Source organism: Physella acuta, unplaced genomic scaffold, assembly GCF_028476545.2.
Source record: "Physella acuta isolate Inbredline_101_S28 unplaced genomic scaffold, ASM2847654v3 ptg000590l, whole genome shotgun sequence".
In the NCBI taxonomy this organism is placed as follows: Eukaryota; Metazoa; Mollusca; class Gastropoda; family Physidae; genus Physella; species Physella acuta.
The window spans coordinates 1-245000 of NW_026732109.1; the positions used below are offsets into that span (position 1 = coordinate 1).

The 245000-nt window shown below is 35.0% G+C and overlaps 11 protein-coding genes across 11 annotated transcripts in view; 1 reads left to right on the forward strand and 10 right to left on the reverse strand.

The window, feature by feature from the left end:
* Positions 1–9976: 9976 nt before the first annotated feature.
* LOC131947253 (degenerin unc-8-like) lies at positions 9977–17579 on the reverse strand. Its single transcript, XM_059308399.1, has 14 exons — positions 17380–17579; positions 16987–17101; positions 16382–16509; positions 15711–15816; positions 15298–15389; positions 15002–15082; positions 14028–14119; positions 13340–13503; positions 12687–12810; positions 12176–12251; positions 11825–11882; positions 11521–11603; positions 11196–11271; positions 9977–10157 (listed from the first exon to the last, which is right to left on the reverse strand). Exons 1-14 carry the CDS (start codon positions 17577–17579, stop codon positions 9996–9998), a joined length of 1557 nt encoding a protein of 518 aa, XP_059164382.1. The 3' UTR covers positions 9977–9995.
* An 8766-nt stretch (positions 17580–26345) lies between these two features.
* LOC131947230 (degenerin-like protein unc-105) lies at positions 26346–42083 on the reverse strand. Its single transcript, XM_059308376.1, has 15 exons — positions 41781–42083; positions 39598–39749; positions 34750–34855; positions 34331–34422; positions 34103–34183; positions 32416–32507; positions 30777–30940; positions 30019–30108; positions 29063–29186; positions 28540–28615; positions 28236–28292; positions 28032–28089; positions 27678–27760; positions 27129–27204; positions 26346–26518 (listed from the first exon to the last, which is right to left on the reverse strand). Exons 1-15 carry the CDS (start codon positions 42081–42083, stop codon positions 26357–26359), a joined length of 1716 nt encoding a protein of 571 aa, XP_059164359.1. The 3' UTR covers positions 26346–26356.
* A 7511-nt stretch (positions 42084–49594) lies between these two features.
* LOC131947247 (collagen alpha-6(VI) chain) lies at positions 49595–116531 on the reverse strand. Its single transcript, XM_059308394.1, has 41 exons — positions 116479–116531; positions 116135–116218; positions 115317–115534; positions 114847–115009; positions 114188–114370; positions 113000–113017; positions 112565–112776; positions 112132–112294; positions 111517–111696; positions 110940–111154; positions 110222–110390; positions 109849–110028; positions 109506–109520; positions 108946–109160; positions 108450–108615; positions 107770–107958; positions 107041–107273; positions 106618–106780; positions 105927–106106; positions 105601–105615; positions 59552–59772; positions 59062–59224; positions 58456–58635; positions 58204–58221; positions 57829–57843; positions 56297–56514; positions 55500–55662; positions 54932–55111; positions 54651–54668; positions 54424–54435; positions 54192–54206; positions 54009–54026; positions 53696–53719; positions 53067–53293; positions 52602–52761; positions 52123–52302; positions 51580–51858; positions 51157–51407; positions 50508–50670; positions 49990–50166; positions 49595–49781 (listed from the first exon to the last, which is right to left on the reverse strand). The coding sequence occupies exons 1-41, from the start codon at positions 116519–116521 to the stop codon at positions 49777–49779; spliced, it is 5691 nt and encodes a 1896-aa protein (XP_059164377.1). The 5' UTR covers positions 116522–116531; the 3' UTR covers positions 49595–49776.
* Positions 116532–118695: 2164 nt separating this feature from the next.
* On the reverse strand, positions 118696–123784 carry LOC131947227 (mucin-2). Its single transcript, XM_059308374.1, has 9 exons — positions 123702–123784; positions 122737–122805; positions 122555–122566; positions 122247–122264; positions 121307–122101; positions 120940–121190; positions 120482–120644; positions 119821–120003; positions 118696–118772 (listed from the first exon to the last, which is right to left on the reverse strand). Exons 1-9 carry the CDS (start codon positions 123763–123765, stop codon positions 118765–118767), a joined length of 1563 nt encoding a protein of 520 aa, XP_059164357.1. The 5' UTR covers positions 123766–123784; the 3' UTR covers positions 118696–118764.
* Positions 123785–130839: 7055 nt separating this feature from the next.
* Positions 130840–142481, reverse strand: LOC131947256 (FMRFamide-activated amiloride-sensitive sodium channel-like). Its single transcript, XM_059308402.1, has 10 exons — positions 142409–142481; positions 141987–142078; positions 141010–141173; positions 140421–140507; positions 140175–140295; positions 139289–139358; positions 138394–138451; positions 136484–136551; positions 134621–134696; positions 130840–131964 (listed from the first exon to the last, which is right to left on the reverse strand). Exons 1-10 carry the CDS (start codon positions 142471–142473, stop codon positions 131818–131820), a joined length of 948 nt encoding a protein of 315 aa, XP_059164385.1. The 5' UTR covers positions 142474–142481; the 3' UTR covers positions 130840–131817.
* Positions 132866–133811, reverse strand: LOC131947257 (E3 ubiquitin-protein ligase RNF181-like). Its single transcript, XM_059308403.1, has one exon. The coding sequence runs from the start codon at positions 133724–133726 to the stop codon at positions 133316–133318; it is 411 nt and encodes a 136-aa protein (XP_059164386.1). The 5' UTR covers positions 133727–133811; the 3' UTR covers positions 132866–133315.
* Positions 142482–142843: 362 nt separating the features above from the next.
* Positions 142844–152561, reverse strand: LOC131947231 (degenerin unc-8-like). Its single transcript, XM_059308377.1, has 6 exons — positions 152547–152561; positions 152148–152375; positions 150674–151043; positions 149995–150236; positions 148598–148712; positions 142844–142945 (listed from the first exon to the last, which is right to left on the reverse strand). Exons 3-6 carry the CDS (start codon positions 150977–150979, stop codon positions 142844–142846), a joined length of 765 nt encoding a protein of 254 aa, XP_059164360.1. The 5' UTR covers positions 150980–151043; positions 152148–152375; positions 152547–152561.
* A 1548-nt stretch (positions 152562–154109) lies between these two features.
* On the reverse strand, positions 154110–207441 carry LOC131947232 (acid-sensing ion channel 1C-like). The gene is made up of 21 exons (XM_059308379.1): positions 207356–207441; positions 203615–203795; positions 202575–202816; positions 201334–201448; positions 200885–200982; positions 200235–200276; positions 200057–200147; positions 199511–199602; positions 198750–198830; positions 198286–198377; positions 178472–178635; positions 178135–178221; positions 177885–178011; positions 177505–177574; positions 177234–177291; positions 176821–176903; positions 176210–176285; positions 175796–175907; positions 157515–157733; positions 155119–155185; positions 154110–154275 (listed from the first exon to the last, which is right to left on the reverse strand). The coding sequence occupies exons 2-21, from the start codon at positions 203714–203716 to the stop codon at positions 154110–154112; spliced, it is 2184 nt and encodes a 727-aa protein (XP_059164362.1). The 5' UTR covers positions 203717–203795; positions 207356–207441.
* Positions 207442–215228: 7787 nt separating this feature from the next.
* On the reverse strand, positions 215229–218866 carry LOC131947248 (degenerin-like protein unc-105). Its single transcript, XM_059308395.1, has 7 exons — positions 218781–218866; positions 217903–218029; positions 217353–217428; positions 217036–217093; positions 216663–216742; positions 215880–215955; positions 215229–215401 (listed from the first exon to the last, which is right to left on the reverse strand). Exons 1-7 carry the CDS (start codon positions 218829–218831, stop codon positions 215264–215266), a joined length of 606 nt encoding a protein of 201 aa, XP_059164378.1. The 5' UTR covers positions 218832–218866; the 3' UTR covers positions 215229–215263.
* Positions 218867–219758: 892 nt separating this feature from the next.
* LOC131947233 (degenerin mec-4-like) lies at positions 219759–236014 on the reverse strand. The gene is made up of 9 exons (XM_059308380.1): positions 235706–236014; positions 233088–233335; positions 232231–232345; positions 223493–223587; positions 223142–223226; positions 222792–222883; positions 222310–222390; positions 221191–221282; positions 219759–220393 (listed from the first exon to the last, which is right to left on the reverse strand). Exons 1-9 carry the CDS (start codon positions 236012–236014, stop codon positions 219759–219761), a joined length of 1752 nt encoding a protein of 583 aa, XP_059164363.1.
* Positions 236015–243894: 7880 nt separating this feature from the next.
* The window catches only part of LOC131947234 (collagen alpha-5(VI) chain-like), a 4502-nt gene continuing 3396 nt past the window's right edge, over positions 243895–245000 (forward strand). The window contains exons 1-2 of the mRNA XM_059308381.1: positions 243895–243995; positions 244240–244484. Of these exons, the coding sequence (XP_059164364.1) occupies positions 243926–243995; positions 244240–244484 (315 nt within the window). The 5' untranslated portion in view covers positions 243895–243925. The remainder of the gene's footprint in view (positions 243996–244239; positions 244485–245000) is intronic.

Here is a 245000-nt window from a genome sequence, read left to right on the forward strand (position 1 = left end):
ATATATATATATATATATATATATACTAAACGGAATTACTAAACGTAAATTGTCATATTGTTTTCTATCTACTATAAGGGGTCGTCCATAAATGACGTCACACTCGTAGGTGGGAGGGGGTCTGTAATTTTGTGACGGTGTGTGATGAGGGGGAGGGGGGGGGGTCAGATGGTGGGACGTAACACTTTTGCATTATAAAAAAGCAATGTTAGAAAACACATTTTAGCCGTTATTTCGCGTTTTAGAAAACTGTTTTAATAAACTGTAATAAAATTGATCAAAATACTCTATGTTGACTGAATTCTGACAAGATTTTGGAAAAATATCGATGTTTTAAGAAAAATTCAACAGCGATTTTGAGGGGGGGTGGGGGGGGGGGATGGGTGTAGGCTGAGGTGTGACGTGATTGTAGGGGGGTCTGGCTTTTTGTGACGTCGTGTGACTGAGGGGAGGGGGAGGTAAAAATCGTCCAAAAAAACGTGACGTCATTTATGGATAACCCATAATCTATGTTTTATTTGTCTATGATTTTCTTTTAAATTCAGGGATCAATATAATTTACTTTAATACTATAGTAAACCATCAGTTTTTTGCTACAGGTTAAGAAAAATAAAATGTTTGTAGCGTTACCACCTATTGTTGTTTTAGACATATGAATCTATAATATGATTTGAGTTATCGTATTGAAAGCTTGAACATTTAGACCATTTATTTCACACACATTTTGCGTGGTTTCTATGGTATCAGACCTTTTTATGCAATGAGGAGATACAACGTACGTTACAACAATGCCAGTAACAATTATAAGGAACATTTTATCAATAATATTTAGCTACACTTTCTTCTGCAATTTAGCAAGTCCAACAATCGATCCCTACCCCCATTTTCAAAACCAACATTTTAAAAATATCAATAATGGTACCTCATTGGTAAAACAATAATTTTGTTTTACAACATAGTATCGAATTTAGGGGCAGAGTTACCCTAACTATTGAGTCCTTGCAAACACGTGGCGTAAATCACGTGACATCTACGTCCGCGGCCACGATGGTGAACACCGCAAGTAAACAATAAGCTGTTGTGCAGTATTGGGCGTGTCGCAATATGTGTTCATTATATGTTAACAGCCTCGCACCAACAGAACAGGAACAATACGTAAAAAAACTGGCATAAAATGCAATAATATACACATTATTTACATCTATTTAATATAGATTATAGATTTCTAGTTAAGTATAAGATTTTATTGCAAAAAATCTACACTACAGTAACAAACGTGACACCAATTAACCCCTACAATTTCCCCAATAAGACTGCTAATCTACTTCTGAAGTAACAACCTCTGCTGTTCTAGATCTCATCCAATGTGGGTAGCATGTTATGTAACTTATGGCCCTCATCATCCAGCAGGGAAGTAATCAGACAAATAACGATGCTTCCCTCTCAAACTTTCTTACCTACATGATACCCAGCCCCCAACTGTTTCTAGCCAACCATTTAAGTTCATCTCTTTAACATGGATTACTGTTCTTAGAACTCCGCCCAGCTAAGAAGGTATGTTATGTAATTATGACCATCATGGTGGAGACCAACGAGGAATCAGTACCACTGCCCTCCCCTCAAAATTTATTTCTCTCCTTCAATGATAACTGATACCCATTCCCCACTTGTTTCTAACCCATCATCTAAACTTTATCTCTTTGCAGGTAACATAGATTGCTGCTTTTAGATCTCAGCCCACCAGATATTGCATGTCTTGTGTAATGTATTACCCTCAGGGCCCAGCAGGGAGAACAGAGGGGAAACCAGTACCACTGATCTGCTACTAAATTTTACTAAACTCAGTCCAGTATCAGATACCTAGTACTGTAATTAGACTCATAGTAGGTAGGTCTAAGTAATTTATTAAAGCCTTCTACAACAAAAATATCAACTACTTTTAAAATTGAATTTCAGTAGCAAATTCTAAATTTGAGTCGTCATACAATCAATTTCAATTCAGAAAATTTCGATTGCTGAATAATATGATTATAACCTAGAGCTAGATTCTTGATCTTAGAGACAACAACATTGTTTTATCAGGTCTATTTTTTATATTTCTTATTGGTGTATTTTGAACAATATAGGTCTGAAATTTGAAATAGAAGGTAATTAATTTTGTCATTAATTTTTAAATTAATTTTAATTAAATGAGTAGATTCTAGATTTTATGTCTACCTTTTCGAGCCAGTCACTCTAAATCTATATCTAATTTCGTTTACAACATGATAAGATATAGAGCTAGATTCTAGATCTAAATACTAAACCAATATTCCAATTAGATTTTATTATTACTTTTGACTATTGATATTAATATGTGTTATGGCCGAGCATATTTGTTTCATTTACAGTTGTTTTTTGTTAATCAAAGAAGTTAGTTGTTTACTGTCCCGACCAAAAACAAAGGGCCGAGAAGAGAACATATTCGCATTTTATTTGCCGCTACCCCGCTCACACCGCTTCGATAAATATTGGCTAAAAATTGACACTCTACGTTCTGTTGACTTCCGATTTCTTTCACCTTGGTCTAATAAAACAATTGGCAGTCGAAATAAAGGAATTCTTTTAGATCTGCCACTACGAGTATCACAACCGTTCATTGCAGATTTTGAATGTGGACCTGTACACCGCGATGGCCGATGTTTACATATTGATCGATCCGTGACGTCATGCAAGGACTCTATTGATAATTGGCAAAAACGTTCGCCAATAAAATATTAAAGCCTACTTACACATACAGTTTTACCGTAGCAGTTATAATCGAGCAGCTATTAAATGTCATTAACAATAGGGTCTGTGTGCGAAGATGTAATATTACCCAACAATTTTAATAGAAATGGAGGCCACGGTGTTTTAAAATAGAAGAGTGTATTTTTTTAAATTAGCCAAAAATATTTGTCAATTTCGTGAACTTCCAGAATTTCACCGTGACAACATTTGAACTTTGGAATGTTTATAGTCGGACCCAACTACATGTTCCTTGATACTTTAACAAAAATCGCACTTGCATTAGAATGCTACTGAAGTAGTTCAGGCTACATATAATAACCTTACAAAATGTTATGCCAAGTTTTAAATCGCTTAAGTACGTTTTTTTTAAAAAATTGCTTACAATAGATTACAAATTTGTAAAAGTATAAGTAAAAAAGGAAACGTTTTTGCTTTACACAAACATTGTCAGCAATAAGTTAATTATTGAAAAGCACCAATAGTTTTAGACTATTTACAATTATTTTGTGTCTGACTTCGATGATAATTTATATTATCTTCTAGTGACACATTCGCCCTAGTTACATGTGTCAATCTATCATAAAACAGCGAAATTCATCAAATCTCTCGTTGTTTTTCGAATAGTGTTGTTGAACAAGTACAATAATCGTGTAACATTTTAGCAAACAAAAGTTTTAACCCGTCTATGTGTATCAACAAAATTTGAAAGCGTACTGTATAATAAACAAATAAAAAAATTCCTTTATAACAACATGCTTTTAAATACACAGGTTGCCAAAGTAATACACCAAGACGAAACAAAAAGCTATACAATTGGGCTTTGATTCTATGTATAGTATGACATTAGTTTAATCACATATACACCACATTATCATCAATCTTGACTGCTTTAAAGTGTCCGTAACACAATCTTACTTACATGGACAGGTGAAAGGTCATCATCCCAATGGTTGCTAATAGAAGCATCCCCCAAACTATTTTCACCGTATAGCTGTTTGCCGCGTTGATCACATTGACGCCATTCATGGAGGCGGTCTCGGCATACCTTGAGAACGCATCCCGGATGTTGAAGCCTAGCGAAGTCTTTACATCAGGTTTGGCTATATCTGACACGGCACTATGTTTTCTTTCTGTGTTGGGGAAATCATACGGCGCGACCTTTCCATTGCAAGAAGAAAATACTGTTAAATAATAACTAATACAAACAATATTTTAAAAAATATATTAACTCAGTTAAAACACGTTCTAGGATTATAACTCTTGAATTACGGATTTTCGGTCTAATTGTTCATGATAATTAAATAATATATTACGACCTACCACATAATTCCTTAGGTAGTAAATATACAGAGTTCTGATTTTAAACTACTGATTATAAGAATGTATCATACAACAACTACTAAATATCAAATAATTAACAGGTAGTTATGCTTTAAGTTTTAATAAATAATAAACAATATAATTCGTATTATCAAAAGCGATAACCAAAATATTATATAAGAGAAAAAAATACCTTTATAGGTTTTTTCATTTTTAATGTTCGCCGTTTCCTAATGTTGCGAAAGGCTTGTTAATGATCTTTTGAAAACTATACATTCAAGAAAGTGTGTATAAGTCGATCGGGGCGATTTGGTTAAATATATACTTATATTACTGTACAAATACAATAATTATCTAAAACAATAAAATTTTAGCTATACTATTTACACATTTCCACTAGATCCAAATTATACTACCAACATTCTTTACTTGCTCAAATGTTCACAACCTTCAGTGTTCATTTTGTTTAACAAAACTACCTATAGAGTCTCCATTACATCTGATCTTATGTACATCCAATAGCCACCCCCTCCAACTTACATTTCCCCACATCTTATATGCCATTAATTTTCACGACATTTATTCTTCATTACATCCAATCTCACTAGTTTGAATCTCTACTTATTAAAATATGAACTTTTCTCCAATATTCACAACCTCAAACTACAATTTCTTAGTATCACTAGAACCACAATCTTTTTCTACCACAAACTTCTACTGTTTGAACATACACCACCTCCAACAACCACAGCTTCCTGTAACGACTACCACTAATTTCTAGCACCATCAACATCTACTACCTCCAACAGCTGCTACGTCCTGTCTTCACTACCTACAGCCTTTTCATATGTTCACCTTACAGCAGCAAGTCTAAACAAAACATGTCAATGCTTTTTAAAATAGATATATGGGACACTTATACAAAATCCGCTTTAACACATCAGAAAAAAAGTTTTCGTCTGAATGTATTTAGAACAATTTTTAAACACATCGCGTAGTTTCGACTGAAATAATAATAAATAATTACTCAAGAGCTAATATCAACATTAATGTCGAAGTTACAGGTAAAAATTCTAAATACAATAAAAACTTAAAATTAGTACCTGCAATTTATTTTCCGTTTGCTAAGTTTCCGAATGCTTTAGCCGATGAATATTTTAATCCAAAATAATCATTTAATACAAATATCAAAGTTTAAATAATATTACATTTATACAGGAAATAATTAAATATTTGAATGTATAGACTTACATAGCTATAACCTTAAGGTTTCCATTATGTACGTGCCGAAGATGACGGTTTACAACACACGAAACGGTCTGACAATTATAACTGAAACACCTCAAGTGAACAATCACCCTGTAATGTATTGATTTGATCACACGTGATCCAGCTGTGTCAGAGGCTGTGGGTTATCGGCAGCAGATCTTTGGAACAATACAACTCCAGGGCGACGAAAACATTTATACACTTTTATATGATATTCCCTTTTTACTTCAGTACAATTAATTGCATTAATAACTTATAACATAATGCGTCGTTAAACTCATTGAGACACCATGCGGCACGAGAGATGAGGCGTAGAGGGGATGTGAGGAGGTAACGTCGACGTTAGCAAATGCAAGTTGACCATTGCGACAAAATATTTTGTCCATTAAAAAATCCGACAACTTGTGAGGTTAAAATAAATGGAAAAAAAATCATATAATCATGTATTATTGCAGTTATGGATTTATTGATTTCGCATTCAAACTTTCGTGTATTCATGTTTTCATGCACTTATGTATTCATGTTTTCCTACATTTATGTATTTATGTATTCATGTAGTCATGTAGTCATGTAGTAATGTATTCATGTATTCATGTATTCATATATTCATATATTCATGTATTCATGTACTCATGTACTCATGTACTCATGTACTCATGTACTCATGTACTCATGTACTCATGTACTCATGTACTCATGTACTCATGTACTCATGTACTCATGTACTCATGTACTCATGTACTCATGTACTCATGTACTCATGTACTCATGTACTCATGTATTCATGTACTCATGTACTCATGTACTCATGTACTCATGTACTCATGTACTCATGTACTCATGTACTCATGTAGTCATGTAGTCAAGTAGTCATGCAGTCATGTAGTCATGTAGTCATGTAGTCATGTAGTCATGTAGTCATGTAGTCATGTAGTCATGTAGTCCTGTAGTCCTGTAGTCGTATAGTCATGTATTCATGTATTTTGTCAGGAGCCAAATTGATAGGAGCCTTTTTGTCGTGAGCCAAAATGACGCTAGCCTATTTGTCGGGAGTCGTAATGACGGGGGCCTTTTTGTGGAAAAAGCTAAATGACGGGAGCCTATATGTCGGGAGCCAAAATGACGGGAGCCTATTTGTCGGGAGCCTTATTGACTGGAGCCCTTTTGTCGGGAGCCTATATAACGGGAGCCTATTTGTCGGTAGCCTAAATGACGGGAGCCTATTTGTCGGGAGCCTATATGACGGGGTCCATATGTCGCTGGCCCTTTTGACGGGGCCGATATGACGGGGTCGTTTTGACGGGGCCGTTTTGTCGGGGTCGTTTTGACGGGGCCGTTTCGTCATTGGCCGAATTGACGCCGCACGGTTCATACACATCGTGCATTAGATTACATGTTTGATAGCATATCATGTCAGTGAACTAACCCTTAAACTTCATTTTAAGATGACTCTCCTGATTCTTAAATCTTTCCCGAAATCTGTAAACTTGTGACATTCAACTGACAAGTCTTGTGGCCTTGTTGCACTCACACCGGAATACAATACAACGGAATACAATACACCGGAATACAATACACCGCAATACAATACACCGGAATACAATACAACGGAATACAATACAACGGAATATAATAATAAAAAAAACGTCCATAATATACAACTGTATGCTCCATTAGTCTTTTGTTATGTTGTTCGTTCACCCGTAATTTACTTGAAATATCGTCTGTTCTGTTTGTCTTTAAGGTAACAAAGTTTAGTTATGTAATATTTTCTTCACTGCTGTATACAACTACAATAACGGAGGCTGCGCTGTGTTAACACATAGGGCCTATTTTGTTTTAACATTTCAGTAGCCTACCTGACAGGTATTTCACTTTACCTTTTAAAATTTCAGCGCGCTAGCTAACTGGGAAGTGCCCGAAATTTCGATCGAAAGATTTGATTGGAAAAACAAACAAACAAACAAACAGACGCGAAAGCAAGTTAAAGAAAACGTGGGGGAAAATACGTTTGATAATGCCACTAAGGATTTATATTTATAGATTAACAATTGTTTCCCAAACATACAGACAAAATGGTTTAATGCGGTTTTTTAGCGGTTTATAGCAAAATCATTGTTATCGTGCAAAAAAAAAATTGAGATCAAAACTTTGACAAATCACGACGTTTTATACTTTCCTAAACCGTGTGTGCATATATGTGTATGTGTGTGTATATACAAGACAGCTGAAATACGGTTTAGTTTATATATTTATATGATAATATAGTAAGTCTAAAAAACTGTTTTCAGTAATTCCCCCAAAAAACGGAAAAAAATAGTTTTCTCTAGTTCCGGTTTTTAAACGAAAACTTGAGTAGCAATTCCGTTAGATTGACGAAATTGGATATAGGCCTATAAGTATTGGATCTCAAACGGGGGTGTTTAAACCATTTTACCGAGTCCGGAAACCGGAAGGGGAACTTTATGTTCGATTATGTACTGGATAATGGATTTTATTCTCTCCACTACACAAGCAGTCCTATGTATCACTGGCACCTGGACCCTACTGGTGTAGAGGTCACGTGATAACAGGTTCATTGTCCCCATTACTGGACGACAATTGTTTGCCGTAACCTATCAACAGAAGCAACAGTTAACGCCATACACAACGACATAACCTATCAACAGAAGCAACAATTAACGCCATACACAACGACATAACCTATCAACAGAAGCAACAATTAACGCCATATACAACGACATAACCTATCAACAGAAGCAACAATTAACGCCATACACAACGACATGAGTAAAACAAGTAATGCAACCAATCAAAAGATGTAACTTGATTTGACAGCTTTGTGTATTTAATCATTAGCCTCGCCTTTAACATACCTACTTACATTTTTAACCTAGTGTTTGAATACAGAATGCAACCATTAGTTGTAAAAAACTACGAGTTGTCGCTGAAGCTTTTGAATAGTAACGTTTCTGAAAGAAATTGTTCTAAATACTTACAATAAAGTTTTTTTTTTCTAAACGACCACCATAATGTGATAAAGAAGTGTGAGATATACGTTTACACCTTTCAATACTAGAACTAACCTAGTTTCGAAACAATAAACATTATACCGAATACTAAACAAGTTTTAGCACCGTTTTAGTTGTGTACACATTTAAACAAAGTAACTCAACTCTTAAAAATAAAGTGCGCTAAATGTGGTCCAATATTTTTTTCTCTTTTTTTTATTAACTACACGTTTTAAGTCGTCTCTGATCTTTCACGAGCCCCTGCTCACTTTACACAAATTGTTGATATACTTGAGGACAGATAAGGCTAGTTGAGTGAGTATTCTAACGATGAACCCACACACAACACCCTTTGTCCACGGCCCACTATTAACTTCTGTATGAAAAGATACTGTGTATCCTCACAGACATATGCAATTCCTCATGTTACGTGTGTAGAATATTAATTACTATTTGACAGCTATAGCTAAGTTTATAAACACAAATTCACTTCAAATTTTGCACCTTTTTTATTAGTTATCTGTGTTATAAAAACAGTGAAAGTTCAAAACAGAATGAAACAAATAATAGGTTTAGATTAAATTTGTTTTAATATTAACAACGTTCTTATCCTTGAACAATTACAAACTTGAGCAACTGTATATACTACTGTTTACTCCTAAATATTGAAATCATAATAACTGGAGGCTACTGTGTTTTAGTTGAAGTAGATATTTAACAGTTAATTACCCTTACATAGAATTTATTTTATTAATGCCCGAACAGTTTCTCAAGCAACATTAACAAAACATTTTGAAGTACAGGCATGTTTAGAAACTTATTTGCCAGGATAATCATTTTTATTACATTTCGAAAAAAAAAAAATCTGAATATTGATATTTCTTCCAAACACGCTTAAAAATAAACGTGAATGTTTTCTGCCTTTTAACAGATTAGGAAAGACAAAAAAACTACCTTAAAATTAATGAAAATGTATTAGTAACGAAAGTATAAAATTTAGGAAGAATTATGTGGTAACGTAAAAATAGTATATTTCTTTTACAAAATAAAAAAATCAACTGTAGAAACCGTAATATCATATTATAATATAAGTTTCCTTCACTTTTCGGTTTGTTTAATGCATGTCTGCCTGCACTACAGTTTATCAATGGAAACATTTTATTTAATTTGTATGATTGTCTAATGACTTTTATGTTTGATGTTAGTTTACCCTGTCTTGATATCCTGACATTTTGAGCAAATGGTTTAACAAACAAGATCAGTTTACCCTGTTTTGATATCATGACATCTTGAGCCAATGGTTTGTTAAACAAGGTTAGTTTACCCGTCTTGATATCCTGACATTTTGAGACAATGGTTCAACAAACATGGTTAGTTTAACAAATTTAACCTTCATTAGCCATCTAAACCAAACATGTGTGAAGGGCTATTGGTAAAAAACTTTAGGTTGCTGGAGAACTGTATTTAATTAGTATTAATTATTTTTACTTGACCTCGGCTTGATATGTTATGTATTTAAAAAAAGAATAAAAATCACACCACTTAATGTGGTCAGCTAGAGGCATATTCCCTCAATCAACAGAAGCATATTCCTTCTGTCAGTCAGTCAGATTCATATTCCTTCTGTCAGTCAGTGCCATATTTCCCGTCCTCCTTTGCCCTCCACCTCCCACACATGATGTAGTAGACCAACGACGACATCAGATGAATGAGCTCAAACAGGCTCAGGACAGACAGCCCGATCCACAGCCCAATGGTACCGCCAATGTCTGAGAGTAGGTTCACGCTCTGTAGATAGAGATTGGTAGGTCTTAGGTGTTTACAGGCTACTTCACATTCAATTAATCTATACACCAAATATTACTTTCAACATTCACCTTTACACTCCGTATTACTTTCAACATTCGATTCCTCTTTTCTCTAAATCTTATATCCATGTATTGCAACCTTAATATTACACTTTATTTTACATTATAACACATTTACATTCAGCTTAAGGGAACGAACTCTGTACGTTATGCGTACACGCATTATAAACTAAGTAGCTTCCCTTGTATGAAGAACACTCCCCCCTCACACACACACACCTCTACCATGCTCCTGAGACACAATATTGCTCCTGTTTATAGGTTATTCAACAATAATTTCAACACGTTGGCAGCAGAAACATGCCAATGTGTTTCTTTTAAGATCGTTAAAAATATCCATGCAGTTTCTCTATGTGTAACGAAAATAAAATGATAGTTTTAAACAATTAATTCGCCGTTAAATCGAAGTTACATTAGTAGGAACATGAAGTACACTAACATCTATTAGAGGAGGTATTTGGCGGGAACAAAGTTAGACAATTCATCGTGAAACCATGTGAATCAGTGGCGATAATGTCATGAACAAAGTTAGACAATTCATCGTGAAACCATGTGAATCAAGGGCGATAATGTCATGAACAAAGTTAGACAATTCATCGTGAAACAATGTGAACCAGGGGCGATAATGTCATGAACAAAGTTAGACAATTCATCGTGAAACAATGTGAACCAGGGGCGATAATGTCATGAACAAAGTTAGACAATTTATTGTGAAACCATGTGAATCAAGGGCGATAATGTCATGAACAAAGTTAGACAATTCATCGTGAAAGCATGTGAATCAGGGGCGATAATGTCATGAACAAAGTTAGACAATTCATCGTGAAACCATGTGTATCAGGGGCGGTTATGTCTGAGAAACTACCTCGGAATCTGGTGACATGCGCACAGTTAGACAACTTATCGTGTAATCTGGTCAGCCAGGGGGAGTAATCGTATGAACAGTTAGGTAACCTACCGTGTAATCTGCTTGCTCAGATAACTCCTCGTAGTTGAGATCTTCGAAGAAAATATTCAGTTTCACAAACTCACCGCTATAGAAGTGATTTAAAAGATAGAACGATCTCAATAGACAATACCCTCAAATTAAGCGACCGAATAAAATTTAATTTTTTTTTTAATTTTAAATGTAAAAAATTAACATAAAATATTTTTTTTATAGAACATTTTTAAACTTTTAAAATCTTAAATGTATCCAATAGAAAAGTGAATATGTAACTTATTTTAATTGAAAGCAAACATAATCAATGTAAGCTAAAAGATCAAACAATTAAGGATGTTACAGTAATTCATTGTCTGACATGTTCCTGAGACCGCTGCAGGTTTCTGGAGACCTGTCTTGACAAATGCTCTCCACAAGGATTGACTGAAAGAAACATTTAGATCGGGCTACACATTTCATTCATTCCTACACTCTAACTTCCTACATGTGATGCCTGTGTATTACGTGTAAGATGTCTGTGTTTATTGCGTGTATGGAGTCTGTGTATTACGTGTATGGAGTCTGTGTTTATAACGTGTATGGAGTCTGTGTTTATAACGTGTATGGATATGATGTCTGTGTATTACTTGAATACATTGACTTACAGCAAAAGATGGACTGGGCCATTGTCTGGGTGATATCGTTTTCTCGTACAGGCTTTCACTGTTGTAAAATAAAGGGTAATTAGTATAATAATTTTAACAACACATTAAACACATGCAGACACAAGACTCACGCAGATACACAACCCACCTGCAGGCACATAAAACACCTACAGAGACACGACCTACCTGCAGATGAAGAAACCTGCATACAAACGACCCACCTGCAGACACACGACCTACCTGCAGACACACGATCAACCTGCAGATATACGATCTACCTGCAGATACACGATCTACCTGCAGATACACGACCTATCTGCAGATAAAGACACCTGCAGACACACCACCCACCTGCAAGGACTGGCACACCCACACTTGTCCTCACTAGCGTTGTACGCGAACTCGACCTGGGTGACACACACCATTTCTAAGGACAGAAAATCATTTTTCAAATTGCCCTTTTTCAAAGATTTCAACAAATTAGGTAGATCCTGTAAGAACTTCAATTTTACATAATAAGATGGCCCTATCTTAATTTAATGGTTTTTGGAAGTAGATATTCTTAATCCGACAGTAAATCTATTAGTATTATAACTTACATTAACTCATCATTACCTAAATCGAAAGATCATTTGTTATAAAATTTAAAATTGCAAATTAACCCCTTTTAGTGATGTCACAAAAGAGGATTTATTTCATTATCTCAGAAACCAATACAGCATAATTAACACAGGTTAATGGGACACTAAAATATAATTAACCCCATGCTGATTGGGGCCACTAAAACACAATTGACCCAATATGTACTGGGCCAATACAACAAAATAAACCCAGTTCGACAAGAGACACCCCATCAACTCACGCGTGATGTTGTTGCAGGGTTGGACGTTCGTGGCGTTCATGTAGATAATCAACTGGGGGTGGAGGGCGTCTACACATTGACACGTGTCAATAATCTGCTGCTGCTCACAGATTCGCTGGCAGGCCTGGTAATCACATGGTACCGATTTACACATGCAGCAAGTATATGGGGATACGTGGCACAGATTTACAAGCATGACGCATTTATTTAGTGTTAGTTATTTTTATATGAACTTGCATTTAAGTATTCATTAAATCAAACTATAAATTGCAATGCTAACGAACTTACATTTCTTGTATACTTTATGCCGTATTTTGCTTCAAAAGTGCTCGTTGAAATACATGGACCGTAAGGCTCACCAAGGCGGGTTATTTTTACCTACAGATAGATCAAGAACAAATTGACACGACGGCATTAATAACGTTTCATTGATTTACCAATGCTTGATAATAATTTTTAAGAATCGCTAATTCTGGTGAGTGGAATTTTTTCATTATTTAGAAAGTTATTAAGTAAGTTATTAAAAGAAAATTACAATATCATTATGTGATTGATTCCAAACCAAAAAAAATATAAAAAAAAAAATATAACCGAACTGTAAACACCTGGATTATACAACCATCTTATGTATGAAGAGAAGGGTGACTACTCACCATCCTTAACCCAAGGAGTGTCTGTGTGCCTGGATTGATAGCGATGCCCTCGTCTTCAGGAAAGGGCACCGTGCCCTGCTCGTGGACGACCAGTTGTAGGCCTTTACCGTTGGTGATGCCAGGGATGTATTCGCTTGTCTCAAGGAAGAGGGTCAGCTCCAGGCCTGGAAGTATTCAAACAACAGCATTTTAACAGCGTCCGAACAGCATTCTAACAGCGTCCAAACAGTATTTTAACAGCGTCCGAACAGCATTCTAACAGCGTCCGAACAACATTATTATGTTTAGTATCATTACTTTTTATATGACGTTCTGCAATCAAAGATATGCATTCTAACATCGTCCGAACAGACTCCGAAAGCGTCAGAGCAGTATCTGAATAGCTTCAAAACAGCAGTATAATTTTTATATCATTAATTATATGAAAACCTTTTGGAATTTCTATCTCTTTAAGATAATTAAGAACATAAAAAATCGGGAAGTTTGTAAAATGTGGCCGAATATTCTTGTCTAATGACTGGCGTATTACAAGAACACAGATGCTTTTGTTAGTTTCTTGTACATAATTCGTTGAAATAACTGCGTAAATAATGTGTGTAAAATCAATGGTGTTGCTGTCTGTGAAAATAAAATACGTTTAAGCTCTAATATATGTACTTGTAAGCTATGGAATTTGTTCACTGTGTACCTGCAGAGGGGCCACTTTTCCTGGCCACGAACTTGTCGTACTCGATTGTGTAGCAATTCCCGTAGACCGCTGACTGTATCTGGGTGAAGTTGCTAGGGTTAAAATGGTGAGTGGTATCAGATACAATGAGCACGTATTAATTTGAGAATGTCGAACAATTTATTTCAAATAATGCATAGAGTATGGGCTAAATTTATTAGCACTAATTATGAAATAGGTGACAATATGACGAAACTAGTAGCAAATGATGAGTTGAAATTACTATCTTAATTTAGAAACAAATAAACTAATGTCATATAAAGTGAAACGTAAAAGCAATATAAATTCTTGATTTAGAAAAAGGGTAAAATAATGTCAAATTAAGTGAGACATGTAGATTAGAATTATGTTTTTTATTTAGAAAAAAATGTTTTATCATCTCAGTAGTGACATTTATATGTAAAACTATTAAGTAAGAAATATCCAAGAAAATGTTTGTTTTGGGTAGCCTAAGTAATGTTCGTAGACTACTTCTTCAATACATTAATTAATAGAATGAAGCATGTTAAGACAAAAATTCCGTCTTAAGATCGTTGAAGTCTATATGTCCGTGTAAACAGTATACTGCGTTTGATAAAAAACCAGTCAAGTGTGACGAACTAATGGACAGTTAGGTAGTTTCTTGAACATAGAATCACGTCTTGTAAATAGCTTGCTTGAATTTAAACGTTATGTGATCAACAAAAGTACACTACAATCTAACTAAAGTATTGCCAGATTTTGAATTATTTAATAACACAAAATAAAATCATTTTCCATTACATTGAATGGAAATAAGCGTCTGTATTGGGAGCAGGGTTGTAATTAATGTTGGTTAATACTACTGTTTTATATATCTTGGTGTTCGTCTTTAAGTCCAGTTGATCCTGTTTTATTTGAAACTGTCAAATACACAGGATATGAGTGAGTACCGTCATGTACTAGTGTTGACTGACCTCTGCACGCATTTCCGGCCAGCAAACGAACACTGCAGCATCATGTCTTGTATCTGATGACCAAGGGCTGAACGTATTGACCTGTAGCACACACGAGACATTACATAACGGCAGTAGACAGATAAACAATCACTCGTATATCTAGTGGTGCTCAAGTGTTAAAATAACTAGCAAACTCGAATAACCAGACCACAAACAATTAAAAATACATCTCGCAGCGCTCAAGTGTTACAAAAACTAGTAAAATTGAACAACTACAAGCAGATATGGAAGATACTGAACAATAGGCTACTTACTTATTTTGAAAACTGAAAAGATCCCGAAACTGCTCTTCGTTTTGGTACAATGTAGAGCTCTCTGACTGTCCTTCCCAGCAGTCATCACACTTCTACACATGGTGATATGAGAGAAACATGTCAAGGTATATTATTGATGTTAAAAACTCTGTAGTTCCACACTTCTACTCATGTCTATATGAGAGAAACATACCAAGCTACATTACTGATGTGAAAAAGCTCTGTAGTTTCACACATCTACACATGGTAATATGAGAGAAACATGTCAAGCTACATTATTGATATACGTCCCACATGTTTGTGACAGTAAAGTAAAGCAAAAGGTTAAACGAGTGAGAATGTCGAATCTACAGTAGCCCAGCGGGTAATATTGCAACATGTTATTAATATGTCTAATATAGCATTAAGCATACCTTGGCATAAAATGTGTTCTGTGCGCTACTTCTGAGGTACGTCATGTTGGAGTCTGTGTTAAAGTCGTCTAAAAAATTTGTGGAGCGCATTTTGGATGATGAAGTGCTGGAGGCAAGATGCGAATAGGATTTAATTCAATGAAGATACAAGTAAAAAAATGCTAAAAGCTTCAAAATTTGAACGTATCGATTGTCAACTTACATAAACACAACACATAACACAAATGTTAACTACGTGTGCCACAGAGCTTGGCTATTACATGAAGTTTAGTTTAGAAAAATAACCTCCCTACATTTAATGAAGTTTAGCTTACAACATTTAGCTTCTTACAATATTTGAAGTTTGGCTTATACCTCAAATTTTCGTACTACATATGAAGTTTGGTTCAGAGCTCTAAGCTTCAGACATTGTAATTCACTGCTCCTCTCACAGTTCACACTAACTTGAGCAAAGTTCTAAACTCAGCCAGCATGCAACATGATGTATTATTTAGTATTTAACGGACTGATATATTGCCTTTTTATTTTAAGTTCGGTGCATAGTATACATTATGTAAAACCGTGGTCTTGATATTATATATTGGGGTTTTCTTAATATGTGTGTTATACAGACAAAACATGATAATTATTAACATTGAACGGACCTATTAGAAGTTGAGGCACCCGTTTGCCTTTTTCTCCGTGTTGTAACGTCATCGTCATCCTCGTAGGTAGGTTTCCACTGTTTGGCCTGTTGCAGCATTTTATCAGGGCTCACTTTCTCGATCAACTCTTGAATCTCACGGGAGGCTGATTTTTTCTGGAAACAACAAAAAGATTTTTTCACAAGACGATGACTGTTTAGAAGAGTTAAAATAATTATAAAAAGTGTCTTCAAGAAATAATAGAGAAAGAGCAGTTGTTTTTTTTTTACTTATAATTTAGAAACAAGAACATTTGCTTTTGTAATTCCTGGTATTTTGTAATCAAATTGTTAATAAATATGTCCTACATGTTAAACATTTCTATTGTCAGTGAGGAAAACACCATGATGAATGAAACTAATTAGTTAAGTACTTCGAGTGTATATTCCTAAGCCAATGTGCCTAGGTGGAGGGAATCATCATGGTAAAAGCCCTGATAAGCCATAGAGTGTGAGACGGCATCACATAGCTAAAACAATCGGTATGTTATGTGGTGGAATGGATGCATCCTGTGAGTACGATAAGCTATGGGGGGGGGGGGGGCAGTGTTCCAGTTACTTGATAACTTTTGACAAGAAATTTTAAAATCTTACGTGGGACATCCGCATCATGTTGACGTTACAGATGGTGACAGCCGGAAAATCTAAGGTGCTAAAACCCAAGCTGATTTGTGAATGCTTTCCGAAGGACAGATACGTTATGAAGAGGCTGCAACAACAAGCAATGACTATACTCTCTTAAATCTGTTCTAATCAATTTTGTAAATAGTGCTGTTCTACATTTTGTTTAATTTATAAAAACTTTGCAAATCTTAACAAAACATTAGCTGCACAAAATAAGTTTATGTGTATTAGCCTATTTTTTACATTATAATATATTAATGTTTGGTAATGAGAAATGAGGACAAGTTTTAGTGCGATGCTATATGAGTTTGATCTGTACATACGTGTAAGCTAGAGCTAAAGCTAAAGAGATGCAGATCATACTTGTACAGATGAAAGAACATAGCCCCAATGGCTGCAGCTAGTAGACATGACCAGACGGCCTTGATCAACAAATTGTGTGTCGAGTTGATGAATGGTACGCCGTTTAATGAGGTTTTGTCCGCAAATTTGGAGAATATTTTAATTAGACCGGCCGAGGATGATTTCTCTTGCATGGAATTTTCAGAGTCCCCGCGTTGCATTTTGGTAGGGTGGATCTGTGGAAGGTTTACATCGGTCTACATTATGATCTGTGACAGGTTTACATCAGTCTACATGTATGATCTTTTGAAGGTTTACATAGGTCTAAATGTATGATCTGTGGTAGGTTTACATTAGTCTACATGTATGATCTTGTAAGGTTTACATCAATCTGAATGTATGATCTGTGGAAGGTTTACATCAGTCTACATGATTGTATGATCTGTGTAAGGTTTACATCAGTCTACATGATTGTATGATCTGTGTAAGGTTTACATCAGTCTACATGTATGATCTTTTGAAGGTTTACATCAGTCTAAATGTATGATCTGTGGTAGGTTTACATCAGTCTACATGTATGATCTGTCGGGGAAGGTTTACATAAATCTAACTGAATGATCTCTAACTGTATGAATTGTTCAAATGTTAACACCAGTCTAACTATGATCGTCAAGACATTATCGTGAGCAGAATATAAATAAACTCTTAATGGTGTGAAATTTTATTTTATCAATCGTAACCTCAGGGGCGTAGCGAGGGGGGGGGGGGGCGGGGGGTGCGGACCGCACCGGGTGACACCATTTAGGGGGGTGACACCAAGGCAAAAAATAGCAAAATATATAGACAAAAACTCGAAGGGGGGGTGCAAATCGAAAGTTTGAGGGGGGTGCAAATCGAAAACTCGAGGGGGGGGGGTGCAAATCGAAAGTTTGAGGGGGGGGGGGTGCAAATCGAAAATTTGAAAGTTTGTCCCTGGGAAGGGTCTCTATGCCTCTGGGGGGGGTGACACCATTAAGTGCCGCACCGGGTTACACCCGACCTCGCTACGCCACTGCGTAACCTACACAATAGACGGAAGATTTAGTGTAGATAATGTATATGATTGCAGACGCTATTTGCAACCAGATAAACACATTTTGATGTAGATAAATGACTTTTGAATGAAATGTATGGTATTTAGTGACTAAACCCAAGTTTATGTGAGGAAAAATCAACATTTAAATAAGCCAATAAAATCAGTTTTATCTGATGCAAGCTTAAGTCTAGGTTTGATGTAATGATAAAGTTTAGTATCATTAAGTGTGTAGCTTATAGACCTTGTAGTCACAAAAACCTACTAGTATACTATAATGCTGTGATATAATCATTTCTTGATCTACGCGGTCCACCAGGTTCCTATACATTTAAATGATATTCTAAATTTCAAAATTAGCACTTTTCCTTTTATACCTTTGCGAAGTAGCCATCTACACATACTTTTAACAGTTTAATAGTACATAGTTTTTATTTTATTTTATGTTCCTACACCATGTAAAGTTTATTTTAATTAAGTTATGTTCAACACCAAGCGTTTCCTGAATCAGTAGCAATCACCGATTTAAGCTGGTGTATGATAAGCTACAAAGAGCAATACAATTGTATAGGTACACCTGCACACAAACGAATATTTAAATATGAGATGAAAATAAAAACCTCGTTGGCTTTAAACATCTGTTTCAGCTCCAACATCGCTGCTGATGTGTTACAACAAGCAGAGTTCCAATAGTTCCTTCAGTAGCTTAACTATCTTAGCCACATAGCATCGCCTTTGTTCTGCTTTTATATGTAGTTATACCACTCCAGGCACAGATTGTTCCAGTTGCAGAATATATGTTGGTGTATTATATCTTGTTATACAACTGCACGCATACGTGACTCCAGTTGGTGAGCTACCTCGCGTCAACCAACCAACCAACTGGAATACATTTAGATGCTCCACGCATGACCGGTCTTTTAACGTCACACATCAAACCACATTTAGTTTACAGATACATTAAAACGTCTATGATCCTTCGGTTGCACTGGGAAAAAAAAACATCACATTTTGTTTGTGACCAGCCTGTGGTTCACGATCACCTTTATCTTGTCCCTCATGAGACCATTAGCCGCTAGTTCACGGTGACAAATTACACACGTTAATTGCAATCAGCCCGCCAGTCAATGTTTTGATGTTTGCTACCCCTTTACGGAGTCGTATCCGATTCCATTAATGGGATAGTATGTTTTCTAAAGGCGTTGGTGTAACGTAGGTATTGATTTATTCCTATACTATAGTATCGATGACTCGATTGTAAAATATCTGAAGGAATTACAACCACAGCGCCCGGATAAATACAAATAGAATAAAATATTGGTTTTATTCATTTTAAATACGTGAAGCTATTTCAAGTCTACATTGATGGCTTAATCTAAAATTGATAAACGGTTGCTTGCCAAACAAGCAACTAAAACATCTATCTATTCTGCTGATTTCTGGCTCGTATTTTTTTTTATTTATATGAATACTGTAAAATATTAATTTATTATTATATAATATACTAACATTAAAAAAATATTTATATTTGCTAAAGGTAATAGATTTAAAAATTAAAACAATTCTTTGGTTGAAATTTGCTCAAAATAAGAAAATGAACTGTCGACTCCTCTGCACTTAAATGTTATTATTTATTACTGAACAGAAAAGTTCGCGAAAAAAACTACGTAGGTCCAATCTGATTAATATACACAGGTTAACGCATAAACTATTCGGGTTTTAAAATTGCATTTTTTAGCTAAAATATATAAGAAATACGTTGTAACGAAAGTGAGTTTAAACAACAAAGACTAGAAAACACAAATTGAACAACGTAACCGTGATGGTCTGACGACCAAGGCTCCTGTCACAACATACCGTGGAACAAATCATCAAATATTCACGTGCACTGGCTTTCTGTGAGTTTTATTTTCTGCACAACAAGCACCGATGTTTTATATATGAGACTACGGTCTGGTTTAATCATGCAAATCAACTTGAGGCGCGGCTTTAAATTGTATAAATTTAAAAAAAAAACAAAAAAAAAACGACATTGTTTAAAACCGTTTTTCAACAGGACTTACAATCTTATATACAAACTGTAAAAACAAAATGGAAGTCCGTATGTATTAATTGCCGGACTGTATGCATGGAAGCACACACACCATTAACTGGCTCTGATGCCATTAAAAGATAATTTAATCGCCCGATAGAGCAGGCGATTGGTAATGACTCGACGCTAGACCGAACATGACATTGTCAGCGTGCGTCATACAATAAAGAATGTCAACGTGAGACATAGCATGATAATTCACAACGTGCCTCATACAATGACATATGTCAGCGTGCGTCATACAATTATAAATATCATCGTGAGTCATACAATGATAATTGTCAACGTGCGTCATATATTAACATATGTAAGCGTGCGTAAAAAAAAAATGAAAAAATTTCATACCACACAGCCCGACCATAATAAATAGCACACACAGTCCGACATTGACAAGAACCAGACTTTGTCCGAGAGTAACCTAACGCGACATTACAGCGACAAAGAGCTGGTAATCAACCATAGGACAGTCAATTACATCTAATGCGTGTTTTAATGATACGTCGTGGTAATTATCTAGTGATTTCATTCCCCAGACGAGTTGGTGCAATGTATTCCATTTCATGATCAATATATTATAACAAGAAATTGATATAAACACTCCACTTTTAGATCAACGAGTCTTAGAGTAGTTGAAGTAGAGTTCATGTGATTCTGGACCTCGGTACAACCAGCCGTATTTACTTTACTTAAAGTGAGACTGGTAACCGTCAGAGCAGGGTCGTTTTACAAAATCGATTCCGGAACGTGATTTAAACTCAATACCTTCAGGTTAGCAGTCGGGCGCTCTACCACTCGACCGCGCCATCCCATTACGAAATAGCTATACACATATTATATACAAGTTTAGAGAACGTAAAAGTTTTTAAATACTTTATAAATTTTAACTTGGATAACTAGCATGTTGGTAGTATATATATTGCAATAATTATATCACGTTCAACATCACTGATACAGATATGGGGTGGGGTAAGAAACATTCAGTTTATAGTATACTTACTTTACAATTACATAAAATGAAAATAATCAAACTACTTTGTTTTAAGAAATAAATTGAAAAGCACTTAATTAAATGTATTTATAACTTTGACTTATTACGATAATTTTAATGCTATCCAGGTATTCAAGACGAATGTATTTTCCGAAGAAGTTATGCTAATCAACGATACATTTATCTGTTTTTAATTAAGATAGAATAAAACACAAATAGAAAGCCAATATTTTAGAAACACGAATACATTATTGATAACATATAATTTCAAGTCTAGATTAATATTTATATTTACCTTAGTTAGAATGTAATCTTCCGAACCTGTATAATTTTACAAAAACACTATCTAAATTATAAGCATTCAAATAATATACAGCTACCTTTCGACGCAATTTATATTTCTAAAATCGTGACAAGATACACCTGTCATTGTTTAATTACTGACACTACAAGGCGAAAATCTAATTATTTTTTTCTTAGATTGCCATAGGTCTACCAGCGGGAATGCCGACGGTATAATTACACGCTTGAGTTTCAATGTATGGTGTCGTGTCCTTAAACACGCTTTGATATTCATATAACACCACATGTTAGTTTAACTTATGAAAGAGACAAAAGAACCACTGTATTTTAGTTTAACAAATGGACCAAACGACTAAGCTAGCTGCGTCTCGATCAGGTCTAAATAGAGATCTGTTATTTAGATGATCATAACAACATTTATAGATAGCATAATAGTGTTTACTGACGCACCTGCATGCGAGTTAAACTGTTTTTGACTTTATTTTGATTCGGTTATGTTTAAGTGTTTCAGGACAGGCACACAGCCACTGCTTTGTTTAAAAAAAAATTACAATCAAATAAAAGAATAAATCAATAAGATTGAGCTATGAATAGTAACACGTGGCTTTGTTAAAGCGGACACCTGACGCCCGTGTAACCTGGCTTTTGTCCCCCACGAAGTCTGTTGGTGTTTGGCGCATTCAGGTTCCAATCTTGGGAATCGGGTTCGGGTTTCTAACTGCTGGTGTTTTTGTCATAGGTCAATGATTTACCGTCACTCATTCATTCTGATGTGATTTGATTATTAATGTACGCCATTTTTTAACTATCTTACTATTATCATTATATTTTCCGGTTTGTGCTCAACACACATGGGGCAAATGAAGTAGAGTTCATCTGTTAGTTAGGTATCTATTAGAGATATGGCTAGTTTTAAGTACTGTCTCTGGCTTTAACGTTGAAGAAACACTGTATTTGTCTTATATTTCTATATGCTGCTTCTTTTGTATGATAACTTCACCTAACACTCGTCAACACCTAGCACTAGACCACGCCTCTTCTTACACTCATAGTCTACGCTTCCATTAGTACTAGTCCGCATCTTCCCCAGCACTAGTCCTTACCTCCCCTAGCACAAGCACACGGCTCTTCAAATTCTGATCCACGCCTCCTATATCACTAGATAAAACCGCCACTTGCACTAGACAACGTTACACTAGCACTAGATCACGCCTCCAATACCAAGATCACGCCTCAACTAGTACTAAACAACGCCTACACTAGCTCTAGTCTCCACTGGCGCTAACTAAAACAAGATTGAATATCGTATAACATAGCTCATGAAATAATATATTTGTTACAATAGACACGCTACTTTGCTACACGGTTAGTGGTTATATTTTGTTTCATATTCTGACAACGTTGTACTTATATCTGTTCAAGGGAATGAACTCATAAATACCAAATCTCAAATATATTTACGAGTATTTTCCCTTGTATTTTAAAGCAAAATTAAATCTCTAGAAGTCTAACTGTTTGCTAAATCTTGCGTTAATTTGATATATTTAATATTACAACTTCCTTTATTTGCATTGGTAAATTTACTTCTAATGCAACTAGTACCTTTTTAATTTTTTTCTTACTTCGTTACATTTTAGGATTTGTTATTAAAATGATTTATGATTACTAATTAAAAATGTTACTTTCTTCTTCAAAAGACTAGGGGGAAACTATGCTCAAAGTTAAGGGTGAAAGAGGGTATACACACCTCTTACACACAGAACTATGTATTTTTGAAACGATTTTTATCTCTTACATTATACTGGAATTTTAAAACAATAGCTAAACCCTGACTACATTTTATGTGTGGTTATATAACACTACCATTATTCCCCTCTATTAGTCAGTTAGATTGAGTTTATTTTTTATTTATTTTTTTTATGTTTTTGCTTTTAAAATGGGATCATTAAAATAACAACGATCTTAGTATCAATACATTTTTTCGTTGAGTGTTCTTAAACGTCAATTAAAATGGACTATTAGTATGTTAAAATATGTTTGAAGCCTCGATAGTTAAAGACCTTACTTTTTGAACTGTCGGTTGACACCCCGTCAGTGAAGAGAACGATGACTTTCTGAGCGGGGGCCCTGGCACCTGCGGCGGTACAGAAGATGTTTCTCTTGGTGATCAAGTTCAGGCCCTTGTGTGCGTAGGACTGGTTTTTCAGTTTCTTGGCCAGCTGATCAGCTGATAAAACATGGACAGTATGTATGTTCATTGGCTTTAAAAGAAATATGCGTGTTATAATACGTGAAAGATTAACAAACAAAAAAATATTGAGATCCTAACTTTGACAACTCTCGACGTTTTATGCTTTCATAAACAACATATATGTGTGTGTATGTGCATGCATGTGTATACAATAATAAACTAGTTTGTTTTCTCTATTTCCGGTTTTTAAAATACCGAAAAAATGTGTAGCAATTCCGTTAGGTGGACGAAATGTTATATAAGCCAATAAGTATTGGGTCTCAACCGTGGGTGTTTATATCATCTTACCGAGTCCGGGAACCGGAAACGGTACTTTACTCTGATTATTAAAAAGCAACTCTTTAGTGCAGGTTTATTGTCCCCATTACAGGACAACAAATGTTTGCCATTACCCATTAACAGAAGAAATAATTAACGCAGTACGCAACAGCCAGAGTAGACTAACTAATGTACCCTATTAGTTTGTTAATAACTTGATTGCGACTGCTGTGGGTATTTAATAATTAGCTTTGCCTTAAACATTTAAAACCCCACAGCGTTTGAATACAGGATGTAAGCATTAGTTGTAAAAGCAACGAGTTGTCGCTGAAGATTTTTAATAGTAACGGTTTTGAAAAAAATATTTTGAATATTTACAATACTTTTTTTTTAAATAAGTTTTAGATATACATTTACACCTTTCAATACTAGACTAGAACTACCCTAATTTCGTAACAATAAAAAGTTCACCGAATACTAAACATTTTAGAGCGGTTTTACTTGAGTAAACATTTAAACAAATCACGTAACTCTTGAATTTAACTGTGATCCGATATTTTTTTTTCTCTTTTTTTATTAACTCAACGTTTTAGGTAGTTTGTGGTCTTTCTCGAGCCCCTGCTGACTTTAAACAGACTGTTGATACACTTGAGGAGAGATAGGGCTAGTTGAGTGAGTATTCTAAAGATGAACCCACACAACACACTGTCTGCACGACCCAATATTAACTTCTTTATGAAAAGATACTGTCCACCCTCACAGACGTAAGTCCAATTCCTCATGTTACGTGTGTACAACATTAATTATTGTTTGACAGCTATAGCTAAGTTTATCAAAGAACAAAACGACTATCTTTGCACGTATTTTATTAGTTAGCTATGTTATAAAAACAGTGAAAGTTCAAAACAGAATGAAACAATTTATAGTTTTAGAGAACATTTATTTAAAAATAAATAACGCTCTTATCATTGAATAATTACAAACTTAATATAACTGTTCACTCCTAAATATTGCAATTAAAAATACGGAAGGCTATTGTGTTTTAGCTGCGGTATATCTTTAACAGTTAATTGCCCTTAAATAAAAGTTATTTTATTAATGCCCAAGCAATTTTACATGCAAAATTTAAAAAAAAAACATTTTGAACTATAAGCATGTTAAGAAAATTAATTGCTAGGATAATTATTTTTCATATATTTTGAAAAAAAAATCAATATTGATATTGTTTCCAAACATGCTTAAAATAAAATGTGTATGGTTTGTGCCCTGTAATAGCGTAGCAAAAGCACATTTTAAAAAAATACTTTCTTAAAATTAATTAAAATATTATAGAGATGTCTTTGTAACGAAAGTATGAATTGTTAGCAAATATTATGTTGTAAAATAATAATATAGCAAGTATATTTGTCTAAACAATTACAAACTCAACTGTAGAAACCTTAACATCATATCCTAATATAACAGTTCACTATTCGGTTTGTTTCCTGCATTGTTAATTTTGTGATTGTCTAATAAATATTGGTTATTTGTTACATACAATATAGTATTAACCTGGTTAGTTTAGCCTGTCTTGATATCCTGACATTTTGAGACAATTGCTTAACAAACAATGTCAGTTTAACAAATTTAATATTCATTAGTCATTAAACAAAACATGTGTGAAGGGTTATCAGAGGCGTAGCGACCCTTCCAGGCGCCCGGTGACAAACTTTCAATTTGCCCCCCCCCCCCCCCATATATGTTTATATTTATAATGCTTTTATTTTTTTTTCCAACCCATTTTGGCGCCCCCTAGGGTCGGCGCCCGGGGAAATATGTACCCCCAGTCCCCCCCCCCCCCCCCCCCCCTAGCTACGCCTCTGAGTGTTATTGGCTAAAAACCTTCAGAATGCTGCAGGACTGTATTTAATTATTATGAATTATTTTGACATAACCTCGCATTTATGTATTATCTATATTAACAAAGAAAAAAAAACAATTAATGTGGTCAGCTAGAGGTATAATCATTCTATCAGCAGAAGCATATTCCTTCTGTCAGTCAGTGCCATATTTCCCGTCCTCCTTTGCCCTCCACCTCCCACACAGGATGTAGTAGACCAACGACGACGCCAGATGAATGAGCTCAAACAGGCTCAAGACAGACAGCCCGATCCACAGGCCTATAGTACCGCCAATGTCTGAGAGTAGGTTTACGCTCTGTAGGTAGAGATTGGTAGCTGTTAGGCTACTTCACCTTGAATTCATCTATACACTCAGTATTACTTTCATATTATAACATTATTATAACATATTATAACATTATTAACACATTTATATTTCTTAAAAGGGATAGAACTATGTACGTTATGCGCACAAGCATTATAAAATAACTTGCGTCCCTTGTATGAAAAAGATACCCTCCCCCCATTGCTCCTTAGACATAATTTCGCTCCTGCTTTTAGGTTATTTAACAACAAATTCAACACGTTGGCAGCAGAAACATGCCAATGTGTTCTTTCAAGGACGTTATAGAGAGATGTACAGTTCCTCTACGCAAGCGTAACAACAATTTCACCCTAGTTTTAGAACATTGATTACATAATCACAGAAGAAGGAAAAATGAAGCGAACACCAACATCTATTAGGGGCGGTATTGTCATAAACAAGGTTAGACAAGCAGTGAGGATAAGTGGACAATCAGGGGAGATGATGACACGAACAAGGTTACAAAACCTATTGTGTAATCTGCGAATCAGGGGCGGTTATGGCATGAACAATGATAGACACCCTACATCGTTAATAGGATGAAGAATGTTAGACAACTTACTGTGTAATCTGCTTGCTCAGACAACTCCTCGTAGTTGAGATCTTCGAAAAAGATATTCAGTTTCACAAACTCGCCGCTAAAGAAGTGATTTAAAGAAAGAAACATTACAATAGACAATACCCACATTTTTGCGACTAGCATGATTAAAAGTAATTGAGCACATTTTCAATTTACAAAAATTAAGCTACAATTATTTTATAGGAGAACTTCTTCTTCGTTCTTAATTTTAGTGTTGAAAGGAATCCTCTCCAACCCAATGAAGTATGCGTGTCAACTAGTTATGCGCCATTGATATCATTTACTTCAATTTTAGGTCTGCTTTTCTTTTTGGATTTGCTTCCATAGCCTATGTCCAAACAAGAACAACCTACAAGGCAGCAGTTGTTTGATTTTAGAAGATCGGCTCGAGACTTTTTGGTTTAGCAACCATGAGCTTCACCACCTCGAGCACGCCAATCCTTTATAGGAGAAGAGTGAATATGTAATTGTTTTAAAATAAGTACAAATATAATCAGTGTATGAAAAAGATCAAACAATTAGAGGTGTTACAGTAATTCATTGTCTGACATGTTCCTGAGCTTGCTGCAAGTTTCTGGAGACCTGTCTTGACAAATGCTCTCCAAAAGGATTGACTGAAAGAGACATTTAGATCAGGCTACACATTTCATTCATTCTCTGTATTCCAAAACTCTAACTTCCTACATAGGTGTGTGATGTCTGTGTATTATCTGTATGATGTATGTGTATTACGTGATTAATGTCTATGTATTACGTGTTTGATGTCAGTATATTACGTATATAATATCTGTGTAGCCTATTACTTCTATAATGTCTATTACAGGTATGATGTTTGTGTATATTACGTGTATGATGTACGTGTATTACTTGAATACATTGACTTACAGCAAAAGATGGACTGGGCCATTGTCTGGGCGATATCGTTTTCTCGTACAGGCTTTCACTGTTGTAAAATAAAGGGTAGTTATTATAATAATTTTAACAACACATTAAACACATGCAGACACATGACCTAAATGCAGATAAAGACACCTGCAGACACACAACCCACCTGTAGTCACACGACCCACCTGCAGACAAACGACCCACCTGCAGACACAAGAGCCACCTGCAGGCACACGACCCACCTGCAGACACACGACCCACCTGCAGACACAAGAGCCACCTGCAGTCACAAGAACCACCTGTAGACACACGACCCACCTGCAGGCACACGACCCACCTGTAGACACAAGACCCACCTGCAGTCACAAGAACTACCTGTAGACACACGACACACCAGTAGACACAAGACCCACCTGCAGATACACGACCCACCTGCAGACACAAGACCCACCTGCAGATACACGACCCACCTGCAGACACACGACCCACCTGCAGACACACGACCCACCTGCAAGGACTGGCACACCCACACTTGTCCTCACTAGCGTTGTAGTTGAACTCGACCTCTGTGACACACATCATTTCTAGGGACAGAGATTTTTTTTTCTATTAGCCCTCTATGAAAGATTTTTAAAAATTAGGTAGATCTCGTAGTAATTTAAATTTTACATATTATATCTTAATTTTTTAGATTGAAAGTAGATATTCTGAACGGACTGGACTTACCTGGGCTGGATATTTCCTATTAGTATTATAACACATTTACTCATCATTAACTAAATCGAAAGTTATCATTTGTTTTAAAAGAAACAGACATGCCAATTAACCCCTTTTTAGCGATGTCACACAAAAAAAAAATATTTCGTTATCTCAGAAACCAATAAAGCACCATTAACCCAATGTTTACTGGGCCACTAAAATATAATTAATCCCATGCTGATTGGGGCCACTAAAACACAACTAACCCAATGTGTACTGGGCCAATACAACAAAATAAACCCAGTTCGGCAAGAGACACCCCATCAACTCACGCGTGATGTTGTTGCAGGGTTGGACGTTCGTGGCGTTCATGTAGATAATCAACTGGGGGTGGAGGGCGTCTACACATTGACATGTATCGATAATCTGTTGTTGTTCACAGATTCGTTGGCAGGCCTGGTGGTCACATGGTACAGATTTACACATGTAGCAACTATCTTGGTCAAGTGGTACAGGCTTACACGAATGACGCATTTGTTTAGATCCATTTTTACTTACTCGTATACGAAGTATAAAGGATGTATTGTAATCGTGCAAAAACAAAATCGAGATTTATACAAATATCGACGTTTTACCACTCCATGAGTCGGAAAAACACACTTTTTGCAGTTGTTTCAGTTTGTCTCTGTGTGTTTGTGTGTGTATGTGTATGTGTGTGTGTGTTTGTTTGTGTGTGTGTGTGTGTGTGCGAACACGATAACCTGAGTACCGTAACAGCTAGGTAGATGAAATTTCATTTATAAGTATTATATTAAATTTGTAGATCTGTGTCAACTTTTCAGCGACTTCCGTTAACCGGAAGTGGTACTTATTCTACTTTAAATTTCGCAAAAGCCTATAACTTGAGTAATGTTTCAGATAAATAAATGAAATTATACCCTAAGTAAAATGTATAATTCTCTGCCCTCTGTCAAATTTTGAGTTATTTCCGTTGACCGGAAGTAGTAATTGAAGCTATTTCCGATTTCTCAAAAAAAAGCGGATGTGGATTTATAAAGTACTAATAATATTCCGCACTATTATACACATATTGTTTAGGGTTGAAATGTTAAAGTAATTAAAAATGGATTAAAAATAATGTCTATATCCCGAGTTGCCATCCTCCATAGTGTTTTATAAGAATATTCAAGAAAGTTTAGGGGAGATCACTCCCTGTTTATTTTGTATATGGTCTTGTATTTAACCATTGATTCTATCAAACTATAAATTGCAATGGTAATGAACTTACATTTCTTGTATACTTTATCCCGTATTTCACTTCAAAAGTGCTCGTTGAAATACAAGGTCCGTACGGTTCACCAAGACGGGTTATTTTTACCTACAGGTGAATCAAGAAAAAATTGACACAACGCCATTATTTGGTAATTGGTTGTTAACCTACATAGATCTAGTATTTAATAGATCTACATTTGCTTGATAATCGTTGTTGTAAACATCGCTAATTTTGGTGAGGATTAAACTTATTTGTAATTACGACTAAAAAAATCTAATATACCAATCCCTAATTATTATTGCGCATTTAAGTGTATAACTGTATGAATAAATTAAGTGACAAAGCTAAAAATTTCTAAGTGGTTTGATTATTTGCTTTCTGTTTGTTTTTTTAATCTGAGAACTTCATCACTGGGTGAAACATGTACATATAACTGGGCGAGAAATGTACCAGGATATAGAAATGGGCTTGCCAACACTGTCAATACTTTGGTACATCTATACAGTTAAAAGTTTTAGTGAAATTCTTAACAGAGTACCCTAAGATATCATTGTATACATATGTAATATGGGAATCAGTATTTTACGGGACTGTTGCTTTTCCCGAGGAATTAGTTTCATTATTTAGAAAAGTATTAAGTAACTTTAAAAAAAAATATAACAATATGTTTATGCGACTGATTCCAAAAAAGAGTTTTTTTTTTAATATCAACGAACTGCGAATAACTGAATTATACAACCATTTTCTGTAAAAAGAGAAGGGTGACTACTCACCATCCTCAACCCAATGAGTGTCTGTGTGCCTGGATTGATAGCGATGCCCTCGTCTTCAGGAAAGGGCACCGTGCCCTGCTCGTGGACGACCAGTTGCAGGCCTTTACCGTTGGTGATGCCAGGGATGTATTCGCTTGTCTCAAGGAAGAGGGTCAGCTCCAGGCCTGGAAGTATTCAAAGTACAGCAGTCTAACAGCGTCCGAACAGCAGTCTAACAGCGTCCGAACAGCATTCTTACAGCGTCCGAACAGCATTCTAACAGCGTCCGAACAGCAGTCTAACAGCGTCCGAACAGCAGTCTAACAGCGTCCGAACAGCATTCTAACAGCGTCCGAACAGCAGTCTAACAGCGTCCGAACAGCAGTCTAACAGCGTCCGAACAGCATCTGAATAGCGTCTGCACAGCATTCTAACATCGTCCGAACAGCATTCTAACATCGTCCGAACAGCATTTTAACAGCGTCTGAACAGTATTTTAACAGCGTCCGAACAACATTTTAACAGCGTCCAAACAGCAGTCTAACAGCGTCCGAACAGCATTTTAACAGCGTCTGAACAGCATTTTAACAGCGTCTGAACATCGTCTGAATAGCGTCCGCACAGCATTCTAACAGCGTCCGAACAGCATACTAATAGCGTCCAAACTGCATTTTAACAGCGACCAAACAGCATTCTAACAGCGTCCGAACAGCATTCTAACAGTGTCCAAACTGCATCTAAACAGCATCCAAACTGCATTCAAACAGCATCCAAAAAACATTCAAACAGCATGCAAAAATTATTCAAATCGCATCCGAACAGCGTAAGAACAGCATCTGAATTTCGTCCGAAGAGCAGTATTATATTTTGTATCATTAATTGCACATAACTTTTTGCAGTCACTACTAATTCCTTAAGGTACGTCAACAAATAAAAGTTCTGGATTGCCATGAAGGAAGTTCATAATATTTAACCAAATAACATTGTCTAATGACCAGTGTACGACACGTAATACAAAAACAAAGAGGCGTTTCATAGATACTTTGACAGCATGCCTGGATAAAATGAACCGGGAGTAATCTCCCCTAATCTTTCTCGAATATTCTTATATAACACTACGGGGGATGGCAACTCGGGATATAGACATGCTTTTTAATCCATTTTAAATTAATTAAACTTTTTTTATAACAGAATAAAATCTCCTAGAAAAAAGAATCTCAAGTTAAAAGCTTTTGAAATACTAAAAGTAGACTAATTACATTTCCGGTTATCGGAAGTTGCTCAGAAATTAATACAGAACTACATATTTGATATACTACTTATATAGGAAATTTCATCTACTTAGCTGTAACGGTATTCAAGTTTTCGTGTTCACAGACAAACATACATACATACACATACACTCACACACACATTCAAACACACACAGACATACGGGAAAAGATGCAAAACTATGTTTTTCCGACTCAGGGAAGTGTTAAACGTCGAATTTATTTTTAAATCTCGAATTTTTGTAACGATTGCAATACATTCTTTATAGAAAATAAAAAATAAGAATACATTTGGTGCAAAATCAATTTTGTAGCTTTATGATAAAAAAAGTGTTTAAGCTGTAATATATTTACTTGTAAGCTAGAGAATTTGTCTACTGAGTGTGTACCTGCAGAAGGGCCACTTTTCCTGGCTATAAACTTGTCGTACTCGATTGTGTAGCAATTCCCGTAGACCGCTGACTGTATCTGGGTGAAGTTGCTGGGGTTAAAGGTGAGGAGTATAAGAGACGATGAGTACGTCTTAATTGAGAATGACGTACACTTTATGTCATAATGCATAAGGTATGGGTAAAACGTATTAGTTTTAGTTATGAAATAGGTAAAATTATGACAAATTTGTAGCAAACGATAAGTTGAAAATATTGTCTTAATTTAGAAATAGATAAACTACGACGGAAAAGTTAACATAATGTCTTGATTTAGAAATAAAGCGGGAGTGATCTCAACTAAACTTTCTCGAATATTCTTATACAACACTGCGGGGGGTGGCGATTCGGGATATAGACAATATTGTAAAACAATTTTTAATTACTTAATCTTTTAAAAATATAGTAGAATCTCTTAAAAAACAGAATTGTGCATCAAGTGTCTAAACAACGTGTGTATAGCAGTGCGGAACATTAAAACTTTATACATTAACATGCGTTTTTTTGAGAAATCAGAAATAACGTAAAGTACTACTTCTGGTACACACGGAACTTACTAAAATGTGTCAGAAGACAGATAATTTAATCTTGTATTTATTTGTCGAATTTCGTCTATCTATCTTAAACAGCACTCAACATATAGTCTTTTAAAAATTAAGTTCTACTTCCGTTAACCGGAAATTGCTCAGAGGTTGAGACGGAACTACACATTTGATGTAATACTTATATATGAAATTTCATCAACCTAGCTGTAACTGTACTCAAGTTATCCTGTTCACAGACATACACACATGCGCACACTAACATAATTGCAATGCACAGTTTTTTCGACTCAATTACCGGTAAAACGCCGACATTTGATACATCTTGATTTAGAGTGTTTTCACGATAAAAATAAATCCCATATACTCCATATATAGTGAAGTACTGAGAAGTAAAACTGTGAAAATTTTCAAAATTTCATGTCATTGTTTGCACGATTACAGTACTTCCTCTATAGGCCGGCCTACTCTGTGTACGAGAAATTTAAAATGTATAATCGTGTCTAATTAAGTGAGACTTATTGATTACAATGATTATTTTTTATAAAGAAAACAAATTATATTATCTTAATAGTATCACCTATATTGAGAAATAATAAGTACGAAATATCCAATAAAATTACTATTTGGGTAGCCTAAGTAATTAGCGTTCATTGCTTCAAACATTAATTTGATGTTGCATGTGAAGGGAGATAACTCCGACTTACGATAGGTGGAGCCTAGATGTCCATGTAAACATTCTACTGCATTTGGTAAAACCAGTTAAGTGTGTCTAACTAAATGACAGGTAGGTAGTTGAATGAAACAAAGAAATACGTTTTATAAATAGCCTGCTTGTATTTTAAAAGTTATGTGATCAACACAGTACACATTCTCTAAGTATCTAATCTAACTACAGTGTTACCAGATTTTGATTGATTTAATAACAAAAAGTACTATTATTGTTATTGATTGAACATAAGGGCCTTTATTGGAATTAGTGTTGATTAATGCTACTGTTTTCATACATCTTGCTGTTCGTCTTTAAAGTTGAGCGTATCCTGTTTTATTTGAAACTGTCTGTTACAAACGCTTGTGAGTACCATCATGTAGTTATATTGACTCACCTCTGCACGCATTTCCGGCCAGCAAACGAACACTGCAGCATCATGTCTTGTATCTGATGACCAAGGGCTGAACGTATTGACCTGTAGCACACACGAGACATTACATAACGGCAGAAGACAGCCAAACTATCAATCACACGTCTCGTAGTGCTCAGGTGATAAAAAAAAACTACTAAACTCGAACGACTACAAGCAGATATGGAAGATACTGAACAATAGGCTACTTACTTATTCTGAAAACTGAAAAGATCCCGAAACTGCTCTTCATTTTGGTACAATGTAGAGCTCTCTGACTCTCCTTCCCAGCAGTCATCACACATCTAAACATGGTGATATGAGAGAAACATGACAAGCTACAATACTGATGTGAAAAAAACTCTGTAGTTACACATATCTACACATGGTGATATGAGAGAAACATGTCAAGGTATATTATTGATGTGAAAAACTCTGTAGTTTTACACTTATACACATGTCTATATGAGAGAAACATGTCATGGTATATTATTGATATACGTCCCACATGTTTGTGACAGTAAAGTAAAGCAAAAGGTTGCTTTAAACGAGTGAGAATGTCGAATCTACAGTAGCCCAGCCGGTAACATAGCAACATCTTATTAGTATGTCTAATATAGCATTAAGCATACCTTGGCATAAAATGTGTTCTGTGCGCAACTTCTGAGGTACGTCATGTTGGAATCCATGTTAAAGTCGTCTAAAAAGTTTGTGGATCGCATTTTGGATGATGAAGTGCTGGAGGCAGGATGCGAATAGGATTTAATTCAATGATGCTACAAATAAAAAATACTAGAAGCTCGAAAATTTAAACAAATCATTTGTCAACCTACAGAAGTACACCACATAACACATATATTAGTTACGTATGCCACAGAGCTTGGCTGTTTCGTTAACATGAAGTTTAGATTAGAATAATAACTTTGTTCAAATTTTGTAATGTTTAGCTGATAACATTTAGCTTCTTACAATATATGAAGTTTTGCTCAGAGCTCTAATCTTCTGACGTTGCATTTTATTGCGGTTCTCATTCTCATTCTCCACATCATTATTTACGGAATTAAGTTCTAAATAAAAGTTGGTCTCAAGCTAGGTGTATATATTGCTTTTGGCACACTTAAAGCATATGTTGAAGAAAATTTAGTTTCGTTAATTTTTAATGGCCCAAATTATATATTGGTACTTACAAGTACCATTAAGAACGTAGGACATTTTTCTCAAAAAATAAAACAATAATGCAAAATATGAATTAACTGTAAAATTAAGTAAAATCATGGCAATCATTATAATCTTAATTTTTTTTTTAAATTTTCACTCTTAAACACAATTAATACTAATAGTTTCGCTGTCTGTGTATCTATCTGACAAGAACGCTCTGTCTGTCTATCTGACAAGAACGCTCTAGAGAAAACACAAGCAAATTAAAAACCTGCATAGTAATTCGAAAAACGAAGTATGACGTCGACACATTTAGCAATGAGTTGAAAATAATCTCAAGGCGGAAAGTGCACACAGTAATATAATGACGTCATTGATTATCGCGTAAACATTGAATAAAAAGGAAATGTTGTCTAATCTAAATGGTTTGCGTGAAGAGTTTCTTGCATACAATTCTTCGGGTAGGGGCGAAGCCCCACCCCACGCGTAAGAACGTCTGAGGCCCCCCCCCTCCCTAACTCAAAAGAAATTTCCTCATCGATACTCTATAATAAAATTACCGCCTAATTAATGTGTCTAATCTAAAAAGTGGTTTTCTTGCAATGGGACGGTAGACATGTTTTTTTTTTGGGGGGGGGGGGGTGGTGTGTGTGTGGGGGGGGGGGGTGTGGGGGTGGGGGGTGGTGTGTGGGGGGGGGGTGGGTTGGTTTCAGTGTTTCTTTCAGACTTTTTCCTCCCCGGAGAGGGGTGGGGGTACTTGAAATTTTCGGGGGCGGGGGTAGAATTTTCTGGGAGGGGGCGGACACTGGAAAAAGTATATAATTATATTTCGTTGAATGGGACGGTAGACATGTTTTTTTTTTGGGGGGGGGGGGGGGGGTGGAGGGGGGGCTGGAGGGGTTGGGGGGTGGGGGGGCGGTGTGTGGAGGGGTGGTGTGTGTGGGGGGTGGGGGTGGTGGGGGGTGGGGGGGTGGGGGTGGGGGTGGTGTGTGGGGGTGGGGGTGGGTTGGTTTTAGTTTAGAGAAAAGAGACAGCACTATCAGCCTAGCGCCCGTTGTACCCTTCCTCAACGGGCCATTTTTCTCGTATTTCTATAATAATAGTTTCGCTGTCTGTGTATCTATCTGACAAGAACGCTCTGTCTGTCTATCTGACAAGAACGCTCTAGAGAAAACACAAGCAAATTAAAAACCTGCATAGTAATTCGAAAAACGAAGTATGACGTCAACACATTTAGCATAGAGTTGAAAATAATCTCAAGGCGGAAAGTGCACACAGTAATATAATGACGTCATTGATTATCGCGTAAACATTGAATAAAAAGGAAATGTTGTCTAATCTAAATGGTTTGCGTGAAGAGTTTCTTGCATACAATTCTTCGGGTAGGGGCGAAGCCCCACCCCACGCGTAAGAACGTCTGAGCCCCCCCCCCCCTCCCCAACTCAAAAGAAATTTCTTCATCGATACTCTATAATAAAATTACCGCCTAATTAATGTGTCTAATCTAAAAAGTGGTTTTCTTGCAATTTCTTTAATGCAATTCTTCGCGTAGTGGCTAAGCGCGACACCAGTGTTTCTTTCAGACTTTTTCCTCCCCGGAGAGGGGTGGGGGTACTTGAAATTTTCGGGGGCGGGGGTAGAATTTTCGGGGAGGGGGCGGACACTGGAAAAAGTATATAATTATATTTCGTTGAATGGGACGGTAGACATGTTTTTTGGGGGGTGGGGGTGGGGGGGGTGGGGGTGGGGGTGGGGGGGGGGTTGGGGGGTGGTGTGTGGGGTGGGTGGGGGTGGGAGGGGTGGGGGTGGGGGGTGGTGTGTGTGGGGGGGGTGGGTTGGTTTTAGTTTTGAGAAAAGAGACAGCACTATCAACCTAGCGCCCGGTGTATCCTTCCTCAACGGGCCATTTTTCTCGTAGAAGTATATTTTGAGTATGGTTTCAGACTGTATTTTCTATGGGAACACATATTAGACCTTCTCCTGACTGTACCAAACACAGAAAAAGGTGCCATGTTCTAATCCTTTATTCCTAAGTGATACATTCTTGCCTGTGGTCTTTCTAGTGTGGTAAAAGTCGCTGGGCCTATCCTGCTTTTGCTTGAAGCTTCCAATAGAAATTACATTGAGCCGCAAAAACAAAATATTTTAGTCATTCAGTACACTACTACTAGTAATACTAGTATGATTGTTGCCTACTAGAATGTTATGGCAGTCCTGCACTACCGTGTAACATTCATAAATATAAGTGAGCTCCATGTGTTTAGAATAGTCTTAGTGGTCACAGTTTTATGTCTACTGATAAAAATTTACCATAAGATACATATTATATGTAGCTATCATTTGTATTTATTATATCTAGAAGTGTGGACTATTACTAGTCTACATGTATACATTACATACAAACTAGTTATTGTATGCAAGACAATTTTCTGCAACAAATATAACTAACAAATCTTACTACTAGAACTAGACTTAGGAATACAACTAAACTTTACTAAACCTATTAAACTAACCTGCATGTTATATCTTTAATCTTGTTATTCTCTTTCTACTTTAAATCTATATTTATTCACAATATTTGTTAGGTAAACCATATGCTAACCTTCTTTTTATATCATTTTTGAGTACATTTCGATCATTTACTATCAAAATAATTTTATGTCACTCCATGTCGAAAATGTGACATTTCCAAAAAATCATAAAAAACATGACCATGTGGCCTGATTGCACTACTAAGTACCCATGTAAACATTGATCTAACACAAAGACAATTTCACTAAAATTAAATAAATAGAAGTTAAACACAATAAAAATAATTTGGTCTTGAAAACTTGAATATTAAGGTAAAACGAAGAGAAATTAAGAACACTTATGAGACCTGTACTGCACAATTGTGGGCTACCGATACAGGAAGAGATTGAAAATAGCGCCGCATCGGCAATTTAAAAAATAAACCGGGAGTGATCTACCCTAAACTTTCTCGAATATTCTAATATAAAATTACGAAGGATGGCAACTCAGGACATAGACAATATTTGTTATTCATTTTTAATTACTTAAACTTTTTATAATAGAATAGAATCTCGTAAAAAAAAAGAATTGCACACCAAGTGAAAAGTTTCCCTTTCAAACCTGACGGTCTATGGGGCAAGTGAAGTAGAGTTCACTTGTTTCTGTGACCTCGGCATATGAAGAGATAGTGTGGTCAGCACTATGCCCAGCCGCCTTTACTTTCCTTAACAGGAGTTAGGTACCCATCAGAGTTGGGTGGACTCAGGGACGGTCTACTGACTTGAACTCGGATTCGAACTCGAGACGAATGGGTTAGCAGTCCAGCTCTCTACCGCTAGACCACTCCGTCCCACACCAAGTGAACGCCTGATAAAATGTGTATAAAAGTGCGGGATATTATTAGTACTTTATAAATTTACATGCGTTTTTTGAGAAATCGGAAATAGCGTAAATTAGTACTTCCGGTGAACGGAAATTACTCAAAATTTGACAGAAGGTAGAAAATTAGATCTTCTACTTACATGTGAAATTTCATGCATCTACCTAAAATAGTACGCAACTTATAGGCTTTTGAAAAATTCAAAGTAGAAAAAGTACCACTTCCGGTTATCGGAAATTGCTGAAAAGTTGATCAGGATCTACGATTTTGATGAAATATTTATATATGAAATTTCATCAACCTAGCTGTAACGGTACTCAAGTTATCGTGTTTACACACAGACATACACACAGACACACAGACATACGGACAGAATTGCAAAGTCCAGTTTTTACGACTCGATAACGCATAAAACGCCAAAACGTTTATTTATTTGTTTTTACAATTTTCGCCTGATTAAAATAAGTCCTCTATACTCCAAATGTGATGAAGGACTGAGGAGTAAAACGGTAAAACTGTCAAAATTTCATGTTTTTTTTGTGTGCACGATTACAGTACTTTCTCTATACTTCGTATATACGAGAAAGTAAAAAAACGTCGATCCAACCAAAAACCAGTGACTCAGGGGAGACAATACTATTAATTATACAAATAATTTTAAAAATTCAACTTAGGCACTACATTAAAGTGGTACTTATAAGTACCATCAGTAGACAAAGAGTTAAAAACAAAGTTCTAAACTCAGCCATAATGCAGCATTGATCTGATGTTTATCTGACTGACGTATTGCATTTATATTTCAACGTGCTTTTGTTTTGGCTTCGGTAATTAGTATAAATTCTGTAAGACTGTCTCTGGATAGTGGGGTTTACTAACTGTTTGTGTTATACAGACCAAAACAAAACACAATAATTATTAACATTGAACGGACCTATTGGACGTTGAGGCAGGCGTTTGCCTTTTTCTCCGTGTCGTGTTGTCTTGATCCACGTAGGTAGGTTTCCACTGTTTGGCCTGTTGCATCATTTTATCAGGGCTGACTTTCTCAATCAGCTCTTGAATCTCACGGGAGGCTGATTTTTTCTGGAAACAAAAAAAGGTTGTATTTTTTTTACGAGGTGATGACTGTTTACAACAATTGAAGTAATTATAAAACGTGTTATCGGGAACTAACAGAAAAAGAGCAGTTTTTTCTTTTTACTTATAATTGAGAAACAAGAACAGTTGCTTTTGTAACTGCTGATATTTTTAATCATTTCGTTCATATATGTGTTTTACGTGTTAAAGCTTTTAATTTATGCATGAGGGGCACAACATGATGAATCAAACTAGTTTGTTGTGTGTTGCGAGTTTATATTCCTAAGCCAGTGTGCGCAGGTGGATATAGGGAATCATCATGGTAAATGCCCGGATATCCATAGAGTGAGATACGGCATCACATAGCTAATACCATCGGTATGCTGTGTGGTGGAATGGACTTCTCAAGTGAGTACACTAAGATATGGGACAAGTGGGGGTGGGCAGTGTTCCAGTTACTTAAGAACGTGCAGCTAAATTTTTTAAAATCTTACCTGGGACAACCGCATCATGTTGACGTTACAGATGGTGACAGCCGGAAAATCTAAGGTGCTAAAACCCAGGCTTATTTGTGAATGCTTTCCGAAGGACAGATACGTTATGAAGAGGCTGCAACAACAAGCAGTGGCTAGACTGTCTGTAAATTACCATCTGTTCTAACTAATTTTAAATCGATTTTTATTCATACATTTTTTATTTATAAAAGCTTAACGAATCTTAACGAAAATAGGTGGTATTAATTATGTTCATTTGTTTAAGCCTAATCTGTTTTCTAAATGTGTGAAATACTAATGAGGACAAGTTTTAGTACGATGATATCTGAGTTTAACTAGAGGTAAAGCTAATGTGAAAGAGATGCAGATCATACTTGTACAGATGAAAAAACATAGCCCCAATGGCTACAGCTAGTAGACATGACCAGACGGCCTTGACCAACAAATTGTGTGTCGAGTTGATGAATGGTATGCCGTTTAATGAGGTTTTGTCCGCAAATTTGGAGAATATTTTAATTAGACCAGCCGAGGATGATTTCTCTTGCATGGACTTTTCAAAGTCCCCGCGTTTCATTCTGGTAGGGTGGCTCTGTGGAAGGTTTAAATTAGACTAACGGTATGAAATGTAAAAGTTTTACATATATCTAGCTATATGTTCTGAAGAATGTTTATACATGTCTAACGGAATGTTCTGTACAAAGTTTACATAAGTCTAATTTTATCGTCTGTGGTGGGTTTACATTTGTTTAACTGAATGTTCAGATCCGTGGAAGATATACATAAGCAAAAATGTATAATCCGAATTGTCTGTAGTTTAAATAAGTCTAACTATATAATCCGAATTGTCTGTAGTTTAAATAAGTCTAACTGTATAATCCGAATTGTCTGTAGTTTAAATAAGTCAACTATATAATCCGAATTGTCTGTAGTTTAAATAAGTCTAACTGTATAATCCGAATTGTCTGTAGTTTAAAAAAGTCTAACTGTATAATCCGAATTGTCTGTAGTTTAAATACGTATGAATATGATCCGATTTGTCTGAGGTTAATAAGTCTATCTGTACGAACTATCGAAGGATTAAACCAGTCTAACTATGATCGGCAAGATATTATCGTGAGCAGAATATTAATAAACATTTAATGGTGTGAAGTTTCACATCATTTATCTTAAAGTAAACAATGAACCGAAGATTTTGTGCGAATAATGTATATGATTGCAGACGCAATTTGCATTCACGGGAACGAATTTTTCATGAAACGCATAGCTATTGATCTAAATGTATCGTTAAATGTATGTAGACGTGTAAAAGCTACGTGTAAAATCTTTACAACTAAATAACCAGTTAACTAAATGATGATCCTGAAATAGGTTGTGTTGTGTTGTGTTGAAGGTAAATTATGCACTAACTTGATACCACATAATAAACTTTCCTTGTGATTCCAAATACAAACTTACCTTCTGACACCAAATAACAAACTTTCTATCTTATACCAAATTACAAACTATCCCAATGATACCTTCCTTCTGATACCAAATGACAAACCTTCCTTCTGATACCAAATGACAAACCTTCCTTCTGATACCAAGTGACAAACCTTTCTCCGAATACCAAATGACAAACCTTCCTTCTGATACCAAATGACAAACCTTCCTTCTGATACCATATGACGAACCTTCCTTTTGATACCAAATGACAAACCTTTCTCCGAATACCAAATGACAAACCTTCCTTCTGATACCAAATGACAAACCTTCCTTCTGATACCAAATGACAAACCTTTCTCCGAATACCAAATGACAAACCTTCCTTCTGATACCCATTGACAAACATTCCTTCTGATACCATATGACGAACCTTCCTTTTGATACCAAATGACAAACTATCCCAATGATACACAAATTTTTTTATAATGTTGAAAATGTTATATCTTCTTGAGTCATAAAATGTATTTAAAAATATGTGTTAGATAAAATGTTTAACACATTTGAGAAACTTGTTATTGAGTTTACTCTGATTGATCATATTAAAATGAATAAATCAACCTTTTTTTGTATGTTTGTATCATATAAGCTCCTACAAATAATCATCTACACTACACATACATTTAGCAAATTATAATATTCCCTAATATTTTTATAACTTCTTATGTCCCTTTTTTATAACTTCATACGTAGTTACTTTTTAACTAAATTGATTTCCAACAACATGAGATACAAGAATTAGTAGCGATCACCAAATTGAGACGGAGTAATTTAGCTACACAGATAAATTCGAGTATATAGGTACAGCTGCACACAAACAAATGTTAAAATTCGAGATAATTGTAAAAACCTCGTTGGCTTTAAACATCTGTTTGAGCTCCAACATCTCTGCTCTTGTGTTTCTATCTCGTTATAACACGCAGCGTTCAAATAATTCCTTCAGTAGCTTAACTATCCTAGCCACATAGCATCGCTTTTGTTCTGCTTCTATCTCGTTATGCCACTCCACACACAGATTGTTCCAGTTGTAGAATATATGTTGTAGTGGTTCTGTATTGTTATACCACTCCACGCACAGATTGTTCCAGTTGTAGAATATATGTTGATGTATTCTATCTCGTTATACCACGTCAAGCATACATAGATCAGTTTGTAGAGCATACATAGATCAGTTTGTAGAGTCTCCGGTATTGTGGTTCTGTGTCGTTATACCACTATACGCATAAACCAATCTAGTTGTTGAGCTACCCTGCGTCACCCAACCAGATAACTGCAATTCAGTTAGATGTTCCACATGACCGGTCTTTTAAAGACTCAAATTAAACCACATTTAGTTTATAGATACATTAAAACGTCTATGATCCTTCGGTTGCACTGGGGAAAAAAAAACGTTCCAGTTTATTTGAAACCACCTTGTCCCTCATGAGACCATTAGCCGCTAGCTTACGTTGACCAATTACAAATTAATTGCAATCAGCCCGTCAGTCAAAGTTTTGATGTTTGCTACCCCTATATCGAGTCGTATCCGATTCCATTAAGGGGGTAGAATGTTTTCTAAAGGCGTTGATGTAACGTAGGTATTGATTTATTCCTGCACTATCGAATCAATGACTCGAAGACAAAAAAAAGTTGGTAGAAATTAAAACAACATCACCCGGCAAAAAACAAACATATCAAATATTTATAGATACATTTGTTTTTGTAAACGAAGTAAAGAGGAAGTATTGTAATTGTGCAAACAATCGAAATCGAGAATTTTACAAATCTCGACGAGTACCCGTCTACGAGTTTGAAAAACATAGTTTTTTAATTTTGTCCGTATGTCTATGTGTGTATCTATGTATGTGTATGTGTATATGTGTGTGTATGTGTGTGAACACGATAACTTGAGTACCGTTATAGCTGGGTTGATGAAATTTCATATACAAGTATTATATCAAATTTATAGTTCTGTATCAACTTCTGGACAATTTCCAATAACTAGAAATGGAACTTATTCTACTTTTAGTTAACTTGAGTACTGAGTACTGATTCAGATATATATATATATATATATATATATATATATATATATATATATATATATATATATATATATATATATTCAAATATAAGTAAAAGATATAATTTTCTGCCTTCCGACACATTTTGAATAATTTTCGTTGAACAGGAAGTAGTAATGTACGCTATTTCCAATTTCCCAAAAAAACGCATGTGAATTTATAAAATGCTAATTATATTCTGCATTATACACAAATTCTTTGCCGTTCACTTGGAGCAAAATTCTTTTTTCTACGAGATTATATTCTATTTTAAAAAGTTTAAGTAATTAAACATTGATTTAAAATCATGTTTATATCCCGAGTTGCCAGCCCCCGTGGTGTTATATAAGAATATTTTTTAATGTATAGGGCAGATTACTCATGTTTATAAAAACAAAATAGGTGAAGCTATTTTGGTCTACATTGATGGCTTAATCTAAATTTGCTAAATAGATACTTGTTAAACACAAAGCACTAAAACATGTATCTATTCTACTGATTTGTGAAACGTTTATGTTTTTGAATGCATATTAATACTGGTATGGTGGTGAAGGTAATACATTTTTAAAAAATACTTAGGTTGAAATGTGGTCAAAATAAGAAAATGAACTGTCAACCCTCTGACTTTAAATATTACTAATTTACACAAAACAGAAAAGTTCGGATTCCAAAAAAAAAAAACCTATGTGAATAATTTTGCACATGTAAACATATAAACTATTTGGGTTTAGAAATGTCAGTTTATAGCATAGAAATACAAGAAATACGTTGTTACATTTGGCAGTTTTTAGCCTAGAATTATCAAAAAAACATTTTTTTAAAGTGTTTCAACATAGCCAAGACAAAAAAACATAAACGGAACTGAAGAACACAAACCAACCGTGACGGTCTAACGACCATGGAACCGATCATGAAATATTCACGTGCATTTGCTTGCTGTGAGTATTATTTTCTGGACAGCATGCACGGATGTTTTATACATGAGACTACGGTCTCGTTTAATCATGCAAATCAACGCGGGACACGACTTTAAGCTTTAAACATGGTAAACAACAAAAAAAAATTACAAAAAAAAATAAATAAAAAAATAAAACACGACTTTGTTTAGAATTGTTTTTCAACAGGAATCACAGGCTTATATACAAATCAAACTGCAAAAACAAATTGTAGTTTCACATGAATGGCGCGAATTGAACGCATGAAAGCACCCACACCATTAACTGGCTCTGATTCCATTAAATGAGTATTTAATCGCCGCGGTTGAGCAAGCCCTCGGTAATGACTCGACGCTAGTCCAACCATGACAATGACAGCGTGCTTCATACAAAACAAATGTCAGCATGCGTTTTACAATGATCGTGAGGGCTAAAGGACATTAGCCCCATCGTCAATTACAAACAGGACATTTTCCGCCTGTTTTTACCCCCCATAACCATAACCCAAAACCTCAACGTCAACGTCAACGTCAACGTCAACGTCAACGTCAACTCAACCTCACCCTCACCCTCACCCTCACCCTCAACCTCAACCTCAACCTCAACCTCGACCTCAACCTCGACCTCGACCTCGACCTCAACCTCAACCTCAACCTCAACCTCAACCTCAACCTCAACCTCAACCTCAACCTCAACCTCAACCTTAACCTTAACCTTAACCTTAACCTTAACCTTAACCTTAACCTTAACCTTAACCTTAACCTTAACCTTAACCTTAACCTTAACCTTAACCTTAACCTTAACCTTAACCTTAACCTTAACCTTAACCTTAACCTTAACCTTAACCTTAACCTTAACCTTAACCTTAACCTTAACCTTAACCTTAACCTTAACCTTAACCTTAACCTTAACCTTAACCTTAACCTTAACCTTAACCTTAACCTTAACCTTAACCTTAACCTTAACCTTAACCTTAACCTTAACCTTAACCTTAACCTTAACCTTAACCTTAACCTTAACCTTAACCTTAACCTTAACCTTAACCTTAACCTTAACCTTAACCTTAACCTTAACCTTAACCTTAACCTTAACCTTAACCTTAACCTTAACCTTAACCTTAACCTTAACCTTAACCTTAACCTTAACCTTAACCTTAACCTTAACCTTAACCTTAACCTTAACCTTAACCTTAACCTTAACCTTAACCTTAACCTTAACCTTAACCTTAACCTTAACCTTAACCTTAACCTTAACCTTAACCTTAACCTTAACCTTAACCTTAACCTTAACCTTAACCTTAACCTTAACCTTAACCTTAACCTTAACCTTAACCTTAACCTTAACCTTAACCTTAACCTTAACCTTAACCTTAACCTTAACCTTAACCTTAACCTTAACCTTAACCTTAACCTTAACCTTAACCTTAACCTTAACCTTAACCTTAACCTTAACCTTAACCTTAACCTTAACCTTAACCTTAACCTTAACCTTAACCTTAACCTTAACCTTAACCTTAACCTTAACCTTAACCCTAGCTGCCCATAAGCAAAGTCCGTGGGTGGGGGGGGTAATGTCCTATTGAGCGGTGGTAATTACTCCGGGGGATAATGTCGGGGGATGTCCGGGGGGAGGGTAATTGACGGGGGGTAATGCCAGTTCCCGTCAGCGTACATCATACACAGACCGACACATATGTCATACAAACTCCGACTATGACAAACGCCATAAACAGACATAAATGTTATACATAGTCAGACACATATGTCATACACAGTCAGATGATGACAAATACCATACATAGTCAGGCGATGATGCGATAACGAATGTCATGCACACTCCGACCATGTCAAATATCATACACTTTCCAACACAGATGATCATTACCAGTCCGACATAAATGTCATATACAGAGCGACAGACATGTCATACATAGTACAACACAAATGTCATACACAGTCGTTACAAATGGCAAGCATATTCCGACCATAATAAATATCATACACAGCACAGCGCGATACAAATGTCAGAGACCGCTCGAAAAAGGCCAGATATTTTCAAACAGTACCACAACATTACAGCGACAAACAGCCTGTAATTCAACCATAGGAAAGTTAAGGAGAAATGTCTCTAAGTTCAGATGAAATAAAACAAAAAAGAAACCAATATTTTAGAAACAAGAATAAATTATTGATAACATATAATTTCAAGTCTAGATTAATATTTATATTTACCTTCGTTAGAATGTAATCTTCCGAACCTGGATAATTTTACAATACACCATCTAAATTATAAGCACTCAAATAATATTCAGCAACCTGTCGACGCAATTTATATTTTAAAATCACGACAACATGCACCTGTGATAGTTTAATTTCTGACACTACAAGACGCTATTCACATTTTTTTCTTTTATTTCCATACGTCTACCAGTGGAAGTGCCGACGATATAATTACACGCTTGAGTTTCAATGTATGGTGTCGTGCCCTTAACACGCTTTGATCTTCATTGAATACCATACTTTGGTGTAACTTATGAAAGAGACAGAAGGACCCCCGTATTTTAGTTTAACAAATGGACCAGAAGACTAAGCTACCTCAGGGTCGATCAGGTCTAAATGGAGATCTGTTATTTAGATGATTATAGCAACATTTTTAGATAGCATAGTAGTGTTTACTGACGCACACAAACACACCTGTATGCACGTTAATCTGTGTTGAACTTTTTTTTTATTCGGTTACGTTTGAATGTTTCAATACAGACAAACAGCTATTGCTTCGGTTCTAAAAAAAAAAACGATCTAATAAAAGAATAAATCAATAGGGCTGCCAGGGCTGCTCTATAAATAGTAGCACGTGGCTATTTTAAAGCGGTCACATGACGCCCGTGTAGCCGGCTTTTGTCCCCCGCGAGGTCTGTTGGTGTTTTGTGCATTGAGGCTCCAATCACACCTGTGCGTTGGGAAACGGGTTCGGGTTTTTTAACTGCTTGTGTTTTTGTTACAAGTCAATGATTTAGCGTCACTCATTCATTCTGATGCGATTTGGCTATAAAATGTACGTCATTTATTTTATAATAGTTTTAAACTATCTTACTATTATCATCATCTTTCCCGTTCGGAGTCATCCATTTATGACATCCACAAAAATTTCAGATTTCAGCAACCCTCGCCCCTACTCACCCGTCCACACGTGTCCACTTTCGAACGTATCCCCCCCCCCCATTGTGGACGTCCCCAAACATTTTAAGAGATCTCTCAAAACTTACTACCAATTTCAGTAACATATATTGTGTACATATTTACTGATAAGGCTTTATTATTTGTGGACGTCCATATGAACACACCCCCCCTTGTGAACGTCATAAATAGAATACTCAAGACACAAGGGGCAAATGAAGTAGAGTTTCAGGGACTTCGGCATATGAAAAATTAACGTTCAAATAACACTGTACGTGTTTTATATTTCTATATGCAGGCTCTTGTCGATGACAACTTCACCTAGAACTCGTGAACACCTAGCACTAGACCACGCCTCTTCTTGAACTCATAGTCTACGCTTCCATTAGTACTAGTCCGCATCTTCCCTAGCACTAGTCCATACCTCCCCTAGCACCAGCACACGTCTCTTCAAATTCTGGTCGACGCCTCCATTAGCAACGGACAGTGCCTATATTAGTACTGGATCACGCCTCCACTGGCACTAGTCCACTCTTCCACTAGCACTAGTCCCCTTCTCTGGCATTAGTCCACGCCTCCACCGGCAGGTCCAACCCTCCACTAGCGATAGTCCACTCCTCCACTAGCAATAGTCCACTCCTCCACTAGCACTAGTCCACTCTTCCACTAGCACTAGTCCCCTTCTCTGGCATTAGTCCACGCCTCCACCGGCACTAGTCCACGCCTCCATTGGCAGGTCCAACCCTCCACTAGCGATAGTCCACTCCTCCACTAGCAATAGTCCACTCCTCCACTAGCAATAGTCCACTCCTCCACTAGCACTAGTCCACTCCTCCACTAGCACTAGTCCACTCCTCCACTAGCACTAGTCCACTCCTCCACCGGCACTAGTCCACGCCTCCATTGGCAGGTCCACGCCTCCACTAGCACTAGACAACGCCTAAACTAGCATTAGTTACCATCCTCACTGGCGCTAACTAAAGCATGATTGAATATTTTATAACACAGATCATGAAATAATTTAATAATTCTTTAGAACAAGTTACACCTGGCAGTCTACTTTGCTACAAAGCTAGTGGTTATATTTTGTTTCATCTTCTGACAGTGTTGCACTTACGATCTGTTCAAAGGAATGAACTCAAAAATACCAAAACTCAAATATATTTACAATTATTTCCCTTTTATATTCAAAATTATACTAAATTTCTTGCAGTCTAACTATTTACTAAATCTTTAGTTAATTTGCTATATTTTATATTACAACTTCCTTTATTTGCATTGGTAAATTTACTTTTAATGCAACCAGTTCCATATTTTTTTAGTTCGTTGCATTTTAGGATTTGTTATTAAAATGATTAATGTCTACTAATTAAAAATGTTACTTTCAACTTCAAAAGACTAGGGGGAAACTATGCTCAAAGTTAAAGGGTGAAAGACGGTATACACACCTCTTACACTCAGAACTTTGTATTTGTTGAAACGATTATACTGGTATTTATTAAACCAAGATACCATCACCTGTTACATTACATAATTTGCGGTAAATGCGTAAATTTAATTGAAAATCTCTAACACACGTTTTGTAAAACTATGAATAAACATTAAAAACACATCTTAAATCCAATACATTAGGACACAACAAACAAGAAAATCAAAGAAAACAAAGTCAAGTGCAGATATTCATCATTTTTAAGACACATATGTTAAAGTTATAAGTGGTTTCAATAGTTATTCTTGACACACGGTTTTTTTTTGGAATTTACACAAATTTCATACAAATATTTAAAATAGAATTTTTAAAGCGTAATATTTTAACATTAAGTTAAAATTTATTAATGTTAGTTTAACAGAGCACTAAAAATAATAGAGAAAATTACATTTGTAGTTTTTCATCATTCGATCCTTCAATCTGAAATAAAAGGAAATAATGTACAGCTGTACTCACAATTCAACTAATGTCATTTAGGATAAGCAATGGACGACAAATTAAATATATACACGTAAAAGATTTTAAAAAATTAAATAAAGGCACTTTTATTTTATAAAACTAATTAAATTAGGTTCAAATAGGTTCAAAGCAAATGACTACTGAACAAAATCGGCTGTTTTCTACTTACTGCACAAGACATCGACCAAATCTTTCTTGACGAACTCCAAAGTATTGAAACTAAACGCCTTGAAGGTGTCTGACGGCTTAGATATGGCAGCCAGCTCCTGGGGGGAGACTTCATTGCCGACAGCCACGGTGATGATACGTACTCCCAGCAGCTTTAGCTTGGTAGCCTCCAAGATGGCTGAAATAATTTACAGATTTACCCAATGGCTGCAGTAATATTTAACTCATGATGTCTTAAATAAGCTAAGCCTTTACGCTGTCTGCATTTTAGGTCTGGTTATAAAACACATAAATACTACTAGTGTTAAAGCACCCATTCTATTAATACTCTTTTACTTCAAATATTTAACTAGATTTTATTTATTTATTTATTTTTGTTTTGCTTTTAAAATTGGATCGTTAAAATTGAAACGATCTTAGTATCAATACATTTTTTCGTTGAGTGTCCTTAAACGTCAATTAAAATTGACTATTACTGTGTTAAAATATGTTTGAAGGCTCGATAGTTAAAGACCTTACTTTTTGAACTGTCGGTTGACACCCCGTCAGTGAAGAGAACGATGACTTTCTGAGCAGGGGCCCTGGCACCTGCGGCGGTACAGAAGATGTTTCTCTTTGTGATCAAGTTCAGGCCCTTGTGTGCGTAGGACTGGGCATTCTGGTACCTGGCGCCTTTCAATGCCTTTAAATGGAATCAACATTTTATTAAATATATATGTACGGGGGGATTTTCATGATCGATTTGTTAGTTCTATCTCACATCATTGACATTATTGACAGCCGTATCAATCGTATAGCTTATATCAATCGTATAGCTTAATTTTAAACTCTGACTAAATGAAATATAAAATAGCTACTCATGTTCAATTATGTAAAATATATAAACTAACATGAGTATTCAAATATAATAAAAAAATTAGGACTTATTTTCTGGATCCAAATCCTGCAATTTCGTAAAACATTTTAATTGTAATAACAAGACTGTGTAGGCGGTTCAGTTGTATTACAAACTAGATGAAGTAAATCACGCCTAGGTATTTTTTATGAGTCTTATTTACATTTTTCCCTAAAAATCGAATATTGTTTAAAATATATTATATCTGTATATGTGTGTGATCTCTATTGTATGTTCAGCATTAAGAGAGAGTTATACACCACATGAAATCACCTTTTCTATCGCAGCGGCGTCTTGAAATTTGTTGAGGTCGAAGAGTTTATCCCCAGTGTAGCCGTAGGAAGCAGCACCGAACTGGAACCCAGTGTCGCCCAGGTTGAAGAGCTTCACAAGATCGGCGGCAAACTGCAGCTGTTTCGACCAGTTGTCGGAGGTGACGCTGGCTGAGGAGTCCAGTACGAAGACGACGTCTTTCTTCACATTTTTCGTACATTTAGAAGCGGCTGGTGCTCTACCCGATGGCTCTGTAAATCAACACTTAAAATATTTAGAACGCTTTAATTTTAATAAGTATTATAATAATTTTCAACCAGCATACTTTATGCCAAAATTTTAACTTCGTTTAAAATATAAATAAGGAGGTTTACATTTCAGACAATTTAAACCATTGAAATGTGAACATAAAAAATGCAATACCGGCAACCGTTTGTGGAAGCTCTAATTCAAGAGTCATGGCATTGCTGCCGCAAAGCTTCACAACACCACCAAAATCATCCGGGAATGGATCCTCTTCATAAATTATGTAATCGGTTGTGCCCGAGGGTTTCGACTCTGTATCAACATCTAGGTACTGTATGTAGTCCTCTGATGGGAGGGCAGTCGTCTGAACTTGAGGACTTGCGGTAGTATCATCAACTAGGAAGGGCAACTCTTCTTCTAGGTAGTCAGGTGATTCTGAACTTGATAGTTTTGGAGCTGGAGATATATAAACATATAAATGAATATTTATAAATATACACACCCACACCTACACACACACACATATATATGTGTATGTATATATATATATATATATATATATATATATATATATATATATATATATATATATATATATATATATATATATATATATATATATATATATATATACACATATATACGTGTGTGTGTGTTTGTGTTCAGCAGTTAGCGTTAGTTTTCAAAGTTGAGATGAAACTAATTGCATTTGAACACTACCTTCAGATATGACCTTGGAGACTTTGTCTTTGACTGTGTCCAGATTGTCCACTGTGTCCACCTTGATGACGTTCTTTGGTAGATCTGAGATCTTGATCAGTTCACTTGGGTTGGCCTTGTCGGCTCCCACAGATATAATGGTCACACCTTGGTTTTTCAGTTTCTTGGCCAGCTGATCAGCTGATGAGACATGGACAATGTGTATGTTCATTGACATCGCAAGATCGTTAAAAGAAATAGGCGTGTTATAATATTTGAATGATTAATAAAGGGTGGCTGACGAATGAGTGCTGTTGCTACAGTAACAATAACACAAATTACTATTGAAAAAAATAATGTCAGTGTACAGAAAGCGTGTAAAATATTGTGTCAATAGGGCTGGTAAGTAGGTCACCAAACAGTTCAACGGCTCAATAAAACCTGCATGAGCCATATAACTGGTTGGTGACCTACTTACCAGCCCTATTGTAGGCACTTACATAAACTCGGGCTTTGGGATGGTCCGCTGGTGATGAGCAGCACAACCTTCGGGACGTCCCTCCCACCCGAGGCCTCAGAGAACATGTTGTCCTCGATGATTTTCTTGAAGCCCTTGTGGAAGTTTGGAGCTCCGCCCACAAATGGTGCAGATAAAGTCGACTGAGAAACATTGATACAAGTTTTCGTGATTAAAAGCTATACCAGCCTTTTTTTTTTAAACATAAGTCGACACCTATTCAAAAAAGTAATAATTAAGTACTGATTTTACTTCAACAGCCTGAAGAATTATTACACCAGCCATATCGTAATCATAGAGATTTTAATTTTTTTTCTTGAATGTTAATAATATTAGCTATAAGTTTGAAAAGTAGGCCTGTATGCATTTAAAACTAATTTTCAAAGATATAAAAGAGTTGTTTATTATTCAAGCTGTTTTTAAGATAATCAATCGCATGCATTCTTACCTCAATAACTGTTTCTGGGTTATCATTTTTGTAGAGATCAAAAACTTTCTTGGGGGTTTCGCCGAAGACGATGAGGCCGAACTGCGCATTTTTGTTTCCGATTTTAAAGTACCGTATGACGCTGGCGGCAAAGTAGAGCAGCTTGGGAAAGTTGACTTTTCCTGAATTGGTGGAGCCATCAATGGCGACAACAACATCCACCAGATTTGTGTACGGTTTCGGAGGGGCTACGGATACAAAGATTGAACAAAATAAATGACACAACTTAAAATTGCACTTTTTCCAAATATTCGTTTAAATATAAAATATTTTGTTTAAGTTTATATTGACAAAGTAATATTTTATTATGTAAGTCAAAACAATAAATAAAGCTAAGGATTACTTTAATATTTTAAAATTATAAATGATAAGACTAGTTTCAATAGTACAATACACAAGAATAAATTTGTGAAATAAGTTAAACACTTCTAAAATGTATTTTTAGCTAAAAAATTTAAATAACTGAATGTGTTAATTTATATTTCAAATACAACGTCAGTAATGTTATTTATAGTAGACAATAATAAAATATTGGAAATCATCAGAATTAATACTATTTGTTTAGAATTATGTATTTGCAACATACGTACCGGTTGGTTTTGGTAGAGTGTCAACTGAAATTTTAAAAATACGCACGTTATAGCATTATTCATTGCAATTATTTCAATATTTTCAAACTTTGACTTATTATAGCAATACTCAATGTACATTTTTTTTGCATTTTAAAACATGGAATTAGTATATCATTACTCAATGCCATTTGTTAACATTATAAAACATGCACTATTATACGATTTTTCAATGCAATTTTTAAACAATGAAAACTTTAATCTGTAATTTAAATTATGCATTTTCATAATACTTCTATATAATTCAAATATGATATCATTAAAAATAACTTACGATCTTCAATTAACAACTCTGTTTTTGGATAGAAAAAAATATATAATTACCAATTATTTAAAACAAAATTAAATTAAAACATTTAATTCCTAAAAATCAATACTAGTAGATATCTAGCCACTAACTATGAATTGGTGTTATAGTCACACTCGAATAAAATAAACAAAAATTAATCGTGTTTACCTGAATCATCTGTTCCTTTAAACAGTGGAGGAAATGGAATAAAAATAAAAATCGTTATTTTAAATATACATTTTGGTTAATTAAAATCTTATAATTTATAAAACTATTTTAATATTAATAACTATTAATTTTAAAAATAAATATATTCTACTTATTTTAATCTAGTTAGTTTGGAAATTAAAGCTCTTTGATAATTTAAAAAAACATGTAAGAATAAAAAAAATGTAGTTACCAGTGGAAGGCTCTGAAAAGGATTTTGTTAAAATAGTAATTAATTAAATATGAACAGCTATCTTAAACAAGTACTACTTATATTCGCAACACTTCTTTCAAATATACTATCATACTTCAATCTATACGTAAACCTACATAATTTAAGCACATTTTTTCTCATCATAAAATTTTAAAAAGTATATTTAAATAAATGTCTCCTCATGGTTACATCAATGAATGACTTACTTGAAACCTCTGTTTGCACTGTGAAAGAAAAAATAAATAAATGATAAAACGATACTTAAGTAATATCTTCGAAATCTACTATTTGACGACATGAATCGCGCAAAAAAACGACCAACAAATCAATCCTGTAATTTCCAGAACATATCGAAGTGTTGCCGTTATTAAAAAGACCAAACACCAAATATTATTTCTAAGATTTTATAGTTATCGTTGTTTTATTTTAAGCCACACAGAAGCAGGAACTTAAGCTGATCAAGTTAACATGTACTTTATGTGCTCACCTTGGCATGTACGCTGTGAAACTTTTCGTTTAATTTTGTCCAGCATGTCGAAGGTCGCGGCCTTAAAAAAGTTGCTGGGGTCGCCTGCTACTGCCAACAGCTCAGATTCCACGGCTTCAGCAATGCCAATAGTGATGATAGTCACTCCTAGATCTCTGACACGCTTGGCTGCTTTTGTAGCTGTAAAAATGGAAGAATTAAATACAATATTTTTTGTATCTCTTTTAGTGAGAGTTAGAGGAGTACACAGACAATTCGATTTTTAAACATAACTGAAAAGATAATGGTTTTAATTATGTATCTTTTTTTAATATTGAAGTTTATAATATTTACTTGGTTGATTTTGCTGTCTTTACAATTTTAACGACTGATTTATAGTTGTATATACTTTTTGACGTATCAACGATAATTTTTTAAACAATGTATAATGAAAAGCACATTTTATATCCATAATATTCTATTTAGAATAGTAAGCGGTCTAAAAAACATTACCTTTAAAATTAAAGTAAAAGGCACATATGAAACAGCAGAACATGTTTTTTTAATATTGGCCCAAACAAACACTTACTCCTTAGGGTTGAGTAAGATCTACCATCGGTCATCAGAATGACAACTTTCTTAGCGTCTGTACGCCCACCGTTTGCAACGCCGAAGTAATCTTTGTCAACGATTTCGTTCAAAGCAAGGTGGGTTTTTGTGGAAGCCTGCATGTAGGGTGCTGCCAAAAAGGCCTGGAGGAGAGTCACAATTTGATACGTGTCACGATTTGATACGTGTCACAATTTGTCACAATTTGATATGCGTCACAATTTGATAGGTGTCACAAATTTATAGGTGTCACATTTTGTTAGGTGTCAAAATTTGATAGGTGTCACAATTTGCTAGGTGTCACAATTTGATAGGTGTCACAATGTGATATGTGTCACAATTTGATAGGTGTCACAATTTGATAGGTGTCACAATTTGATAGGTGTCACAATGTGATCAGTGTCACAATATGATCAGTGTCAAAATATGAAACGTGTCACAATGTGATACGTGTAAATATTTGATAGGGGTCACAATGTAATAGGTGTCACAATGTGATTGGTGTCAAAAATTTGATACGTGTGGTAATAAAACAAAGTAGAACTTACTATGGGAAGCTAATGAAAATACACATTATACAAACACACATTATATATATATATATATATATATATATATATATATATATATATATATATATATATATATATATATATATATATATATATATGTATATATATATATATATATATATATATATATATATATATATATATATATAAATATATATATATATATATATATAAAATTACAGGTGCAATGCACGAGAATGCTTACTTTACTCAAAGCGTCCTGACTATTGTACTGATTCAAGTTGAAGAGTTTCTTGACCACGTCACTGAAGATGCTGGCTGAAAACTGCACGTCTTTGGGTCCTAGTGTGAAGGCTTTGGCCAGCTCTCCAGCAAAGTTGAGCTGCTTGATGTAGTTGTCTTTACCGATGCTGTCAGACGAGTCGAGCAAGAGGACGAAGTCAGCAAATGCGTCACATTTATCTGTTGGATTAAGAATAAAAGAAAAACAAGTTAATAAAAAGTCTAGTGACAATTTAAGCGCAATTTCCTTAATTAATTTTTTTAGAATTCACAGACCTACGTAAAAATCCTTTCGAACCTCCGCTGATTCGCTATGGTAAAATCCTTTCGAACCTTAGCGCTTTGCGCTAAAAATCTACACGATGCTCAGTTTAAATTAAAAATATCATCCTAGGCCTACACGATGCTCAGTTTAAAAATTCTTAATTAATTTTTTTGTGACCGAACGAAAGGATGTTTTTGAAAACTTTCTTCGGCAATATTGTTCTAAATTATGGCAGAAATCGATTGGTAAATGTTTCAAGACGCTAAGTGGTCTGGTTGCCGAGACATGGGCCAAAAACTGCATTTTTTCGAGTTTTTTTGGCTTTTCCGGGAAATCCAGGAAGGAATTCCGGGAATTTTTTAAAATCACAATCATCCTCGGAACTTGCTTAACATATTTGCTTTTTGAACTAGTCCTCGATATTGCTTCGTTGAGGAGGAGATACGACTTAAAGCTGCGGACACGCTGCGGACACACATCCATCCATCCATCCATCCATCCATCCATCCATCCATCCATCCATCCATCCATCCATCCATCCATCCATCCATCCATCGAGAAATGACGAGTTAATAATCGCAATCCCCCAGTATGGAAATTGCGCTAAAAATATGCATTTGTTCAAAGGTTAGTTTTCTACATGTATGGTTTGTTTACATATATCAGAGAAATAACTAGACTTTTAAACACTGGCGTAACGAGGTCGGGTGTCACCCGGTGCGACACTTAATTGTGTCATCCCCCACCCCCCAGAGGACAAACTTTCAATTTTCGATTTGCACACCCCCCCCCCCCCCCCTCCCCCCCTCAAACTTTCGATTTGCACTTCTTAAAACACTATTTAACACTCGAATTAATCACTTAATTAAGTGGAATTAACATTTTTCTCTATATATTTTGCTAATTTTTGCCTTGGTGTCACCCCCCTAAATGGTGTCAACTGGTGCGGTCCGCATCCCCCCCCCCCTCGCTACGCCTCTGCTTTTAAAAACTAGTGCCATCTTATGTTGTTTCAAGACATTTAAATAAAAGTCAATGACGTTTAAGTATGCTTACGCTTTTGAAATATATTTGATAGGTTCTAATATAAATGTATAACAGTGTTACGTTTCAATGAATATATAGCAGTTTTATCTAGTAAGTTAATACGAGACATAAATTAGAAAAAGTAAAAATCTGACGATCTAAATTCATATTCTAAAAATAGGAAAGAAGTAAATGATACTAACCTACTTCCTTGTTGTCTGAAAATTGTAAAAAAAAAAAAGATTTTTACGTTATTATAACTAAACACATTTTATGTATCCCTACCATGGTATATGCTAAATTATTTATGTTGGTTAATCGGTTGCAAATAATGATTGATTTACTTTTAAACAGTCAATTTAAAATAGCTAGTACATATGCCTACTTGTAAACAATACTGAATACATTCAAAAATTAAAAGTTATATTTTTTAAGCTGAGTTAAAATATAAAATGTAACCTTAATATATTACTTATCAATAATTTTAGTTTAAAACTTCGTGTAACCTGTAGTCATTGCACCCAAAAGCAATGTGAATACAAATCGATGTTATAAAATAATGGACTCAAAATGATTACCTTGTTCTTGAGAGTGGACTGTAAATTGAATAATGAGTATAAGTTAGATGAGGACATTTAGAATTATTTTAAAGCGAAAACTGAGTAATTAAACTCTACCTGACTTTAATTTAAACGTAACACACACACACACACTATATATATATATATATATATATATATATATATATATATATATATATATATATATATATATATATATATATATTGCATATGTATTAATGTTCAAACGTGACTTAAAAAGATACATACCCTCACAGACTCGCCCAGCTATACTGTTTTTGATTGAGTCCAGCGCATCAAAAGTCTCCGCCTTGAAAACATTGTTCTGGTTGCCTGCTATAGCCAACAGTTCCTGGTCTTTGGCCTTAGCGATGCCAACACTGATGATCTTAATGCCTTTGTCTCGCAGAGCTTTGGCTGCTTGTGATGCTATACAACATCACACAGACATATATAGTTGTATTTCATTTTGAACTTAAAAATACTTTATTAAAATGATCATATTCATTATACTTTCTTCTTGTCTAATGCAAACCATGTAAGTAATTAAGATTTCATAAAGAAGCAGATTTTTGTAGAAGTTGTACATTTATAAACCTTTTTTAAATAATAAATTGTAAACGAGGGGTCTCGCCTACTTTTTAAACTCCCCATCCAGATATGTGGAGAAAGCTTTTGAAAGAACTTATTGGTAAGATATCTATGCTTCAAATATTTTGTTCAGACGCGTTTTGCCAACATATAATTTTGTCCTGAGAAACTATGTCTTGAGGTGTTTTGAACTGATATTCTATTCTTAAGATATTTTGATAGATATGAAATGTTTATTGTTTTTATTGTAACCGAAAAACTTACTTGCAACTGGGTCTGCAGATTCACCGTCTGTCAACACTATAGCCAACTTTGTGGCAAAGTCCCGACCCCCATTAGCAGAGGAGAACATGTCCTCTCTGCTGATGAAGTTCAATGCACTGTGTGTGTTTGTCCCACCCTTGTAGTACTTGGTGCTAAGTACAGCCTATGAAACATAAACATTGTACATCATGCGTTATGTTGGCTTGTACTATTTGACCAAGTCAATGTTATTACATATTTACATTAAATATAACTATTACAGCATGTTCATCAAGTAATATGTTTATATCGAAATGTTATATAACAAGTTACTAATTATAAAAGAAGGTTTATTTTAATTTGTAATTTTGTATTTTTTTATTTTATCTCCATAAAAGTAAAGTATTTGTAAATTGTATATCAAAACATAACTATATCATATATATATATATATATATATATATATATATATATATATATATATATATATAATCTGTGTACAAAAGATCACCTTAGACAATGTAGCACGGTCCGAGTACGACCTGAGGTCAAACTGTTTGTAGACGCCATAGCTAAAGGCCAGAGACCCGAACAGGAAGTCATTAGGCCCCACGGTGACACCTTCCGTCAGTTTGGAGATGAAATCCAGCAGTTTCTTGTAGTTGTCCACCCCAATACTTGCAGACGAGTCAATCACAAGGATGACATCAGCTGCCGCGGCTTTGCAGACGACTGGAAGTATTTTTTTTAAATACGTGTGTAACGAAAGAATAATATTTTATAATGAGTTATTAATAGTATTAATACGTTTTCAATCTTTTGAAATAAAATTATGTTTTTAAAGTGGAAATATAATAAAACTTTTAAGACGCTCTTGTAATTAAATTATACTGATCTTAAAATTAAAACATCGAATTTTTGCGTATTTGCAAATTTACTGCATTTGGTAACCATACCTGCTGGCTTAGGGGCTGTGAAAAGAAGAAAAAAAGAAAGTAATTATAAGAGTATAAAATATTACTGATCCTTGTGAAGAAAATATACTAGTTAATCTATGAGTTGTAGCGAGTAGAAACTTTGTAAAAAAATAAATAATATTAAAGTTGTTGTATTTGTTATGGAATGAGATATATTAAGCATAATTTAAAATGTAAACCACTGAGTTATTAATTTTAAATTAAAAAAAAATTATTTAATATTAACAAAACAAATTTTAAAACTGCTAAAATAGTCACCTACCCTCACGGATATTACTGATGACTTTCTCTTTAATGATGTCCAGTTGGTCAATGGAGCTGGCCTTGATTATGTACTTCTTGTCCCCGGCCACGTCCAGGAGTTCATTGTCCTTAGCGTCAGGGAGTCCGATGGTGATGATGATGATGCCTCTTTGTCTGATCGCCTTGGCTACCGTTGCAACTAAAAACATGAAAAAAAAATTGATCGCTGTTTAATGCTATCTATATACTACTAAAACTCAAGTTTGTTTACATGTTTGAATATTTTTTTGTTGTTGTTTTGTTTGTCTGATTGACTATTGTAAATGGATCTACTCTACGTAGAGAGCTGTAAAATAGTATGTAGATAGAGAACACTTTTTGTTTTCAGACAGACTGTTATTCACAAATATGTTTAAAGACGTTAATTAATTTATTGATTTTTTCATAGGTAGATTAACCACATAAATTTTAAAGTTTTAGAACAATGGCTTTCTTTGACTGAATAGTGACGTTACAAATTTTGTTTACTTTTTAGTACAATATAACACGGCGGCTTCCATCATAGACTTTGTGGCCCATTCAAAAGTTTAACGCGTTCTAAAGCTAATTTTCTGTCGGCCATAACTTTAACAATACGTCCGTTTGTTGTTTTTTTTTACGTTACAACCCTTATATAAATTTTCAACTGTCTTTTTCATTTAGTTTTACAATAAATTTCTCTAGCTCTACAAGCTGTCCAAGAAAGTTATTTATAGATCTAAAAATAGTACGTGGCCAAGCAAGTTATTTATAGATCTAGATCTAGAATCTAGGTCAAACAAAAGATTAATTACATAAAAATACAATCCATTTTATAATCATAATACATTTTTAGTCCTTAAATACTTGATATAAATCTTTGTGATTTATCTATCTAGATCTAGTGCTATCTAGCTAGAATAGGTCTAATGATTAGATCTAGATTCTAGATCTAGAAAGAATTAAAGAGTTACGCAAAAAACTAGACTTAAGAGTAAGACTTAAGCAAACGAGTCGTGGAATCTAGATCTAGATAATTCTATCTAGATCTAGATAATTTCAAACCTTCATTATTTTATATAAATCTTTGTTTGGCTAATTTAAGATAAAATTTAATTTGAAAGCTACTACTACTAGACTTAGATCTAGATCTATGCGCGTGAATCAAGTTGCATAAGGAGACTCAAAGTATTAAACTTTAGTATAAAAAAACCTTCTGTGACGTCACAGCTAAGTTGTTAGATTAATCGGCTTGCATGCGGGTGGCACGGATTCTAGACTAATACGTCAATGATAAATTATTATTGTGTTTTTTTTTAATTTTTATTTTATATTTTAGATGTGAATGATAAAGTTGCCTATCTGAACTGAGCGGGATACAGGGCAGGTGAAGTAGAGTTCATCTGTTTCTTTGTCCTAAGCATATGAAGGGATAGTGTGGTCAGGGGTCTACGACAAATTCCCGAAAGACACTTGCCCGACTGCCGTTTGCCCGAAGGCCGATTTCCCGAATGGACACTTGCCCGAATGCGACAAACGCCCGAATGGACACTTGCCCGAATGCGACAAATGCCCGAATGGACACTTGCCCGAATGCGACAAATGCCCGAATGGACACTTGCCCGAATGGGACAAATGCCCGAATGGACACTTGCCCGAATGCGACAAATGACCGAATGCCACTTGCCCGAAGGCCGTTTGCCCGAAAAATGTTAACATTATATATTACTAAATAATCATTCGTAATCAATTTTAATTTAAAATGTTGGTAAACAAAACACATCTACGCAAAAAGAAAGTGAAAAAAATAATATTATATATTACCACGCAGACATTTTAAATTAATTTGTATTTGATATTTAAAAAGTGTAGAAACATACTTTCTCTTCCATATATGAAATTAGACAAAAATACAATTTTCATTCATCTCCGGATTTTAAAATGAGTTTTGCTTTCTTTATTAAGTAATCGCTTCAACACATTGTCTTAACAAGATGCATTAAATGGAGATCAAACATATCTGACTACGTTTAGTTTCTAAATTTGCCACCTAGACCTCGCCTCATTCTTTTGTTAAATGATCACCACACAAGTTAAGCATAATAAGATAAATCAAACAAACGCGCCTCTGTTCAATGTTGCGAGACGCCGCGCCGCCTACACCATGTCATAAGCGCTATATAACCACCGCGACACGTCGGCTAAACAAGGTGTTTAAAACATTCATCAAAAGAATGTTATAACACCGCCGCCAACATCCCCTTACATTTATTAAAGAATAAAGTTTCTCTTACTGCACTTTCTTAGTTTTGAAAAAAAAGCTAAATTTAAAAATATAAACAGCTTTGTTTTATGCTTAGAATTGTGTTTATAATCAAAGTTTAAAATTTAAATTGATTAAAGAATGTCTGTTTGGATATATTATTTATTATCTAATATTAACATTTTTCGGCAAACGGCCTTCGGGCAAATGGCATTCGGGCATTTGTCGCATTCGGGCAAGTGTCCATTCGGGCATTTGTCCCATTCGGGCAAGTGTCCATTCGGGCATTTGTCGCATTCGGGCAAGTGTCCATTCGGGCATTTGTCGCATTCGGGCAAGTGTCCATTCGGGCGTTTGTCGCATTCGGGCAAGTGTCCATTCTGGCATTTGTCGCATTCGGGCAAGTGTCCATTCGGGAAATCGGCCTTCGGGCAAACGGCATTCGGGCAAGTGTCTTTCGGGAAAACGTCCGGCTCCCGTGGTCAGAGACATGCTCGGCTGGAATCGTTTTTTTAAACGATAAAAACATGTTGTCTGAGACTTGGCGGGACACCGGGCAAGGGAAGTAGAGTTTAGTAGGTCACTTGTGACGTCAGTATATGAAAGGATAGTCCGAAATCGGTGTTTTCGGTGTTTTTAAAAGATAAAAAACATCTTTTTGAATGTGGGGTCTGGTTTTTAGTGACGATAAGTGACAGACGTGATGTTTTTTTATTGATGATCCCCGAAACCCACAGTTATCCAACGGATGACGGGTAGTCTAGTATAATTATATTTCTGTACAATGCTGTTAAGCATATTATTAAATGGTTACAAATGTTTCGCAGATTTAAAATATAAAACACAAAGATGCAAGAAATATAACGTATGTTCAAAGAAATCGGTATGTAGTAGCAACATAACCATACACAATTCAAGGGTTATCATTTTGTTTGTGGGTGGCAGATATTGTGGGTAGGATGAAAGGTAGGACGAATTGCTCCGATAATAATTCACAAAATGTTATTTGTTGTTAAGGTAAAATAAATGTCGTGTTCGATTAGATGTTACGAAAAATTGTAACAAGTTATTGATTATTCCAATGAATCAATGTCAGATAACCGTTTATTTAAGTAATTCTATTTGTAGAAAGCAGAGTTGCATCCCCTGCAAATGTAGCTATTCAAGTATTCTGTGCTACCTTGAAGTTTAACAAGACATTATATTAATACGTTGCATTTGATATCACCAACAATGTTAACAAGTGAACTTCACATAGTTACGGTAAGCACCAACAATGTTAAAAAGTTAAATTCACATAGTTACGGTAAGCACCAACAATGTTAAAAATTCACATAGTTACGGTAAGCACCAACAATGTTAAAAAGTTAAATTCACATAGTTACGGTAAGCACCAACAATGTTAAAATTCACATAGTTACGGTAAGCACCAACAATGTTAAAAAGTTAAATTCACATAGTTACGGTAAGCACCAACAATGTTAAAAAGTTAAATTCACATAGTTACGGTAAGCACCAACAATGTTAAAAAGTTAAATTCACATAGTTACGGTAAGCACCAACACTGACAACACATATTTTCTTACATCCTGCAGGGTTCTGTAAGGGCCCATGGATAAGGACGACAAAAACTTTAGGAGCTGAAGGTCTTCCGCCATTCTTGGCATTAAAGACGTCATTGGTGGTGATCAGATCATTCAACTTGGCGGGGTTGACGCCCCCTTTTTGGTAGGCGATTGAGTTGATCGCCTGAAAAGGTAAAAAAAAATTATCACGAAGGTAAAAACATGTTTTATCACTACAGGTGTCTATCTGTATTCAATATGTTACAATAGCACATGAAAAAAATATAACACAACATTTAAAAATTACCGGTAGTGTAAGAAGTATAGTATATCATAAATTTAACGTAAAATATGAACAAAAAAAAACAAAGGCAAGTGAAAAAGGGTAGCACAGTTTTCAACTTAATTAGAGATAGGTGCATGTATATAAAACAGACTGGACAACCTCTGAGAGTGGCTTGTGGAGGACGTATGTCTTTAAGTCAAACGCCTTCTTGACATCATCACCATAGGAGACAGCCCCGAAGAGAGCGTTCTTCTCCCCCAGGATAAAGCTGTTGGTGATGTCGGAGTAAAATTTCTGCTGTTTCTTGAAGTTTGGTTCGGTGATAAACTTTGAGGACTCCGAGAGGAACACGATATCAACCTCAGTCTCACCAACTGGTTTCTCTTTAGGGGCTGCAGGAAAACATTGAAAACATTACTTAACAATTTAGAACGTTAGTCTGTAGCTATTGCTTAATGGCAACACTTACCAACGTTATAATCAAAAAGGAAATAATAGTGGTTCAAACACAGACGTTTTAATTTTTGCATATCTATATGACACTTGCAATATTATAATATAAATCTATAATTTTTATCCTACTATAGGCCCTACTCTATTAAATTGTGGCTGTTACACAATGGTAATATATAGGCTATGTATTACTGCTACTATAATATACATTTTTAGACTGCTAATATTATGTAATATATTGGACGTTTATGATGAAGATGTGTCCACACCTTCTTTGATGCGGGTGATGACGGCGTTCTGTATTTTATCGAAGTCGTCTACCGATGGGGCTGCGATGATATTTTTGTCGTTTCCTGTCAGGGCGATCAGCTCCGTGTCTGTACCTCCACTCACACCCACAATGATGACGTGAATGCCCTTCTCCCTCAGCTTTTTGGCGCTCACAGCTAGCTTCTTCACTGTGTAAACAGACGGACAACATTCAAACCGCAAACTGATTCAACCATTTGTTTGTAAAGAGACGGACAACATTCAAACGGCAAACTGATTCAACCATTTGTTTGTAAACAGACGGACATTCAAAGCACACACAATCAAACAATTACAACGTATAGAACAAAGTATAATGAGATCAAATAAGAAAATTAACACGGTGTAAATAGAGGGAATTCGAACATGTATACTATGTAATATAAGTACTTTGAAAAGCAACATTAACAAAATTATATAACACTGTATAAGTGTAGAAATGTACAAATATCACATTTACAGATTTATTTTGGGCATATATGGGAATTAAATAACAAAACGATGTAGGGGTTGGAAGAAAGCTTATTTAAGTAGCGAGTGAACTTTAAGTGCTAAAAATAATCCAGTGATCTAACATCAAAAGGAAATGTGAAATATATATTGACTCACCTGTTTCACTTTCAGTGGAAATGCCGTATGTCACGAGCAGAAGTATTTTGTATGCGGTCGGCCTATTTCCAGGGGATTTGCTAAAGATGTCGTTGTCTAAAACAAAGTCCAGTGCGCTGTTCAAGTTTTTTCCAACTGAGTTAATGTACTCTGCTTTTAAAATGGCCTAAAAATATTGTGTAAAAATATCAGAAGTGTTGGAATCCGTAATCAGAGTTTTCAAACAAGTCTGTTTCTTGAAATACAAACTCTCAGTTAAAGAAAACATAGTATGCTGTTATAATATATTTACTTTTGAAAAAAAAAATTGTTATATTATCAATGTTCTTAAATCTAAAAATAAAAAATAAAAACATTTTTTATTTTGTATTCCCTTAAACTAGTATTACCTAAATTGGTTAGAAACTGTTGAAATACCTCAGAAAAAATCTTTTTTGAAAGTATCAAAACCTTGTCAAAAAAGATAATTTACCTCAGACAACCCTTTGTTTCTGCTGTAAGTGTTGAAGTCAAATATTTTCTTAGGCTCAAGGCCGTACAGGACTCCAGCGAACTGAGCAAAGTTGGGGCCGAGAACAAAACGTTCGGTCAGCTGTGAGAGGAAACTCAACTGTTTCTTGTAGTTGGGTTCGCCTATCACCTTAGACGACTCGATGAGTAGCAAAATGTCCGACTGGGAGTTGAAGTCTACAAAACCACGCAAAGTGTACACATATGAACACATACATGGAACACTATCACATATTTCATAACTACATTACGTAAATCAAAATTTGTAATTTAAAGTAATCTTATGTTTTAGAATAAAAATAACCTATACTTTTCGTCTCTTGAAACAATGTATAAGGAAAATATTTTTCATGTGTCATTTACCATATGCGTCAAGTTGATTATTATTATGCATCATACATTGGACATTCGATACACTGTTTAACATTAATATTACAATACATTTTGAATTTAAAATATTTGTTACATGAACTTAATATTATCACTTGAATCACTAGCCAAAAAATGTAAAATCTAGCAATACCTTCTCGTTTGGTAACTGAAAGAAGAGAAAAAATATATAATTTTATACAAAAAAGGATTAGACTGTGCTGTTTTAGTTATCAGTTAGAAAATCGCATATGCAAAAGTACCACCATAGTAACTACTTAAATGATTAAGCCTACATGTATAAAATTACGATTGATGTTATATATGTTTTGTAATTCCATTTAAGTATAAACTCATACGAAGTGTGTATTGTATATTTAAAAATGCCTTCTCAAACTACTATAATCGAGAAAAAATTACAGTCATAAAATACATACTAAAGTTACACTAAACAATAAAAGCCTTCTAAAGTTGCACTAAGCAAGAAAAATTACAAATTCTTATAACAAGTTACCTTTCCTGACACGTCTAATAACCCGCTTCTTCAGTGCGTCCAGCTCTAGTAGAGACTCCGCCGTAAAGATATTTTCTGGAAGCTCTGATACAGCGGCAATCTGACTATCCTTGAATCCAGCATACGCCACCGTTAGGATGTGCACATCGCGGTCACGCAGTTTTTTAGCTGCGGCTGAGGCTGAAAAATGTGAAAACAACCGATAATTATTAACTCTACACCTGAAGTATAAGTAAGCTGATTAAAACTATATGTGTCATGTATGATAAAATACGTATAGCTGAAAATAACATTTCTAAAGACACCACAGTCAAGAAACGAGTAAAACATGTTATATCAAGCAAGCCTCGGTCTAAATTTTGAATGGCTTACATTCATCAGCGTTTTGATGGCTCCAGCCGTTGAAGAATATGACAATTTTTTTGGCGTCGTCTCTCCCTCCTGCTGATTTTCCAAAAAGATCGTTGGTGATAATCAAATTGAAAGCTTTCTGTGGGCTGAATACAAGTCCTTTAGCGTTTCCGTTGATTGCAAGTATTGCCTGGATAAAATATTACAAGTATTCATAAGGTCTGTTCATATCACAATAAACGTTGTTTTTTTTAAGAAGGTTTAAATATAAGCCTAGAAAATTAAGATCTATATCAATATAGTTAAAGAAACATGTTAAATAAAATGAATTATCGTTTATACACGTTAGTTAAGTGAACGGATTAACTATAGTAAATCTCTTTTAAAAGTGAGTGTGCGGCCATAACAGTGAACTACTACATTCCCCTTATGGGAATATTTTCTTTTCTGGAGTTGTTTCATACGGGGATCTTCTACCGACTTTAAACATGTAACCAATGACAAGATTTCGCAAATAGCTCTTGTGCTCTGCTAAATCATAACTTTATTATATGAACACATTCTATTAATGAAGTAATCCTACTGATAAGATATACAGTCAAAGTAAAGCAGGATGGATTTTTTCTACTTGTATATTATATATAAACGGTATTGAAGATTTACATTTTTGCATGTCAGTTGAATTGTTCTTCGCACATTATCTAACTTTCTAATCGATGCTAGTGAATGCATTGGAGTTAAACAATTACCTTCGATAGCTCGGCATTATCGTTGTAGGTCTTCAAGTCAAAGACTTTGGAAGCTTCCTCCCCAGCGAGTATAGCACCAAAGCGGACGTCGTCGTTTCCGATTCTGTACTTCTGGGAGAATTCGGAAATAAACTTCTGCACGGCCTTAAAAAGGACGAGTCCATTTGCTCCGGAGTTGTCAAGCACAAAGAGTATATCGGCCTTGACGTCTTTCTCTAAGACACATTGTATACATATGAGAATATGTTAGCCTTCAACATATTAAATAGGGATATATTGGGAATAATAGACACAACGAACTATGCATGCATACACACATCAATTAGACTATATAAAACATTATAAAAATTATATTCTTGGTGCTTGTCTTAGAAACAGTCTACCTTGAATACTTATCGTTCTAGCAATCAGTATAATTCTAAACATTCAGTACAGTTGTACTATTTTGTCTTATATGTCTTGTTGTATTTCTTCTACTAATTCCTGTCTTGTACATTTATTTTACTCAAAGTGTTACCTTCTGTTAAACGTTTGACAACTGGCACTTTGATAGACTCGAGGTCGTCCACTGTATTGGCCGTAAAGACGTTGCTCTCAATTCTAGCTACAGCTACCAGATCATCCTGAACGTAGCTACCCCAGGCGATAGCCAGCACATGGTAGCCCTTGATACGTAGGAGATTGGCGGATGCGGTGGCTTTAAATACAAATGGACAGATTTAATTCAACACTTATTTCTTTATTTCTCAGTAACTGTCTAAGGTATTGAGTAGTTAATATACTATATAAATGACGTTAGTTTGAAAACATTTACTATCGTTCATGTAGTTCTATCACTATGTGCTATTTTGATAGAGTTTCTTCAATCATTATTAAAAAAAGTGGATTTTTTAAAGAATCTCACTTGATATTTGAAAAAAAAACATAATGAGTCATATATATTTTTTTGGCGCACTGCTATTTTTCATCATGATTAGTTATACATATTTTGTTGTTTATTCCACAACGAGTTTTCTTTTTTTTTCTAAGCGCTGTTTTTTTTAATTTTAGTGCTTTTGTTCTTTACTCTCAAAACTATTACAACTTAAACTTAAAGTTTTAAGAATAGGTAAACAGTTGGTTCCGTATTGCGGAAACTCCACTCAGTTCTGCTCGACTGAACACACCTGCAGCGGCGTCTTGGAACTTTCCTCCCGTGACGGTAATGACCAGCTTGGTAGCCGTCTCACGTCCGCCAAATACGGTGCCGAACAGGTCTTCTTTAAGGATGAGTTCGTACCCCTTGGACAGGTACAGCCCGCCTTTCTTGTACTTGATGGTAATTATAGCCTGTAACACACACACACATATATATATATATATATATATATATATATATATATATATATTTATTTATTTATTTATTTATTTATTTATAAACAACACTCAGCTTTGCGAAATTTTTAGAGAGTAATTCTTTTTCAAATGACAAAAATCACATACTCTGTTGGCTCAAATGTGACGTGTTTTGAAAGGAAATGTCTTTTTTTTAAGACATCGGTACATACTGTCTAAACGATTGTTGCGTCTTTAATCAGCGACGCATAATTTAAAAGTAATGACTATGACTAATTACCTGCGATAGAGCGTCATGTTTAGAGTGGGTATTTAAATCAAAGACTTTGACAGCGTCATCCCCAATGGTGACCACACCAAACCGGACGTCGTTCTGACCAATGATGAACTTCTCCGAGATCTGGGCAACAAACTTCAGCTGCTTCTGCAGACTAGCCTCGCTGCCGCTGGAGACATCCAAGACAAACAGTACATCAGCCTCGGCTCCTTTCTCTGTGGATACATTGTATGAACATACGCGTTACATGCTTGTACTGATACAAGAACAATTTAGGATGAATGTAGTCAAACCTATATTCGTTATCAAATATCCAAAGAATATAATGCTTTGTTTGGAATTTTAACAAGCTCAAGATTTAAAAAAAAGTATTTTATTACAGTTCAGCTTAGGGATCTAATCTGGACAAAAAATATTAATTAAGGAAAGAAAATGTTTTACCTTCTTCCTCTTTCGGCACTGAAAACAAATTTTTTAAAATGAGAATTAGATACAAATACGAGTAGCTAAGTTTAAGTATAGGAGTTTTTTTTTTTTAAAGTTTTTTTTTTAGTTTAGTAACATTATTTTTTGGATTAATTAGTTAATATGAATTAATTTTAAATCATTAATATATTCAATCGAATTTGAGAGATGGAAAACGTATTAAAATGAAATAAGACAGTAGTTTTTCGCTTCGTTGTACTGTGTTACATGTGTTGTAGTGGCAGAGTAAAGCGAGATATACGCTGTTGTTACAGTATAGGAGTCTAGCCTTAACCTCTGACCTTCACAAGTACGTGTGGTGACCTTGTTGAGGATACCGCTGAGGGCGTCATCAAAGTTGCTGGCCTCAAAGACGTTGTTGGGGTTGCCTGCCCAGATCTGGAGCTCCGACATGTTGGCGTTGACGATGCCGATACACATGATGTTCACACCTTTGTCCCGCAGCTTTTTGGCGGCGGCCGCAGCTGGGTATCGAGTAGAAACATGCGGTAATGAGTAGATTCAGACAGGGAAGATATTGTAAGCTGACAAATACAGACAAAATTAATATTGTTGTCACAGACATTTTGATTGTCCGTCATGGCCCACTAGCAATGCTATACAACATGCATTTATTATCTCTACATCATCTCAGTGTGTATCATACCCCAAAAACGATCATGTTGCTTTATATTTAGACATTGCTTGACCAAGTTAACACTTACTAGATAAAGTTTACTTAATCTATAAGGAATAACGGAAGTGCATTAATTTGATTTATTATTGAAGTAATTATTTTTAAACAGGTATGTCTGAACTGCTTCTGTTAATCGTTAACGATAATTCCACAAGCATGTATATGCAGGTTATGGTATAAGTCTCGTTGCCGTTAGTGTTAACTATCGCTGTATATAACAGGTGCATTTATTTATGCAGTACTATAGGTCTATATTCAATCACATTAGTAGCTTAAGTATAATGTGTATTAGATTATTGTAACGTCTCAATTATCCTATATCTGTTAGCTTCAGAGCCGGTTACAAATGTAATCTACAATGCACATGCATCCCTGCATGTATCATTTATATTTTATGAGATCGGGTGTTAAATTTATGTATGTATAAATACGCATATAGGGTACCTTATATAAGTTAGGATAATTTCTTACTTTCTGCAGGTCTATCCGACTGACCATCTGTGACGACTAGAGCAATCTTTGTGGCCGTGTCCCTACCCCCAGCATTAGAACTGAACATGTCTTCAGATAGGACAAGATCGAAGGCCAGATTCGTGTAGGTGGAAGAGTTATGATAGGGAGTTGCCATTACGGCCTAAAGAAGAAAAACAAAACAGTTTATGCATGTCCACTATCATTCTATTTTCCAACGAAAGATAAACACAAGTGGCAGTTTTGCCTAATCATTATTCGTGTATTTTGATATTGTATTGGCAAAATTTAGGTAACATAATAATAAAATGTATTAAATATAAATGAATGCATTGTACTTTTTAAAATAAGAGTTATTAATTTGTTTAAGTAATATTTTAAAAAAATGTAAAAAAAAAAGTACGAAACAATTTTTAAAGCACAACAAGTAGAAATTTAAATTAAACATCTCTGTTAACACAAAGATCAATGTTTACCTTAGAGAGAGCTTCGTGTGTTGTGTATGATTTGAGGTCGAACAACTTCTCGGCCTTCTTACTGTATACGATCTCCCCAAACAAAACATCCTTTGGGCCAACAACGAAGTTCTCGGTCAGTTTGGTCACAAACTCCAGCATCTTGACATACCTCTTGGGGCCGATACTGCCAGACGAATCCAGCACCAACACAACATCGGCTACTGCGTGACAGTTATCTGGTATCGCGACAACAAAATGATACTCGATTAGTAAGATGGCACTGCTACAAGTTTGCTATTATTAATTAAATGGTATCGCTGCAAGAAGGTAATACTCCTTTAGTTCGTTGATACCGCTAGATAATAGCAATACTCGATTAATAAAATGGTATCCGTACAAGAAAGCAATACACGCCATACTGATAATGCTACAAGAAAGTCATACTCCATTATTTAGCCAAAAAGGGATCCTTGATATTATTTGTTCAAAATTTATTTGGCAAGGAAAAAAATTGTACCAAACTGCATAACTATTAGTAAATCGTAAAAAAGCTTCCGATACCCATTCTGAGAAAGGATAAAAAAAAGATGAATTACTACTAAACGATACGTCTTTTTTATAACACTTGTAACTAAATGGTGACTACATATTATCCTGCCGTTAGCCGATAAAATACTTGTAACTAAATAGTGTCTATATAATTATTATACTACCGTCAGCCGACAAAATACCTGTAACTAAATACTGACTACATATCCTACCGTTAGCCTACGAAATACGAGCAACTAAATAGTGTCTACATAACCTACCGTCAGCCAACAAAATACTTGTTACTAAATAGTGTCTACATGTTAACCTACCGTTAGCCGACTCTGCCCCGTTGATAAACAAGACCACCAAGGCTACACAGTGTAACAGCAACATTTTCACGCACTTCTGTTCCACTGAAATATTTAAACAGTTAATATCAATTAGAATTGTCTAAATGTATCAGTTAAAATGTACGCTATATCTAAGTACAATTTCAGCTGATAAAGTAATACAGTTCGTGAAACAATATTCACATTAACCCAAAGCACATGCTACCGTATGAGTCAGGTAAAACAAAGTAATTAAATGAAAAAGTCAAGTTTTTTGGAGCAATACAAGAAAACATGTATCACGACACGTATCAAATTTAATAACTAGTAGTTTAGTCAGTAACCGCAATAGAAAAATCCAACCTGAAAGTGAGGTTGTCGGGAGCGACAACTGAAATCACACCAGTCGTCTGAATTCAGCCTTTATATTACAGGCTGAATATGCCGTCTATAAACAGCACCACAGGCTGTTAAACACGCGACAATACAAAGCTAACGCTAATCCTAATCGTGTTCAACGTGTGATAAACCTGTTGCAGCTTTCAGTAATTTTTGTTGGTCCAGCGATTTTGTTCTTTTGATCTTTAGCAACAGGTTCAAGCCAGAGCAGAATACACTGTATTTCACACTGACGCAACATTGTTGTATCGAAATACAATGTGGCATAAATATATATATATATATATATATATATATATATATATATATATATATATATATATATATATATATATATATATATATATATATATGTATGTATGTATGTATATATATATGTGTGTGTGTGTGTGTGTGTACATTTGACCCTTTACTCGTTAATTATTCTAGAACCGTACAGGAAAGTTCACACATCATTCTCAATTCGTGAAGGAATGGTCCATTCCTGTAAAGATCACCTGATACAATTACCTATGAGACTTACACATTATGTAACAGTTTAATTAATGTCCTGCGGTGACAAAGTCCGAGCGTTTATAACATTGAGTATGTGAGAGTTTTAAAAATAGTTGCGTGTGTAGCCAATAAACAAGCAAACCTAGTACTTCAAAACTACCGAACAGACAGCTGTTTATTTTTAAATTTGGCTATACAGTAAATTAGCATAGCAATGTGTTTTCTACTAAAGACCTAAACGACTGTACTGTAAACGTTTTTTTCTTTTTCGCGAACCAAAGGCTGAAAACAAAATAAAGAGTTGATGATAGGTAATTAAAACTAAATTAGTAACAACTAAAACTAAATTAGTAACAAAACTAAATTTGAACGGAACGGAGAGATCATTAAGAGATAATTAAAATGCTGACACTAAACTGTAAATAACAGTTGTGTTTTACGTGTTAGGAAACTTCAAGCATTTTGTTTTTTGCCTATTACTGTAAAACTTGGAGTTGATTGTGTATTGTTTGTGTGGAAAAAAACTCTCCAAAAAATCTAGCTGATATTTCAAAACTTTTGCTTAGCTAAGATAAATTAAAACAAATGTAATTTTACCGGGGAAATAATCTCTTGAATAGAAATATCTAGAACATAGAGTTTACACGTATTCATTTACGAATGATCGCAGTTAAACAATTTCAAATTAAATTCGACAGATTGTGAAAAAAAATGGCTTCAGACACGCAGACCCTGCGTGTTGTGCTATTGTTTTCTCTACAATACCAAGGGCTAGCTTGCACCTGTTGAGTGAAGTGACACGTCCTTTCGATGTTGCTGTTACTAAACTGTTGAAGCTTGTATTTAAAAAAAACATACACAATAAACCTAAAACATTAAACTAGGATTATTTTTCTTTACACGTTTTATTCAGCCATTTTTATTGAAGTTTAAATCTTAAAGAGTTCTTTAAATAATGTCGATATAAAATTCAATTTACGTTAATGGTGTGTATGAAATTAACTACTCTGCTAAAGTATTGTTTTAGTTGTGAATTGTTTTTATGCTGTTTAGTAAGTCTTCCAATAAAATATTTATTTTTACTTCTTGTCAATCAACTTTCAACGATTGCGTTTATAGTGCTTTTTCCTTACTTTGCTATTTACCTAACTAACTACATTTAAGATAAATGAAATATCTTTATGATGACATTTCTTAGCCATATTGGGAACTGACTTAATAGACAGTTCAATAAGGACAGTGAAAGACAGTTCAATAACAAAAGATATATTCGATATGATCGTATGTTATTATGAAGGCTTGTTCTTAATAACTTGAGATGGATTACGAGCAAAAACTCAAAATGCTATGACAGTTTATAATTTTAAAAAATCAATTAAATGTCAATGTAAGGTGTTATAATAACCCAATAGTTTCAGATTTAAAATCCCCTTTACCATAAACCTGATTTTATAATTTTTGAAGTTTTATGTAATATTAAATGCGTTTAATAATAAAAATAAGTCATATCAACAATACAATCCGAATTAATGCTGAATGTAAAAAGAATGCTGAGTCTTCTGGCACAGGTAGTGACCGCAAAATATAATCCAATCAGAAAAATATTGTAATTGAATTTTTTTTTTTACACAAAATGGAATTCCGGGGGTGCCTCAAGGAATAAAAAAAAATAAATTTCATCAAAAAGGACAGGCATATTATATATATATATATATATATATATATATATATATATATATATATATATATATATATATATATATATATAAAATGTTTCTAATATATATATATATATATATATATATATATATATATATATATATATATATATATATATATATATAATGTTTCTATGTGTTTGTGCTCGTGTGTGCGTGCGTGCATCTGTGTGTGTGTATGTGTGTGTGTCTGTGTGTAAATGGAAGAAGCAATTATGGTTTAACAAATATCTCGCAATCGTCCTATAGAAGCAGATCTTGTAAATACGTATTAAAATAGAAGTTTGATGGTTGCAAATATCAGCATTTTGACATCAACCCTTCTTGACCACTGATATAGTTATTTAAATACATATCGATGTTTGCAACAATCATGTTGCTATTTTGAAAACAACAAAGCATGATCTCTTGCATACTTATTGGAATAAATGTGTGTATTGTGTGACAGTTGATGCAGATATTGTTGTATGTTTTTTTGTAATTTTTTGTTTTTAATCCCAACAAGCCGGGTTTATTTAGTAGTAGAAAGAAAATATTGCTCTCTTTTTCTCTCAATTACTTTAGAGAATAATCTTTTCTGTTTTAAGAAAACTTAATTACTGCAAGCCAATAAGATACCAAAGTAAAAGCCTAAAGACGCACGTAGAAAATGGTTGTCAGATCCTCTATCACTTGTACAAGTGTAGCAGATGTTGAGATGTCCTATGGTAAATGGTTGTCATTCTCTCGATCACTTGTACAAGTGTAGCAGATGTTGAGATGTCCTATGGTAAATGGTTGTCATTCTCTCGATCACTTGTACAAGTGTAGCAGATGTTGAGATGTCCTATGGTAAATGGTTGTCATTCTCTCGATCACTTGTACAAGTGTAGCAGATGTTGAGATGTCCTATGGTAAATGGTTGTCATTCTCTCGATCACTTGTACAAGTGTAGCAGATGTTGAGATGTCCTATGGTAAATGGTTGTCATTCTCTCGATCACTTGTACAAGTGTAGCTGATGTTAAGATGTCCTATGGTAAATGGTTGTCATTCTCTCGATCACTTGTACAAGTGTAGCAGATGTTGAGATGTCCTATGGTAAATGGTTGTCATTCTCTCGATCACTTGTACATGTAGCTGATGTTAAGATGTCCTATGGTAAATGGTTGTCATTCTCTCGATCACTTGTACAAGTGTAGCAGATGTTGAGATGTCCTATGGTAAATGGTTGTCATTCTCTCGATCACTTGTACAAGTGTAGCTGATGTTAAGATGTCCTATGGTAAATGGTTGTCATTCTCTCGATCACTTGTACAAGTGTAGCAGATGTTGAGATGTTCTATGGTAAATGGTTGTCATTCTCTCGATCACTTGTACAAGTGTAGCGGATGTTGAGATGTCCTATGGTAAATGGTTGTCATTCCCTCTATCACATGTCTGACTCAAACAAGTGTAGCAGATGTTGAAATGTCCTATGGTAAATGGTTGTCATTCCCTCTACAACGAGTACAAGTGTAGCAGATGTTGAGATGTCCTATGGTAAATGGTTGTCATTCTCTCGATCACTTGTACAAGTGTAGCAGATGTTGAAATGTCCTATGGTAAATGGTTGTCATTCTCTCTACAACGTGTACAAGTGTAGTAGATGTTGAGATGAGATGCCCTATGACTTGTTCTTAAAGCCAAAAGCACATTGCAACTTCGTAGGTAAATTTAAAACTCACCAGTGCATAAAAACTATGACAATATTTTTGAAGACTTAGCTATGCCTAAAGTACCTGATTGGTAATGAATATCAGAAATAAAAAACGCTTTTTTCACCGTTTAAAGACCATGATTTACTGATTGAGTTTCTAAGAATTAATTGTTTTGGAGGTTGAGAAGCTATACCAACTGCTTATTCGCTGGTTAGTAATCAAGAATACATTATTGTATGACGTCTATACCAACCAGTGTCATCTCTAGCTTTAAAGTTTAGAAGTGTATGAGTACTTTGTCATTGGCTATGTAAATGACGTGTTTTTCTATCCTTGATGCTGAGGGGTTTTTGTCGATTTCCGTGGCACAACTATACAAAAAAATTTCAGCATATGATATCAATTATCAGTTTATTTTTATGAATGATTAAATAAGTTCAAAAGTTCCAGATAGTTACAATTTTTCTAAATTTTATTTGAAATTTTGGTACGTGTATGTCTTCTTGTCATCAACAGGATAAACACAGCACGCTTTGGTAATTTGTGCATGTAATAACATTCAATGACACAATTTGTGAAGGACAACATTTTATTTTCTACAAAGCGACATTGTAGACTGTGTGTCTGTTACAATCCCTTTTATTTATATCTCTGAAATAGAAATTAAGACAATAAAATATTAATTGCAACTATAGCATAAATTAAATTAAGAAACCAAATATGTATGTCGAATGGCTTTCTCTTTCCTTGTAGCACAAAATGCTTGCAGTGTTAATAAACCATTAACTGAAACCGGAACGATGAGTTCAAATTAAACATCCAGGGTCTATGTAGGTCAATAAACCCCAATAGACCACCCAGCTACTCTGTAGGTCAATAAACCTCAATAGACCACCCAGCTACTATTTAGGTCAATAAACCCCAATAGACCACCCAGGTACTCTGTAGGTCAATAAACCCCAATAGACCACCCAGGTACTCTGTAGGTCAATAAACCTCAATAGACCACCCAGCTACTATTTAGGTCAATAAACCTCAATAGACCACCCAGGTACTCATTAGATCAATAAACCTCAATAGACCACCCAGCTACTATTTAGGTCAATAAACCCCAATAGACCACCCAGGTACTCTGTAGGTCAATAAACCTCAATAGACCACCCAGGTACTCATTAGGTCAATAAACCCCAATAGACTACCCAGGTACTCTGTAGGTCAATGAACCCCAATAGACCACCCAGATACTCATTAGGTCAATAAACCTCAATAGACCACCCAGGTACTCATTAGGTCAATAAACCCCAATAGACTACCCAGGTACTCTGTAGGTCAATAAACCCCAATAGACCACCCAGATACTCATTAGGTCAATAAACCCCAATAGACCACCCAGGTACTCATTAGGTCAATAAACCCCAATAGACCACCCAGGTACTCATTAGGTCAATAAACCCCAATAGACTACCCAGGTACTCATTAGGTCAATAAACCCCAATAAACTACCCAGGTACTCATTAGGTCAATAAACCCCAATAGACCACCCAGGTACTTTGTAGGTCAATAAACCCCAATTGACAACCCAGGTACTTTGGGTAAAAAAACTTGACCACCCAGGTACTCTGTAGGTCGATAAACCCCAATAGACCACCCAGGTACTCTGTATATCAATAAACCCCAAACGACCATCCACGTACTATGTAGGTCAATGAACCCAAATTATTAGGAATATGTTCCGTTTTCACCAGGTGCGTATTGCTTTGTTTTTAATCATGTCCCTGTGTATTAAGGGGATATGCGCGGGAAAAATTACAAAATTTCTAGTTTTTCGTCATGATGGGTTTCTTGCACTTTTGGATACTTTGTCCATTTTTGTATAAAGAAAATAATAACTTTAAAGAGAAAAAAATATTTTATGTGTTTGAATTACGATTTTTATGACCCTATTCATTAAAAAATAATCAATTTTTCCCAATCTTACAAGCTCTATATGAAAAGTTTTATATCCGTCATTATATTGTATTTGACATCATTGGAAAGCTAGATTTCTCATGTATCTAATAAACTTAATTTCCTACATCTCGGAAACACCCAAAACTTACAATCGGCTTTGCAGTTTACACAAATATGGTATTTTCCTGACCTAGTTTTCGTTACTTTTGGCTGTTTTTCTCAGTTTGCATGTTTTTAACACTAAAAAGCCTACTACTTTTTTATTTATTAAACAATGCCAACCATATTTTCAGTAATTGCTCTTGGTGCAAAAATACAACTTTTGTCACGAGGGAATTGAGATTGCTTTCATAGAAAAAAAGTATTTGGTAATTAATATGCAAATTTTGAAACTTTTGAATACTAAAAAGGGTACGATTTTTTAGACGTTGTAAAATTCTTGCTAGTAATTATTTCAAAAAGTTGTCGTGACAAAAGTTTTAATATATACCGAAATATAAGCAGTTTAAATTTGATTGTTATAGGTATATAAATAAAAAACCATTAGTATTTTTAAAAGTACCGAAAAATTCAAAATGGCGGAGGTTTTTTGGGTTTCCGTGACAACCAAAATTGTTTTCGACCCTTATTTTTGCTGTTTAATACTTACTTTTATATGCCAAATATAATAAAAGTATTCAAAAGGCTATAAAAATTGGAAAAAAACATAGCATATCCACTTAACAAGAGGGTGCCATCACTGGATAGCTATTGTCATGTAGATTATTTTCTTTGATTTAACTTCACTTTAGTAGAGACAAGCAATGGCAATACGTGTGGCACTATAAACGCAATGCACTGATTTATAATGCATGTGGTAATGCCACACATAATATCGTTATTTAGTAGCCCATGAGCTAATTCCACAAATTCATACACGACCAATTGAGCAAGTGGTAATGCCATACAATACATATTTGTATATTGCTCATGTGCTAACGCCTTAACCCGATATCTTCAAAAGACGATAAAAAGATGATTTTATTGCTTCGACTATTTTTATTTTTTTATTTTTATTAAAGACAAAATGTTTCCCTACTTCTACATATATCACTCGCTTGAACTTCTCCAATGTTTAATTTATTTATTTTTTGTTGGCGTTATGTAAATGTCCCTAAAACAGAGATTATATCTGGTTGTTTAATTTTGAGGTGAGCTCAATGACTTATTTCCTTCTTAAAATTCCCTAGCTCGAAACATAACAATCTTTTCTTGCTTGTACCGTTTGTACCACGACGAATGCACTAAAATTGTATCTGCCCTCAACTGCTTGATGTTGGAGCAATGTTCTTCTTACTTTTGCAGGCACTCTCCACGAACTTCTTTTTGATGAACTCGATGGTGCTGTAATCGTATGCCAGTACCACGTCATCGGGCGAGCTGGCGACGGCGTACAGCTCTTCTGGGGAGACTTCCTGCCCCACCCACACGGCAATCACCTCCGCCCCATCGTCTTTCAGCGCTTGGGCCTCGGCTAGAGCTGAAATATCATGGGAAACAGTAAAAAACCGGATGTTTACAAACATATGTATATATCGTGTCTTAAGTAATATTTCTATCACAATTCTTCACCATGCGAGACAAAATAGTATTTAGTTTTCCTTGTATTAGTTTATCCATATCTGCAAGATACAAATGTATTTAATGACCTAGGAGCATTCACAAATATATTCCAATAATAGCTCTCGATTCAGGTAAACATTATATTTTGTTGTAAATACTATGAATATTTGCATTTTTTGTTTTTTTTTTTATTATTACTTATATTTATACATTTATATAGCTACGAAAAACAATTTATAAAAAAAAAATCCTTAAATTTCTAAAATAATTTTTTTCTTAAAAACAAATGTGAGTTTTAGATATCCGGTAATTGTAATAGACGTATACTGTTAAACTGTGATTGACCGACAATGTGTGTCCTTACTTTATTTTATAAATATTGCATTCAAGTATTATCTATTAAAACAAACCTTTCTAAAAAATAGAATTTAATGAAATGAATGAACTAACCGTTCGGCGCATCTGTAACTGTAGATAATAAAAACACGTTCGTTTTTACTCAAACATGAACACACAAGTCATAACATACACTTCATTTATTTGTGTTTAAAATATTTTATTAATTTAAAGTTCCATAGAATAGAAAGCTTGCTAATTATCTAGATATCAGATTTGGTATGATGCTTGTAGGATTGTAGGATTATGGCTGCTAAGTAATTAATGTAATATTAACCATTGCCATATTTCTTATTTGCCGTATGATTCTAAGTTGAATAAGATTGTAATGTTGTTACGTTCAGTCTAATCACGTTTCTTACCTTCGACATATTCTAAAAAAAAGTACAATTCAATACATAAAAATTAAAAATAAATACATAATATATATACATTATATATATATATATATATATATATATATATATATATATATATATATATATATATATATATATATATATATATATATATATATATATATATATATAACACATCTGTGTATGTATTTAAATGAATAAAATGTAAAATATACGAAACAATATTTGTGATCATTGTTTTTACAATAAATTACAAAGATGACTTTCTGGTTACCTTAATTTGATGTTCCCAGATTCCAGAAATCGTTGATCAGTTTCAGCTTAGCGTCTATAATGTTGCCGACTGTGGGTGTCAACATAAAAATGTATACCAGTAAGCATAAGAAAGACGCAATACATATATTCTGACTGTGAGTTGGTTTAATAATCCTAATAAGTGAAAGCAGAGTAGCAAAATAAATAAATAAATTAAAACATGTTACAATTGCGTTATATGACTTTCAAGGAGACTTCTGCTTTATAAAGGTGTATGAGTTTCCGTTAACATCTTGGTCATAGTTCTGTTTGTGATGGTCATTGTTCAGGTCATGTTTGTCCATTGATTCCGTTTGTGATGGTCATCTACTCGGGTCACATTTATTCATTGATACATGTTAAAGTGCTTGCATTTTACCAACTCACAACTACACGCTACTCACTTAAACCACATTCTCCTAGTTTCGTGGTCAGCAGCAAAATAACAAAGACCATACAATAATTCATTGTGAACTGTATAGATCTAAAGATGAAATCAATATTATTACAGCATGTTTTGTTAATATACAGCTTAAAACGTGAAATTTTAGATATGAGTTAATAAGCAATAGCGGCAAACGAGCTGTCATTTTAAAATATTCTTTAACTAATTTTTATGTCAACATATTTTAGTAAAGCACCACTCAATAACACCATGTCAATAATGTTTCAGCTACATTTTGAACTTACGAAACAAACAAGTTTTGCAACGTATCTTAAATTTAAATTAAATTCAAAACCATGCGCTTGGGGTCGATAATTTGATTAAGTTACAGTTGCTGTTAGTTAAAATACAAACAAGACGAGAACAATTCTAAACCAAATATAATAACTATTTATTCCCTTTGTTTAGCTGGTGAATAAACCTAAAAAAAAACTAGCTGAAAAACCCAAGGGAGCTTAATTAATTCGACTGAAACGGATATTATGCTAAATCGTTCGCACTGTTCCCGAAAGCTGTGAGTCATGTGTTTTCTTATCAAAGACTGAAGTGGCTGATGAAATGTTAGCCCAAACAGGTGACGCCGTAAACTAATTAAATCAAAGTTAAGTGTAATTTACATATTTTCGTCTATTATATGAAACATATTTCGTCAAAGTACTGAGACTCGAAACACATTGTTTTTGCGCTTTTGGGGAAAACATTTTTGATTTTAAAATAGAACTTAAAAAATGATTTACAAGTAAAGTGCAAAAAAAATAATATTTGCTTTTGCTATTACGTTTTAGTGTATATGCGCTTGTGGATGTGTGTATGTTTCTGTGTGTGTGGTTTACAACAAGGTCACTCATCAAGTGATGTCTGTTAGATAGGGGTCAAATGTTACACACTATCAGTTAGATGGGGGTCAAATGTTACACACTGTCTGTTAGATGGGGGTCAAATGTTACACACTATCAGTTAGATGGGGGTCAAATGTTACACACTATCAGTTAGATGGGGGTCAAATGTTACACACTGTCTGTTAGATAGGGGTCAAATGTTACACACTGTCTGTTAGATAGGGGTCAAATGTTACACAATATCTGTTAGATGCGGGTCAAATGTTACACACTGTCTGTTAGATAGGGGTCAAATGTTAAACACTGTGTTTTAGAAAGATGTCACATGTTAAACAATGTTTGTTAGAAATGGATCGCACATCACACAATGTCTGTAAGATGGGTGTCACATATCACACATTGTCTGTTATATGGGGGTCACATATTACACAATGTCTGTAAGCTGGGGGTTAAATATCACACAATGTCTGTTAGATGGGGGTCACATATTACAAAATTTCTGTTAGATGAGGGTCGCATATCACACAATGTCGGTTAGCACTGGGGTCACATGTCACACGATATTTAGCAAAATTAAGCTACTCGCCACACCTCGAATGTGAAATAGATGACACAGAAAACACAAATATGGTAAACATATGTTATATGCCACACAATATATGTGAAAAACAAGTAATAATATTTGGTAACCAGATGTCAACTGTCAAACAGTATTTGTCAAACAGATGTAAAACAAAATATGATGCATAGATGCCACATACCACACAAATATGTGTAAACTGATGTCAAATTTCAAACAATGTATGCCCAACAGATGACACATGTAACACAACGTATGATGCACATATATGCTTGTAAACTGATGTCAATGCCATACAATATCTAGTAAACGGATTTCATATGTCTTACAACATAAGGTTAACTGATGTCACATGCCACACATTAGCTTTCTGTTGTCTACTAAAGACCTAAACGACAGTAATTTACGCTTTTTTTCATTATCGCGAACCAAAGGCTGAAAAAAAATTAAAAGTTGATGATAGGTAATTAAAACTAAATTGCCTGTAACAAAACTAAATTTGAACAGACGGGAGAGATCATTAAGAGATAATTAAAATGCTGACACTAAACTTAAAGCAATAGTTGTGTTTTTTTGCGTTAGGAAACTTCAAGCATTTTGTATTTTGCCTATAACTGTAAAACATGGAGTTGGTTGTGTAATGTTTGTGGGGGAAACAATTCCCAAAACATCTAGCTGATTTTTCTAAACTTTTGCTTAGCTAAAATTAATTAAAACAAATTTTATTTAATCGGTGACAAAATCTCTTGATTAGAAATATCTAGAACATAGTGTTTACACGTATTCAATTAGGGATGACTGCAGTTCAGCAATTTCTAATTAAATGCGACAGATTGTGAAAACAAAATGGTTTCAAACACGCGGACACTGCGTGTTGTGTTATGGGGCCTGAAAGTAGGTCACCAATAAGTTCTACGGCTCAATAAATCCTTTATGAGCAATATAACTGGTTGGTGACATACTTACCAGCCCTATCGTTTTTCTAAAGGGCTAGCTTGCACCTGTTGAGTAAAGTGACACGTCATGTATTCACGATGTTTCTGTAACTAAACTATTGAAGTGAAACTTTATTCTAAGCTTGTATTTAAAAACATACACCATAAACCTAAAACATTAAAATAGGATTATATTTCCTTACACGTTTTATAATATTTAAATTCGGCCATTTTTATTGAATTTTAAATCTTAAAAAATTCTTTAAAATAATGTCGATTTTAAATTGAATTTCCTTTATTAGTTTGTGTGAAATGAATTACACTGCTGAAATATTGTTTTTGTTGTGACTTGTTTTTATGCTCTTAGTAAGTCTTCTAATAAAATGTGTTTATTTTTACTTCTTGTTGATCTACTTTAAACGATTGCGCTTATGGTGATTTTTCCTTACTTTACTACTTGCCATAGCAAATTTACTTAAAATTCTTTATTAGAGCATTTCTTAGGCAGATTGGAAACTGACTAAATAGACAATTCAATGAGAACAGTGAAAGACAGTTCAATAACAAAATATTTATTCAATGTAATCGTAAGTTATATGAATGCTTCTTCTTAACAACTTGCGAGAGATTACTAGTAAAAACACAAAATGCTATGACAGTTTATACATATTTTTTAAAAAGGAATTAAAATATAATAAAAACAGAATGTACAATGTTCTAAGTGCGTATTAAATTAGATTTTTGATGTTTGCAAATATCAACATGTTGACATCAACCCTAACTGACCACTGATATAGTTATTGAAATACATATCGATGTTTGCAACAATAGGTTGTTATTTTGAAAACAACAATGCATGATCTCTTGCATACGGACTGGAATACATGTGTGTATTTTTTAAACAGTTGATGCAGATATTGTTGTATGTTTTCGTCATTTTTTTTTGTTTCTAATCCCAACACTCCGAATTTATTTAGCAGTAGAAACAAAATATTGCTTTTCTCAATTACTTTAGATATTAATCTTTTCTGTATTAGCAAAACTTAATTACTGTAATCCGATAAGGTACCAACGTGAAAACCTAATGACGCACATAGTGAATGGTTGTTTTTCCCTCTAGCACGGGCCTGACTCAAGCAATAGTAGCAGATGTTGAGATGTCCTATTACTTGTTCTTAAAGTCAAAAGCACATTGCAATTTCTTCAGTAGATTTAAAAGCTCACAAGTGCATAACAGCTAGGTCAATGTTTATGCAAATTGTCTTATAGACTGATTGTTTAAAAATCTCAGAAATAATAAATGCTTTTTTCACCTGTTAAGGACCATGCAAGGTGACTAATACATTATTCTTCACCGATTATCTTTCTATGAAGTCCTTAATTGTTTTACTAGTTGAAAAACTTAGAAATACCAACTGCTTATTTACTGGTTAGTAATCAATAATACATTGTTTCTATGACAACTATACCTACCAGTGTGACCTACTTAGGTCGGGTAATGTTTTATTTTGACATTGTTATAATACCATATATGGATTGATGGTGCAACAACCGGGTTTTTTCCACTGTCTTACTAAGAGTGTCTAAGACGCAGAAATTTTCCATCAAGATCTGATTGATTGATTCAGACCAGGTGACCACCCCAACCAATGGCCACATGAGTTGAGGCTAACCTCCCCTGTTGCCGAAGTCTATAACTAGATCGCCCACAGGCGACACGAGGCAGTCCATCTTGACCAGGCCGTCCATTTTGTCCGAGAGTCCATTCTGACCATTTGAACGTGAGAGAGCTTAAGACCTGTGTGTGCTATGCATTCTTAAGTTGTTTAAGTATCCTAATATTATACTACTTGTCGCCAAGTGATTCTTGATGCTATAGCAGTGTTATGTGACCTGTGGCTATTTTTATACAGTGTTAGAATCTGTGATAATCTTTTTTCTTACGCTTTGTAAGTTGGGTTTTGTTATTTTCTAAACTAAATATTTTATCTTGTTTAACCTTGTGTTCTACCACAACTGTGTTCGCTTATTAAAGGTTGTATGCAGATTGGATGAGTTGTTAACTTCAATAGTATCACTAGTTTTCCCTAGACATCGAAATCGAGCCCTAGTGTGTTGTTGGGTTAGCGTTCATTCATTTAGGCTTTAGGTCATTTGCATATAACCCCAAGAAAGAATCCGGGGGCGTTCACCATCTATCTGGCTGGTAGATCGGTGTCCGTTACACCAGTGCCATCTCTACGGTTTAGAACTATGTGAATACTTTGTTGTTAGATATGTCTATTACATGTTTATCTAAACTCGATGCTCGGGGTTTGTTCGTCGATTTCCGAGGCGCAACTATACAAAAGCTGATCAGCCTATTAAAGCATGTATCTGTTTATTTTATGAATGTTTTAAAAGAGGTTCAAAAGTTCTAGATAATTCAATTTTTTTGTTTTTTTGAATATTGGTACACAATGGTCAACAAGATGGACACAGTACGCATTGGTTACGTGTACATGTTAAAACACACAATGAAACAAATTGTGAGGGAAAACATTTTATTGTGTACAATGCAGCCGTGTGTACTGTGAATTGTCATTTACCGTCCCTTGTATTTATATTTCTGAAAAAGAAATTACGAAAAAATGAATTAATTGAAACTGTAGGATAAATTAAATTCAGAAACCAAATTAGTTTCTTGTATGGCTTTCTTTTTCCTTGTAGCACAAAAATCTTGCGGTGTACAATAAACTGTCAACAGAAACCGGCGCCATAGCTTCAAATTTACCACCAAGGCACTATGTGTTAAAAAAAAAACAATTGACCACCCAGATACTCTGTAGGTCAATAAACCCCACAAAAACCACCCAAGTGCTCTGTGTAAAAAAAATTGAGCACCCAGGTACTCTGTTGGTCAATAAACCCAAATGTCTACGAATTTGTTCCCCTTTCCAATTCTTTACAGATAACAGAGCAGCCCTCATCCTACCCGCTATCAACTAAAACGCTTATCCCCCCCCCCCCCCCGCAATCGTTCACTCGCGCTTTTATACCCGCATTCGACCTTGGGATTACAATACATAAGCACACCGGGGTTACATCACAGTAGGGTGAACTCAACTCACACACCTATTGTAAAAAACATGTAAACTACTAAAAAAATAATTTCATAATAAACGTTTTAATAACAAGCTTTTATGTACTAATGCACTAAAAAGTATACTACTATTTAAAAAACTCTAAAGAAAAGCGCTACTAATGGACTAAAATTTTTTGTTTCTAAATTATCCTAATACAAATAGAATGCTGCTGAACTAAAAGTAAATAGTATTAATCTAGATGGTGTTTAACTGTCATTAATTTGATAAACAATACTATATTTGCGGTTTAAATAAAAATAAGTTATATGAAGAGTTAAAGTTACATTCTCAACAATTACTTCGAATATACTATAATAATTCAATCTATACATAAAACTACACAAATTACTCATAATTTTTAATTTTATTAAAAAACATATATTTAAATAAATGTCTGATCATGGTTACTTCAATAAATGACTTACTTGCACCCTCTGTTTGCATTGTGAAAAAAAAATTAATGATAAAACGATATTTCAATAACATTATCATCGAAATCTACTATTTTAAGACATATATCGATCAAAACAATTATATAGGATTAAATCCTATAGTTTCAATAGCATGTCAAAGTTTTGCCGTTATTAAAAAGACAAACACCACATATCATTTCCTAGATTTTATAGTTATCGTTGGGTCATTTTAAGGCCACACAAAAGCAGGTACTTTATCTGGTCAAGTTAACAGGTACTTTATGTTCATACATTAGCAGGTACTTTATGTGATGAAGTCAGCACGTACTGTAAGTGCATACATTAGCAGGTACTTTATGTGCATAAGTTAGCAGGTACTTTATGTGCATAAGTTAGCAGGTACTTTATGTGCATAAGTTAGCAGGTACTTTATGTGCATAAGTTAGCAGGTACTTTATGTGATAAAATCAGCACGTACTTTATGTGCATAAGTTAGCAGGTACTTTATGTACATATGTTAGCACGTACTTTATGTACATATGTTAGCAGGTACTTTATGTACATATGTTAGCAGGTACTTTATGTACACATGTTAGCAGGTACTCTATGTTCATACTATAGCAGATACTAAGCTCACCTTGGCATGTACGCTGTGAAACTTTTCTTTTAATTGTGTCTAACATGTCGAAGGTCGCGGCCTTGAAAACGTTGCTGGGGTCACCTGCTACTGCCAACAGCTCAGATTCCACGGCTTCAGCAATGCCAATGGTGATGATGGTCGCCCCTAGATCTCTGACACGCTTGGCTGCTTTTGTAGCTTTAGAAATAGAAGGATTAAATACAATATTTTGATCTCTTTTAGTGAGAGTTAAAGGAGTCACAGACAATTAGATTTTAAAAAACAGAAAAGGTAATGTTTTTTAATCAAGTATCTATTTTTAATATTGACGTTTATACTATCTACTTTGTTGATTTTAATGCCTTAACATTTTTAACGGCTGATTTATAATAGTATATATAATTTGACATATCAACGATGATTTTTTAAATGTGTAATTAAAAGCACATTTTATATCAATAGTATATTATTTTAAATAGTAAGCGTTCTAAAAAACATTGCTTTTAAAATTCAAGTGAAAGGCACATATAAAATTTCGCCAAAACAACAAAACAACAAAAACCCTTACTACTTAGGGTAGAGTAGGATCTACCATCGGTCATCAGAATGACAACTTTCTTAGCGTCTCTACGCCCACCGTTTGCAACGCCGAAGTAATCATTGTCAACGATTTCGTTCAAAGCAAGGTGGGTTTTTGTGGACGCCTGCAAGTAGGGTGCTTCCAAAAAGGCCTAGAGGAGAGTCACAATTTGATACTTGTCACAATTTGATATGTGTGGTAATAAAAAAGAGTAGAACTTACTATAGGAAGCTAATGAAAATACACATTATACAGACAACCACATATATATATATATATATATATATATATATATATATATATATATATATATATATATATATATATATATATATATATATATATATTTATATATATATATATATATATATATATATATATATATGTATATATATAATTACAGGTGCAATGCACGAGAATGCTAACTTTACTCAAAGCGTCCTGACTGTTGTACTGATTCAAGTTGAAGAGTTTCTTGACCACGTCACTGAAGATGCTAGCTGAAAACTGCACGTCTTTGGGTCCAAGTGTGAAGGCTTTGGCCAGCTCTGCAGCAAAGTTTAGCTGCTTGATGTAGTTGTCTTTACCGATGCTGTCAGACGAGTCGAGCAAGAGGACGAAGTCTGCAAATGCGTCACATTTATCTGTTGGATAAAGATTAAAAATACAAAATTATGCATCTATTCAAATGTAGCCTGGGTTAAGAATTTTTAAAAATCATACAGTTGGTCTAATGTTGGTATTCTACATTTAGGTTTAGTTAATTTTGATTTTTATAAACTAGTGCTCTTATATTGTTTTCAAACATTTAAGTAAATAGTATCGTCATTTAAGTATGTTTACACTGTTGAAATATATTTGATATGTTGCAATATATAAATAGAGTAATGTCACGAATCGATAAATAGACTTCAGTTTTATCCATTAAGTTAATACGTGACTTAATTTTGAAGAAGTTAATTCAGAAAATCACAATGAATATTTTCAAAATATAAAAAGTGGTAAATGATACTAACCTACTTTTGTTTTGTCTGAAAATGGAAAAGAAAGTAAGTTGTTTACGTTAGTTTAAGCACCGTACACCAATGTCCATCCCAATTATGTTTTGATAAAATAACTATATCGCTAAATATTTAGCGAATAATGATTTATTTAGTTTTAACCAGTAAATTTAAAATAGCTGGTATATAGGTTTGTAAGCCTACATGTAAATACAGAATACATTCAACAATTATAAGTTATACTTTTAAAGCTGAGTTAAAATATGAAATATAACTTTAATATATTATTAATTAATAATTCTATTTTAAAACTTCGTGTCTTGTAGTCAGTACACCAATAAGCAATGTGAATAAAAATCAATGTTATAAAGTAGTTGATTTGAAATGATTACCTTGTTCTTGAGAGTGGACTGAAATTTAAATAATGAATTTTAATTAATCGCTAGAAAAGGAAATATAAAATTAGTGTAAAGCGAAAACTTAGTAATTAAACTCTACCAGACTTTGATTTAAAAGTAACACACTCTCTCTGTATCTGTCTCTCTCTTTATATATATATATATATATATATATATATATATATATATATATATATATATATATATATATATATATATATATATATATATATATAATATATATATATATATATATTGCATATGTATTAATGGATGACGTGAATTAAGTATAAAAGATACATACCCTCACAGACTCGCTCAGCTATACTGTTTTTGATTGAGTCCAGTGCATCAAAAGTCTCCGCCTTGAAGACATTGTTCTGGTTGCCTGCTATAGCCAGCAGTTCCTGATCCGTGGCCTTAGCTATTCCAACACTGATGATCTTAATGCCTTTGTCTCGTAGAGCTTTGGCTGCTTGTGATGCTAAACAGCATTAACTAGACATATATAATTGTATTTCTTTTTTAACTTAACGTTACTTTATTCAAATGATCATATTCATTATACTTTATTATTGTCTAATGCAAACCATGTAAGTAATTAAGATTTCATAAAGAAGCAGATTTTGGTAGAGGTTGTACATTTAATAAACCTTTTTAAAATAATAAATAGTAAACGAGGGGTCTCGCCTACTTTTTAAACTCCCCATCCTGAAAGGTGGAGAAGGCTTTTAAAAGATGTTATTGGTAAGATATCTGTACTTGAAATACTTTGTGCAGACGCGTTTTGTCCACATATAATTTTGTCCTGAGAAACTTTGTCTAGAGTTGTTTTGAACTCATATTCTATTCTTTAGATTGTTTGTTTGAGATAACATGTTTATTGTTTTTAGTGTAACCAAAAAACTTACTTGCAACTGGGTCTGCAGACTCGCCGTCTGTAAACACTATAGCCAACTTTGTGGCAAAGTCCCGACCCCCATTTGCAGGGGAGAACATTTCTTCTCTGCTGATGAAGTTTAGTGCATTGTGTGTGTTAGTCCCACCCTTGTAGTACTTGGTGCTCAGTACAGCCTATGAACATAACCATTGTACATCATGCGTTATGTTGGCTTGTACTATTTTTCCAAGACTTTTAAAGTATGTTCATCAATTAATATATTTAAATTATTATGTAATATAACAAGTTACTACTTGTAAAAGAAGGATTATTTTTTTTATAATTGTGTATTTTTATTTTATATCCATAAAAGTAAAGTATTCATAAATTGTATATCAAAACATAATTATATCATATATATATATATATATATATATATATATATATATATATATATATATATATATATATATAATCTGTGTACAAAAGATCACCTTAGACAGTGTGGCACGGTCCGAGTACGACCTGAGGTCAAACTGTTTGTAGACGCCATAGCTGAATGCCAGAGACCCAAACAGGAAGTCGTTAGGTCCCACGGTGACACCTTCCGTCAGTTTTGAGATGAAATCCAGCAGTTTATTGTAATTGTCCTCCCCAATACTTGCAGACGAGTCGATGACAAGGATGACGTCAGCAGCCGCGGCTTTGCAGACGACTGTAAGTTTTTTTAAAATAAAAGTTAGCGAAAAGAATCAGATTTTAAAATGAGTTATTAATTGTTGTTTAAATGACATAATATAATAGTTATTATATAGTAGTCTACAATTTTTTTTCTGCTTTTTAGTGCATAAGTACACAAAAGCTTGATATTAAAACGTTTTTGATGAACATTTTTTTTTTACATTTTAAAACATGCAACTAGAATATCATTACTCAATGCAAATTTTAAAGATTTTAACAAGCAATATTATAGCATTTCTCAATGCAATTTTTAAAACATGTTAAAGATTCAAATATTTCATTACAAATTGAATATATAATTTAAATTATTCATTTTCATACTACTTTTATATAAATTTTAGTATGATATTACAAAAATATTTTGCGATCATTAATTAACAACTCTGTATTTAGATAGAAAAGCAATATAATTACTATTGTTTTAAAATGAAAATTAATTAAATTATAACTTTTAATTCCTAAAAATCAATACTGGTAAATATTTTGCCAATAACTACGAATAGGCGTAATAGCCCCACAAGAATAAAATAAACAAACATTAATCGCGTTTACCTGAATCATCTGTTCCATTAAACGGTGGAGAAAATGGAATAAAAATAAAAATGGTTAATTTGAATATAAATTGTGGTTAATTAAAATACTTTAATTTTCAAAACAATTTTAATATTAATAACTATTGATTTAAAAAATAAAAATATATAATACGTATTTTAATCTAGTTCGCTTGAAAATGAAAACTCTTTAATCATTTGAAAACATGTAAGAATTAAAAAAAGAATTGTAGTTACCAGCGGTGGGCTCTGAAAAGGATTTTGTTAAAATAGTGATTAATCATTAACAGCTGTATTTAACAAGCAAGTACTAGGTTTTCAGTTTCTAAATTCTCCTAGGTCTAACAAAAATAGAATGCTGCTAAAATAAACTAATTTGAAACAAGTAAAATAGTATTAATCTAGATGACGTTTAACTATTTGCGGTTTAAATACAAATTAGTTATGTACAGAGTTGAAGTTACATTCTCAACAATTATTTCGAATATACTATAATAATTCAATCTATACATAAAACACATAAATTACACATAATTTTTAATCTTAATTAAAAAATATATGTAACTAGGGGAAGTTACGACCAATAGTGGTGGGGACATCTCAACCACCCGCGGACTTGACCGACATTACCAGTACCCATTTATCAACTGGGGCGTGGCCAGAGTGACCGTACTTGCTGGGCCAAAATGGCTAGCACCATAACTATACCGGAAACGCTGGTCAGGCATCGATTAGATCTGGACATCTGCGGCGTTTAGTAGCGAACCACCGGCCATCGCCCCCATAAAATATCTGGAACTGACCACGGGGTGCGGGGCCGTGAGTAGCATCAACAGGTAATTTACGTCGCACGGGACGACATTGAGAGTGTTGTACGGGGAAGTCGGACTGGTACTTTGACAGATAGGACATGACTTATCGACATTCAGGAATATTGGCAGATTCCAGGGGCAGCTAATAAATACGGACCCATGGACACACGACCGGACATTATAACCAGAAGCTACACGAGAGACGGAGGACTAGACTTTGGTCGTGGTACGAGTTGTAAATCCAAACCACGTTAGAAGAAACCAGTACGGACGTGTTTACTGTGACCGGACTTAAGGGTGAGTAAGATTGTGCTTAGCTGTCATTGTTAGTGGATACATTGTGAATGGTGTGTATGAATTGTGAATGTTGTGTGTTGTTAGTTGATAATTTGGGTTGTAGAGTACGAATGTACGTTATTAGATTATTGGAGAGAAAGACTAGATGATTGTGATGATTAACCTTTATTTATTATTTCTTTACAGACTTTGGAGGTCTGTTGGGTTTTTAGTTTTTGGCTTATCGCTGTACTTAATAAAATCATCGAACCTACCATCGTGTGGAAAAAAAGAGTGTTGCTTCAAGCTACATTGGTTACATATATTAAAATAATTGTCTGCTCATGGTTACTGAAATAAATGACTTACTTACAACCTCTGTTTGTACTGTGAAAGAAAAATAAATAAATGATAAAACGATACTTAAATAAAAACATCATCGAAATCTACTATTTGAGGACATAAATCGTGCAAAACAATTATATAGGATTAAATACTGTAGTTTCCATAACATGTCAAAGTTTTGCCGTTATTAAAATGACAAACACCACATATCATTTCCTAGATTTTATAGTTATCGTTAGGTCATTTTAAGGTCACACAAAAGCAAGTACTTTATATGATCAAGTTAACAGGTACTTTATGTTCATACATTAGCAGGTTCTTTATAAGATAAAGTCAGCACGTACTGTAAGTGCATACATTAGCAGGTACTTTATATGCACAAGTTAGCAGGTACTTTATGTGATAAAGTCAGCACGTACTTTATGTGCATACATTAGCATGCACTTTATGTACATATGTTAGAAGGAACTTTATGTACATATATGTTAGCAGGTACTTTATGTACATATGCTAGTAGGTACTCTATGTTCATATGTTAGCATGTACTCTCGTGCATACTATAGCAGGTACTAAGCTCACCTTGGCATGTACGCTGTGAAACTTTTCGTTTAATTTTGTCCAACATGTCGAAGGTCGCGGCCTTAAAAACGTTGCTTGGGTCACCTGCTACTGTCAACAGCTCAGATTCTACGGCTTCAGCAATGCCAATAGTGATGATGGTCGCCTCTAGATCTCTGACACGCTTGGCTGCTTTTGTAGCTTTAGAAATCGAAGGATTAAAAACAATATGTTGATCTCTTTTATTGAGAGTTAAAGGAGTGCACATACATTAGATTTTTAAATAACAGAAAAGGTAATGTTTTTTAATTAAGTATCTATTTTTAATATTGATGTTTATATTATTGACTTTTTTGATTTTACTGCCTTAACATTTTAACGGCTGATTTATAATAGTATATATAATTTGACATTTCAATGATGATTTTTTAAAAGTGTAATTAAAAGAACATTTTATATCAATAGTATATTTTTTTAAATAGTAAGCGTTCTAAAAAAAACATTGCTTTTAAAATTAAATTGAAAGGCACATATACAATTTCGCCAAAACAACAAAACAACAAAAAACCTTACTACTTAGGGTAGAGTAAGATCTACCATCGGTCATCAGAATGACAACTTTCTTAGCGTCTGTACGCCCACCGTTAGCAACGCCGAAGTAATCTTTGTCAACGATTTCGTTCAAAGCAAGGTGGGTTTTTGTGGAAGCCTGCATGTAGGGTGCTGCCAAAAAGGCCTGGAGGAGAGTCACAATTTGATAGGTGACACAATGTAGTAGGTGTCACAATTTGATATGTGTCACAATTTGATACGAGTCACAATATGATACGTGTGGTAATAAAAAAAAAAGTAGAACTTACTATAGGAAGTAATTAAAATACACATTATACACACACCCACATTATATAAGTAGTTTATTAGGTCCCTTTTGGGTAGAATGGGGGATGCGGATGCGCAGGCGCAAAGTATATATAGGAAAATACTCGGATGCGGAGGGTGAGGCACGACAAAGAGATATAGTATAATACTCCCTCACTTGGGGGAGCAGGATGGGAGGGTGGGTGAGCCGGCTGGACAATGACATATAGTAAAATACTCCCCCACCTGGTGGAGAGTGAAGGAGCAGGCGCAGGGTAAAGGAGCCGCAGGGACAACGACATATAGTAAAATACTCCACATCCTGGCGGATGGGGATGCGGATAGGGATGGGGATGGGGAGGATGCGAAGGGTGATGGGGATGGGGAGTAGGTCAGTAGGTCAGGTGAGGGTGTGACCTTGTGACGTAATCACCGCAGGTGACCTAGTTATGTAATTTTAATGAGTTTTTAATGAGTTTTTACTTGTTTTTTTTTGTCTTTAATGAGTTTGTTTTTATTAACTAGTTACGTAATTTGATTATTTTTTTTAAAATTTTAATTGATTTGTTTTTAATTTTTAATTTTAATTTAATTACTTTGATTTTTAAAATTTTAATTTTTAAAATATTATTTTTTAAACTTTTAAAATTTTAAAATCTTAATTTTTTTTTTAATTTTAAATTTTATATTTGTTTATTTGTTGTTTTTTAATTAGTTTGATTTTAATTGATTTGATTTTAATTTTTTAAATTTTAATTTTGCAATTTTAATTTTTTTAATTTTAATTTTTAATAATTAATTTTTAATTAGTTTGATTTTTTAAATTTTTTAAATTTTTAAATTATAAATTTTTATTTTTAAATTTTATTTTTTTTGTTTATTTGTTGTTTATTTGTTGTTTATTTGATTGGTTTAGTCATTAACGACACCTGGCACGTTTCGACCCGCCAGCGAAGTTTTTTCCTTTTGACAGGGACCGTGCAGGGATGAATGGGTTTTCTCGGTCGGTTTGACAGCGTAGGTTGATTAGTGGTGGTTTACTGAATGCATTGGAAAAGGGAACACCATAGGGGGTATGGTGATTAATGGGAGTGATTTGATTGAATGCTATGTATGCTAACGTCATATCATATTTAGTTTTTACGTAATTATTTTGGTGAAATTTAAATGTAGACACGTCGTATTATAACGTTGTTGTTTTTTAAAACTTGAAGTTTATAATCTTAAGCAATTTTTTACTAAGGTGATCAAAAATTAAGATGACAATACAAGCTATAGAAAAACAAAATACGTTCAGTGGTAAAAATAAAAATTGTAATTAGGCGTAATGTCTTATGTATAAGTAAACCTTCTTAAATTAAAGAAGTTCAAGTCAAAAAGAAGTTTGATGAAAACTGTAATACTAAAGCGAACGTGGGAAGGTAATCTGCTACAAGACTAAGATATATATATTTATATATATATATATATATATATATATATATATATATATATATATATATATATATATATATATATATATATATATATATATATATTCGTCTTCCTTCTAGGTTCATTGCCTTTTTTTGGTTGAGATCTGTAAGCATAGGTTAAACATCGCCATGTTTTCAAATATCGCGATGCAAACCACGTTCTCTCCCCTCTTACTTAGTAATCGCCTCCTCTACCCATTGTTTACAACACGCTTACAAAGAAAAAATATCCCACCCCTCTACCTGAGACATACAATACAAAAGTGTATCGTGCCTTGTCGTCACAGAAAACAAAAAGGGTGGTGTATAATGTTGTTAACCCTTGTCTTCCTAAATTATTTTTAACTTGTTAAAGAAATTGAATGTTTAGTTAAGGATTCTGACGAGAATTTTTTTCATAGGGGCCGTTACTCGTGGCTGTAAATAAGGCTGTTCTAAATTTAGAACAGTTGTCTTTCCTCTCGTTTCTCTATTAGGGAAGACACGTGGGGACGACACGCCACACGTCTTTTAAAATATAAACAAGAGCGCACGGGGTGCATTTAAAATAAACCCCGCTGGGAAAATGACAATGGCATGGTGACCCTTTTTGGAAAACACTCTTTCAATGTGTGTACGTGTATAATGTCAACACCTGGACAACAAGTCATAGTCAAAAGGCTTAATTCATTACATATCTATGGGAAACCCGCCTTTACCTGTACTTACGTTAGGGAAAGTAAACTCGGTTGAATAAAAAAATGTATTTAAATATATAGAGGTATAGAACATTAAAGTTAACAGATGATGAAAAAATAAAAAATTAAAATAAGTCTAGTACAAGAAAACTTAAAAACAAGGTAATGAAAAAAGCTCTAGAGCCTCCGTTAAGTGTGGCGCCCAACACACGAGGTCGACGCGGGTCGATCAACATTATTTCTTTACTCGATCAAAAAACCTATGACACTTTACGTATAACTGTTAGTGGAAGGTGTGGCAGCAGCTGTCGCATGTTGGCAAATACTTCGCGGAGAAGCACTTAGCGCATTCCCATTTATCACAATACCCCCTATGGTGTTCCCTTTTCCAATGCATTCAGTAAACCACCATTAATCAACCTGCGCTGTCAAAACGACCGAGAAAACCCATTCATCCCAGCACGGTCTCTGTCAAAAGGAAAAACTTCGCTGGCGGGTCGATACGTGCCAGGTGTCGTTAATGACTAGCAGCTGTCGTTAAGTCAGGCCCTATGCAAAGAATTTTCTATTTTTGTATACGTTAGCGCTACTCGCTTATTTTAAACAACAACATACATACAAAATGAATCAAACCAATCAAATAAACAACAAATAAACAACAAATAAACAAAAAAAAATTAAAAAATAAAAATTTAAAATTTAAAAATTTAAAAAAATTAAAAAATCAAACTAATTAAAAATAATAATTAAAAATTAAAATTTTAAAAATTAAAATTACAAATTAAAATCAAATCACCTAAAATCAAACTAATTAAAAAACAACAAATAAACAAATATAAAATTTAAAATTAAAAAAATAAAATTCTAAAATTTTAAAAATTTTAAAAATAATATTTTAAAAATTAAAATTTTAAAAATCTAAATAATTAAATTAAAATTAAAAATTAAAATCAAATCAATTAAAATCAAACAAATAATCAAATTACGTAACTAGTTAATAAAAACAAACTCACTAAAAACAAAAAAAACAAATAAAATCTCATTAAAAACTCATTAAAACTCATTAAAAACTCACTAAAATTACATAACTAGGTCACCTGCGGTGATTACGTAAGATGGTCACACCCACACCTGACCTACTGACCTACTCCCCATCCCCATCCCCCTGCGCATCCTCCCCATCCCCATCCCCATCTGAATCCCCAAACGCCAGGATGTGGAGCATTTTACTATATGTCATTGTCCCGCCGGCTTACCCACCCTCCCATCCTGCTCCCCCAGGTGGGGGAGTATTTTACTATATCTCGTTGTCCCGCCTCACCCTCCGAATCCCGAGTATTTTCCTATATATCCTTTGCGCCTGCGCATCCGCATCCGCATCCCCCATACTACCAAAAAGGGACCTAATATACTACTTATATATATATATATATATATATATATATATATATATATATATATATATATATATATATATATATATATATATATATATATATATATATATATATATTTATATATATAATTATATGTATATATATTTATACAGGGGCAATGCACGAGAATGCTTACTTTACTCAAAGCGTCCTGACTGTTGTACTGATTCAAGTTGAAGAGTTTCTTGACCACGTCACTGAAGATGCTGGCTGAAAACTGCACGTCTTTGGGTCCAAGTTTGAAGGCTTTGGCCAGCTCTGCTGCAAAGTTGAGCTGCTTGATGTAGTTGTCTTTACCGATGCTGTCAGATGAGTCGAGCAAGAGGACGAAGTCAGCGAACGCGTCACATTTATCTGTTGGAGTAAGAATAAAATACAAAATTATGCATCTATGTTAAATGTAGCCTGGGTTCAGAATTTAAATAATAATCATTAAAAAAAGTTTTTAAAAACCCACGTGGGGCGCCGAAGTAAAAGTTATATTACTATTGATTAGATAATACTATTGACTTTTATTAGGGAGCTTGTAGAGAGTCAACAGTATTAGAAACTGTAAGAAAATCACGGCTTCCCACGTTTTTGATCGCTTATAGTAGAGTGATCGCTTGCATTATTGTGATGTATAGCATTTATTTTCTACTTTTTAGTTCATTCAGAAAACGTGGGTTTTTTAAAACTTTTTTAATGATTATTATTTTCTATTTTTTAGTCTTTGTCTGTTTGTTTGCATTAAAATCTTGCTATCGATTTTATCTTTTCACTTTTTTTTTGGGTAAACGAAGACAACTCGTAAAAAGACAACTCGTAAAAAACACGTTGTGTGAATACGTTACTGACTAGAACACATAGATTTGAACCCGTGTCGAGTGGGATAGCAATCGTGTGCCCAACCACTCGACCATATCGTCTCCCCCATACTGGCCACCAGTTGTTACGGTTGTTTGTACACAAACACCGCGTGAACACTACTCATTAAGCAAAGAGGGAGAGTACCGAACCTTGTTTCCATCAAATTACAGTTACTGGGTTATGTCCCCTTTTCCCCACGTTTTTACTACAATTATATAGCGGTCTAGAATGCTCAATAAAATGTTTCCATGGATCAATTTAGTAATAATAACAATTGAATATTCTATGGTCATCGGAAACAAAGCTTCCCTGAAAATTGCAGCGCGCTAGCTAACTGGGAAGTGCCCGAAATATCGATCGCAAGATTTGATTGGAGAACCAAACAAACAGACGCGAAAGCAAGATAAACAAAACGTGGGAAAAATCATACGGTTGGTCTAATATTGGTATTCTACATTTAGGTTTAGTTAATATATCATAGAATAATTTAGATTTTTATAAGCTAGTGCTCTTATATTGTTTTCAAATATTTAACTAAATCTTATCGTCATTTAAGTATGTTTACACTGTTGAAATAAATTTGATAAGTTGCATTATATAAACAGAGTAATGTCACGTTTCAATAAATAGACTTTAGTTGCATCCATTAAGTTAATACGTGACTTAATTTTGAAAAAGTAAATTCAGACAATCACAATGAATATTTTTTAAATATAAAAAGTGGTAAAGGATACTCACCTACTTCTGTGTTGTCTGAAAATGGAAAAGAAAGTAAGTTTTTACGTTAGTATAAATACGGGACGACATTATGCATTTCTATTACGTTTTGTGATAAAATAACTATATCGCTAAATATGTAGCGAATGATGATTTATTTAGTTTTAAACAGTAAATTTAAAATAACTGGTAAATAGGTATATATGCCTACATGTAAAAAAATATATTCAAGAATTATAAGTTATACTTTTTAAGCTGAGTTAAAATATGAAATATAACTTTAATATATTATTAATCAATAATTCTATTTTAAAACTTCATGTCTTGTAGTCAGTACACCAAAAAGTCATGTGAATAAAAATCAATGTTATAAAATAGTTGATTTGAAATGGTTACCTTGTTCTTGAGAGTGGACTGAAAATTAATTAATGAATTTTAATTAATCGCTAGAGGAAATGAGGAAATTTAAAATTATTTTAAAGCAAAAAGCCTAGTAATTAATTCTACCTGACTTTGATTTAAAAGTAACACACTCTCTCTGTCTCTGTCTCTGTCTCTGTCTCTGTCTCTCTCTCTCTCTCTCTCTCTCTCTCTCTGTATATATATATATACATATATATATATATATATATATATATATATATATATATATATATATATATATATATATATATATATATATATATATATACTAGCTGCATACCTGTGCTCCGCCACGTTAAAACTTTTTTAAATGTACCAACTTGGGAACAGAGATTTAATGATTTGTTATACTATAGTGCTACACTTGCATATCCCCTTAAAGCAAATAAAGCAAAATGAATGAGCAGTTGACTGCATCATTATTTTTCTTTAAGGAGTGCTTATAAGGATTGTTTAAAAAAATTGGCGAAATTGTAATCTTCATGTATTTTTGGAAGGGTTTTAAGAGAGACATAGTTTAATAAATGAGAATTCAATACATTAAAATAACAGCGCCGACCACCATAAAATAGACCTTCCGACACATGAACAGCAATCTGAAAAAATCAAACACTGTACCGATCCACACCTAACTCAACATCATTCTCCTAGCAAAGGGGGCGGCAACCTTTTGATACGCAAGAGCCAAAAGTTACAATTTATAAATTTTCCCAGTTGTTAAAGAGCCACAACATTTTTAGTTCAATATTCGGTATTTGATTCAGAGTTTCTTCCATGCATCTCTTTGGGGGGGGGGGCAAAATCAGGGGGTGTCTCCCATTAGTCAGTCAGTCATCAACACGGCAAACGCCGACTAACTGGCTTGGATTTGGGCTTGAATAACTTGCATCGTTCGCTTCCTCCCTTTGGTTCTCACCAGGATTATCTTCCATCCTAACGCAGAGTAAAGTGGTACCCCACCGTCCAGTAAAAAATAAAATATATAACTATTAATATTTGTGCAAGGAGTTGGAGAGCCGCATCTGGACGTCAAAAGAGCCGCATGCAACTCGCGAGCCGCAGGTTGCCGACCCCTGTCCTAGCCACATCAACCCGCAAGCACCACTCGTACATCAATGTATTATCAAAACGGCTGCATCTATGATGTTTTTATATGGCGATATAGCAACCAAATCAGTAACTTATAAACATCTCTAAAATTTAATTTTGCATATCAAACAATATAGCATTTTAAAACATGGCGAAAAGCTCTAACTGATGTCTGTCAACTTTCTCTTCTCCCCTTCCCCGTGGTGTAATGTACACCAAACATGGACGAAATATACAAAAGTGCAAGAAACCCATCATGAGGAAAATCAAGAAATTTTGTGATTTTTGCCACGCATATCCCCTTAATATTTTCTTTACGTTATGCAAAAGAGAAAAAAACAGTGGCAACTATAAAATAATTTTATGTCGTTATATAAACAAACCCTAATCTATTACATATAATAAGACAATGCGATGCACTGAAAAACACTGCATGGTGCGATGTTTATTTTTATGGTTCCAAAATCTAGAGCGATGACGGAATGACTGACACACTGCCAGCCCGCTTATATTATAGATATATACTAGCTGCATACCCGTGCTCCGCCACGGTGAATCTTGTTTAAATGTACAAACTTTGGACCAAAACTAAACTAAACCCAAAAACACCCACAAACACAATGCAAACACTAAAGAAAAAACAAATGCAACACACAAACACAAAAGAAAAAACAAACGCAAATAAAAACACAAATGAAAACATCAACAAAATGTAAACAAAAACGAAAAAACAAACACAACACTCATAACATAACATAACTTAAATGCAAACATAAACGCATAGAGCTATCAGTTTAGGCCGTGGCGCCAAATCTCACCCAGTCCAAGCGCCGGCGGATGCGCCTATTTCACTGAATGACTATAAAAATCCCAGGTTGTCCGCAAAACGGAAATATTAATAATTAGTAAACAGTACGTTTAGTGTGTATATATATATATATATATATATATATATATATATATATATATATATATATATATATATATATATATTGCATGTGTATTAACGTAGCGACGTGAATTAAGTATTGAAAGATACATACCCTCACAGACTCGCCCAGCTAAACTGCTTTTGATCGAGTCCAGCGCATCAAAAGTCTCCGCCTTGAAGACATTGTTCTGGTTGCCTGCTATAGCCAACAGTTCCTGGTCCTTGGCCTTAGCGATGCCAACACTGATGATCTTAATGCCTTTGTCTCGCAGAGCTTTGGCTGCTTGTGATGCTATACAACATCACACAGACATATATAGTTGTATTTCATTTTGAACTTAACGTTACTTTATTCAAATGATCATATTCATTATGATGTCCTGAGACACTTTGTCTTGAGATAATTTGAAGTGATATTCTATTTTTAAGATATTTAGATAGAGATACAATGTTTTTTTTTTAATGTAGACAATAAACTTACTTGCAACTGTGTCTGCAGACTCGCCGTCTGTAAACACTATAGCCAACTTTGTGGCAATGTCACGACCCCCATTGGCAGAGGAGAACATATCCTCTCTGCTGATGAAGTTCAATGCACTGTGTGTGTTTGTCCCTCCCTTGTAGTACTTGGTGCTCAGTACAGCCTATTAAATATAACCAGTGTACATCATGCATTATGTTGGCTTGTTCTATTTTACCAAGACTTTTACAGTATGTTCATCAATTAATATATTTAAATTGAATGTTATATAACAAGTCACTAATTCTAAAAGAAGGATTATTTTATTTTATAATTTTTTTTTAATTTTATATCCATAAAAGTAAAGTATTTATAAATTGTATATCAAAACATAACTCCATATATATATATATATATATATATATATATATATATATATATATATATATATATATATATATATATATATATATATATATATACTAGCCATCGGTACCAGTTTCACGTGAATTATAGGCCTATATATTTTAAAATGTTGTACTTGTTTGTGAAAAATAATTTATGAAATAGTTATTGGTCAAAACGCAATGTGCTTTACTACACGCTGAACGATATTAGTGACAAAGCAAAGAAATAACTAATTAGCTAAAAAACATAACACAGGCACACACCGATTAAGTGACTTAAATGATTCCGTTAAAAATCTGGCTTTTCAATGGTCATTATGTTGTTTTTAAGTAATTTGTATTAGTTTGACCGATAAAATTGTATATATTACATAGCGTACGTCTCGATGAGTAGATCTATAGTTCTAGATCTAAATCAAATTTGAATGAGGTAGTCCCTTTCTTTATAGTCTAAAATCGGAAGATTCACATATACAAAATATAATTATGGCCTGAAAATATTACTGGAATAGATTCTAGAGTAGATAGAGTCTAAATCAAGATCTAGATCTAGGTATTAGCTTTTAAGTCTAGTCTTGTTTTGTGCGTAGATTATCTAGTCTAGATCTAGAATATCTAGATCTAGATCTAGAGATCTAGAATTTAAATACATAAAGTAAATTTTATAAGTTTAGGTCGAGAAAATTGTACTGTATAGATCTAGATTTCATAGCGTACGTAGATTTATCATATTTGAATGAAATAGTTCATTTCTTTATTTTTTTCGAAACTCGGAAGATGACGTCATTCGTTTCATGCTCTTTTCCTAGTGAAAACATTCAGCGACGTCATTGTTAAATGAGTTCTTGTAAAAAGTATAAACACTTTTCCGGTTACATATTTACATGGTCTTTTATATATTAGGATATATATATATATATATATATATATATATATATATATATATATATATATATATATATATATATATATATATATATATATATATATATATAATCTGTGTACAAAAGATCACCTTAGACAATGTGGCACGGTCCGAGTACGACCTGAGGTCAAACTGTTTGTAGACGCCATAGCTGAATGCCAGAGACCCGAACAGGAAGTCATTAGGCCCCACGGTGACACCTTCCGTCAGTTTGGAGATGAAATCCAGCAGTTTATTGTAGTTGTCCACCCCAATACTTGCAGACGAGTCGATGACAAGGATGACGTCAGCAGCCGCGGCTTTGCAGACGACTGGATTTTTTAAAAATTAAAGTTTTATCGAAAAGAATAAATTTTAAAATAAGTTATTAATTGTATTAATATTTTTTCAAAAATCGTGTGAAATAAAATACTTTGTGTAAATTAGAAATATCATAAAACCTTTATGAAGTTCTTGTAATTAAATTTTACTTAATCACACGATCCTTAAATTAAAGCATCGCTTTATTAGAGTCATTGCAAATTTACTGCATTTAGTAATAATACCTGCTGGTTTAGGCGCTGTGAAAAAAAAGAAAAAGAAAGTAAATGTAACATATATATATATATATATATAATATATATATATATATATGTAACATATATATACATATATATATATATATATACATATATATATATATATATATATATATATATATATATATATATATATATATATATATATATATATACATACATATATAATATTATATATGCATAATTTAAAATGCAGACTTCTGAGTTATTTATTTTAATAAATTGAAAAAACAATTTATGTATTTAATTAAAATTAAAAAGCAAATTAAAAAATTGCTAAAATAGTCACAAACCATCACGGATATTGTTGATGACTTTCTCTTTAATGATGTCCAGTTGGTCAATGGAGCTGGCCTTGATTATGTACTTCTCGTCCCCAGCCACGTTCAGGAGTTCATTGTCCTTAGCGTCAGGGAGTCCGATGGTGATGATGATGATGCCTTTCTGCCTAATCGCCTTAGCAACGGTTGCAACTAAACGCATCAAAACAAAAAAAAATATTTGATCGCTGATTAAATGCTATATAAATCTGTACAACTCTGTTATACATACATTGCTACACATGTTTTGCAGATAAGATAAAATAAGATAAAATAAATTATTAAAAGGGATTGTTGTTCAATTAGGTGTTACAAAATACTTCATCAAGCTATTGATTATTCCAATCAACCAATGTTGGATAACTATGTATTTAACTAATCCTATTTGTAGGCAGCAGAGTTGTATCCCCTTAACATATAGCTATTCAAGTATTCTGTGTTGGCCCGGGGATCGATTAAATTACTCTTGAAGTTTAACAAGACGTTGCATTCGATACCAATCTTTCATTAGGACAAAGCGAAAATTCCTAATGTGTTTAAATACACAATTGTTTTACATAAGATGTCATGAAGAATTAACCAAATATACATGTGCATAAATAGTTAACAAGTGAACTTCACATAGTTACGGTAGCACCAACGATGACAACATATACTGTCTTACATCCTGCAGGGTTCTGTAAGGGCCCATGGATAAGGACGACAAAAACTTTAGGAGCTGAAGGTCTCCCGCCATTCTTGGCATTAAATACGTCATTGGTGGTGATCAGATCATTCAACTTGGCGGGGTTGACGCCCCCTTTTTGGTAGGCGATTGAATTGATCGCCTGAAAAAGTAAAAAAAAAATCACGCAGGTTAAAACATGTTTTATCACCACAGGTGTTATATGTGTATTCAATATGTTACAATAGCACATGAAACAATTAGAACACAACATTTAAAAAATTCCGGTAGTGTAAGAATTAGGCCATAGTATATCACACATTAAATGTAAATTATGAAAAAAACAAAGGCAAATGAAGAAGGGTTGTAACATTTACAGCTTAATTAGAGATAGGTGCACGTATATATAACAGATTGGACAACCTCTGAGAGTGGCTTGTGTAGCACGTATGTCTTTAAGTCAAACGCCTTCTTGACATCATCACCATAGGAGACAGCCCCGAAGAGAGCGTTCTTCTCCCCCAGGATAAAGCTGTTGGTGATGTCGGAGTAAAATTTCTGCTGTTTCTTGAAGTTTGGTTCGGTGATAAACTTGGAGGACTCCGAGAGGAAAACAATATCAACCTCAGTCTCACCAACTGGTTTCTCTTTAGGGGCTGCAGGAAAACATTGAAAACATTACTTCACAATTTAGAACGTTAGTCTGTAGCTATTGCTTAATTAATGGCAACACTTACTTAACGCGTAAAACAAACTTTATAATCTAAGAGGAAATATTAATTGTTCTAACAGAGACATCTAAAATTTGCATATCTATATGAATGTTACAATATTATAATATAAATCTATCATTTTTACCCTGCTATTCTCCTATATTAAATTATTGCGGTTACACACTGGTAATATTTACGCATTACTGCTACTATAATATACTAGCCATCGGTACCCATTGCGCGTGAATTATAAGCCTATATATTTTAAAATCTACTTATTTGAGAAAAATAATTTATGAAATATTTATTAGATCAAAACGCAATGTGCTTTACTACAGGCTAAACTATATTAGTGACAAAGAAAAGAAATAACGAATTAGCTAAAAATCCGACACATTTAATATAACACAGGCACACACTTAATTAATTTTGTCCTCACCTTCTTTGATGCGGGTGATGACGGCGTTCTGTATTTTATCAAAGTCGTCTACCGACGGAGCTGCGATGATATTTTTGTTGTTTCCTGTCAGGGCGATCAGCTCCGTGTCTGTGCCTCCACTGACCCCCACAATGATCACGTGAATGCCCTTCTCCCTCAGCTTTTTGGCGCTCACACCTAGCTTCTTCACTGTGTAAACAGACGACATTCAAACCCGCAAAATGATTCAACCATTTGTTTGTAAACAGACGGACGAAATTCAAACCGCAAATGGATTCAACCATTTGTTTGTAAATTGACGATCAAACAACTACAACGTTTAGATAGAAGTATAATGAGATCAAATAAAAATAAAACATATCACTGTGTAAATAGAGAGAACTATTTATAATCAATTCGAACATTTATATTATGTAAATTTAAGTACATTCAAAAGTAACATTAACAAAATTATATAACACTGTATAAGTGTAGAAATGTACAAATATCACATTTACAAAATGAGTTACTTTGTATACAGAGATTCATTGTGGGAAAATATGGGAAATCAAATAACAAAACGATGTAGGGGTTGGAAGAATGATTATTCAAGTAGCGAGTAAACTTTAAGTGCTAACAATAGTTTATTTAAAAACTGTAATCTAACATCAAAAGGAAATGTGAAATATATATGGACTCACATGCTTCACTGTCATAGGTAATGCCGTATGTCACCAGTAGCAGTATCTTGTATGCGGTCGGCCTATTTCCTTGTGATTTGCTAAAGATGTCGTTCTCTAAAACAAAGTCCAACGCCTTGACCAAGGCTGTTCCATCTGAGTTCATATACTCTGCGTTTAAAATGGCCTAAAAATATTGTGTAAAATATATCAGAATTGTTAGAAGCTGTAATCAGAGTTTTCAAACAAGTCGTGGTATGCATTATGTTTATTGAATTACAAACTCTCAGTCAAACAAAACATATTATTGGCTGTTAAAATATATTTAGTTTTGAAAAAAATGTTATATTATCAATGTTCTTAAATCTAAAATTAAAATACATATATTTTTAATATTGTATTCTCTAAAATAAGTATTACCTAAATTGATTAGAAACTGCTGAAATAAAGTAAACAATTCTTGTTAAAAAATATCAAGGTGCTCAGACAAAAACCTTGTCAAAAAAAGATAATTTACCTCAGTCAAACCCTTATTTCTGCTGTAAGTGTTGAAGTCAAATATTTTCTTGGGCTCAGTGCCATACACGACTCCAGCGAACTGAGCAAAGTTGGGGCCGAGAACAAAACGTTCGGTCAGCTGTGAGAGGAAACTCAACTGTTTCTTGTAGTTGGTCTCGCCTATCCTCTTAGACGACTCGATGAGTAGCAAAATGTCTGACTGGGAGTTGTAGTCTACAAAACCACGCAAAGTGTACACATGTGAACACATACATGGAACACTATTACATATTTCATAACTACATTACGTAAATCAAAATTTGTAATTTAAAGTGATCTTATGTTTAAGAATCAAAATAACCTCTACTTTTCTTCTGTTTAAATAATTTATAATTAAAATAGTTCTCATTTGTATTTTCCATATGCGTCAAGTTAAATAATATTATGTATCATAAATTGCAAATTCGATACACTGTTTAACATTAATATTACAATACAATTTTAATTTAAAATATTAGTTTAATGAACTCAATGTTATCACTTGAATCACTAGCCAAAAAATGTAAAATCTAACAATACCTTCTCGTTTGGTAACTGAAAGAAGAGATAAAAAAAATATGTTATGCAAACAGGATGCGATTGTTCTGTTTTAGTTATCAGTTAGAACATTGCATAAGAGAAAGTACCACCATAGTAACACGTTAAATGATTACATGTATAATATTACAATTGTTGTTCTATCTTTTTTGTAATTCCATTTAATTTCAAACACATACGGAGTGTGTATTGTATTTTTAAAAATGCCTTCTTAAACTACTAAAATCGAGAAAAAATATTTTAAAATTACAGCCATAAAATACATACTAAAATTACACTAAACAAGAAACGGCTTCTAAAATTACAAATTCTTATCACAAGTTACCTTCCCTGACACGTCTGATCACCCACTTCTTCTGTGCGTCCAGCTCTAGCAGAGACTCCGCCGCAAAGATATTTTCTGGAACCTCTGATACAGCGGAAATCTGACTATCCTTGGAGCCAGAATAAGCCACCGTTAGGATGTGCACATCGCGGTCACGCAAATCTTTAGCAGCGGCTGAGGCTGAAAAATGTGAAAACAGCCGTTAAATTATGAACTCAAAACCTGAAGTATAAATAAGCTGATTGAACTAAATGTGTAATGTACGATAAAATTATTTATAGCTGATAATAACATTTCTAAAGACGCCACAGTCTACAAGCGAGTAAAACTTGTTTTATCAAGCTAGCCTTGGCCCAAATTTTAAAGGGCTTACACTCATCCGGGTTTTGATGGCTGCAGCCGTTGAAGAATATAACAATTTTTTCGGCGTCGTCTCTCCCTCCTGCAGATTTTCCAAAAAGATCGTTGGTGGTTATCAAATTGAAAGCTTTCTGTGGGCTGAATACAAGTGCTCTGGCGTTTCCGTTGATTGCAAGTATTGCCTGGAGAATATATTACAATATTCATAACTTCTGTTCATTTAAAAATAAATGTGTTGTCTTATTTTTTTAAAAGTAGGCTTCAATATAAACCTAGCATGTTAAGGTCTATAATATGATTAAAGTTATAGAAAAATTTAATACGCTAATACATGTTAGTTAAGTGAACGGATGACCTATAGGTAATCCCTTTAGAAAGTGAGTGTACGGCCATAACAGTGTCAACTACGTTTCCGTTATCAAATTTTTCTTTAAGTTCTGTTTCACACAGGGACCTTCTACCGACTTAAACCAGTTACTAATGACAAGATTTAGCAAAGCGCACTTGTGCTCAGCTAAATAATAACTTTATTGTATGCACATATTCTAGTAATGAAGTAATCCAACTGATAAGTTATACAGTCGAAGTAAAATAAGATAGATATTCTTTACTTGTATATCATTTATACACAGATTTGAAGATTTACATTTTTTGTAATTAAGTCGGATTGTTTTTGCATATAATCAAACTTTCGTTGCTTGTAAATACAGTTTAAGGAGTTAAAGAATTACCTTGGATAGCTCGGCATTATCGTTGTAGGTCTTCAAGTCAAAGACTTTGGAAGCTTCCTCCCCAGCGAGTATTGCCCCAAAGCGGACGTCGTCGTTTCCAATTCTGTACTTCTGGGAGAATTCCGAAATAAACTTCTGCACGGCCTTAAACAGGACGAGTCCATTTGCTCCGGAGTTGTCAAGCACAAAGAGTATATCGGCCTTGACGTCTTTCTCTAAGACACATTGTATACAGTTCAGAAAATGTTAGCCTTCAACATATTAAATATCGGCCTTGACGTCCTTTTCTAAAACACATTGTATACAGATGAGAATATGTTAGCCTTCAACATATTAAATAGGGAAATAATGAGAATAATTGACACACCGAACTATATAGGCATACATAAATCAATTAGACTATACATAACATACACATTTTTAAACTCTGGATGCTGGTCTTGGAAACAATCTACATTGAATACTTTATCGTTCTCGAAATCAGTATAATTCTTAACATTTAGTACAGTTCTACTAATTAGGCTTATATGGTTAGTTTTATTTCTCTAATACTTCCTGTGTTGTACATTTAATTTACCTTCTGTTAAACGTTTGACAACTGGCACTTTGATAGACTCGAGGTCGTCCGCTGTATTGGCCGTGAAGACGTTGCTCTCAATTCTAGCTACAGCTACCAGATCATCCTGAACGTAGCTACCCCAGGCGATAGCCAGCACATGGTAGCCCTTGATACGCAGGAGATTGGCGGATGCGGTGGCTTTAAATACAAATGGACAGATTTAATTCAACAATTATTTTTCAGTAACTTTCTAAGATATAAAATAGTTAATATGTGACTGACGATAGTTTGAAAACATTACTATCGTGATTCGTTTATGTTCTTTCAAAACTAGGTCGTTTTCTTCAATTAATGTTTTAACATTCGAAATTTGTTATTATAGAAATTTTACCTTGGTAATTGAAAAAAAAAAAAACAAGAGTCATACATAATTTTTTAACCTACTGGTTGTTTTCATCATATTTTGTTGTTTATTGTATAACGTTTTTTTTTCACTACGCTGTATTTTTTATTCTAGTGCTTTTGTTCATTACTCTGAAATTTATTGCAAGTTTAACTTAAAGCCATAAGAATAGGTAAACACTTGGTTCCGTATTGCGGAAACTCCGCTCAGTTCTGCACGACTAAAAACACCTGCAGCGGCGTCTTGGAACTTTCCTCCCGTGACGGTAATGACCAGCTTGGTAGCCGTCTCACGTCCGCCAAATACGGTGCCGAACAGGTCTTCTTTAAGGATGAGTTCGTACCCCTTGGACAGGTACAGCCCGCCTTTCTTGTACTTGATGGTAACTATAGCCTGTTATATATATATATATATATATATATATATATATATATATATATATATATATATATATATATATTTATATATATATATATATATATATTTATTTATATATATAAATTCAAATGACAAAAATCGTATTCTGTGTTGGCTGAAGTGTCACGTCTTTGGTAAAGGAAATGTCCTTTTTTGTAAGACATCGGTACAGACGGTCTGTCTGATTGATCGATTAGTCTTTAATCAGCGACGCATAATTTAAAAGTAATGACTATGACTAATTACCTGCGATAGAGCGTCATGTTTAGAGTGGGTATTTAAATCAAAGACTTTGACAGCGTCATCCCCAATGGTGACCACACCAAACCGGACGTCGCTTTCTCCAATGATAAACTTCTCCGAGATCTGGGCAACAAACTTGAGCTGCTTCTGCAGACTAGCTTCGCTACCGCTGGAGACATCTAACACAAACAGTACATCAGCCTCGGCTCCTTTCTCTGTGGACACATTGTATGAACATACGCGTTACATGCTTGTACTGATACAAGAACAATTTAGGATGAATAAAGTCAAACCTAAATTCGGTATCAAATATCCAAGGAATATACTGCGTTGTTCGGAATGTTAACAAGCTCAATGCTTTAAAAAAGTGTTTATTATAGTTTAACTTTAGGATCTAATATGAAAAGTCTTATTAATTAAATAAAGAAACTGTTTTACCTTCTTCCTCTTTCGGCACTGAAAACAAAATAAACAAGTAATTAAAAAAAGTCTAGTGACAATTTTAGCGCAATTTCCTTGTGTTATCTAAAAATAGCTCTGTCGTAGCGTAAATCAAGAGCAGGGTTAGTAAAACCATTGGTTAGTTATTAAAACGTTTTTTATTAAATAAACCTAACTACTAACTAAACTAAGCACCTTGAAATCAAGAGCAGGGTTATTAAAACCATTGGTTAGTTGAACTTGATTATCAACATGATAATCATTAAGATGATAGATCTCTACTTCCGGCATGTATATACAACCACACCACACGCGTCATCACGTTCAATAGATGCGTCATCGCGTTCCATGGCTGCGCCATCACGTTCAGTAGGCGCGCAAGTTAATTAAAAAAGTCTAGTGACATTTATGCGCAATTTCCTTATGTTATCTAAAAATAGCTCTGACGTATAATGATGGGGTGCGTTCAAGCTAGAAGAGCGATCGGTTTGTAGGTGTTTATGTAATTTTAAAATTTGTGACCGAACGAGAGGATATTTTTGAAAACTTTCTTCGGCAATATTGTTCTAAATTATGGCAGGAATCGATTGGTACATGTTTCAAGTCGCTAAGTGGTCTGGTTGCCGAGATATGGGCCAAAAACTGCATTTTTTCGAGGTTTTTTGGCTTTTACGGGAAATACATGAAAGAAACCCGGAATTTTTATGGCCTATGCTCATTCTCGTAACTTGCTTAACATAATTGCTTTTGGAACTAGTCATCGATATTGCTTCGTTGAGGAGGAGATACGACTTAAAGCCCGGACACACATTCATCCATTCATTCATTCATCCATCCATCCATTCCCAGAAATGACGAGTTAATAAACGCAATTCTCCAGAATGGAAATTGCGCTAAAAATAAGAATTTAATATAAATATTACTAGTTAAGTTTAAGTATAGGAGTTTAAAAAGTTGCTTTTTAGTAACATTGTTTTGTTTTAATTGGTTTATACGAATGAATTTAAAATCATTTATATATCCAATCGAATTTTAAAGAGATGGAAAAAGTACTAAAGTGACATGATAAGAAAACTAGTTTATCATTTTGTTGTACTGTGTTTTATGTGTTGTTGTGGTAAAGAAATGCTAGAAATGCTTGAAGTACGCTGTTGTTACAGTATAAGTCTAGCCTTAACCTCTGACCTTCACAAGTACGTGTGGTGACCTTGTTGAGGATACCGCTGAGGGCGTCATCAAAGTTGCTGGCCTCAAAGACGTTGTTGGGGTTGCCTGCCCAAATCTGGAGCTCCGACATGTTGGCGTTGACGATGCCGATACACATGATGTTCACACCTTTGTCCCGCAGCTTTTTAGCGGCGGCCGCAGCTGGGTATCGAGTGGAAACATGCGTTAATGAGTAGATTCAGATAGGGAAGATATTGTAAGCTGACAACTACACAAATGATAATACAGGAAAAAAACATTTTAATTGTCAGCCACAGCCCACTGTAAGCGCTATACAGCAGTCGATGCTTTTCGTATTTCTACTTCATTTCACTCTATATTATACCACACACACAGTGGCGTAGCCAGGATCGTCTCAAAGGGGGGTTCCAATTTTTACCCGGGGACAAACTTTCGATTTGCACCCCCCCTCTCTCAAACTTTCGATTTGCACCCCCCTTATACTTTTTATATATACCGAGGGGTCTATGGGGGGGGGGGGAGTTATGACCCCCCCTAACCCCCCCCCTGCCTACGCCACTGCACACACACGATCAATGCTTCTCCACTTTTAGATGGATACTAAATTTATTTACGTGTAATACGCCTATAGGGTAAGCTATAGGATAATTTCTTACTCTCTGCAGGTCTATCCGACTGACCATCTGTGACGACTAGAGCAATCTTTGTGGCCGTGTCCCTACCCCCAGCATTAGAACTGAACATGTCTTCAGATAGGACAAGATCGAAGGCGAGATTCGTGTAGGTTGACAAGTTGTGATACGGTGTTTTCATTACGGCCTAAAGAAGAACAAAATACAATACAATACATGTCCAACAAAATTCTAATTGCCAACAAAAGATAAACACAAGTGGTAGTTTTGCCTAATCATTATTCGTGTATTTTGTATTGGTAAAATTTAGGTAATATCAAATTATATAAAATATATTAGATATAAATAAATGCATCGTACTTTTAAAAAAAAAAAATTATTTTTTTAAAGTGATACTTTTAAAGATAAAAAGAACATAGTACGATACAATTTTCAAAGCACAACAAGTAGAAATTTGAATTAAACATCCGCTTTAACACAAAGATCAATTTTACCTTAGAGAGATCTGCGTGTGTTGTGTAAGAGCTCAGGTCGAACAACTTCTCGGCCTTCTTACTGTACACGATCTCCCCAAACAAAACATCCTTAGGGCCAACAACGAAGTTCTCGGTAAGTTTGGTCACAAATTCCAGCATCTTGGCGTACCTCTTGGGGCCGATACTACCAGACGAGTCTAGCACCAATACCACATCGGCTACTGCGTGACAGTTATCTGGTATCGCGACAACAAAATGATACTCGATTAGTAAGATGGCACTGCTACAACAAGAGTATTATCTCTTATTTGGTATAGGTTATTAGTCTGGAATCGCCGCAAGAGAGCAATACTCATTTAGTTCAATGATACCTTTACATAATAACAATACTCGATAAGTAAGATGGTATCCGTACAAGAAATATAATTTGATAGGTTGGCTAATATTGCTCAAGAAAGAAATACTCTATTATTTAACTTGTATAGCTAAAAATAAATCCTTGATAGTATATTTGTTTAATATTCGTTCGTAAAAAACGGTTATACTAACTACATAACTATCAGTGAATTAAAAGAAAACTGCGTATACCGATTCTGACATATAATACAATATGAAAGATAAAACTGATGTAGTACGTACTCGTAATTTCTATTTTTAAAGTACTTTAAACTTATCAATGTGTGCATAGTATCCTATCATTGGCCTACAAAATACTTGTAACTAAATACTGTCTACATCGTCAGCCTACAAAATACTTGTAACTAAATACTGTCTACATATCCTACCGTTAGCCAACAAAATACTTGTTACTAAATATTGTCTACATGTTAACCTACCGTCAGCCGACTGTGCCCCGTTGATAAACAAGACCACCAAGGCTACACAGTGTAACAGCAACATTTTCACGCGCTTCTGTTCCACTGAAATATTTAAACGGTTCATATCAATTAGAAATGTCTAAATGTATCAGCTAAAATGTACGCTATATCTAAGTACAAGATCAGCTGATAAAGTAATACAGTTCGTGAAACAATATTCACATTAACACCAAGCACATGCTATTATATAGCCTGGTAAAACAAAGTAATTAAATGTTTTGGGGGAATACAAGAAAACATGTATTACATTTCAAGATTAATAACTAGTAATTCAAACGGTAACCGCTATAGAAAAATCCAACCTGAATGTGAGGTTGTCGGGAACGACAACAGAAATCGCACCATTCATCTGAATTCAGCCTTTATATTACCGGATGAGTATGCCATCTATAAACAGCATCACAGGCTGTTAAACACGCGACAATACAAAGCTAATCGTGTTATACGTGTGATAAACATGTTGAAGCGTTCAGTAATTTGTGTTGGTCCAGCGGATTTTGTTCTTTTGATCTTTAGCAACAGGTCCAGCCTCGGTAGAATGCAAGGGAACTCACACGGACGCAACTTTGTTGTGTTGGAATACAACGTACTACAATCAGGTATATTATATACCGTATATATATATATATATATATATATATATATATATATATATATATATATATATATATATATATATGTGTGTGTGTGTGTGTGTGTAAATTTGACCCTGATAAATTACCTAATAGACTTACACATTCGGTAACAGTTTCATGTTTCTCACGTCCGAACGTTTATTACATTAGGTATGTGTGAGTTTTAAAAATAGTTGCGTGTGTATCCAACAAACAAGCAAACCTGGTGGCTCAAAACTACAGAGCAGATAGCGTTTTATTTTTAAATTTGGCTTTAATTTAAATCAGCTTGGAATTGTGTTGTCTACTAAAGACCTAAACGACAGTAATTTACGCGTTTTTTCAAAGGCTGAACACAAAAGAGTTGATGATACGTAATTAAAACTAAATTAGCTGTAACAAAACTAAATTTGAACAGAAGGGAGAGATCATTAAGAGATAATTAAAATGCTGACACTAAACTTTAAGCAACAGTTGTGTTTTATGTGTTAGGAAACTTCAAGCATTTTGTTTTTTGCCTAGTATTGTAAAACTTGGAGTTGATTGTGTATTGTTTATGGGGGAAAAAATTCCCAAAACATCTAGCTGATATTTCTAAACTATTGCTTTGCTAAGATTCATTAAAACAAATTGTATTTTACCGGCGACAAATATCTCTTGATTAGAAATATTTAGAACATAGTGTTTACACGTATTTAATTAGGGATGACTGCAGTTCAACAGTTTCAAATTAAATTCGACAGGTTGTGAAAACAAAAAGGTTGTGTTATAGGGCTGGAAAGTAGGTCACCAATAAGTTCTACGGCTCAATAAAACCTGCATGAGCCATACAACTGGTTGATGACCTACTTACCAGCCCTATTGTTTTTTCTAAAATACCAAGGGCTAGCTTGCACCTGTTGAGTAAAGTGACACGTCTTCTAACCATGTTCCTGTAACTAAACTGTTGAAGTGAAACTTTATATTAAGCTTGTATTTAAAAACATACACTATAAACTTAAATAGTTAAAATAGGATTATATTTCTTTACACGTATTATAATATTTAAATTCGGCCATTTTTATTGAAGTTTAAATCTTAAAGAGTTCTTTAAAATAATGTCGATATTAAATTGAATTTCCTTTATTGGTTTTTGTGAAATGATTTACACTGCTGAAATATTGTTTTTGTTGTGACTTATTTTTATGCTGCTTAGTAAGTCTTCTAATAAATTGTGGTTATTTTTACTTCTTGTTGATCTAATTTAAAAGATTGGGTTTATGGAACATTTTCCTTACTTTACCACTTACCTAAGTAAATTCACTTAAGATTAATTAAAATTGTTTATGAGGGCATATCTTAGCTAGATTGGGAACTGACTTAATAGACAATTCAATGAGAACAATGAAAGACAGTTCAATAACAAAATATTTATTCAATGTGATCATAAGTTATATGAAGACTTGTTCTTAACAACGTGCGAGAGATACTAGTAAAAAACAAAATGCTATGACAGTTTATAAATATTTTTATATCAATTAAAATCTAATAAGTCCTTAATTGTTTTGCTAATTGAGAAACTTAGAAATACGTTTATTTTTTCTATGACAACTATACCTACCAGTGTCATCTCTACGGTTTAGAAGTATGTAAATACTTTGTCGTTGGATATGTCAATTACATGTTTATCTAAACTTGATGCTCGGGGTTTGTTCGTTCGATTTCCGAGGCGCAACTTTACAAAAGTTGATCAGCCTATGAAAGCATGTATCTGTTTATTTTATGAATGTTTTAAAAGAGGTTGAAAAGTTCTAGATAATTCAATTTTTTTGTTTTTTTGAATATTGGTACACAATGGTCAACAAGATGGACACAGTACGCATTGGTTACGTGTACATGTTAAAACACACAATGAAACAAATTGTGAGGGAAAACATTTTATTTTGTACAATGCAGCCTTGTAGACTGTGAACTGTCATTTACCGTCCCTTGTATTTATATTTCTGAAATAGAAATTACGAAAAAAATTAATTGAAACTGTAGGATAAATTAAATTCAGAAACCAAATCAGTATCCTGTATGGCTTTCTTTGTCCTTGTAGCACAAAAACCTTGCAGTGTACAATAAACTGTAAACAGAAACCGGAGCCATAGCTTTAAGTTTACCACTAAGGCAATATGGGTTAAAAAATACAACAATTGAGCACCCAGGTACTCTGTAGGTCGATGAACCCCAATAAACCACCCAAGTGCTCTGTGTAAAAAAAACAATTGTGCACCCAGGTGCTCTGTTAGTCAATAAACCCCAATAAACCACCCAAGTTCTCTGTGTAAAAAAAACAATTGACCACCCAGGTGCTCTGCTGGTCAATAAACCCAAATGTCCACGAATGTGTTTCCCTTTCCACCAGGTGCGTATTTCTTTGTTTTTAACTGTTTTCTCTGTGTATTTACAAGAGGGGGAAATCGCTTTATAGTACATGTCGTATAGAGACTTTTTTTTTATCTTACTTCACTGTAGTAGATACAAAAAATGGCTATACATTTGGTGCAATAATTGCAACGCATTGATTTAAAATGCATGTAGTAATGCCACACATAATATCGTTATTTAATAACCCATGAGCTAATGCCACAAATTCCTATGTGATCAATGTGCATGTGGTAATGCCATATAAAATATATGTGTATATTGCTCATGTGCTAACGCCTTAGCCCGATATCTTCAAAAGCCGTTGAAAAGATGACTTTATTTCTTCAATTATTTTTATTTTAATGATCTTTAACAAAGGCAGAATGTTTCCATACTTCTAAATGTATCACAAGCTTGAACTTCTCCACTTCCTTTTTTTGGCGTTATGTGAACGTCCCTAAAACAGAGATTATATCTGTTTGTTTAATTTTGAGGTGAGCTCAATGAATTTTTTCCTTCTTAAAATTCCCTAGCTCGAAACATAACAATCTTTTCTTGCTTGTACCGTTTGTACCATGACAATGAACTAAAATTGTATCTGCTCTCAACTGTTTGATGTTGGAGCAATGTTCTTCTTACTTTTGCAGGCACTCTCCACGATCTTCTTCTTGATGAACTCGAGGGTGCTGTAGTCGTATGCCAGTACCACGTCATCAGACGTGCTGGCGACGGCGTACAGCTCTTCTGGGGAGACTTCCTGCCCCACCCCCACGGCAATCACCTCCGCCCCATCGTCTTTCAGCGCCTGGGCCTCGGCAACAGCTGAAATATAGGGAAACAGTAAAAAACCTGATGTTTACAAACATATGTATATATCGTGTCTTAAGTAATATTTCTATCACGAATCTTCACCATGCGTGACAAAATAGTATTTAGTTTTCCTTTTATTAGTTTATCCATATCTGCAAGATACAAATGTATTTAATGACCTAGGAGCATTCACAAATATATTCCAATAATAGCTCTCGATTTAGGTAAACATTATAGTTAGTTGTAAACACTATGAATACATGCATTTTTTGCTTTTTAATAATTATTACTTATATTTATACATGTATATGGCTACGAAAAACAATTTTATGAAAAGGCTTCAACATACACAAAAAAGTCTAAATTTCCTAATATAATTTTTTCCTAACATATTTTTGTCGTAAAAACAAATCAGCATTTAAGATATTCGGTAATTGTAATAGAAGTATACTGTTAAAATCTGATTGACAGACAATGTGTGTCCACTTACTTCTGTCTCGACTGGACGACACACCGTCTGTGATTAAGATGACCAGGTCTTTAGCGTCTGGCCTGCCGCCAGCGGAAGTGCCGAACATGTTGTTTTTACGTATGTAGTTCAAGGCTCTGTCGGTATTGGTCTGAGCATTTAGGTATTTAGCAGCTTTAAAAGCCTGGGGAATGCAAGAATGTTTACTGCTTTTGTTAAACCTCTTTTTTTTCACATCGAAAAACAAACGATTGCCTTTTATTTTGTTTTTAAATGGACTGTACTGATATATAAAGCTCATTTTCTTTTATTTCACGGCATTTGGTTTGTTTATGATTATATGAAGATAGTCTCAAGTTTATTACTGAATAACTGGTCATGGGTGTTTTTTTTTAGTTCATAGCTATAACTATTGTTAGTATCCCGACGTTTTAGTATCCACAATATACAGAATTACAAAAGGCAGAAGTTGATTGTACCTTTTCCATTCCGGCGCTGTCCGCGTAGGTCTTCAGGTCAAAGAGTTTAATGGCGCTGTAGCTGTAGGTCAGGGCAGCGAACCGGACATCGTTTGGACCAATGGTGAACTGCCTGGTCAGCTGGGAGACGAACTCCAGAAGCTTCTTCCAGTTGGCTTGACCGATGCTCTTGGACGAGTCCAGGACCAGGATGATGTCTGCTTGAGTGTTGGCTGGGCAGGGCGTGGGTCTTGGTGGGGTTCCAGTTGGTGCTGGAATGGGTGGACAAGAATTAGGTGCAGTACGCTTTTATAACATGATTTCTGAAGCTGTATTATTTGTGTTTGTAAACTAAACTATAAAGAAAAGAAAAATAATTTTTGCTTACGGGTTTGTGGTACACCTTGCGTTGTCGTGGGTTGCGTTGGTGGTTGTGTTGGTGGTTGTGTTGGTGGTTGTGTTGGTGGTTGTGTTGGTGGTTGTGTTGGTGGTTGTGTTGGTGGTTGTGTTGGTGGTGGTGTTGGTGGTTGTGTTGGTGGTTGTGTTGGAGGCTCCGTTGGTGCTTGTGTTGGTGGTTGTGTTGGTGGCTCCGTTGGTGGTTGTGTTGGTGGCTGCGTAGTTTCTTGAGGGGCCGACGTTTGTTCTGTTTGTTCTATAGGTAGGGATGGTTTAGTGGTTTCTTGAGGGGCCGACGTTTGTTCTGTTTGTTCTATAGGTAGGGATGGTTTAGTGGTTTCTTGTAAGACTGGTGTTTGTTCTGTTTGTTCTATAGGTAGGGATGGTTTAGTGGTTTCTTGTAAGACCGGCGTTTGTTCTGTTTGTTCTATGGGTAGGGATGGTTTAGTGGTTTCTTGAGGCGCCGGCGTTTGTTCTGTTTGTTCTATAGGTAGGGATGGTTTAGTGGTTTCTTGTAAGACCGGCGTTTGTTCTGTTTGTTCTATAGGTAGGGATGGTTTAGTGGTTTCTTGTAAGACTGGTGTTTGTTCTGTTTGTTCTATAGGTAGGGATGGTTTAGTGGTTTCTTGAGGGGCCGGCGTTTGTTCTGTTTGTTCTATAGGTAGGGATGGTTTAGTGGTTTCTTGTAAGACCGGCTTTTGTTCTATTTGTCCATTGACCTCAGTAGGTTTTTTTATATCCTCTATTTCAGAATAAATTGGTTCTGTAACTTCTGCAAATATTTGGCCTTCAGGAAAAAATAAAATAACCACCAGGTTAGGTTTATTAAATCATCAAGAAAGTAGCTTTATATTCTAAATATTACATTCAAGTATTATCTATTAAAACAAAACTATCTTAAAAAAAGAATTTAATGAAATGAATGAACTAACCGTCCGGCGCATCTGTAACTGTAGATAATAAAAACACGTTCGTGTACTCAAACATTAACACACAAGTCATATATATAGGCCTACTTCATTTATTTGTGTTTAAACTATTTTATTAATTTAAAGTTCCATAGAACACAAAGTTTAGTAATTATCTAGGTGTCAGATTTGGGATGTTGCTTGGTAGATTGTAGAATTATAGCTGTTTAGTAATTAATGTAATATTAATAGCAATATTTCTTATTTGCCGTATGATTTTAAGCTGAATAAGATTATAATGTTGTGATGTTCAGTCTGATCACGTTTCTTACCTTCGACATATTCTGAAAAAAAAGTACAATTCATAATATAAAAATGAAAAATAAATACATACAAATATATATAAAACACACACATCTGTGTATGTATTTAAGTAAATAAAATGTATAATACATGAAACAATATTTGTGATCATTGTTTTGACAATAAATTACAAAGATGAGTTTCTGGTTACCTTGATTTGATGTTCCCAGATTCCAGAAATCGTTAATCAGTTTCAGCTTAGCGTCTATGATGTTGCCGACTGTGAATGTCAACATTAAAATTTATACCAGCAACTATAAGAATCATGCAATACATATATTCTTACTGTGAGTTGGTTTAATAATCATGATAAATGAAAGCAGATTAGCAAAAATAAGTAAATTAATTTAAAAAAACATGATATTGTTGTGTTATATGACTTTCGAGACATCTTCTTTATAAAGGTTTATGAACTTAGGTTATCATCATGGTCATAGGTCTGTTTGTGATGGTCATGTAGCCAGGCCATCTTTGTCCATTGATTCTGTTTGTGATGGTCATGTAGCCAGGCCATCTTTGTCCATTGATTCTGTTTGTGATGGTCATGTAGCCAGGCCATCTTTGTCCATTGATTCGGTTTGTGATGGTCATGTAGCCAGGCCATCTTTGTTCATTGATTCTGTTTGTGATGGTCATGTAGCCAGGCCATCTTTGTCCATTGATTCGGTTTGTGATGGTCATGTAGCCAGGCCATCTTTGTTCATTGATTCTGTTTGTGATGGTCATGTAGCCAGGCCATCTTTGTCCATTGATTCGGTTTGTGATGGTCATGTAGCCAGGCCATCTTTGTTCATTGATTCTGTTTGTGATGGTCATGTAGCCAGGCCATCTTTGTCCATTGATTCGGTTTGTGATGGTCATGTAGCCAGGCCATCTTTGTTCATTGATTCTGTTTGTGATGGTCATTGTTCAGGTCATCTTTGTCCATTGATTCTGTTTGTGATGGTCATGTGGTCAGGTCATATTTGTTCATTGATCCATGTTAAAATAGCTTGCCCAACTAAGTTAAAGTATCCGTACTATCTATATATATATCAAAGTTAAAGTATCCGTACTATCTATATATATATCAAATATAAGTGCAAATATGATTTGGTTCAACTATAAGCTACTCACTTAAACCACATTCTCCTAGTTTCGTGGTCAACAGTAAAATAACAGAGACCGTACAATAATTCATTGTGAACTTCTTGGTCAGTATTGATCTAAAGATGAAATCAGTAGTATTACAGTATCATTTTTTTAAAAATACAGATTGAACATGAAAATATTAGATATGAATTACGCGGGTTGAAAAGCAATAGAAACAAACAAACAAACTGTCATAGCAGTCAGAAATTTAAAAAAATAGTATTCAACAGTCAAAGAACAGATAAAACAAAACCACATACATGAAAGGGTTAACAAACGGGAGTTTGAAAGTAGGGACAGACCAATCACAATGATTGATTTATTATCACGTTCACTTTTCAAACTCTATTTACATTCATCTGCAATACACATTTTAAATATACGCTTTCTTTCTTTAGTACAGTTTTTAGAGCTAAATATAATAACGTGGGACCCTTTAACTCTGTACAATGTTAAAATGCATATAAATGTTATAATGTGTTACCTATAGGGCCTAATATCGTTTTTTATTGAATACTTTAAAATATTCTCAAAACTGATTTTTAAAAATATATTTTGGTAAAGTTGGGTAGCACCACGTCAATAACACCAAGTCAATAATGTTTCAGCTACGTTTTGAACTTACGAAACGAACAAGTTTTGCAAAGTATTTTTAAATTTAAACTAAATTCAAACACCTGCGCACGGGGTCGATAATTTGATTAAGTTACAGTTGTTGTTAGTTAAAATACAAACAAGACGAGAACAATTCTAAAACAAATATAATAACTATTTATTCCTTTTGTTTAGCTGCTGCATAAACCTAAAAATCAACTAGCTGAAAAACCCAAGGGAGCTTTATTAACTCGACTGAAACGGATATTATGCTGAATCGTTCGCACTGTTCCCGAAAGCTGTGAGTCATGTGTTTGCTTATCAAAGACTGAAGTGGCTGATGAAATGTTAGCCCAAACAGGTGACGCCGTCAGCTAATTAAGTCAAAGTTAAGTGTTATTTACATATTATTTTAAACATACTTCGTCAATGTACTTAGACTCGAATCACACTGTTTTTGCGCTTTTGGTGATAACATTTTTGAGTTTAAAATGTAACTTAAATAAATGATTTACAAGTAAAGAATTTGCACAAAAAAAAATTGCTTTTGGCTATTACGTTTCAGTGTATATTCGTATGTGTATGTGTGTATGTTTCTGTGTGTGTGTTTTGTACAACCAGCTTGGACAAGCTAAGGGGTCACTCATCAAGTCATGTCTGTTAGATGGGGGTCAAATGTTATACACAATCTGTTAGTTGGGGGTCAAATGTTAAGCACTGTGTTTTAGAAAGAGGTCACATGATACACAATGTCTGTTAGATGGGGGTCATACATCACATAATGTCTGATAGATGGGGATCACACATCACACAATGTCTGTTAGCAGGGGGTCACGTATCACACGATATTTGGTAAACTTAAGCTACATGCAACAGCTCGTATGTGAAATAGATGACACAGGAAACACAAATTTAGTAAACATATGTTATATGCCACACAATATATGTAAAAAAAAACATGTACAATATTTGTTAAACAGATGTCAAATGTCAAACAGTATTTGTCAAACAGATGTAAAACAAAACATGTTGAATAGATGCCACGTGTCATACAAATACGTGTAGCCAGATGTCAAATTTCAAACGATACATGCCCAACATGTAATACAACTTATGATGCACATATGTAATATATCAAACATATGCTTGTAAACAGATGTCAAATGCAATACAATATATATTACACTGATTTCATATGTCCCACAATATATGGTTAACTGATGCCAAATGTCACACATTATCTGGTAAACATATGTCACATGTCACAAAGTAGTGATCAGCATATGTCACTTGGGTTCCATGACAAATGATCTCAGACAAAGTATCTCAGACAAAATATCTCACGGACAAATGACCTCAGGACAAATGATCTCAAGGACAAATGATCTCACGGGCAAAAGATACCAGGACAAAATATATCAGGACAAATGATATCATGGACAAAAGATCTCAGACAAAATATCTCATACTAAATATGTCACAACAAAATTTTGATAGTATGTAGAATGATTTTAGTTGATTTGAACTTTTTTTTTATTGACTGTCAATATGGTTTTGTTTACTTTTTTACGCATAATAATTGTGAATAAAATGAATTTGTTAAACATAACAAACCATCAAGAGATTTATTAAACTTATTCTTTGTAACAGCATTTGATTTGAAAAAATAAAAATTAAAACAAACTTACTCCCTTAGCCTAAAAGGTATGATAAATGATAATGTATAAAACAAAGTAACGGTAGCTATACAGCATTAATGTTCATAACACGCGAAATGTCTTTCAAAAATGTGAATGGGTCTTCAGGTTTCTAACTTAAAATTGTTTTTATTGCATCATCAACACAAACATAACGTTTACGTTTCTTTGCCGACGGTACATCGTTATGATCACACCTATTCGATAATATGTGATTATCTATTGTGTGAGCTCTTGCTCGACATGTTCCAACTTCACATTTTCCAAATATATTTGCCTGCTGCTCCACTTCTTTTATAAACATAAATTCACCAGAAACTTATGTCCTAAAACCTTTCTGCTGGGTAACAAAAGAGGCCATAGCTGAGTAATCACCACTAATACTGCTTGACAAACTTAGCTCTGCGATGACCGCTGTTTGTTTAAATAAGCATTATTCACCTGATCACAAAGGTCAATAAAAAATAATGTTCAGTAAACTAAAATCACCCAATCTATATACTACTAAAACTCAACTTTGTTTACATGTTTGAATATTTATTTGTTTGTCTGATTTCTTACTGTAAGGAAACTGCTCGATATGGGGGGCTGTAAAATAGTATGTAGGTAGAGAACAATTTTTTATTGCAGACAGACTGTTAATCACACATTTATTTAAAGACGTTAATTAATTTATTGATTTATTCATAGGTACATTAACCACATTTTTTAAAAAGTTTTAGAACATTGGCTTAATTTTGACTGAATAGTGACGTTTGATAACTCATTATTTTGTTGTTTTTTATTTATTTATTATTGGGGAGAATCTGCGTTATGTGTAGAGCTGTAAAATAGGATTTTGGGTGGTAAATATTGTTCTTTCTTGAACACACTGTTAATTTTTAACTAATTTAAAGCCGTTAATTAATTTATTGATATATTCATAGGTAGATTAACCACATTTATTATAAAAGTTTAGAACATTGACTATAGTAATAGTTAAAAGTCTTATTTTACAACAATTATATTTTCTTTGGGCCTGTATGTGAATGATAAGGTTGACTGTCAGGACCTCGCGAGGCATAGGGCAGGTGAAGTAGAGTTCACCTGTTTCTATGTTCTCAGCATATGAAGGGATAGTGTGGTCAGAGCCATACTCGGCCGGAATCGTTTTTTTTTTAAATACAAACATGTCTGAGACTTGGCGGGGCACTGGGCAGGTGAAGTAGAGTTTAGTAGAGTTTTAAAATTTAAAAAACGTCTTTTTGAATGTGGGGTCTGGTTATTTTGGGATGATAAGTGCTGGCAGACGTGATGTCATTTATGGATGACCCCCCCCCCCCCCCGAAACTCACAGTTATCTAACTAGATAACGGGTAGTCTAGTATACTATTAAAATTAAGTTGTGCGATATTTTGTCTGAGATATTTTGTCTGAGATCAATTGTCCATGGTATCATTTGTCCTAATATATTTTGTCCTGGTATCTTTTGTCCTTGAGATCATTTGTCCTTGAGATCATTTGTCCTGAGATCATTTGTCCTGAGATCATTTGTCCGTGAGATATTTTGTCTGAGATCATTTGTCCTGAGATCATTTGTCATGTCACCGTCACTTGTCACATATTATCTTGGAAGTAAATGTCAAACCTCACACAACATCTGGTAAATAGATCTGTTGCTTACAAATTGGGTTTATGCTTAGTATATAGAAGAAAATACACACACAATTGGCTAGGGGGGGGGGATTAAACTAGACTTATAACAATGGGTCGTAAACTTAGTAGATCAATACTGATATGAAATTCTACCATAAAAGAAATGCACGAAGCAAATGAACCATATCTAACAAGGCAAGAGAGTTTTAATCACGGCGACCGCGGTGATTTGGTTGAACGATTTTAAGTAATCACCCGCTGTTTCATGTTGACGTTTACAAGCTGTTTGTGAAAAGGTGTGATATGTTCTAGCCTACTTCACTCTATTGACTTATAAACGCGATAAAGTGAATGCTTTTTCATTTTAGTACCCGAAATTTCATATATAACTATAACATTTTATACTCGTATTGCTTTAATTTTTTTAAGTGACCTCCGATTTACAGAAGCGGTACTGGTTTTTAAAATACCGTTAACATGAGACAAGTTTAATACGTGAATGCAATTTCATTCATAGGTATAAGATCTATTTAACCTACGCTAATTTCGATTTCTCACAAAACAATAATAATTTATCCTGATACCACTGTCCGTCTAAGAGTCTACGTTCAAACTTAAGTACCTTGCGTCACTTTACAACTAATATGTCTGATAGCGGTATAGACACGTTTGTCTCAATTTTGGACGATTCACTCAGTGATTTTTTTTACTATATTTTTTACAATTAGACATTTAAATCATTTAAAAAACGTTTACCACATCAAGCACATAAACTTTAGTACTAATCAGTAAACAAAAAACGTTTAGAAACAATTTCGGTTGTCATGGAAATTCGAAAAAACTTCCACCAGTTTGAATTTTTTCGCATTTAAAGAAAAACTCAAAGACATTTTTATGCATGCACTTATAGCAATCAAATTTATTTTGTTTATATTTCATTATATATTAAATTTTGTCACGGTTTTAGTTGTAGAAATGCTATGACAGAAAAAAAAATTCAGCAGTCAAGAATCCTGCCTATAGCAGATCGATCAATAATTAAATGTAACTGCAGTTTAAAGGAGGTCTATGACAAAGTTGCTTTTGATATTGAAGAATTTTATCTGAGAAATACGTTAACATAATTAAGTGATAAAAGGGGGGGGGGAAGGTACGCATCACGAGGTACCCTCTGCCCATGTCCCATACTTTCGTAAAATAAGACACATACAAAATGGGACTTCCTTATCAACGACACAGCTGCTCAAATAACTGTATCTCTGTATGTGAGTAACACAGGAACTATCCTACATTATAACTATTAATCTCACATAAATACAAAGTGTATTTTAAAAATAAAGCACATCACATTTTATTTCATTTAAAGTATATTAATTCCATTTTGGAAATATATGTATATTGATACATTATGTAATTCACATTTATTAAAAATAGTTTAAATATGATAACATACTCGCCGTAAGTATTAATTAAATATTTAGTAATTGTAATTGTCCTTACTGATGATAAGGTTGTATACCGCAACTGAATCCTGCGTGATTCTGGCATTTAAATGTGAATCTAGCAGCTAATGCATTTTTCGTCAACGAAATCAACAGGTAAACAGTATAGAGTGATACTTAATTTAAAGTATCACTAAAAAACTGATCACACGCACTTCCAACGTTAAAATGTGTGTACCTTTAGGACTCGCACTTTACAACCCACGCATGTAGCCAAATGTGATCAGTTAACCCATAACAAGATAATGTTACAGATACCTAGGTCACGAGTTGGTTGTATAGAAATCTCTGGATCACATATTGCAAGGGGCGATTAAACCTACACGGGTTACTACTATACTGAGTTGACTTGTTAAAAAAAATAATTTAATAATAGTGTAACACATACCATGAGTTACCAGTCAAGGGAGATAGTTTACACTTATTTTGGTTGCGGCCCTTGTGGGCATGTTAAAAACAGTTCTTTATAGTGTGTCCATATAACGATATCAAGTGGGGAGACATGAATTATCTCCCTTACAACATATCTGCGTGAGAAGGTTTTAAACTTAGTGTCTCGTGTTATTCGATTAATTATGCTAAACACCTACACACTAAAACATCTGCCACCAAACAGTATTTAATTAGTGTCATAATTACCAATTCCAATACACTTTATTCTGATACAGAGTGATGACTATGTCAACAAACTGACACACTATACTAACACAACGGGTATTGAAGATATTTCAAACGTTTTAGTACACATATTTAGAAAAATATTAGTAGGATGCTGTTTAAAGCTCAACTCGACAAAATGCAAGGCATATGCATCATATATATATATATATATATATATATATATATATATATATATATATATATATATATATATATATATATATATATATATATATATATATATATATATATATATATATATATGTATATTAAGTTAAAGACAACTTACTCGTCTACACACAAGTCTCACTCTACGACTACCTCTCCAGCCAACCATGTGATATATTGAGGCCCTTAAAGCTGTTAAGGATAAACATCGCTCAACTGCCCATTAATGAGCAATTAAAAAACAATTAATTGACCGAGGACCATCCCTCAAATTGGCAAATCCCAGGTGTTGTTTTGGCAACATGACTGTGGTCTATGGGATAGTAATGACACCAGTGTGTGTGACAAGCTACCTCTATGCCAACATGTGTTGCCAATGGCGTGGGCTTGTGATAGGTAATGTATCCTGTTGATTTATTATCAATGTGACTGAGATAATTTAGTTTTAATTAAAATTTGTTTTTAACATCACTGAGACAAATTAATTCAGTTGTATTTGTTATTTTGAAATTTGTTTTTACAGTGAATGAGACTTTTCAATTCAATTGTTTTTAAATTCTTTAACTTGACTCGAAATTTATAAACCATTACAAAACATCGTTGATTTCCATTTACTTCTAGTTTGGGCATACATTTATGTGCATGTATTTATTTATGGCTCATGCGATCATGTGTAGTATATGTGGTTGTCATTGATATGAAACAGAGACGTGCTTCGTATTTAATCTGTTACAAAGAAGTACCAGACAGCTTCGTCAAAAGTTTTCACGTCAACAGCGACCCCATCCCTACCTGGAATTAAAGCTTCACGTGATAAAACCTGAATCATATTATTTTGGCAGAATAAAGAAGTTAAACACAAGTTCAAACCAATACAATAAATAAAGTTTTATTTGAATGACTTTCGGCCTTTGGCAACATTTAACACATAGTTCCCCACTGTACATGGTTACATAACAACCATGTATTAGTATATACCTGCAATACGTCAACGTGTACACATGATTTGATTTAAATTTAACTAATTCAAACGTACAATAAAGTGTTTTCAGAGTGACAAATTGTTATTAAAAAGTAAATATTGTCTGTTAAATATTGTTTTAGTTTTGTTTAAAGCTTACTTAAGACATAACATAAAACAGAATTGTTTGTGTTTAAATTTAGATTATTAAGATATTATTACACACATATTTAAGTTAATTACATACTCACGTATACTTGCATACAAGTTTTATGAATATAAGTTAAGTACCCTTTTGTAATCTAACGGTCAATGGCACAGGTGAAGAACGTTTCTTTGACATTTGCAAATGAAGGGATAAAGTGGTCAGCAATATGTTAAGAGACTTTCCTTAAGGTGAGTCAGGTACCCATCAAATATGTCAAGCCACCTTACTTTCCTTAAGGTGAATCAGGTACGCATCAAATACGCCAAGACACCTAATTTTATGACATTTAAGATTGTGACTTGGTTATGGATAATGCTTTGTAAATCCTCCAACTATACATACAGTTTTTTTAGTTAATTAAAAGGAATACGAGTATTATGATGTTGAATTATTTTAAATGTTTGTGCGATGATTTTAAAATAATACATTTACATGTTTTTATTTTACCCACGGAGCTTGTGGATTGTTAATTAACAATATCGTATAGTTAATTAGAGAAATACCTTATAGTTCGTCAACAATTATGAAAAAACGTAATATCCATTTAAAAAGTATTACATATTGAATTGATTAATCAACATCATATAATATCATCCTGTTTGGACAAGATTTGTAATACAACTCTTTGTAAAACAATATTTTCTCACAACACTGTACAAGTTGAGGGTATAACGCACTATTTAGGTTTTGTTTGAGCACATCGGCCTGTAATCAGAAACACAGCTACACGGATGATCAAATGAACGACTTCAAAGATGCCGAGCACAGAAATGCCGATCCACAAACCAAGAGTGCCTCCTATGTCAGAAAACAACTGGTAAATCTGTGAATAAAATAACATTCATTTTTGCCGTAGCACTTTAAAAACTATGTCAGAAAATAACTGGAACATCTGTGGATAAAATAACATTCATTTTTTGCCGTAGCACTTCAAACACTATGTCAAAAAATAACTGGTAATCTGTTGATAAAATAACATTCATTTTTAGCTCTCCAAACATAGTGTTGCGACATTTGTTTTCGTAAACACAGAGGTTTATCCAGTGGCGGAACTAGAAAAAAAGGGCCACCCCGGAAATTTTTTTTTCTAGGCCCCCCCCCGCTATATATATATATATATATATATATATATATATATATATATATATATATATATATATATATATATATATATATAAACACATAATGCAAACATTGGATACTCATTTCTGGCTTGATCGGGTTTTGAAAAAAAAAATCTTTTTTTTTCAATTTAAACAAATTACATGTCATGTGTGCGAGTGCATTAGTCTGTTTTGAATTTTTGTTTTTATATATTTTTTTTTCTTTCTTTTTTTTTCGCCTCAGACACGTAATTTATAGCGTCAGTTGTGTGTTCGCTTTAGTATTACAGTTTACATCATCGGCTTGTGAGGACTGATACAGATTTACAATAGTAATATTTCTTTCTTACTTGTAGCCTGCTTTCATTCATTTAAGATGGTTTACTTATACATAGATCTAATACAAAACGTCTAAATATAAAGAAAAAATAAAAATTAAAAACCAACTTGAAACTGAAAATGCAAATGTGTAATTAAATGATGATTCAAGGGATTTTTTTTTTTCTCGGCGTGCGTGGTGGTATGGGGGGACGGGGACGGGGGGTGGTGGAATTTGGGTTTTGTTTTTAGATTTTTTTTTTGTTTTTTTTCTTTGCATTTTTTAATAAGTTAAAACACCATACATGAATAACATGATCTAAAGCCTAATCATTTTCTTGCAAAACTGACATCAAGTCATAAGATCATGGTTCGTCCAAGTCATGATTTTGACTAGGTAGTTTAATTCTGGACTATCTAACAAGATTGTAAGTTTAATGTCTTTCAATATCAGAAGTGGGTTAAAATTTGGTTTAATTTGACTACAAACCCACCTGCGACCATTGCGATCTGTCAAGTGATAAAAAGCAAATGCTATTGGTTCAGCTTATCTAACAGTGTTTGAATATTATTAGCCCCCTTACTGAGAAACGTGAATTGTTACACATGAAAATTTCAATCTGTTCAGCCACTGGGTCTTCCACGTTTTAAAATTACAAGTGTTGCATAAAATTACATGCACACTGAAAATTTCTATCCAAACATCGAGTCATGTAGATTGCTTAATTCAAATTGTCTCTGTTTTGTCGGGCCTTATGTTTTTTTATATTCTTCATACTGTGGGTCATCTGTTGGATATTCCTGACGACACATGGGGCAAGAATTCACTTTTCCTAGCCACGGCAATATACAGGCACAGTGAAATTGATGGTTACATGGGAGAATTTTAGTTTCATCATCTTCATCAAATTCCATCAAACAGACAGGACACTTTATTCCTTGTGCTGCTACAGTTGGTGTGACTGAATGGGTGGGAAGTTTATCAACAAATTCCTTGGAAGCTGGTGGCGCTCTTCCATCACTTCCAAAAAACCTATTGAACTCTATATCCCATTCTCCAGCAAGCCCAGTGTCTAGCAGAAGTCTAGCTAAATGAAGTGCATGATTAGGTGTTTGTCCTTCTTCTAATGGCTGACAATTATGTTCATCAAAATAAGATGCCATTATCCTTTGATATGTCTGTGTCCTAAACTTAATCACTGTCCATGAATGTATTATTATTTAGTCCTACCTAGTATTTTACTAAAAATGCTGATTTAGTGATTTAGATTTTTTTTCTTTCTTTTTAGAACTATTTTATTTATTATGTTTGCCTACCCTCTAGTGCAGGGGTTCCCAACCCCGTGCCCGCGGGCGCCATGGCGCCCGCCGAATGATTCGTATGTGACCGCCTCTCACTATTCGACTATTCGACAGAGACAGAATTGTTTTCATAAACATTACTGAAAGGTTGAAGGGGATTGAAATCGAAAGTTTGAGGGGGGGGGGGGGGGGTGCAAATAAAAAATTGCCTATATTTCACACTACAGCTTAGGCATATATATTTTTTTACGCAACATCAAGTGTTAGGTACTGTGTAACATCCCTAATGTTAATGTAGTAGATCTGTTTAATATTTACAAAAGCTTTTGTCGTCAAGTCAAGAATGCAAAAAAAAATATTTTTTTTAACAATAAAAAATTTAATATTGTCGGCTCTGGGCCCCTAGATGGCGTGCCCCCCCCCCCCCCCCCCCGCATTGCGGGGTCTGGCGGCACTGTAGTTCCGCCCCTGGGTTTATCCGTATATAACTTAAACTACATGGACTAATTACGAACGCTTTATTATTTAGTCATAGAAGATATAGAATAAGTATCTATTTATGAACAGTTATTTTGAACTTACTTTTAATTATATTAACCGTTAACACAATATACGTGTTTTCATGGATATTTAATTTTAGAAATATAGGTAACACTGTGAGCAAAAAATGATCCTTATAAAAATATTTTTCTTAATCTAGATTTCATTCAGCACATAAAAAAAGTCATTGCTAAAATATAATTGATATGTGTGTACCTCATAGTCCGCTTTCTCCACGATCACCTGATGGTTCAAGTCTTGATAAAAAATATTCAGCTTTACAAACTCTTGGCTGCATTGAAATATACACACACATATATATATATATATATATATATATATATATATATATATATATGGTGACAGGACAAATGATCTCAGGACAAATGATCTCAGACAAAATATCTCAGACAAAATATCTCACGGACAAATGATCTCAAGACAAATGATCCCAGGACAAATGATCTCAAGGACAAATGATCTCACGGACAAAAGATACCAGGACAAAATATATCAGGACAAATGATACCACGGACAATTGATCTCAGACAAAATATCTCAGACAAAATATCTTACAGCAAAATTTTAATAGTGTATTGGATGATTTTAGTTGATCTGAACATGTTTTTATTGACTGTCATATGGTATTGTTTACCACATTTAATATTGTTTATAGGCCTATATAATTTTAAGAAATGTTTGCAGCATAAATTTGCCATATTGCACTAATCATTTAAAATTAGGATTACTAATATAGTATGTGAAGATTAAAGAAATTACTCGATAGACAACGTAGGTGAGCTTGGCAAATATGAGACAATCCTACCATGTCAGGTGGACGAAACTAGATCTTAGGGAATGAAATGACAAAAAGACACACCTTCGTATCAAGGTGGCCGCTCGCTTTGATGGCAGAGACATGCCTTAAGGGAAAGACATCCACCCTCCATGAACAATACAACTAACATCTTAAGTCCATTGTTATGCGTTGATCACAGTTAAGTGATCAGGTGACAAATGCTTATTTAAACAAACAGCGGTCATCGCGGAGCTAAGTTTGTCGTAGGGTGCATCAAACAAAGCAGTATTAGTGGTGATTACTAAGCTATGGCCTAATTCGTTGCCTAGCAGAAAGGTTTTAGGACATTAGTTTCTGGTGAATTAATGTTTATTAAAGTCATACTTGGAGAGATTTGGAAATGTGAAGTTAGAACATGTCGAGCAAGAGTTCACACAATACATGATCACATAGTATTGGAGAGGTGTGATCATAACAACGTACCTGCCGGTATAGAAACGTAAGCGTTTCGTTTGTGTTGATGATGCAATAAAAACAATAGTTTAACGTTACGAACCTAAAGACCCATTCACATTTTTGAAAAATATTTCGCGTGTTTTGAACATAAATGTTGTATAGCTACCGTTACTTTTTTTTTTATACATTATCATTCATTACACCTTTCAGGGGTAAGCTTGTTTTAATTATAACTTTTTCAAGTCAAATGCTATTAGAAAGATTAAGTTTAATACATTTTTTGATGCTTTGTTAATTTTAACAAATTCACTTTATTCACAATTATGATGCGTAAAAAAGTAAAGAAAACCATATTGACAGTTAATAAAACAAACAGTTCAAGTCAACAAAATTCATCGTACACACTATTAAAATTTTGCTGTGAGATATTTTGTCTGAGATATTTTGTCTGAGATCATTTGTCCATGGTATCATTTGTCCTGATATATTTTGTCCTGGTATCTTTTGTCCGTGAGATGAATTGTGCTTGAGATCATTTGTCCTGAGATCATTTGTCCTGAGATCATTTGTCCGTGATATATTTTGTCTGAGATATTTTGTCTGAGATCATTTGTCCTGAGATCATTTGTCATGGAACCATATATATATATATATATATATATATATATATATATATACATATTATATGCTGCATTAAAGATAAGTTTCTTTCAGGTTTTAAAAAAAAATGTGTTTAACACATTCTCCGCTACATTATGTTACTTCAGATTGAAGCTAAACTATTAACACATTGTCGATAATTGATGGTGATAACTGACACTTACATTAATTTTTCACCGGCAAATCCACAAGTTAAGTTTTTCACATGGCATATCGGAATAGAGAATACAGTCTGAAATATTGCAGTAAGCTTAGATGACAAACAACTAAATAGAGAATATAACATTGCAATCAAATAAAATGGAGAATATATAACACATCGGAGGATGGCAAACTTTTGAAAAAAAAAAAAAAAGGTGACTATGTGTGTCTCGAATCCGTACCACACGCATAGTATCAATTACACTATCATCACATCTATTTAAGCACCTTATATTTTGTAACAGAGGGAGAGAAGTGCACACATAGGCTTTTTACAAGCTTTTATTTAACTCACTTCCTCGTCAGTCGTCAGTCGTCATTCGTCATTCGTCATTCGTCATTCGTCATTCGTCAGTCTGTCTAGATCGAAACGGCCGAGTGAAATTGCAGGCACTTCCAACTGACAGATACGGTTCGTAGTTGGTACGTAGGTCAAGACATGAAGACAATGCATCGTGACATTCAATTTGACTTAATTGGTCGCCTAATTAATTGTTTATGAAATAATTAAAATTTTGAACAAATTAGTAGGCAGTCTTATCCACACGCGTCATCACGGCAATAGAGCGTCAACACCTTCAATAGGTGCGCAATGGTTTTTAGTCAAGTAACTCTATTGTAAATAAAAACATGCAAAGTACTAAAAAAAATCATAAAAACGTTTTAATAATAAGCTTTTCTGTAAAAATGCACAAAAATGATAACATAAATTATACAATACTATTTAAATAACTATAATGAACAGCTTGATTATCTTCCTAAATATTAGTAAAGGTATCCAATAGATGTTAAAGTAAATCACGTTCGATTATGCGTAGAACGCCACCATTTTTGTAAATCTACATTTATAATTGTTTCCCCGATTTAAATAAGTCCCCTATACTCATATAAGAAGATTTTCACTCGCGGTCATTTTTAGCCCTCATCGAGGGCTAAGAATCTGACCGACAGCTTTTCCATACCACCTAGCCATTTACCGAGGTGCATGCAAAAAATTAACCAGATTAACAGAGTTTAAGTATCCTAATATCTGTGTTTAAATTACCCTCTGTTTTTTTTACATAAATTACAAAGATTATAAAGAGAAATACGACAAGTCAGTTTTGACAACTTTACAAATTTTTCACAGATATGGCGAGTTTTTTTTCAGAAATCCAAAGGCGTTTTTCTACGATCTCATAAAATATCAAGGTGGGGGGGGGGGGGGGGGGGGGTTTGGAAAAAGTTTTTTTCGGTGTATAGCTCATATTAGGTGCCGTCTGCCTAACAATAATCGGCTTTTAAAAATCCGTATGTAGAGACATTACCATTTACATTTACTGAACATCGCTGAAAAGTTGATCGAAAGCTAAAAATTTTATTTAATAATTATATATTAAATTTAGTAAATATAACTGTAACGTTACTCAAGTTACCGTGTCTATAGACACGGGCAAGGTTTCAAAAAGTAAGATTTTCCCGACACCGAAAGGTTGTACATAAAAAAAAAATGTGTCTAAATCAATATTTATATTTTTTAAGGATTACAATACATCCTTTATACTCGGTAGAGAAATGTACAGCGGTGAAAACTGTCCAAATTTCATTTAATGTTTTTGGAATATAACATTACTTTCTCTACACTCTGATAGTAAGTAAAATAATAATAATAAATACACAATAAACACTTGCACAGTAATTAAGTTATCAAGCTTAATTTAATACTGTTAGCTCACAAGACTCGAGTTGGAATCAGGGGTTCGATTATGTAGGAAGTAAATGAGACCACTCAGCTCTGATGGGTACCTGACTCAAGCGTTGAAAATTTGCAACGAATATCAGGATGGAGAGAATCTAAAAAAATATCAAGCTATGCCTTACAATTACAACTTACTGCATATTCTGCTGTTGGCCATTTGGTTGATGAGATAACTTCTTGATACAGCGTCTCTCTATTAGGTGACATATTGGCGTATATATATATATATATATATATATATATATATATATATATATATATATATATATATATATATATATATACATATATATATATATATATATATATATATATATATATATATATATATATATATATATATCGTACATATAATATATAATATATAAATGTAATTTATTTATTTACTTATTTATCTATGTGTGTGTGTGTATGTGTGTGTATGTTTCAGTACTAAATACTTGAATTTAAGCTCCTGAACAAAATTGTTTTACCAACATCAGAGGCGTCGCTAGGCCGAAGCGCGGACCGCATCGGATGACACCATTTAGGGGGGGGGGGGGGTACACAAAAAAAATGTGAAACATATATAAAAGGAATATGCTTTTTGCCAGTTCAATGAATGGTTAATAAGAGTATTTTTGGTACAAACTTACGATCGAGACAAGGGCGGGGGAGGGGGCATGACACCATGACATAAACCTGCTAACTGAAGAGAACATAGTGCTTCATCCAGCTATATTAATAATCAACTACAGATAAACCTCTTACTATTATCTGTGTACCCTTCAAAGCTATCATATATATATATATATATATATATATATATATATATATATATATATATATATATATATATATATATATATATATTTATATATATATATATATATATATATATATATATATATATATATACATTTTCCTTTGGTGGAAAGGCGTGATTGGGGGGAGGGGGGAATGACACCATGAGTTACCGAACCGGGTGACACCCGACCTAGCGACGACACTGACCAACATATCGTACATTGTTACATTAATTTGCACCTACTTGCAAGGGTTTTTACAATCGCATTGTGACGTATCTCGTTCAAAATGTTTTGTTCTTACGCAATCTGTTTCTGAAAATGTGTGAAAAGAAAATAAGTTATAAAAGTATTATGCATAGTTCATGTGAGCAGGCATTTTAATTGAACTATAGGTCATTAAATGCTTAGTCTCTATCTTTCACTTTCTCTCTCTTTATACATATATATATATATATATATATATATATATATATATATATATATATATATATATATATATATATATATATATATGTCTGTGTGTGTCTGTGAGTGTATGTGTGTTTGAATAATGTGTATACATATGCTAGGGGATATTCAACACGATAACTGACGATTTAATGTATAACCTATATTTCTTGTGCATCTTTTTTTTTTCTTTTTAAAAGAAAAATATAAGTATTATAACAGTGAAACATTGTTGGATCGTATCTTGGGAGTGTGTGGGTGAGATTGCATCAGAGAGAGACAGTAGCTGTGCGCATGCGTGAGAGGAAGTGGAGAGAAGAAGGCAAGAACATGGCGTAGCTTGGCTGAACACACCGTCTATGTGAGGACAAAATAAATATATATAAAACGTATAAGAAGGCTTGTCTTGTGATTTCGTATGTGATAGATAAAGGTAGGAGAAAGGCCTGTGGCAAGTTTATATCGTGAACCCAGTCACACAAAAACCCTGTGACAAGTATGATGTTAATAAATGTAACATGTGGACGTCCAAAATGACACGGACCCCACCCCCCCCCCTCAGTTCACACGCGTCCACAAAAGTCGGATCCCCGCCCCCCATGTGATGACTCCTAATGGTAAGAAGCTTTTTCTTTAGAAGTCTATCAGTTTCTTTTGACTATGTAAATACCCAGCACTTACTGTTGTTTCTGCAATGTGTATCGTTATCCGTCTTCAAAACGTTCTGAATTTCTCTGTTTGCATTACTGGAACAGTTGCACTCATCGCGGATACGGTTATACTCACAGATACTCTGACAAGTCTAGACAAGTTCATGTCCACAAAAATACATTTTTATATTAATTACAAGCAATACATTTATGTTTCTTTCCGTTTCTAAAGAGCATAAATTCCATGATCAAATATGCGATATCAAGTACAACTTACGTATAACGTGTAAGCAAAGTTGTAAATCTGGTTGTAGTCGTCATTAGAGCAGTTGTCGTATTTGGTAGGTAGCCGTGTTACATTAACCTAATCACTCAATAGAAAATAAATCTACCTCTAATAGAAACATAAGAGAAACGACACGATATTTCTATAATGAGTACATAAATGTAAATCGTCTAATCGAACAATTCTTATGAAATACTCAAATCCCATAGACTACTATATTACTTTCAATACCACAATCTATCCCAACCCATAGATTATTCGATCCCTTTTCATACAATAATCATTCCAACCCCATTATATAATCAATGGAATTCCATAAATTATTCAATCTGAAAGCAATAATAATCACCTACAAAACACTGTGAATTTAATACGATGAAAGCATACAGTGCAGTTTAACATAATCCATGCTTCATATTAATTAAATAATAATTTAAAGTTACGGCCGCTAATTTATTTGTTTTTTTTTAATAGGAACAATTTTGTTTAATGAAATGTTCCACATATTGCAATGTGTTTTAATAGGTTATATAATTTTCACTGGACATACGACATACAATCCATACTAATTACGAGTTACCTGTTTGATGCCAATAAATGTGTTAGTGCCAGGCATCACACTGAGTCCATTTTCATCTGGAAATGGCAGTGAGTTTGGTTCGTGGACCACCACCCTGATTCCGTTGTTGGTGGTAAAGTAAGGCACGTACTCTTCCGTTTCTAGGTGTAAGACTAGTTCTAAGCCTTTACAAAAATGAGAAATACTTTTCTAATAATTGCTTTTTAAATTTAAATACAGATTACATCTAATTATAGACACCAGTTAATTGATTTATTTTTTATTATTCTTTGTTTTTTTATTAAATGCCCTACTTTTCTCTGTAGAGAAGCGTGTATTTTTAACATTATATATATATATATATATATATATATATATATATATATATATATATATATATACATATACATATGACGTATATCGCAAATCTAGTGTGAGGGTGTAGGAAGTTTATATCCTATGTATATATAATCTCCACGGGGATCGCATTTTTTATGTACGGCTGGTACAGTTTAGTAAAATCTAACACAAGTCCAATTCAATATATTCTATAATATTTCTTTATTCAACACAAATCAATCTCCTACTCCTACCCGAACTATGTCCCAAGATCTGTCTACTAACACTAACTACAACTACACTTCCATGTAACTTATAACACTACATTTAATTTCAACTTCTACGTCTTTCCCCTAGCGCTCCCTCTGTCTAACTGCTACCTAACTCTACATATCTCTGATCGTTCTCTACCGCAACCTATCTCTGACTGCTGTCCCACGGCTCACTGGTCATCTGACCGTCTCACGTGACCGGTCATCTCCTGTTTTTCTATTGGTCTACCTTACTACGCTATGCTATGTTTCTGCTATCTTTTACTTGACGTCACATCTAGCATAACTATGTTATTCAGGAAAAATATGTATGAAGCCACTCACAAACAAATGAATTACGATATTAAACTAACTCACTGAGTCTAGTAAAATGTAGGGCCTACATACCGCCAGAGGGGCCGCTTGTACGCGAAATAAATTTTTCGTGCTGCAGTGTGTAGCAGTTTCCATAATTGTTTGAGTAAAAGTGGGTAAAATTTCTGGGAGATTAAAGGCACATTAAATGAAACATTTTTATATAGATTGAATGAAGTATTTTTCTAAAGAGTCAATGAAACATTATATTTATCCATTAAAATGTGATTATGTATCTACATTTTTTTAGTAAGTTTAAGAAACTATGTTAAGCCTTTAAACATTAAATTAAAGTTAGATAATGCAGGAATTCACGAGTAAATAAAAGAAAACTTTACACACAAATTAGTACAATAATCACTGTGGTTTGTTAAACCAGTAAGCACAATATAATCAGAAAAGCTATTGCTTTAAAGGAAACCAACAGAAACTTAGTTAGAAAAAACACAACTTACTCGGGGTAACATTTTCCACCCGCGAACGAACACTCTAAAAGCATGTCTTTTATTTGGTGTCCCATTTCTTGAAGCGTACCTCTAACATATTAATAGCAAGAGATTTTAAACATTGTAATAAATGTTGCTGTTATTAAAAGAAGCTGTTTTGTTTTTGATTTGCTTACACGTTTATTGTAAATGAAACTCTTAGTTTATATATATATATATATATATATATATATATATATATATATATATATATATATATATATATATATATATATATATATAATGCACACACGCATACCCTTCACTATGTAAATATTCAAACGCATTTACATAGATACACATACGTAAATTGCATCATTTGTTTATTGAATACAAACATTTTGATAATGGTTATGATTTTTGTCAACTTTTCCTCATGATTTAAACGTTTTATGGAAGACAAACTTACTCAGTTAACTCCAGAAAATATTCTTTAAACATTTTTGTGACATTGTCGAAGTCTGACTCCTGGCTCTCTTTCTCCCAGGTGATCTCGTAGTAGTGCTTCTATAACGAACAGGAAGATAGACAACATTAATTCATCATATCAGACAACTTAATCATGTGTTCGTGTTTTAGTTTACCGGCACTACGGATGTTAATATTGTATTTAGTATGATCTAAAAGTATATCATTTACGTATTTCAAATAGTAGGCTAATAAAAGCATACAGTGTTACATAACATAACAGAAAAAGTAATATTTTGTTTTATTTTTGTGTGTGGTTAACGACGATAATGATATTTTATTCAGTAAAATTTAAGAGTAGGCCCTACTTCATTGTTGTATTTAAATACTGGGGTCATAAATAATCTAATAACAATAATACACAATTCGCAATTAGAAGCGCAATATTATATCAGCATACGATGTAAGGGAAACAACTTCTTAATTATCTATCGGCCCATTGATAAAGTTAACTAATGAATACGATTCTTCAACTACTCAATAAAACAGTTACATGTTAATTAAAATGCAATTGCGATAAAAAAAAAAGATCTATTATATTAAAAATTTAGTTCTAGTCATTGTGCAAAAACAAATAATGGACATGTCCTTAACTGGAGCTCCAAATTCAACTGTAAAGAATTAGTTTATCATGTGCATGGGAATAGTGTTTTACTTTTTCATACAAATGATATACGTCTTACCTCCTCATCCCAATACCGAGAATCATATTGATAGTCATAGTAGTTATAGTCAGGCGGAGGTACTGTCGCTACTCTTTCTTGTATTTCAGTGAGAAGTACATGCAAACACGAACTAACGTCAATACTGAAAAAACAAACAGAGATTACTAGTTAGAGTTAAGTTTTAGATTGTGTGTAAGATATTACAGGTTTGAACGATTTGGTAAGTTTCCTATTATATTAGCAGAAAATTTCATTTTTAGCTTACATTTGGGTTCAGTTCTTGCGTTTATAGCGGTTTGTTTATATTCCGGAAATATATAACCCTACATTCCGACGCTAAAAAAGCAAGTCTTTTATTATTGCTTCTGAATTTAGGGGTCGGCGTGGTCGAGTCGGTAAAGCTCATGGTTGCTAAACCGAAAAGTCTCGAGTTCGAACTCCAAAATTAAATAACTGCTGCCTTGTAGTTTGTTCTTGGTTGGACAAAGGCTATGAAAGCAAATCCAAAACGAAAAGCAGGCTGAAATCGGAGTCAATGGCCTGAATGGCGTATAACCAGTTGACAAGCAATCATTAATTGTGATGAAAGCATGGTCGAGTCGGCAAAGCTCATGGTTGATAAATTAAAAAAAAAGTCTCGAGTTCAAACCCTAAGGCAGATAAGACTCGATCGCTCCCAACACTAAAAGATTAAGAACGAAGAAAAAGAAGAAGTTTCTGAATTTGAACTTCCGCTAATCTATTTGTAGTTTGTTATCTACACATAACCTAAAGTTTGAAAAATGGAATTATCTGCGCTGAAAATGCACTTTTTATTGAAAATTCACTAATAAATTATTAGTATATGGCACATTCAAAGAAATAGATTAACTAAGATTTTGAAAGTGGGGTGATGTGCCATGTTAGTTTGATGATAAAATTTAAATAGCCACTTTTATGTTGGAGCGTAGTTTTCCAAATTACACTGACAATTTAGGTTACAGTATGATTGATCAAAACAAATAATTTTTTTGTATTATTTAACAGCTAAATAGAAACAAAAATTTACATGTAAAGTTTGGGATACACTGGGATTGAAATAAGATAGGACAGAGTATAAAGTAGATTTCGGTATAGTTGTAGTGTTGTAGCATTGTTTCTATTTAGTCTGTTAATACTTTTGCACAACTGTGAAATGGGTTGCTTATTATTGCACCTCTTATTTTAAATATCCAGAAGAACATGTTTTTATTGACATCTTACACCTTCGATTTCTTAAGTAACTGATATTTTGGCAATTGTATTTTATCATCCGACACATCAGCTAAGAGCGTTAATGCTTTATATTCATGTTTTACCAAACGTATGTTGCTTTTTTAAATTAAAAAAAAAGTCGTATAAATATACTAATGAAACCGGTGAAGGCAGTACAATTAACAAGGCGATAAAATAATTACATGTATAGCATTGGATATTGATGGTCGATGAACCGGAATAAAAACCATATCTCTTTTTTTTAATGATACTAATATTTTAATGGCCGGGACGGCGCCTGACTAGAACGGCTTGTGTATAAGTATAAACTCCTATTTATTCGATGAGGCTACACGGAGTGTTATGCTCTAGGAAATTCTATAGTATGTGCGGTTTTATTTTCGTTAATTACCCATATCCAGTTGAACACACAAGAGCTACACAAAAGAGAATAGAGAAGGAATATGTGAAAGTTTGACACACAACACAAATTAAGTGTACCATAACAAAAAAATAAATGTTTACTTGGTCAAGGGATGGCAGGAATTCACCGATAATATCATGTTATCGGGTTTCAGGGCCTCTACTAATGTTTTAAGCGGACCCGTGCTGTTCTTTAACTGAAGGAAAAAACACATTTATTGTTTAGCATGGTGTGACCTACTTAGGTCCAGTAATGTTTTATTTTGACATTGTATAATACCTTATATGGATTGATGGTGCAACTACCGGGGTTTTTCCACTGTCTTATTAAGGGTGTCTAAGACTAAGAAATTTTCCATCAAGATCTGATTGATTGATTTGGATCAGATGACTACCCCATAGCTCAGTGGCTAGGATCTCGGCGCGCCACGGCGGCGGCCGAGGTTCGAATACTCGGTGAGAAACTGAGTATAGTCTATGGTGTCTAGTGGTCTAGTGGCTTAGAAACTCGGCTTGCTGCCGAGTAGTGTGGCACAGTGGTTAGGAACACCACTAGTGGCCTAGTGGTTAGAACCACATAAGTGTCACACAATAGGAAACACAACCAGCACGAGAACAGTAGCTCAAGTAGCCTTGAGTGATCTGTGAGTCTCCATAGAGACTTGTCCGCGCAGGCAGTCTACCTTGATCAAACGGTCCATTAAGACCAGGCCGTCCATTTTGTCCGGCAATAGATTCTGACCATTTGAACGTGAGAGAACTTAAGTCCTGAGTGTGCTATGCTTTCTTAAGTTGTTTTAGTCTTCTAGTATAATATTACTTGTCGCCAAGTGATTCTTTGAAGCTATAGCAGTGTTGTGTGACCTGTGGCTATTTTTATACAGTGTTAAAATCGGTGATAGTATTTTTTCTTACGCTTTGTAAGTTGGGTTTTGTTATTTTCTAAATTAAATATTTTATCTCGTTTAACCTAGTGTTCTGCCACAACTGTGTTCGCTTATTAAAGGTTGTATGCAGATTGGATTAGTGTTACCTTCAATAGTATCACTAGTTTTCCCTAGACATCAAAATCGAGCCCTAGTGTGTTGTTGTGTTAGTGTTCATTCATTTAGGCTGTAAGTCATTTGCATATAACCCCAAAAAAAGAATCCGGGGACGTTCACCATCTATCTGGCTGGTAGATAGGTAAACGTTACAATGGAAACACACTTTTATTCCTTAATTTCAAATGCATAAGGAATAACCTAAAACTAAATATAACCAGGAAACTAATATGTATACTATTGCTCTATTACTACTTTAACATAGTTTAGTTGTATCCCCTGTAACCATGATAATTCATTATAGATTGCCATAGTTAAAACATAATAGCACAAGTCTGAAAAAAATCAGTATATATATATATATATATATATATATATATATATATATATATATATATATATATATATATATATATATATATATAAAAACTCCTTTACTAAAGCATCATTATTGCTAAAATTTAAGTAATGCTTCATTTTCTCGTAAGCCTAATAATTAAATTTTAAGTAATGCTTCATTTTAACGTAAGCCTAATAATTAAAATTTAAGTAATGCTTCATTTTATCGTAAGCCTAATAATTAAATTTTAAGTAATGCGTCATTTCATTGTAAGCCTAATAATTAAAATTTTACAGAATAATGTATACATCTACGGGATCGTTTAAAAAAAAATAAAGTGTTCTGCAGTGAAACAAATATTTTAAAAACTGCTTAATGATGTCTATTGATTGATTGGCAGGATGGTGCATTACTCATAATTAGTCATGTGTAATTCCTAGCTCAGATATTTTGCTTTTAGATCATCAATTTTATTCTGAGGATGTGTGATGCTATATTTAAACCTAAAATCTTAGATTTAAATCTTACTTCAAAATATTTATTCAGATCATTTGTCTTGACACATTTTGTCACTGTAGTTTAAATTCAAATCCTTACTTCCGAATTGTTCTTTAGATCATTAGTGTAGAGACAGTTTGTAATAGTATTGTTTAACTTCAAAACTTTATTTCCAAAACTTCCAAAAATGTGCTTCATTTGTTTTGTCCAATTGTAATAGTTTATTTTGTCTTACAGATCAACCCCTTTCATTATTTCCATTATAAGATTAAAGATTTTCCATTATTTCTATTATAAGATTAAAGATTTTCTATTATTTCTATTATAAGATTAAAGATTTTCTATTATTTCTATTATAAGATTAAAGATTTTCCATTATTTCTATTATAAGATTAAAGATTTTCCATTATTTCTATTATAAGATTAAAGATTTTCTATTTTTTCTATTATAAGTTTAAAGATTTTCCATTATTTCCATTATAAGATTAAAGATTTTCCATTATTTCTATTATAAGATTAAAGATTTTTCATTATTTCTATTATAAGATTAAAGATTTTCCATTATTTCTATTATAAGATTAAAGATTTTCTATTCTATTATACGATTAAAGATTTTCCATTATTTCTATTCTAAGATTAAAGATATTCCATTATTTCCATTATAAGATTAAAGATTTTCCATTATTTCTATTATAAGATTAAAGATTTTCTATTATTTCTATTATAAGATTAAAGATTTTCCATTATTTCCATTATAAGATTAAAGTTTTTTCATTATTTCTATTATAAGATTAAAGATTTTCTATTATTTCTTTTATAAGATTAAAGAGTTTCCATTATTTCTATTATACGATTAAAGAATTTCTATTATTTCTATTATAAGATTAAAGATTTTCCATTGTTTCCATTAAAAAATTAAAGATTTTCCATTATTTCTATTATACGATTAAAGATTTTCCATTATTTCTATTATACGATTAAAGATTTTCCACTATTTCTATTATAAGATTAAAGATTTTCCATTATTTCTATTATAAGATTAAAGATTTTCCATTATTTCTATTATAAGATTAAAGATTTTCTATTATTTTTTATTATAAGATTAAAGATTTTCCATTATTTCCATTATAAGATTAAAGATTTTCCATTATTTCTATTATAAGATTAAAGATTTTCCATTACTTCCATTATAAGATTAAAGATTTTCCATTATTTCCATTATAAGAGTAAAGATTTTCCATTATTTCTATTATAAGATTAAAGATTTTCTATTATTTCTTTTATAAGATTAAAGATTTTCCATTATTTCTATTATAAGCTTAAAGATTTTCTATTATTTCTATTATAAGATTAAAGATTTTCCATTATTTCTATTATAAGATTAAAGATTTTTCATTATTTTTATTATAAGATTAAAGATTTTCCATTATTTCTATTATAAGATTAAAGATTTTCCATTATTTCTATTATAAGATTAAATACCACATACCTGGGAAAGTCTCGCGATGTTGAAGTTGCATATTGTCACTGCTGGGAAAGGGAGGGAACTGAACTTAATATCAACTTTTGAAATCTTTTTTTCTTCAAGATACTTTCCGAAGATACTGGAATAAGAAAAAAAAATATAAAAGTGTATGTGTAATCATTGTTTTCAATCTGTTTCTACATATATAGTATATATATATATATATATGTATATATACATATATATATATATATATATATATATATATATATATATATATATATATATATATATATATATATATAAGTATAGTAGTTAATGAGTTTAGAATTGTTATATAATAATAATCTATATGGAACTGGAAACAATAAAAAATCTAGATGGATTCTTTGTCATTGATTCTACAGTGTTATTAGCAAACTAGCCATCGGTACCCGTTACACGGTCTATTCTGCTGACTTTTAGCTCTCTTCTCTTTATGAAAGGCTACCCGGTTTTTCTATTATATATTTATCTTCTGGTAGCGGCATTTAAAACTGTCCGCAGGGGGGGGGGGGATAGCGGATACTGTTTTTTCTATATTTTTGTATTAATTACTTTTTCAATTTCGTTCGGAGGTGAAAGGGGAAGAAACCGTAGAGATGCATAAAGAAAATGTATATATCTACGGAAAGTGAGTAATGAAATGAATTGTAATTCAGCTTTTAAAAAAAATCATTACATGTGCATGCACTGACTAAACTGTGATCAAGTAAAAAAAAAAATCATAAAAAACGTTTTAATAACAAGCTTTTACGTACTAATGCACTAAAAAGTAGAAAATAAATTATATACTACTATTTAAATAACTATAAAGAAAAGCGTGGGTCACTTTAGCATCTATTAGATACCTTTACTAATGTTTAGGAAGAGACCCACGCTTTTTTTTATAGTTATTTAAATAGTAATCTATAATTTATTTTCGACTTTTTAGTGCATTAGTACATAAAAGCTTGTTATTAAAACGTTTTTTATAAACATTTATTTCAGTACTTTACATGTTTTTATTTACAATAGAGTTTCATGACTAAAAACCGTTGTGCGCCTATTGAACGTGATGAAGCGCTATTGAACGTGATGACGCGTGTGATGTGGTTGGATAGAAATGCCTACTAATTTGGTCAAAATTTTAATTTTTAATTTCAAATTGCATTGTCTTCATGTCTTGACCCACGTGCCAACTGTGAATCGTATCTGTTTAGTAGAAGTGTCCGAATTTCGATCGAGCGTTTCGATCAAGACTGACGACTGACGACAGACTGACGACTGACGACAGAAGAAGTGAAGTAAATAAAAGCTTGTAATAAAAAAGACAAATTACATAAAACAGCGGTTGTTAAAATAAAATATGTCACAATACGTCGATTTAAAATAAAACTCACTTTGATAAGTTCCAACCCAGAGCCCCAAAGGCCGCTATCATTAAAATCGCCCACGCAACTTTTGAAAGATAAGACTTGGACCGAACAATGTATGGTGGCCCGTTCATGGAAGTTATATCTGCAAATTTTGCAATGATATATGAAAGACCTTGAATTTTCGGCCTAACTTTTTTCTTCTGCTTTTTGGCCGAACCTTCATCGTGGGTAATCTCCCTTTGGTCGGGCTGTACCGTTTCGGCATCCTGGAAAAAAAAGTAAATAAATCGGGAGTGATCTCCCCAAAACTTTCTTCTAGGCATTGTTAGGTGTACATGGTCAGTTGGGTTGGATGGAGTGTATCGAGGTATTAGCGGAGTAAGGTGTGGTGTGTTTTATGTGAAAAAGCGAGATGGTCGTGAATTGAGGATTTCAATGGGAGGGATATTTTGTAGTGTGATTCGTTGTGTTATATATATATATATATATATATATATATATATATATATATATATATATATATATATACATATATATATATATATATATATATATATATATATATATATATATATATATATATATATATATATATATATATATATATATATATATATATATATATACATATATATATATATATATATACATATATATATATATATATAAGCCATATATAACCATGCAGGTAAGGAGTACTCACGATGTTAACGTATGTTGTTGGACTTTCCTGGCTGTAAGGATCTGAAAAGTGCCCATGTGAGTTGTAGTCGTACCCCACAATGTAGGGACGCCTGTAGCTTTCTGCCCTGTCAGGCTCTGCCTTCGATGCCCGACGTCCCACGGAAGATTGGGCATCACTGTCAAAGCCCAGCACATGTGGGCGTGGCAGTTGCTCGGCAGTGTCACGTGATGTTGTCTTTGAGCGGTCGCCAATGTCCATGCCGTAATAGACGTATTTTGCGTTGTTATCATATTCCGAGGAGTACGATCTTCTATTGTGCGCCATTGTGTTGAGTTTTAGTTGCAGAGTTGCTGTTTGTTTTTACTATGGTCATACGAGTGTGACGTACCTACATACAAAGATGAACACTCAATAGCTTCAAACTAGTGCATTAAAAGGTATAGTTGAAGCACACAACACACATTAACATTAAAATATATTTTATGTTATGTTCTGTTTCAAAATGTTCACTTCTGTGTTCAACGTTAAATCAACAGGGCGCAAAGTTTCTTTCAGTGATATCTTCGTGGGGGGAGGGGGGAAGGAGGGGACGGCCCCAGGAAGCATATCTACAACATTCCCCTCCACCCCCACCCCCCAACCCCACCCAATTTAATAAAATTGATCTACAAGATATATACTTTAACCACTACCCTACCAACCCCCCTGAAGTCCACTCTAACCCAAAAGTTTCAAGTTTCAAATCTACGCACTCAAAATTTATCATCGATTCGTCATATTTAATTAAACAGACGGTATCAAGTTCGTTTAATTATCTCTCAACACTGTTAACTCATCCTATGACACATTTTACGTCCTAAAATTAAAGGATCGGATGGATCAGATTTCTCTCTACGCCACAGGTACCAGACATGCCGTCACGCTTCGCTTCACGGCTTTGTGCAAGAATGAACAGCAACCTGCTACGTGTGTTACAACACCAGTGCTGATATACCGGCCAAATACTTCCTGCACTTATATGTAGAGCAACACATCAACACGTCTGGTGCGTCGATATGTATTCATGCGTTATAACACCAACACACCCTGAGTAGGACGTATGATTATTTTAAGCTGTCTTTGTATCGTATAATTTATTTGACGCACGATTTGTTTTAAAACGTATTTAAGCGAAGACTTGAGCTTTTGTATTAAATACATGTATTTCATAATCAGACGTGTTGAACTCCAAATCATATCGGAAGGAGACGGTATTTTATGAAGATATAGAGTGATTTGCACATCAGCCCATACAGCCGTTAACGAGAGTCAAGTGCCCATTAGAGCTTTGTGGACTGAAGGGTGTCTTACTGACTCAAGCTTTTTAATTCAAAAATCTAACGATCTACCAATTGACCACCGCCCCTCCTATCCTGATTTCATATCTTGAATGTCAGTATTATATCCTCATACATGTTATCAGGATATGCTATCCTATTTATAGTGCACTCACCTTTATCACCGAAAGACACAGCCTAATACGATGTAGTCACAAGTTTGACACAAACCCAACCTTAAGTCGCAAGCTCTTGTACATCAACACGTTTTCGGTATTAGTGCATCACATTTCTCGCTCCATATTCACCACTCTAGTAGACAATGGTTAGAAAACGTTGATCAATTTAACCCCACAGGCGTGGGACGTTGTGTATGCGCTGACTCTCTGATGGCTGCTTATTTTCTAAAAATAAGATCAAGTCTCTTTTGTATTTTTACAGCCTGCTACTGAACCGCCGGCTTTATTATTCTAGCTTAGCAGTGTGTTTCATTTTGGGTATTCTAGAACTACTCAATTAGCATACGTCGTCTCTACACACGAAGTTTTATGCCAAAATTATAATAGCTACTCAACTGATTTTGTTTTTGAACACACATCTACAGCAACAACAAAAAAACTGAAACTCTGTAATACAAAAATTAAAAAAAAACCTCTCAGCATTTAGTATTTTAAATACCTGATTATATAACACCGCATGAAACACATGAACACAATTGACACAATATCGCAGGAAATATCACTAGACTTACCTTGATATCATATTTGACTTATAAGGACATAATGTGGCGTATGACGATATAACAGGAGATTATACATTAATCACGAAAACGTATCAAAACATCTTACCATGTCAGAATATCTATCGAATCTTTTAGGAAATTACATAACACTTATCACGACATATCTCTATATTTATATGGCATAAACTAATCCCATAATCAAAGCATGGGTGATTTTACACGTCATCGTCACATGCTAGCTAAAGCGTTTGCAAACCGAAATACCCCCTGAGGTGCCCGAGTTAACCATGCATGGCGCCATTGACATGCATTTCAGCAAAGCGCAGTTAGTTGTGATTTGATTTTAAACGGCACATGCAGTTAAACGACAATTGAACCAAATGGTGTTAGGCGTTAATTAACCGGTAGAATAAAAATGGTACATATTTAATTAAGCTGCTAATATTGATTAATTTACGTCACCAAATTCGTTTGCTAGTGTCATTGATCGATGCTGTAACAACAGTTGTGATTTAATATTTCATGCACTGTCAATTATATGAATAAAGCGATACGGATCGCTGGCTATGCATATGGCATGCTTGAAAATTTTATTTGAAACATGAGACGTCTGCATATCGTGTGCGACACTGCACACTCTAATGGCTTCATCGTTCCCAACCCTGGAGGTAATCTTGTCTATAGAAAGATTTAAAGTTGGAATCGGAACTTATAAAAACAGACGGACAAAAAACCAGACAGGCATACAGAGACACGCTGAGAGACATAATTAGGACAGGGGACACACTAACACAATATAGATATAGACAGAAAGACAGCTTTTAACAGTGACACATCTCTCCGGGAACGACATTACCCCTCATCCCCCCCCCCCCCAAGCACGTCCACTCAACCAGTCAGTGTTCAACCATGGAAGTGCCTCATCCAACCCTCAATACCCCCTCTCCCCACACACACTTCTGAGTAACACAAAGCCTGTGTGAAGTCTTATACACTTGTCATGACATGTCAGAACTTAATAAGCGCTTTCAAGATTTTATTCATCCATTCATACAACTATACTATAATTTGGTAAACATTTTCTTTTCAGTATATACTTTGATTACGTTGAGCGCGTTATTTTTAATGTTTGTTTATAATTCGTTAGGATGGTAATTTTTATAAAAGATGATTATGTTGCAGAGGCGTAGCGAGGGGGGGGGGGGCACAAATGTCCCCAGACGCCGACCTTAGGGGCGCCAAAATGGGTTTGAAAAATAAATTGAAAGTTTGAGGGGGGGGGGGGTGTAAATCGAAAGTTTGTCCCCGGGCGCCGGGAAGGGTCGCTACGCCTCTGTAAAATATGTTGTTGACAGTTCAGCATCGTCCATTGTAGCATTATGTACGAGCGGCGTACCTATTTTAACCCAATCAAAGTGCTCGTTCCAAGCATATCATTGAGGCCTTCTTCGTCTGGAAACTGTATGATGCCTTGCTCGTGGATCACAATCCTGAAGTCCTTGGTTCTTGTGATGACAGGGATATCCTCGTCTGTTTCCATGAATAAAGTCGGGTCAAGCCCTCTAAAATGTTCAACAAGCATTGATTTATGTAGTGATTAAAAGATTAGCCAATTTATTATTGATTACTTAGTAACACAAAGGAATAATGAACTACAATTTTAGATTGTGTTAATTTATATAATACATACATCTTTAAAATATTAATTTAACTCCGTCTTTTCAAATGCTTATTAAATGTATTTATAAAACAATAATTGATTATTGTATATTATCCGTACATATGATTCTATGCTGAATTAGTTTAATCAAGTTGCGTTCATTATATCTATGGAGCTGTTGTTATAATATATTTTGTTGCTGCAGCTTTTAAATACTCACCACCAGAGGGTCCACTTTTACGGTTAATAAATGTCTCGTATTGTAGTGTGTAGCAGTTCCCATCTGTGTTTCTTCCAGACTTTTCGGGGGGGGGGGGACACTGTTAAAAGTATATATTTTCTGTATAAATTATATAAATTTCATTTCGTTCGGGGGGGGGGGGGGCGGTAAAAAAATTTCAGAAGAGATGCCTGGAAGAAACTCTGGTTCCCATAGCTATCAGTGATAACGTGTGTAAAGTTCCTGAAACACTGCTTTAGATATATTTGATCAATCTTTACATAATGCATTCGTCATATTTCAAAAGATTCGTTTAGATATGTTCCAACATAATGTCTGAGTAAATATGTAGATAACTGGAATAGGTTTTCCTTGTTTAGTGGCTTGTCTAAGGCCATAAACTACCGGTGATTTGGTTTTGTTGTTATAAAATTAATATTTATAAGCATTAATTTATTTTCAATACGATACAATAATGTACTTTGTTTCCAGCTAGATACAATATAACAAAGGAGTAATTCTTACCGAAGTTTACGAAAACATAAAATACTCAGGTAAGTTTTTTTCCCAGCATGAGAAATAAAGGGGTAGTCTGCAGAAAAAAAAACAACCTCTTAATTAAAAAGTTCGTTGATTTTTTTGTATATATCTAAGTTAGGGTACTTAAAGTAAAATATTAGCAAGCATCAGGGACTTTTTTTGAAAATATGGTTGCCATGGCAACAGCGGCCATCTTGAAAAATACCTTTTGTGGAGTTCTAAAATTTCATAAACTAACATATATATCGGCTATATAACCATTGATCCTTCTTGTAATAACACTATTAGAGTCAGCTGGCTAGTTTTTGTAAATGAAATCCCTCTAGAAATATCTTTTTGAATTTTCACAATTCAGCATGGTGAAATTACATTAAAATTAATGCTAAATTTAATGGTATTTCACCATATTTTTTTTTTTTAACATTTAAAAAAAAATTATTTCTAGCAATTTTTCACTTTTTTCCCCTGTTTTTTTTTTCGTAGCTATCCCCCTTTTAATAAACAATGTTTAACTGCAATATAAAGTACACTGCTCATAAAGATCGTGACTTACTCAGATTAACATTATTTGCCATCGAATGAATTTTGTAATCTGGTGCCAATCTAGTTTCAAAATGTATCTAAAATTCAGTAGAAAGTATAATATTAGTATAGTATCTGGGCAGTCGATAGACCACTATACTAGTATAAAAAATAAGAAACAAAGAAGAATAACTTTGATATTCAAAATTTAAAAGAATGGACAAGTTATCTTTCTTATGTGCAATATTTTCTTTTTTACTTTCTCGTATATACGAAGTATAGAGAAAGTATTGTAATCGTGCACAAAAATCATTTGAAATTTTAACAATTTTCACCGTATTACACCTCAGTCCTTCATCACATCCGAAGTATAGAGGACTTATTTTAATCGGGCAAAAATTATCAATCCAGATTTATCAAAATTAAGAGGTTTTATGCGTAATCCAGTCTGAAAAACTGGACTTTGCAATTCTGTCCGTATGTCTGTGTGTGTGTCTGTGTGTGTGTCTGTCCGTGTGTAAACACGATAACTTGAGTACCGTTACAGCTAGGTTGATGAAATTTCATATATAAGTATTTTATCAAAATCGTAGATCCGTATCAACTTTTGAGCGATTTCCGATAACCGGAAGTGGTACTTTTCCTACTTTGAATTTTTTAAAAGCCTATAACTTGAGTACTATTTCAGATAGATAAATGAAATTTCACATGTAAGTAAAAGATCTAATTCTCTACCTTCTGTTAAATTTTGAGTAATTTCCGTTGACTGGAAGTAGTAATTTACGCTACTTCCGATTTCTCAAAAAACTAATGTAAATTTTTAAAGTACTAATAATATTGCGCACTATTATACGCGTTTTTATTCGGCGTTTGCTTGGTGCGCAATGTTTTTTTTATGAGATTATATTCTATTTTTAAAAGTTTAAGTATTTAAAATGGATTAAAAATCATAACTATATCCCCAGTTACCATCCCCTGTTGTTTTATATAAGAATATTCGAGAAAGTTTAGGGGAGATCACTACCGGTTTATTTTAAATTATGTTTGTTCTTTTGGCGTTTTATAATCTGTAGTTTTTTAGTTTTCAGCAATACTATTTTAAAATGTTTAACGTTTACATTCAATATAGTAGGTCCTTAAGTGGCGTTACCCTATTTCAATCTGTTCGCAATTCACAATCTGTAGACTTTTCAATTAGGTTTTTAATGAAAAATTGAGGAATCAATTAAAACTGTCATAAAACTTTTTAAAACATAAAAATAATGTATGGGATTATTTCGTTGTTTTTTTTTGTTTGTTTTTATTTTTAGTAAAGAAGTCGTGCTAATACATTTGATGTGTTAGAAACTTGCGATTTTTGGTTCAGGAATAATGTTTAAACAGTTTATTAATAGCATCGAAGGCTGACAAGAGAAACACGCTTTAAGCGAAATGTGTTACAACAGGAAGTAATTTACTACTTAAACAATTTGCTTTCTCTTTAGATCCAACTCTCATATTTGTAATTTTGTAATCAGTAAGTCAAGTTCCCATTTTGAACGTAACGGTCGATGGGAGCACACTTTTATACGTTTTGTTTACATGATAATAATACTTTAAGGAATAATGCAAATAGTATACTAGTCTGCAGCTATAAGTGGTCAAATCAATACAGTGATGAGAAAAATCTCAAGAAATCGGAAACCGTTCTTCTACCCTAGAAAAAATAAATATGTATCTTCGTGTATTTTAATCGCGCTAAGGGCGGCTACATGCTTATATTGCTAGGTTTTGGTGCAACAACGTCCTCAAGATATGGATCAGAGTAGCGGGGGGTATCGTTGTTTTCGTATCCGCGTAGTAGAGGCGGTGTTGATTACCTGTGACGGAGTTGTCATATCCCACTATACAGGGGCGTTGTTGATTACCTGTGACGGAGTTGTCATATCCCACTATACAGGGGCGTTGTTGATTACCTGTGACTGAGTTGTCATATCCCACTATACAGGGGCGTTGTTGATTACCTGTGACGGAGTTGTCATATCCAACTATACAGGGGCGTTGTTGATGACCTATGTCCTTTTTTTTTTCATAATCATCTAAAAAAAAAAACAAAGAAGTAAATCGATATTATACTGCTCCAAAGTATATTTTAAAGTATACTTCACATATTATGTTTTACACAACCGACCTAAAGAATGTTTTACATACGAACAGAGACGGACAAATGGACGGACGGACAGACGGACAGACGGACAAACGGACGGACAGACGGGTAGACAGATTGGTGGTCGGTTGAAGAGAAGGTTAAACAGACTGACGGACGGCCCGATTTGCAGACAAACAGACGGACGGACGGACGGTTGCGCAGATTTATAGAAATAGACTTCTTAGTTTCACAAAATAAAATGTCCGTATTAATATTTAGACATAAGCAAAAAACTTGCAGTAGCAAAAGTAAATTGTTAAATATTGATATACGTTAGCAAAAAAATAGAGTCAACGTCTCAAGTACATATCATGTGTCACGTTGATCCGCATATGTGAAGAATCAATTGTAATCCCTTTAGTATGGTAAGCCGATTATATAAGAGTTAATCCTCGTGCAGGATATCGCGGGGAACATTCCACACGAACAATTTAGATTAACATTTTAAATCAATCAAAATCAAAACGCTATTTATGGTGCTTACTTAATTATCAAATAAGCATTGACTTTACAGATTATCAAGTGTATGCTTAAAAATATACTAAATACAAAGAAAGAAAGAAAATAATACGGAATTATCATGTCGCAATACTTAACACACTCGTCCAAGTCCTCTCTCAAACCCCACACACCAACCTACCGACAAACACCCTGGCACACGCTCTGTCACCTGTCAACTGACAACCCTCACCTGAACACCTCTCGCTCAATGTAAACACACGCAACCAAGGGCTACACTATATACAAAAAGTGGGTAACTGTCATTCGAGCACACAACACACACACAATCAGGGGACGCTACATGTCAGGGACTTAACGGTACCCACAACTTGTGGCCGGGATACAGCGCCATTTTTAGAAAGATTGAGGTTACAAAAATAAACATTAACCGTTTCATCTTTGGATAAAGGAAGAAAGAAAAATATACATTACACGTAAAGCCAATATTAAATATATTGTATTTAGAGAGACACTGCTTTTGACTGCAGACGTTAAGGCTTTTATAAGCCTTGCAATTGCTCCGATAGGCAAAAATGTGTAGCACACCCATAAATACACACGTGAAATGATTCCTCGATAAAGAAAATATCTACCTTTAGAAAACGTTTCGTCAATGTTGAAAGGTTTGCGAACTGAGGTATAAATCACGTCTTTACCTGTTATGGTTGTGAACGTAATATGTTTGATGTTAACTTTACGCTCGTACGACATAAAAACACAAACGCAAAGAAAACGGAGTTACATCGCAAGGTGGCTGCAAAAATGGTAGGGTTTACGAGATAGGTATCGCTAGATGGTCTGGATTAACGATGTAGTTTATTGTTCTTTTACGTGTGCATGGTGAAATAGAAACTCTGTCATACACAAGTTAAAAAAGAAAAAAAATGTGTAATTAGATATATTCAAGTATACTCCTTGTGCATACAATGTACATCCCTGATGAAGATACTCCCCGTATCTACACTCCCCTCATATATATAGCGTACTTCCCTTATGAATATAACCCCTTATATATACAACGTATTTCCCAGATGAATATACTCCCCTTTTATATACAACATATTTCTTTTATGAATATACTCCCCTTATATATGCAACATATTTCCATGATGAGTGTACTCCCCATATATATATATATATATATATATATATATATATATATATATATATATATATATATATATATATATAACGTATTTCCATGATGAGTGTACTCCCCTTATATATAAACATATTTCCCAGATGAATATACTCCTCTAATATATATAACGTAATTTCCCGTTGAATATACTCCCCTTATATATACAACGTAATTTCCCGTTGAATATACTCCCCTTATATATACAACGTAATTCCCTGATGAAAAGTCATATCATAAAAAACAGCTCCGTGAACCAAATTGTCAGTCAACCGGACCGTGACGATATAGATTCTACACAAGTAATTTTTTTTTTAATCCCTGCGTCACCGGCTCTGATAAAGTCTGCTAATCCAAGCAGACAGAGGCTAGGGGAAATAATCCAATACATCTTGGTGTCATGTTTCCTGACTTTTAAGACCAAACCTCGTCCAAAGTTAGGGCCGTTGTGCTTCAAACTGGAGACTGGAGTCAGCGAACATTAGTGTAGCGAGCAATGGCTCTATAGGACTTAGATCTTGTCATTGTGATAAGCAAGCAGTTGCTCTACACGAAGGTCGTGTCATTGCAGTGATCTAGTTTTACGTGTAGCCTCAAATATCTCTATTTACAGATGGTTAAGCTCTAAGTATCACAATAACACTGACTTTTTATAAGTGTGTTTTTAGTTACAGTGTCTAATATTTTCTCTGTTTGTTTGTTTGTTTAATGCTGAAAATGTTATCAATTAATTTTGATTTTCCTATAGGGCTGGTACGTAGGTCACCAACCAGTTATATGGCTCATGCAGGTTTTATTGAGTCGTAGAACTTACCAGCCCTATAACGCAGCGGTTTGTTTGAATTTTCCATATACACACGTCTCCGGTGACAGAGCAAGAATATTTTAATCAATTTTTTTAGTCATTAAAGTTTAATTAAAATACAAGAACATTCTTAAATAAAGGGATGATAATTATCTATATATATATATATATATATATATATATATATATATATATATATATATATATATATATATATATATATATATATATATATATGTAACGGGCGGACATTTATCCTGCCGACAACGCCAATTATAACGAGCCAACAGTTACTATGCTCGCACGCCACATGTAATGAGACCTAATTGTCTGTAGTGCCAAATGTTAACGAGTTCTGACCACTCATTCTAGACAACATCGACCACAGTATAGATACTCAAGATGCAGGTTCGCTATTGATCCTTTATTACATGAATCAAGAAATGTTTCATAATCACACAAGAAATCAACAGGAATGCTTCTCAATAATAGTCTGGATCAACTGACCCCCTAACAGTCCTCACTAGGCTTCGTATAACTGAATCCACATGTCTATAGTCCTTCTTTACACAATACGGCTAACCCGTTCAATAACCAACATTGATACTGTCACAACTAGCGGTGAAAAGAGAAGAGAGCGATCTCCGCCGTCCCCTCCTATTTATCCTTAGTATTCGTAGTCGTACTTGTCTCCATTTCCGTAATCGATACTTGTAATCGATGTATCCGAATACTAATGTCGCAGTTTCTGACGTACCGTCCGATTTACTAAAACATCTGCATCCCATCAATCAAAGTTGACAGCTCGTCTGAAACTTCTCGTACCGTTTCCCAAAATAGCACGCGTTGGCTTTGAGATTGTTATCAGTCCGATCCAATAAGCCACCTGTTATCGGTTGCATCAGACTGCGTCTCGGCTTCTCGTTCGTTATCAGATTTGTAACTAGTAGTTAGGCCTACCCTAGTTACATCCACCCCTGCTTTTTTTTGTGTGTTTTCAACCACAAACAACGCCTGGCAGGTGCACTCCTCCAAAGTCAATCGCACAATCGTAAAAAAATTTTACTGTTCCACTCACTGTCCACGACGTCCCATTCGTATACGATTGACAGTTATACCTATTTCACATATCAACTGTGTCTACATCGTCTTCCTGAGACACAAAACAGTTCTAGAATTCACATCCACCCTTTTCGTTTGGTGCCTTCACCAGTTCAGTTCTATAGCTTTTTTGAACCGTCTGTTCTCATACCAGCGCGACCATGAAAGACTTGATGGTTGCTGACAAAAAATTTCGTCTTCCTTCTGTTCCTCAAACTTCTCCGCGGACCACTTATCTGATGGTCTACTGTCTCTCTGCTTCTGGAAGGAACGGGATCCTCTTTGTTGCCGTTATCCTCCACTTGTATATCGCGGTTGTTCTGTTGATGGTGACATTGTTTCGGGATGGGTATGTGAATTTCCGTTGTAACTTCCGGTTCCCTAATTGTCTTAGGTTTCTCTATGTGTAACTGCTCTTCTTGCCTATTCCAATATTTCTTTAATTGAGCAATATTCGCCCACCGATCCGGTTTGGCGTGATCGATGGGTCTTATCTTAAAGGGGCCACCTGCTGCTTTAGGCATCTCCACGACTTGCCATATCTCCTGTCCCCAGAGGTCGTGGATCTTGTTTCTGCCTAACGGGTGGCTACGCAGTAATACCCTGTCGTTCAGTTTGAGTGGCGGGTCCTTTGTCTGTACCGGCGGTTCCCTTCGCCGAGCTTCATGTTCTAGTCTTTCCTGTACTACCCTGTACATTTCTCTAATTCTTCGCATATGTTCATTCACATATTCCAGTGCGGTGTATGAGCCAGTCATACTCTCCCTTTTTCCTAGGAACAAATCAAGAGGGAGTCGAGCCTCCCGTCCGAACAGCAACATGTGTGGCGTAAAGCCGGTCGTGGCATGGGGGGTGCAGTTGTATAGATATACCAACTCTGGGAGAAAATCCGGCCAACGTTTTTTCTGTTCAGGTTCTAGGGTACGCAGCAAATCATGCATGCTGCGGTTGAACCGCTCACACTGTCCGTTTCCCTTCGGATTAAATGTGGTTGTTCTAGATTTGTTGATCCCGTAGTGGCTGCACAGTTGGTTGATTACTTCTGACTCGAAGGCCCTTCCTTGGTCAGAGTGTAATTGTCTTGGTATGCCATATTTGATGAACCAATGTTCTATTAATACCTTTGCCACTGTTTTGGCAGTCTGATCTCGTGTGGGCACCGCCACAGTCCATTTGGTGAATACATCAGTCATTACCAACACATGTTCCGTCCCATCCGATGATTGCTCCAACGACGTAAAGTCCATAGCCACAATCTCTAGTGGTTTTGTCGCCAGTAGGTGTCCTGATGGCTGTCTCATTTTGACAACTGGCATTTTCGCATGCTGACACCTCACACAAGCCTCACAATGGCGTTTGACCTCCATCTCCATATTGGGCCAGTAACACCTCCGTCGCAATATTTTGTGGGTCCTGTCCTGACCCTGGTGTCCTGCCCTGTCATGTGCCAACCTTAGCACTTCTTCTCGTAACTGTCCAGGCACCACCACCTGGTGTATTGTGCCGTCTATTTGGTCATGAATTCTCCGCATGAGAACACCATCCTTTATACTGAGACGGTTCCACTGACTCAGTAGTTTCCTTGTTTCCCGACCAAATTGTTCTCTTTCCCTTTTCCTTGGGAATTTTTGTTCCTGGACGTATTTCAATAGCGGCTGTAAGCCACTATCCGTTCTCTGGGCATCTCTTATCTGTTTGTGATTAAGGCAATTAAAATTACTACTGTCCATATGTCCGGGCTCTGTGGATATGTGCTCCACCCCGGTCTGTCCGTTTTGCATCACTTGCACCCCGTGAGGGATATCTGTTGACGCTCTGACCTCACATATTCCTGTCAGCGTTTCTTCCTCATCACCCGGTTTCTCGTAAGGATTCCTTGATAAGGCGTCCGCATTGCCATTGGACCGCCCCGGGCGATATTTTATCTCTAGGTCAAAGAGTGCCAATTCTGCTGCCCATCGCTGTTCGATGGATCCCAACTTTGCTGTCTTTAGGTGGCTCAAGGGGTTATTGTCAGTGTATACCACACATTTAGCACCTAAGAGATAATCCCTGAATTTTTCAGTCACAGCCCATTTTAATGTCAAAAGTTCTAGTTTCATGGCGCTGTAATTTGTCATGTTCTTCTCTGATTCCTTCAGAGCTCGACTGGCATACGCAATAACCCTGAAACCTTGCTTTTGTTGTTGTGATAATACAGCTCCCAGACCTTTAGAGCTGGCGTCGATTTCTAACCGAAATGGTTTGTCAAAGTCCGCGTATCCCAATATCGGTGCCTCTGTCAAGGCCTTTTTCAAGAGTTTAAACGAGTTCAGGCATTCATCAGTCCATAATTCACCTATCAGGTGTGTTTTACCTTTCTTTTTCTCCTTACTGTGTTTCTTTGTCATTTTGTTTACCAAGTCATGCAATGGTGCGGCAATTTTTGCAAAACCAGGTACAAATTTTCTATAATAGGAAGCAAAGCCCAAGAATGATCTGACCTCTACTGTAGTTGTTGGCTGTTTCCATTCTTTAACAGCTGCAATTTTATCTGGGTCAGTGGCGATACCATCCGACGAAATCACATAACCCAAAAAATGTACCGATTTCAGACCAAAGCAGCATTTGTCTGGGTTCAGCTTTACTCCTATCTCCCTAAGACGGAGAAACACTTGTTCTAATCTTTTTAGATGGTCCTCCCAAGTTTTTGAGTAAACTAGAATATCATCCAAATACACCAACATTATTTGAAATAGAAAGTCACTCATAGCACTCTGCATTACTCGCTGGAATGTAGCAGGTGCATTAGTTAGACCAAACGGCATACGGGTCCACTCGTACAGTCCCAGTGGAGAAATAAATGCAGTTTTATGTTGATCGTTGGGGTGCATGGCCACTTGGTGGTAGCCACTAGCCAAATCCAAGGTAGAAAAAAATCTTGCTCCCCCCAACGCATCAAGACATTCATCAATACGAGGCAAGGGGAATGCATCCCTTCTTGTGATATTGTTCAATTTCCGGTAATCACAACACAGTCTTATCTCCCCTGACTTCTTTTTTACCACAACTATCGGTGCCGCATACGGGCTTGTACTGGTTGTAATAATTCCCTTTTTTAGTAGATCATTCAGGTGTGCTTTCACCGCCGAGTAGTGACTCGGTGGTAATCTTCGATAAGGTTGCGCCACCGGCTTGTCTTGTAGTAAGGGTATCTGGTGTTTTATTACTTCCGTGTGCCCCAAATCACCCTCATACGAGGCAAATACATCCCTGTATTTATTCAGTAATTCATTTAATTTTGGGTCTTCAGTTTCCGGGAATATATATGATCGGCCATCCTCTTTCTTCACCTCGGCCGTCACATTGACCGACCTAATTGTTACTTCATTACTACTGGTATTGATCAGTTCGATGCACTGTGCCGACCTTTGTACCTCGACGTTCTGTGGTACTCCTACCAGAGTGTTAGGCGGTATAAAAATTTCCTCATCCAAAACATTAGCTACCAACCCTTGAACTAGTCCGTTTTCCGCTGATGTGTATGTCCGCAGTAACACGACGCCTGCCCTCAGTGCGGCGCCACATGGTTCTATCATCACATCACCATTCACGCTTCTATCACCAATTTTTAATGTGATTGCCTTGACCGTGTTTGCCGGGACTGCTGTCCTTCCTCTGGTCTTGGCAAACCTGGCCAACTTGGATCCCCGACCTGGTGTGGTCGATCCGACAATATTTGTAAGAAATTCTGGCAACTGGCCAAGAATATTCATGCCCAACAGGCAAGGTATATTTGACACATTTGTCTCTAGGTTGTGTTTCGTAACGAACACCCCAACCTGCTTCAACCTATGTCCTGCCACCACGACATCCGCCAGAAAATAACCACAGTATGGAATGGTTAGTCCATTAGCTGCCGTCAGGCGCATGCATGTGTCAGACCTCAACCTATGGTCTGTTCCTTTCATCCATTTGGTGTAAAAATTTTCCGTGATTGTCGTCACCTGGGAGCCTGTATCCACAATTGCCTTCACCGCGATGTCCCCAATCGTAATCACCATTTCGGGACAGACTCCCATCATTTTGCTTCTTGGGCCATAACCTCGCCCCTCTGTAGCCTGGCCCTGCCTTACAGAGGACGACCGTTTCCCTGGCAGTACCGTGCCATATGTCCGGGTTGTGAACAAGACAAACAAATTGGTCGACCGTCGGCCGTCCATTGGAGTGATGGCTTGGCAGGACGCGGCCGTCCAACCCGTCCCTGTTTTGTCCCGTTCTTTTCCTGATTCTCAGCTGTTGACCTGCTTTCTAACCTCTCCAAGCGTTGGTCAACCTTATCTAGGTGGGCCAACAGTTGAGCCATCATGGTCTCCATCGTGTCGGCCCCTGTGGGTGGGGATTGTCTCTGTTCAGGCACAGAGACTTTGTCCACCGAACAGTTCGATTGGTCCTCATCCTCGGACCTGCGGATCGCTGAGTTCCTGACCTGAAGGAAGGTCAACTGCGGGTCTTTGTGGACCTCCTCTTTCAACTCTCTTCTTAGGATCGGGGTTGCCAGCCCCTCGATGAAATGGTCCCTCAGTAGGCGCACATCAATGTCCGGTGTTTTGACCTTTACCGAATCAAAGGCCCTGTTCATCCGGTGTGAGTACTCCATCACACTCTCCGCCAATCTCTGCCTTAATGCTACGAACCCTGCTAGCAGTTGCGATCCCGACCGTCTCTCCCCAAAGGTCTCCATAATCAGATCCAGCACCTTATCTGGATCTGATTGGATGGTTTTATCGTGGCATTTGACCTCTGCCCTAACCGTCTCTCCTATACTGCCCATCAGCAGTCTTAGTCTTTCCTCTGGTGACATGCCTCTCGAGGCCCAGGCCGCTTTGACCTCTTCACTGAACCTGTTGGTTAAAGTTGGATCTCCGTCCCCGTAAAATTTGTTAATGTGGGACTCTCTGGGTAGGACCACTATATGGGTCTGCTTCTCGTCCAGAGTAGACATTTTATTCCTTAAGTAAAAAAAAGAGTTCTTTCTTACCGTGTGTATATGAAAAAATTTTCCTCGATTTTCACAGTTCCTGAATGTCCGAATTCACATACACACAAAACACAGTTATGCACAAGGTTGACTATGGGTGCCTTAAACGGCAAGTCTAGTTGAATCCATCCTGATCGCAGCGCCAATTGTAACGGGCGAACATCTACCCTGCTCGCAGCGGCAATTGTAACGGGCGGACATTTATCCTGCCGACAACGCCAATTATAACGAGCCAACAGTTACTATGCTCGCACGCCACATGTAATGAGACCTAATTGTCTGTAGTGCCAAATGTTAACGAGTTCTGACCACTCATTCTAGACAACATCGACCACAGTATAGATACTCAAGATGCAGGTTCGCTATTGATCCTTTATTACATGAATCAAGAAATGTTTCATAATCACACAAGAAATCAACAGGAATGCTTCTCAATAATAGTCTGGATCAACTGACCCCCTAACAGTCCTCACTAGGCTTCGTATAACTGAATCCACATGTCTATAGTCCTTCTTTACACAATACGGCTAACCCGTTCAATAACCAACATTGATACTGTCACAACTAGCGGTGAAAAGAGAAGAGAGCGATCTCCGCCGTCCCCTCCTATTTATCCTTAGTATTCGTAGTCGTACTTGTCTCCATTTCCGTAATCGATACTTGTAATCGATGTATCCGAATACTAATGTCGCAGTTTCTGACGTACCGTCCGATTTACTAAAACATCTGCATCCCATCAATCAAAGTTGACAGCTCGTCTGAAACTTCTCGTACCGTTTCCCAAAATAGCACGCGTTGGCTTTGAGATTGTTATCAGTCCGATCCAATAAGCCACCTGTTATCGGTTGCATCAGACTGCGTCTCGGCTTCTCGTTCGTTATCAGATTTGTAACTAGTAGTTAGGCCTACCCTAGTTACATATATATATATATATATATAATTATCTTAATGGAGACCATAGAAAACACCAAGCTGTAAGCGCGCATGGCAGCCCCCTCTCTTCCTCTCTAGGCATATCCCTACCACCCCCACCACCACATGGTCTGGTGAGCTGTGGTTCACGCTAGATGTTTACAGTCGTAGAGCCGGGTTTAGTGACGGATATTAGGGGCAGATAATTTAGTTTGAAACGATTTTAAACTTAGGGGAGGTAACTAAGAGGAGTTTACTTTCACGGGGGGGTGGGGGGTGTGGGGTAGGGGTTGGGGAAAGGAGGGGGGGGGTTATCGTCCTCAACGATTTACTGATAGTGTTTTAAAGCAAATATTTTCAGTGGCAGAATTGGTACTGTCGCATTCACAAATTATGAATTACTGAGAAGTAGAAAAAACAACAACTAAATAGCGGCATATGATACGCCACGGGTCGGCTCGTATATATGTAATTCTCTTCATGGAGACCATAGAAAACACCACGTAGCTTACCCACCACCCTCATCCCCACCTGTAGGTGAGCTGTGGTTCACCCCGAATGTTTACAATAGTAGAGCCGGTTTGAATAGGTGACGGCTATTAGGGGCAGATAATTTAGTTTATAAACGATTTGAAACTAAGGGAAGATAAGTTCTGTTTTGATATTTTCATTGTCGTCTGTAAACGGCTGCTTTCTTTGGGCGGGGTGAGTTGGGTTGGGGGAGGCAGGGGAGGGGGGGGGCAGTGTTCCCTCTAAGCTGCGCGGCTGCGCGGCCGCGAAGTACTTTCAAATGTGCCGCGCAGACATTTTCTGACCCCGCGCACAGATTATCAGAACGTCGGGCTAGCCTGATTCACACAAAAAAAAAATATGTGGCCAGTGGTTTGAATTAAGCGACATTTTTATTGCCTGTTTTGTTAAACGAACAGTCTTTGTGTTTTGATGCATAAACAGAAACCAAGGGGTATCATTGACTTGGGGGGGGGGGGTGACCTTGGTTGTCATACCACAGGTCCAGTTAATGACTTGACTCTAAACTGAGCGGGGCGGGTACCGATGTGATGTCTGGGTGACCCTCCCTCTGCTAGATTTAATGGTTTACTGACACCTAATACCGGAAAGGGATTGTGGCTACTAGCTGACCATGCAAGGTTTTATTTTCTATTGTCACTGCCCTCCCCCCATCTCCCAACCCCCACCCACCTCCTGATACTAAGACGGTTTACCCAAGTCAGATGTAAAATCTACTTTACTAAAGGTGGATGTGTTTTTTTTTTCTGTTTGGTTTAAGGATTTATATACTATATATCCAATTCTTGGGATTATTACGTGCACCTGGATCGAACTGTTTCAGTATTCACAGACTGGTTAGGTAAATCAGGAATAAATGTCCACTACTGTGTGCTATTTGAAAATGTTGAAAAGAAAAATGTGTGTAACAAGCAGTACAACAATGTGGCACAAAAAAAAGCGATAGATTCGTTTAAACTGGAATGGCTCAAAGTTATAGTAACAACCGATACGCCATATCATATAATGTTTCGGTTGAATTAGAAAGTATCTACGAATATTCAGATGAGATTGGACTGAAGTGTAAGTTCTGTGCTGCTACTACTTGTAACAAAACCAACATAAACAACGAATTGGTCACAGGAAAGCTCTGGGAATCATGGGCGCTTGACTACTGTAAACGTCAACTATTGTCTCTCGTTTACGTAGGAAATGTTGCGATTTCGTACAACAGCTCACATGGAACTGACCTTAAACGTCTGCTGGTTGAAACTTACATTGAGCGAGGAAAACTAATTGAGCAAAACGAGCGCCAGCGATCAAACGAGGATAAAGTTCTTGTAATAGATTGAAATAATTGTGAGGTCAAGGGAACTCACTCTTCTGTATTAGTTATATTTATAATATTGTTATCTTGAGTGATGTCCCTTGTGTACTTCCTTCCGTCCTCTCTGTGTGTTACCATCAAGAGGTAGTTAGACCCAATTAAACGTGTTATATACAACCACAGGCTTCTGTCGTCAATCTATTATAACTGGCGACGAAGGATAAACATCTACTAGAAAGAGCACCTACTTACGCAAAAAAGAGGTTTGCTAGAGCTTATTAGCTAATTATTTCTAGAATTATGGCGCTGTATGGCCAAATAAAAGAATTTGATGCGAATGATGAAATCATTCAAGATTACCTAGAGAGGTTAAGCTTTTACCTAGAAGCTAACGACGTGACGATAGAAGCCAAAAAGAGAGCTGTTTTGTTAACAGTCATAGGGCCTCAACAATTTAGGCTACTAAAAGACTTATGCGCACCAGCTAGTCTAATTACCAAGAGCTTTAACGAGCTGAGCAAATTGCTAACAGACCACCATGCGCCTACCCCATCAAAGTTTTTATGTAGAGCTAGATTTGACGGTAGGACTCGTCAACCAAACGAGTCAATATCAGAATATGTTGCTGCTTTATGTCATCTAAGTAGATTTTGTGAATTCGGCGACACGCTGTCTGACAGATTATGTGAAAAGTTTGTGACAGGTGTAAACAGCCCTGATATTCAAAGAAAGTTGCTGCTCGAGTCAGATCTAAAATTGGAAAAAGCAATACAACTTGCAATGTCATTCCAGCAGTCATCAGATGCGGCGAAATCTCTAACGCCTTCAGGGATCCATGCAGTAAACAGCAGGTTAGTCAATAAACATCAACCCCATCAGAGCATTCCAACTTATGCTAAACAGCCTGCTCGTTCAAATCCTAGATCTAAATCTAGTAATAATTATCAAAAATGTCATCGATGCAAAGGTCCCCATGCATCTCATCGGTGCAAGTTCAAGTCTGCAACTTGTTATAAGTGCAGTGAGCAAGGTCACATTGCTAAGGCCTGCTTTGCAAAGTCTTCGTCTGTTGCTAAATCTAGCCAGTCAAGACAGTACCGCAACCAAAAGCAGCACTATGTTAACTCTCACCAAGACTACCTAACCCAACCAATGAACCACTCTACCTGTGAAAATGCTCAAACTGATTCGCAGCCGGATTTCAACCTGTTCTCTGTGAAATCAATAAGTCATGCTCCCATCAATGTACCAGTTTATATCAACGGTAAGAGCATCAGCTTCCAACTTGACACTGGAGCATCTCTAACAGTCATAACAAAGAAAGATTTTGACGCTGTCATAGGAGGATCAGTGCCTCTACAGCCATGTCACAAGTGTCTAACAACATACACTGGTGACAATGTTCCGGTAATAGGAGAGTGTATGGTTCATGTAAGTTATAATGGTCAAAGTGTTAAACTTCCTCTTCTTGTGGTTGAAGGAAATGGACCGCCATTACTAGGTAGGAACTGGTTAAGTGATCTTAAGTTAAATTGGGAGAGTATTTGTTCATTGAAGAATGTAAAAGAATCTAGTCTTACTTCACTAGATAAAGTTATATCTGAAAATAAATGTGTTTTTGGTAACTCTGGTTTACTAAATGATAGAACAGTGAAGTTAAGCATTAAAGATACAAATCCAAGATACTGCAAAGCTAGAGTTCCACCTTATGCAATGAGGAATAAAATTGAAAATGAGCTAAGTAGATTGGAATCTAATGGCATTATAAAGAAGGTAGACTATTCCGATTGGGCGTCGTCCATTGTGCCAGTGTTAAAGAAGGATGGTTCTATAAGAATTTGTGGAGACTACAAAACTACACTGAATAAGCAAATAGAGCTAAATAGGTACCCTATACCTAACATTGAGGAAATTTCTTTGAATTTGGCAGGAGGAGACAAATTCACTGAATTAGACTTTAGTCATGCTTACACTCAACTAGAACTGCATCCAGATTCAAAAGTCTATACGACAATAAACACACATAAAGGACTCTACCAATATGAAAGACTATGTTTTGGCATATCATCTAGCCCTGGAATTTTCCAAGCTGTCATGGACAGTATTTTTAAGGACATTCCAAATGTTTGTGTGTACTTTGACAATGTGTACATAACTGGTAAGAATGACACTGAACATCTTAAAACACTTGATAAAGTATTAAAAATTGTTGGTGAAAAAGGTTTAAAGATAAACAAAGATAAATGTCAATTCATGTTGACAGAAATTAGTTTTCTTGGTTATATATTGAGCAAACAAGGCATCAGACCTCAACCTGAGAAAACAAAAGCCATTAAAGAAGCACCAAAACCTGAAAATACCCAACAACTAAGAGCTTTTTTGGGCTTGATAAATTACTATGCAAAGTTCATAGGGAATCTGTCTGGTAAACTATCACCACTGTACAAGCTGCTACAGAAAAATGCAACTTGGCACTGGGGTAAACAACAAGAAGCTGCTTTTAATACAGCAAAAGAGGCTTTGTCTGCTGACACCTTACTAACTCACTATGACCCAGGGAAAAGACTTGTATTGACATGTGATGCTTCACCAGATGGTGTAGGAGCAGTCTTGTCCCACATGGATGAGAAGGGTGACAGACCCATTGCTTTTGCCAGTAGATCTTTGAACCAGGCTGAGAAAAATTATTCTCAGTTAGATAGGGAAGGCTTAGGCATCATTTTTGGTGTTAAGAAATTTCATAAGTTTCTGTTTGGTAGGAAGTTCACCATCTTTACAGATCATAAACCATTGCTAGGTTTATTTGGAGAAAACAAAACCCTACCTGAGCATGCCTCACCAAGGATTCAAAGATGGGCTATCACACTAACTGCATACAATTATGAATTGAGATACAAACCTGGATCTGAGAATAGTGCAGATAGTCTTAGTAGATTACCTTTAAAAAAACCAAAGCCTGAGCTATATACCAGAAGATGTATTTGTTCTCTTCACTATCATGGATAACTCCAATATAAATGTGAATGATATTAAAAGAGAAACACAAAAAGATGAGTGCTTAATAAAAGTATATGAGTACTGTAAGAATGGTTGGCCTGAAGAGTCTGTGAATGATGACTTAAGGCCATATTAAATAAGAAATAAAAACCTTTGTGAAGATAATATAAAAGATGGAGAAGATACAGTCCATTATCAGTCAGTTACCTAAACAAAGTATTTGTAACTTAATAAATGATTATGGTGATATGGCAATTTCAAATGTTTTAAAGAAAATACATTAGTAAGAAGGAATGTGATCATCAAACAACTTTGCTAACATCATTAGCACTTACAGAAACTAAAAGGGTAACATCAAAAGAAAAGAAAAAAAGATTTTTGCCATTAATACACCCACTTCAAATACTGGATCACAGTTGCAAATTGATATGGTCCAGGATATTACTTTTAAACAGTATTTTTGGTTACCAAAAAAGCACTATCAGATTACCTGAGGAAATTGATCAATCAAAGAAATCTATGTCAGTCAAGGATCTGAATAATAGCATAATACTTTCAGATGCCAATTCAAAAATAGTTCCATTAAATCATGACAACACATGCATTGAAAGAGAATTTGGTGTTAATGAGTATGTGTATCTAAGAAATTATGGGAGAAAGGAAAAATGGATACCAGGTCAAATTGTTCAATGTACAGGACCTGTGTCTTATAAAGTTAAAAATAACTTGTGCAGATAATAAGTGTGAATCTATCAATCCCACCAAATCTGAACAGTTCACACCAACTCAGTTTGTTCCACAACCAAGTTCTGTTGATATGAGTGAACCAAGTTGTCTGGAGTCAGAAAATGTAAATTCTGGAGTTAATGATTTAAATCCTAGACCTCCTGAGATAGAGAATCCAGATGGTCAGAATCTTGAGTCACCAAATCAAAAGCCACTGAGAAGGTCAAGCAGGACAATCAAAGTCCCAAATAAGTTAGACCTATGATTTTAAAGGTCAAAAGGACTTTGACATCATTGTTTTGTATCTTGATTATGTTGTGGCATATTGTGCATTGTTTGTAAGGATGTAATCTACCATAATGTTCATGTTACAATATAATTGGTGATTTTAGGATACTATCAATTGTTCTATTGAGAGATGTGTTATTGTGTTCTAAGGGTAAAGGGATGTAATAGATTGAAATAATTGTGAGGTCAAGGGAACTCACTCTTCTGTATTAGTTATATTTATAATATTGTTATCTTGAGTGATGTCCCTTGTGTACTTCCTTCCGTCCTCTCTGTGTGTTACCATCAAGAGGTAGTTAGACCCAATTAAACGTGTTATATACAACCACAGGCTTCTGTCGTCAATCTATTATAGTTCTAATCCTAACGGATAATGTTCTTCTTATCATTAAGATGAACGCCTCGATGCGGTCGGTACAACTGATTCATAACCACATGGGGAAGTATGTTTCAATACCAGACAGTTGGCGAAGTAAGAAATACGCCTTTGAGTTTGTTCAAGTAATTAACGAAGTTGTAAAGAACATACTGACAGAACTTCCAGCAGCATCATTCCACACGCTTATAGTTGATGGCATAACAGTACATAAAATGCTAATCCTTTATTTTAAATTTCGTCCAGTCAATTCTGTATTCTACAAAACCGTTTTTATTGGAATAACTCAGCTTACTGTAAGTGATGCCTTAGCTCTGGAGACTGGCGTAACAGCACTACACTGAACATTAAAGCCAAGAAAAGTGTGAGTTAAACGAAAGAATCGACACAAGGCAAACCACACAGTACATACAATCAGTCTGCGAACATTTAAATGTTAGGTTTCCAGGAGATGAACTGCAGTTTTTGTCATCTTTTTTTATGCTACAGGTTTTTAAAAATATGCATTTGAGTTCGGCGTCAAAGATATCAAAGAACTGTGCGTAAAGTACAAAGACGGGTTACGTACAACAAATGATCAGTTAATTACCATCCAATACAATGACTTCAAATTTCGATAAAGTTAAAAACTCAAATCTGTTTCTGTAAATTATATGTCTGAATATGCAAGATTTGTCAAAACAAATAACAAAATTTAGCTCACTGGCAAAGTGACATTATTGTACCTTCCAAGCATGCAGTGCTGATTACGAACAAGGTTTTAGCCTTATTAACATAATAAAAGTGCAAGCACGAAATAGACTTGAAGCCACACATTTGGAGAACTAAATTATATCTAAATGCTGGAGAGGATGTGGATTTAAACAAAGCCTATAAGGTGTGGAAGCAATGCAAGGCTAGACGCGAGAAATTGCAATAAATGCCCCTGAAAGGTTAGCTAATATTTGTTTTTAAGTCAGCTTTATTAAATGTTGCATATGTTAAACTATTGCGTTTGTATTACCGTTATGGTATTAGCATTATTACCATATGACTGTGTAGTAAGTCGACCATATAACTTGTTGTCTAAGTATAACTGAAAGTTTTTATTAGTTTTTTTATTTATTTTGATGGTATTCGTATCTCCATTTAATTGCATACGTTTCATAAGTCACACACATTATACTATTAATTTATCAAAATGCATGCCTTCATTATTATGCTTAATTGCAAGACTAAAAATACATATTAACTTGCCCAAGTCATTTTTAGCACCGCGCACACAACATATTTTTTGCACACACACTCTTGGTCCTTAGAGGGAACATTGGGGGGGGGGGGTGTGGTAGTGTCGAATTCACAAATTATGAATTGTTGATAGTAGAAAATAAAACAACTAGATAACGGCGTATTCTACGTCGCGGGGCAGCTCGTATTAAATATTAGCGCTTTTTTAATCAGCTAGCAGTCGATAATAATACAAGAGTATTACATAATACAAGAGTAATAAAACCACAAAATCAGCTTCTTGTTTTACATATAAAATATTTTTTAAAACAATCCTTGTTTTGTTTCGCCCTACACTCACTCCCACACCCACTCTATAAACAAAATTTCATTCCGCCTTAATAATGTATGATTCTCTTTTCTTTTTTAGGTCTGAACTTCAAAAGAGCTATGCAATATAGTCTGACACGCCCCTGCTACTCTCAGTAGGTGAGCTTATTTTAGCTTTCAATAATATTTACATTGCCAAAGTAAATGTGAGAAAAAAAATGTTTTATGAAATCCAAAAAAAAAATGAGAAAAAAAAAATGCAATATCATCGTTTTAAAAAAGTGCTTTATTAAAACCAATTGAACCGGTGTCGAAAAATATGTATGTATAGAGTTTAAATAAAATTACAATTTACATATATATATATATATATATATATATATATATATATATATATATATATATATATATATATATATATATATATATATATATATATTAAAAGAAGCTGCATAAAACCACAATAATATAATTGTTACAAATGTCAAAATATAAGTTGTAAACATGTAATTACATATATTGTAGCATTTTTTTGTTCGTCCACTCGACTTTAAAGTTTTTAAAAAGATCCGTAAAACATCTTGTCCATTTAAAAATACCATTCGGGGTCTAATTATTACAGTAGCCCAAATGTATAAAGTTGCCTGAACATTGTAAACAGACTGGACATCATTAAACAACTAATTAGTGTCTGGCTGAGCACATCTGCCTGTACACAAAAACACCAAGAGCCGGGTGATCAAATGGACGACTTCAAAGATGCCGAGCACAGAAAGGCCGATCCACAGGCCGATGGTGCCACCTATATCAGACATCAACTGTGAGAGCTGGAACATACCATAAAATTACAATTCTACTTATTTTAAACACACTTTATATTTGATATAATAGGGTACTACAATATAGAAATACGATTCAGCATATTTTAAACACACTTTATGTTTGATATAATAGGGTACCACAATATAGAAATACGATTCAACATATTTTAAACATACTTTATTTTTTATAGAATGGGGAACCACATGAAAACAGCGACTTTTGTTGTGATAGATTTGTATATGATTTGGGACACATTAAAATAAGAAAAAGAAATGAGCTAATTGAAAAATAGGAAATCCATAATTACCTCATAATCCGGATTTTCCGTAAGCAGTTCATAATTTAGGTCTTGATAAAATATATTCAATTTCACGAAATCTTGTCTGAAAGAAAATACATAATTATATATTTATTATTAATAATATTAATAACAAATTATATATAACATTTTTAAAATCAATAACAATAATATTAGTATTCATAGATACATGTTTTTAAAAACCGATTATTGTTATTTAAATTCATAAATGAAAGAAAAAAACCTAAAGAAAGTTCCCAAAATGAAAACGAAATAACATTTTGATTCCGGTGGGTTTTTTTTTATCAAACATGGCAAAACTAAATTAAAAACAGGTCTAAAAAACCAAACCAATGGCGATTTAGATATAGATTTTAAAATGTTGAACAATTAAAGAAAACACTCAAAGATGGTATTAACTTAGTAATATTTATTTGTTTGGATACTGTGGTTAATTTAACCAACATGAATGTGTGGTGTTTAAAACGATGTACTTTGAGCAAGTGAATAAAACATATAGTTGTTATGTGTAGCTAACGGAAAGTACCGCAACATAAACAGGTAAATACAACATACACTTGATATTTAAATGTATTGATTGAAAGGAATTAAAAAATTACGTTAATTGTTTGGGCACTTGTTTGTTGAGTAATGACAGACTCATGTTTGGGTTCGATTTGCAGATTGAGACAGCAAAGATTTGCTGAAAATACGAAAACAATATGCGATTATTCTTAACTTCAAACAATTATATTTATAAAAGTATAGGTACCAGTGTTTCTTCCAGACTTTTTTCTCCGGGGGGCACTTGAAATTTTTTGGGGGGCAGTAGACTTTCTTTGGGGGGGGCGGACACTTAAAAGTATATATTTTCTATATAAATTTCATTTCGTTCGGGGAGGGGGGGGGGGCGGTAGACTTTCTTCGGGGGTGACGGAGCCCCCCCCCCTCCCCCCCCCCCCCGAGGAGATGCCTGGAAGAAACTCAGGTACTTTTTTTTAGCTTAAGATTAAAAAAAAATATAACCACTTACAGCTAAATCTACACTTGGCCATTCGGTTGAAGACAAGTCCTTTTCAAACACTGTTTCTCTAATTCAAGGAACACAGCAAAGTGAAGTATGTATGCACAAAATAACACATTTTTTATTATATTGATTTTGCCTTTGAAAATATAATTACTTGTACGTTGTAATCAAGGAATAGTAAGTTTAACAATATTAATTTAATAAGATGTTTTTTTCAAAGATAGTAAAAGTATTAAAATGAAACACGTAGCACTTTATTAGAAAACACATAGCCTACTTGCAAGGATTGCTGCAGTCACATTGAATCGTTTCTGGGTTAAAAGTCACTTTCGTAAGGCATTTCAGTTCTGCGTGGAAATGAAAGCTGTTTGAACTTAACTGAATATATTTATCGTTAAAAACTAATAATAATAATAATAATAATAATAATAACAAAAGACATTAGTGTATCCTTCATCATAAAAATACATTTAATAAACTATGCATTCAAACACATTTAATGGAAACTTTAAAATAATAACATGGCTAGCTGTTTTGTTCATGTGTTAGCAAAAACTAACAAATGCATACAGATTATGAGAATATTTAGGAAAGATATAACAGACATTATCTAAGCCAAACGTCAAAACACTTCATCTCAATCTATGTTATACTTACGTGTGGCATTCTCACAACTGGTTAAATTTTCTGCGTTGCCCATAATTTTATTGATTTCTTGTTTCGATTCATCAAGACACTGGCACACTTTTCGAATGTAATTTTGTTCACAGATACCCTGACACGTCTGAAAAATTAAAACACACAACGTCAACACTCTACAATATACTGTTCTCTTTACGTAAGTACACTATTCTTTATGAGATAACGTATTGCTACGGTAATGTCAGGTACTGTTTTATCAGCTTACGTTTCTCGTGTAACTCCTGTTGTATTTCTGACTGTAGTCATCTACCGTACACTTGCCCCAAGGTGACGACAGCCGCTCTACATTGATCTATTGACACAAGAAAAATATAAACATGTATAACATATACTTAAGCACACTTAAACACTATTCCAACAAGCTAGTTTGAGGGTTATCTGATGTAACAGTTACCTGCTAATAATGCCGATATATGTGTTGGTGCTATTCTAACAAGCTATTTTGACGGCTTTCTGATGTAACAGTTACCTGCTTAATGCCGATATATGTGTTGGTGCTATTCTAACAAGCTATTTTGATAGTTTTCTGATGTAACAGTTACCTGCTTAATGCCGATATATGTATTGGTGCCTGGCATGACACTCAGCCCCTCCTCGTCTGGAAACGGCACGGTACCTTGCTCGTGGATGACGACCCTGACCCCCTTGTTGTGAGTGATGCCGGGTAGGTACTCGTCTGTCTCTATGAAAAGGGTTAGCTCTAGACCTGCACGGTACAAGAACGTTTATAGTAAGAGGGTGGGTTAGCTCTAGACCTGTACGGTACAATAAAGTTTATAGTAAGAGGGTGGGTTAGCTCTAGACCTGTGCGGTACAAGAAAGTTTATAGTAAGAGGGTGGGTTAGCTCTAGACCTGTGCGGTACACGAAAGTTCATAGTAAGGACGGGACTTTGAATAAAGTTAGCTTTTGACAATTATTCTTATTTCAACTTATTTATCAGCTACACACGGTATCATTGATATTTTCAAAATGAAATAAACTTTACTACATTAAACAATACTTTGATCTATGTATACTATTCTACATAACACGAGTACAAATTAGTCTACTATAATTCTGATACTGCATCTAATTAGTCAACAGTTTTAATAGTTACATACTTATTTCATGTTAAGACAAGTATCAGAAAATTAATTATTATTTGTCTTTATATAAATACATATCGAATATTAATGCATTAAATACATACCACCAGATGGTCCACTTTTCCGTACAAAAAATTTGTCGTACTGTAGTGTGTAGCAGTTCCCGTAAGACTCAGAGAACACATGGGTAAAATTACTTGTTTAGAAAGAAAGTGTGTTTTTGTTGACAACGTGTAACTACTCAATACTGTTTTAATTCAATGAAAATATTACTACAAATCTGAAAATGTGTAGTATGGGGTGGTATGGTCAGATGACGTTGAGTGCGCGTCCCTTTATCCGAAAGTCTTAAGTTCGAGTCAATTTGACTAACGTTATGGGAAGTAGAGGCAACTGAGCTTAGAACTCATTACAGTCCTTTCATACGATGAAACAGTTGAACTCAAATACATGTGCCTTTATGCCCTCATATCCGAATTGGGTGAACGCTACAATTCTAGTAGATATCATAAAGCGTGAACATTGTAAAAAGAGTACTCTGGTCAGTCTTTGTAATTATTTATTATTTTATATTATTCACCGTTTATTGTTTCTAATGACGTATTCAAACAATTGAATGTTAAGTAAATAAACTGTACTTACTCTGGTAGACATTTTTTCCCTGCAAATGAACATTGTAAAACCATGTCGTTCACCTGGTGTCCTATCACCTTACGTGTTGCTCTAAAATTCAACAGAAGCGGGGTAAAACTATGATAAGTTGGGGTGCTGTTTTATAGAATTACTTACTATAGGGCATTTTATAAGTACAAAACACAGATGAATAATTTGTGTTTTACTAAATTTATTGGTTGCTTATACAACGCGTCTATAACAAAACTGGTTAACACAACGTGTCTATGACTAAACTATGACTAAACTAGTATCTTACGCATCACATCTTTTACTAAACTGGTAGCTTACACAACCCCTCTGAAGCTAAACTGGCTGCTTACAACCCGTCTACTACTGCCTGTGACCCAACAGGTAGCTTACACAACCCATCTGAAGCTAAACTGGTTGATTATAACCCGTCTACTACTGCCTGTGACCCAACAGGTAGCTTACACAACCCATCTGAAGCTAAACTGGTTGATTATAACCCGTCTACTACTGCCTGTGACCCAACAGGTAGCTTATACAACCCATCTGAAGCTAAACTGGTTGCTTATAGCCCGTCTACTACTACACTTTTGACCTACACTTCAGATCTGTGACCCAACTAAACCCCACTTACGCTGGCTGGTCCAGAAAAAATTCTTTAAACAGTTTGTCTACAGCATCAAAGACCGACTCCTGTCCTTCAGACTCCCATGTTTCCGTGAAATCCTGGAACAGGAAAGTATATGCATACGGTTACACCCGGGTCTTTTGTTACATCGTGGCATATTTTTTACATCCAGGTATATTGTTACACCCCGGTATTTTGTTACACCACCGTATATTGTTACACGACGGTATATTGTTACATCCGGGTATATTGCTACGCTACGGTATATTGTTTCACCCTTTTTATTGTCAAACCAAATAACATGTTACACCACGGTATATTGTTACATCCGGGTATATTGTTAAGCTACTGTATATTGTTTCACCCTTTTTATTGTTACACCAAATAACACGTTACATCATGTATACCGATACACACCGGTATATTGCTACACCCTGGAATAAGGTTCAAATTCAGTAACCGTTAAACCCCCTGTATACCGTTACACTTCCTTAAGGTATCAACTTACACTTGTTGTTTAGTTACATAGACTTTTGTTTTCTCATCCCAAGACCAAATATAACTTAAAAGTAAGTATCCACATTTCTGTGCTTTGAATTGCAATAATTACTTCATATGCATTTACCAGTAATCGAACTTCCACTTAATGAATTCCAAAGTTATCTGGTAAATGAATTGTCGTATTACTGTTTAACATGTACAACTATAACTAGGCATATAAGATGTTAATACAGCATTAATCTCTTACTTCGTCATAGACCTCCTCTTCAATGTCATATTTTGATTTAGGTATATCATGGAGAATCTCATCCAAGCAATAGCCTACGTCTTCATCATCTTCGCTGGGAATAAATAATAATGAAGATACAGAAGAGTTTGAAGGAATCGACAAACAAAATGTACTTACAATTGTTGTCTTTATACTGAACATGTGAAATACAGCAACATGGGTCTTCTCTAAACTCTTTACACCTACCGCCCGTTTGTCAAAATATGATGTTATTTTTACTTTTTTTCACCAAGGGGATATATAGGCATATATATATATATATATATATATATATATATATATATATATATATATATATATATATATATATATATATATATATATGTATATATATATATATATATATATATATATATATATATATATATATATATATATATATATATATCTATATATATAAAGCAAAGTGGTCAAGTGCCCGATAGGGCACTTCCCGGCGCCGCAGGCGCGTCAAATTTGGCACGATGGTGCCTTCGGGCGATAGAACACGAGGGCCGGTGACGGTTGGCCGAAAAATATACGGAGAGGGGGTCAAAACTGACCACGACTGACCGGCGCCTTAAATGGGCTATATTACGAAAAAAAATTTCCTCCGACGACCCCCCCCTTGATATTTCCTGAGGTGGTAGGAGAATGCCTTGGGGTGTCACAAAAAACTCGGCATATCTAGGAAAAATCGGGAAATGGGTCAAAACTGACCAGTCGTATTTCCTTATATAATCTTTGTATTTTATGGGAAAAACAGAGGGTCATTTCAACGCAGGCTTTAGGGTACTTAAACTCAGTATATCTGGCTAATTTTTTGCATGCTCCTAGGTCAATGGCTTGACCTTTAGGGAAAACTGTCGGTTACACTCAAAGCCCTCGACGAGGGCTAAAAAGTGACCGCGAGTGAAATTCTCTTTATATGAGCTCTATTACGAAAAAAAAAATTCCTCCGACGACCCCCCTTGAAATATTGTGAGGTGGTAGGTGAACACATTGGGGTGTCACAAAAAACTCGGCATATCTGGGAAAACTTCGTAAAGCGGTCAAAACTGACCAGTTGTATTTCCCTATATAATCTTTGTATTTTATGGGAAAAACAGAGGGTCATTTCAACGCAGACTTTAGGGTACTTAAGCTCAGTATATCTGGCTAATTTTTTGCATGCTCCTAGGTCAATGGCTTGACCTTTAGGGAAAACTGTCGGTTACACTCAAAGCCCTCGACGAGGGCTAAAAAGTGACCGCGAGTGAAATTCTCTTTATATGAGCTTTATTACGAAAAAAATTTTCCTCCAACGACCCCCCTTGATATTTTGTGAGGTGGTAGAAGAACACCTAGGTGTGTCACAAAAAACTCGGCATATCTGGGAAAACTTCGTAAAGCGGTCAAAACTGACCAGTTGTATTTCCCTATATAATCTTTGTATTTTATGGGAAAAACAGAGGGTCATTTCAACGCAGACTTTAGGGTACTTAAGCTCAGTATATCTGGCTAATTTTTTGCATGCTCCTAGGTCAATGGCTTGACCTTTAGGGAAAACTGTCGGTTACACTCAAAGCCCTCGACGAGGGCTAAAAAGTGACCGCGAGTGAAATTCTCTTTATATGAGCTTTATTACGAAAAAAATTTTCCTCCAACGACCCCCCTTGATATTTTGTGAGGTGGTAGAAGAACACCTAGGGGTGTCACAAAAAACTCGGCATATCTGGGAAAACTTCGTAAAGCGGTCAAAACTGACCAGTTGTATTTCCCTATATAATCTTTGTATTTTATGGGGAAAACAGAGGGTCATTTCAACGCAGACTTTAGGGTACTTAAACTCAGTATATCTGGCTAATTCTTTGCATGCTCCTAGGTCAATGGCTTGACCTTTAGGGAAAACTGTCGGTTACACTCAAAGCCCTCGACGAGGGCTAAAAAGTGACCGCGAGTGAAATTCTCTTTATATGAGCTCTATTACGAAAAAAATTTTCCTCCAACGACCCCCCTTGATATTTTGTGAGGTGGTAGAAGAACACCTAGGGGTGTCACAAAAAACTCGGCATATCTGGGAAAACTTTGTAAAGCGGTCAAAACTGACCAGTTGTATTTCCCTATATAATCTTTGTATTTTATGGGAAAAACAGAGGGTCATTTCAACGCAGACTTTAGGGTACTTAAGCTCAGTATATCTGGCTAATTTTTTGCATACACTACTATAGATGACTAGGCCGTATGGAAAAACTGTTGGTCAGACTTAAAGCCCTCGACGAGGGCTAAAAGATGATCTTGAGTGAAATTCTCCTTATATGAGATATATATATATATAAATAAATTGACGAACGATCCCCTTAATAGTATGTGACGTCGTAGACCGACCCTGGAGGCTAACAAAAAAAAACTTTAATCCCTTCGGAAACAGCCATTATAGTTGTTAAATATGTTCATATACCGTAATTTCTTATCTAAGCATAGCAACTGTTTGTAAAAAAAAAACAAAGACATACGTCATACGTTCAGTTTTGAAGGGAGGTAACGTTTTTTAAATTATTATTTTTCAAATAATTGTATACTATTTTAAACAGAAACAGAAAATGACGAAGTATAGCATTTGTTTTAGTACAAAATTAAGTTGTTAATTTAGTTACGTATCCCAATTAAATAAATAAATAAATTTCAAAAGGCAATGTAATAACAACTATGAGATTTACTGTTCATGGAAGCTGTGTAGTTCTAATTCCATTTTACTTATACATTGCGTACTTTCCGATATTTCTCTGAGAACGGTATATGACAAACTAAAACATTTTTTTTCTAAAGTTAGCATTACTGTTTAAATTAAAGCACTCAACACCAAATCCATCGCTAAATAATTAAGTATTCAAATTCTCAAATGTTATTTAAAAACCTAAGCGAAGCTAGGCAGTATGCCTAGTATATATATATATATATATATATATATATATATATATATATATATATATATATATATATATATATATATATATATTTATATATATATATATATATGTGTGTGTGTGTGTGTGTGTTTTTACAAAATATACGCTTACATTTAACAGCTGTATAATACTGGTTGTTATAGGTGTATGAAGTTAATTACCCTTCTTGTATATTGCAACTTTCAACTTTATTTTTTATCTCTTGAGGGTCCATAACTCTCACAAGTTCTTGAACTTCTGCCGACGCCTCTTCTAGCTGGAGATAAACGTTCAACAAAAGTAAACATCCATATTTTTATTAAATACATTTGTTTTCAATTCGTTTCGAATATTACAACAGTTGCAACGTGTTGCTTAGTTAATTACTGAGCTATACCACATCACATATGTCGGCAATCAAGCCTGGCTAATCCTGCCGTCAGGTTCACGTGTGATGTAATTAAAAGATCAAGGATTACGTACCTTGGATAGTCGCAGCATGTTGACGTTACAGATGGTTACAGCTGGAAAGGGGAGGGTACTGAAGTTCAGGTTTATTTTGGACGTTTTGTTGTAGTCCAAGAATTTTGTGAGCAGGCTGGAATACAGTGATAATAATAACAAAAAGTGATACTCATAACATTACCTCTTGGAAGTAAGTTAATAAACTTTAAGGAAAACAAATGTGTTAATTTTCATTAACGTATTTTAAAATACTTTATATCGCAATCAACATGTTTTAGCAACTACCTATGTTTTCCTTCACCTGGGTTCCATGTATAGTTCGGCAGACCTATCCCAACTGTATTAGATATTTACTAAAGATATCTATAGCTAGGATAACCCAAACGGTGTTGATGAATGGTGTAATCGTAGATTGTGTAACCAATATTGGAAATGAAAATATGGGCTAGCTCAGTTTAGCCTCCAGAATTATCTTCAAACTTACATTATAAAATCATAAGAAAATAAGTGCAGTTATAGTTGTATTGTTAGCAGAAATGAATAAGATACACGATAAATATATCCTTTAGCCTTTATTATGGTTGTTGTGGCACCACAGCTGTGTTGAGTGTGTCAGGAACTTAGTTTCACACGGCGGCGCCCAGCCATTTTCATGACTTACCACAGACGGATGTATCCAGCTAAGTGTGTCGCATTAGTCACCAACGCGTGACCATTAACCCAGCGATGCCGTATAGTATTAGCATGAGTTGTTTGATTTTGAAGTTTTCTCTCCTATCGTAAAAACAACTCACCTGTATAAATGATAAACCATAGCTCCCAAGGCCGCCAGGAATAAAATTGTCCAAACAATTTTAACAAAACACGTTTTTGATCGGACGATGTACGGCACTCCATTCAACGACGCAATGTCTGCAAACTTGGCGATTATGTAAGAAAGGCCTTCAACTTTTATTTTGGGTTTCTGATTTTGTGTTTTCGTTCGTGGAAAAGCGTTTCGATTGGTTAGTTCCATTTCATCATTCTGTAATTTCAAACAATTTTTTTCTCCAGTTAAAATTTAAAGACATAAACTTTAATAAAAACATTCTTATTTTTGTAAATGCTGAAAGAAATGAATCGTTTAAATAAAATCCACATCCTTATTTCAAGCTGTACTTACATTGTTGATTTTTGTACTAGCCCCATCGTCAAGATATGGATCAGAGTATCGCGAATGGATATTCCTTGTGTATCCAGCAGAGTAAGGGCGCCGTTGGTCCTCAATGCCGTTGTTTTCATATCCAACCAGATAGGGGCGTATTTTGCTTTCCATGGCGTTGTGTACATGAACTGGTCTTTTCTGTGTATGTTATATGCTATGGCTCGGTACAGATTGCTCTAGTTTAAAATTTATGTAAATTAGCACCTAAACACATCATAACTTAAGATCGTATTAGACACAAAACGTGACGCAGTTTCCAGAGACAAATAAGCTTGTAAACAATTAAAGGGGTTCTTGTTTTTAATGTTATTCGTGCAATGTACGCGTCATCAAACATTGATTTGTTTACAACTCACCCGTGAAGTAGTACTTACAAGTAAATATCATACCGCTATGTAACTGAAACAGTAACCTTAACCAAACACGTATACATTGACACAAATTATAATTTTTAAAAATACTAACGATTAGAACGATTAAAAAAAATATTTTTTGGCTTTATTTACAATTTGAATACTCCATGACGTGCATTACGAAATGACGTTTCCCAAGCATTGTGTGTGACGTTGAGTAGACACATTTTTTTAAAATGCAGGTGGTATACAAATCCAGAAAGAAACAAACAACCATAGTAAGTGCCCCCATTACGCCCCCCCCCCCCTCACTCACACACATATGTCGCACAATCAATGCCACCACCCTTTCATGGCGAGCTGATTATATCACGATTTCCTGTCTACAGTATAAGTGTATACGTGTTGACCGCATTAGCCCACACTACACACGTACAGTGGGTGACATTTACACTTAAATAAGCCTTATTAAAGGTACTTGACTTTACAACTGATTGAATTAGTAAATAAAAGAAAATATGCCATTGAGAGACTACCAAACATAGATGGTAGATAATTAATCAAGATATCAATTAATAGTGCAACAACAGTACATATTAGGGCCTTGTTTTCCGCCGTGAAGTTTGCGATAATTACATATTAAGATTGGTTTTCTATATTTTAATGTACGCAGAGGGGTCGGCGTGGTCGAGTCGGTAAAGCTCATGGTTGCTAAATTGAAATCGGGCAGATGAGGCTCGTTAGTTGGGACTCTTCTAGGAAAGACAACTAAAATATCAAACAACTGCTGTCTTGTAGTTTGTTCTTGGTTAGTCAAAGGCTATGCAAGCAAATCCAAAAAGAAAAGCTGGCTGAAATAGGAGTCAATGGGGATCCCTTCCAACACTAAAAAAACATTAAGTACGAATACGAAGAACAATGCAAGCAGGCCCAATACTATTGAAACGATATATGAGTATGTATTTTTTAAACTCCTTAAAATGTATCACTTGTCAGAATGTTACCACTCAGATTATAGTGATGAGTCATCCATAAATGACGACACACTTTTTGGTCGTCCCCCCCCCCCTCCCTTCCCCTCCCTCCCCATCGTCACTCATAGTCACAAACAGCCAGATAACGTCCGGCCTCAGTCTAGCGCTTACATTGCAACATTTTGTTTTTTAAACATCGATTTCCTTTCAAAATATGTATTGATTTCGGTCATCACTGATCATATTAATCCATTTCTCTTACGATATACAAAAGCAGTATTTGAAAAACGCATAAATATCAGCTAAAGTTCAGTTGCTTGTTAAAATCAAAAGTGTGTCGTCACATTTTGTGACACACCTACCCCTTCGTCCTTTCACACATTGTTACAAAATTAATTATCCCCCTTCCCCATACGCGACGTCATGTATTTACACACACCCCCCCCCAACTTGCTTAAAGTAACTACTAGTTAGGGATGACGTGGCCTAGTGGTAGCGCGCTAGATTGCAACCCGAGTTTCTATCCAGTTATAAGTCAAAGAAAGCCTCTGAGTCCACCCAGCTCTAATGGGTACCTGATTCAAGTTAGCGAAAGTAAAAGACGCTGAGCATAATGCAGACCAGATTATTCCTTCATATGTCGAGGTCATGAAAAATGTGAACTCTACTTCATCTGCCAAATGGATCGCTAAGTCTAAAGAAAAATATTTACTAGTTAGTAAGTGGGTGGTTATCAGCAGTACATATTTAGAATCTTACATTTTATTTAGATCACAGTTCGCACTGTGAGTATACACTAACACAAAGTTATAAACAAAATTACCTTTCACCACAAAAGCACAGTTCGGTTTAACAGAGCATGATAACTTAACTCTCAAATCCTGGATGACTTAACTGAAGCACGAGTCATTCTACTGCACAGACGGACTGGCGAAGGGCGCTTATCGATTAAAAAAAACAGTTCACCCCGCGCTTCGCTTCAGCGGCTTTGTACCGCTAACAGGTTAAAAATAACGAGATTTAGCCTACATTTTCCAATTTGGCAAATCGGACATAATGATAAATTGTATTGTATAGTAGACTATGGCTAATTATAGAGTGGGTTAATTTTTATTCTGGCGCTTGATTTTGGAGCCAGAAAAATAAGAGCAATTGCCTGGCCTAAGAAAACTCTGATTAAATACGAAAGACGTAACACGTCAATGTAGGTCCGCCCAGTGTAATGTGTGCGTATAAGTTAATGGAATTGTTTAACACAAACAAAGCAAAGTGAGTTTAATTATGCAGTTGTTATCGATTGAATAAATAGAGTAAATGATCGTACGCTAGAACCGGCTGGTTGTGGTTGTTGTATTTTTATTGTGTGGGGTGTATGTATACACGGGCTGGGTAGGCGAGATAATTCCATTGCGAATCTAAATTGCAGAAATGGATAAACAGTGACAACAGATAATCTAGTTTAAATTGTGTTTTTATATGACTCCGGGTTTTTTATCTAGTATATGCAGAGGCGTCGTGAGGTGGGGCGGGGGGGGGGGGGTGGTCACACCAAAACAACACAAAAATGCAAAATATATAGAATAATTATATATTTAGCCAGCTTAACGAATGGCTAATTAGAGTCAAAAAGAATTTAAGTACAAATTGACGATCTCAACAACGTGGGGGGGGGGGGGGGGGGGTTGACGTAAACATGAAAACTAAACATAAAACAATGGTACATCCACTGCATTAACAACCGACTCTAGATAAACATCGTTAGTATTAATTGTCATCACTTTAAAGATATTACCAGGGGGGGAAGGTGACACCAGCTGTAAATTTATAGATGGAGTAATATAACGTGCGCACTCATATATATATATATATATATATATATATATATATATATATATATATATATATATATATAAATATATATATATATATATATATATATATATATATATATATATATAGCTTACAATTTTGTGTGGTTGTGGGGGGATGACACCATGAGGTGACACCTGACCTAGCGACGCCACTGTGTATACGGTCTAGGTTTGAGTAAATAAAATGTGCATTGTTTAAGAAGGCCTACAGACAATAGTTCTGGCTTTTGGCTAAGGCGAAAAATAAAGTACTAATACATGAGATCGGCCAAGTGTACAAACAATTCAAAATGTTTCTGACACAAATAGTGTATGATTGAAAAAAAACAGTATGGTATAAAAATACTTTAAATATAATTTTTACGTTACAACAAGGTCAAGATACAAAACATTCTGGGTACATTAAGACATTGGTAAAAAAAAAAACCTGCTTGTAAACATTGTAAACTGTGCAAAACTTATAATTTTTACACTTTATGAAATACGCTTAATGTAACTTAACTTACTTCTACAAAATATTCATACCACACACTCTCACAGCTCAACGTGTCTTGCGATAAAGATTCATGCTACAGAACGTCAATGGTGCTTTACCTGTCCTGTGCTAGTGATTCAGTATACAACACATTCAAACGTTGTGTTGAATCCAGAATTTTTATTTGAATGTGTCTGAAATAGCTTTATTGCTTCGCATTGTTAAGTAGACGATAAAAATCTGAGATAAGTAATGCGTGCAGAACTGCCATTACAAAATGTAAGGGAGGCGATAACACAAACAGACGCTGCAAACTAAAAATAATTCTTGTAATAAAACAAACATAAAAAGATAAAGCTTTATAGTAATGAGTCTTTAAATGCATTGAAAATAAGAAAATAAATTAATATCTTTTTTTAAAGATTTTTTCGCAAAAATATGTATAAGATCTCATGAGCCACCAAAGTTTGTATGAAAGTAATTTTTTTTTCTAATTTTCAATGCATTTAAAAGCTTGTTGCTATAAAGGCATATATAAACTTTTAAAAAAAAATTGCTACTTTTTAGTAATTCCTAATTTATGCAGTCGACGCGACTAAAAATATTTGTTTTGCAACACTATCAGTAGCTTGTGACATCTAGAAGACGATTAGCCGCCCTTGAAAGCAGCCGTCCGTGACCACACATTACAGACAACAGCAAGCTGATAAAAAGAAGGGAAGTTATTAGTAGGTTACCTCCCATTGGTTTCACATCGTTTCATAAAACAAATATACAAAAAACTTTATAGCAACAAGCTTTAAATGCACTGAGAATAAGAAAATAAAATTAATCTGGTGGGGTTTAGGTCAGGGGTCGGCAACCTGCGGCTCGCGAGCCGCATGCGGCTCTTTTGATATCCAGTTGCGGCTCTTCAGCTCCATGCACAAATATTAATAATTATTTTATTTTATTTTCAAAAAACATAAAAAATGTGTCTGCAACACTCGGTAATAAAAGGTATAACAATAGATATAAACAAAATACATTCACTATTATATTAGAATATTTAGTTACTCCCTATCTCAGTGTACTTCCCATTACATTGTCCATTCCGAATTGAAATATTCAACTTCACAAAGAAACTAAACCAGCTAAGTGTAAAACTGAAAGGAAAATCTAGCCTATGTCTTGCTTGAAAAGATGGCTTGTTTCGAGAATTTTTTTTATTTTTTTTTGTTGAATTCATGATGAGCGGTAAATTACGAAAAATCTGAAAAAATATCCTTATGAAAACAACGCTTCTATTTAATCACTTCAGCATTAATATAAACACAATGAAGGTTGTTTTCACTGAGAGATTTGAGCTGTTCAAAACAAATGCAAGTACTCTGTCTTACATAGTAGATCCTCTCAACACAAATTTAAATGAGAGTATCTCATATATATATATATATATATATATATATATATATATATATATATATATATATATATATATATATATATACATATATATATATATATATATATAGTAAGCCATCTGTTTAGGATTATATATATACTAAACAAATACACAATAGACATGAAAATGTTAGTGGCTCTTTAAAAACCGGGTAATGTTGTAAATTGTAACTTTTGGCTCTTTCGTCTCAAAAGGTTGCCGACCCCTGGTTTAGGTGGATGATGGGAGGGTCGTGTGTGATCGAGTAATAAGGCAGGGGGTGGGGGTGGTGGAGGGGTTGGTGCAGAAACCAGCAATGTTGCACACACTAATATCAGCACGGTGTTTGATTGCTAGCCCAGTCAAGGGCTGATACTGATGTAGTGACATTTATGTCGTTGACCAAAGTTTTTTTCTGTTATACAACACAATTCTTACTCTCATTTGACATACTACAGTACAGTTCATGCTGATCTATCGTTTCTTATTTCATCGTTGATGACCTGGGAGGGTCAAACCTGAGTAGAGCCAGATGCTGCCCATGTATCAGGGCTTCATCTAATCATAGCTGAGGAGCCCAAGGGAGAGAAGTTACCTCTACAACGTGGCATTAGCTGGGTTTAAAAGCCCAAGGGAGAGAAGTTACCTCTACAACGTGGCATTAGCTGGGTTTAAAAGCCCAAGGGAGAGAAGTTACCTCTACAACGTGGCATTAGCTGGGATGCTAGAGCTGCTAGAGGAAGACCCGGTTGGTGCTTCATAAAGTCTGGCACAACCCCGCCCACCCTGTTTTTTTTGGGTAACTTATAGACGGATTTTACGTATTTGTTATGGTTTTCTTAATATTAAATTACAAAATTACAAAATAGACTTAAAAAACTCGTTATCAAGTTGTAACCATGATTTTGAGAGTCAATTATGGACGACCGTTGTATCATTGTTATGGCCTTTTTAAAATATAAAATAACTGTAACGTACAGAAAACGAATTACAAAATAAACTTCAAAAGCACGTTTTCAATTTTTTTATTTTTTTTTATCGAGGAAATATATATTTAGCACCATATAAAAGTGAACTTGAATGTTTATAACAGCAAATATAGGCAGATGTCATACCATGTTATTCTCGAGTGTAGTAAAGTTTTAAAAAATGCAACAACGTTAAAAACACTGCATAAAACAAAAGTAACAAAACATTTTAATACTACAATAAAGTTGTGAATATATAAAAATGCATGTAATTTAGACGGACTGTTGTGTTTTGTACTAGTTCAATGGATAATTATAGACATCGTTAAAAAAAGCTTGACAATATAAAAAGTACACTTTTACTCTGAACATTACAGCCAGTTTGGACATTATTTAGAAATAACTCTTCCCCTGAACATTACAAAGCTTGTACTTTATGAAGTATCTACATGGTCTGGCTGAGCACATCTACCTGTACACAAGAACACCAAGAGCCGGGTGATCAAATGGACGACTTCAAAGATGCCGAGCACAGAAAGGCCGATCCACAGCCCGATGGTGCCACCAATATCAGACATTAACTGCGAGAGCTGGAGCAAAATATACATTCTTAGTAGAACTATTGGGAAACACACATTACATTTTAGTGTACAATAAGTAATTTAGAAAACCCATTATATGGTGTTGCTTTGTAACGTGTGTGTGTGTGTATGTGTGTGTGCGTGTGTGTGTATGTATGTGTTTTAACTATCTTCAAAATAATTAATTTACGATTCACTTATGAATTGTAGGCTTTACACTTCAGCAAATTAAAACCTTGAAAGTAGGGTTTATTAAATACCTCATAATCGGGGTTTTCTGTTAAGAGTTCGTAATTCAGGTCTTGATAAAATATATTCACTTTCAGGAATTCTTGTCTGAAATAAATTATACAGTAAATATTTTTATTATAACTACAATATCTTGTAAAATTATAATTATAATAAAAAATAAAGATTCCACATTAGAACTAGCGACCCATTAAGTAGATGAAGTAGAGTTCACATGTTTCTTGACCTCGCCATATGAAGGGATGGTGTGGTCAGCACTTTGCCAAACTTTTAGTTACCCATCAGAGCTTGTTGGACTTAAATTTTCGACTGACTGGAACCCGGATTCGAACTCAAGGCTTAGTGGTTCGCAGTCTAATGTTCTACCGCTAGGCCACTCCTTGCACAATAATTTTAATAAATAATATTGACACTAATTTATACAGACAAAAATAGTTGTTTCTTAAATAACCGTATATCAATTGAATTTTCTTAATGAAAATATGTATCGATCTATATTTAAATTAACTTACGGTAATTCTTCGGAATCGCTTTTATCTTTCAAAGGCTTGCACATGTTTTCATTAGATTTGCAGATCGAAATAGCAAATATTTGCTGGAAATAATTTTAAGAATATAACATTTATAGAACGTGTGTATATTTTATTTTTTGTCATTTGTATACATTTTTATTATCATAACACCCTAAAAATACAGTTTCACTGAGTAAAATACTTACAGCTAAACCCACACTTGGCCATGTGGTTGAAGACATACCTTTTTCAAAAACCGTCTCTCTAGCGTACAGAAAAGATCACATTGATATATATATATATATATATATATATATATAGGCCTATATATGTAACTAGGGTAAGTTAAGACAATAGTTGCCTTGCTGCTTTAGGGGTGGGGACAGCGCGACCACCCTCGGGATTTTATCGAATCACCTGTACCCATTAGTCAACTCGTGCGTGGCCAGAGTGGCCGCACATGCTGTGGCCCTACGCCCATAAACCAAAAAGACGGTCGTTACTCTGGGGCTGATATCATTATACTGGACAGGTCATTAAAATGACATACAAAAGCATGCTCGCGAACTACAATAACGGCATACAGTTTACGACATTATAAACTTTCTGAAACTGACCAGGGCTTGACGATATGGTGCGGGGCCGTGAAAAGCATCAACAGGTAATTCACGGGGAAGGCGGACTGGCACTTCGACAGCTAGGACATGACTTGTCGACCTTCGGGGATATTCTAAGATTCTATGGGCAGCCAATAAATACGGACCCAACGAAACCTGACAGGACAGTATGACCAGAAAGCACATGAGAGACGGTAGATTAGACTTTGGTTCTGGTCCGAAGTTATAAATCCAGACCAGGTTAGAAGGAACCAGAACGGACGTGTTTTCTGTGAACTGACTTAGGGACTTTGGAGGTCTGTTGGGTTTTTAGTTTTTAGTTTTTCTGTTCTGTTACTACCACAATAAAGAGATCGGGCCTACCATCCTATAGAGGACATCAGTGTTTCTTCTTAGGTTATACATATATATATACATGTATATATATATATATATATATATATATATATATATATATATATATATATATATATATATATAAATATACATATATATATATATATATGTATGTATGTATGTATGTATGTATGTATATATATATAATATATATATATATATATATATATATGTAAAGAGACTCGTCTAATATGTAAAACACAAATGGTTTCTGAGTCTCTGTGGCGGACAGCGGGTGGACGGACCCTTGACAATAGATGAATAGAGTAGAAAACTCACTTGATCGCTATAGTGTAATACACTTGAAGTATTTATTATCTAAATTAATGGTTTAAAATAATATGAGGTTATGTAAAACAAGTTTCATTTTCCAAACGTATAATTTTAATAAAGATCATGGGGAAAACACAAAATCAAAGAATATGTATCATTCTTCAACACAATTTTAGAAGTGTGCAAATGACTTCAATTTGTTTCTTAAATTCCACATCCTTCCCTTGATTGATTACAAAGTTGTTTTTTTTCTTTTTACTTCTCTTTAAGAAAGAACATTACATCATGGGAAAAAAATAATTTTTATTAATTTGTTTTGGTGTTGTAAAAAAAAATAATCACATAATTTGCGTGGAATGATAAAGTGCCATATGGTAGGTAAAATGCTGATATTTTAAAATACTGCTTTTTATTTATTTTATACACTGAACGTACTGTTTACTAATTATTATTTTTAATCAATAACAGTTTAGAAGCCACTCCTACATGTCCTCTATGTTTATTTCTATCTTTCCGTTTGCGGACAAGCTTGGAGTATTACAGTCGTTCACTAAATTGAATCAGACGGCACCCCGGCAGGGATCGATTTGATGCCCTGGGATATCCTGTGAGCGCTATGGTGCTAATGTTTGTTTCAACAAATGCGATTGGCTGTTAATAAAAAGTGTTACTATAGTCGTACTCTAAATCGAATCCAGGGCTTTCTCTGGCCTTCAGACAGGAAGCGATTTAGCGCCTCGGGCCTCCCGTGGGCACTATGGCGCCTAAGTTCGTTTTAAACAATGCGGTAGACTATGAATAAGAAGGGTTAATTTAGTCCTTAACTAAATCGAAACAGCGCATCGTCTGGCTCTCCTACAGTGTATTATTTGGCGCCCCGGGCATTCCCGTGAGTGCTATGGCGCCAACCACCGAGTTGAAATGTTCGATATCTTATGGATAAGATAGGGTATTTCAGTCGTTTACTAAGTTGAATCAGGTGGTTCCACCAGTGACCCGGCAGCCTGCGGTTTAGCGCCCCGGGCTATACTGCGAGCAATATGCTTTTCTCTTTACATTTAACTTTGTGTTTATGTTCTGCGTTATTGGTGCTTATAGGTTTGCGTTTGTGTTTATCTTTGTGTTTGTGTTGGCGCTTGCGTTTGTGTTTGCGTTTGTGGTGGTGTTTGTGTTGGCGTTTGTGTTTATATTATGTTTATGTTTGCGTTGCGTTTGGGTTTATGTTTCCGTTTGGGTTTGTGTTGAGTTGCGTTTACATTTGCGTTTACTCTTGTATTTGCTTTTCTGCTACTTTTGTGATTGTGTTTCTTTTTTTTTCGTCTTTGTATGGGTTTGCGTTTTTGTTATAATTGCGTTTTTGTGTGCTTATGTTTTGTTTTTCCATGGTTGTGGTTATGGTTATTTAGAAAAGTAATATATTTCCTAAACTCGGGCAAAGCAGGGTATATGCTGCTAAAAAAACAAAGAAGTCATGGTAATTTACAAATAGGTTTTTCTCAGAGGCCTTTGTATGGCTGGGCCGGGACGGCTAGTATATTATAAACTACACTTACTTGCATGGATTGCTACAGTCACATGGTATCTTCTCAAGGTTAAAGGTCACCGTTGAAAGGCATCTTTGTTCTACACATACATGGATATTTATTTTGTGATAGAACACAGAATGTTTACACATAATATAACTAAATAGCCACACTCATTCGTGAAATATGGTTCAAGTATAACATTGTTATATTATGTTGGCAATGATGTGATTTTTATGCTAGCTTTAATCAATATATTAAAAGTGTAACATCAATTTTAATATTTTTATGTGCACAGATTATAGACCTTTGTAAACGTTATTGATACAAACGTATACAATAAATGCTCCTTTATAATTTGTGTTCATGTAATTGACTTTTGAAAAAAAAAAAGTAAAAGCCGCTTTGAGTATATTTACGAAATTAATTCATGTAAAAATTGTGTTGTACTTACGTGTATCGTTGTCGCAACTGGTTAAATTGTTCACATTTCCAAGAATCGCATTGATTTCCTGGTCTCGCTCATCAATACAAAGGCACTTATTACGAATGTAGTTTTGTACACAAATACTCTGACAAGTCTGAAAAAATTATTGTTTAAACTATAACTACACCATAACAAACTGGATAAAATACTTTTTTTTAAAAATAAATATTCTATGTATAGTGATATAGTGTAAAGTATATCGTGTGAATAAAGCTTACGTTTCTGGTGTAGACCCTGTTGTACTTCTTCCTGTAGTCATCAACTGTACACTTTCCCCAGGGGGACGACAGTCGCTGGACATTCACCTATTCACACAACGCAAAGCCTAATTACAAATGTATTCGACATTTTTTTTATCCCGACAAAAGGTTTGAATTATAAATGTAATAGAAAGTGGAATTAATAAAAATATCTCAACTTTATTTTTTTTTACATTTTTCACGATGATTGTTGTTCACTAATCCCACGAAACACTTGTGTAAGGGAATGGTGGGATGTTAACTTAATTGGACACGATAGGACTGAACAGATATAGTACAATACTGATCGCATTTACAACCTAATCATGTGTTTCCTTTTGTATCCTTGTTATTCATAAAAACTGCTTGAAATAATAAAACATGTTTGATCCCGATATACTAATTAACTGTGAAATGAACTTAAATAAGTAAGTTAACAGGCAAAAATTATGTTGTTGATTTTTGTGTGTGTGTAGGTATTAAAATAATAATAATGATTTCTGGAGATTATTATTCTAAAAAGCTATTTTGATAGTTTTCTGTTGTAACAGTTACCTGCTTAATGCCGATATATGTGTTGGTGCTATTCTCACAAACTATTTTGATAGTTTTCTGATGTAACAGTTAACTGCTTAATGCCGATATATGTGTTGGTGCTATTCTAAAAAGCTATTTTGATAGTTTTCTGATGTAACAGTTAACTGCTTAATGCCGATATATGTATTGGTGCTATTCTAACAAATTATGTTGATAGTTTTCTGATGTAACATTTACCTGTGCCGATATTGGTGCTATTCTAACAAGCTATTTTGATAGTTTTCTGATGTAACAGTTACCTCTTAATACCTATATATGTATTGGTGCTATTTTAACAAGCTATTTTTATAGTTGCCTGATGTACCAGTTACCTGTGCCCATATTGGAACTATACTAAGAAACTATTTTGATAGTTTTCCGATGTAATAGTTACCTGCTTAATGCCGATATATGTGTTGGTGCTATTCTAACAAGCTATTTTTATAGTTGCCTGATGTACCAGTTACCTGTGCCCATATTGGAACTATTCTAAGAAACTATTTTGATAGTTATCTGATGTAACATTTACCTGCTTAATTCCGATATATGTGTTGGTCCCTGGCATGACACTCAGCCCCTCCTCGTCTGGAAACGGCACCGTACCTTGCTCGTGGATGACGACCCTGACCCCCTTGTTGTGTGTGATGCCTGGTAGGTACTCGTTTGTCTCTATGAAAAGGGTTAGCTCTAGACCTGCACGGTACAAGAAAGTTCATACTGTGGGACATATATCCAGTGTATATGATGAGGTGTCTATAATTAAAACATAATAGAATTTAAATATAAAATAATAGATATGATCTAGCATTATTTTTTATTTTATTCGTACATGCTAATCAGTAATCTTGAAAGTCTTATACACGTTTTTTTTTTAAATATATTATAATATCAGTTTAAGTTTTACATGTAAGTAACAAAATGGATGTTCAAAATTGTTTAATCATGATGAATCTTATGTCTTTTCATCATAAAATACAACTATTTTGTTTATTGTTCGACCGGTAATAAAAAATGAAAGCACATTGTTCTTTTTTTAAGAGCGATTAACTGATCAGCGAGTGTAATTAGAAAAAAAAACAATGTTATATTTTAAACTGCTAACAACATAACTACTTACCACCAGAGGGTCCACTTTTACGCACAATAAATTTGTCGTACTGTAGTGTGTAGCAGTTCCCATAGTTCTCAGAGAACACATGGGTAAAGTTGCTGGTTTAAAAATAAGTACATGATGTTAATAAGTGACATTTCATTATAAAGTAGTTTTAATTCAAATATGATTTGTCTTTTTGCCATGACTAGTTGAATAATTATATCATGATAATTATGTTAATTATAAATTTGTTTAACTTGCCAGGATTTGTTATGGGGTCATCCATAAATGATGTCACGCTTTTTTGGGACGATTTTTACCTCCCACTTCCCTCCGTCACACACCGTCACAAAATTACGGACCCCCCCCCCTCCCCCTACGAGTTTGACGTCATTTATGGACGACCCCCTATTACAATGCACTCTTATTTACAATTTTTGTCCAACAAAACTTGTGATTTCTAGTTACAGTACGTAAACATAACTTACTCAGGAAAACATCGCTTCCCAGCGAAAGAGCATTGTAAAACCATGTCGTTAACCTGGTGCCCTATCTCCTTTCGTGTATCTCTGTATCATCAACGTAGGAAATATTATTGTTATTTATTTCTTAAGATTTTATAAATTGTTCATTTAGCAAACAGATTTTGAATTTATTTTTTTAAATTACATTTATTGTTCTTATTAATAATAATCAAACACATTTGTATTTATAGTTTATGGACAGTAAAATGGAAAAATAAGAATAGTTATTACTAACGAAATATGATTTCTTAACGTACATATTTACCAGTGTGAAACAATATTCGAAAGGAATTTATTACATTATATTATACGGGTCATGCAGTGGCGTAGGCAGGGGGGGGTTAGGGGGGGTCATAACCCCCCCCCCCCATAGACCCGTCGGTATATATAAAAAGTATGAGGGGGGGGGTGCAAATCGAAAGTTTGAGGGGGGGGGGGGGGGTGCAAATCGAAAGTTTGAGGGGGGGGGGGTGCAAATCGAAAGTTTGAGGGGGGGGGGGGGTTCAAATCGAAAGTTTGTCCCCGGGTAAAAATTGGAACCCCCCCCCCCTTGAGACGATCCTGGATACGCCACTGGGGTCATGTATTGATTTTGTCTAATATCCAACTAGATATAGTAATGTATTGTTCATCTCGCAATTAAGGATTTGTACTCCACTATGAATAAAAAAAATCTTATCCTATAGGCCTGGCTTGTATGAATGCATGTATTGAATCAAACTTACGCTGATAGATTCAAGTAATATTCTTTGAAAATTTTGTCTAAAGCATCAAAGACGGACTCCTGTCCAGTAGACTCCCATGTATCCGGGTAATCCTTGATCATAATAATTTATTCAGTTAATACACAGTACTATATTAGCTTTACATTGAAAACCTATTTGTAAATTCATTCTTGTTTTTTTTTTTAAAACGTTAAAGTAACATACATTATTAGTTAGTAACATGTTTGTTTTTAAATATTCAATGCTTTTTGGTAACATTAAAATTTATTCTATCCGAAGTCGAAAATCGACGACATTTTTAAATATGATATGAAAAAACAGCTTGTGTGCTTTAGAAAAGGGCGGATATTTTCATTGCTCCTCATTATTAATTTTATTATACTGCATGTATGAACAAATTGAAAAAAAAAACAATTTAACAATTGTATGTAGGCTACATTTAAAAAAATAGCTTTAAAGCATTACATCTGGCCTTCTGTACGCTTTAGGTAAACATAAACATTGTATACATACTTGGCTAGATCATGATATGTATGTAATTCTTACATTGTCTATAGCATTATCTTCATCATAGTCGTACATCGACATGATAATACTTTTGAGAATTCTATCCAAACAAACTCCAATGTCTTCATCCCTAAAAAAATAAATGTTACATATATGTACAATACATGTTTATACTTGGCATATACGAAGTCATTAGTATATGTGATGTTATTAGCACGGTTCTTCAAGAAACACATCAACATCATCATCATATTTCCACCTTTGATAGGAGAATATAATAGATGAGGTATAGTTAATCTGTTTCAATGACCTCGGCAAACAAGGGGATAGAGTGGTCAGCACAATACCCAACAGTCTTTATTTATATATTATGAGTTAGGTACCTATTAGAGCTGGGTGAACTCAGGAACGTTATACTGGGTTAATTCCGGATTCGATCTGAAGACTATCGGGCTAACGCTCTACCGCTAGGCCACGCCACCCACACTCAACTTATCGTCTGAATGTGCTTTATGAAATTGTTTCAATCTGCATTCCCTCCCTCCCTTGAAAGTTGAAGTTTTTTCTGTCACATCAGCCAGACAAACAGGCGCGCATACATCTACACATAAAAATGGTCATTATTACAACGTCCACGTCACAACACATCCCTTTTAAAAAAAGTGTCACCTATTAACTGGCTAGTTATTCAAGTCAAACTATATCCTCCCGTTGACTATATTTTAAAAGCTTAATTTTTCTACAGCTTTGTTGCAGTATAAGGGATTGATACAACATATAATTTAAGCATTAAATACACATTGTTAGAAATGTGTATCTTCAGTTAATGTGTTTGCAGACAGAACACACATACGTTAAGCTACTTACTCTCCTTCAACCGTGCAATCGTCAACTTTCTGTTTAATAGCTTCCGGGTTCATTTTGGCTACAAGGTCTTGAATATTGTCAATTGATGAATTTTCTAACTGGTGAAATAAACATGAATTGGTGTAAAAGCGTATTTTTGTTTTTGTTGTAAAACATGAATGTATGTAAACACAAGCATATACATTAATAAAATATGATTGGTTTTAAACACAAGATTTTATTTCGACTAGTGAAATATAGATACGTGTATAGTAACTTTTTCTTTAAAATTAAATAAAAACGGAGTAAATTGCTTAATTAGACAGAATTCTATATTAATTTTTCGTTCTTTTTTTATCAACACGGAAGATAGGTCGCTGAAAGTGGAAAGTTTTGTTTTTTTATGTTAATATATTGTTTTCCAGACATTTTCACACCGCGTTGTAATTGAAAGATCAAGCAACACGTACCTTAGATTTCCGCAGAACGTTGACGTTGCAGATAGTCACGGCTGGGAAAGGGAGGGTACTGAAGTTCAGGCTCACCTTGGACGTTTTGTTGTAGTCAAAGAATTTTGTCAAGAGGCTGAAATGAAATAGTAGTAGGCCTACACATATTGATTACCACTTGTCTATTGCTATTTGTGAAGAGGGTGTAAAACAATGGTAGTACACAAGGTTTTTATACACGGTATTTTACAAGGGTATTATACAAGGGTCTTTTACAAATTGGTTGTCACTTGTATAATCGTAAAGTGCCGACTAGGATTTAAAGAATGAATCGCTTCCGTTCACTGTAACACTATGTTACTAAAAATGTCTTTGTTGCTTACCTGAGTCTACCTATGAAATAATACTTAAAGTCTACATTGTTATTTTATTAACAATGCCTGTTTCCATCCATCTTAATGTCAACATCATAAATACGTCAACACAATTGCATTAACTCACCTCCAAAAAGGTACAATAAAAAGTTAAACATTTCTCTTGTATAATGTAATCACCACTCAACAACCCACCTGTATAAGTGGTATATCATAGCTCTCACTCACCTGTATAAGTGGTATATCATAGCTCCCACTCACCTGTATAAGTGGTATATCATAGCTCCCACTCACCTGTATAAGTGGTATATCATAGCTCCCACCCACCTGTATAAGTGGTATATCATAGCTCCCACCCACCTGTATAAGTGGTATATCATAGCTCCCACTCACCTGTATAAGTGGTATATCATAGCTCCCACTCACCTGTATAAGTGGTATATCATAGCTCCCACTCACCTGTATAAGTGGTATATCATAGCTCCCACCCACCTGTATAAGTGGTATATCATAGCTCCCACTCACCTGTATAAGTGGTATATCATAGCTCCCACCCACCTGTATAAGTGGTATATCATAGCTCCCACTCACCTGTATAAGTGGTATATCATAGCTCCCACTCACCTGTATAAGTGGTATATCATAGCTCCCACTCACCTGTATAAGTGGTATATCATAGCTCCCACCCACCTGTATAAGTGGTATATCATAGCTCCCACTCACCTGTATAAGTGGTATATCATAGCTCCCACTCACCTGTATAAGTGGTATATCATAGCTCCCACTCACCTGTATAAGTGGTATATCATAGCTCCCACCCACCTGTATAAGTGGTATATCATAGCTCCCACTCACCTGTATAAGTGGTATATCATAGCTCCCACTCACCTGTATAAGTGGTATATCATAGCTCCAACGGCTGCCAGAAATAAAATGGTCCACACAATTTTGACGAAACACGTTCTGGATCGGACGATGTACGGCATCCCATTGAGGGATGTGATGTCCGCGAACTTTTCAACGATGTACGCCAAACCTTCCGCCGTCTCCTTCCTTTTCTTCCTTGGTCGTTTTGCTGGGGATTCTGTTCGTGGACCAGACCTCTGATTAGTTTGTTCCACATCATGTCCCTGAAATGCCAAACACGTTGTATTATTTTAAAATTAAACTTATCCATGTCAACGGTGTAGAATACTTTGATGTGAACTTAATAAGATAACTAATACGGTACTTATCTTAACTTAATAATACATAAAAAATGTAAAGTTCTGTAATTATTTTACAGAAATACACTAATTTGCTATTCTATGAATATTTAGTTTGAGATCAGAGTTGTTCGTGTATGTCTATATACAGTATGTTAGTATTTTACATACGTCATTATAGAAGAAAATGTACAATAATAGACCCTAGTATACCAGAAGGTATAAGGGACAGATGAAGTGGATTTCAGCTGTTTCTCTGAGCCCTGTATATTAAGAGACCGTGTCGTCAGAATTATGCTTAACGGTTATCACTTTTCCTTTCCCCGAATCAAGCAAGGTTAATTGAAATATGATATCCTTAAGACTGAGCCCATGAGTTTAATTCAATATGTTTGAATATTTTAAAACTCTGCGCTTCTTTCGTCATTACAATATTAGATTTAAAAATCAAGAGATTTACGTTGGTTAGAACTAATGTATTAACCGTAATGTCTTTAATTTACAAGTTTAACCGCCGTGTTTAACATTTATCTCCAAGTTTAACTTGTAGAGAAACGGATAATAAATAGAAATGTGTCATTCATGCGTTGGGTTATGCAGTAAAATGTACACATTAAAACTTGTTGCAAAGGATAACGTTTAAACGATGAAGATCTGTATTTGTATATATTTTTTAATAATGTTTAACATACATCTACAATCACCATTTTAATGAATACTTACGTAGTTTTGTTTGGATGTTGCACCACTGTCAAGGTAAGGATCAGAGTAGCCGTGGTCATTGTGTTCATAACCAATGTAGTACGGGTTTCGTTTGTTGTTCATACTGATGGCTTGGTTCTACGCTTCCAATCTTCTTTCATATGTCTATGGGGTTTTACTTAACAGCTGCGTCACACTATATCTAGAGTGTAGAACATAAAACAATAGCTGCTAGAAAATAGCACATACAAACGATTGCTGAAAACTTGACTAGCTACTAGTTTATTGTAATTCCATTAGCAAGCACTTATTGATTGAGTATATTTTAATATTGAATTATCTAACGCATTATGTTATTGGAATTTGTAATCGACCATATCCAGAAAGCTATGTATTAAAAGTAAAATTGTAACCAAGATATTTTTAATACTAGAGTTCGCGTCTCATTTACGAATGGATAATGAAAGCAGTTCAACATACATGATTAATTGAACCGGACGGTTTGGCAATGCTAGGTCTAGATCAATTGACCCGATAAAATCGTTCAATAAACCAATGATTGATTTGTGTGTAAAACAAACTGCTTTTAACAGGGAGTTAAAACCATATTTTAAAGTTCAAATGTAGGTAGTTAAAGTGGTTTTATCTCATTATTGCCTTTTAGATTAAGTTCATGAGTGGTACTATTAAAAATAATATAGGAAATTGAATAATAAATACAAAAGTTTCAGAAGCAAAAAAAAAAAGAAAGACATTAAAAATTTACAAGTAAAGTAATGGCAATACAGTGTGCCAAACCGTGAATAGATACATATATAGGCGACACAGACATATCTTCTGACATACACAGACACAAATACACACACCGACATACAGAGAAAGATACATAGCTATGTGAGGGCGGGTGGGGCGGCCGCCGAACCCTACGAGACGCCGAAAGCGCTAGACTAAAATTTAAAAAAACAACTCATTAATGCTGAATTTTTAAATCATACACAAAGTTATGACACTAAACAGCTTCAAGGCTTTAGATTCTAATATAACGGTTATTGACATGAAATATGTGTGGCACCACAATAAATTTTTATCTAAACATGAATGGTACAAAGTGCCACCAAACGTTCTAGCTGTAGGGGGTGTGGGAAATTGATCGTTAGCAGTGTGTGCTGTAATGGGTCGCTTTGTCTCTGTCACAAACATATAGAAAAACCCACCAACATACGTAGAAACACACATATGTATGCACATCATGACAGAGGCGTAGCGAGGGGCGAGGGCGTGGGTGCGGATTGCACCGGGTGACACCAATTAAGGGGGTGACACCAAGGCAAAAATAGCAAAATATATAGAGAAAAATAATTATTCCACTTAATTAAGTGATTAATTCGAGTGTTAAATAGTGTTTTAAGATGTGCAAATCGAAAGTTTGAGGGAGGGGGGGGTGCAAATCGAAAGTTTGGGGGGGGGGGGGTTGCAAATCTAAAATTGAAAGTTTGTCACCGGGAAGGGTCGCTACGCCTCTGGGGGAGTGACACCATTAAGTGCCGCATCGGGTGATACCCGACCTCGCTACGCCACTGCATCATGATACACACACACCAACAGACTAACCTACAGTCAAATAAAACGATACAAAAATAAATGGTGTGTATACTAAAATGGAATGATAATACTGAACGTACCATACTAATACAAATATATTTTACTTCTGCAAAATAATAGTCAGAAAAATATATAATTAACACTATTTACCAAACACTGATGAAAATTCAGCCACAGCAAAAATGTACTAGCCATAACTGGTTATAATAATAAAGATATATTGTAGTTAAAAGCGAGTGTGCTAATTTACAAATTTACCGTGCAGCCAGAGGCGTAGCGACCCTTCCCGGCGCCCGGTGACAAACTTTCGATTTGCACCCCTCCCCCCTCGAACTTTTGATTTGCACCCCCTCCCTCGAACTTTTCATTTGCACCATCCCCCCTCAAACTTTCCTTTTTGCACCCCCCCTCGAACTTTCCATTTGCACCCCCTCAAACTTTCAATTTGGCGCCCCCCCCTAAGGTCGGCGCCCGGGGACATATGTCCCCAACCCCCCCCCCCCCGCCCCCGCCCCCCCCCCCTCGCTACGCCTCTGCGTGCTGCACACATTCCTAACCAGGCTACTTGACATTTTTTGGATTAAAAAATTAAGCAAACACTCCCATACATATCAAGTGCCCCCTCCCCTCCTCACTTCCTAGTATCCTAGTATATGTTACACAATCAATTATGATCGTCATATTGCGATGTGCTGATCGTATGTTTACTCTGCGCTAGCAGAACACACGTGTCATTACACACCTACTTAAGACACACCAAATTAAATTGTAATTAATTGTGTCTTTGTACTTAGTATACCATAGTTTCAATATATAATGTTCCCTGTATACTTCTCGGTTCATTTTTCGCGGCCTCGCTGTTCCGCCTATGTTTAAAAACATGATAGTCTTTTCAGTTGAGAATTTAAATGGACAGTTCCATGACAGGAAACAAAACAACATTCACCAAAATAAATAATCAACGTCAGCAAGTCCACATAACAAGAGTGATAACGAATACGAATAAATCTGTTACAACTGTAGCAGAAGTAATACAGTTAACAGTCCGACGCCAAAGATACTGCACCACCTGATGATGTGATGTCTTTAGAATAACAATAATACTCTTCTTGACTTTCTCCCTCAACTCTATTATAACATACAGATAGTTTATCATCACCATTATAATTGATCTATGTTAGCGCCACTATTTCGCGGTATTTCACTTTACAAAGGCGAGCCTGTAGCAAAAACATAAGTAATGGAACACGGCAATACGGTCATGGTTGGCTGAACTCGAACAGTACTGATACTACGGAACTCTTCGTCATCGGCAGAATAATATCTTACAAATGTGTGTAGGTTGTGATAGTTATACATGAATGGTTATCTTTTCAAACATAAATAAAAATGTTGAGCGTGTGAAATGCCAACTAAATCCTCATGCTTTGTTAAAATCCAACACTTTACTTATTGAATAACAATAGATTTCAGTAAATTACAGCAAACATAATTATGGTCATTACTTAACCCATTTTTGAAAGTTAACCTAGCTAAAATATAAGACACTTGCATATAACTGGCTAAAAATATATGACACTTACTTCATGAAACCAACTAAGAAATAATAACACTGTATGAACCCTACTAAAGAATAAAACACGTGTAGGAACACAGATAAAAACATAAAACACATGTATGAACCGCGCTAAGAACACGTCTTTTCTTAAAGCCCATCCACAGATAGAAAACCGGTTTACCTTTACATATGAATACAACTAATAACCGCCACACAGACAGCTGAGCCTGATAACAGTCTTTGAATAATTATAACAGACGGATGGTACGTTTCACAAGGCTAAAGGGATATATACTTGGTTTGTAATCACAGCATTGCAAGGAATACACTGGTAAACTTTAACCATTAAGACATTTCATTCCAACCTGCGACTGCCCCTTACACCTACCAGTAAAATGCTAACGTAGTAAAGAGATACATTTCATGATGTCAACCATTTAAAATATTTTTTTTAATGCTATACAAAAGTTGAAAACAAGTAAACAATCGTAATACCATGTTTAAAAATAAAAATAAAATGTTAATTAATTACGGCAATGTGATAGTTTACACTTTACATAGTCCATAGCTTACGTTAATAAAAGAGGATAAAACGAACATACCACAGTTTATTACAATAGAAACTTTAAAGATTTGTTTGTCACCACATTACCTAACGTCCACTAACTACTGGTGGATTTAACTGAAGCACGAACACTCAATGCACAGTAGCACACAGCGATGAAAAGCACATATTGATTATATCAGTTTGTCCTCTTCGCTTGAGCAGCGTTATACCGTTAACAGGTTAAAAAACCGTAATTTGGCCTACATCGACCAATCTGGTATATTTGTCAAAAGTTGGGGGTGGAAATACGAAAGCTTAAAGGCGTGGCTTAATTCGTGTCCTGGTTTGTTTTTTTTTAAAGAAAAACTAAATGATGGCCTGCTTGGTATATTAAAATACAACTTATACAGAATCGTAGGCACGTAATTTTGTTTGTTGTTCATTAGTTTAATGAAATAAATAAACTTAGAACGAATAAAACACATCGCGATTAATTATGCGGTTTGCATCGATTAACTTAATCTTTTAATGTATTCAACGAAGTAGGGTGGTGAGTTACACAGCGATTTTACACTCTCTTTTTTTTCCCTCACTATAGCACAACTCGGGCTAATTTGAATGATTAAATGAGTCGTTTAAAACGAAAGCAGCTTACATTTGTTTCGTTTTTTTTTTTTTGTTGCATTTTTCGAACGTTTTAAATTAAGATGTAAAAAAGAATAGTCTCTAAAATAATGTGATTAGATGTTTAAGCTTTAAATCCTAATTTGAAAATGTTTTAGTTTATATTTTGTAGGGTTAAAAAGTCCGCATACTGATTTTAAATGCTCATTCCAGTAAGTTTACAGTACATCTCTAATAATCTATGGACACCTACACACTTAATGTGGTAGTGTACATAATTGTTTAGCTCACATGTGAACACTGTTATGGTAAAACAATGAACCATTCATGTCAGTGTGACTTTTGTCTTAGCATATCTCTACTCCAGTAAAAACACAGGGTGTTTCAGTATGGATAACGTACGACTCTGATTTATTTGGTTAATTTTTTTTTCAAAGCAAAATGTTGTGGGTACACGGCTTTCATAGAAAAGCGTAAAATACCAAAATAAACACATTATAAGCACGTATGTTACTCCAAACACATAACACAAAAAGTTGCTGGCACAAAACAGTCTTAGCAAAACATCGTTAACGGGTCAAATCGTCTGGGCCAAAATATCTATGTAGTACGCAATGTCCGTGGACAATGTCCATTGTATAACAAGTCAATTGAAAAACCTCATAGACAAAAGCACACAGGTTTTTGAAGTTCATTGTATGTGGTACTGAAGGTCAAACGTCTAAAAATACAAGATAGGTAACGCGTCGATGAAATACTCTAAAAAATATTACATCAATCTTTCTTCTGAGATCACAGCAACGCACGAGATGTGCACGCTAGTACGGAATAAATATTTTGTTATAAAATGTTAATATCAAGCATTATAGCACACAACGTCATTCGTACAAAATGCTACTTGTGCACAAGGATCAGATTACACATTATACAGATTATAATTCAGTATGACAGATTGCGCTTGATCGAACGTACGGTTGAGTAAAGTGGAATCTAGAGATAAATATTGCATACTAAAACCATTGTTTGTAAAGCGGTTTGTCTGTTGTAAGCACAGGACAATGGTTTGTGGATCGTTTCATTTTACTTCAAGACGAAACAATACATAACAAACACGCCAGTGGCGTAGCGGGCTCGGGTGTCACCCGGTGCGGCACTTAATGGTGTCACCCCCCCCCCCACCTCAGAGGCGTAGCGACCCTTCCCGGGGACAAACTTTCATTTTTTTAATTTGCCCCCCCCCCCCCCCACTCAAACTTTCGATTTGCAACCCCCCCCTCAAGTTTTTCTCTATATATTTTGCTATTTTTTGCCTTGGTATCGCCCCCTTGGTGTCACCCGGTGCAGTCCGCACCCCCCCCCCTTCGCTACGCCCCTGAAACAAGCCGTAATGTAACTCATCTAATAAAAAATAATCCGTGTTTTTAAAATCAGTGTCGGGATCCTTCACAATTGACAGACTTCTGAGTACATTAAAATACAATCAGGTCAGTTATGGATGTTTATCATTTTACTTTGTTATACAGGTTTGTAACAACAAAAAATATAAAAATAACTAGTTTTAAGTTATGTAGGCTACAGTATGTTTAAAATTGGTTATACGAAAGTCTAGTTACCTAAGTGTCCTAACACTTTACTTAGTTTCTATAGACTCCCAATTTGGTTGATTAAACTGTGTGTACAGGAAAAACCACTCCTGTTTTATATAAAAGGGAAAGAATCGTGCCAGGAGAAAAATTCCGATTCCCAGGCGTGTACGCCTGAATAGATGTGTCATGCGACGATGCAGCGTGTATCTACGCCTGAACTACAGCCACTGTACCGAGGCGAGGAATTCCCCACCTGATCATTAAATGTTTAACCTTGCATCACTTGTTCTGGTTTTTGTATAACTAGGTAGGCTAAGGCGGAGGGTAGAAAGTGGCACATCTTGAGCCTTTGTAGCCCGACACGAACGGCCTTTTGGTTACAGCTAGACCAAATCACATTACATTACCTGCTGTCTTGCTTAACACGAACAGCCTGTAGGTTGCTGTCTGTCCTAGACCAAATCACATCACACTACCAGCGTGTGTTGCTAGACACGAACGGCCTGTAGGTTGCTGCCCTAGACCAAATCACATCACACTACCTGCCAGACACGAACAGCCTGTAGGTTGCTGTCTGCCCTAGACCAAATCACATCACACTACCTGCTGTCTTGCTTAACACGAACAGCCTGTAGGTTGCTGTCTGCCCTAGACCAAATCACATCACACTACCTGCCTGTGTTTCCAGACACGTACGGCCTGTAGGTTGCTGTCCTAGACCAAATCACATCACACTACCTGCCAGACACGAACAGCCTGTAGGTTGCTGTCTGCCCTAGACCAAATCACATCACACTACCTGCCAGACACGAACAGCCTGTAGGTTGCTGTCTGCCCTAGACCAAATCACATGACACTACCTGCCTGTATTACCAGACACGAACAGCCTGTAGGTTGTTGTCTGCCCTAGACCAAATCACATCACACCACCTGCCAGACACAAACAGCCTGTAGGTTGCTGTTTGCCCTGCACCAAATCACATCACACTAATTGCCAGACACGAAAGGCCTGTAGGTTGCTGTCTACCCTAGACCAAATCACATCACACTACCTGCCAGACACGAACAGCCTATAGGTTGCTGTCCTAGACCAAATCACATCACACTACCTGAGATATCCTGTTCTGTCTGTAGACCCTAGCCTGGTGCTGGGACCATGGCATTATCACCATGCTGTCCTCACAGTTTAACAGCTGTTTGAATAGACAATGATGTCCTAATGTTTGGACAGCTGTTTTAATAGACAATGATGTCCTAATGTTTGGACAGCTGTTTTAATAGACAATGATGTCCTAATGTTTGGACAGCTGTTTAAATAGACAATGATGTCCTAATGTTTGGACAGCTGTTTTAATAGACAATGATGTCCTAATGTTTGGACAGCTGTTTGAATAGACAATGATGTCCTAATGTTTGGACAGCTGTTTTAATAGACAATGATGTCCTATTGTTTGGACAGCTGTTTGAATAGACAATGATGTCCTAATGTTTGGACAGCTGTTTGAATAGACAATGATGTCTTAATGTTTGGACAGCTGTTTTGATAGACAATGATGTCCTAATGTTTGGACAGCTGTTTTAATAGACAATGATGTCCTAATGTTTGGACAGCTGTTTTAATAGACAATGATGTCCAATTGTTTGGACAGCTGTTTTAATAGACAATGATGTCCTAATGTTTGGACAGCTGTTTGAATAGACAATGATGTCCTAAATGTTTGGACAGCTGTTTTAATAAACATTGATGTCCTAATGTTTTGACAGCTGTTTTAATAGACAATGATGTCCTAATGTTTTGACAGCTGTTTTAATAGACAATGATGTCCTAATGTTTGGACAGCTGTTTTAATAGACAATGATGTCCTAATGTTTGGACAGCTGTTTTAATAGACAATGATGTCCTAATGTTTGGACAGCTGCTTTAATAGACAATGATGTCCTAATTGTTTGGACAGCTGTTTGAATAGACAATGATGTCCTAATGTTTGAACAGCTGTTTTAATAGACAATGATGTCCTAATGTTTGGACTGCTGTTTTAATAGACAATGATATCCTAATGTTTGGACAGCTGTTTTAATAGACAATGATATCCTAATGTTTGGACACCTGTTTTAATTGACCATTATGTCCTAATGTTTGGACAGCTGTTCACCTAGACATCTTATTGACATAAACGTCTTAAACATAAACCTCGGACAATAGCCATTACCATTGACCCACTATTAAGGTTTATGTAAAGTAAAAACTATCATTGCAGCCAATAAATTAGTTTTAATACACAAAACAAATGTTACATATTTTGTTTTGTTTTAAAAGTGTATATCTTCGTACTTTTATGTTTTTTGTTATAATGGTATACTCTTATTAATTTATTTGTGAATTTATTTGTGAACCTAATGTGACGGTAAAACCGTTTAGGCTAGCTCCATTTTATTCTTCCACCACCCTGCTCTATTACTCCCCCCCCCCCCCACTCTCTACAAGTACGTACATTCCTATCTTTCGTCCCCCTCACAGGCAGTAGCGTAGCGAGGTGGGGGGGGGGGCGGTGGGGGGGGACATATGTTGGGTTGGAAAAATAAATTGAAAGGTTGAGGGCGGTGCAAATCGAAAGTTTGAGGGGGGGGGGGTGCAAATGGAAATCTCGAGGGGGGGGGGTGCAAATCGAAAGTTTTAGGGGGGTGCAAATCGAAATCTCGAGGGGGGAGGGGGTGCAAATCGAAAAGTTTGTCCCCAGGCGCCGGGAAGGGTCGCTACGCCTCTGCTCACAGGCTCCTCTCTAGTTGGCTAGATTGTCCACGTGTTACACCGCCAATTTTAATGCTTAAAAGGGGATGCAACAAAGGGATTCTCGCACTCTTTCTTCACTGAGCTCAGCTGGTGGTGTCGCACGTTTTGCATCTCACTGATACGGAAAAACATAATTTTGCAATCTTGTCCGTATGTCTGTGTGTCTGTGTGTGTGTGTGTGTGTGTCCGTGTGTAAACACGATAACTTGAGTACCGTTACAGCTAGGTTGATGAAATTTCATATATAAGTATTTAATCAAAATCGTAGATCCGTATCAACTTTTGAGCGATTTCCGATAACCGGAAGTGGTACTTTTCCTACTTTGAATTTTTCAAAAGCCTATAACTTGAGTACTATTTCAGATAGATAAATGAAATTTCATACGTAAGTAAAAGATCTAATTCTCTACCTTCTATTTAATTTTGAGTCATTTCCGTTGACTGGAAGTAGTACTTTACGCTACTTCCGATTTCTCAAAAAAACTAATGTAAATTTTAAAAGTAATAATAATATTGCGCACTATTATGCGCTTTTTTATTTCGCGTTCACTTGGTGTGCAATTAATTTGTCTACGAGATTTTATTCTATTTTTAAAACTTTAAGTATTTAACATGGATTAAAAATCATGTCTATAGCCCGAGTTCCCATCCCCTGTTATTTTATATAAGAATATTCGAGAAAGTTTAGGGGAGATCACTCCCGGTTTATTTTCCTTATACCGTTAACACCTAATACTCTTGAAATGGCGATAGCTACAAGTTTAGGTGGTTGTTTTGCTGCTGATAATCGCTGACACTGTATTGAAAACTTCTGTGTTAGCTTTCTGCGGGATCGTTATTGTTTTTGTGTGCCCATTTTGCCTTGTGAATAAATGAGAGAATGGGTTGTCTACGTTTAAGACGCAATAGCCTGTAGATATAAAAGTGAATATCCTTTGTCTATTGTTCTGTTTAAATCTTAGTACCTTTCAGTTCAAAACCCAAGGGCATTCATTCTCTTGCGTCAAATGTGTAAGGAGTTGTCGGTGCTAGATCTCTGATAAGATAAACAGTTGTGTTGAGCACTACAAAGTCAGTCGCTATTCGTATTACAAGTAGAATATTGAAATAAAACAAAATCTGCTTTAATAAGAGTTTTTAATGTGTGCTAATAAAATATTTTTCTTGAATTAAAAACAGTTTTATTTTACTTGTTAATTATTAGCATAAATAGACAACAGACAAAGTATATTTTAAATTACAGAAAAAATGTATCGTTCTATTTTTAACATATTTAAAACGATAAACGGGGTTGATGTTAAGGCTTGTATTGTTGTAGGCGTTTGTTTGTTTTGTGTCTAGGGAAGGTTGAAAGTAGGATGGGGCTTATGTACATTTTATTTTTGTGTTGGGAAAACATATTTAGAAAACTTCTATAACACACAATAGTTTAAAAAATCTGCTATCTGAAACCCAAGTATTAAAAAATTCCTACAATATTGTTGAAATATACCTGCTATTTCACTCCCAGTATGTAAAAAAACCAGCTATTTGAATTCTCCTGAACAATTATATTCTTACTTTAAACATGTTCTCAAACTCATACATTCTAATCCGCTACTTACAGATTTATATAAGCACAACAAATGATGAAGACAACACTATTTCGTTACAATCAAGAGAATGTGATGTAAATTATTGTAAATAGAACATTTATCTGCAAAACGTCTTCCGTGTTGGAAAGTAGTTCACAGTGAGTTTTACTATAGTTGGAAGGTGTGTCCAGTCTATTTCCTGTCATTTCGTCTACACTAGGTGTGTCCAGCCTGTTTCCAGTCATGTCGTCTACACCTTGTGTGTCCAGTCTATTTCTTGGCGTTGCGCCATGCCCTGGAGTGTCCAGTCTATTTCTTGGTGTGGCGCCCAAAGCAGGTGTGTCCAGTCTATTTCTTGGCGTGGCGTCCACAGCAGATGTCTCCAGTCTATTTCTTGGAGTGGCGTCCACAGCAGATATGTCCAGTCTATTTCTTGTCATGTCGCCATGCCCTGGAGTGTCCAGTCTATTTCTTGTCATGTCTTCTACTCAGATGTGTCTAGTCTATTTCTTGGCGTGGCGTCTACTCAGATGTGTCTAGTCTATTTCTTGGTGTGGCACCCACAGCAGATGTGTCCAGTCTATTTTTTTGGCGTGGCGTCCACAGCAGATGTGTCCAGTCTATTGCTTGGCGTGGCTTCCACAGCAGATGTGTCCAGTCTATTTCTTGGAGTGGCGTCCACAGCAGATGTGTCCAGTCTATTTCTTGTCATGTCGCCATGCCCTGGAGTGTCCAGTCTATTTTCTGTCATGTCGTCTACTCAGATGTGTCCAGTCTATTTCTTGGCGTGGCGTCTACTCAGATGTGTCTAGTCTATTTCTTGGTGTGGCACCCACAGCAGATGTGTCCAGTCTATTTCTTGGTTCGGCGTCTACTCAGATGTGTCCAGTCTATTTCTTGGAGTGGCGTCCAAAGCAGGTGTGTCCAGTCTATTTCTTGGCGTGGCTTCCACAGCAGATGTGTCCAGTCTATTTCTTGGAGTGGCGTCCACAGCAGATGTGTCCAGTCTATTTCTTGTCATGTCGCCATGCCCTGGAGTGTCCAGTCTATTTTCTGTCATGTCGTCTACTCAGATGTGTCTAGTCTATTTCTTGGCGTGGCGTCTACTCAGATGTGTCTAGTCTATTTCTTGGTGTGGCACCCACAGCAGATGTGTCCAGTCTATTTCTTGGTGTGGCGTCTACTCAGATGTGTCCAGTCTATTTCTTGGAGTGGCGTCCACAGCAGATGTGTCCAGTCTATTTCTTGGTGTGGCGCCAGCAAATGTGTCCAGTCTATTTCTTGGCGTGGCGTCCATAGCAGATGTGTCCAGTCTATTTCTTGGTGTGGCGCCAGCAGATGTGTCTAGTCTATTTCTTGGTGTGGCGCCCACAACAGATGTGTCCAGTCTATTTCTTGGCGTGGCGCCCACAGCAGATGTAAACAACGATGGACACAGCCAGATGGAGCAACTCACACAAGCCCAGGACGGAGAGGCCGATCCAAAGGCCGATGCTGCCCCCGATGTCAGACAGTAGCTGAGTACTCTGTGGGTGGGGACGGATCTCTATTAGTCATGATCGCCATAACACAATTACATACGTAAGCAAGCATTTCTGCATATTTATAGTAACGGATTTAAAGATCTACTTAAATGAAACTATTTCAAATTCTCATTATAAAAGTATAAATTAATTATACAAGTCTGTACATTACAAATTATTAAAAATTAAAAATACGCAATGTTATTATCTAAAAACATAATAAAATAATTTAAAAAATGGATCAACGTAAAAGGTTCCAACCAGGCAACAGTGGCGGTATTGTTGGCACATTGATAAAAAACGGACAGCTTCATCAGTTTTCTTGAGTGTAATGATCACATACCATATAGCGAGCATACAACTCTGATCAACTAGACTTGTCTAATTTAATGTGGTGTAGCCCCAGGTACCTTCAGAGGTAATATTCTACAGAATAAATAGCAAATAGTATATCCGAGTTAAGTGCGAAAACATGTTTTACCCCATAATCAGGATTCTCTTCTAATTGTTCGAAGTTCAAATCTTGGAAAAATATGTTCACCTTAATGAAGTTTTTTCTGAAAAAAAAAATTGTTATCAATACACGTTTAGAATAAATTGGTGCCAGAAAAACGGTAGAAGTACAAATAAGGCATACACAGTTGTCTTGCACATCATTATGGGAATGGACTGTAGCTCTGCATGTTAATTAAGAGCTAAGATTTGACATCTGCCATATATCCATCGCTTCAATTATAAAGCAACAGCTTTCTGCCTATGATAGATGTGCCGTGGTCGGATGGTAAAGCAGCTCACCACCGCTAATCTGAAAGAACAACCCTCTAAGGAGATAAAACTCCGATATTTAAATGCTGTCCTGTAGATGTTCTCTGCTTAGCTAGAAGAACATCTTAAAACCTCATCGCTTGTTCTACCAAATAGGGGTCAGCGTGGTTCTAGTCGGTAAACCTAATAGTCTCGAGTTCGAAACCTAGGCAGATGAGGCTTGACAACTGGGGACAGCAACTTTTATAGGAGAGATGATTCCAAAATCAAACAACTGCTGCCTTGTACTTTCTTCTTTGTTGGACAAAAGCTATAGAAGTAAATCCAAAAAGAAAAGCAGGCTGAAATCGGAGTCAACGGCTCATATGGCGCATAACAAGTTGGCACGTATACTTAATTCAGAAAGCAGAATAAGTTATATCTAATTTAAGAAATACTATGAACTAAATACGGGTTTAAGTTTATCAGCTATAAAAAGTAAAACAACTTATAAACGTACACAAGTAGCTGTTCATCTGCACGTAACGGAGCACACACGTCATCCTCTTGATTCTTACATGCCCCCTCTAAAAGAATTTTCTAACACATCAAGATTGATTAAATTAGTCAAAACTCATATTTTTTTAAAAAGTTCAAAATGAAATATATATGTATTGAAAGAACAGGTAATCCATTAAAGAGTGTTGTGTCCTTTATGTAGAGATATAAAGAATTATTATAATGATGACGAGCTTAAGTTAAGGGTAGAACTATGTCTTTTTGTGCGGATCTGATTCTTTGTTGTGTTTTAATAATGGAGGAAGGAGAGGGTAAACATCAGTTGCGATAGGGTGACATTATTTAAGTTAGAACCCCAATCCAAACCAACTTACTCCAAAGTCTGGGCTTGGCCAGCGTCTAGAGGATATCGTTTTTTCATAGATCCTTTCACTGAAATCATTTTGAGAGATGTATATTTGTTAATGCCGCAATAGCGTTCTTTAGGTTACTGTACTATAGATCAAATTATTGAAGACCGTTGAGTATTATGTATACTTTAAAAAAATGTAGTATGTATACTATATATAATTTATTCGCCTCAATATGACTGATGATTTGTATGCAAAGCTGTACTAACATAAACAAGACAAAACAGTTTGATATAACTCGTCACTCACTTAGCTATACTAACACGTACGTATACAATTACCTGCATGGATTATCACAGCCACACCCAGCGTCATTAGGTTCAAATGACATGGAGATGTTCGCCACACACTTTTGCTCTAGTTTAGGGAGATAATACAATAGTTTTAATAGGAAATAATCCCATAAATTAAATTTTACATTATGGATTAATAGCGATAAGACTATCCCGTACTTTTAATATCAAACCACCATATTTATCAAAGTCCTAATACCTTAATTATAGGGAAACATAATGCCATTATTTTTTAAAAACGTTATCCTATTATTTTGTTAAGAGATAATCCAATAACTTCAATAAAACTGAATGTTATAAGCTATATTGACTTTATAATTATAACTAAACAACAACTTGTGTTATGCAAACAGTAACTAACATTCTACACAACTCAGCAGACATATAAATATAACCAAACATTCTACACCACCCAACAGACATATAAAGATGACCAAACTCTTGACAGACAAGGCCGATGAGAGAGGAAGTGAGTACCTGCGCTAGACATGCAGATGTTGAGCTAACAGACAAGGCTAGTGAGAGAGGAAGTGAGTACCTGCGCTAGACATGCAGATGTTGAGCTTCTGCACGTTACCCATCAGCTGATTGAGTTCGGGCTGGAGACTGTCCGAGCAGTTACATCTGGTCCGGATCAGGTTCTGTTTGCAGATCTTCTGACAGGTCTAGGTGGGAGACGGGGAGATTTGTTTAGAGGTGTGGTTTAAGGATTTTAGCAAGTCTAGACGTGAAATAGGAAGATTTGTTTAGTTCTTAAAAGGTAAGGTTTAAAGATTTTAGCAAGTCTAGGTGTGAAATAGGGAGATTTGTTTAGTTCTTCAAACGTGTGGTATAAGGATTTTAGCAAGTCTTGAGAAGACATACGAAGATTTTAGTTCTTCTAATGGTGTTAGATGATCATTTTAGAAAAGGGGAAGACAGAAACATTTTAGTTTTAAGTGGGTGACATAAGACATTTAGCAAGACTAGGTAGAAACAAAATTATTTAATATTTTCTGCTACCCGTTTATATGATGGTATAATTAAAATGTATTCTTTTTACTTTATGTTAAAATATATGTTTAAAAATAAACACAAATAAAACAACGCTTATAAACTCTACATGCAGAGGCGTAGCGACCCTTCCCGGCGATTTGCACCCCCTCTCGAGATTTTGATTTGCACTCCCCCCTCAAACTTTCGATTTGCACCCACCCTCGAGATTTTCATTTACACCCCCCCCCCCCCCCTCAAACTTTCAATTTGCACCCCCCTCAACCTTTCAATTTATTTTTCCAACCCAATTTGGCGCCCCCTAAGCTCGGCGCCCGGGGACATATGTCCCCCCCCCCCCCGCCCCCCCCCCCCCCCCCCTCGCTACGCTACTGTCTACATGTAATTATTTAGCAATCATTTTAAAATGGTGAGTATATTTACGTTTCTGGTGTATTTCCTTTTATATTTTGCCAGAAATGTATCAACTTCCATGCAAGGGCCATAGGGTTTGGAGAGCCGAGTGACCTCTACCTAAGGAAAATTGGAATGAGTTCAGAGAGATGTCATATAGAATAGAATAAAACACTTGAATTTAATCAACCGTATCGGCCGAGGGACCATGAAAAGATTGATTGCAACAGGTGCAGACACAGCTTTGTGCCGACAGGGCTAAGTGCCGACATGGATAAGTGCCGACACGGATAAGTGCCGAAACTGCCAAGTGCCGACACGGCCAAGTGCCGACACGGCCAAGTGCCGACACCGTTCTGTGCCGACACAGTGTATCACAAATACAGTTCAGTAACCACATGGTTTAGTAGAGATTCCGTTTCAATAGGCCACGAGATTTCGTGATACGAGCCTTTGCTGAAACTTCATTCATCTTGTTACTTACCTGCTTGATGCCAACTTCATTGATCGTGTCACTTACCTGCTTTATGCCAACTTCATTCATCTTGTCACTTACCTGCTTGATGCCAACTTCATTCATCTTGTCACTTACCTGCTTGATGCCAACTTCATTCATCTTGTCACTTACCTGTTTGATGCCAACTTCATTTATCGTGTCACTTACCTGCTTGATGCCAACTTCATATACCTGTTTGATGCCAACTTCATTTATCGTGTAACTTACCTGCTTGATGCCAACTTCATTCATCGTGTCACTTACCTGCTTGATGCCAACTTCATTCATCGCGTCACTTACCTGCTTGATGCCAACTTCATTCATCGTGTCACTTACCTGCTTGATGCCAACTTCATTCATCATGTCACTTACCTGCTTGATGCCAACTTCATTCATCATGTCACTTACCTGCTTGATGCCAACTTCATTCATCGTGTCACTTACCTGCTTCATGCCAACTTCATTCATTGTGTCACTTACCTGCTTGATGCCAACTTCATTCATCTTGTCACTTACCTGTTGATGCCAACTTCATTGATCGTGTCACTTACCTGCTTGATGCCAACTTCATTCATTGTGTCACTTACCTGTTTGATGCCAACTTCATTGATCGTGTCACTTACCTGCTTGATGCCAACTTCATTCATTGTGTCACTTACCTGCTTGATGCCAACTTCATTCATCGTGTCACTTACCTGTTTGATGCCAACTTCATTGATCGTGTCACTTACCTGCTTGATGCCAACTTCATTCATTGTGTCACTTACCTGTTTGATGCCAACTTCATTCATCTTGTCACTTACCTGTTTGATGCCAACTTCATTCATCTTGTCACTTACCTGCTTGATGCCAACTTCATTCATCTCGTCACTTACCTGCTTGATGCCAACTTCATTCATCATGTCACTTACCTGCTTGATGCCAACTTCATTCATCGTGTCACTTACCTGCTTGATGCCAACTTCATTCATCGTGTCACTTACCTGCTTGATGCCAACGAACGTGTTGGTTCCCGGGCTAATGGCGATCCCTTCCTCATCAGGGAACGGAACAGTTTCCTGGTCATGCACCAGTAGCTGGATGCCCATTCCATTCGAGATGCCAGGAATGTATTCATGCGTTTCCAAAAATATGGTCAGTTCCAGACCTACGTTAGAAATATCAACAAGCCGATCTAATAAATTGTGCTCGTATTTTTTCGATAGACAAAACATACATGTATTCATTAAATGCAATTCATGCATTTAGAGCTCTAAACATTTTTACTTAAAGCTACTCGCCTGTACACGTAACATCAAATATTTCTGATTTACTAAGAACAAGCTATTGCAACATGAAACTCCGTATACTGACATGTCTTGTACTCAGAGGCGTCGCGAGGCGGGGGCAAGGGTGCGGACCGCACCGAGTGACACCATTGGGGGGGTGACACCAAGACAAAAACAAATTGCGAGATTTATCGAATAAATATGTTTTTCGCCAGTTCAATGAATGGTTAATTAGAGATAAAAAAGTATTTTAGTACATAATTACGATCCCAACAAGGTAGGAGTGGTGACACTATGACGTAGCTGGTAAACTATAGAAGAACAATGCTACACCCAGCTGTATTAACTACCGACTATAGATAAACATTACTATTTTATGTTAAAGCTTTAAAGCTTTTTACAGAGGGGGAGACACCAACTGCAAAATTTACAGAAAAAATGGTGGGGGGGGGGGTGACAGCATGAGGTGCCGCTTCTGGCATACCCGACCTAGCGACGCTACTGCTTGTACAATTATATGAACCTTAATAAGCAATATCAAAAGTCATACATAACCTCATCCAAAGAAGAACACAAGTCATGCATAACCTACTCCAAAGAAGTTGAAAAGCCACATATAAGAATAAAAGTTAGACCTTACCTATTCCCACGAAGAACAACAAAAGTCAGAACTTACCTCCAGCTGGACCGCTCGCTCGGCTAAGGAACTTGTCGTATTGCAGTGTGTGGCAGTTCCCGTAAGTCTCGGAGAAGGCTAGTGTGAAGTTCCTGAAGTATGACAGTATTTTTATGTGTACAGTAAAACGTACCAAACATAGTCCAGGGGCCTATATTTAATATCTCTTCACACACAACACGTTAGAACATAAAGGTATTATGGCGCGTAGTAGTTGTGAAATAAAAATTAAAATAAAATATAATATTAAAGAGAATTCTTGAAATTTGCCATGACCTAATAATTATAAATATAAAATGTTAAGTTCTATGTTTACCATAAACACCATTAAAACATAATGAGTTAATCTAATCTGAATAAAACGTGTAAAATACTTCCAGTCAAGAGAGACTATGTCAAAACTGTCAATAAACTAAAGTAACACCTTGTCAAACGAAACGAAACATCCGATTCATGTCAAACGACACGAAACATCCAATTCATGTCAAACGACACGAAACATCAGATTCATATCAAACGACACGAAACATCCAATTCGTGTAAAACGACATGAAACATCAGATTCATGTCAAACGTCACGAAACATCAGATTCATGTCAAACGACACGAAACAACCTATTCATATAAAACGAAAAGAAACATCAAATTCATGTCAAACGACACGAAACATCCAATTCATGTCAAACGACTTGAAACATCAGATTCATGTCAAATGTCACGAAACATCAGATTCATGTCAAACGACACGAAACATCCAATTCATATCAAACGACACGAAACATCCAATTCATGTCAAACGACTTGAAACATCAGATTCATGTCAAATGTCACGAAACATCAGATTCATGTCAAACGACACGAAACATCCAATTCATATCAAACGACACGAAACATCCAATTCATGTCAAACGACTTGAAACATCAGATTCATGTCAAATGTCACGAAACATCAGATTCATGTCAAACGACACTAAACATCCTATTCACATCAAACGACAAGAAACATCAGATTCATGTTAAACGACACGAAACATCAGATTCATGTTAACGACACGAAACATCCAATTCATGTCAAACGACACGAAACATGAGATTCGTGTTCCAACAAACAGAAAGTACCTTGCTTCACATTTCTTGCCAGCATAAGAACATTGAAGTATCATATCAGTAGCTTGATGGCCAAGCTGTTTGCGTATATCTCTGGGTAAAACAAATACAATATTATTAACGTGTATTGGTTTAAGTAATTGTTTAGTTAATGCAATAGCAGTGGCATCAATTTTACAGTGTGTAAGTTTGTATTAATTGTATTTAACTTTGACTGATTTAGATTTTCTGTAGTGTGAAAATGAAAACGAATAGACCACTATCGCCTACAGTTTACTGAAATCTGCATTTATTGTATTTAAATTTGACTAAGAATTGATTTTCTATTGTGTGAAAATGAGAACTGGTAGGGTATAAATGAGTCAAAATGGGGCATCAAGTGAGTATCTCTACTTATGCAATCGCCTATAGTTTACTGAAAATATGAATTAGTTGAATTCGGTTTTGACTGAAACTTCATTTTCTGTAGTGTGAACATGAGAACCGTCACGTACACAGGCTGTCTGTTGAACGCTTCCCTGAACTTCTGTTCTGTTTCGTACATCTTAGATTTGGTACCTTCAGCCTCCCAGGTGCCTTGGTATTGCTGGAGAGAATAGGTTAATACACAGGTGGGTAGATAGTATAGTGTAATGGTGATACGAAGGTGTGTAGATAGTATGGTATAATGTTGATAGTGAAGTGAGTAGGCCTATATATTATGGTGTAATGGTATGCAGAGATGAACAGTTGGAACAGTTTAAGTGGTGAAACCATGAAACAGACATGATCATTTAGTGTGTTACAATCTTAATACAGAGTTCAGAAGTAGAATAGACCATGTAAAGGCAACAAGTGGAATCACCATGTCATAGAGTGTTTCCTCTGGATCTTCCTCGTCTGTATTGTCCGGGTCATATTCAAGACATTCGCCTGGGTCGTCCTCGTCACTGTAGAAGAAACACTAGAAGTTTTAACCAATCAAATCACTGGTCACTGTTGAAGAAAAACTGAACCAATCGTATCATTGGTTTTTGGTAAACAAACCTCAAGGCGCGCTTAAATTATTTTGTTAACACATAATTAATCTCATTCAGTACACCAACACTAGTAAGACATGTAACTACTGATGGCGTTACTAGGAGGAGAAGCATTTGGTTGGGGTAGGCCCATGTCCCTATTGTAACGCCACATTGGAGCACATACATAAACTCACCCGGTAGTTTCATTACATTTCTTTACTAATGCCATTCTTTTTTGCGGATCAGCATCCATAATTAACTGTTGTACTTCTCCACTTGATAGGTTTATCTGTTTGTCAGATTGAAAACAAATATTTGCTTTGACTCTTACAGTAGTAATGTAACATGTTTATCACAATGTTTAGCTTAAGTTCATCTAAATGCATATGACTGCTGTCCAAAAAGCCTCGAGTTTGAAACCGGGTTCAAGTCCGTAGAACGTCAATGTGTCCATAGTAGTATATTAGGTCCCTTTTGGGTCGCAGGCGCAGGCGCAGGGTGAGGGGAGCAGGAGGTGGAGCAGGAGCAGGAGCAAAGGATATATAGGAAAATACTCCCCCAGCCTGGTACAATGACATATAGCAAAATACTCACCCACCAGGCGCAGCCTGCCGCAGCCTGGTACAACGAGATATAGTAAAATACTCCCTGGGGGAGGTGGAGGTACACCGACATATAGTAAAATACTCATCCATCTGGGTGAAGGTGGGTGAGCAGGTGGCGCAGCCTGGTACAATGGGATATAGTAAAATACTCACCCACCTGGGTGAGGGTGGGTGAGCAGGATGCGCAGCCTGGTACAACGACATATAGTAAAATACTCACCCACCCTAGGGTGGGTGAGCAGGTGGGGAAGTAGGTCAGTAGGTCACCTTTTGGTGACCTTGTGACGTAATCATTGACCTTGTGACGTCATCATTGACTTACTTACGTAATTTTAATGAGTTTTTTAATTAGTTTTAATGAGTTTTTAAAATTTTAATTAATTTTTGACCTAGTTACGTAATTTTAATGTATTTTTTAATTAGTTTTAATGAGTTTTTAAATTTTTAATTAATTTTTATTATCGAGTTACGTAATTTAATTACTTTGATTGTATTTTTATTTTGTTTAATTTGTTGTTTACTTGTTGTTTAATTACTTTGTTTATATTGTGTAATTTTTTATTAACGAGTTACGTAATTTGATTATTTGTTTACTTTTTAATTATTTTTATTGACGAGTTACGTAATTTGATTATTTGTTTACTTTTTAATTATTTTTATTTTGTTTATTTTTAATTTAATTTTATTTTATAATTAGTTAAATTATTATTAACTAGTTACGTAATTTGATTTTAATTACTTTTGTTTATTTATTTATTTGATATATTTCTTTTTCTTTGTTGTTTAATTACTTTGTTTATTTGTTTATTTGGTTGTATGTATGTTTTAAATAAAAGACTAACACTATCATGTACTAGAACAGTCTTTGTATACCAGCCTTTAACCAGACATGTAACATCTGTTACTTATCGAGCCGGGATCCTTTGTTGACACGCGCTGAGCGTTTTTAATGGGTATTGTATCGATCGCAGCCGCTGGGCCATCAAATGTTGTCCCATATAATTAAATTGGTTATGCTTCACCGCTTTTATGCGTTGTTCGCCGACCCGATCCCACCGGGGGGTATGGTAATTAACGCAAATCCAGCGTTAAGTGTGGGAACATCTGTTACCACGTTAATCGGTTTTTCCCCCCGGTTGGATCCCGTGCTTTTCACTAACAGTTATACGGACAGTGTCATGGGTTTTTTGATCGAGTAAAGAAATAGTATTGAGCGACCCGGGTCGAGCGGTGTGTTGTATGTAGTTGGTATATCCATGTTTTGTTGTTGGTTGGTGTAGAGTTTATATCAGGGTCGGTGAAGTTTTCACCAAGGCAGGTTACAAAGTTGATACAGGCATGTTTTGGAAGTGTTAGGGGTCGAGTCTAGAGTGGGAAGGATTTTGTTTTCACCGAGTGATGTTGGTACACAGATGTTTTGGAGTTGGTAGGATTTTAGAACAGTTGTCTTTCCTCTCGTTTCTCTATTAGGGAAGCCGTAAGGGGAAGACACGCGACACGTCTTTTAAAATGTAAACAAGCGTACACGGGGTGTAATTTGGTTATTTGTTTACTTTTAATTATTTTTATTGAGTAGTTACGTAATTGGATTTTAATTTTTTAAATTTTTAAATTTTAAATTTTATTTTATTAACTAGTTACGTAATTTGATTATTTGTTTGAAATTCATTTTATTTCTTTGATTTTAATTACTTTGTTTAATTAATTTATTTGATATATTTCTTTTCTTTGTTGTTTAATGTTGTTTATTTGTTTGAATGTATGTATGTTTTTAAATTCTCCCCTACAACGAGCGTGTACTAGAACAGTCTTTGTATACCAACCTTTAACCAGACATGTAACACCTGTTACGTATCGACCCGCCCGCGAAGTTTTCTCACCGCTCCCCGTTTTAATGGGAATGTATTGATCGCAGCCGCTGGCCCATCACACCTAATTAAATTTCTGTTATGCTTCACCGAGTTTCCCCCGCTCGGTTGACAGCTGTGCAACAGCTGTTGTGCGACAGCTGGTGGTGTAATTAGGTTGACCAACCGGACATTACCTTGTTGGTTTTCTAGTACGCGTATGCTACACGTATATACACACACACACACACACAATCACACTAAATTAGAACAAAAGTCTTCTTATATTTTATTTGTTTATTAACGTTTTTCCAATTCATCAAAGGCTTTTAAAATTTCATCCTGTAAACTTAATAGGCGCTCAAAGCAGACGCGACTCATACTAACACCAGAATTTGTAGGAAAATTAAGATCGGTCCCATCTATAAGCTCTCTAAGATTTAAAGTGTTTTTGTTCATGAATTGGCTGACAATCGCCAATTTAAATCCGGTGTGATTCATCGTTCGTATTTCCGTCACTTTATTGTTACCTCTGGCCACAAGTATCCAATCTTCATTAGACATCTTGAAATAATCTTTTATAATTAGTTCCAATAATTTGAAGTGTTAAACGTAATATAATACGATCGTTAATATATTGACGATTCGCTGACGCCGAAAAGGGTTGTAATATAACTTTTAAATTTGCACCGCGCGTTTAATCGAAAGAGCTAAGTAGTTATCCGCAAAGCTACCGTTAAGTGTGGCGACAGATGTTACCAAGCGGGTGGTGGTGGTGGTGGTGGTGGTGGTGGTGGTGGTAAATTTGCTTAAGATTATAAACTTCAAGTTTTAAAAATCAACAACGTTATAGTACGTCGTGTCAAATGACACACAGTTTAAAATGTCTACATTTAAATTTCACCAAAATAAGGATGTATAAACTAAATATGATATGACGTTAGCATACATATCATTCAATCTAATCATTCTAAAGTACAAATCAATAATTTTTTATTGATTAAGTGGCCGTGTTCATACTAGGGTCGGTGAAGTTTTCACCGAGGTTGGTTTTGAACTCGGAACATGCATGTTTTGGAGTCGGTAGGTGTGGGCTGTAATTAGAGTGTCCAACCGTATAAATGACCGCGCAAATTGTGTTCTAATCACTTCGACTTCGGACTTCAAATCAAGCGTCACAGCGACTTATCCTGGATGAGACCTCTGTTGACTCCTGAGACTAAACCCACGCCAGCTTTACCAAGCATCACATCTACCTAACCCTACACGGACCACATCTTTTGTGCGTGTTTATTCTATTAAAGGTAAGGTTAATATTACTTTTGTTTTATGGGTGCTAACCCTGTTAAAATCAAATCTTATTAAATAAGTACGCACATGTATTTAATTTTGTATCGTACACCGAGGTAAGGTTAATAGTACGTATTGTTTTAAGGGAACTAACCCCCATTCAAATACCTTTTAATTAATTACTTTACTTTTGAATCGTACACCGAGGTAAGGTGAATATTACGTTTATTTTAAGGAAACTAACCAATTAAAATAACCTTTAAATAAATAGGTATCTAAATAAGTCGTCACATGTATTCCTTTTTAGTGTACAACCGACCCTCCACACAACTGTTCCATCGACCGACCCTATTGAGCTACCTACCCATCCCCGAGGCAGCCACTGAACCAAACGTTCCAGCTACAGCTAACTTCACGTTCACCTTAGATGTTCAAACCCATAGGTACGTTTCATTTTTAATTTTGTTTTAAGTATGTATTTTATTTTATGCTTTTTATTTTATGTAATTATTTTTATTCTACAGCCAACGACCTACCCAAGCAGCCGACTACTAGATAACTCGTCAATAATGGAAGCCGCCCAACCTACCACCCACCCAGCCATGTCCCGTAACAAGTGTGACATATGCGAGCGGGTATTCACTCGCAAAGACGCTTTGACAAGACATCACGACTCTGTACACGGACGACAAAGACATCCCTGCACAACATGCGGGAAACTATTTACACAACTTGACAATTTAACGAACCATTATAAGACAGCGCACAACAACCAAACTATACTGAGGGACACCCCATCACCGGTCGACAGACAAACCGGTCAACCGCCATCAGCGATCCAAACAGACTATACTGCGACCAACACTAACTCGTATGACTGGAATCAAAATAATTCATTTAAGACGATGGATCCGAGATGGAAACATCCCTTTACCGCTCTGATCGCAGGGCCAACCGGGAGTGGTAAAACAGTATTTGTCAAAACATTTTTATCCCAGGTGTCAGGGATGATGGATCCTGCACCTGAGGAAATTTATTACTGTTACGGGGAGTGGCAGCCTTTGTTTGATACCATGAAGAACGTTCAGTTTGTGGAAGGTCTTCCTGACTTAGAAAGTGGATCAATGGGGGATGGAAAACGTAGGCGTCTAGTCGTCATCGATGATTTGATGGCGGAAACAGATGATCGAATTACAAAATTGTTTACGAAAGGTAGTCACCATCGTAATATTAGTGTCATGTATATTGTCCAAAACCTATTCGGGAAAAATAAAGAACAAAGAACCATTAGTCTCAATTCGCATTACATCGTGTTGTTCAAGAACCCTAGAGACGGTTCACAAATTACAAATTTGGCAAAACAAATGTATCCCGGTCGCGTTTCGTATGTCCAGGAAAGTTTTAAGGACGCAACATCGGCCCCTCATGGTTATTTGTTGATCGACCTTCGACAGGAAACACCTGATAATCTGAGATTACGCAGTAGTATCTTTTCTTACGAGCAGCAAGTCGTTTACGTCCCGAAATAAAAAGCAACCATGTCTGAGTCGGTAAAACGACAAGGTGAGATGTTAAGGTTTTTGGCTCGGGCCAAACCACCCGCTGTGAAAGCCGTTGTCGAAAATGCTACCCCACAACTCGTAAAAACGTTATGCGAGTGCTGTCACAATGTCTTAAAAGGCAACGTTCCCCTCACGCCTGGTTAGAAGAGACGTTTGCGTCGTCACAAAGTGAACTTGAGACAACTTACCAAAAAGTCATTGACCGTCAAAAGACGAAAGCAAATTTTGCAGACCGGCGGTTTCCTAGGTGCTTTACTCGGACCAGTCCTCGGTGTACTTAAAGGTGTCTTGGGATTTTAAGGATGGCCAGGAAAATGCTTTTAATGGATCCTCGTATATTAGAGTCTATGCAACAAAAAACCTATGTACCACTCGATACACTCATCGGTGAAAACTTCACCGACCCTAGTATGAACACGGCCACTTAATCAATAAAAAATTATTGATTTGTACTTTAGAATGATTAGATTGAATGATATGTATGCTAACGTCATATCATATTTAGTTTATACATCCTTATTTTGGTGAAATTTAAATGTAGACATTTTAAACTGTGTGTCATTTGACACGACGTACTATAACGTTGTTGATTTTTAAAACTTGAAGTTTATAATCTTAAGCAAATTTACCACCACCACCACCACCACCACCACCACCACCACCCGCTTGGTAACATCTGTCGCCACACTTAACGGTAGCTTTGCGGATAACTACTTAGCTCTTTCGATTAAACGCGCGGTGCAAATTTAAAAGTTATATTACAACCCTTTTCGGCGTCAGCGAATCGTCAATATATTAACGATCGTATTATATTACGTTTAACACTTCAAATTATTGGAACTAATTATAAAAGATTATTTCAAGATGTCTAATGAAGATTGGATACTTGTGGCCAGAGGTAACAATAAAGTGACGGAAATACGAACGATGAATCACACCGGATTTAAATTGGCGATTGTCAGCCAATTCATGAACAAAAACACTTTAAATCTTAGAGAGCTTATAGATGGGACCGATCTTAATTTTCCTACAAATTCTGGTGTTAGTATGAGTCGCGTCTGCTTTGAGCGCCTATTAAGTTTACAGGATGAAATTTTAAAAGCCTTTGATGAATTGGAAAAACGTTAATAAACAAATAAAATATAAGAAGACTTTTGTTCTAATTTAGTGTGATTGTGTGTGTGTGTGTGTGTATATACGTGTAGCATACGCGTACTAGAAAACCAACAAGGTAATGTCCGGTTGGTCAACCTAATTACACCACCAGCTGTCGCACAACAGCTGTTGCACAGCTGTCAACCGAGCGGGGGAAACTCGGTGAAGCATAACAGAAATTTAATTAGGTGTGATGGGCCAGCGGCTGCGATCAATACATTCCCATTAAAACGGGGAGCGGTGAGAAAACTTCGCGGGCGGGTCGATACGTAACAGGTGTTACATGTCTGGTTAAAGGTTGGTATACAAAGACTGTTCTAGTACACGCTCGTTGTAGGGGAGAATTTAAAAACATACATACATTCAAACAAATAAACAACATTAAACAACAAAGAAAAGAAATATATCAAATAAATTAATTAAACAAAGTAATTAAAATCAAAGAAATAAAATGAATTTCAAACAAATAATCAAATTACGTAACTAGTTAATAAAATAAAATTTAAAATTTAAAAATTTAAAAAATTAAAATCCAATTACGTAACTACTCAATAAAAATAATTAAAAGTAAACAAATAACCAAATTACACCCCGTGTACGCTTGTTTACATTTTAAAAGACGTGTCGCGTGTCTTCCCCTTACGGCTTCCCTAATAGAGAAACGAGAGGAAAGACAACTGTTCTAAAATCCTACCAACTCCAAAACATCTGTGTACCAACATCACTCGGTGAAAACAAAATCCTTCCCACTCTAGACTCGACCCCTAACACTTCCAAAACATGCCTGTATCAACTTTGTAACCTGCCTTGGTGAAAACTTCACCGACCCTGATATAAACTCTACACCAACCAACAACAAAACATGGATATACCAACTACATACAACACACCGCTCGACCCGGGTCGCTCAATACTATTTCTTTACTCGATCAAAAAACCCATGACACTGTCCGTATAACTGTTAGTGAAAAGCACGGGATCCAACCGGGGGGAAAAACCGATTAACGTGGTAACAGATGTTCCCACACTTAACGCTGGCTTTGCGTTAATTACCATACCCCCCGGTGGGATCGGGTCGGCGAACAACGCATAAAAGCGGTGAAGCATAACCAATTTAATTATATGGGACAACATTTGATGGCCCAGCGGCTGCGATCGATACAATACCCATTAAAAACGCTCAGCGCGTGTCAACAAAGGATCCCGGCTCGATAAGTAACAGATGTTACATGTCTGGTTAAAGGCTGGTATACAAAGACTGTTCTAGTACATGATAGTGTTAGTCTTTTATTTAAAACATACATACAACCAAATAAACAAATAAACAAAGTAATTAAACAACAAAGAAAAAGAAATATATCAAATAAATAAATAAACAAAAGTAATTAAAATCAAATTACGTAACTAGTTAATAATAATTTAACTAATTATAAAATAAAATTAAATTAAAAATAAACAAAATAAAAATAATTAAAAAGTAAACAAATAATCAAATTACGTAACTCGTCAATAAAAATAATTAAAAAGTAAACAAATAATCAAATTACGTAACTCGTTAATAAAAAATTACACAATATAAACAAAGTAATTAAACAACAAGTAAACAACAAATTAAACAAAATAAAAATACAATCAAAGTAATTAAATTACGTAACTCGATAATAAAAATTAATTAAAAATTTAAAAACTCATTAAAACTAATTAAAAAATACATTAAAATTACGTAACTAGGTCAAAAATTAATTAAAATTTTAAAAACTCATTAAAACTAATTAAAAAACTCATTAAAATTACGTAAGTAAGTCAATGATGACGTCACAAGGTCAATGATTACGTCACAAGGTCACCAAAAGGTGACCTACTGACCTACTTCCCCACCTGCTCACCCACCCTAGGGTGGGTGAGTATTTTACTATATGTCGTTGTACCAGGCTGCGCATCCTGCTCACCCACCCTCACCCAGGTGGGTGAGTATTTTACTATATCCCATTGTACCAGGCTGCGCCACCTGCTCACCCACCTTCACCCAGATGGATGAGTATTTTACTATATGTCGGTGTACCTCCACCTCCCCCAGGGAGTATTTTACTATATCTCGTTGTACCAGGCTGCGGCAGGCTGCGCCTGGTGGGTGAGTATTTTGCTATATGTCATTGTACCAGGCTGGGGGAGTATTTTCCTATATATCCTTTGCTCCTGCTCCTGCTCCACCTCCTGCTCCCCTCACCCTGCGCCTGCGCCTGCGACCCAAAAGGGACCTAATATACTACTGTCCATCCAGCTTTGATGGGTACCTAACTCACATTCAGGAAAGTAAAGACGGCTGGACATTGTGCTGACCACACAATATCCTTATAATATTTAAATGCCGTAAGAAACAGGTGAACTCTACTCTACTTGCTTTACGGAACGTCGAGTTAAAAGCAAATGTTATTTTTTTTACCGTAAAAACTAAAAAGAAAATCTAATTTACTTTTGACTGTCTCATCATGTTAACATTGCATATTGTAACAGCCGGGAAAGGCAGGTTGTTGAAGCTCAAGTTTATCTTTGAGTGTTTCTTGTATTCGAAAAAATCTGAAAATAAACTGTGTTGCGTAACATTATCAACATTAGGTTCCTTATAAGTTTTCCACAGACACGATATAAAATTATATATTTTAAATTCTTGATATCGACAAACAAATAATCAATTCACTATAATAAAAGCTCAAATTAAGTAACAGCAAATTGAACTGAATATCTACTAATTGTTGGAATTTAAATAAATACTAAACAAAAAACAATCAATAGAAAATTAAATCAGCGTTTTTTAATGTTTTTGGATACGCGGAAAACGTTTCATAATAGCATTATTCACACATATAAACCTATAAATAAAAAAAGAAAATGAGTAAATCGAATTGAGTGCATGCGAAATAGGACAACTATATGAGTGAACACTCGAGAATGTTAGGATTCGTACTCTCGTAGCTAAAATTCTCCAAAAAGGGTACATACAAGAGCGCATGTCTGTAAACATCTACTCCATTAGCAAGAAACGTAACACAAAAGGAAACATGAGAGTTTAACACATTATCAACAACCAGACTACTTTACAGCATCAATGATAACTTAAATTCAAATCTTGTGCTAACATTGCAGGGGTGGAGGAAAAATTATTACAAGCAAAAAGAAACAAATGCGATCAATACACTTAGTGAATAAAAATACATCTATTTTTGAAAACCTTTTAATTTTACGATTTTAAAAAGAACTACGATGCGTAGGGCTAAAATTAATTGGAACCACTGGTTGGTAAAAGACATTGACTGATATATGTTCCTATACCTGTAGAGGTGGAATATCATAGCGCCTAGAGCCGCCATCAGAAGTAAGGTCCAGACAACCTTGACCACAGGGTTCTTTGATGACGAGATGAACGGCAAGCCATTTAGTGATGTGATGTCTGCGAAGTTGAGACAGATCTTGGAGAACTTCCCTTTCTTCTTTTTCTCTTTCTTCTCTGTCTTACCTGCACTGTAGGGCTCATTATAGACGTTACTGCCGTGGTTGGCGTCCCTTGTCTCAGGTCGCACCTTCAGGAAGTAAAATAAATGCAGAACTCGTTTGTATTAAATTATAGTTCCTTAATGCTTTTGGTATTTATCTATATAGAATCGCCCAAAAATCTCACACGCATTTTCAAGCAATTTATTTATGGAAAAGTGTAATCTTGATTGTAATTGTAGTCTATAACAAAACAAAACATATAGGTATATATAGTAGATTAACTAACTTCTAGACATAGGCCTACTCATTAAAAAAAAATACTTTAAAGTAAATAATCGTGGAATTTTAGTCGTATATTTTAAAATAGTTATTTTAGTAGTGTCTCGAAGTCTGAAAGACGGTTCTTGGGTATTTTCCTTTCATGTAACAACAGTTTAAAATGTACAGTGCTATTTGATCAACGGCTAATTTCAAAACTATTCAGCACTCTTTTATCACATAGAGAACACAACTTTCAGTAATTTACTTTTATCATTATAGTTGAAATAGCAAAATCTAATAGCCAAACATTTAAACGAAACAGCACATCTCCTGTGCACTCCCATACATACAATTACTATACTGCGAGTCTCAGTTTCGATACCACCCGCGCAAGTGTAATGTGACACCCCACCCCCTCCCTTCTAACGCCTATTTGCTGAGCTAATGCACGACCATCGCCTAGATAAAGAGCAGCTTTCCGGGTTAATTATTCTGTAATTTGACTTAGCCGAAATGATTAAAAACCATAATTTATTCAGATATGAACAAACACAAATGTTTTTATTCATGTACACTTGTATTGCGCGTGTTTGCATAATAAATAATTTAGAGGCAAAGCTAAATATCCATATTTATAATTGAACAAGACTTGTTTACTTGAATGTATAAGGCACATCTCTATTTAAGAGATCAAAACAAAATACAGTGTTAGGTGAGTGCTTGTTTAATACCGTAATAAAAGCCATGGCAACTTGCTGGCTTTGTGCGTATGTCATTCAAAATGTGCAGCGTTGTGCGTATGTTACTAAGATGTGCAGCAGCTAGCTTATACATACTACGTATGATAACATTTTGTGAACCTTTATGCGACTTATATAGAACCTTTAAACGTGAATCATACTATATATATATATATATATATATATATATATATATATATATATATATATATATATATATATATATATATATATATATCGTGTTAATCCCAGTTATTAAATAATGTTATTACGTTATATTTTTATAATTTTTCTGTAACATTAATTTCCCTAATGTTAGCCATGCAATTTTACGCGCTACGACACACCCACGCCGTCCTGTAAAATGCATTCAGCTAGCATTTAATGTTCTAGAATGTAAAAGAGTTAGCATCCTATAGGATATATCGTTATAAAAATGTATTTATCTGAAATACGTTCGGCATCTACCATATAAAAAAAAGTATTAACTAGCTGAGATCATAAATCATGTTTTTAAAATTTGCTAATTCGTTTTTTCAAATTGTGAAGTGTTGCTATATTCAAATATCAGTGTTTGCATTCCATTTTATCAAACTGAATGGAAAAGCACGAGATTCGTAAATTCAATAGTTTGCGATTGCGGATAACTCTATTCATGATTAGTTCATTCGGTGCGTGTATAACATGCAGTGAAAGGCGGTATAGAAACTTGAAATAACTTGAAAGGCATCTCTCATCTGTTACAGAGCTGGCCTACGTCTTATTCTACCACGTGTTTACCGTACGTGATAATAACACCAGCGGTTACTGCTGAATTAAAATTCAGTTTAAGTTGGGGTCACAATTTCGACACCTTTAGAAGACGGTTTACAATCTAATACATTACAGTTACTGTTATGGGGAAGTATTCATGATTCATTTACACTTGAAATTATGAGTTTTTGATGTTTTAGGCAATTTTTTTCGTTTTGTATGGCGAATAAAAATAGGCAGCAAATAACTTTGTATTGATTATAAGCTATTTTTATTATTTTTTGTTTGTTCGTTGAATGAAATAAGTCACCATCGCATTTTTGTACGTAAAATTAATTTTTAAAATTGGTGTATCAAGTATTAAATTGCTAAAAACAAACAAAAACAAATTAAGTTAAACTAAATCATCATGGAAAATTGTGTTTTTTCTTCTTTAAACTATGAAGTGCCTCGCATAAAAAACCTAGATTACAACATATTCATCAATTTATTGTGAAACCTAGGGGTATACTTCGTTTCGTAGCAGTACTTTTTACTACTATATTCATAATTTTTGCCTTAACCGCGCCAAAACCAATACAATGTCCATTACACTGTGTGAAGAAAATAAATCGATCAAATGTGTAATGGCAATAGGGCCAGGGAACGCACCGGAAATTGTTGAATTCAACCAGAACTAAACAAATAGAAGAAATTAGTCACCTTTTTCTCATTCAAATAAAACCCGTTTTGGTGGGATGGTAGCTCGGGCCGCCCGTAGGTCTCTAAGCGTTGAGTCGTGGGGGCAAAGCTGTCGTTATACTTTCCCATGGCAAAACCTCTGCCAGAGTCAAGATAAGGGTCAGCAAGTCGGCGGTCAAAGGGGTGGTCATCCAGCCACTGGTCTGACCTATGCGAGTCATCAATCCATCGGTCTGACCTCTTGGGGTCATCTTGTTTGCTGTCTGTTCTATGTCTTCTGTAGTCCATGTAAGGATTATTGTAGTCTGTTGATCTGTAGGGGTAATCCATGCTCAATTCTAGATCAACTGTTCCAAAATTTTAATCCTTTTATTTTGTTTGAGTTCTAGAACGAAATTTTTAAAAAATTAACAAAATGCATATATCACATAATTGCCAATTTCATCTGGATTATATTTAAAGGACGTTTGTTGAAAGTACTTGGTTATGTTAACATTGTAAGCAAATAAGACGCTTACGAACATCGTAAGTTTCGTATTGAGATGAATAGTTTACCTTGTGTTAAGTGTGGGGCATGAGTTATCTGTTCAAACATACCCGAGCTTAAAGTGGTAGATTTAAAGGAAGGGAGTGTGACAAACTATTACTTTCCTAGTGTCTATGACTGTATCACATTTCTGGTTACTATATCACATTTCCAGTGATATGTGAATGTCTAGCGTAAATACAATTTGATATTATGAATGCATAGGGTCATTTAAAACTCGCGTAGATTACGTTTTAATAAAATCTATGTACACAGACAATTACGAGTTTCAAAAGATTAATACAGATTACTTTGAATGTCCACAACACGTCTCCTTTATTAAGACAAAAAATAAATAAAACAATACACAGATTAAAGTACTACGCAAATAAACTGCTACTTTATACAAGTTGCGTAAATGCTGAGATAAAAAATGTAAATGTTTTTCTAGCTCAATGTTACATTACAAAAGCAATGCCCTAAATAAATTTCATTTTGTAAAAAAAATAGAGAGCCTTGATATCAATTTTTCTTGATTAGGTGAGTTTTGTAAACTATTTTTTTGTTTTAATCTCCACAATTAAAAATATATATAGCTGAAGGTTTAAACAGTGTGTGTGTTGAATTACAGGGTACTTTTTGAAAAGATTTATTAATCTTGGGTTTAATATTCAGGTATAATTAAATGTTTAATCAGAGGTTTTAATATGCGGTTATACTTTAAATGTTTATTATCAGAGTGTTTAATTAGCGGTTATAGATAAATTTCTATTAAACAGATGGTTTAATCAGTTTTTTAAACAATTGGGTGTAATCAATTATCGAACATCTTAGGAGTAAATAAAGTTCCAAGCAATGGCGGTGTAATGCGACGTACAAACATACAAATAACTTAACAAAAGGTATTCAATTTGGATGGTGTTAGTAAAGGTTTTACCTTTGCTTGTCTGAATTGAAATTTATTACTTTAAGGTGATTTTAAGATTAAAGCTATATTATTTAACGCTAGAAACAACTACACATTTAATTTATAGAGTACCATAAACTTAACAAGGCAAGTACTAAATTAATAAGAATATGTGAGAATATACGATAAAGGTGTAAGTTAACTCACATTATAAATAGATAAATTCCATCCAACTAATGCATGTTACATCTAGCTAGACGGGAACATTAAAATGTCAACTCCGACGACAGAAACCAAAATTCTCATGTCGGTTCTTTATATGACATCCATTCAATTTCCTCGATCCAGTTTTTGACCCACTTCCACACCCTACAGATTGTCACGCAGGGTATTTACTGAGAGAAGCCTTGCACGATTTTTAGCAAACTTCCCACAGCTGTTCAATAATATTGGGGGATTACATCATGGAGTTAAATATTTTTTTACGACGCCTTTTTTGTTAGTACGCTGGTTGGATGAGGAGAATCTGTTGAAAGTAGCGCCAGGCATGAATAGAAAGTTTGTTCTTTTATGTAGGTGAATAGGCGCTACGGGCCATTTAGCCCAATGTGCTATTTATAGTACAGGATAGACCTGCAATTTAAACTTTATGCTGTTACACACACACACACACACATATATATATATATATATATATATATATATATATATATATATATATATATATATATATATATATATAATATCACAATTCTATTTCAAATCATTACAATACATCTATATCGATGTCTAGCCATTCTGTTTATTTAAAACAAGTGTAAAATTCACGATATTCATATTGTTGTAAAATCAAAACACAAACAAGGAATTTCTAGGAAAAAAAAACAACACCAACTTACATCTCTCTCCGGCACAACTACTCATACAATTAAAACAACTAACTATATTTTTGCCATGGGATTTGAAACATTGCTACATTATATCTTTTGACAACACAATTAAAACTAAAGTTAATCTTTATATTAATGGGTGTAATTGTCACTGGTCATATGTGTAACATATATTATAATATATTATAATTGGTTAGAAATATCTAGAACTTAGGGGAGAAAGCATGTGTGAGTTAACCCCGGTGTAGTGACTCGGTATGTTAAGGTATTGCCACCGCAAGGTCCAGAGCGGGTATAGTAAGGGAGTGAACGATTGTGAGGTTTGGCTTGTAAGGGCTAGGGTCGAAGGATTGTGGTGAAATGATGAAGATGATTACTTAAGTAAAAACAATTTAAAGAATTGAACGTAAGGTTGATCGTAACAGTAATATCAGTAGACAAAGTTCGCATACAAAAATACGTAAAATAAATTTCTTTTTCGTCGAAATTGAATGATTAATATCCGAGTTACTGTTACAATATGAAAAAGTGTCTCAAGGTAAGTAACTCAATAATAGAACACCCGTTTTAGTTTTCAGAGTGGCGCTTCTTACTAAAAAAATAAAAACTATGTTTTTCTAAATGAGTTTCTAGACTTTTAGGTAGATCACTATGTCGGTATGACTGTCTGTCTATTCGAATGGACTGTTTGAAGGTGTTTTCTTGTAATTCCATTTTGCTACTATTCTATAGCTAAAGTTTGTTACTAAGTTTAGCGATGAGATTTTTTTTTAAATTTAATATTTCCATATAAGTAAGACGTTAATATTCCAAAAACTCTGCTTGTTTATCTGCAAAAAAATATGATTTTAATCTAATTAAATTGTAATTAGTCTTACGAAATACATACATTTTTAAGCTTTATTCAATATTACAAGGGGAGATAACACGAATACAAGTGGCGACATCAGAAAGCAAAATTGGTCTCTTATTTAACAAATTGTATCTGCAATCAAGGCTATTACAAAACACTTTTGACGTTACAATGTAACTACTCAAACACAGACATGTCATTCTTTTGGTTCCCTATTATGTAGAGAGAGGCAATGACAGTACGAATGTAACTGGAGCTGCGCTCCAACGCAATTGTGTTGTGTTTATTTTCTTGAAGTTACAATAGTAGACTGATGTAAAACTATCAAATGCACAGCTGCACTGTATTTGCATACACAACAAGACAAAGAACATTATCAAATAAAAAAATAATTTTACATTTTACTAGGTTATACAAAAACAATCATCTTCAGACCTAGCGATCCACTGGGCAGATGAAGTAGAGTCCATTTGCTGCTTGAGCTCGGCAAATAAAGTGAAGGTGTGGTCAGCACTTTGCCAGGCCGCCATTACTTGGACTCAGGGATGCTCTTTTGGTTGGCTATGGAATTGGCTAATTTAAGAAATAATTTAATTTTAAATAATTCTAGATCTAGGGCCGATTCGCGTAGTTTCTTACGCATACTAAAAGTAAAATATAGATTCTTTAAGTTAATGCCTAACTCGAAGTACGAGCCTAGATAGCTAAGAGGTTAGCTTATTAGATTACTATGCAGGTGGCACGGGTTCGAGAAATGTCAATGTTGATTTTTTTTTTCAATTTTTATTTTAATTTTTTTTTCCATTTTTACTTTCTCGTATATACGAAGTATAGAGAAAGTCTTGTAATCGTGCAAAAAAAAAAATCGAGATTTTTGCAAATCTCGACGTTTTACATCTCACTGATACGGAAAAACATAATTTTGCAATCTTGTCCGTATGTCTGTGTGTCTGTGTGTGTGTGTGTGTGTGTGTGTGTGTGTCCGTGTGTAAACACGATAACTTGAGTACCGTTACAGCTAGGTTGATGAAATTTCATATACAAGTATTTTATCAAAATCGTAGATCCGTATCAACTTTTGAGCGATTTCGGATAACCGAAAGTGGTACTTTTTCTACTTTGAATTTTTCAAAAGCCTATAACTTGAGTACTATTTCAGATAGATAAATGAAATTTGATATGTAAGTAAAAGATCTAATTCTCTACCTTCTGTCAAATTTTGAGAATTTTTCGTTGACCGGAAGTACTTATTTACGCTACTTCCGATTTCTCAAAAAACTAATGTAAATTTTAAAAGTACTAATAATATTGCGCACTATTATGCGCTTTTTTATTCGCGTTCACTTGGTGTGCAATTAATTTGTCTACGAGATTTTATTTATTTAGCGTTCACTTGGTGTGCTTTTCTTTTTTCTACGAGATTATATTCTATTTTAAGAAATGTGAGTATTTAAAATGGATTAAAAATCATGTCTAGAAGTCTATATCCCGAGTTGCCATCCCCTGTAGTGTTATATTAGAATATTCGAGAAAGTTTAGGGGAGATCACTCCCGGTTTATTTTTAGATTAGAATGATAAAGTTGCCTATCGATATACAGGGAAGGTGAAGTAGAGTTAACCTGTTTCTTTGTCCTCAGCATATGAAGGGATAGTGTGGTCAGAGCTATGCTCGACCGGAATCGTTTTTTTTAAACAATAAAAACATGTGGTCTGAGACTTGGCAGGACAATGGGCAGGTGAAGTAGAGTTGGGTAGGTCACCTGTGACGTCAGAAAATGAAGGGCTATTGTGGTCAGACCAATGCTCTGTCGAAATCGGTGTTTTCAAAAAAACAAAAAAAACATCTTTCTGAATGTGTGATCTGGTTATTTTGTGATGATTTTTGACAGACATGATGTCATTTATAGATGACCCCCGAAACCCACAGTTATCTGACTAGATAACGGGTAGTCTAGTGTTAACTAAAAGTAGCTACACAATGTTAGTAGCTAATGCTCATTTTTGTTGTTACAGTTGTTACACAAAGCTAATTGCTAATGCTAATTTATATTTGCTACAATAAGTACACAACGTTATAGTAGCTATAGTAATTACACAACGTTTTTTAAAGTTACAGTAATAATACACAACGTTATAGTAGCTTCAGTAATTACACAACGTTATAGTAGCTACAGTAATTACACAACGTTATAGTAGCTACAGTAATTACACAACGCCATAGTAGCTACAGTAATTACACAACGCATAGCCTACAACTTGTTTTAGTTGCTGCAGCAATAATTAAAGCTAGTGCCTCATGTTAATCTATAGTAGCAGCAAACGCTAATCTTACATATCTTGTCAACTGTTTCTTGATACGGATTCTACAGACACTAAACACCTGAGACAATTGAAGTGATGGTTAACATTGCATTATATATATATATATATATATATATATATATATATATATATATATATATATATATATATATATATATATATAGGCTATATATATATATATATATTTATACGTTTCTCTTTTGTCATTACCCTATCATTATATGAAATCGTGTGAAACATATGTTCATTAAAATAAAATTGCCACATCTTTAATATATTCCTCTAGCTTTCTTTCAGTCTTTCAGTTGCGTTTAATGGCTACGCCAGCAACCCACATAGCATTCCGACAACCCGGACTTCCCTCTGCTATCAAACGCAGTATATGACTAACCCTCACAGTCAGTTTTACATTTCTTTAGAAGACATTTACATAAGAGCTTTGTGTCTTTGTTATCGACATTACATATGCACATATTGAGCTTTCAATTAGCATAATGTGTAATGAAACATGAGTGTTATGTTATGTGGCTGCCATCTGTTGGGAGAAGCCAGACAGACGTGTATTAAAAATGTTGGTCTACAATTATAAATATGTATTGCAGAAATATACAGAAATTTTTCAAAGTACATATTCGTTTAGAAAATATAAATGCGTGGGTAGGAATAAATTCCTTAAATACACTCCCTATCAGACAAATTGGAAACATACAAAAATGCATCAAGAAGTAAGCCCTATCATTGTTATAACTTTAAACGTCAACGTATAAGCGGTCTATAAAATTTATATTTTGTACAAGTGAACATAGCGTTTCGTCAACAATATCGAGATAGTTATCTTTCTCGCCGACACACATGTGACTGTAAAACCTTCATTATACTGTTAATTTAAGGCAACCTCTACCTTTTATATACGCTTTCATTCACCACCCTCCTCCGCCATGCAAGCGAAATCGCAAGGCTCGCTGCAGAGACCACTGTTTTTAGACTGTCCAGTGACCTGACTCCGAAAGGCTTGTGTCTCGATCAAACCGATCCCTACAAAAGCCGGTAACATTCTTTCAACCTCTTACATCAGTCTCACCTGGCGGTGTTGTCCTGGGTGGGGGTGGGGGCTTACCCAGACTTACAAGCACTAGGGTTTTAAATCATTTACATATATATATATATATATATATATATATATATATATATATATATATATATATATATATATATATATATATATATATATATATATTATTTTGTGACTCATTTTATTTTTATTTTTATGGTACCAATTTTTTTTACTTGAATAAATTTAAAAGAACGTCTACTCTTTTATTACGGAAATTAAAATGCAATACAATCCGTAAACTTCCTGCATGTTATAATCACATTAGAAGTCCTCAGTCCTGGCTATTTTGTTTATTTCTGGTGGTAAGCCTTCAGCAGAGACAAGTAGGCTATTACACGGGCCTGGTTACAATTCACTAATGTTTGTTGCTAATTTTACTGTCATTTTTATTATTACTTTTTAAAAATCTTATTCTGCCCTTAGCGAAGTAAAACGAGGTAGTTCAATACATTATTTTACGCACTTAACTTATGCCGCCATGACTCAGCGCAGAAGTAGAGAATATACTACACTACATTTTACTTTAAATATTCACGGTTCAGAGTGGCTCTGACTCACCAACCGGTTCAATAATATGCTTTTGTTAATTATTTTCACTTTTCAGGTTCAACGCAATGGCGTAGCCACCGTAAAGCTAGCGTAAGCAAGGCATGAGGTGGGGGGGGGGAAGGGGGGTGCAAATCGAAAGTATGATGGGGGGGGGGGGGTGTGCAAATCGAAAGTTTGTCCCCGGTCGCCGGGAAGGGTCGCTACGCCTCTGAGGGGCCCACTAACACTTTTTGCATAGGGGCCAAAAAATCCTAGCTACGCCAACGGTTCAAAGTAAAAATACTTGTTACTTTTGACAGTGGCAAAATGGGAAATAGCTTACAAACCCAATATTTCAAGAGTTCTTATCTATTTCTACCCTTGCCTGAAAAATTAAACATTCCAGGTAAATTTTTTTAAAAAATATGTTGCGTTTATAGGCCTTGGAAAGTTTTTTTTTTTTTTTTTTTTTTTTTTTTTTTTTTTTTTTTTTTTTTAGTTTTGAGCTATGAAAAGCTAGAATCTAAAACAAATAAGCCTATTGCGAATGTTGAAAAAAAAGCTTGTTTCAGAAATTTACATTTCATTTTTTTTTCTTTTTATTCTTGTTGCATGTGGGTTATTAGTCTTGGGGAAATAAGCTGCGTTACACGTGCATTGATAAAAATAAGTTATGGTAATTAAATATAAATTTAAATTTAATGTGCACGTGACGGCTGCAGAGTCTCTATATATACAGAATTAAACAACGCAGTATCAAGTTGGCGTGGAACCTGAGATTACAGGAAACTATTTTGTCAACATTTCCGATTGAGGTAAGATTAGAAAGTGAGAGTAAAAGCGTCTGTAGTAAAAAATAAAATAACTGAACTTCATCTGCGCTATAAACTAATGGTCACTTTAAATGTAATACAGTCTGTTTTAATTATGATCTGCAATGTTTCTTTTATCGATAATTTAATGTTTGCCTACTTTATTTTATACAACTGCTGCTATTGAAAGGTTTTTTTTTTTTGCTTTTAGCTTTCTATTAATTTTCAAACCCATCTCGCCTGGCTTTAAACCCGTGCTACTCCACTACTTCCCAGGCTGAATTTACGATGTCAAATATGTTTTCACTGAGAATAATGCTCCTTCTGGCTGGCATTATTTTTCTCGGTGTACCAGCTGGTACGTTACTTATGGGGTATAAATAATGTACTTGCGATAACAAAACCCATCAAAGACTATGATGACACGCACAGACAAACTAACACTAACATAGACACACACCACACCACACTAACACATATTATATATATATATATATATATATATATATATGTATATATATATATATATATATATACATGTATATAAATTTTACTGTGGTATTTAAGTAAGGGTTGTGCCTATATTTTCCAACTACATTCAGCTAATCCTGCGCCCCTGACTGCGAAATGTCCAGACAACACCATCGTCGACACCATCTTTGTACTCGAAAGCAACCCTGCCTCAGGGGCAGACAATTGGTATAAAGAGATTCAGTTCTTGTATGAAGTCATTGGTCAGTTCAAACTTGGTGTAGGCAATGCCAGGTTTGGCCTCTCCAACTTAGAAGGAAACTACGCCGGAGTTATTGACCTTATATATCTCAACAGCGTCATAGCTATTGATCAGGTAATGCAATGTAAACGGTACACTTTGTTTCCCATTTTTAAAAAGATTTTTAAAGATTTTTAAAAACTAGATGTAGCCTATCCATCGAGCGAAAAAAATGTTTGTCTCAACATAGTAAAAGAGAAAATGCAACAGATGTATTAATGATCTATCTATATATATAAATCTCTTCTGGGAGCCGTTAGAAAACAAGCTGCAAGCGCGCGCCTTGCAGTCCCCTCTCTTCCTCTCTATCGCTACAATTCCCCCCCCCCCCCCCGACCCCCACCCCCCCCCCCCCCCACACATGGTCAGGTGAGTTGTAGTTCACGCTGTTTACATTTTACAATCGGAGACCGGGTTTGGTGACGGCTATTAGGGGCAGATAATTCAGTTTGAAACTATTTTAAACTTAGAGGAGATAACTAAGAGGAAGCTGCTTTCACGGGGAGGGGGGGGGATGGGGGGTTTAGTGTTTTAAAGCAAATATTTTCAGTGGCAGCATTGGTGCTGTCGAATTCACAAATTATGAATTAC

What these genes read in the sequence shown, in the direction of transcription:
- LOC131947253 (XM_059308399.1), bottom strand. Translation starts at nt 17,579, where the DNA reads ATGCAACGCGGGGACTCTGAAAATTCCATGCAAGAGAAATCATCCTCG. An exon ending in ACCCTGCAACAACATCACGC is followed by an intron (nt 12,252 to 12,686) that starts GTGAGTTGATGG and finishes TTCTGTCCTTAG; the next exon opens with AAATGGTGTGTGTCACCCAG. An exon ending in CTGAGCAAGCAGATTACACG is followed by an intron (nt 10,158 to 11,195) that starts GTAGGTTACCTA and finishes CTCTATCTACAG; the next exon opens with AGCGTGAACCTACTCTCAGA.
- LOC131947230 (XM_059308376.1), bottom strand. Translation starts at nt 42,083, where the DNA reads ATGGTATCAGAAGGAATGTTTGTCAATGGGTATCAGAAGGAAGGTTTG. An exon ending in CTTTTCAGTTTTCAGAATAA is followed by an intron (nt 34,184 to 34,330) that starts GTAAGTAGCCTA and finishes TGTGTGCTACAG; the next exon opens with GTCAATACGTTCAGCCCTTG. An exon ending in GAAAAGTGGCCCTTCTGCAG is followed by an intron (nt 30,941 to 32,415) that starts GTACACACTCAG and finishes GAATACTTCCAG; the next exon opens with GCCTGGAGCTGACCCTCTTC.
- LOC131947247 (XM_059308394.1), bottom strand. Translation starts at nt 116,521, where the DNA reads ATGGTGCGATTTCTGTTGTCGTTCCCGACAACCTCACATTCAG. An exon ending in GTCGGATAGACCTGCAGAGA is followed by an intron (nt 114,371 to 114,846) that starts GTAAGAAATTAT and finishes CTCGATACCCAG; the next exon opens with CTGCGGCCGCCGCTAAAAAG. An exon ending in GTCAACCGACAGTTCAAAAA is followed by an intron (nt 50,167 to 50,507) that starts GTAAGGTCTTTA and finishes AAATTATTTCAG; the next exon opens with CCATCTTGGAGGCTACCAAG.
- LOC131947227 (XM_059308374.1), bottom strand. Translation starts at nt 123,765, where the DNA reads ATGAATTATTGTACGGTCTCTGTTATTTTACTGTTGACCACGAAACTA. An exon ending in ACTAGGAGAATGTGGTTTAA is followed by an intron (nt 122,806 to 123,701) that starts GTGAGTAGCTTA and finishes TGACATTCACAG; the next exon opens with TCGGCAACATCATAGACGCT. An exon ending in ACAGCGCCGGAATGGAAAAG is followed by an intron (nt 120,645 to 120,939) that starts GTACAATCAACT and finishes TGCATTCCCCAG; the next exon opens with GCTTTTAAAGCTGCTAAATA.
- LOC131947257 (XM_059308403.1), bottom strand. Translation starts at nt 133,726, where the DNA reads ATGGCATCTTATTTTGATGAACATAATTGTCAGCCATTAGAAGAAGGA.
- LOC131947256 (XM_059308402.1), bottom strand. Translation starts at nt 142,473, where the DNA reads ATGGGACACCAAATAAAAGACATGCTTTTAGAGTGTTCGTTCGCGGGT. An exon ending in TACAAGCGGCCCCTCTGGCG is followed by an intron (nt 141,174 to 141,986) that starts GTATGTAGGCCC and finishes ATTTTTGTAAAG; the next exon opens with GCTTAGAACTAGTCTTACAC. An exon ending in CATTTATTGGCATCAAACAG is followed by an intron (nt 140,508 to 141,009) that starts GTAACTCGTAAT and finishes TTGAGTGATTAG; the next exon opens with GTTAATGTAACACGGCTACC.
- LOC131947231 (XM_059308377.1), bottom strand. Translation starts at nt 150,979, where the DNA reads ATGGCGCACAATAGAAGATCGTACTCCTCGGAATATGATAACAACGCA. An exon ending in CAACAACATACGTTAACATC is followed by an intron (nt 150,237 to 150,673) that starts GTGAGTACTCCT and finishes TTTTTTTTCCAG; the next exon opens with GATGCCGAAACGGTACAGCC. An exon ending in ACATCGCGAGACTTTCCCAG is followed by an intron (nt 142,946 to 148,597) that starts GTATGTGGTATT and finishes TGTTCGTTATAG; the next exon opens with AAGCACTACTACGAGATCAC.
- LOC131947232 (XM_059308379.1), bottom strand. Translation starts at nt 203,716, where the DNA reads ATGAACAACAAACGAAACCCGTACTACATTGGTTATGAACACAATGAC. An exon ending in ATGATATACCACTTATACAG is followed by an intron (nt 201,449 to 202,574) that starts GTGAGTGGGAGC and finishes ATTTCATTTCAG; the next exon opens with CCTCTTGACAAAATTCTTTG. An exon ending in GATTGCACGGTTGAAGGAGA is followed by an intron (nt 200,277 to 200,884) that starts GTAAGTAGCTTA and finishes CTCCTATCAAAG; the next exon opens with GTGGAAATATGATGATGATG.
- LOC131947248 (XM_059308395.1), bottom strand. Translation starts at nt 218,831, where the DNA reads ATGGAAGTTGATACATTTCTGGCAAAATATAAAAGGAAATACACCAGA. An exon ending in CATCTGCATGTCTAGCGCAG is followed by an intron (nt 217,429 to 217,902) that starts GTACTCACTTCC and finishes TCCCTAAACTAG; the next exon opens with AGCAAAAGTGTGTGGCGAAC. An exon ending in AAGAGAATCCTGATTATGGG is followed by an intron (nt 215,402 to 215,879) that starts GTAAAACATGTT and finishes CCCCACCCACAG; the next exon opens with AGTACTCAGCTACTGTCTGA.
- LOC131947233 (XM_059308380.1), bottom strand. Translation starts at nt 236,014, where the DNA reads ATGGATTACCCCTACAGATCAACAGACTACAATAATCCTTACATGGAC. An exon ending in AAATGTAATGAAACTACCGG is followed by an intron (nt 223,227 to 223,492) that starts GTGAGTTTATGT and finishes TTTCTTCTACAG; the next exon opens with TGACGAGGACGACCCAGGCG. An exon ending in GCGTTCAACAGACAGCCTGT is followed by an intron (nt 222,391 to 222,791) that starts GTACGTGACGGT and finishes TGTTTTACCCAG; the next exon opens with AGATATACGCAAACAGCTTG.